A 288,358-nucleotide genomic window follows, 5' to 3' on the forward strand; every position below is an offset into this window, starting at 1 on the left:
CCAGCGGTCGGCAACCCCCCCAAGTCCCCCTTGGGAGGGAGGGGCGGGGGGGAGCAGACCACAACCAGCTTTTGTGTGAAAAAGGCCGCTTTATTGGAACAGGTGCACAATAACAATTAAAACTCCTCGGCCAATGCCTTTCAAAACTAAACCTCACTAAAAAAAACATTTACCTATACTCCGTCACCCTTCCCCCGCCCCTAAACATTTTTCGAACCCGCCCCACCCATACATTACAACATTACAAAAACATTAAAAATCTTGCCTTTACAGTCCCTATCGATGACCCAACTTTAAAATAAACAACCGAAAACTCTGCCAACCCTGGCAAGCTTCCACTAATTCCCGCACAGCACCTGCTCCAAGCAACAATACAAAAAATGCACCCCTTGAACACCAGAACGAACAAAGCCACCTACAACAGAAAGAAAATTGCCAAATAAAGACACAAGGGGGAAAAAAATCTAACATTTTAACTAAAGCTCCCAGCCACCAGGTCACCAAACCTAAAATTTTGGAATTGTGGCTGGGAGCAGTAGCCTAAGGCATTTATACCTTGGGCTACATTTGGGCTACAAAAAACCAGCCCAAAACAAAATGCCGGCTTGCAGCCTGCTAAAACCCCTACCCCCGCCCCTCCCAAACTGCCCGGGGGGGCTTCCCTGCGGTCGGCAACCCCCCAAGTCCCCCTTGGGAGGGAGGGGCGGGGGGGAGCAGACCACAACCAGCTTTTGTGTGAAAAAGGCCGCTTTATTGGAACAGGTGCACAATAACAATTAAAACTCCTCGGCCAATGCCTTTCAAAACTAAACCTCACTAAAAAAAACATTTACCTATACTCCGTCACCCTTCCCCCGCCCCTAAACATTTTTAGAACCCGCCACCCAGCCGTACATTACAACATTACAAAAATACAAACACTAGAATTCCATGCATAACATATAAATCCATAAATCCAAACCATCTGTTACACAAAATTCCCCTGCCTGCCCCTTCACCACTTCCTGCTCACCCAACCTCTGTAACCACCCCAACAATCAACCTGCCTACACAGTCCCTGTCAATGACCCAACTTTAAAATAAACAACCAAAAACTCTGCCAACCCTGGCAAACTTCCACTAATTACCGCCACCCAGAAAGCCGGGGGGGGAGAAACTACCCCCCCTTTCTGCCCCCAACACAAGTAACTCGGCTATGCCTCTCTTGAACGTACTTGTACATTCAAACACCTCGATAAAACTTCTCGAACTTCCAGCAAATAAAGGTCCATACCCATCCTATCTGCCAGTTCCTCACCCCACAAAGTCAAAGCCACTAGCACCGGAAAAAGCTCCAAAAAGGCAATGCTCCTCCCACCATCTTTCCACTGTTCAGGCCACCTCTACGCACTCCACCTACCATGCCAGTATATACGAAAACCATCACTGCCTGCCGCATCGGAGAAAATCTGCACATCCCACTGAAAGACGTCCTCCCTGGCCAATGGTATGCCGTTAAATGAGTGCAGAAATACCTTCAACATCCGTAAATCTTCCTTGACCCCAGCGGACAAGCGGACATGGTGGTGAGGTAAGTAGTGTCCCTCCAATGCTCGTCACAATCTTCTATAGAAAGTTCTCCCTGCACTGACCACCCTGCAGGCAAATTTGAGATGGCCCAACAAAACTTGGATGTCCCTAAACATCACTTTGTCTTTTGCTAACATTTCCTCCAACAGGTCAAACATTTTTACTTTCTTATCCGCAGGTAACCGGGCTTGCATCTCCACTGAGTCAATTTCAATTCCCAAAAATGATATAACCATACATGGGCCCATTGTTTTCTCAGGCGCCAAAGGCACCCCTAACTCACCCATGAGCTCATGGAATGTGTCCAGTGCTAGCTGGCACTCCGCGGAGCTCGGGGAACCGACATAAAGAAGTCGTCCAAATAGTGTTTTACCAACTCATGACAAGTGCGTTGTGTAAAATATCACTGTAGAAAAGTGCTGATGCACTCGAACAAAGCACAAGACATTGAACAACCCATCGGTAATGCTTTATCCACATACCATTTACCTTCAAACTGGATTCCCAAAAGACTCCAAACATCCGGGTGGAAAGGAAGCAACCGAAATGCAGATTTTATGTCGCATTTCGCCATTTCTGTAGTTGTGCCTGCGGTCAAAACGAGTTACATAGCAACGTCAACTGAGGAATAGAACACTGAGGCTGCCTCCTCATCAATAAAATCATTTACGGAAGATCCCTCAGGCCACGATAGGTGTTGTATCAGCCTGTACTGCCTCACCTCTTGTTTGGGGACCACCCCGATCGAGGAAACAATTAAGTCTTCCACTGGCCAATGATCGAAAGGACCTGCCATCCTTCCTTCACAGACCTCTTTATCCAATTTGTCCTGCACCACTGAGCTGTGCTCCTGTGCTGACTTCAAATGTCTTGTCCATCTCCTCCCCCATGGCCCCTTGTAACCCAGATGAAAACCCTCTTCAAAACCTTCCAATAGTACCTGTCTGCCTTCCAAGTCCCCATAATCCCTCAACCCCTTCGCCAAAGCTTCCAGGTTAATTGGCGTAGGAGCCCTTTGGCCCAGACCCCTGAGATCCTTTACCACCCCTACCACCTTGGAATTGGTGTGTGGTCCCAGATGTGCTAGTGATCCAGCGGCCTATAGGAAATATGTCATAAGCTACGCTACCCAACTTCACAATATTCACCATTAATCATAAATCAATTATAAGGCCCATAATCTAACATGACATATATTGCCCAACTGAATCATGTGACCTAATTAACCTATTCACAAATTATATACTTTTATCTACAACCGCGGTAAATGAATTCATCATATTTTACAAAACTCTACAAATTAATTAAGCCACTGTGGCGATAAGATCTTGCTAATGGTAACTTAAACTCATGAAATAACAAGACCAGCTTGAATTTCAAAGTAAGAATTTTATTAGCTATTTGTTTAATAAATGCATTAGAAATCTTTATTAGAGCATTTTTATTAATGTATTGGTAAATAGTAATGAATGATTTAAGTAAAATTCAGTAGCACAAATCAATTAGAAAATAACAGTTTTGCATTATTAAAATCCTAAGTCCCTAACTAAACTTACCATAATAAAGAATAAAGAATAAAAAGTATTTTTGAGTTTCTTACGTGCTCCAAAAGAGAATCGTCAGCACAACATGCCCATCCAAAGGTTAGCAAGAAGCCAGATTCCTCTTCCACGGGGAAGAGTTTTTATACCTTTCTACACTAAGCTAATCTAAGTAAAAGTATAATTTTTCTGCTGAACTCAGAGTCCCATTGGCTGTCAAGTGACACCATCGTGTCATTCCATTTTTTAGAACATCAGTTCCGTCTCTTTCTTAGAGTCCATTGTCTCTAGTTTTCGAACAACGAGGCTTCCTCCAGTTTGCAACATTAACCGAAAGAAAATCATTGCTTCCTCGGATATGAAATTGTCGCACACTCCTCTGCCGGCTCCTGGCCTTGGCCTGGCTTGACTGAGGAACAGTTAGCTCATCACAACAAATCATTTCAGCCAGCAGGAATTTTTCCATCATGGACTCTCTTTTGCTCCGAGCAGAATTTAGCAAACACGAATGCACTAGGCCCAAAACCGTTTTCCAAAAACTATTATATAAACAAACACAAGAAAATAATTAATGCGAGAAATACAGTTTGTTCTGTTGCCACCCACCATAGCTAATGATTAACCCATTAGTCTAAATTACCTAGCTGAAGCACACAAATAAAGCAGCATTTATATCTACCATTCTTCATTTAATCCAACAGGATTCTTTATGCACCTGTAAAGAGTAAAGTGACACCACATAGACAAGAAAGCAAAATAAGCACATGCCATTATTTAAAACAGCTGCTATTAGTCATGACATAACAATTGACAAGATGAATTTATTATTTTCCACATAAATGAAAATGCAACATAATGCACGTTTATGAGCACACATGTTAATAACTCTCGTGTCTTTTGTGAATGCAACTTTTTAAAACTAGGTTGAATTAATATTCACGCAGTACAAATTGTTAGCATAATTAATTAAATTATGGAAGTGTGACTTCACGAGCTAAAATGAAAACATTTCTGAATCTCGCTCCATCAACTCCCTCATCTGGTGATTTCCAAATCACCACACCACACCCAAAATTTTGCAAATTTATCTAAAAATGAATATGGTTCGATTTCACTGTGTTAGTATTTCTAAAGATTTGTTTCAGCAAAATCTTTGCAACTATCATATTGAGCTATGTGTAACTCCTCTAGCTCTATCTCCCTTTCCTGTTCCTTTCTGATTTTGTAAAGTCTTTTCTTTTCCTACATGTTCTTCTTTCTCTTGTGTAACATGCAACTAATCTTCGTCAAAACTATCACAAAAATTATAACAAACAAAGGTGTTAGAATCTTGCCAAGAACTGAACTACCAATTTCTTGAAACCATGTTTTGATAGCTTGAAATCTTTTTGAAAGACGTTCTGTAAAGCCATCCTCTTCTAAGGGAACTATTTCTGAATGCATCTCTGTAATGTTTTTAATGTACATTTCAATATTCTTGCTTTCGTCAGGGATGTATGTACAGCAGTGCTGAACATGTAAAATGCCACAGACTCCTCCCTCTTTTGCTAGGAGTATATCTAGGGCAAGGCAATTCTGCATTACCATTGACCTAACCGCAATGACCTCGGTATCCACTAATTGGAAACCACCTGCTGTGTCAGTGGACAATCTGTCAACAATTGTGGACAATTTTCTGATTCTTCCTGCATTCAGGGTTATACCTACTAAAGGTATCACTGCCTCGAAAATATCTCCCAAAATTTCTGAGAAACTTTCTCTTTTGAACCTATTTACATGATTACTAATTTCAAACGAACCTTCTGCATTTCTGTCAACATGAAATATTTTTGGAAAAACAAGACCAACATAACATGTCCCGTACCAATGGTCCGGGAGATTATAATAAGCTTTGTCTCCACAGATCAAATAAATCCCAGGAAAAATTGGTTCTCTGCCACCTTTGAATCCCCAACCTCGTATGATTTGGTATGTGTCCTCACAATTGCCAGCACCTACAAAGTAATTATCAAAAAGAGTATTATCTCTCCTAATGCAAAACTTGCCACTCATTGGTTTATCTACATGAATTGCAACATTGTCAAAAGATTTGCCATTAAGCTTCTCATCCTCTTTCTGCCAAAACTTGGATTTGGTCTGTTTGACCTTTTCATTCCTTTTATAAATTGCCCTTCTCTCTTCAACTAAGTTCAGGAAAGTCTTTTCCTCTGTTCTCAATTTGCAAGTTAGATTATTTCTGTAAGCATACTCATAGGTGAGTTCATTAGTAACTAAAAAGAAATCCCTCATCTGTTTAGCTTGTTTGTGTTTATTTAAAGCATTCTCAATTTTCAGGTTAGCAAAAATCTCATCATAACTTGAATAATAATACTCCAAGCGACCAGTCTGATAAAATAAGCTAGCTATCACACTGCAAGTTTTGCCATAAGTAAGAGGATGTTTAAGGCGGGTGAGCAACCCAATAAACCCTTGCGGGCTTGGGCAAGTAATATTTACAAAAAATGGGCCAGCAAGGGAATTTGTTTCAAAATTGTCAATTTCGGTCACCATGGGAAATAAATGAATCAGTTACCCACATTAATGTCAATAGGTGACTAGATTTGAATTGTTGTTGCACTAATGTTATTACCACACTGATAACAAAAAGAAATACACAAACCAGGGTTTTTGTCAAAGAGTTATTATTTTCTTTATAGTGAATAAAAAAGGGGTACTAGAGAAATGCATTTGGGACAAATGAAGAGCAGAATATATACTCCTACTATCCATCTCAAACAAAAGTCAAAACTGCTAAACAATGTTGCTATAGTGATTTCAAACCAACAGAGTAAATGAAAATCAATATAATAGATAAAAATCAAGCAGAATTTAGACTTTATAGTCGACGTTTCGGTCTTTTATGTTCGATTTCATAGGACCATCATCAGGACTTCTTTGTTGTGCATTTAGGGCGATGACCCTCGGGAAAGCTGTGAAAGACAATCCATCATTATAACCTGGTTATGTACAGCAAAGAATAAATCAACACAAGTTTACTCAAAACACCTATGGCTGCAGAATGTCATACGTGCATTCATTGCTGATAGTCTATTTACAGATTTTCGTGCTATTTACAGTTTTTAATGTGCAGAATAGAGTTTCAAGGTCGGTGTGGCGACCATATTTTGAGCACAGTTACGAAAGAATCATGAAAAGCTTACATGCAGAATACACCGCCTAACGGTCAGTGATGCTGATCAGGATCTGTCAATAAGAACAGTGGAATCCAGGCCTTCAATATTACGTATAGTCACTGGAAAAGAATTTAGCTACTTTAATTTTTTATAAAAGTCTATTACATTGTGAAAATCACAATTGGGGTAAATGAGACATTTTACCTTGGACGAATGGTATTTAAATTCCAATTGCAAGTTGTGAATTCAAATCCAAACGATGCTTTTAATTTTGACACGATCTATCAAAAGAAAAACATGCATACCATGTTTCACATACGATGAAATCACAACGGATTTATGTGAATAACGTCGTCATACATTTAAGCAGATGAAATCACGTCAAAAGTATTTGGTTAATACACAGGATTTATGTGCCATCTGGTATAGAAGCTGCCATGCGATTGACTGCGCGAAACAGCTTATTTGTGCCATCTGGTCTACAGGCTATCATGCGATTGATTGCATGAAATGACTCTAATTTAAAGTCGGGCTAAACAGTCTAGAAGCTGTGAACTGTCGCGGGGTTATTTGCATAAAATAATTCAACAGTAGTTATACAGGGCACAGATTTCAGAGAGAAACTATTAAAAAGACTATTTAAAACATGCACATGTATTGTAAGCCTTCAAGTGAAATTACTTGAAAACGCTGCAAAGACCAACATGGGAAGATTGGTAGATTAACAAGCTATTACAGAAATTTTTGTGAAGTGACTAAATTATTTACACGGGGGTGGGGGGGGGGCGCAAAAATTCACCAAATATGCTATTTTAAATACGGAGACTATTTGAAAGATGCACATGTGTTATAGGCAATCGAGTAAAGTTGCTTCAAAGCGCTGCAAGGAGGGACATTGGTGGATTAAGGTAATGGTGCACCTTTACAAACACACCAAAAAAATGTAGTGTAAGTAACCTCACCACGAGGTGTATGCACCGATCAGTTGCACAATCACTTACTTGGATGGTTTTTGGAAGCGACACGAGTTACGCCAGCAGCATCAAAGCGACAGCGGTCTGAGAGCAGCTGAGACCTACTCGGTTTGAGATGTCGTCTTTTAAACGAAAGAAGCGCGGGAACTGCCGGCGTTCACCATAGTTGAAACCGAAAAGGGACTGTATTATTTAAAGGAGACCTTTGTTGTGGATATTGGAAACGGCCATATTGTAGTGTTAAATAAAAATCATTGGCACATTTGGGAGAATGACATGACGTGGGAGCTGTCAGTATTCACCACAGTTGACATAAAGAGGGGACTAGTTGTATTTACCAGACCTCGGCTTAGAGTTTACACAGCAGCCATAATGGAATGCTTGTTTAATGCAGTAGCGCATTCCGTGTCAGCATTAACCTAATTAAATGGCTTATCTGTTGAAATAAATAAGATAGGCTGAAAATATTCGAATTTGTAATTATAATCAAATGAGATTTACTTCCAGAATGCCATTGGACCGAATCATTGTATATCTTATGACATGGGAAATTCTATCACCATTATGGTGCTTACACTCTATAGATGGTGTCTTTGTGCAGAGTATATAAACAACAAACAAACAAAGATGATGGTCTTATGAAATCGAACATAAAAGACCGAAACGTCGACTATAAAGTCTAAATTCTGCTTGATTTTTATCTATTATATTGATTTTCATTTACTCTGTTGGTTTGAAATCACTATAGCAACATTGTTTAGCAGTTTTGACTTTTGTTTGAGATGGATAGTAGGAGTATATAATCTGCTCTTCATTTGTCCCAAATGCATTTCTCTAGTACCCCTTTTTTATTCACTATAAAGAAAATAATAACTCTTTGACAAAAACCCTGGTTTGTGTATTTCTTTTTGTTATCAGTGTGGTAATAACATTAGTGCAACAACAATTCAAATCTAGTCACCTATTGACATTAATGTGGGTAACTGATTCATTTATTTCCCATGGTGACCGAAATTGACAATTTTGAAACAAATTCCCTTGCTGGCCCATTTTTTGTAAATAAGTAAGAGGAAGCATATTGTATGTCACTCCCTCAGAAACAGAAACAGGTAACTTTACACAGATGTAACAATCTTTGACACTCATAACCTTAACATATTCTCCCAAAAGCCTTGAAAATGTATTGCTAGAAAAATCACTAACAGACCTATCTTGATGAGCCTCTGGTCTGTGATCAATAACTTTGTTAGCTTTGTTTGTTGCACTATGTTTGTCTTGACTAACTGAAGCTTTGCTTGTCATATTGACTTTGTACATCTCCTTATCAATCCCAAAAGTAAAGATGACAGCTAACACTAACCAGAGCAGAATTAATATGAGCATACATATCAGAGTCATCTTACAGCAATTTTTAAGAATGGAACATTTTGAGGTACTACGCTTCAAAACAACAGCCATTTTTAGCTAGCCTTAAAAAAAAGAAACAAAATTTTAAAAATGTGTCTAATAAAAACCTGAATTTTTAAAACACCCCCCTTTTTCAAAAATGTTATTATTTTTTTTTTTTCAAATCCTCTAACAACTTTTCTTCGACCTTGCGTCACAAGTTATTTTCCAACTAAATACAAATTCTTCGACCTTGTGTCACCTAACACAATTTCTTCAGCCTTATGCCAAAAACAGAAACCTAAATTCTAACATATTAGTACTTCAATCGTTGTCACTATTGTCTTCAACTTCTTCCTGACTGCTGCTATTTATCTCAATTACAGGTGGAATTATAATATAAGCCCACTCAGGAGATTTATACTTTTGATTTGGTTTCAAAACTCTCTTTGTTTTTCTAGAGATAACCTCTATTCTTTTTCCTTTCTCAGCTTTCTTTTCAGGATCCTCTTGACTAGTTATCTCATTTACCTGCTCCTTTGATCTTTTTATTAACCTGACTCTCAACCCTCCGTTTTCAATTGGCCAGGTTTCACCTTTTCTCAGAATTTTCCTTTTTGGTTCAGTTACATTAGATTCTGTTTTCCAAGATCTTTTTCTCACACTTTCCCTTTGACAATCTTCATCACTTTCTCCAGAATCACTGTCAGAAATTTCAATTCTTGACTCAGGATCTTTTCTAATCGGCAGCTTTACTCCGTTAGGAACTGTACTTTTTATTCCATCACTGGTACTTGGCAATTCGTCTTCCTCTACTTCATCAATCACCTTCAACTTCCCAGTTCCGGATTTCTTGTTGCTGCATTCAGAGCTTATTCTCTGCTTTTCGATACTCTCCTGGTCTTGCTTCTGAACTTGATCAGATTCTTCTTTCTTTTCAACTTCTTTTTCTTTATCTTGATCAGATTCTTTTGCCTCTCCTACTTCTTCATCAGATTTTTCTGCTGATTCTTTTTCTAGCAGATCTTCATCATTTTCAGAATCTATTTAAATAATTTTCAAATCCTTTTCATTCACTGAAGGTTTTTCCAGATGTCGACGTCTCTGTCGATCTTCAGAATCTGGATTTACTTCAGCTTCTTCTTCAGAATCTGAATCAGCTGTTGTATCACTCTCTTCATCAGAGTTTTCAGGTGTAGGTATCGGAATAGTATGACTTGGATGAATCCACCTTATTATTCCCCTATACTTTACTGCATTTGTCGTCACAAGTATCACCTGCCTTGCTTTCTGCCACCTCGGGACCAGACAGTTTCTTCTTTTGTTCTGACCCAATCTCCAGATCTCAGATCATGTGTTAGCACTTTGTCTTTTGACTGTACTTCAGTTCCCACCTGATTAGACACAGAAGTCACGACGTCAGACAGCTTTTTACAATACTCCAAAATTGCACAGTCATTAATGCTCAACAGTTTTCCCACTGGTATGAATGCTTGTCTCATAACTCTACCCATGACAATATCATGAGGACTTAGACCTGTCTTTTTATCAGGTGTACTTCTCAGAGTCATTAAAACAAGTGGAAGAGTTTTAGGCGTGGCTTGCGCGCCGGCCAAGATGGCGGCGTAGTCCCGGAGCTCTGCATCGAGCCTCGGAGCCTCGGATTTCTCTGCGGCACGGAGGAGCTTTTCTGCATGCAGTGAGCCGTTTTCGAAACCGGAATGTGAGACCTGTTGGAAGCCGTCTCTATTTCCCAGCTCCGACCTCACTTTCCCTGCTTTTCACGGAGGATCGTTCTCTTCAGGATAGTGGCTGCCATTTTGTGCGCCGGCCGCGCTTCCTTATAGCGGCCGGCGGGAAGGTGCTTCTCAACCTTAAAAGTGCCGCTTCTGCCCTCATTCATCGTCCAATATGGCGTTTTCTCAAAGGTGAGCCTCCCTATTGACTTTTCAAGTGCCTCATGATGCTCAGCATTTCCTCGCTAGGACTGCCTTAATTTCAACTAGCCGCCATTTTCTGCATTTCCACTTCTCTTCAGAGGCTTTTCTGCTCTTTTCAATTACCACACAGCGAAGAGGCTATTTACAATTCTTCAACATAGCACTACTACGACAGCGATTAGTCATGGCTTGCAGATTATCATACTTCTAATGTTACCTGCATTTGTTACTACTGTCGTTTCTTTGCTGAATTATATACCTTAATTTGTGGAACTTTTCTTCTCCCTCCAAGACATAACTGACTATTATAGCATGTTATTTTTGACATTTTCGCAATTTCTGTTTGTTCCACTATTTACATACCACCCTTTTTATCTCATGCAAACTCTTGCATAACCTCTTCTTCTCTGAAGTGATTTCCTCAGCATTGTCCTCCCGGCTTTGTTAAACCCGCTTTGAGACTACCACATAACAGCGCCTTCGTTGTTCTCAGGATCTTTAGAGCTTGCTCCAGAACTTTTCTGTTATGTTACTAGCTTGACTGCAATTTTACGCTCCTCTTCTGCAGTGCCTAGACATCTATACCCTTTTACTGGACTTATTGACTTCTCTCAATTGTTTTCTTGAGTTCTCATGGGCAAACTTCGCAACTTGAAGCTTACATCTACTTCTAAAGTTCCGGTTGGTTCGGATTCTGACTCCCCTCTCCCAGACATGGAGGAAAGCCGTCCATCAAAAACAGAGACACCGCACGGAGCCATTCCAAAAACTTCCAACGTAGGTAAGACGCCATCCTCTTTGGTTTCTTCTAAGCGTCTCAAAAAAGATCCACCTTCACCTGGAAGTTCATCCTCCTCTTCCTCTATGGATCTCATACTAGAGGAACTACGCGCTCTCAAGCCTTTCATGGAAGCCACTACTAAAAACATGCAGGCAATACAGGAGAAATGGTCGTTTCTCGATGCACGTGTTCTCACTCTGGAACAGTCTGCAGACTCCTTGCAATCTTCATGTTCTCGTATTTAGTCCATGGAGGCGGAGATCCTACTACTAAAGAGACAGACAGGAGATTTGGAGAACAGGAATCGCAGAAACAACTTACGCCTCTACGGCCTTCCGGAACTTTCAGAAGGGTCCAATCCTACCGCTTTCTTCCAGTCCTTTCTTGCTAAGATTTTGGACGCGCCAGCTCTATCGTCTATCAATATTCAACGGGCCCATCGTCTTGGCCCAAGAGTGGCTACTAAACCAAGAGGTGTCATCATGCTTTTTCTTCAATATACCGACCTGCTTCAAGTTCTTTCTGCTGTCAAACTCAAGAAACAGATCATTTGGGAAGGTCATCGTCTCTACATCTCACAGGATGTCTCCAGGGCCACCGCAGAACGCAGGAAGCAGTTCTTGGACATGAGACCGCAGTTTAGAGATCTCAATGCTCGATATGGCCTTTTGCATCCTTGCCTTTTCAAAGTTACTTATAAGGAGAAGACTACCACCTACGAGGATCCTACAGCCTTACAGGCCTTTCTTCGCCGACATGGTCCTGATGTTATGGATATGTCCAATCCTGGATGACTGGCTTTTTAATTCCCGTTATCAATACATCTGAATGTGGTTCAGAATTTTCAATGTTCGCAGTGTTGACGTTATGAAGCACTCAATTGTTGTTTCTTCTATGTTTTATCATATATGTTTCATCTTTTCTTCATCTCATCTCTCTTTTTATTCCTTGTATGCTCATGTTTTTGCCCTCATGTCACTTTTCTTTCAACAGGTACTCCCCTTCATCACTTCACCTCGTTTTTACCCTCTTCTCCCCTCGTGCTACCTCTTTTGGATGTCATCATATTTGAGGTTTTGATGTTTGCTCTGGTTGTTCTCGTCGTCGTCTCCTGCCACCACCATCCCCCCTTTTTGTTCGGTTTTCTCATTTTCCTAAGTATGTCTTTCAGTCGTTCGTTTCGGACATGTACTGTCTCTTTTTTCTCTACGGATTCTGTCCTCCTTCCTACCTCTCATATCATGAAGTCTTCTCCACTTTGCTTTTCACCCTCTTCTCCCTCTTTCCTTCTACATCGCATCTTTTCTGGAACTATCATTGCTCTTATCCTTGACTTCTTTTTCTTTTCACTCATCTCTTCTACTTTTCTCATTTTCCTATTCCTTTTCCTTTGGTTCTCTCTCTCTGCACTCATCATTGCTCTCACCCTTGACTCCTTTTCTCTTCTCACATTTCTCTTCTACTTTTTTCATTTCCTCTTAATTGTATTTTTATGCATTGCTAAGCATGTTGCTGATAGCTGTTTTCTAATTTGTTTCATTCTGTGTAACGACATGGAATGTTAAGGGATTAAATAATCCCATCAAAAGACAGAGGGTTCTCTCACATTTAGCAAGACTTATAACTGATATTGCCCTCCTTCAGGAAACTCATCTTACTGAACCGGAGGCTTTGAAGCTTAAACGTTGCTGGGTGGGTCATGTTCTTTGTTCCCCTACCACTTCTAGAAAGAATGGAGTTGTACTCTTGTTACATAAAAAGTTAAATGTTTCCTCGATTATTCATGAATATGATGTTGACGGCGGTTGGCTCATTGTTAATTTACTCATTGATAACATTCCGCTCACCCTTTTTAATGTGTACGCCCCTACTGCAATTGATAAATCTTTCTGGCCTGCTATTTCTACCAAATTGTCTTCCCTTGCTGGAGACTATATACTCCTTGCTGGGGATTGCAATCAGATTGTGGATCCCTTCCTTGACCGAAACTCAAAAGTCAAATTTACCCCTTCCAGAATGCACACGCAATTTCTCAATTCTTTTAAAAACAATGCCCTTGTAGACATTTAGACACTATGAAACCCGAACTTCGTGAATATAGTTTCTTCTCCCCTCCTCATCAATCCCAATCTCGTATCGATCATATCTTTCTCAGTAAACCCTTATACCAACACGCTATCCGCTCAGAGATTGGCTCCATTCTACTATCAGACCATGCCCCTGTTTTTGTAGACCTAGACTTACTCCCATTTTCCCCACATTGTGGCAGATGGCGATTTAACAATGCTTTACTTACAGACCCCACTTTTACTGCTGAATTTACTGCTTTTGCCAAGGAATTTTTTCTTTTAAATCAAACACCAGATTCTCCCTTTGTTATGGTTTGGGACTCATTTAATGCAGCCTCTAGAAGTTTTATTATTAATTTTGTGTCACGGAGAAAAAAACTACATGCGGCCAAGTCAGAGAAAATTTTAGCTGACATCAAAGCTTTAGAACACGCCTACTTCACCTCTAAATCTGACTCTTCCCTTAAAGCTCTTATTGATGCAAAAATCTCTTTTAATAAATTCACAACAGATGCCGCTTCGAATATTCTCCTCAAATGTAATTCTAGATATTATGGTGGTAAAAATAAAATGGGGAAGCTCCTGGCCAATTACTTGAAGATTCATAAAGAACGCACAAAAATCCAATCCATGAAGACCTCTTCTGGTGAATCCACATTTAAGGATAAAGAAATTATTGCAGAATTTGCTAAATTCTATGATACGCTTTATACTCCAGAGCAGACTCCTACTCCAGATGATCTTCTTGCTTATTTTCAATCTCTCCCTTCTCCCCCAACCTCGCATGTTGATTTTCACACTCTGGAACGCGATATTTCTCTTTCTGAAATTTCCCATGCTGTTTCTAAACTCCATCATGGTAAATCTCCAGGCCCTGATGGCTTTACAATTGAATTTTACAGTCACTTTGCTTCTCTTCTTCTTCCCAAACTCCTACTTTTATTTCAATCTTTTTCCGACGCCGGCTCCTCTAGCGGTTCTTTCCAACAAGCCTTAATTTGCTTAATTCCAAAGGACGATAAAGACCATTCCCTATGCAAAAATTATAGACCAATATCTTTGGTTAATACTGATTATAAAATTTTAGCGAAAATATTAGCCTTACGTATGGATTCTCTTTTACCGGACATTATTGGACCAGAACAATCTGGTTTTGTCAAGGGACGTCTCTCCTCAGATAATTCCCGAGTTTTTCTTAACGTGCTTGGTAAATCTTCCTCACTCACTCTTCCTTTTGCAGCTATCTCCCTAGATGCGGAGAAAGCTTTCGATCGCATTGGGTGGGATTTCATGTTTCGGGCTTTACGTTGGATTGGTATTTCCCCTAAATTCATTTCTATTATCTCTTTGCTTTATTCTAATCCTCAAGCTTCTATTTTTGTTAATGGGATGTCTTCGGACTACTTCTCTCTACACAGAGGAGTTAGACAAGGCTGCCCACTATCTCCCTTACTTTTTATTTTAGCTTTAGAACCCTTCCTTACTAAAATTTGTTTAGATGATACTATTTCTGGTTTTCCTTTTGGTTCCCAACAAGTCAAGCTCTCGGTTTATGCCGATGATATTCTTTTCTACTGTTACGACCCTGCTACGTCCATTCCCTCTTTTCTTCAACAGGTTTCTTCTTTTTCTGTAGTCTCTGGATATCGTTTGAATGCCGATAAATGTGAGATTCTACCTTTAAATCCTATTTGTCAGAAACATCTTTTTTCTTGTACAGGTTTTTCATGGCAACCATCCAAAATTAAATACTTAGGGGTCTGGTTTGCTCCTTTATTATCTGATACTCTCAAGCTAAACTTTGACTCTGTATATAAGAAAATGGATACAGCTATCACTCGTTGGCATCCGCTCTTTTTGCCCTGGTGGGGTCGCCTTAATTCTATAAAAATGATGCTATCTCCCCTACTTCTTTACACTATTTCCATGCTCCCTCTACATATCTCCCTCTCTTTCTTTAAGAGAAATGACTCTCTACTACTGAAATTCCTGTGGAACGGTAAACGATCCCGAATAGCCCTTGCTTCCTTACGTAAGGACAAAGCTCAATCTGGAGTACGTTTTCCAGATTTCAAACAATATCACCGCGCTTTCTCCTTAAAACAAACGATTCGCTGGTTATCATCTAATTTACCACATCATCCCCCTGTTTGGTTAAGCATGGAATCTTCTTTAATTTCCCCTTTCACCTTTCAAGAATTCTTGTCTTTTACATCCTCCTTAACTCGTCTCCGCTCACCTATTCTTTCACACTCTCGTAATCTCCTTTCTCCTTACGTCTCTTCTTCTTACTCATCTCTTCTCTCTCTTCATGAACAACCGATTTGGAATAATGCTCTTCTTAAAATCCATAACCGTACCATATATTGGAAAACTTGGCATTCTCGAGGTCTCACCTGGATATCTCAATTAGTGTCTCAAGGTAAACCTCTCTCATTTCAACATCTTCAATCTCTTTTCTCTTTACCCGTTTCTGCCCGAACACAATATAATACCCTTTATCCAGTCTTACTTTCATATCTTCAAGCTCTCCCATCCTCTAACGAAATTCCATTAGATCGCAGATCCACTTCCCTTTTATTGGACACGTCTCCTTCTGCTTCCGCTTTATATAATTCTTTTCGTTTTACTAATGATAGATTAAAATGTCGCACTGAACTTGCTTGGGAGCTGGACTTTTCTCAGACATGGCTGGTACTTTTCTGGGAAAACATTTGGACTAAACTCCATAAGACCTCCAGGGCTGCTAACACTACCCAGACTTTATTTTTTATTTATCATATAATTTTGTTCACCCCACTCGCCTTATCCCATTTCTCAACGGACACTCCCTCTTCCTGTTGGTCCTGTCCATTCCCCTCTGCTGATCTCAAACATATGTTGTTCGATTGCCCTCCTATTTCCCAGTTCTGGCAGTTGGTCTGGAAGCAAATTCAAAAGATTTTTCAGTTCCAGATCCCCTTCTCGCCTATACTAGTTTTTCTAGGTTCCCTCTCGTCAGAACTTCCTCGCCCCTCCAGTCATTACCCTTTACTTGACCTCTTCATAGCTATAGCTTTTCATGTCATTACCTCAAACTGGAAACAAGCTGCGAATGTTACCTATCAATCCTGGTGGAATGCAATTTGTTTTAATCATCGTTTAGACACCAATTATGTATCTCCCATCTCCTTGGCTATTAAACGTGACCTACTTTGGCTCCCTTTGGTAACATATCTCTCTTCCTCTGCTCCTGTTCCTCCCTCTCCTGCTCCGGACACAGTTGAAGTCCACAAACCCCCATGATTTCCTTACTACTTGCTTATTCATACTTGTATTTGATTATTATTAATATTGTATTCATATGTATTGTATTTTTGCATAATGTATTTCTATCTATATGATATGTTCATGCTTTCTCATGCTTGTAATGCTTATTTTTTATGATGTTTTTACTTTAATGTTTATTTTTGCCATTTGCTTATTGTAACTCTTCTCTTTCCTCCCCTTTCCCTTCCTTTTCCCTTTATTCCTCAATAAATCAAACTTAAAAAAAAAAAAACCAAGTGGAAGAGCATCTGTCCACTTTATGCCTGTTTCTAGACACATTTTTCCAATTCTATTTTTAATTGCTCCATTAATTTGCTCTACAACCCCAGATGCCTCTGGTCTGTATGTACAATGCAACTTCTGCTCAATGTGTAAGGCTTCACAGATCAATTTCAACAGTCTGTTATCAAAATGTCCTCCTCTATCACTCTCTATGGTCACAGGGAATCCGTACCTTGGAATAATCTCACGTAAAAGCAACTTTGCTACAGTAATTGAATCACTGTGTCATGTGGGGAATGCTTCTACCCATCTTGAAAACAGACAAACAATCACCAAAACATATTGCAACATGTTGTGTTTGGGCATTTCAATAAAATCCATCTGTAACCTGGTGAAAGGACCACCCTCTCGACCTATTATTCCCGTTCCCACAACTGATTTCCTGTTTGGGTTCATTTGTTGACAGATCAAACACCTTTGACAGAGAGACTCTGCAATTGTTCTAAACTTGGTATTACACCAAATTTCCTTAAAAAGTCTAATCATTGAATGTCTCCCAATATGACCAGGGCCATGGTACATCCTGGCCATGTCAGCAATCATACAATTTGGTAAAACTATTCTGCCATCTTTGTAAGTCCAAACTCCATCCTCATCTCGCTGTCTACATTCTGCCTTCAACCATGAGTTTTTCTCATCATCATCAGCTTCATTTTGTAAATCTCTGATTTCCTGCCATGTCTCAACAATTGATGTTAGCATTAGTGAACTCAAAACAAATTCTTTGTTTTTCTCCCGATTAAGTGCAAAATTATTCCTTGCACAATACGTTGCCACTTCATCTGCGTAAGCATTCCCTTTGGTGATAAAATCCTCACCTTTTCTGTGAGCTGTACACTTTACCACAGCAATTTCTTTTGGCAACTGTATGCCATCAATCAATCTTTTGATGAACTCTGCATTTTTAATTGGTGAACCTGCTGATGTCATATAGCCTCTCTGAGACCAGAGCTGTCCATAATCATGCACAACTCCGTATCCATATTGACTATCAGTAATTATGGTGACTCTCGGATCCTTTGCCAATTCACAAGCACGAATTAAAGCAATTAATTCAGCCATCTGTGCTGAACGAATTCCTTCAAGACATGATGCTTCTTCAACATCTGCCACTGTGCAGATTGAATATGCTGCTTTCAAAATACCTCCCTCTGATCTTAGACAGGAGCCATCTACAAAGTAGACATAAACTGATGCAGGCAAAGGTACATCTTTAATGTCCTGTCTTGGCTTAGTACAGTATTCCATAACATCCAAGCATTCATGTTCCACAATATTTTCTTCGCTAATTTCAGTATCAGGTAATAGTGTAGAAGGATTTAAATTCACACACCTTGCAATTGACACATTGTCTGATCCCAAAATTATCTTTTCATATTTTGTGAGTCTATTGCTTGTCAGATGTTGCGTTTTGCTTCTTGTAAGAAGGATTTCAACTGAATGGGGAACATAGACTTTTACAGGAAATCCCATTATGATTCTTTCACTCTGCTCAAGGCTAACACTAGTTGCTGCAACTGCTTTTAAGCAGCCTGGTAAGGCTTTTGCAACTGGATCAAGGACTGCTGAGAAATAGGCAATAGGTTTTCTCATGTTTCCATGTCTCTGAATCAACACGGACAAAGCGCATCCTTCTCTTTCGCTGCAGTATAGCTCAAAATTTTTCTCATAATCTGGCATGCCCAGAGCTGGGGCTTCACATAGACTTCTTTTTAATTTTTCAAAAGCTTCCAACTCAATTTCATTAAGAACAATTGGATCTTTTATGTCTGATTTTGTTAGTCTCTGTAGTGGTTTCGCAATTACTGAAAATCCACTAATCCATTGACGACAATAACCAACCATTCCCAGAAACATTCTGACCTGTCTTTGTGTTTTCGGAGGTTGCATTCCCTGAATCATTTTTATTCTTTCAATCGTCACCTGTCTCATTCCCTTTGCAATTCGATGACCAAGGTATTTTACTTCTTGTTTACAAAACTGCAATTTTGCAGGGGACACTTTATGTCCTTCATCTGCCAGATGATTTAAGAGAATAATCGTATCTGTTACACAATTGTCTCTTGTTTTAGCTGCTATCAACAGATCGTCAATATGTTACACTAATATCGATCTGCCAGGTAAGCTTAAGTCTTCCAAAGATTTCTTCAACAACTCATTAAAAATAGAAGGACTCTCTGCATACCCTTGAGGAATTCTACACCATGCGAGGGTCCTATTCTGGAATCTGAAAACAAAGATTTCCTGACTCTCTGGATGTAATGGAACAGTAAAGAACGCATTGCAAAGATCAATAACAGTATACCATTCTGCATCATGTGGAATTTGGTAAAGAATGACTGCTGGATTTGGAACAACTGGACAACAGGGAACAACAATTTGATTAATTTTTCTCAAATCCTGAACTATTCTGTACGTTCCATTTGACTTTTTGATCCCCATAATCGGTGAGTTACAAGGACTGCTTTAAATTTCTTTTAAAACACCTTGTTTAATGAATTTTTCAATCAAAGGAATGACTCCCTCAATTGTTTCAGCTTTCATTTTATACTGGGGAATGTTTGGAAATTCTATTCCCTGCTTCACTGTAATTTTGACTGGATCGACATGTTTCATTAGACCCATTTCATTTCCAGTCAAGTCCCAAATTTCAGTTTTGACTGTCTCCTTTAATTCCTCTGGTAAATTTTCTTTTTCAAATGCAGGAAATAATTTTGTTTCTTCTGCTTCAACCAACAACATTGTCAATCGATACAACCCATCTTCTTCCATGGTTTGTAATTCAATTACATCAGGTGAACAATATATTCTGCAATTCATTTTGCACAATATATCTCTTCCCAACAAGTTCACTGGACTACTGTTGCAAACTACAAATCTGTGTTCGTCTTTAAAATTGCCAATTTCAACCTTGACAGGATCAGTCAGATCTGTTTTAATCTGCTGATTACTTACTCCGACTACTTGGATGGTATCCCCAGAGAGAGGCAGGTTTTCAATTTCCACTGATCTAACAGTAGAACGGGTAGCATCAGTGTCCACAAGAAAAGTGATTTCTACATCATTCACCTTTCTATTTACAAATGGACCAGACTGGTCAACCTCAAGAGTGGCTCCAATTACACACTCTTCTCCCTCTCTCGGGCACCGTCAAAAACAATCATCAGAATCACTTCCTTGATTTTCTGTCAACAAAAATTGTCCTGTTGCATTTTGCACATTTGATCTTTGAGCTCTTATTACCTGATCACTTCCTTCGAATCCCACACCTAGATTATATTTTTGACCTCCCCCACAATTAGGAAATGGAGGCTGTGGAATCTGATTCTGTTGCTGCGCTAACTGATACTGTAGCTGTCGCTGAAGACTCAGGTCATTTAACTGTCGCTGTAGCTGTAGCTGTTGCTGCAGACCAACATCGTTCTGCATCTGTGGGTTTAATGATGTATTTTTAAAATTTCTGTGTGGGTTTTTACACTCGCTTTTCCAATGCCCGATGTCGCCGCAATTAAAACAAGGCAATTTCTGTTTTAATTCTTCAATTTTTGCATTAAACTTTGACTTGTTAAAATTAATTTTAAATTTTCCTTGACCTTGATTATGATTCTGATTCTGAGCAAAATTTACATTTTTATTCTCAAGGCTTGCAATTTGTTGTTCGGCCACCTTCACTTGTGCCCACATTGCTTTTTCTTTTAACTTTTTCTGTTTCACTTCTAACTCATCACTACAGTATTTTGCTTTTCTCAAAATATCGTCAACTGAATTTGATTGCCATCCGACAATATTATTCTTGATCATTTCTCTAATTTCTGGTCTAAGACCATAAACAAATCTGTAGATAAAATGACTCATATCTTTTTAATCTAATTTTTCATAACCACTGTACTGTTTGAAAACCAGTAATAATCTTTCATAAAATGAATGAACTGACTCTTTTGGTTCCTGATTTGTCCTGTCTATTTTTACCCAATCAACTTCTTTTGGCGCAATTTTATTTTTCAACCAGTAAATCACTTTTTCATATAAATCCATGGCCACTGGGGCTGGAGCACCTGTTTCTTTAATTCGCTCCGGTTCCTCTTTTGGCCAACTCACAGCAATTTTACATTCTGTCCAAAGATCTGATGGGACAACAATGTCAAAAAATCCATCCAGATCAATCCACAGAACTTTTGAAACTTTGATAAATCTGTCTACCTGTCGATACCATTCCACAGGTTTTTCTCTCAACCGAGGAAAGTCATTTGTGAAAAGCAAAATATCTTGTCTTGACCATGGGACGTGAACATATCCTCCACCTGCAATTTCTCTCATAGGAAATTGTTTAGACATTTTATCAAATTTATCCAATCTTTCATCTTCCTTCTTTTTAGTCCACTTCACTCTCCATTTACTCAAGTCACCTAACTTTTTGATATAAACAATTAATTCTTTTATATGTGTTATTCTTCCCATTGTGTTAAAGTTCCCAATGTCCCTTTCTGTAAAATCTAATCTGTAGTGTTTTCCTAAATTTTTCTGTTTGCTCAAATCGATTTCCAGTTCAACTGCCAGTTCTTCTAACTGATCATATTTATTCTTTGTTTTCCATTGAATGCTCTTAAAGATGAACAGGAGTTCATCATCTCGATAAAACTTCAAACTGTCAGGACCAATTGTGCCAATTATTAATTCTTCCAAATCTGCTTTCAATTTCGCAACATCAAAGTTTGAATTTGAATCTCTTTTCTCAGGAGTTTCAGCATCTGATTCTGCACCCATCGGTGACTGGTTAAAAGAACCTTCATTAAAAGTCAAATCAGGTATTTTTGTTTTTTCACGATGAATTTCAGATAATTCTGTATAAAATTCCTCAGCTACTTTTTGAATTTCTGCATTTAATGGAATTATCAAACCTGGCTGTTTAATTTCTTTTTTATCAAAAATAGGTTGAACAGGACCAATCGTTACTGGAACTGTTACTGCTTCCATGCCTTTAGTTATCTGTTGAATTAATTTTTCTTTTGATCGTAAATATTCTGAAGTATTTACAACTTCCTTATCTCTGGCAGCTCTTGTTTAATTTCTAGGGGCTTCTCTTTCTATTGGTGTTTCTGAAAAATTCCTGCTTTCATTATAAACACTAAAATTTGTTCTGGTTTCTAATCTTTCTGGAGTTTCAAAAGATTCAGAATTATTTGGGTACAATTTGGGTGAATCATTTAATGGAGGTGCACTTGGTGTTGTTCCTGTAGAAACCATCGGAGTAGACCATGAACAAGGCTGTCAAAGTGGAGTTTGCTTTTTATTCGTGATAAAAATGTCATCTAAGACTGCATCTTCTGATTCATTTTCTACTGCAACATTATTTTTCTTTTCAATTCTCTTTTCACCTGGACACCCCAAAACCATTTCTCTAATTAAATAGAGACCATCGCACATATCTCCCTGTCTCCACATACGCATTCTATCTTCATGCGTTTCTCTTCTATAACTCGGTATTTTTGGAGGTCTTTTTATCCCACTTGCTTCTTTTTGAAGTTGAAACATCTCATCCTCCCATTCAACTAAAGCTTCAAATTGTGTTGGTCTAGGCTTAGGTATAAGAGCTGACATCTTTTCTCTTAAATTCTGTAAAATTTTTATGTTAAATGAACCATCGTCCGGCCAAACCAATACGCCATCATCTTTTGTATAATGCTTCCATACATCAAACCACAGAACAGTATGATAACCATATTCACCTTCCATATACGCTGCAGGTGTTTTGTATTTATGAAGTAATTTACCACCTCGCGTTTCAATTTTCTTGTCAGGTAAAATAAAAAATTTCAATTTCTGAAGCATTGTAAGCTTTTTCTCAACATGTTTGTAATAGTAACTCATTTTTAAATCAAATCCACTTAATTGGAAATGATCGTAAAAGTTTCCTGGTTGTTCCGTGACACTAACCAATCCGTGCGCGAAACACACCAACAAGCCAATCAGGTTCGAGCTACGTAACTACTTTGCTCGACCAATAAGAATGGAGCTTCCCATAAAAGCCAATCAGTGTCTAGTTTCACTAAGTCACCTGAGCCAATCAGAGTACAGCTTGTGACGTATGATATCCAATCACTGCGCGGACCGTGTGACGTACACAGTCGCTGCGGTTTTTCGTGTCTCACTCTCAGGGCTTACCCCTCCTTTACAAAAACTTTTCACAGCGCCATTTTAAGAACACTCTTTCAATAAAATTAATTAACAACGACAAAAAGGACAACTCATTTGTCTGTTTCTCTATATTAAGTGACAGAATTTTACAGACTTACAAGAATTCTTTTACGTGGAATAGACAACGCTATTCTCACAGAATATACATTCGCCGATAAAGTAAACTTCTACTTTACCCTTCAAACAGGTAAATAACGAACGCGTTTCCCTCTGAATGCACTTAAAGTAGCAATTCAAAGTTTGACTCGAACGAAATTACAAAATCAATTACGCACTTTCAAACGGAAAGTATCCCTAACCATACACACATGAAATCTTGGCAGGACTCTAACCAACCACAGATAACATGAATCGTTAGTAAAATAAGAGACGTTATTTTACCCTTCTCTCAAGCTTGAATATATTCTATTACTTTCTCGCAGTGAGTTTTAGAACGGGCTCATTGTCCCTATACTCAAAGTTTCAATTTCATAGACAATCCTCACTATACATACACTCTATCTATTACACCTATATCCCTAACACGTTTTGTACGACCACAACACTTGTGATATACGACGATATCACAATTCTGAAACATATCAAATGTACTGTGTGACTACACTCTCATCACACTACTCTGTACTGGTACAACTAGGATTTTTCACACTGCAGGAAAAAACCTTTCGATTACACATAACAAGAGAAGGAACTCAACATATGGTAAATATCGATCCTATGTAACTACTATGTATCATGTTGGTTACCATAGCTACCATCAAGTCTGCTACCAGGAAATTGATCCAGCGGCCTATAGGAAATATGTCATAAGCTACGCTACCCAACTTCACAATATTCACCATTAATCATAAATCAATTATAAGGCCCATAATCTAACATGACATATATTGACCAACTGAATCATGTGACCTAATTAACCTATTCACAAATTATATACTTTTATATACAACCGCGGTAAATGAATTCATCATATTTTACAAAACTCTACAAATTAATTAGGCCACTGTGGCGATAGGATCTTGCTAATGGTAACTTAAACTCATGAAATAACAAGACCAGCTTGAATTTCAAAGTAAGAATTTTATTAGCTATTTGTTTAATAAATGCATTAGAAATCTTTATTAGAGCATTTTTATTAATGTATTGGTAAATAGTAATGAATGATTTAAGTAAAATTCAGTAGCATAAATCAACAGTTTTTGCATTATTAAAATCCTAAGTCCCTAACTAAACTTACTATAATAAAGAATAAAGAATAAAAAGTCTTTTTGAGTTTCTTACGTGCTCCAAAAGAGAATCGTCAGCACAACATGCCCATCCAAAGGTTAGCAAGAAGCCAGATTCCTCTTCCACGGGGAAGAGTTTTTATACCTTTCTACACTAAGCTAATCTAAGTAAAAGTATAATTTTTCTGCTGAACTCAGAGTCCCATTGGCTGTCAAGTGACACCATCATGTCATTCCATTTTTTAGAACATCAGTTCCGTCACTTTCTTAGAGTCCATTGTCTCTAGTTTTCGAACAACGAGGCTGCCTCCAGTTTGCAACATTAACCGAAAGAAAATCATTGCTTCCTCGGATATCAAATTGTCGCACACTCCTCCGCCGGCTCCTGGCCTTGGCTTTGCTTGACTGAGGAACAGTTAGCTCATCACAACAAATCATTTCAGCCAGCAGGAATTTTTCCATCATGAACTCTCTTTTGCTCCGAGCAGAATTTAGCAAACATGAATGCACTAGGCCCAAAACCGTTTTCCAAAAACTATTAACACAAGAAAATATTTAATGCGAGAAATACAGTTTGTTCTGTTGCCACCCACCATAGCTAATGATTAACCCATTAGTCTAAATTACCTAGCTGAAGCACACAAATAAAGCAGCATTTATATCTACCATTCTTCATTTAATCCAACAGGATTCTTTATGCACCTGTAAAGAGTAAAGTGACACCACATAGACAAGAAAGCAAAATAAGCACATGTCATTATTTAAAACAGCTGCTATTAGTCATGACATAACAATAGACAAGATTAATTTATTATTTTCCACATAAATGAAAATGCAACATAATGCACGTTTATGATGATCCAGCGGCCTATAGAAAATATATCATAAACAACGCTACCCAACTTCATAACCTATAAACAAAATTCTACACTAACTTATGGACCCATTTATAAACATGACATATTTTGGGCCTACTGAATCAGGTGGTCAGATTAAACCTATATGTATATTATTTACAAACTATATACAATTTTATACATCTGCGGAAGGAATATTATCATTAGAATAAATCCTAACCATTTAAACGACCACCATTGGCGATAGAATCTAGCTAATAGTAACCTGCACTTCTGAATAACCAAGACCAGCTTGTTTGTCAAAAGTAAGATTTTATTTACTAAATTATGGTATTTCAAAATGTAAATTTATTATTGTAATTTTATTAGCATTAAAGTAAACATGTTTGAAAAGCTTCGTGAGAAAAATACATTTTAGTAAGAAATTCAAAGTTTAGATAAGAATTTAGCAGTTTAGCATTTCTAAAGCCTAAGTCCCTAGCTAAGCTAAATAAATGAGAAATAAAGTAAAGTTCTTTGAGGATTCTTACGTGCTCCACGCAAAGTCCAGCAGCACTTCCCCCTCATCGGAAAGTCAGAAAGCAGCAGCCAGCCCATCCCTAAGGGCATGACCTTTTATACCTTTCTATGCTAGCTAAACTAAGCGAAGGAAAGTTTTCAAAAATCCTCGAAGTCCCATTGGCTGAGAGTGACAAGTGACATGTCACCCACATTTTAAAAGTTCCATTAGGTCACGTTTCTTAAAGACCATTGTCCTTTTCCGAATGCAACCAGAAACTTCCTTGGTTTGCAACAATTGTAAATCAATATTCTCACAGTGTTCATTTTATTTCCGCGGATGCCAAGTTAGAGCTGACAAAATTGTCTTTTATCGCATATCCGACCTTGGCCACGTCCGACAGAATGATGACAGCACATCAGTTTTTTGCTTTGTGAATGCAGCTTTGACGAACACTTTTTTCAGAATGGGCTTCTCGTGACTTGTGCAGAAGTAAAATTCAGCTTTAGTAAACTCGAGCAAACTAGGCCCAAAAGCAGGCAACTTATGCTTTCTAGTATAAAACAAACACAAGAAAAGTATTAATGTAAGAAATAATGTTGATTCTGTATCCACCCTAAGTCTACTAATTAATTAACCCTCCCGATTAGTCTAATGTTACCTAGCAAATGCAAACAAATAAAGCAGCGTTTATATCTACCAGTCTTCATTAATCCATGAGACTTATGTGCACCTAGAATAGTAGAAATGACATCACATAGACAAGGAAAAGCAAAATAAGCACATGCTTCTTTTAAGTTTGCTGCAGTTAGTAATGACAAAAACGAAAACGACAAATTATTTTTATTATTTTGCACGAACAAAAGATGCAACATTTATGCACGTTTATGAGCACACATGTTAGTCCCCCCATGTGTAAAGTTTAATCTAGGTTGTATTAATACAATACATCACAAATCATTAATATTATTATTCATGTTATGAAAATGTGACTTTGCGAGTTTAAACAAAATTTTGTTTTCTATCTCGCTCCATCAACTCCCTCATCTGGTGATTAACAAATCACCACACCAACACCCAAAATTTTGGTAATTTAGATTTCCGAGAAATTGATTCAAATTCATTTGTATCAGTAATCCTAAAAATCTGTTTCTGCATAATCTTTGGAATTAGCATAACGCTCTCTATGTAACTCCTGTAATTCAATCTCCCTTTCTTCTTCTTTTCTAAGTTTATAGATTCTTTTCTTTTCTTTCAACTGCTTCTTTCTCTTATGCAACAAACAACCTATTTTTGTCAAAATAAAAATGAATACTATTATAATCAAAGGTGCTAAAATCTTACCAAGAATTGAACTACCAATATCATGAAACCAATTTTTAATAGCTTGGAATCTTTTTGAAAGTTTCCCTGTAAAATTATCTTCTTCTAAAGGAATTATCTCAGAATGCATTTGTGTAATGTTTTTAATGTACATCTCAATATTCTTACTTTCATCAGGTATATATGTGCAACAATGTTGTACATGTAAAATGCCACAGACTCCTCCCTCTTTTGCTAAGAGTATGTCTAAAGCAAGACGATCTTGAATCACCATAGATCTTATTGCAACTACTTCAACATTTACTAATTGAAATCCATCAGCTGTGTCTGTTGACAATCTGTCAACAATTGTGGACAATTTTCTAATTCTCCCTGCATTTAGGGTTATACCAACAAAAGGTATTACTGCTTGAAAAATATCTCCCAGAACTTCTGTAAAAGTTTCTCTTTTGACTCTATTTACATAATTATGAATTTTGAACAATCCTTCTGAATCTCTATCAACATGAAACACTTTAGGAAAAACAATTCCCACATAACAAGTTCCATACCAATGGTCAGGAAGGTTGTAGTAGGCTTTGTCACCACAAACAAAATAAATCCCAGGGAAGATTGGATCTTTTCCACCTTTGAATCCCCAACCTCCCAATATCTGATAAGTATCTTCACAGTTACTTGCACCTACAAAATAATTATCAAAAAGTGTATTATCTCTTCTAATGCAAAGCTTTCCACTAATTGGTTTATCTATGTGAATTGCAACATTTTCAAGCATTTTGCCATTTAATTTCTCATCCTCTTTTTGCCAGAATTTTGACTTAGTCTGCTTGACTAATTCATTTCTTTTGTAAATTGCTCTTCTCTCTTCAACCATATTCAAAAATTTCTTTCCCTCAGCACTTAATTTGCAGGTTAGATTATTCTTGTAAGCATACTCGTAAGTAAGTTCGTTAGTAACAAGGAAAAATTCTCTCATTTGTTTTGCTTTCTTGTGCTTATTTAAAGCACCATCAATCTTTATATTTGCAAAAATCTCGTCAAAATCTGAATAGTAATATTCTAAGCGTCCAATTTGATAAAATAAGCTAGTTAACACACTACATGTTACACCATATGTGAGAGGAAGCATATTGTATGTCACTCCCTCCGAAACAGAAGCAGGTAACTTGACACAGACATAGCAGTCTTTTGCATCCATTACCTTGACATATTCACTCAAAAGCTTTGTGAATGTATTACTTGAAAAATCACTAATAGATTTATCTTGATGAAAGTTAGGTTGATGATCAATAACTTTAGCAGATGCACTATGTTTAGTTTGACTAACCAAAGCTTTGCTTGTCATATTAACTTTGTGTAATTCTCTATTCATCTCTAATGGGATGATCACAGCTAAAACTAACCAGAGCAGAATTAAAATGAGCAGACACACCAGAGTCATCTTACAGCATCTCTTAAAAACAGAACACTTTGAAGTGTTCTCCTTAACATAAGGCATTTTTGGTTAGTTTTAGTTTTGTCACACAATTAAAAACAAAATTAATTTTAAAATTTCTAAGACTTAAACTATTTATACCCCCCTTTTAAAATAATTTTATTTTTAAAACCCTAAACAAGTTTTCTTCGACCTTATGTCATACATAAGATTTCTTCAACTAAACAGTTTTTCTTCGACCTTATGTCAGCTAACAAAATTTCTTCAGCCTTTTGCCAAATTAAAATTTCTGTACTTCAATCATTGTCACTAATTTCCTCTATTTCATTTTCTTCTTCACTACTACCATAAATGTCAATAACGGGTGGAATTACTAAATAAGTCCACTCAGGAGACTTGTATTTCTGGTTTGGTCTCACTATTCTTTTTCCTTTTCTCGACACCACTTCAATTTTCCTTCCAACTCCCATTTCCTTTCCAGGACTCTTTTGACTACTGATTTCTTCAACTTGCTCTTTAGGTTTCTTGATCAATCTGACTCTCAATCTTCCACCAGGCCAGTAGTCTGCTTTTCTCACGTATTTCTTCTTTGGTTCAGAAGCATTTGATTCTGACTTCCAAGCCCTTTTCTTTTTGTTTTCACTTGCACCATCCACGTCACTTTCTTCAGTTTCGTAGTCTGAAATTTCAATTGACTCAGGAACTTCTCTATTCGGCAGTTTTACTCCTTCAGGAACACTTCTCTGATTTCCAATACTGGTACTTGGTAATTCGTCTTCTTCTTCTTCTTCAATTACCTCCAACTTCCCAGAATTTGGATTTCTGTTCCTTACTTCAGAGCTTGTTTTCTGCTTTTCGATACTCTCCTGGTCTGAAACTTCTTTTTGTTTCGCTTCTCTGTCTTCAATAGAAATAACTGAATCTTCAGTTATCTTTCCTTTTAACAGATTCTCTTCACCTTCAGAATCTATTTCAATAATTTCCAAGTCTTTTCTTGTTGAATTTTCATTCACAGATACAGGTTCCAGATGTCGACCTTCTTGTCGATCTTCAGGATCTGGATTTATTTCACCTTCTGCTTCAGAATCAGAATCATCTGTAGTATCACTTTCAACATCAGAACTCTCAGGAGTTGGTACTGGAATAGTATGACTAGGATGAATCCAACGTTTCAATCCTTTGCATTTTACAGCATTAGTAGTGATCAAAATTATTTGCCTAGGTTTCTGCCATCTAGGAGCCAGACAATTTCTTCTCCGATGTACTTTCGTTCTGACCCAGTCACCAGGTCTCAGGTCATGTGTCAAAACTTTCTCATTTGATTGTGCTTCAGTTCCCACCTGATTAGACACAGAAGTCACTATATCAGATAACCTTTTACAGTAATCCAAAATAACACTGTCATTTATGCTCAACAGTTTACCTACAGGTACAAAAGCTTGCCTCATAACTCTTCCCATTAAAATTTCATGAGGACTCAAACCTGTCTTTTTATCTGGTGTACTTCTTAATGACATCAAAACAAGTGGAAGAGCATCTGTCCACTTTACACCTGTTTCAAGACACATTTTTCCAATTCTGTTTTTAATTGTTCCATTAATCTGTTCAACTACCCCAGATGCCTCTGGTCTGTATGCACAGTGTATTTTCTGCTCAATGCTCAAAGCTTCACAAATTAATTTCATTAGTTTGTTATCGAAATGGCTTCCTCCATCACTCTCAATAGTGACTGGAAAACCGTACCTTGGGATAATTTCTCTGAGCAGTAGTTTTGCTACTGTAATTCAATCACAATGTCTTGTAGGAAATGCTTCTACCCATCTTGAAAATAAACAAACGATTACAAGAACATATTTTAAGCAATTGTGTAAGGGCATTTCAATGAAATCCATCTGTAACCTGGTAAAAGGACCACCCTCTCGACCAATTATTCCTGTCCCCACCAATGACTTTCTGTTTGGATTCATTTGTTGGCAAGATAAACACCTTTGACAAAAAGATTCTGCAATTGTTCTGAATTTTGTATTGAACCAAGTTTCTCTGAAAAGTCTGATCATAGAATCTCTTCCAAGATGTGCTGGACCATGATATAATCTGGCCATATCTGCAATTAAACAATTTGGTAAGACTATTCTGCCATCTTTGTAAACCCACACTCCATCTTCTTCACGTGGTCTACAATCTGATCTTAACCACAGATCTTTTTCCTCATCATCTGCTTCATTTTGTAATTCTCTAATCTCATTCCATGTTTCTACAACTGTTGTTAGCATTAATGAATTTGAATCAGTTTCTTTACTCCTTTCCCGATTATACGAATAACCTTTTCTTGCGCAGTATTTTGCCGTTTCATCTGCAAATGCATTGCCTTTTGAAATATAATCAACTCCTTTAGTGTGCGCTGCACACTTGACAATTGTGATTTCTTTCGGCAATTGTATTGCTTCAATTAATCTCCTTATGAAAACTGCATTTTTAATCGGAGATCCTGCTGATGTCATATAGCCTCTCTGAGACCAGAGTTGTCCATAATCATGTACAACTCCATACCCATACTGACTATCAGTAATGATGGTAACTCTTATATCCTTTGATAGTTCACAAGCACGAATTAAAGCAATTAATTCAGCCACTTGTGCTGAACGAACTCCTTCAAGACATGATGCTTCTTCAACTTCTTTAACTGTACAGACTGAATATGAGGCTTTCAAGACACCTCCTTCTGATCTCAAACATGAGCCATCTACAAAGTAGACAAAATCTGATTCAGATAGAGGTCTATCTTTGATATCATGTCTTGGTTTCGTGCAGAATTCCATAACATCCAAACATTCATGTTCTGTTTCGATGTTATCAATGATTTCAGAATCAGGCAGTAATGTAGAAGGATTCAGAATCAAACATCTTGAAATCGAAACATTATCTGCTCCTAGTATGATTTTCTCATACTTTGTCAATCTGCTGCTTGTCAGATGCTGAGTTTTACCTCTTGTCAGCAAGATTTCAACTGAATGAGGCACAAAAACTTTTACAGGAAATCCCATGATAATTCCTTCACTCTGTTCAAGACTAATACTTGTAGCTGCAACTGCTTTTAAACAACCTGGTAATGCTTTTGCAATGGGATCTAGAACTGCAGAGAAGTATGCAATAGGTTTCTTTAAATTCCCATGTCTCTGAATTAATACAGACAATGCACATCCTTCTCTCTCGCTGCAATACAGTTCAAAATCTTTCTCATAATTCGGCATACCTAAAGCAGGAGCTTGGCATAAGCTCTTTTTCAAATTCTCAAAACATTCCATCTCAATTTCATTGAGAATAATTGGATCTTTTACATCAGACTTTGTCAGTCTCTGTAGTGGTTTTGCAATTACTGAAAATCCACTTATCCATTGTCGACAGTAACCAACCATTCCTAAGAACATTCTGACCTGTCTTTGTGTTCTTGGAGGTTGCATTGCTTGAATCATTTTAATTCTCTCAATTGTTACTTGTCTTTTTCCCTTTGCAATTCTGTGACCAAGGTATTTCACTTCTTGTTTGCAAAATTGTAATTTTGCTGGAGACACTTTATGTCCCTCTTCTGCAAGGCGATTTAACAGTGTTATTGTGTCTGTCACACAATTTTCTCTTGTCTTTGCAGCTATCAACAAATCGTCAATATACTGCACCAACGTAGACCTACCTGGTAAGTCCAAGTTTTCCAAAGATCTTTTTAACAACTCATTAAAGATTGAAGGACTTTCTGTATAGCCCTGTGGGATTCTTGACCATCCGAGGATCTTACCTTGGAATCTGAAAGCAAAGATTTCATAACTATCTGGATGTAAGGGAACAGTAAAGAATGCATTGCAAAGATCTATGACTGTGTACCATTCAGCATCATGTGGAATCTGGTACAGAATTACTGCTGGATTTGGAACCACAGGACAACATGGAACAACGATTTGATTAACCTTTCTCAAATCTTGTACGATTCTAAATGCTCCATTTGACTTTTTAACTCCCATAATTGGTGAATTACAAGGACTACTTTCCATTTCTTTTAATACACCTTGTTTGATTAATTTTTCAATTATAGGTGAAATACCTTCAATTGTTTCTGCTTTCATTTTATACTGTGGAATGTTAGGAAATTCTATTCTCTGTTTCAATGTAATTTTTACTGGATCTACGTTTTTCATCAGACCCATCTCGTTCCCAGTAAAATCCCATATATCAGGTTTCACTGTTTCCTTGAGTTCTTCAGGCAAATCTTTCTCTTCAAATGCAGGAAACAATTTTATTTCTTCTGCTTCCATCATCATCATTGTCATTCTATATAAACCATCTTCCTCCATTGTTTGTAACTCAACTCCATCAGGAGAACAATATATTCTGCAATTCATTTTACACAGAATATCTCTGCCTAGTAAATTTACTGGACTACTATTACAAACCACAAATCTGTGTTTGTCTCTATAATTTCCAATTTCAACTGGAACTGGATCAGTTAAATCAGTTTTAATTTGTTGATTGCTTACTCCAACAACTTGGATGGTATCCCCAGAGAGAGGTAGGTTTTCAATTTCTACTGATCTAACAGTAGAACGGGTAGCACCAGTGTCCACTAGAAAAGTGATGTCTACATCGTTAACTTTCCCGTTTACAAATGGACCGGACTGGTCAACCTCAAGAGTGGCTCCAACAACACACTCTTCCTCCTCTCTCGGGCACCGTCAGCAATAATCATCAGAATCACTGTCTTGGCTTTCTGTTAACAAAAATTGTTGTGAAGCATTTTGCATTTGTACCCTTTGTTGCTTTTGCTGTTTTTGCGGTCTTATTACCTGTTCATTTCCCTGAAATCCCACATTTGGATTATATTTTTGGACTCCCCCACAATTCGGAAATGGTGGTTGTGGCAATTGGTCCTGGCAATTATTCACCTGTTGTTGTTGCTGTCGCTGAATGTTTAACTCGTTTAACCCCTGTTGCATCTGTAGCTGTTGCTGCAGGTCAACACCATTCTGCATCTGTGGATTTAATAAGGGATTCTTTAAGTTTCTAGGAGGTTTAGGACACTCGTCTCTCCAATGTCCAATTTCGCCACAATTAAAACAAGGTAATCTTTGTTTCAATTCCTCAATCTTTGGGCTAAATATTCTTGGAAAAATATTACCTTTAAGCTTTCCTTGTATCTGGTTCGTATTTCCAGTTTGAACAAAATTTGTGTTCTTATTACCCATGCTGGCAATTTGTTGCTCAGCTACTTTTACCTGAGCCCACATGGCTTTCTCCTTGAGCTTCTTTTGTCTTACCTCTAATTCATCGCTACAATACTTAGCTTTTCTCAGAATATCATCCACAGAAAGTGATTGCCATCCTACAATGCTATTCCTGATCATGTCTGCAATTTCAGGTTTTAGTCCATAAACGAATCTATAGATAAAATGACTCATGTCCTTTTCATCTAATTTTTCATAGCCACTGTATTGTTTAAAAATCAACAGTAACCTCTCATAAAAGGAATGAACTGATTCTTTTGTTTCCTGATTTGTCCTTTCTATTTTAACCCAATCAACTTCTTTGGGTGGAATTTTGTTTTTCATCCAAACGATCACTTTTTCGTAAAAATCCATTACAAGAGGATTTGGGGCACCTGTTTCTTTGATTCGTTCAGGTTCTGTTTTTGGCCAACTTATTGATATTTTACATTCTGTCCAAAGATCTGATGGTACGACAATGTCGAAAAATCCATCTAAATCAATCCACAGAACTTTTGACACTTTGATAAATCTATCCACTTGTCTATACCACTCTACCGGTTTCTCCCTCAATTTTGGAAAATCATTTGTAAATAGCAGTATGTCCTGTCTTGACCAAGGGACATGAACATATCCTCCACCTGCAATCTCTCTCATTGGAAATTGTTTTGACAATTTTTCCAATCTTTCATCTTCCTTCTTTTTCGTCCATTTTACTCTCCATTTATTGAGTTCTCCCAGCTTTTTGATGTAAACAATCAAATCTTTTATATGCACTATTCTTCCCATTGAGTTCAAACTCTCAATGTCACTTTCTGAAAAGTCTAGTCTATAATGTTTTGCAAAATTCTTTTGTTTACTCACATCGATTTCAAGTTCCGCTGCTAGATCTTCTAATTGATCATATTTATTTTTAGTTTTCCACTGAATACTTTTACAAATGAACAGTAGTTCATCATCTCGATAATAATTTAAACTATCTGGACCAATTGTTCCAATTATTAATTCTTCGATATTTGCTTTTAATTTAGCCACATCAAGTTTTGGAGTAGTTACCCTAACTTCAGGACTCCCTACATCTGAAATATCACCCATAGGTGTTTTTGGAGATAAATCCTCATTAAAGGTTAAATCTGGCATTCTCGATCTCGAAGAGTTTATTTCGGATATGTCTGAGTAAAATTTTTCAGCAGCTTTTTGAATTTCTGCATTTAAAGGAATAGTTAACCCTGTTTTGTTTGATTCTCTTTGATCAAATACAGGCTGAACAGGACCAATCGTTACTGGAACTGTCACAGCTTCCATGCTTTTTGTCATTCGTTTAATTAATTCTTCTTTAGATTTATAATATTCAGCAGAATCAACAGCCTCAACGTTTCTTGTTTCCCTTGCATAGTCTTTTGGAGCTTCCCTTGCTCTTGGAGTCATTGCAAAATGTCTACCTTCATTTCGAACATTATCAAATTCTGGTCTTCTTGGAGTTTCAATAATTTCACAATTATTTGGATAAAGTTTAGGAGCTTCATTAATTGGAGGTGCACTCGGTGAAGTTTCAGTAGAAACCACCGGAGTAGACCATGATCTAGGAGGTCTCAAAGGTTGATTCTTTCTAGCTGTAGTGTATATTTCTTCCATAACTGCATCTTCAGATTCGCTTTCTATAGATTTCCCAGCAGGAGTACCCATGACCATTTCCTGAATTAAATACAATCCTTCACTCATGTTTCCCTGCCTCCACATTCGCAATCTGTCTTCATGAGTTTCTCTTCTCCAAGGTGGAGTTTTAGTAGGTCTTTTGATTCCACTAGCTTCTCTTTGTAACTGATACATCTCATCTTCCCACTCAACTAAAGCTTCAAATTGAGTTGGTCTCGGTTTTGGAATAAGAGCGTTCATTTTCTCTCGTAAATTTCTCAAGACTTTTACATTAAATGAACCATCATCAGGCCAAGTTAAAATACCGTCGTTCTTAGTATAACGTTTCCAGCTATCAAACCATAAAACAGTATGATATCCATATTCACCTTCCATGTACGCTGCAGGTGTTTTATACTTATGAAGTAATTTACCACCTCGCGTTTCGATTTTCTTGTCGGGTGAAAATAAATTTGTAAGTTTCTGAAATAATGTTGGCTTTTTCTCAACATGTTTAAAATGATAACTCATTTTTAAAAGTTAAATTCAATTCGTAAAATCGTTCGTAAAAAATTTCCGGGATGTTCCGCAAAGCAACCAATCCGTGCGCGAAACACACCAACAAGCCAATGACAGTTGAGCTACGTCAGTTTCCTGCTCAACGAATAAAAATGGAGTTTTTCTGAAGGACCAATCAGCTTACAGGTCGTCAGAGACTCAAGAGCCAATCAGAGTATAGCTTGTGACGTAGGTCACCCAATCCTAGCGCGGCTCTGTGACGTATACAGCAGCTGCGGTTTCTCGCTTTTCACTCCTAGCGCTTACCCCTCCTTCACAAGATCTTTTCACAGCGCCATTTTAAGGACACTTTTCAGTGTAAATTAATTCTTTAACAATGACAATAAGGACTCATCTGTTCGTTTCACTATTTAGGATAGTTTACATACATTCAAGTATCCACACTTCGGAATAGTCGGCGCTATTCACACTAAGGATAATTTTCAATCGTCGGTAGAGTAACTCTTACCTCACCCTTCTAACACGTAAAATTATGAACTCGTTTTCCTCTGAACGCACCGCGAAGTGACAGTTCTAAGAGTTCCACTTGAACATAAATTACAAATCAAATTCGCACTTTCACACGGAAAATTCCCTAATTTCAAACACACATGAAATCCGTACAGGACTTTCACCTGTTTATAGAATTCATGCACCGTTAGCAAAATAACGACGTTATCCGTACAGGACTCTAACCTGTTTATAGATATAAAACATGTACCCCTACAGGACTCTAACCTGTTTATAGATAATCATGCACCGACGCTACTCTGCCCTTCACTCAAGCTCGGATATAACTAATACTTTTATCACAGTGAGTTTTATGGAAGGCGCTTTGTCCCTATTCTCATGCTGCTATAATTTCTTAGAAAACCCTCACTTTACAAGATTCACACCTAGCCCTAACACTGTGCTGCTCGGCGACAACACTATGGTACACGGCGGTACCTCTTGTGATACTCGACGATATCACTGCAAACAGAACAGATGACTTGCGTGACTAATTTCTCGCCACACAATCTATACCGGTATAGCTTACAGATAGCACGAAAAACGAACTCGACATGTGTTAAAACATCAATCCTATTTCCATACCATAACACTTTAGTAACCCTTAGCAACCAACATATTACCTTGGTTACCCTTAGCAACCATCAATTTCTGCTACCAGAGAATTGATCCAGCGGCCTATAGAAAATATATCATAAACAACGCTACCCAACTTCATAACCTATAAACAAAATTCTACACTAACTTATGGACCCATTTATAAACATGACATATTTTGGGCCTACTGAATCAGGTGGTCAGATTAAACCTATATGTATATTATTTACAAACTATATACAATTTTATACATCTGCGGAAGGAATATTATCATTAGAATAAATCCTAACCATTTAAACGACCACCATTGGCGATAGAATCTAGCTAATAGTAACCTGCACTTCTGAATAACCAAGACCAGCTTGTTTGTCAAAAGTAAGATTTTATTTACTAAATTATGGTATTTCAAAATGTAAATTTATTATTGTAATTTTATTAGCATTAAAGTAAACATGTTTGAAAAGCTTCGTGAGAAAAATACATTTTAGTAAGAAATTCAAAGTTTAGATAAGAATTTAGCAGTTTAGCATTTCTAAAGCCTAAGTCCCTAGCTAAGCTAAATAAATGAGAAATAAAGTAAAGTTCTTTGAGGATTCTTACGTGCTCCACGCAAAGTCCAGCAGCACGTCACCCTCATCGGAAAGTCAGAAAGCAGCAGCCAGCCCATCCCTAAGGGCATGACTTTTTATACCTTTCTATGCTAGCTAAACTAAGCGAAGGAAAGTTTTCAAAAATCCTCGAAGTCCCATTGGCTGAGAGTGACAAGTGACATGTCACCCACATTTTAAAAGTTCCATTAGGTCACGTTTCTTAAAGACCATTGTCCTTTTCCGAATGCAACCAGAAACTTCCTTGGTTTGCAACAATTGTAAATCAATATTCTCACAGTGTTCATTTTATTTCCGCGGATGCCAAGTTAGAGCTGACAAAATTGTCTTTTATCGCATATCCGACCTTGGCCACGTCCGACAGAATGATGACAGCACATCAGTTTTTTGCTTTGTGAATGCAGCTTTGACGAACACTTTTTTCAGAATGGGCTTCTCGTGACTTGTGCAGAAGTAAAATTCAGCTTTAGTAAACTCGAGCAAACTAGGCCCAAAAGCAGGCAACTTATGCTTTCTAGTATAAAACAAACACAAGAAAAGTATTAATGTAAGAAATAATGTTGATTCTGTATCCACCCTAAGTCTACTAATTAATTAACCCTCCCGATTAGTCTAATGTTACCTAGCAAATGCAAACAAATAAAGCAGCGTTTATATCTACCAGTCTTCATTAATCCATGAGACTTATGTGCACCTAGAATAGTAGAAATGACATCACATAGACAAGGAAAAGCAAAATAAGCACATGCTTCTTTTAAGTTTGCTGCAGTTAGTAATGACAAAAACGAAAACGACAAATTATTTTTATTATTTTGCACGAACAAAAGATGCAACATTTATGCACGTTTATGAGCACACATGTTAGTCCCCCCATGTGTAAAGTTTAATCTAGGTTGTATTAATACAATACATCACAAATCATTAATATTATTATTCATGTTATGAAAATGTGACTTTGCGAGTTTAAACAAAATTTTGTTTTCTATCTCGCTCCATCAATGAGCACACATGTTAATAACCCTCGTGTCTTTTGTGAATGCAACTTTTTAAAACTAGGTTGAATTAATATTCACACAGTACAAATTGTGAACATAATTAATTAAATTATGGAAGTGTGACTTCACGAGCTAAAATGAAAACATTTCTGAATCTCGCTCCATCACTAGCACTTGCCTGTTGCCACTGCTGGCCTCCCTGCTGCTTAACTCCCCAACATTTGACCAAGGGGTGTTTCTTTCCACACTGGGAGCACTCGTGCCTGAACCTACAGTATTCCCTTGTGCACAAACCTTTATTGAAATCCCAGCACGTCCCTGACCCACTTTGAGTAGTTGTTGAGTTCCCCACCCCTCCCTGGGTGGGCTTCCACTGAAAGTGCCAGTAAACCATGGCAATACACTTGCTGTAAATATGGTCTTGCCCCCCGCCGGTGCACCCATGATGTGTTGCCACAGATCAGTGTCCAAATCCCCTCACTTTACCTCCGGATCCCAAGCCATATGGGCACGAAACTCTTCATCATACTGTGATCTGGGCATTCCGAATGACATCAATATATTTGAAAATGGCCATGCAGCGCTCAGGGAACTTATCACAATACACGCTGGCATATATCAAAAATGCCGCCGTCCAATTCTCAATTGTTAATGCCACCTTAGGACGCTTAGCCAACTCATTCTCCTCCTCCTTGGACCCCTCTTTGGACCGCACTTCCCTGTGAAGTAACTTCAGCAACTCCACATATTCCCCTTTCCAGATGCTCTCTTTAGTGGCTAACATCAAATGTGCACCCAGGGGCTTCGTCACACCCATGTAGGGCAGCTTTTTAAACTTTAACTCTTTACTCTGTAAAGGCTCTTTACCTGGTACTTCCGGTTCTGTATTCATTCCACTCTCTACTTTTGTGCCCGGTGCAACCACCTGACCAGTCCCCACACCTTGATCTTTAACATATTTACCCTTATGGAGCTCACCACCCGGCTCCTCCCGTAAGTCCTCGCCCCCTGTCCCCACTGACACCATTTTTGGTTTGGCCAGTGGGACAGCATTCTCACCAAGCTCTAACAAGCCTGCCCGACCAGGCGCCGATCTCCATGCCAGTTGCTCAACTGGGTCCACCGTCTGAGGAGCCCTCACAGAGGGGCCGTGCTCTCTTCTGGGTCCCACTGACACTGCCCTCCAAGGCTGCACCGCCTCTGGTGCCTGTAAAACACTAGGAGGCACATGAGAAGGCTCCCCCCTCCACATTGTCCCTCCACTCCCCTTCTTCTGGGCTGTCTTCGTCATAATCCAAAACAATCGCTTCCTCTATCTGTAGAGGATCCGTCACAAAACCAACACTCTGGTCCTTAACCGACCCACATTGCTTACAACAGCCCTAGCGGCCCCTGAAAATACTCCTGGTGGGGGAGCCGACTGTACTCTCCGGTACTCCCCCCTGTGTTGACCGTCCTGAGCGTTCCTGTCCAGTGGCCCTGCTGACCATCGTGTCCTGCTTGAAGTTGGGGCCAGCGAGGTTGCGCCAGACCGTTGTGTGCTGGCCACACCGGGATCCCCCGCCGGTACGGACTGAGTTGCGCAAGGCTCCACCCTCCCTTCTCCTCGGCACTGTTGGGCTGCAACGCGCCCTACCGAGTCCGCTGTCCAGCGACGCTCCCTACCCTGTAAAGAAAAAGTATGGACTGGTGTGCTGTGACCTCCGGAAACACTACCTACCTTCCTGTCTGCCCAAAAAAAGTACTCCCCCTACTATACCCGCGCCCTGGCCTGGGTACGTTGGTCTTGCCCTACTCACCTGTGGGATGGAGGGGGGGAGGGGTCCTGACCCTCCTCATCCGCACTCCACTCTAACAATGCCTGTACCACCGTGGCCGAAGGACCCAACACCTGGCTAACCCCCCATTCACCCCCGACACCCCCACAGGAGCCTACCCTCCCCCATTCCTGTCCCCTTGTCCTTCCCATGCCTCCTATGCCAAAGCCGCTCAGCAGGGCTAAAAAACTCACTATTACCCCTTGCCTCCAAACCCCGCACCCCTTCTGACAAGGACGTGAAAATATCTAAGCCTTCCCATGCCTTACCCCCACCAGCCAGGTCCAATACCTTGTCTGAAAACCCAGAAGCCCCCACACTGCTCCCCCTGACTACAGTGTTCTGCCCCTGAACAATCTAAGGAGAATGTAGCCCCCCCACCCTCCAACCTGTGCCCATTCCCCATCCCCAGCAGAGCTGCCACCCCTGGAAAAAACCTCACCTCTAGAAGAATTGGGAAGAGAAAAAAGGAGAGGGATGAAACTATCCCTCCCTCCCACAGCCTCTAACCCCAACCCAGTATCCCCGTCCCTGCTGCGCTCAAAAAATGAGGAAAATGCCACCAAAGGAGTCCTGCCCTGCATGGCCCCCTCCCCCCTCCCACAACACCCATATCCTCTGTCTGTTCAACCCTGCTAGAAGAGAGAGACATATGCCATAGCTGCTCCCCTTCACCTAACCGGCCAAAACTAAAATGCTCTGTCATCACAGGCGAGGGGGGATATACTATTGCTGCTCTGCCTCCCCCGTCCGTGTGCACTTGGGAGATGCGCTGGCTCACTGAATGAAAATCCCCTCCTGCCCACTCACAGGCACCACAGGAACTTCCCGAGCGGCTGACAACGAGTCCGAGCGTCTCCTGCTGCCGCGATCTCCCCCGCGCTTATCTCTCTGCGTGGGGGCAGACATCGCCCTCTGTCCCGCGACCAAAGTGGAAGAAGGCTCCCCTGCCGCAAACACGGCCACGCTCTCCTCTGCCGCACCCCTCCCGCCTTCATGCCCTCCCGCGCTCACCTTATTAATCATGCCCTCATCGCCGGACTGTACACGGAGCACCATGCCGCTTTTCTTGAACGCAGGTGGCCCCCTTCGATCACCAGGGTCATCCTGGGACATTTGGGCGAGGTGCACGCAGCCACCACTGCTGCCATGCCCGCCGAGGCATGCCGCGCAGGGCGCTGAGGCCCGGCCATATCCCCAATTACTAAATCCAGACGCCCAGCTTCGCTCAGCAGCCTGATGGCCTCGAGCACTCGGCCGCCATAATAATAAAGCTGCGACTTCGAGCTGAAAATGAATAAAACCGCGCTGACTAGCCTTGGAAAATTGTTTCTCTAACTAAAGCTCCCAACCACCAGGTCACCAAACCTAAAATGGTGGCTGGGAGCAGTAGTCCAAGGCATTTATACCTTGGGCTATATTTGGGCTACAAAAAACCAGCCCAAAACAAAATGCCCACTTGCAGCCTGCTAAAACCCCTCCCCCCCGCCCCTCCCTGCGGTCGGCGACCCCCCCCCCCCCCAGCTCTGCTTCCCTCAAGTCGGGCCTTTCGCTTATAGCCAACAAGAAATGGAAAACTACAGATTACTTTCTTAGCAAACAGAAACAGGAAAAACAACATTGCCCCTCAATTGTTAGTTGATACCAGCTGGGATTTTACAATCCAGTCCGACTTGCTTGCTCGTAATGCCTTTCCCTGCAGCAGCTCTTGGACAACACCTACCAATCTCCATGCACTCAGAAAATGTAAAGATCCTTTAATATACGAAATACCGGCCTGGCCCGTCTGCTTCCTCGAGGAGATCACACAAACTTTTGAAAAGCGTGTGACGTAACTTCCGGCGCCAATGGATGTGCTTAGGAACTTTACAAGAAGTAGTGTTAGAACGCATTCATTTGCAGAAAATACCGGTTTTCTTTGAGGTATTTATATGCAAATGAGTGCTCACAAGCAAGGACAATCGGGTCGAGCAGAAAGGAGCAATTAACTTCTGAAGAGTGTTTTTCAAAGGTCTATCTGTTGTTGCCAAATGTTCCAGTGGAAAGAGGGTGGTCACAGAAATGTTGAAAAAAGTGAGTGTCGGAGAGGAGACGGAACAAAAAATAGTGATTAGTCACAAAAGTGACAGTCAAAACATTGTGCTGGATGATTCAGCGGTCTGGTCACTGAGCCCAGGACATCCCTGCTGGAACAGTACACTGCTGTGGCCCAGGAACCAGCAGCCATTCGGTATTTGGATCTGTAGGAATAAGTGTTTGTCAGGAAATCACAGAAGCCTACATTAGCAGGCTAGGGAGTCGGTATTGGCTGAAAGTGCCTCTGCGACCATGGCACTGTCAGCCTTGGTAAAACAGTGAGTGAAGGTCTGGTTCTGCCACTTACGGGCAGCCTTGGTGTTGGTACCGGGTGTGGGCACTTCAACCTCCAGACTTTTTTTTTTTGCAGATTTATATAGAGCGAACTCGACCCGAAGGTATTGGAGCGCTTTACATTGGCACCAGTTATGTTACACATTGACACATTCCTGACTACAAACTCTGGTAGCGTATGGACAGCACCCATTTTTCACCAGCATTTGGCAGGCGTCACCCTCTTTTCACTTAATATTCACCCACATGAGAGCACTCCTTCAAACCCCTGAATTCAATAGCATTATTGAGTCAAGGGATAGAAAGATATTAAGCTGCATCCTTCAGACATTCATCCTCCATTTAGAGGACTAAGCAGCCACAGACTGCTTCACTTTCCATAAATAAATTGTAGCCTTCCAAACATTGCAACACAGTCCTTAACATAATAACCATTGGTAAAGCCTGTAGGTCTCACTTTTTGGCTCACTGACTTTGGCAGTACCTTTTGGTGAAACTGTGCAGCATTGTAAAAAAACATTTTTTACTCATGCTGTGCAGCATTACCGAAAGAAAAAGATCTGATGATATGGCCACCAATGACCACATACATGTCTAGACACCTATATGCATACCATGCCTACAAAATATTTTTGCTGTCATTTCGCATAATTATGCTGTAGCAAATTACACAAATTATCTCTCCGTCAAGGTTTACTTTTTATTTTTTAATTGTTTTTCTCTGGGACCAACAGTTGCATATTGCTTATGGGTTGCTACCTAATCTTCTGGAATACGTTCATCTTTGTTTAATGTTTGAAGTAATCAAAAACTCATTTTTACATTATCCTCAAGTCATCTGTATTGATCTTATTGTAAAGTAATCAGATGCTCATTTTCAAGTCATTCTCAAATCATCAGGAACAATCAGGTCCTGAGAGGTCATCAAATGCTCATTTTCACGTCATCCTCAAATTATCAGGTACAGGCCTCTAAACTCTGCTGATGACTTCAGGAGCTTGATGATGTCCGATGATGGGAAAATGACTTCTACAGTAGTTGGATGATCATCCGATCACTCTGGGATTGCTTATAAAGTAATATTGTTTGAGCTGGGCAGTTGCAGCTGTAGGTAAATGTTCAGACTGGGCAGGGAGGAAAGCAGGAACCCTGCTCCTGGACCAGGGGTGGCTGGACAGGGACTCCTGCTGCTGAAGCTGCATCTGTCCCCATAGCGGGTTCTGTACCGAATCAGGTCAGGGTCACCATGAACACCTTCTCTCACCTTTTGATAAGATCCTTCCGAGCTTTTACTGTCTATCCCATTCCCTATATATCGTGCAACTTTATGATTGCCAAATAAAACATGAGGATTTTTTTGTACAGTGGAGATCATGACCTTAAGTGTTTATGGCGTTCTCATATGTGATAATGCGCAAGGATGCTTGGTGAAATAAAGTATTGCCAAGGATCACACATTTTGGTCAAGCTGGAAAGATGGAATTTAAACCCAGATTGTTCAGGTGCACAATGCTTAATTCAGCCGTAAATGTAGTATCTGCCATCAAAGATAACAGTTGATGAACACCTACGCAGAAATATTATCTCAGCAGTTTAGCAGGAGAAATGGTGACAATGATAGGCTCTATAGGGCAAGAATACACTACATTCATATCCAACACAGAATTATTACATAATAATACATTGGGTCCTGCGATCCCTGAATAATAAGCTGTCTGAAATGACATAGCTGCTCAACTGTAATAGTTATTTCACCCTAGCTATGATGTCATAATGCCTACTGCCAGAGCCGGGAGCCACGCTGAAATACATGTCACAGAGTATCATTATAATTGCAGTTTGGACAAAGAAGCAGAAACAAACATTGGCCTTTCATTCTACAAAACCTTTTTCTCAAATGAACAGTAATGAGCAGAAAGGTTTCCTTTTTTATGAGAACATGTTTATTTGTTACACAATGTACGTCATTACAGGAGAAACACAGTATCTCTGCATTTATCTACATTTATTGTGCCTCATCATTGTTTTTATTCTGACTTCCAATACTGATTCTAATATCCTTTTTGCAACTAATTGCTAAATGATTTATGGTGTGTTAAATTTCCCCCTGCATATTTTGCATTTGTTCTTCATGTCTGCAACCATACTTTTTGTTTCATGTGAAGGAGCAAGACACCCAGGTTCTAAGCAGCTTGAGAAAGATGGTGTGACCATGTATTATAAGTTAAAAAATACCATGATGTACATTTTAGGATTTTTGCAACTCTCTTTGGTGTTCTGTGCACTTCTAAACAAACTTAAACGTTGGCATCATTCCTTTAAATGGTCAAGGAGCGAATTGGTGACTTGAAATATACTTCGAATTTATGGCAGGGGTACAATATTTCATGTGCTACTGTAAGTTTTCTTCAAACTACCTTCATAATTTCACTGAACATGCAATATATTGTGAAGGTTCAAGTTTCATGCAGAAAGTGAAAGCATGTTGATTTGTCCATATCTTTCCAGTCTCTCCCTTCCAATAAGTCTGATAACCTCAGATTTCTTTGACACTCTTGAATGATGAATAACGTAGGAACATCGAAAAATTACTCTTTTTGCAGGATCACCCCCATTTTTTGTAGCTTGATGCCGCTGTTTCTTTTTACTGTGTGTATGGGATGCATCTATCCAGGCCCCAATGCATGTGTTATTACTCCAAAAACATGGCAACATTTGTAATACTCTGAATTCGGATATTTAAATGACCTTTAAACCCTGGGTATATGGAACAAGTGTACCCAGGACCTGTAAGTTTAACGTAACTAGGGGACTGCAACACCCATTGTGACACCCACCACAGTGCAAACATGATTGTAGGTCTACTATTGTAGCCTGGATGTGGCATTTTTAAAACTGCAAAATTGACATGGCAAAATAAACACTTGTGAGAGGTGAAAACCTTCCTTTTGAACATTAATAAGTCACCCCTGTGTAATCCTTCAGCCAAAGGCCAGGGTGCATAATATTTAACAGCAGGGCATGCAGAAATGTAAACCTACAGATGTCCTTACAGTTAAAAAGCCTTAAAAGCTGTTTTCACTGTATCAAGTCTGGCTATTCCATCAAAAAGCACTGGATTATATTATTACAATATATAATGCTAATTTCGGTTAGGAGAAATGTAATTCAGAGAGTCCATTTAATATTTATTTAAAATACATATTTATTGGTAACATTGACTTTGTGACAACTGTTTAGGAAAGGACATTTTTAGAAAGCTACCTTTTGCTTGACTAAAGCCCCTGGGCAGCCATTTGCATGAGCTCCAGCAATCACCTCGCACCTAAATAGCTGCTTTGATGAGATGTGTAAACTGCCACCAGAGCACAGCAGATGGCTTTGGTGTGAGGAAGTCACACTTGACCGGAACAAAGTGAACGTTTCAAACTGACCACAATGGAGCCATGCTTGGATACCCCTCGTGGTATGCAGAGGTTGAGATTTTACCTGCTGACTTAGAAATCTTTGGGAGATTTTTCTTCCGGGGTCCCTTGATGCTTTTCAGTGAGAGTACACTAACTTCCTTTCCAGGGAGCTCCTTGTCAAACTCTGTAAATCAGCCCTCCCTAGCTTTTCATGGTAAAAACCACCAGGGCAGGTGGACTCGCAGTTGAAGGTTGCCTGTTTGGCTCTAGTGGTTGAGTCAGTACCCTTATAGAGCTTTTTTCCGCAGTTACTCAAAACTTCTAGAACTTCTCCCTGAACTCCCTCTTGGGGGACCAAAATGTCCAAAACACAATCCAAGGGTTTGGATTCTCCAAGATGGTCCTTGAAAGTTTGGTACTTCAGTCCCCACAATACATTTAGACAAAACCCCTACAAATCCACTGGATTCGCTTCATGTTATTTGTACTTATAAAGCGCACTGCTACCCTGAGGTGTCCTGGCGCTGAGTACTGGTGACATGGGAAGCTTCGAGCCGCTAAGTGAGAGAAGAACCATGTTTTTAAGCCATTGCAAAAAGAGATGAGGTCTGGAGCATTTCTGAGACGGAACGGAAGTTCATTCCATGCCTTGGAGGCGCAGTGGAAAAAGTTTCTGCCTCCCCAATAGGTTTTCTTAAAGATGGAGGTTTGGATTAGTTTAGAAGTGGAAGAGCACAGGGTTCTGCTTGGGACGTACCATGTAAGTCTGGTTTCTAGAAACTCCAGGCCAATCCCATTTACCACCTTGAAGACAACACATAGTGCTTTAAAGAGTGAACTAAGTGGGACTGGGAGCCAATGCAGTTTCTTAAGTTCTCCACTGACCGAAGCAAACCTGGGTGTTCCCGTCAGCAATCTCGCTGCCGCGTTCTGGACCAATTGCAACTTGTTCATATGTTGTTTCTGAACATTAATATAGACTGTTGCAATAGTCCAGGTAGGACATATTGAGAGCGGTGACGACCGTCCTTAGGTTGCTCGCAGAGAAGAAGAACTTGATTTTTTATGTATTCTGAGGACCATGAAACATGATGAAGTCACCTGGTTCACTTGGTCCCCCATGGTGAGTTTGTTATCCATCACGACTCCTAAATTCTTGTCTTTCCTGGAGGGTATACGGCAAGGTCCCAATCCTCCGGCCACCAGTCTGGTGTCCAAACCTGGGGATTATTGCCAAATTTTAGCACATCCGTTTTATCTGAGTTGAGTATTAAACAATTGGACAACATCCAGGTGGAAATAGAGCACATGCAGTCATGGAACCGGTCCCCCGCTTCCCTTTCCGCTCCCTCCATCAGCGATAGCACAATTTGTGTGTCATCAGTGTAGGAGGTGAGCTGGAAACCAAATGACCAGATGACACTGGCCAGGGGTGCCACATAGATATTAAAAAGCGTAGGGCTTAAAGCCGAGCCCTGGGGCATCCCACAGGGAAGCGAGAAGGGTTCAGAGAGGTTGCCATCTAGGTCTACCATCTGAGACCTGTCTGACAGAAAAGAATGTAACAATTTCCATGCTGAGCCCTTCACACCAATATCAGAGAGTCGGTTCAACAAAATATTATGGTGTACCATATCAAAGGCTGCGGATAGGTCAAGGAGGATTAAGATGGCATTTCCTCCTCTATGCACGGCTTCTCTGATTTCCTCAGTAAATTTTATTAGGGCTAGCTCTGTACTGTGTAAAGCTCTAAACCCATATTGTGATGGGTCCAAGGAGTTGTTAGCAGAGATGAAATTGCTAAGTTGGCTGTTTATTTCTTTTTCCAGTAGTTTAGCTGGTAATGGAAGCCTGGAAATTGGCCGATAAATATTCGGATCCTTAAGGTCCAAGGATTTCTTCTTAAGTAGGGGGAAGCACGGAAGCCTTTTTCCAATTTTTCGGTAAACTTCCGGACCGTAAAACTGCATTGAGCAGGGGGGGTCAATGCCATTCCCACAATTTCCGGAATTTGCTTAACAATTCCAGCAGGACACGGGTCACTAGGGGCACCCGATTTAATAGTGTATAGCAGTTTGAGCACATAAACTTCCTCCAATGGAGTGAAAGGATCCAATATTTCTGCTGTAGCGCCTAAGCTTCCTGATTCTATTAACTTAAAATCATTCTGATTACCATTGAGCCGACCAAAAAGTGAGGTAAAGATCATTTCTATTTTATTTTTAAAAAATCCCGCTGTTATATTGCAAAGTTCCACCCTGTTTCTTCGGAGTAATAGGTTTGGCTAATTTGGAAATAGTTTTAAACAGTTCTTTAGAATTGGATTCGGCCATGGTTATTTGTACCGAGAAGTACTCTTTTTTTAGCTTCCATAAGTGCTTGTTTATAACTAGCAATACAAATTTTATAGTTATCCTTCTCAGCTTCAGCGTAAAATTTCCGCCAATTCCTTTCTGCATATTTATAGAGCAATTTCTTGGCCCTAAGCTCCTCTGAATGCCAGGGGGCAGTTGGAGATGCCCGTTTCGGAGTCCATTTCTTAGGAGGAACAATCTGATCACAGGCATCCGAAAGCCACTTATTTCTGACACATTGAATTTTTCAGGACAGTTCCCAGCCTCTCCACATCCAGATTGCCCCAGGATCTAGTTTCGATCTCTTGAATCTGTTTCTGACTTGGGAAATAAGCCAGTGAAGACTTTAGTTCAAATTTGATTGCACAGTGATCAGACCGCGAGATCGGAAGAACCACAATTTCATCTATATCTTTGCTGTTAGAGTAAATGTCGTCTAAGGTATGACCCTTTTCATGTGTCGGCACCCTTACAATTTGTTCCAGGCCTCCAGCGCCCATGGTTTGGTTCAACCTAGATGTGTCAGCGTTGCTGGAGTTTTCAAGATAGAAGTTGAAATCCCCCAGCACTGAGAAGGATTCAAAACACAGTCCTTCTTCCAACAGTGTATCCAGGGACTCCAGAAAACCACCTCTAGAGCCCAGGGGACGATATTTAAGCAACCCTTTACAGGGTCTGTGAGAACCAGAGTAAAAGTCTACGGCTAGGGCCTCACGTGCCAAGTTGGAGGCTGGGGCAAACTTGGGAGACAGTGATTCATGATAAATAATAGCAAGACCTCCACCCTTCTTGTTTGGCTGATCCAGTGTATGGCAATAGAAACCCGGCAGTGTGGCATTCACCAGATCAGGGCCAGAACTCCTGTAGGTCCAGGTCTCGGTGATGAAAGCCAGTTTGATGTTTTAATCCTCCAGTAAGATCGCGCATTCCAAACTATGCTTCACTAAAGATCTGGCATTAAACATGATACATTTCAATGAATCCCTATTACCATGTACTACTGCGATTGAGTTTGACTTTTCCTGGGGGGTCCTGTGATTGTTCATAGACCGGTTAAGAATGTTTGGATAAGGCATCCGACAACAGATGCACCGAGAGCCCAATATGTTATTGCTGTAGCAATCCAGGGACAGCCTGGGACACTGCTGTAATCTGCCACCAGGATTAAGTTTATGTAACTCCCTACTGAAATAATGAATGTCCCCTGCAATGGAACATCCAGGGGGATGGGCCCTTCGCCCGGCCAGAGCGCGGACGGGCGCAGACGGGCTTGCCTTTGGCGGCGCGCCTGCTGCGTAGGCAGCATCGTGTGTGTGAAATAGTGTCCTTCTAAAGCACTAGACCGCTAACCGGTGATCCGTGAAACCACAAGTGAGTCTCCCCTAGCTGAGGCCAAATACGAGTCTCAAAGCAATGCGGCAGTTAAAATAAGTGTAAACCCCCCCAGCATCCAAATTCCCTTTAAAAAGAATACCACCAAATTTCTGCAGGTTGTGAGTGCTTCTGTCTCACCTGGCTAGCGCTGAACGCAGCTTCGCCCAGGGAAACCAGGACAGCGCGCATGTGAAGCGTGCGTGCATGCTAAATAGTGTCCTTCTAAAGCACTAGACCGCTAACCGGTGCTCTGTGAAACCGGAAGTGAGTCTTCCCTAGCTGAGGCCAAACACGAGTCTCAAAGCAATGCGGAAGTTAAAATAAGTGTAAACTCCCCAGCATCTAAATTCCCTTTAAAAAAAATGCCACCAAATTCATGCAGGTTGTGAGTGCTTCTGTCTCACCTGGCGAGCGTTGAACGCAGCTTCGCCCAGGGAAACCAGCATGCTGGGATGTCTTGGTGGTGATGGTCCAGGTGACCTGTGTTAACCTGTAGCTTTCATGGAGTCCACTCTATATTCCTCTTTATTCCTCTTGAAACAAGGTACATCCAAATGAATGTAGTTTGAGATAGAGCAGCACGCACAGTCAGTCAGAATGCAGGGCCTGATGATGCAAATTATGATTCCAGCTTGGCAAGACTTCTTATCTAAATTTTAAGCATGCTGTACAACCCCTCCTTCCCCACCCTGGAATTCCTATGAGGCAGAGCTCTCTCCAACAGATAACCTCTATTTGGGATGAGCAACCTATCACTTCATCAAAGCAGACTGGCTAATCCGGTTGACCAATCAGGGAAGACTACACAAAGGCGTAATTTTGGCTTACAGACAAGAAAGTTGAATAACTTCTTTCTTTATACTTTTGAATACATTAAACAATAGTGTATTTTTAGGTCTCGCGTATAGCGTTGCAGGGCAACACGCTGCCATCGCTCTGCGAGGCATGTTGTATACACTATATTGGGGAAGCTTCATTTAAGCTCCGCCCACTCTCCGCCCATCTTTTTTACTGGGTTACATCATAAATGCAGTGTTCTCATTGGTTTTCCCATTCTTAGTCCCTCCTCCACACAGCCATGTTGTCATTTGTAGCCTTCCGAGGCTATCACCTTTACTGAAATGCTATTATTTCCTTGTGTTCCCCCCCTCTCCTGCAGTCCATCACTTTTCACCCCCCTGCGCTGCTCCCCCGCCCCTCCCGGTCGTGCTTTTTTCAACTATCGCACTTGTGTTTAAAATGTAATAGGGCTCGTGTAAGTACGAGTCCTATTGCATTTATAAATGCTTTTTTGCCCTGGGATTGGCTGACTCAGATCGGCACTCTATTTGCCTGACCTGTCCAGCATACACGCGCAATGGAAACGTTACGCGGAAGCGGAAGCGGCTGTAACAGGGTTACTATCAGTAGTAGCAGCATGGTGGCTGCAATACTAACGTTCTGCAGTGCACTTCACGGAGGGCAGGCAGGAGCTTTAGCCTGTGCACACTGGGGTGAGGGAAGGTTACTGTCCGCTGTCGCCGCAAAAGGAGCATTTGTGGTGATGCGCGTGCACACCACGCACGTCACCACTCTTGCATTTTGCATGATGCCGTCGCTTCATGATGAGTTTGCGGTATGTTAGAGCTGCCTTTTGTCATTTGGAAGCCAAACCTTTCTGCCTTCACAGCCCTGGGAAAGGCAGAGAAGTGCATCAGATTTCGGCAAGCACCATAGCTGTGAAAGCACTCCAAGGGTGAGTCATGCTCGAGGGGATGGGGGAGGGGCGATGCACAAACATTCACCCTCGTCTGTCTGTATCTGGCACTGGGTTTGTAAAAGCCCTCATCCGGGCCAGCAGGTTGGTTTTATCTGGTTACAAATAAGGGGGACCCGAAGGCATAATTGGAAACATTTCATTACAGAGCTTTCACCAGGCCGCTGATATACCCAGAGTGCACCTACAGCTGGCGTGTGCCCACGTCCATTCAGTAAAAGACTACTTCTGAAAGGCAGAAACAATGTTTTTTCTGTAGTGGAATAAATAAAACTTCAATGTATAAAATTCATGATGACCTCGTTTATTAGCGTCTCTAGGGCGTCTGAAATAGGCTTCCCTTTAAAAAAAAATTGCAAATAATTATTTTTGCCGCATCAATAACAGAGATAGCCTTACTGGCTGACTGCGTGTTTCTCCAAACAATTCATAAAATGGCTGACTGTACTGTAGACTTATGCACACAGATCGTGTGTCTCTCGCTCGACTGATTACCAATAGTCCACTTTCTGTGATTGATTAGGTTCTGAAAGCATCATGTTTGGAATACATTGTTACATTTCTAAACAATAAGGAATACACACTGTGAGTAAATTATGTATATAGGAAGCACTCCTGAACTTTTAAGCAGTTGTAAATAGTGCCACAGGCTGCCCGAATGCTTCAGAGCTTTGTGTATTTACGCGCCCTGTGAAGGATGACTTGAAACCCTTTCCCTGAGGTAGTTAGCAGTCACTCGGTGCAGTACCTGGAATCAAGAGTACTCTTATTTACTTACCATTGGTGTCCCAGAGCACCTCATACTTTTCGCCTCAAGTTGCCTAACCAGGTTACTCTATATATACAATAATAGCAGATCGTCCCGACTTTGCCGGGTATGAAATAGAATGTGTGTAATGTGTGTATTTGGCAAGGGAAATTTATTTTAAAATCTCGCGGTAGACAACATTTTTTGTTTCATTAGAAACGGGATGGAGAAGGCCCAGCTGCAGCCCTGGTTGATGTTAGCAGTCGCGTGTAATTGGTGTAGTGATCTGCCGCCTGAGCCCGGCTACAGCCCTGGTTGATGTTAGCAGGCGCGTGTAATGTCGTTGAATGAGAGAGTTATCAGCCGTGGGTAAATCCGTTTAATGAGAGAGTTGAGTGACAGCGAGTAGGAGAGGCTGCAGTAATTGTCCCCGCAGACACACGCCTGTGTGTGTTCCCCCGCTTGAGGCCAAGATGCAGGCCTGTTTGATGTTAGCAGGCGCGTGTTCCCCCGTTTGAGGACCAGCGGCAGCCCTGGTTGATGTTATCATGCGCGTGTAATTAGTGTACTGATCTGCCGCCTGAGTCCAGCTAGAGCCCTGGTTTATGGTAGCAGGCGCGTGTAATTTCGTTGAATGAGAGAGTTCAGTAACAGCGCGCAGGAGAGGCTGCAGTAACGTTACTTACCACACCTCCAGCTGAACGCGTTTGTCACGCCCCCAGCACACAGCCACAGTGGACGATCTTCTGATTAATGTACGACCCACATGGCATGAAGGGTGGAACGTAGCACACGCCCCCAGCATTTCTCACGCCCCCAGCGTGCCCCTTGATGCGGCGCAATTGCGTTCACATGGCATGAAGGCTGGACACACGCCCGAGCGTTTCTCACGCCCCCAGCGTGCCCCTTGATGCTGCGCAGCAGCGTAATTGTCGCTTGTATGTACGACTCACATGTCATGAAGGGCGGACACACGCCCCCAGCGTTTGTCACGCCCCCAGCGTTTGTCACGCCCCCAGCACATGCCCACAGCCCACGATATGATGGCCGTACCACAGGCCCCCAGCCCACGCTCACAGCACAACGCAGACACGCCCACAAGGGACTACTTTGCTGGCACGGTTCTTTTACCTTTTAAATGTATATGGTGGCCGTCTGCACAGCCTATGTCCTTCTGCTGCAACTGCCATTTCCAATGCTGTATTGGGTGTTGTGATTGGTGCTGTGGTTACTGAGATTACCTGCCTCAAAGGTTTGGGCTCTCTCTTTATAATTTTAGTATGGATGTCAACCAGCCAAGGCTTGTTTCATTCAACAGTGCCTATGAAGCTAGTTTGATTTTCAAGCCAAGTGGTGTTGGCTGCATACCCAGGACTAGCAGTAGTATTACAAAGGATACGGCTCCACTTGATAGCTCTGCATGGGAGGTACAGAAGAATCTGGTGGCTGAAATGGTATACACGGACTGCAAGTTTTATTTTACTAACAGTAATATTGTGACTGTGGAGACTCTGCACACAGGCCTCTCCTACCTTTTTATATGCACAGTCTCCGGAATCATAAAATTACTATTGGTAAAATTATATTTACAGTTTGTTTATGCCAAAAAATAGTAAACATACACAAAGGTGTAAGTTTACCTTTGTGAATCAAGCCCTACGAGTGAAATTTTACTACAAGTAAAACCATTACCAGTAAAATTTCACTTGTAGTTTGTAAATACCAAAACAGGAGTAAACTTACTACAAAGTGTGAGCTTAGTTTTGTGAATCAGGCACACAAGGCCCAATTCACAGGGCCTGATCAACAAAGGTAAACATACACTTTTGTCTATTACTCCAGCAACTTTACAACTGTTTTGTTAAATAAAACTACAGAACTGGTTCTCAAGGGTAAACATAAACCTTTGTGTACGATTTTGATTGTTTGCTATTCACAAAGATACTTTATGACTGTGGAGCCTCCACACATAAAAAGAGAGGACTGTCGCATCTTTTTATGTGCGCAGACTCACGTCGCAAAGATACTGCTCGTAAAATACCTTTGTGAATAGCAAATAATTGTAAAGTGACATAGCATTCTTTTAGATTCAGTAAAAACGTGTGGCCGTGGTACAGGTGAATCAAGTGCGGACTCTGAGGGTCCCCCTTCTCGTGTCTAGGAGTTTGGGATTCTGTAGTAGGCCCCTGCTTTCAACTAGCTTGGTCAAATACATAGCATGCATGCTATTCAGGTAGGAGACTCCCGATTTTTGAAGTAAGAAATTAATTTATTTTAGCTGTTACCCATCTAAAATTGCCTCTGCTTTAATAGAAAACAATGAGAAAAATGCATCCCCCCGATTTTTTTCCCTTCTCTCCGACTTTCCCCTTGTAAAATGCTGGTGTTCATGTATTAGAAACATTACACGAAACTAAGCATAGTGAATCAACCAATGTGAGTTAATATCATTAATACCAACTTTGTTGTCCAAAACCATATGAACATAATGCTTACATGCCAACAGAATGATTCAGGTGGGGGAATTATTTTTTTAAAGCCGAAAATGGCTTAATTTCAGCTGTTTCTTGCCTAAAATTGCCTCTGCCTTAATACAAGTAAGTGGGAAAAATACATTCCTCATTATTTTTTTTGATGTGCAAAATCTCCTACTTTCCTATTTTAAAATGTTGGCATGTACACACATGATCCTTATTCAAATGAAGGGATATAATATAGTTGGCCCTTATGAGGACTGTACTAAGCCCACTGGTGATTAACATAATTTATTCTTTTTGTAACCAGAGGCCAACATTTTTGGCATGTTACGTAAGTTCAATATCAAAGATTACCTTGCGATCTGAACACGCACAATTTTTCACTGTGAACTGTGTTTCTGATGCGTTAAGATTTTTCGATTTCTAATATTTTTAGGTCTCGCCTGAGACAGCGCATGCGCTGTCTCTAAGAGACATTTAGTAAGTGGCTTTTAAAAGTGCCACCAGAGGCTTTTGCTGGCCTACAGCTTGCGTTCACGAGCTCGTGCACGTGCACAGCCGACATCTGTGTTTTATTGCTGTAATCAGGCTCCTCTACTTGCACTACCCCCCCCTTTTCCCCCCTCCCTGCTGGTCAGCTTCACTTGTGTCTTCTAGCTGTGAATCGTGCTCCTCCGCTTGCACTCCCCCTCCCTTCTCCCCCTCCTGTTCGTCAGTTTTATTTGTGTCTTCTATCATTGTGAATGCTTCTGCTTCCACCAGGCACACACACCATCAGTCGTTAGTGCACGCCTTCACCAGGCAAACACACCACCAGCCGTCAGTGCATGCTTCCACCAGGCTAACACACCACCAGCCGTCAGTACACGCTTCCACCAGGCACACACACCATCAGTCGTCAGTGCACGCTTCCAACAGGTACACACACCAGTCGTCAGTGCATGCTTTCACCAGGCACACACACCACCAGCCATCAGTGCATGCTTCCACCAGGCACACACACCACCAGCCATCAGTGCATGCTTCCACCAGGCGCACACACCACCAGCCATCAGTGCACACTTCCACCAGGCACACACACCACCAGCCATCAGTGCACGCTTCCACCAGGCACACACACCACCAACCGTCAGTGCATTCTTCCACCAGGCACACACACCACCAGGCGTCAGTGCATTCTTCCACCAGGCACACACACCACCAGCCGTCAGTGCACGCTTCCACCAGGCACACTCCACCAGCCATCAGTGCACGCTTCCACCAGGCACACACACCACCAGACTTCAATGCAAGCTTCCACCAGGCACACACACCACCAGCCGTCCGTGCACGCTTCCACCAGGAACACACACCACCATCCGTCAGTGCACGCTTCCACCGGGCACACACACCACCAGCCGTCAATCCATGCTTCCACCAGGCACACACACCACCAGACGTCAGTGCACACTTTCACCGGACACACACATCACCAGCTGTCAGTGGATGCTTTCACCAGACACACACACCACCAGCCGTCAGTGCACGCTTTCACCAGGCACACATACCACCAGCCATCGGTGCAGCAGGCAGGCTCTTCTTAAAGTAAATATGTGTTTGATGCCTGGGAGGGAGTGGGTCGAGTTTCCTTAAACCATGTCGAGTATGCAGGTGCAGTGCATGAACTCCTGTGTGAGTGAGTCATGCTGCCTGGGGCTCACTCACTCCACACTTGTAAATTGCGCCTGCACCAGGCTTTTTCTCATTTGCAAAGTTCGGTGCATGCGCACAGCTAGGCAGCCCCCACACCAACAAGAATGACTGCTTCCTACAACCAGACTGGAAACAACATTCAGAGCAATGAAAACAAGTTAATTTGATGCAAAGAACTTTAAAAAAAAACATGTCCAGCTATTGTAGATCTGGCAACATAAACAAAACAGCAACAACAAAACAAACAAGCATTGGCATAGCCAATAGGTCTCACTTTTTAGACCCTATACTTATTTAGTTATGCAGCAGAATATCCTTTGTGCAACAACACCAACTGTTGCATGGCTAAACACTTAGGTCCCAAATGTGAGACCTATTGGTTATGCCAATGCTTGTTGGATATATCAATACTATTCTCCTAAGTTATATAAAGATATTTTCTTTGATTTCTAATAATAGTTATGCATTCTTGAACTATTGCAATGCTATCCTATGTGGTTGGGGATCTATAATGTGGAAGATAACATTTGCAATTTCTCCAATAGCAGGCCCTCTAAAAACTCTTTTAAAAGGACTCTGCTTATAGCTGTATGAACCCTCCACCCCTGGGACACCTAGTGGAGACTTTAGGGGACCTGAATATGCAAAGTAGTATAGATCCTCTCTCCACAGTGCTCCTAATACAAAAGTCGATTTTGGGAGGCACTTTACTACAATGGGGGAAGTGAAATGTGCAATTTCTCTGTCCCCAGGGTGTATAAAAGTTCTTTTATAAGGGCATTCATTATAAGTACACAACGCCCCACACTTGGGACACCTAGGTGAGACCCGGAGGGTACCTAGCATGCCAAAATATAGTAGTTTATCACATTTCTAAGTGCCCTTACGAGTCGAGTTTGGGAACCATGTATATTTAAAAGCAGTGCTGCACAAAGTGTTGCTTTTAGAATGACCTCAGGCTCTCAGCAGTGCACACATGGAAGTAAAAAAAAAGCTGCTGACCTCCATCCTGCCATGCCCTGTTATGTATTATGGGCCTCATTTATGAAAAGTGACGCATCGCTGCATGAAAACAGCGATGCGTCACTTTTCATTGTGCCCTCCTTGTGACACCAATGATGCATCATATTTACAGTATGACACATCATTGCGCAAGGAGTTACAGATACGTCAGTATTTCTGACATATCTGTATGGCACAAAAGTGACGCATTGCTGGAGTGTGTCACAAAAGTGACGCAACTCCAGCAAATGCGTCCTTTCACATGGGGCAAGCCCCATGTGAAACGGCCTGCGTCAGTCTTACGCCTGCTGTGAGGCAGGCGTAAGATATTGACGCATTTGCATCCTAAAAGTAGCGCAGTGAAATCACTGCGTCACTTCTACGACCCTTTCTTGCGGCAATACGCCCTCCTTGCATACATTATACCTGGCGCAGGTATAATGTGGCGCAGGGGTTTACAAAGTGACGCACCTACCTAGATGCGTCTCTTTGTAAATATGGCGCAACAAGGCGCATTTTTTACGCCACTGGTGCGTCACAAAAAGTGACGCACCGGTGGCGTAAAAGTGACGCACAACCTCATAAATGAGGCCCCAGGGACCTAAAGGTGATTTTAATCCCCCTGCCCTATTATGTACTAGGGACTTATAGGGTAGGTTATGCCAATCATAGTTGTACCCCAACACATAATGTACCCTAAAGCATGTTAGTGTTTTCACGGTGTGTTCAACATAGCACTGGCCCTGGGGCTGCCCCGCAGAGCCCAGTGCACTCTTAATTTCAGAAAAACAGCATCTAGTGACCTCAAATGGGGCAAAATGTGGAGGGACATTACACACAGATCCTGATTTCCATCATAGGCATTTTGAAGAATGCAGTCATTTTTACGTACAGTTTAACTATTCCTCAAACGGTTAATCTACTTACTTCCTCTGATTACCCCACGGGACGAAAAGTAACCAATAAAGATTCCTACAATCCTTTTCAGGTTTGGTTGCGAGGGACTCAGCTGAAAGCACTGCAGCCGTGTGTGTGCTCAGAAAAAGCAAAACTCTTAGTAGCTCCTGCATGAATTAGAAATGCATGCACTACAGCCCTTCTCGCCTTACCTTCACCTTGAGTACGAATTCACAGGAGTAGCAGAAAAATTCATACAGAGCATGATTTTAATTACCCTCTGATGTGAATGTTTGCTGAGCCAGATAGCACAAAGTAGTTTGCAATTAGCAGAGCCTTTAGAGGTCATGCTTTCATTTAGCTGATTGCAATTCTAATATTGGCATCTGATGTGAACTGTAGTACTGGACCGTCTTTTCTTTTCACCTACAACGAATTTATCAAAAATTGCAAGCTTACACGTTTGATAAGAATTATCAGCGGCTGCTTTGCTTGCTAAGAAAAAAGGTTTCATTATATACTTAGTAAGCGAAATGGGCAAAGAAAAAAGTTATCATTCATAACCTCAAAAAAATGCTGACATTTTGAAAGAATTCCTAGTTTCTGTGTATTCTTGAAATAGATGTTAAACTTGAAGCTAGCGAACTGCTCCAAAACAACTGTAATAGGATTTGAAAATGTTGCTTTGTCCTTTTGACCTCAAGGTTAAAATGCCGTTTTCCGTGCAGCAGGAGTAGGATTAGGCTTGTCATCTCTGGGCGACATGATGAATGAGTGTCGATTAAAAGTAGTTAAAACAAGAAAAGAAGCTAATGCGTTTTATACAGTCACCGATTAGTAAGTGACATGCTATATTTCATTTTTTGGACATTAAGAGTTGTTGTGTACCTAAAAACAACAGCTTGTTGGAAAGTACATGCTCTATTACAAGCATCATAAAAACAAGAAGGACATGAATGTGTTTCTGCCAGTTAAAATCTAATCACCTGTAAAATCATTACTTGGCACTTTAACAAATTGACACCATCAAGTTAATGATCCTCGACATATTAAAATGTGCAATGCAGTTTAGTTTGCAGCATGTCCAAATCTCAGTAAGTGTTTAGTGTCTTGGATGGAATCACACGCGTGACAGGCCATACATTTGTTTTACCATGGAATTAATTCAAGAAGGATTTCGGGACTCTTCTTTTAAAAATGTTTGCAATTTTGACACTTTAAGCAATTAAAAATATGTTTTGTCAGTAATACAACATGACATAGATTCGTAAATATGGATTGCCTACCGTTAAATTTCATTACTCCTAGTCCTACTCGTTCTCATTAGTCTTTACTCATGAGGTGATTTCCACCCTGGGACAGAAAACACACATTCCTATGCTGAATTCTATCTCTGGCAACTGGCTGGGTGCCTTAAATAGCCTGCTATGCCCAGCATCCTTCTGACCACACCAAGAAAATAGAAAGGTCAGAAGCCAAGGGAGGTGTTTGACTCATAATGACTGTGACAAGAACGAGTAAGATTAGAATGAATGGAAATCACTGGTAAGTAACTACGGGCTATATGTATCAAGCCTTTTTCCAGTGTGCAAACGGGCCGATTATCAGAATTGGCTCGTTTGCGAATTCGAAAAAGCCTTTTGGGATGTATCGTCCCAAAAGGCCGTCGCAAAATAGAGAATTGCAAAATTTGCGATTCTCTCTTTTGCGAATGCAATTAAGGAATTGCAAATTGCGATTCCTTAAATGTGATTGTGGAAGCACCAGAAATTTGCTATTTGGCCTCAAGGAATTGCAAATTACCACCAACTTCAAGTTGGTGGTAATTTGTGATTTTCTTTGAAAAAAACACTTTTCTGATTTTTTAAAAGTGCCATATGTTGCACATACATGCCCTTGGGCCATGTATGTGCGCAAAATGTGCACACATGCATATTTCAGGGGTGCAACAGGTTGTCCTTTTGGCACCCTGGCAACCTTGAAATTGCATTCTCAATTTGCGATTCTCTATTTGGTAATCGAAAATTGAGAATGTCTTCCGATTCATACCTATGGGCCTCCTAGCCCATTGGATTGAATGGGAAGGAATTCCTTATTTGAAAATCTCAATTTGCGATTCGCAAACAAGGAATATGTAAGATTCAGAACATTTTTAGCAAATCCTTCATACATTGCATTTTGCAATTTTCTAATTGTGATTCGCTAAAAATCTCAATTTGAGAATCGCAAAACTCTTTTTTGATACATATGTCCCTATGTTCCTTATGTTGGTCTCAGTAATAACTCATGTGGAATAACAAAGCCTCTTCTAGTCTTGACTTAAATTATAGGCACTCTGCAATACCCAAAAGACTTTATTCACATGTGCAAGATTCAGAGTTCTGTAACAAAAATCTGCTTTATGACAGATTGGAACTGAGAAAACTCACACCAAAGTTCCGTTTAGCAGCTTCCAAACTTTGAAGTCTATAATTCTGGTCAACCCTATTAGAAGATGACCAAATCAGTGCACTGCAGATTTTGGTTAAAGGAATCCCTTAGAGCTCTGCTAAAGTGCAGCAAGCCTCCATTTTCTACCTTCATGAATATTGTCCAGGGGTGGATCATTTGGCAAAGGTTAGACCAAAGCAATCATATGCTCAATCTAAATTTGCACAGCCTTATCACCATCTATCAGATTTAAGAATTGCTCTTCATGTGAAGAAGGGAAGGGAAACACAAGTAAGACTTCTTGTTCTCTGTGGGAATTAGTGGCATTTTTGTGGAATAAAAGTATGATGAGATTTAAGCGCAATATCGTGCTCTTGAGTCAAGAAGTCAGGGGCTTGATATAACAAAGCAGCTAGTTCACCATTATTCATAGCAGATGTGATTGCCACCAAAAAAAGTCACTTTAATAGTCAAGATTTTTAATTCAGTTGAAGATAGCACCGCAAAGGGATGGAATTATAGAGCCCTTAAAAAAAGAGGCAATCCTCAGAAGGTAGAAGAAAAGGACCTAACCGAGGACCTCACCAGAGAAAACCTCTTAAAATGATAAGAGGTTATGCTTTGTTCTTCCTCTAAATTGCCTCAGGAGTTCTTAAAAGTAAAGGCGGCTCACTGAACTCTAACGGCTAAAATATAAAAAGTAAGCTTAAATCCTTCCAAAAAAAATTGAAGAACCAGCTGTACTACATTCTATTGATGAAGGAGGGTCATTAAGGCCAGTGTGTAATTTGTGCCAGCTTTTTCCAGTGTTCTGCATTTATTTTTAAATATGTCCACTTATTTATCAGTGTGCACCGTATGATGGTGCTCTCAGTCTATTTGTTTTAGCTCAGCATGAGGGTTTAGCAATTTAATTTAATATAAAATAATTAAACTCTCTCTTCCAGGCCATCCCTACAGCTTAGGGTGACCTGCAATAGTCATGACATACTTGTTTGATTGTGATGGTTAGTAGGTAATGCTGGCACTGCCATCTGGCAGCAGCAGCAACAGCTGTTGGGGTGCTGGCTGCACCAAGACAACTTGGCCCCTTGCTCTTAGATTTTTACAAATAAACCAATGATTTTGACATCACCCCTTGAATGGGACCATTGTCTGAAGTGAGACCTCAGGGTAGACTATGTACATGATTATTGAATGGCTGTAGTTATGTGAAGTATCCCTATATTATACCAATCTCTCCTCTGAAATTCAATTGTGGCAGGAACAGCCTGATCTGGAGTTAAAAGGTCAATTGATGAAGAGATGATGTAAATAGGGGGTCGTGAGTCAAAAAGGAAGAATTGCTAAGGATTTCAGAGTATGACATGAAATCCTGGGAGGCTAGTACAGAAGCACCACAATTACATCCCTCCCTTCTCTCTGAAACTGAGCAAATATTCTGGGATTCAAAGAGAAAGGGTGAAAGACAAAGAGAAACCATCTGGGTAATGCATTTGACAAGGCACCCACTACTCACAACCCTGAGGCCAAAAAGGGTGAGCAAAAGAACCCCACCCACTTGTGTATTGTATTAGGCGGCAAATAGACCTAGGAACAGTGTTCCAAACCTCCTGAAAATCTCATCTCCCAAAATATCACCCTAGTCTGTAGAAGATGCTAGTAGGAGGGAAAGACCTGCTCTGCTGATCCCCTGGAGCACTTTCCAGGTATAACTTACTAGTAATACCAATACTGCTTTCTGTTTGAAACTTAATCTTCTACAAAATGTGTGGACATACCATCAAACCATTTTAAGCTTATTAATCGCTTTTATTTAAATATTCTTTTTTGTTTTATATCACATTAGCAAATGTCTAATATGCTTTTTCTCTGTACATATTTCTCTGTACATAACACCACAAAATTACAATTACATTAAACAAACTCAATTTTCTCCCCACAGCACATTCAAATCAACCACTCTATAAAGAAAAATTAAACCTCCTCTATTCATACTCATACTTCTCATACCAAACACAATTGCACTAAATGATATATACTATTATATTCTATACACATTTCCTTCATCCTGTTGAACATTTTCGCTTATTTGCATCCATTATTTACATACAACATTAATTAGTTATTTCAAAGCCAGTTGTTATAAGCAATTGTTTGGTAGTTCCACGGTCCATTGTAAGTAAATAATGGATGTAAATATTATAATGTTGTGGTGTTATGTACAGAGAAATATGTACAGAGAAAAAGCATATTAGACATTTGCTAATGTGTTATAAAACAAAAAAGAATATTTAAATAAAAGTGATTAATAAGCTTAAAATGGTTTGATGGTATGTCCACACATTTTGTAGAGGATTAAGTTTCAAACAGAAAGCAGTATTGGCATTTCTTTTCGGTTGTTTATGTAATTGTGCTCAGGCTTACTGCTCAGAGCCACACCCTTTATTGTTATTTATCACTGGTAATACAGCTGATGTTCTTCTGCCCAGAGACTCGTCCAAAGAGCCACCATGCCCAGGGACCTGAAGCATGTCACTTCTTGGTGACTTAAAAAGGCATGACAACTCTGAATCTGAGTTTGGAAGTGCTTAAAATGCAGTAGTTCACTCCCTCCAATTTGAGGAATGTAAACTCATCGACAAGGATCAGCTTACATGAATGGAGACATTTCTTAATATGGCACCCAAAACCACTGTGCTGACATCTGTAGTCCGAATCCTTGGAGACCTTAGGTGCATTTGTAAATATATTGGTAACACAGTTAAATTCATTTCTGTGGGATGTGCTTAAAACTATGAGGTTTGGGGGGACCTTCATTAATTCCCTCAGGAGTTGTTATGAGGGAGCCTCAGCAGCAATACTGCTGAATGGCTTGTTGTCTCCTCGATTGAATGTGGGGAGAGGGACTAGACAGGGGTGCCCTATATCGCCCCTTTTGTTCAATATATACATTGAGCCCCTGGCACAGGCACTTCGATTGGATAACAGGGTCACTCCTTTTAGAATAAACGATTATTCTTCCCAATTGGCCCTTTATGCGGATGACTTAATGATTTACACCAGCAATCCGGCGGAGGTATTCCCCAGAGTAGAGGAGATCATGCGGGAATATGGACAGTATTCTGGTTACTTAATAAACAACACTAAAACTGAAATAATGTGCTGGGGAGTAGATAATTGGGACGGCCCGCAAAGTAACCAGTTCAGATATCTAGGAGTTCTAATTACCTCCGACCTTAAGGACATTGCAAAGGTCAACCTGACGAAGGTTATGAAGGATATTAGTTTGTTGTTTTTGAAGTGGCAGAATATCCCCTTGATGATATATGGCCGGGTTAACCTGGTTAAAATGGTTATTTTGCCCAAACTAACATATATATTTAATGCTATACCCGTAACCTTTCAAAATAAAGTTCTGGGGAATATTCAGGGGAAGATAGGTAGCTTCATCTGGGCAAACAAGAACGCTCGGTTCTCATGGAAAAAACTTAAAAGGAGTTTGTTGAAGGGAGGAATGGCGCTGCCGGATGTTCTCTGGTATTCTTTCTCCTTCCAATTAAAAAACATCCGTACTCTCTTAACCGCTCCAGACGATTCTCATTGGGGCTGGATATTAAAGGTGATGCAAGACCTAGAAGGGGGAGGTCCGGATTTTCTGTATAAATACGGGTCCCCAAGATTCTTCAAAAAAGTCCGTCTAAAGGTTTTAAGATCTGCCTTGACGTTGTGGTACAGACTAAAGCGATGTTGGGGTATAAAATATTATTCAGATCTGGCCCCCATCTGGGACTCCCCTGGCACACCATTATGCTTAAAAGACAGTCTTTCCCAAGCTGTCAGAAGCGCAGGTGTAGTTACCTGGTCAGAACTTGTCACGGCGGAGGGTGTTCTTCCATGGGAAGTTCTGCGGGCTAAGATTGGGGACTCTTTTTCCCGTTTTAAATACATCCAACTCCGCTCCGGGTATGATACAGAGAAAGATAATACAGGGGGTAATTGGGAAATCGAGGTAGCTCTCCAGTCTGTTGGTGTCAGGAAGAAAGAGGTAGCCCTCTGGTATAGTGAATTGTTGAATTCAGAAACGACCACAGTCACGCCTCTAAACCAGGTATGGAGCGCATCTGTCTTTGAGGCCCCTGCCGCTGAGCTCTATGAAAGATCTCTGAAATTTCTATATAGGTATGTTAAGTCGGCCTCACTGAAAAAGAACCACTATTTTGTATTAAATAGGTTGTATTTTACGCCAAAAAAATAGCTAAGTTTGTCTGCCCCCCCTTTGTGTCCAAGGTGTGATTCAGCAGAAGCCGATGATATACACATGTTCTATGATTGCCCTGTGATTGGCCCCTTTTGGACAAAAGTTGGAGAGACACTTGATAGTGTTTTAAAAACAAATATTGGTTTGAATGGGGTGAGGGTAATGTTTGGGTTGGACTTGGAAACTACTAATGAGCTCAGTGAGGAACAGATCGCATTAGCTTTCACTCTAATTATTATCGCTCGTAGAGAAATCTGCATATTATGGAAAGATCCAGCCTCCCCACTACATGATAAATGGCTACAGTCTGTTCTAAAAACTGCACGGCTAGAGTTGGGGGCTATATGTAATAGAAATACCATAGTTTGGCTCCCACTGTGGGAATGGGCACTCGAGCTGAGGCTGGTATCCGACTCTGTGTTTGTCCAATGATTACACCGGGCCACGGGATACAGGGGTAGCCAGGACTGCTTTGGGTGCAGCAAGGAATCCGACCCTGGGCGCACAAGAGAGAAAAAAAAGGGTTGTTGGTGTCTTTCTTTTGCAAGTACCAAAGGTGAGATGAGGACAAAAAAATAAAAAAATAAAAATTAAAAAAAACACAGTTAAATTCAGTCTCCATTGCAGAGACATATTTCAGACTGGGAGTGTGGGAGCAAAACCATTCCCGGAAAACTTGGACAACTCAGAATTTGAACAGCCTGACATATTTCTTTTTCTAGTTCTCCCACAGGTTGAACTGCATGTTAGGTCACCCCTTAAACATTGACAAGCAGAGTTAAATAGTTCAAATATTATTGGGGCTTAGTCAATAACTGAGTTCTAGATCAGCAGAAGGTTAAAGGGTTTTCTCACAAAATTCAAAAATAAGCAGTACATAAATATTGCCATCAAGACTAAGAGATGCAAAATTGTACTTGGTATGCAAGATCATCTCCAAATCCAAGGGTTCTAGTACACAATTCTCACAGAACATATTAATAAAAGTACAATATAATCATGACCCAATTGAAAAACATAATTTCTTTGGTAAATCAGAATTTAGAGAAAAATACAAGTCATTACCTTTATAAATAGGCACCATCCTATATTAAAAATGCTTTCAGAACTCTCTGTATTAACATTATCTGGAAATGTTCTAACTAACATTAAACATTTAAATGATGCAATTTTCAGGGAATTAATACACTAGTATTCTTATCAGAAGGCAGTGGAAGAGACCTTGATAGTGTTTGAATTCATGGGGAACAGTTGGACGTTCATAGAAACATTCACAACAGTGGAATAAACCAATATACATCTGTCTGACTATGCTTTGCAGGGCTTGTGAGGAGAAGTTGTAGGAGGGAAAAACAGGAGTGAATGAAAGTTTTGGCATCCATCTTGGCCAAGATGGCATTAAATAGAAAATGTGTCATAACTGTAACACATTAATAATCACACTTCTGCGTTCATGTTAATTTAACATATATTTACAAAATTGAAGGTAGAAAGTTATTAATTTTCATTATTAATGCACAAAATATAAACACCAGATAAACAATTTAACAGGGCCAAACATTAATAGTCCTGTGAAGGTGATGACGAGTGATACTGACGTTGCTTCAACTGGGAACAAAGAGGTAAATAGGCCTAATGAGCTGGGAACACTAATGAGGCCATATCACCTTGCAATTAAAGCCACAGGAACCTCCGTCAACCTCAGCAGAGGTTTCAGAAAAGAACAAAGCTTTTTTCCTCTGGATTCTAGAAGGACCTCCTTGTTTACATCTGCTTTGAGTGGAGCTCTATTGGAGTTCAGACTCTTTGTCGGGAGCAGACAGAGTTTTGGGAGGTTCAGTGGAAACCAATGCTGTGAGAAGAAGAGTTTTACAGCTTCCAATCCCCTTTGGAAATTCTCTGATGTGGGGCATACACAAGCTAGTTATCTAGGTACTGATAGAGACAACTGTGTCACAATTGCAGGCATAACCTTGTTAAAACATTGACGCATAGGATTCTGAATCTTTAATACTTCTGATGTTCCTGAGCCATTCATATATGGTAGTATGCATCTTTCACGTTGATTGTTACAGTAAGTGGTCTGCTCTGCAACCAAGAGTATTATTCTCTCCAACATCTCCATTTAACAAACTCATCGCAGGTATCAGACATATAATCAAGATGATCTTGATTACCATTTTCTTCTTTGGGATTGAAATGGTTGCATTGTTGTACAGACTGGACTGTAGATCCTGAAAGGGGGCTTTCATGTTTACTGGGTATCATAGAAAAAGAGTCTTTAGAAATCCTGATTTTGGAAGAAAAGAAGAAAACTACATTCAGTAGCACTAACAAACTATTCAGAGCATGGATTCTTCTCAGGAAATAATAGATGTTACATCCAGCCATGCTAAACAACATGGCCATACTGGATCTTTGTATTTGAAATAATGGCCTGCACTTTCTGCTTATAGGACTGAGACTGTTATTGTCTTCTAGAAGACTTGTGGAATGAAGACTTGTTGGGTATGAACAGAAAGGAAGATTGCTGCCCTCTAAAGGAGAATGAGTGTCTTGTTTTTTAAAGGGGTTGTGCAATGTATACTCCAATTCACAGCAAATCAATTAACACTTTCAAAAGGCGTATGCAAGGCAATTGATTTCTGAGAAGTATCAGTATGCCAGGCACACTGCAGAACATTGCTCTTGCCTACCACTCAATCCTCCCTAGAAATGACAAATGCCAGCTCACAAAGAAGGAGGTGTTAGAAAGAAGCCACCGTCCATGCTAACCCCTTCCAGTAAACTATAACATTATGTCCTGACTTCCACAGCTTTCAATGGATCCTTAAAGTCTGAAATTAATGATTGTGCAGTATAGGAGCCATATATTTCAAACCTTAAGCTAAATGAGAGCCACAATACATTTTTATAAGAGCTGAATCAGTTTTTTTAATCTATAATAGCTATACGAATTGCTTCCTCTGCCATTTACATGTAACCCTCACAGGTTCCGCCCAAGGAGGCAACAGTCACAACATGATTATCAATGGAAAGTGAACTAAAGATCAAAAGGCACGAAGGAGACAATTTACCCCATACCTGTTGCACTATAGGTGAATACTAGCAACATTAACAACAGCAAACTGAAAGGCTGTGTAAAGGGTTCTCAATAGTATATCGCAGATGTATGTGAAGTACCTGCTTTCTGGTGCAATGTTTTGACAGAAGAAACCATTTGAAATATCAAATGTTGTTTTATATTTTTTGCGCACGATGTTATTCATTAGTGCTGCACTGTGTGAGTTTTGTACTGCAAATGTTTTGCAACAAGAGTTTAGGTGTCTGTAGTCCAAAACTAGATGATATCAATCGTCTGGTTTGGAGACAGGAGACAAAGGGTTGTTCATTTGTGAGGTGCATGTTTCAATCACCCCCTGGTATTCAAGTTGATCTAAGATCTCCCTGACTTGTTTTTTAGCTTCATGCTCAACAGGATACTGCCTCTGTGCAGTAGGTTGATTTTTCAACTGAATTTTATGGTGAGGAGAATCCTCATCCTATCCTACATGATTTTGGTATAATGCAGGGGCTTGGGCCACTGCACATTTTCTGGCATATGTGTATTTTTTATGAATTGGAATGTGATTTGAGAAGGCAGGCATAAACATTTCTTCGCCATGTGGGCAATCCCTGACAAACTCCGGTGGCCAGTCTTTCTCTGCTAGCAGGATATCATAGCCTTTTGATAGGTTCTCCCAAAAGAGACCTCTTATTTTCCTAGTTTTGTCCCCTTCTATACGTAATGTTATTTCATATAATTTATGGGATACACTAACTCTGGTGTCTGCAGTTTCCACCTGAATGTATTCATTCGTGTCCACTGTCTCCAGAAGATTCATCAGGATCTTGCGAGCTAGGGTCACTTCTGCTGCGCTGTCTAGCATTGTCTGGGCCCATTCTCCATTCTTGAGTTGTGTCCTCAGAATCCTTGGCATGTTTTAGTTTAATACTGGGTACCTTCTTTTTGGAAAATTGTAATTTTTTACTTTGATGAGCAGCTTCCTTGTCTTTGGACTTGACGCGCTCTTCTTTATGTTCTGACCGTCCTCTTCTTTCCGATTTCTGTGAGGAAGTCTGAAAAGATCGAGAGGGACGTGTATCATTATCTTGATATCTGTCAGGTTTTCTTAAATTATCCCTTTTTCTAGGTTGTATCTTTTTTCAGAGGGCTCCCGTTGTGGAGACCTGCCCCCCCCCCCCGTTCTGGAGATCTATTTCTCCATTGGGGAGACCTTCCTCTGGACTGGACCTGTTTTTCTCTGGGAGTGGTTTGTTTATTACCCTCCCACTTCTTTTTTGGAGTAATGAGATTATTCCTAATAAAGGTTTTTTCAGGATTTTCAGTTAGTTGTGGTTTTAGTGGTTTCCCACCCAAACTATCTCTTTCTAATTCTTCGTAGGATTTTTCAATTATTCTGGCAAGTTCAAAAGGTTGTTCTGCTATATCTGTTTCTTTCAATTTTTGGCGGATCGCCACAGATGCTGCTTCTCCTTTTATGTTGGCTAATAGTATAGCCGAGACTTGCTTAAAGTCTTTCAGAAATTTCATACCTAGATTTAAAGCAGGCTTTGGACCTTATTCATTTTGAATCTGTCTTAGTACTTCTGGTATAACCGCAATAGACGGAACACCATGTGTTTTTGTGTATATTGAACCAAAGACTGTTCTCCAAGTGTCACAGTCCTCCACATGTGGTGCAATCCCCATTGGTAGACAGATTGTCAGAATTCTGTGTTTCTCATTAGGTGTAGTATCAGGAAATACTGCCTCTATCTGAGTAATTTTTTGAGCTAACCAGAACGGAATTTGTTCCCGTTTTGCGGGTAATATGCCAATGACTGATTGTATAGTCTGTGGTGTAATTTTATTTGTGTTCCCCTGGTGAGGGGTGTGCTGTGGAATTTTTATTGCTGGTTGGACTGTTAAAGTCCGCATGACATATTGGTCCAATTGTCTATGTATTTTAATTAATTGTTTTAGCTGAACTAAAAGTTCTCTGTCTGACATTTTTTCAATGTCAGGATGTGGTGTGTAGCTGGCTAGAACCGGCCATGTGGCGCCTGGTCTACCTAGTGGACCGAGCCTTGTAATGTCATTGTGATGTTTTAGGGCGCCATTAAACCAGAGCTGATGCTCTTGGTAAGTTAGTGGAATTTCAACGTCATCGAAAGGGACGTATTCCTCTGGAGATTCCTCTATTTTGAAGTAGTGGAAATCGCGGGTCACGGTATTTGCTGCCGGAAAATGTATCCATGAATAGAATACCTCTGTCTGCCGATATTCATGGGACTCTACCACAAATATGACTGTACCACCTCTTGATGATACACCATTATTTATAAGTTTGTAAGTTACACTCTTCTTTACATTGACTGGGATGATTATAGCATCCGGGTCATCTTGCCGGAGACTTGTGTCCTCCGCTAAAAATTGCGCTGCCAAAGCATCTCTTTCGTCGTCATTTCCCGTCATTTTACTCACTGAAAGTTTGCAGAGCAAATTTCAAGGAGACAAAGATTAGGTGCACAATATTTTGGAACACTGTATCCTTCAACGTTGACTAAACCAAAAACTAATACATAGGATTCTCATCCTACTAAGTTTTGGCAGATATTAACCTTTCACCCACTCCAGACGTCTATTGGAGTTTTTACGGGAAAAAAGGGATCTGTGTGAAAAGCACGACTGAGTTACTCTAGTATCTAGCGTTAAATTATCGCCTTACCAAACGTTGGGCGCCATGTAGTGTAGCTCCTATATTCCCAATAGGCTCTGCCCATTGGAATAACATAAACGATAGTTTAGACGTAAGACTTAGTTCGACTAGGTCTCTATTGAATATGTTAGACTTAATTATGAATGCCAGCTAGCTCAGAGGTCACTAGAAACTTTCTCGAGTAAACAAGAAGGTGTTAACTTTCCTGAATAGACAAGAAGGGATTAGTTTCTGACAACCGCATAAACATGACAACTTTGCTCCCTCCAGAATAAGGAGTATACCTCCAGAGTCGCGGAAACAATAGATAGCTATTTCACTCAGTCAATCGTGCATGCTTAGTTTCACCAGAAGCGCAGAGAAATAGAGAGACCGGCGTTTTCAATAAAAGAGGTTATTTATTGAAAAGTCTTCTATCTCATGCAAGAGAAGTGAGTTGCCACAATTGCAATACTTGTCATGAAGTAAAGTGCGTACAGTAAAAGGAGTATTATGACATAATACTATAAAAGCATGGTATAGTTTCTAAGCCATACGGTGTTTAAAATGGATAAAATATATACATAGATAAAATCATGACTAAACGTACTCAACTGGTGCTTCTAAGATACGCCTACCCCGGTGTACCTAACCTAAGCCTAGTACGTGGGAAGGAGTAAGTGAGCTGCAGTTTTAGTTGAGATAGTTTCTGCCAAGAATCTGAATCAAGAATTCTCTAAGGGTCCAATCAGCTCCGTACCTTAGTTATAGAATGAAGGAGGTCTTGTATCTCTCTCTCAAGACTCGATCTCCCAGCAACCCGCAAGGGTGACAGGGAAACACTGGAGCTGGATTTCTCGGCAGGAGAAAAGACAGCGTCTCTCTCAGTGCGTCAATGGGAGGGTCTGCTTCCTTCGGCACTCGCTACAGCAGGGCGTCGGGCAAGTAGATAGCCGATTTGCTCCAAACCACTGTGTGTTTTGCTAGGGCAGAAGCTGGTATATTTATACCTGGAAGGTGCCGAGTTTTTGACGTAAGGTTGGACATAAGAAGTTCTAGGACAAATCAATAAAGAAGCAGGGGGAATTCCCGGGATACTGGAGGCTTGGTTTGTTTAAGAACACGTTGTGCTTTCTAGTAGTCTATGGGAGTAGCCTTGCCGTATTTGGACTGCATTGGCTATGACTTAATATGGGTATGATTCTTATGCCTTTATAAGGATATGATTTGATATAACCACATAAGGGCATAAATCGGTAATATTTAAATAGGGTCCTTGATTCGTTTACAACTCCCACTCCACATATAGGGGTCGATTCCGATCCGGTAAAATCCCCGTCCGTACGAATCGTATCCGGAGCCGTTTCCGTATGACTCGTACGGACGCCGTACGACCGGACGATTCCGATCCCGATCGGCCGACCTGGACGCGATTCGTACGGTACACGTCGATTCGTACGGAAAAGCGCACGATCACCTACACTCTGTACGGCACGTACCCCCCATGATCGCAGGGGTACGGCGCGTACCCCTGCGATCATGCGGGGTACGTGCCGTACACCCAGCGTACATGGGGTACGTGCCGTACACCCACCGTACATGGGGTACGATGCGTACCCCATGTACGCTGGGTGTACGGCACGTACCCCGCATGATCGCAGGGGTACGCGCCGTACCCCTGCGATCATGTGGGGTATGTGCCGTACCCGGGGGGGGCGTTCCGTACCTGTTTCGGCGCAAACTGTGCGTTTATGACTGTTTTCAGCTCCCGTAGGAAAAGGGTCGTACGGTGCGTACCCGATACGAATCGTACTTGCTGGGTCGTAAAAACTAGCCGCGATGTCGCGTACAGCGGGTTCCGAGTGAGATTCGTACGGAGATTTGAGTCGTACGGAGTCCTGTACGACTCGTACGGAGTTCGGCACCTAGCACGGATCGTACTTCATCGTACGTACGGGACGTCTACGGATACGATTCGTACGGGAAAAAAACGCCCCGTACGACGATTCGGAGCGCATTTTACCGGATCGGAATCGACACCATAATGTCCATCATTACTAAATACTAAGGAATTTTAAACATAACTATGCATGTGTTTTCCATCCGACCCCAAAATACATAAAATGCATTTGAAATGGTATATACACGAAAAATGAGTATTATACTGTACGTTTTCAAGCAGTGGTATCATTCAGATAATGCATATATCGTACATTGAAATGGCGACTGAATGAATCACTAAATTTACATTTATAAAATGGCTCTTAATACAGAAGAGAAGGTCGAGACCATTTCATCACATATTTATACGGTACTGTACATGTGCTAGAGGCTAAATCAAAATATTGTCTCTAGAGTTTTCAAAAATAGAAATCTTGTTCTCTAAGAATAGTTCTACTTTAAGCAGAGTATCATGTGCCAAAAAAAAAGGTAAATATTTTGGGAAACGGGAAAGGAATTTCGCTTTCAGAGAAAAATAGTTCCAGTAGTTTTTTTTAGAAGGTCTGTTTATCAAAACTGAAGGCCGAATTCAGAGTTCACGGAACGCTGTGTGCTCGTGTTTTCAAAAGTTATTCTCGATGTTAGGAGAGAACATTAACTCAGATAGGCTGGCAAAGAATTTGTCTACAACAGTAGGTGAAAGTTGGACCATGTCCGAAAAAGTAGAAATAGTGCATATGTGAGAAGCATTGCCGTCATTGATGTCTAGGTCAGCAATGGTCACAGAAGGTTGTACCTGGGTGCCGCTTTCATCTCGTACCTCACCGCCACCTAATCATAATGGTGAGGTCTCAACAAATGCCGTCATCAGAATAGGTAGCCGCTGGGGACAACACGTTGCATGAGCCGTTACCGAACCAAGCAAAGCATCGACATCCATAGGTACTGCTGATGGGAGTATGCGACAGACGTCTTACACGCATTCTTCTCCGCAGAGCAGGTATCGTAGAACAGGTAGGATGCAATCTTGCCAGATTGGTCTGAATGAAAGAAACCAGGTGGTATTCAGATCCCTTAGCCGAGCCAAGCCGAGGACTTTAGTTATCCGATCTCGGTATCGCATTGCTAGGAGCGTTTCTTCCATTGTAGCCTGAGTTTTGTTTGTGGTTTGACTTGCCATATCGGAGCAGAAGGAAAAAAATAAGATTCCTGCTATGAGTCCGAAGATTAGAGGCAGGCCGACGAACACAGAGTGCACAAAATTCGGGAAGATGCTCAGGACTGCTTCAAAGGGTGCTAACAGTCCAGAAAAAAATGTCTTAAATACATGTGCGATGCCACTGGTATCAGACATGTTTAAGATTTGACTACGAAATGCACGGGGCAATTTGTCGATAATAATGCATGTATCTCTGCTGCTGTCCTTGCAACTTGCAGATCATACATTTCTCTAGACGAGGTTAAAGGCACAGTTGTTTGTAAAAGAATGGATTTCATTCTGCTTAAAGTATCAATTCTAATAGAAGAGATATTCAGAGAAGGCCATATCGTTGCCTCCTTGTCTGGTTTGCTGTTTGGATACAATACTTGCATACAGCAAGTGACCATGGAAGTTACACTGACGAGATAGGCCCTTCCTGGCACCATGCCACAACAGCTGCGGTCACTTATTATAACGTAACTGCAGATGGAAAGTTGTCTGAAAAAAGGCTCTATTTGTGTAGTAGGGGTGCCGTGCAGGTGGCATGAAAGGTTATTTGATGAACCTTGACACAGAAGTGTGCCGCTCAGTGAATTTTTACAGTTGTTACCACTAAGAAACACCTCCTTTTTCCCCCCACTGTAACATTTATGTGTATAAGGTAGGTTCCAGGTTGACTTGATGTAACCTTTACCCAACCTTTCATACAGGCCCGCTGGTATGTGCTTTTGGCAATATTGAAACTGAAAAGTTGTTATCGGAATTGTAATTGTGCCATGTATTATCCATTCAATTACGGGTCTTTCGGAGACTGTCAATGGCAATCTTTCTAGTTTTTCAGTGCTCAACACCGTATAGTCTTCTCCTTTTTGTGCCAAGGAGATTTGTTTATCAGTAAGGTTAAAGATAGAAAATAATGACGTTGTGTTGATTAGACACCATGGCACGTAGCCTGAACGGAGATTTTGTAACGTCCGGCCTAACTGTACAATAGAACGTAATTGGGACTGGCCATGTTGTAACATTAGCATATCCTGTTCTATTATATAAATAGCAAATGATACAATGCTGTCCAGTGAATAAATTCTGGAGGACAGAGTCGTTAACCCATTGTCCACTACAGACAGTGATTTTTCCAAATTAATACAATCAATTTCTCGTATTTTTTCAGCAGTTTCAATTTGCGTTACTTTCCAAGCTTCGTTGTAAGCAGCGTATATACCGGCATATATGAAACGTTTTTGACGCTGTTTGGGAGGTTCCAATAAGAAATCTCGTAAGTCAGCACCTTCTTTAAGTAAATTCAAGTGTTGCTTAATTTCAGGTAGTGTGGATTTCTGTAGCCATTCGAGGCATAGTTTTCCTACACTGTATGTTGTAATTATCCCTGGATGTTGTCTCTGGGAATATCTTGGGTCTGGCCTGTTCTGTTTGAACCCCTGTTTGTTGTTCAGGAATCTATTTTGACAGTTATTAGTGTCTGTGGGCCAGATCAACCATTTTTTCCAATCAGGATTAGTTCGATTTTGGTGTAAAATAAGGGATACGTCTATTTCTGCATCTGTAGAGCTATTACTATCAGGCATGGGCTTTGGTATAGACGTTTTGTTTAAGCCCTTTATCTTGGCTAAGCCAAGACAGGGTGTTTGTTGAATGGTGTCATTCAGGAACATTATTTGTTCTGGGATCATGCAGGCTCTGAATAATGATTCTAAACTTTGTACCTGCCAGTCTTTTGTACCCCAGACAGTTTTTGTCTCAATATTGTTTTTCCAATATTCAAAACCAAAATGTACACATTTTTTCATAACATTTTTTAGAATATATCAATTTAGTATTTATCAACATGTTTTTCATTACTGTCTTATTCATCATTTTAAAATAAAACGTTTCTGGATCAGTTGTGTTAAACCCTGAGAAGTTTGGGAATTTCTCATAAAATGTCTCCGAGCTGCCTTTTGGCAGTGTTGGACAATGTTCCCATTGAATATAAGCAAAAAACATTTTTAGGATTAGCAGATTTATGCAAATAGTGATGCCCATAATGATTAAAGCAATACATTTCTTCATAGTTTGATGAACCTTCTAAATAATCATGTTCTGCAAATTTTGCTGACATTTCTAAATCTGACATCATATTATTAATATTTTCAAAGTCCCAATCATCAGAGAAAGTACTAGTTGATACAAAGTCACTTAATGAAACCTTGAACTGATGTGGATATTTCAAGAGTTCAACCGGGCCATAGATGTCATAATCAGTAGTGTCCCATGCCACACCACCAGGTATAGGAATGGCTGTGATGTTTACTGACGATAGTTCTCTTTTTTCAATGTGAGAAGATCTGTGAGGCTTTAGAACCAAGTTGATGTTCTGACTTGCTTGTGTCCAAAATGAGCCAGAGTAGGAGGAAAAGTACACCTAACACAATTCACAATTCAATCCATGGTGAAATCAGATATGTCGCTCCAAGTTGATGAAAGAGTTCAGTTACTTTTTCTTTGAAAGTTTTATTTGCTGGCTTTTCTTCATGTTCACTTGGATCTTCAGAAAAGTCATCGAAATTGATGAAGTAGCCAGATGCAGTTCTGTCAATTGTAATTGCTTCCGGATTTTCATTAATCTTTGGATTTGTATAGTCAGAGGCTACATCATTGTAGATTGATGTTTCTTGACGAACTGTTGCAATTTGGGTTTCAAGAGGCACAAGTTCCATGGCTTTGTTGCATAGTCCTTTATTATTCACTGCAGGTTTATCAAATGTGATTAGTCTCTCAGTTTAAACCTCTTAAATTGTAGCAAGGTTTGGTCTTCTGCTACATCTTGGGAGTCCACTGGGCCTACTACTTATTACTGGCCACATGATTGGGGTTTTACCTGGTCGATAGAGACAACTCTGTTCTCCTTTTTAGCAGCAAGGGGCGGTAGTACTACTGATCTTGTTCCGCTGATAGCTAAGACAGCTACTGCTTTTCTGTAAGAAGGCCCAAATTTCTTCTTCACCGCGATCTTTTCTCTGACCAGATCCCCAATCTTTGGAATCCAGACAGGTCTTGCTGGGACATGTGGTTTTTATTCAGTGGCCGTTGGCTTTAGCTTTGTGTTACTTAGACTTCTTCTTGTTTCATTTAAGTCCTGTAAATTAGCCAAACGATCTTTGATATCAAAGGTTTTTTGTTCCACCACTGAAGTCTGACTATCGAGATCTTCGATAATTATTCTAGTACCAAACAAAAGTTCATAGGGTGTGATTCCACACAGAGAATGTCTTGGCAGATTATTAAGACTACGTTGGACACTTATTAGATGTTTGACCCACCCGTCACCCGAACCTAATACCCTTGCTGTTATAGATTGCTTTATGTCACGGTTTTTTCTTTCCACTACCGCATTTCCCTCTGGATGGAATGGACTAGAGTACCGCAATGCAATGCCCAAGCTGGCCATGGCCTCCTTGTAAGCTCGAGAGTTAAATGCAGGACCCTGGTCAGAATGTAGCATGCCAATTGCATATGTGCCGATAAAGACTCGCAAATCTTTTATAACAGTTCTGGCGTCAGCCGAGCGCTGGGGCCAAATCCAAATGAATCTTGTCTTAATATTTATGGGATCGCATTTTTCCGTGTGGATGTCTGCGTGTAGATAGCCTAATGCTATCTAATAGAGGTGTCTGGGCTGGTATCTGGTCCGGTTCACAACTGCGATCTCTATTGCAGTCCTGACAATCCTTTGCAAAGTTATAAATTTGCACTCTCATCCCCGGCCACCAGTATTGTGATTGCAATTCTATTAGAGATTTCAAGGTCTCTTGGTGCCTCAGACCCATTCAAATGTGTGCTTCTTGAATCAAGTAAGCCCTCCGGTTTGTGTTTGGAATTACTCTGTCCCTCACTCCAGGGATTCGAGCAAAAGGAACGGATTTTGCATCAATTATGTATGTATTGTTGAGTGGATAGTTGAGAGGTAATGCCGCATAGTCGCCTTTTAATGAGGCTCTTACTATCAGCATGGTTTCTCCATCTATTTGTTTTTTAGAATGCTTTTTTGTAGCTACGGAAGCCGGTTGAACAGCTGCCGTTGTGGCTTTGTTAGCCAATGAATTCCCTGCAACGTGAACGCCATCACGTCGAAGACTCTGTGTATGTATCACGTGAGTCTTTCATAGTTCTTTCTGTAAAAGACCTACTTGTTCCCATAGTTTTTTATGCTTTATTGTGACACCTGTCTCATCTTTGTAACAGTTTTCAATCCAGGTCTGCATGAAATTATTATAAGAATGGACTCAATAATACGAATCGCACACTATAAGTGTTGGGAATTCGTGATCGGCATTTTCAAGCGCCATCTTTAAAGCTTTTAGTTCAGCTCGCTGAGCTGTACAGTTTCTGAGTGATTCAGTTTAAGTGACCATTGGTCTAAACTTACCTACGCGCCAGCGACCTTTAACAATCGCGCATGCTGCATTGGAAACTTGTTTGTCCACAACATAGTGTTGTGCAGATACGTCTGTGTAGATTACACAGGTGTACTGTTCGAGAGGCAGAATTTCGATCAACGGAGGACATTCATGTTCGTATTCTAGATGTTCTAGCTTTTTCATTTTGGGATCAAATGCGTGTATCACATCTGTTGCAGCAAGAGAATTTTCCCATTGTATACATTTTGGATCTAAAGCTTTAGCATTCGGAATGCTTGGTCTTGTTACTGCCTCAAGGGCTGATACTGCTGTTAAAACAGATATGCTCTTCCCTTGGGCTAGGGCTCTTTCTTTTGCTACAGCAGTTTGGACCGCAGTCAGAATTTTTTCAGTGAATTGAATTTCAGCTTGGGTGTACAATTGGGATTTATAAGCTATTGGTACCGTTCCTCCCTCATTAGAGGTCAGGTACGTAAATCCGCATCTTCCTGGGATGACTCGGAGTACAAGGTCGCGTTCGTTTGCGCGTGTTTGCAGTTTTGTTTTAGGTAACATGTCTGTTTGTATTGATCGTAAGATTTTTGTGTGTTTCGGAGTCCAATTATTTGGTTTGAAATCAGGTTTTATTAATTCGTAGAGAGGTTTAACCCTCTCTGCGTAGTTTAGAATGTAAGTTCTTCCGAAATTCAGGAAACTTAGAATTGATTGTAAGTTTTTCAGCGTTTTTGGAGCTTGGAGTACTGCACACTTCTCTAAGAAGTTGTCTGCTAGGCTTTTGCATTCACTTGATAACTCATATCCTAAAAATAGGACAGTGAGGTGGGCAATTCATGACTTTTTAAAGTTGAATTTGTACCCTTCGGATGCGAACCCAAGTATAATGGTGTTCACTCTTTTCAAGTGTGTCTCCAGGTCATCGTCTGTAAGATAATGTCTCATCATCATACATTTGTAGTATTTCAGTTACCCTGGCTGAAAATAATCCTGGACTGTTCTCGAATCCCTGGGGGAGACGACAGATTTGCCTTTGGCCCCCCATACTGGAGAAAGCGGTCAAGTACCCGCTTTCTGGTGCATTGTTTTGACAGTAGAAACCATTTGAAATATCTAATGTTGTTTTATATTTTTTGCGCACTTAGTTATTCATTAGTGCTGCACTGTGTGAGTTTTGTACTGCAAATGTTTTGCAACAAGAGTTTAGGTGTCTGTAGTCCAAAACTAGATGATATGAATCGTCTGGTTTGAAGACAGGAAACAAAGGGTTGTTCATTTGTGAGGTGCATGTTTCAATCACCCCCTGGTATTCAAGTTGATCTAAGATAACCCTGACTTGTTTTTTAGCTTCATGCTCAACAGTATACTGCCTCTGTGCAGTAGGTTGATTTTTTAACTGAATTTTATGGGGAGGAGAATCCTCATCCCATCCTACATGATTTTTGTATAATGCAGGGGCTTGGGCCACTGCCCATTTTCTGGCATATGTGTATTTTTTATGAATTGGAATGTGATTTGAGAAGGCAGGCATAATCATTTCTTCGCCATGTGGGCACTCCCTGACAAACTCCGGTGGCCAGTCTTTCTCTGCTAGCAGGATATCATAGCCTTTTGATAGGTTCTCCCAAAAGAGACCTCTTATTTTCCTAGTTGTGTCCCCTTCTATATGTAATGTTATTTCATATAATTTATGGGGTACACTAACTCTGGTGTCTGCAGTTTCCACCTAAATGTATTCATTCGTGTTCACTGTCTCCAGAAGATTCATCAGGATCTTGCGAGCTATGGTCACTTCTGCGGCGCTGTCTAGCCATGTCTGGGCCCATTCTCCATTCTTGAGTTGTGTCCTCGGAATCCTTGGCATGTTTTATTTTAATACTGGGTACCTTCTTTTTGGGAAATTGTAATTTTTTACTTTGATGAGCAGCTTCCTTGTCTTTGGACTTGACGCGCTCTTCTTTATGTTCTGACCGTCCTCTTCTTTCCGATTTCTGTGAGGAAGTCTGAAAAGATCGACAGGGACGTGTATGATTATCTTGATATGTTCCAGGTTTTCTTAAATTATCCCTATTTCTAAGGTTGTATGTTTTTTCAGAGGGCTCCCGTTCTGGAGACCTGCCCCCTCACCCCCCGTTCTGGAGATCTATTTCTCCATTGGGGAGACCTTCCTCTGGACTGGACCTGTTTTTCTCTGGCAGTGGTTTGTTTATTACCCTCCCACTTCTGTTTTGGAGTAATGAGGTTTTTTCAGGATTTTCAGTTAGTTGTGGTTTTACTGGTTTCCCACCCAGCCTATCTCTACCTAATTCTTCATAGGATTTTTCAATTATTCTGGCAAGTTCAAAAGGTTGTTCTGCTTTATCTGTTTCTTTCAATTTTTGCCGGATCGCCACAGATGCTGCTTCTCCTTTTATGTTGGCTAATAGTATAGCCTAAGGGTCCAATCAGCCCCGTACCTTGGTTATAGAATGAAGGAGGCCTTGTATCTCTCTCTCAGGACTCGATCTCCCAGCAACCCGCAAGGGTCACAGGGAAACACTGGAGCTAAATTTCTCGGCAGGAGAAAAGACAGCGTCTCTCTCAGTGCGTCAATGGGAGGGTCGGCTCCCTTCGGCACTCGCTACAGCAGGGCGTCGGGCAAGTAGATAGCCGATCTGCTCCAAACCACTGTGTGTTTTGCTAGGGCAGATGCTGGTATATTTATACCTGGAAGGTGCCGAGTTTGACGTAAGGTTGGACATAAGACGTCACTAAGAACTCGCAGTTCGTTCACGACTCCAGGAGTTCTAGGACAAATCAATACAGAAGCAGGGGGAATTCCCGGGCTGCTGGGGGCTTGGTTTGTTTAAGAACACGTTGTGCTTTCTAGGAGTCTATGTGAGTAGCCTTGCCGTATTTGGACTGCATTGGCTATGACTTAATATGGGTATGATTCTTATGCCTTTATAAGGATATGGTTTGATATAACCGCATAAGGGCATAAATCGGGAATATTTAAATAGGTTCCTAGATTCGTTTACAACAAAGACACAGGCACAGGGAGCGGGGTTGAGTCCACCACCCTTTAAAGTTTATTGTTCCCCGGGCCAACAGAGAGTATGGGGCGGGGAGCCCACACATGTCCCTCCCAGGGAAATAATTAAATTAGAGAGATTGTAATGGAGTTTAACATGCTACATTTCCTTCCTAGCGTCAAATCTTTAAATGTGTTTAACTGGGGCTCCACAGGGCTGATTTTAATGATATTGGGCTCGTTCAACTTCTGGTGGAGAGCTCTAGCTACCAGAAGCATTGTCAGAATGCATTCTTTCCAGGGATCTGGTTTCACTGGCTCCTTGTGCCAGTTTTCTCCTTCTCCTGGTGTCTTTCGATCTCATACTGCAAGGGCACAGAGGTCTAGGTCTTAGCGCAGTTGGCCTCCGGGAATGTAAGGGGGCTAGCATTACTGGCCCTTGGAGAGACCCACTAGTCCTGGGGTCAGTTGCAGAAAGAGTCTTCAGTCCATTAGGATATCAGCCACGTGTCCTTCCAGCTGCCTACGGTTTTGCAACTGACACAGTTCAACTCCAAAGTTTTGCTCTTCTTTATGTTCCACCGTGCCACTTTTATCTCACTCGAGCTTGTGGGTGGGCAATTCCCCCTTTGTCTAACCTTATCACTTCAAACAACTTAATGTGGGAAGGGTCTGATGGGAATGTTTATAGACCAACTAGCATCCTTGCCCCCTATCCAGCTATCTAAAACACAACAGGGATGCTAAGGGTCTAAAGAAAGAAAAGAGGAAGGAGCTACAGTGAACTAATCATTTCATAAGTAGTTTGTGTCAGGAGAGCGAAAAAAGTGTGGAATAATACCCATCAGCCCACCCAATGGCGGAATCTCATCATCTGGGTTTTGTTAGAGACTGGTATCTGCTAAGTATCTCCTTGGTTGAATATGGAGAAATACTACCGGCAGATCCACCAGTGAAGGAAAGCCTACAAAAGATATGAGTGGGTTGAGAGATGGAGTATTGTTGCAGTGCTGAAAGAAAAATGTGTGAAGTGTGAGAGGATACGTGTGTTAAGATTGCCTAGTGTGATGCCAAGAGAGAAACTTTATTGAAAGAGGGTCATCATACTGGCAAGATTAAAAGCAGCGTGAATATAGTTTGTTAAAACAATATCACTATCAGTTGTGAAAAATAAAGTGGTCAACATGTTTCAGCCATCTCAGGCTTTCATCAGGACCTGTTGGTATGACACTACTGCAACGATATAAAGTGAAAAAGAATAATAAATGACCTACCAGTAATAAATTATATGGCGGTCTTTATCATCAAAGAACTCTCCCATAGATTTATGAGGAGATAGCCTCACCTCGCCTGGCACCTCCTGCCACCTTCTGAGCCGAGGGGAAGGTCATCTTCCCCTCGGCTCAGAAGGTGGCAGGAGGTACCGACGGACAGAGCGGGGCCTCTTTTTGACCTGAGCGAGTGCCAGGCGAGGTGAGGCTATCTCCTCATAAATCTATGGGAGAGTTCTTTGATGATCAAGACCACCATATAATTTATTACTGGTAGGTCAGTATTATTCTTTTTCACTTTATATCGTTGCAGTAGTGTCATACCAACAGGTCCTGACGAAAGCCTGAGATGGCTGAAACATGTTGAGCACTTTATTTTTCACAACTGATAGTGATATTTGTTTTAACACACTATCTTCACGCTGCTTTTAATCTTGCCAGTATGATGACCCTCTTTCAATAAAGTGTCTCTCTTGGCATCACACTAAGCAATCTTAACACACGTATCCTCTCACCACTTCACACATTTTTCTTTAAGCACTGCAACAATACTCCATCTCTGAACCCACTCATATCTTTTGTAGGCTTTCCTTCACTGGTGGATCTGCCGGTAGTATTTCTCCATATTCAACCAAGGAGATACTTAGCAGATACCAGTCTCTAACAAAACCCAGATGATGAGATTCCGCCATTGGGTGGGCTGATGGGTATTATTCCACACTTTTTTCGCTCTCCTGACACAAACTACTTATGAATTGATTAGTTCACTGTAACTCCTTCCTCTTTTCTTTCTTTAGACCCTTAGCATCCCTGTTGTGTTTTTAGATAACCTTATCACTTTCCTGTTTTTGGATCAGGCCAAGCTAATGACACAAAAGACAGGTGTCAGGTCTCATTGTCTGTGCTGGGGAAAGGTCCATTCAAGTTAAATCAAGGCAGGGCCAAACTCCTCTGCAACAGCCTTTCAGGAAGACTCACTCCCTTTAAACCCTTGCCCCATTTTGCACTGTCGGGATTCAATACTCATTTCCCAGTGGGAGAGAGGTAACCAGCCCAGGCACTTGTAAACTCCCAGAAACTTTATGCAGGAACATATCAATTTTCTAAAATTGCCATTTCTAAAACAACAGTTTAAAATACAACCTCGCCATCAAAGAGGACCTGAAATTGCAATTCAAAAGAGTGGAACTATTCTTTTCTAGCTGCTACCAATCCGAATTTAGGATTTAATAAATGTACCAATGCAGCTAATGTTTCACTGTAAGGATATGTTTAATTAATTTCTACATGCCCTACTTTTAAATAAGCCCTATATATGGGTGCTTATTAATATTTAAAAAGAATGTTTAGGCCTGTCAAAGGTGGAAAAAGGGATTTTGGACAGGTCAGACTAGCAGTTTAAAACTGCCACGGGTAGGTTACCTGTGTGAAGCTACCTGGCAGTAGTCTCATATGTGCACCCTACACGTGTGCACACATGCTTATACACACATGTTCACCTGTAACCTGCCCCTTACCCTAGCTGTGTCACAGCAGCCTTATTTTAAAAGGATTTCACTGGCAATAAAACACACTGAGCCCAATGTACCATGAAATTAGTGGAAGTGGACAGAGGTAGTGAGAGGCACCCACAGTAAAGGGTCAAAACAGGATGATCAGCAATCTCTGGTGTACCAAATGGGCTTAGCCCATTTGCTACAACTGCATTCCATCCTCACGTCGTCTTCTTATAGCACTTAGTTATGCTTTTTTGAATGTGCAACACACCAGAATTATTTAACACGTCATAAACAAAGTGTACAGGATTGTATTGATGTTTTTAGCATCCTTTTATCTAATAATATTCTACTATTCTAAATATGGTGGAACAAGAACATGATCAACAAGCAAAACTAAAGCAAGAACTCTGCATTAAAACCGCCTGTTTGCCACATTAGATTACATCATATTCATGTAATCCAAAAGTAGATAATGGGTATAATCATAACCCCCAACAGTAAAAAGTAAACCATATTCAAAATGAGCATTTTGTTGGACTTCACAATTTCTACCAATTGACTACTTTTCTCTTGGGATTGCACCAATCATTTGACTCCAGGTCAGGGTACAGTTTGAAAGAGACTCTCCAACTGTAGTGTCATTCTGCCCCAGGCTTGAAGTTCACATTGCATGGTCAAACCAATCAAAGGGCAGCTACATTTGGGACATCCATTTGTACTGGAAAAGGATACTGATTTTATTGCTTTGGCATCCAAACACATCTGAATTGAGCCTAATTTTTCCATGATTTTGATGGGATTTGCTTAAAGTCAGCCAAAGGGATATCTATTTGACATCCACAATAAACATTGCTTTGTCCCTGTTTTTACTATGAATTTTTTCATCACATACTCCCTAGGACACAAAACTAAAAGCTTGTGCTTTATTTGGAAAATCACAGAGGAATGGAACTGAATATTGTGGTAGATGGGAAACAACGTTTACCACGCAACCGACACAACGCGGTACTTTACAATGTGGTTGTTACAAGACCACGTTGTTGCCACGCGTTTCATTACAATGCACGTCATTTCAACGACTCTAAGGGGAATATAGCCCATTTCAATGCATGTTTTTATAACGCGGTAGTTTACAATGCGGTCGTTACAACGGCCGTGTTGTTACCACATGTACCACATGTACCATTACATGACAAGTCGTTTCAATGACTTTCTCTAGCGGGCGTGCAATACCAGGGAATGTGTTGGATTTGTAATCCAACACCTTCCCTGCTGTTGTGCAAACTGGAGTAAGAATAGTAATGAATACTGTTCCTAAGTCCAGCGCGCCCCCTAGAGCAAGTCGTTGAAACGACTTGCTCCAGATTAGATTCAATATTCAGCCAAACATGTTTTTCTAGGCACATAAAAAATTGAAAAGAGTAGACAACAATGTGTACAGTTACATAAATGTGGTTCATAAACTTGTTGCAGAGTACCAGTAGGAAAATTATAATGATCAACCAGTTCTTGATCAGTTAATCAGCCATTTCTTTGACAAATACATTTACCAAACCTACTCTCTTTGATATACCTTACTAGAGAATATGTATCATCCATAGGTCCCTAGCTGGAACAGGCCCACCATTCTTCACAATACCATCCAGCCCTATTGGCCCTACAGAAGCCTTTGTTCGAAGAATAAGAATCTTGTCACGGTCCCTAGGGTCAGGAAGACCAGAAGCGGGGGTCGGCAATTCTCCTTTAACGTGGCCAGGTTCTGGAACTCCCTTCCTCCGTCCCGACGTGCAGAAACCAACCACCTAGCCTTTCGCAAACTGGTAAGAAATGAACTGTTCTCCTAACTGATTAAGCTCCTCACTACTGTGGCTACTAGTTCCGGGATGCCTCCGGGTAGCCATGCGCTCTATAAATGTTATTTCAATTCAAATCAATTCAATTGTTCAGGATAATGTTCTAGTTTATTATTCTAACCAAGGTATGCATGACTGTACCTTGGACAGAGTGTTGACCATTCTCCAATAACATGTGTTGTTTTGAAGCATGAGTGAGAGTTTTTGAAAGAAAAAGTGGAGTATTTGTGGTATGTAATTTGAAGCCATAGGATTCTGCGGAGGCCTGATTTAGTCAAAGCTATTCTTTATCTAGGACCAATTGCTGACAATGTCAGTGTCAAATTCTTTCTTCTTCTAAGCAAGAGTTACACCTGTTGTAGCCCAGATTATGCCTCAATTGTTATACCTTTACCCAACCTTTTAAAAATTTGCAGTTTGCATAGGATGGCGGTTGTCAACACGCTGCTCATAGGATAAAGAAACAGCTTGAGGGTATAACAGCACTGAGAAAACATAATCCTGCACTGATGTTCTGGATCAGATTCGATGCTAATAATTATGTTTTCGGGGCTGCAAAAGGAAGAAAGGACTATTGGGTTTGCTTCAAGTGTTCTCAGAAATACAGCGCTCTTATTCAGCAATCAAGAAGGAACTTTTGATGTGCAGGTGGGTCATCAAGAAATTTTGCAGTTATGTTTGGTGGATGTGGTTTCAACTAGGGGTGGTATAAACTCACTGAGTTTCTCTCCATGGATTTCTGTGGAGTTACAGAAAAAGAGGATGAGATTCTTTGGAATTCCGCCAATGGGTGGAAAATATGCAGACTGATCTGCTTGTGCTACAATTTAGCACTTGTACTGCGAGTTGCACTGAAAATCAGTGTGAATGGCACCATGCATTTTTAATGAGCATGTGACCATTTGAGTTGATTTTGCTGTCACTTGAGTAGAAAATGTATTCGAACAGCAGGAAAGGTACTCGAACCGCGGCCCTCTCACTGTGTTCAGTCTTGAACACTGACATCTGCCCCCGTTAGAAAATTGCGGTACGGGAAGCCAAATCTCCCTCGCGCTCACCAGCTCACATATTCTGGAGCCTCTGGGGAGAAAAAGTCTGCCACACTGTGATTGGTGTAATTTGCCCAGGATTCTGCAATAAAGAGTAACGTGGAATGGAATAAATTATGCCAATTCTGCAGACGGAACTGAAAATTCCATCCACCCCCACTATCCACTATACTGCTGCAATATCAATTTGACATTGTGCGTATACCAGGGGGCAAGAACACAGGAGCAGACTACTTATCCAAATTTTTAACAAAAAGTGGGGAGTTGCTAGATGATGCTGACAATGATTTGAAAATCATCTTTTGGCTGCTGTTGATGATGAAAGACTATGCTTTCTCTGAAGAAGAATCAAGGAGTACTATCTCTGACAATCAAACTTTGGAGAGGGTTACCCAATTGTGATGAATGGATAGCCTAAAGATTAGAATTTGGAGTAACTAAGGTTCCTGATGAACTGAAGGTGAAGGATTGGTAGTTTATGAGAATGGGAAGTTTGTTTCACATAAGTTGATATGAGTTTTATTAGTGCACATGTAGGGCATTTGGGATGTACTCTAACCTAACGAAGAGTTTGATCTGCATTGTAGTGGCTGCAGATTGACAGGAAAAAATAGCAAATAGTGAAGGAGCGTGTAAGAGAAGGTTTCCTAGAGACCCTCATCTCTGACAATGGGGTTCAGCTTGTGGGCACTGAAGTTGAGAATTTCTTTGAAGCCAGTGGAGTAAAACACCTCTGAAAATCTTGTTATCATCCTCCGCTCCACAGTCTTATTAAATGAATAAACATGATCGTGTAGATATGCATGCAATGTATTTTACTTCATAACTATGTTGTGCTCCATGCTGGAAGAGTGATGTTTGGTTTTTCAGAACCACTCCACATTTGTCTACTAAAGTGGCTCTATTTGAATAATTGAGAGGCAGGATGTTGATCATAAGAGTTTTGTCCACATTGATCAAACAAGGGGTTTTGGTTCTGGATCTTGACTCTCGGGTCAGGAATGATGCTGAAAATGCTCAGGATAAATAAACGTTGTACTACTATGAAAAAGAGTCAAGGACAGAGTCTTTATTGTGAGTGACATGGTATATGTTGGACCTGGCTCTTTCTGCAGGGCCACCCCCAAAGATTTTGTCTTTCACCTCTCCTTTTTGCTGAATTATTGTTTTTGGGGGATGCCTGCCATTGCTGAGCCTGTGTATGCAGTTTTAAGCTGCCATGTTGACCTAGCAAGTTAACACTGTTGTCAGGCATAGACCTTCCTTTCTGAGACATATGCCACCCCTCCGTTAAGACCAGGACAGCTACAAGGGCAGGGTGCATTGTATTTTAAAAGTTGGGCAGGTACTTTTAATTTGTACATGTCCACGTAGTGAAAAATGCTTACATTTGTTTTTCAGTACTGCAAAGCCTATCTCTCTCTAACATTATTACATCATATAAGTGTAATTTCCATTTGGAAAGAGATGGGATCTCAAAGTTTGGGGTCTCTGGAACCACAATTTAAAAACCTAACCCATGATGAAGTTAGATTTTAAATTGTGATTCTGAAAAACCCACGTTTAGAAAGTTGGAATTGTTTTTTCTGTCTCGGAATACACATCTAGACACAACATACATATAAAAGCATTTTATACTTACCAGTGCAGCAGACAAACTGAGTACCCCTGCAGCCGACAAACCAAGTAAGTTGACGCTGAAAGGGACACCCTGGAGCTGAGCAGAGGGGCGTGGTCCTGCAGGGACCAGCGAGATGTGCAGAGGATGCTCTGACCCCAGCATCTTCACGTCTTCGCGACCCCCCATCTCACTACTGCACAGAGGGGTGCCTCAGGCCGCAGCACCCCATGGTGCTCCCCACTAGCCTCCCTTCCACCTGAGACTATGGTCGCGAGTGCATGAGCAAGTGCAGGAGCTGCAATAAGCTCGTGCTGAGAGAGAGCCCGAGGTAAACCACAGAGGCAGCCCAGCTGGGGTACGGGTGCGGTTTGTGGCTCACGTGGTGTTTTCCAAACGCAGAGGAGCTCAGAGACAAGGAGGAGACAAAGAGAGGAGCAAGGAGAGAGGAGAGTCTGGTGCAAGCAAAAGGCGACCGTTTGCAGCTAGAGGACTAGACCCTCTTTGCCTCAGTCTACTACATCCGGTAAGAACCGCTTCCCCCTGCATTCCTGCACCCCCTTGCCAACCTGAACAGCTTCCCCATGCACCTCACCACATGTTATTGTTCAGACCTTCCTGGCCCATGGTATGGTGCACTCGAAGCACGGGCATTGCCCTCTGCACACTGACCATTGCCCATTGGAGCGATAGTCAGTGAACCCATGGGCATTTTAACTACACCTAGCTTCTCTTGGACTTTTCAGAGGGGCCAACGCTAGCTGCTATCAGTCAACACGCCGGGCATAAAGACATTATACAGACTGGCATTTAGGGCAAGGCATACAGAAGGACTGCAAATGCTGACCCACACTAGGGGGTACGCCTTACCTCATCCGTATTCCACAAACTTCATCCGACTTTTGCTAATTCTGGTTTTACCCAGTTTTAGACTCTTTAGTCTCACAATAAACTGGCTTCCATTTTGGCTTCCCTTCTAAATCCTATTACAAGCGGGATTAAAGAGTACAGCTGTGGGCCTATTCGCAGTCTCCTCAGCTCAAGCATTGATATTAGCTATTTAAAGGTGCCATTCAAAATAAAACACATTCATAAAAAACATAAAGAAGAGAGAGGAGGTTGCAAGGCTCACACAGGGCACCCTTAGCAGATGCTGACAATTGCACCCAGCCCCAATTTTGGGCACCAGCTCGCACAGAGGCTTGGGGATAACTCGCTACCCGATATAATAGCCGCTGTTCCGCCTGGCAATGATATACACTGGCATAACCGCGCTGGAAATGTCCGTGGAGGTGGTGTCGCAATTTTGTTTAAAAAGCACTTCATAGCAACCAAAATTTTGGCACATACCTTAGACCGGGCTGACACGCTTGCCGTAAAATTTATGTTTAATAACCTGTGTTTAACCATCTTTACTGTTTATCGCCCACCTAACTCTACTTCGGCTTTTAATGATGCTTTTATGGCTACTATGTCAGATTTGTGCTCCCGGTACAAAAATATAATTGTCACAGGGGATTTTAACCTTCATTGGGACAAGGAAAAGAAAAACTCTGCAGCGGAATCAGTAGAGACTACTATGTCCTCTTTGGGCTTTAGACAATTGGTAAATTCCCTTACGCACATAAAGGGTCATATCCTTGACCTGATATGGACCTTAGATCCCAAGATCAGTGTTACGAAAATACTCCCTTGTATATGGTCAGATCATCATCTGATCTACTGCGAGGTCCCTATTGATAAAAAACTCTTGCAATCAGGGTCTAACGTTAAAATGGGCCGCAAATGGAAAGATGTGGACTTAGAATCCCTGACCATCAAACTTGCGGATCTTTTGCAACCCATAATCCCTGATGCTAATATAGATCAGGAGTGTAATGCTCTAATGGATTGCTTAATTGGAGCAATAAATCAGATTGCCCCTGAGAAACTCATAAAAATCAACAGTGGGGGGAAAGGCGCACCTTGGTTCACCCCTGCTTTAAGGGAACATAGGAAAGCGCTACGAAATGTTGAAAGAATTTGGAGGAGGAAAAAAGACGATACATCCTATGAGGACTATAGGAAACTGCTTCACGTCTATAAAAAATACATACAGGAAGCTAAGGCCTCTTTCTACGAGAAGCGGATTAATGAAGCAGACAATGTCCAAAAGGAAATGTTTAAGATACTCACTGAACTGACGAAGAGAGCTCAAGTTATAGACACTACCATCAGTTGTGATGTTTCTCTGACATACTTCTTGGATAAGGTTGACCTTATTTTAAAAGAGATAACAAATGCCACCCCAGGCCCTATAGGTCCACAGACATTCCAAACTCCAGTGGGAACCTATATGTCTAAATTCCCTCAACTAGATGCACTGGGCCTGGAAGTCTTGATGAGGAAAGTAAAGTCAGGATCTCCAGCAGATCCATGTCCCCCAAGTGTATTTCGCCTAGCTCGCCTTAGTCTAGAGGATCACATCCTAGCGATGTTGAACAAATCACTAGATATAGGCCGACTACCAGCCAGCTTTAAGGAAGCTAGGGTGAAACCACTATTAAAGAAAGCCGGGGCTGACCCCAAAGTGCTGAAAAATTATAGACCTATCTCCCAGCTGCCATACCTGTCCAAGGTCTTGGAACAACATGTGTTGACATCGCTGACCTCGTTTCTGGACACTAACCATCTTCTCCATGAGATGCAGGCAGGGTTTCGCGCACATCACAGCACCGAGTTAGTCATGCTCTCGGTGCTGGATGATTTAAGAATGATGGCTGACAGTAAAAAACCTAGCGCACTGATACTCTTAGACCTGTCAGCAGCGTTTGATACTGTCAGCCATCCCCTACTCTTGGACAGGCTGGCTGGCTTTGGGTTCAGAGACTCAGCATATGACTGGCTGGAATCCTTCCTGCTGGGGAGAACCCAGAGAATTCAGCTGGGAGATATGGTTTCAGGAGTGGGAGAACTTACCTGCGGGGTCCCTCAAGGCTCTGCATTGTCCCCCCTCCTATTCAACCTGTATCTACAACCCTTAATAAAAACTTTGACTGAGATGGGTTGCCGCGTATTTAATTACGCGGATGATACTCAGCTACTTTTAAGCATGGAGGACACAGAACGAGCCCAGCTACAAGCACAGGAGGTACTTCGATATACAGTCAAATGGATGTCAAGTAACCTCCTCAAGATCAACCCCGAGAAAACCGAGGTGTTGATCGTCTCATCCACTTGTTCGCCTTGGAGCGACCTGTATTGGCCACAGGAACTGGGCTCCACCCCTAAACCAGCCGACTCGGTAAAAAGCCTTGGCATCAAGATAGATAGTGCCCTATCAATGAAATGCCAAGTCTCTACCGTGGTAGGAGTCTGCAATGGCCTTTTGAGACAGTTGCGTAAACTAGTCCCACTTTTGTCCCAATCTATGCTCCGTACCGTAGTCTCGGCTACCATACTCTCGAGACTCGATTACGGGAATGTTCTTTACTTGGGTCTACCAAAGACACTAACTAACAGACTGCAGGTGGTTCAAAATGATGCAGCACGACTCATCTTTAAATTGCCGCGGAACTCCCATGCCTCTCCGCTGCTACAGAACCTGCACTGGCTGCCAGTGATACAAAGGTCCATCTTTAAAAGTCTCTGCATAGCCCATAAATCCATCTATGGTCAAGCCCCTGCATATGTTAAGGAAAGGTTGGAGATCTATCGACCTGAAAGAAGACTGAGATCGGCGGAAGCACAACTGCTAGTATGTCCTCGGTTCAAACTAGCCACAAAAGGAGGCAGAGCATTTTCAGTTTTGCTGCCAAAAATCTGGAATGAATTACCTGAAGCCCTGCGTAGGGATGGTAACAGGCTTCACTTCAGGAAAACCCTAAAAACCATTCTGTTTAAGGCAGCGTTGAATTTAGTTTAGTCTGCTCCTCCCTCCAGAATGTTGATTAGGCTGTTATGTTTTTTATGGTCTAAGCGCCTTGAGACCTGTCGGTGAGTTGGCGCTATACAAGCACATATTAACAATAACAATAACAAGAAGGAGCACAGCAACAAGTTCAAACAGAGTTCAAACTCCATTATTATCAGGGTGGAAACTGTTTGACAACTATTCCACCTGTCCCATGTGAAAGCTTAGTCAAATAGTAAACAGACCCGTCTCCACAAGTACAATCTCTCAAGCGTTAACGCAACAAAACTGCCTATAATGCTAATGCATTCTGAGCCACTACACTCAGCAGATTAAATGTCAAGCGAAGTCTGTGTGGCCTCAGCCTTGTAAACAACACAAGTGTATTAAGCAAAAGCAGCAACTGGACTTGCAGGCTACAAGGAGGTAATATGGCCAAGTCCCCTGGGGGCTCAAAGGCAATTTCCATACTTGGCGTACGCTCCAATCAAAACAGCAGGAAATCCACAATTTCTAAGAGCTCACCAACTGTTTACTTTTTTAGTAAAAGACCTCAGTGCAATGCACAACATCCACATATCTTGGAGGCTACAGGCACTGCAACAACCAAGCAGAAAGAACTAAATATACCAAGCAGAAAGAACTAATATTTTGACATCTAAACTGAAGGATAAAAATGCAGCAATTTCTGAAATAGAAATTTCTTTGGCAGACCATCTCCTCCTAATGTAATTCCACAGAAGATTATATTTCAGCTGCTAGGCCTGAATCAACTCAGACTAAAGTTCGGCAGCCCCAAGATCCACAAGCTCCCCCTAAGATGTTTGAAGTTGCCATGCCTTGTCACCTTACAAATTCATAATGAAATGGCACAGGAAACAAACATTCATAAACCAGAGGAGGGTCTATGTGGGGCCATAGCCATTCCAACAGAGCCATTAGGCTCAGAACAGAACATAAGATCTTTCCAAAAATGTAGGCGTGCTGTACCAGCCATGGAGGTCCACAAGCAGATTACAACCACCGCTTTTGAGCTTCAACAATGTGAAATTCAGCTACCCTTGCACCATGATTATAGTTTAACTTGGGATAAGAGGAGCTATAACAGAACAGTCCCATTAATGCCTCAGTCACCTAAGGAGCAACATGAGCTACTGGCTACAATTAACACGTCTTCAGTCGCCACAATAAATGCACTTACTTGGCAGTTAGAGAAACTCAAATTACAACTAGATTTGATTTAAGAACTAGCCACCACGTCCATAGCCAAGATGGAGGCTTAATTCACTAGTATGGAGCAAAAAAAAAAAAAAAGACAAACAAAATTGGAACAAGTAAAACACCAAGCGACTGCCACCGCATAGCAGATGTTATGTTATGTTATGTTATGTTATATATTTCTTGTAGCGCGCACTGCTAGTCAAGACTGTCCTGGCGCGAAGAGGGATTCAGTGTCAGAAAATAACAAAGGGATAACATAACAAGAGAGGATATGTGCATTTACATGAATTGCTTGAATAAGTGAGTCTTAAGGTGCTTTTTAAAATAAATGAGGTTAGTCGTGTGTTTAAAATGGTCAGGGAGGCTATTCCATAGCTGAGCAGCTATGACCGTCATGGATTTTCCTCCCAGACGAACTCTCTTAAATCTCGGAGTGACCAGATGTCTGAGAGAGGCCGATCTCAATTGTCGCAGGGGTTGATAGAAAGCAAACCTGGCACTGAGGTATGGTGGGCAAGGACCGTGTAAGGCCTTAAAGGCCAGTGTTAGGACCTTGAAGCGCACTCTGAGAGCAACTGGAAGCCAATGAAGATCCGCCAGTTGTCTTCGTACACTATGGCATTTAGGGATGTTGAATAGGAGCCTCACTGTCGCGTTCTGGACCACCTGCAATTTGCGAAGCAGGAAATCAGGAGCGCCCGCGTAAAGTGCATTAGCGTAATCCAGGCGCGACAGTATGAGTGCTCTAGCCACTGTTTCCTTCGCTTCCTGGGGAAGAAGAGGGAAGAACTTCCGGAGGGTGATCAATGTCCCATAACAGGTTCCCGCCAGTCTCGAGATCTGGTCTCGAAAGCACAGGTCAGCGCCGAACCATATCCCAAGGTTCTTAGCAACTCCACAGTTTCCAGGTGGGCAAGGCAGTCCAATGGGCCAGATGGATTCCCTAAATCCCACCGGGAATTGGCCATACAGGAGGATCTCCGACTTGTCCTCGTTACACTTGAGCTCCGCCTTGGCTAGCCAAGCAAATACTGAGGACAAGCAGGATTGGACTCTCAACGTGTCAAGGTTGCTCTTGTCCCACGTGAAGAGGAGCTGGGTGTCATCGGCATAGGCCATTATTTTGGCACCCAGACTCTCTGCAAGATATACCAGGGGTGTCAGATATACATTGAAGAGCAGGGGGCTTAGAGTCGACCCTTGGGGGACCCCAGTGTCCACCCCGCTAATCGATGACTGGTAGGGAGGGAGCCAGAAATTGTTGAGAGCGGTCCGTGAGGAAGGATTTAACCCACGTGAGAGCGGCACCAGTGATGCCAATATCCTCTAGTCTAGAGATTAGCTGGGCATGAGGGACCGTGTCGAACGCGGCAGAGAGGTCCAATAAAATTAGGGCCGCTCTGCCGCCCCGTCCAAACAATCCCTAATAGCCTCGGTGACCTCCACCAGCGTGGTCTCAGTGCTGAAGGTGGAGCGAAAACCTGACTGGGCTGAGTGTAATGCCCCCGTAGATTCCACAAACCGCTCGAGCTGACGGAATGCCACTTTCTCACATACTTTGGCTATTGCTGGAAGCAGGGAGATGGGTCTGTAGTTAGATGCATCCAGGGGGTCTGCAGAGGTTTTTTTTATAAGTGGAAGAAGTTTGGCTTGCTTCCACTGAGATGGTACGTTACTCGTAGTGAGGGATTTGTTAACCAGATCAGTAACAATCGGTGCAATGACTTCCGCCACTCCGCTCAACACTCTGGCCGGACAGGGGTCCGCCGGAGAGCCTGATTTGAGCGCCTTTAGAATGGCCAGTACATCCTTCACCTCTACCTCTGCGAAAGAGCACATTACTTCTTTCGTTTTTGTGATGATGGTAGGAGTGGGGGGGAGGTGGGAGGTAATCTGTTCGTAAGTAGCTTGGGCAGGTGGGAGTTGGGCAGGGCCAATAGTCTTAAGGCTGGCCTGAATTTTCTTTATTTTGTCGAGAAAATGAGTGGATAATTTTTCACACCATTCCTCCGAGGGGGGGGCTGCTTGGATTTCTGCCACCGGTGATGTGAAGCTCTTAACTATGGCAAATATTTCTTTGCTATTATTTTTTGCTTTAAGGATCTTATCTGCATAGTAGTTTCCCTTGGCTATTTTAATAGCAGCATGATAGTCTTTTTGCCCAGCTCGTAGTTTTGATTTAGCCAAGGGGCAGTACTCCCTTCTCCACAATCTTTCCAACAGTTTACAGTTTATTTTTTGATTTTTAAGCTGTTCAGTATACCATGGAGATGCCGGAGTGGCTCGTGGGCGGATCTTTGCTTTGGTATGCGATATCTGACTTGCGGAGGAACGGATCCATGCCGAGAAATTCTCGACCGCTTCTTCGAGGTTTTCCGAATTCTCTGGCAAACTATGAGATAGAGCGGTTGCCAGGGCAGGAATACTGATCCTAGGGGGGAAGGGGGTCTGTTGTTTATCTGCTGTGACGTGAGTCCTGTCCATAGCCCAGGAAAAGTTTACCATGAAATGGTCCGACCATGTAACTGGAAGGGGAGTTTTGATGGTGACATCAAAATTGGAATATACCAAGTCGAGGCAGTGGCCTCCACTGTGAGTGATATTCGGCTCTTGCATTTTTAACTGTGCTAAGGCACCTAGTTCCACAAGGTCACTGACCCCAGGGGCTGTAGGGACATCCATATGTATGTTCAGGTCCCCCAGGAGCAGGAACCTAGGGAATCTCAGCGCTCTCTGGACCACTAATTCCTCCAATGATGGAATAAAGGAGCCCAGGGTGCCCGGTGGGCGGTAAACAAGGAGCCCGCCCAGGGTGAAATTGGGCGTGAGGGCAATTGAAAATTCCAATACTTCCCCATCCTTGATGGCCCCGGTGCTTTCCTTGGTTAGAGACCATTTGTCTCTATATATGACTGCCAGACCTCCACCCCTACCAGAGCTGCGATCTGCCCTCGAGATTTTAAAGCCCCTGGGGACGGCTAACTCAATAGTAGGGGCACAGTGAATGTGCAGCCAGGTCTCGGTCACAAACAAGAGGTCGAGCGAGTTGTCAAGTATCATCTCGCGGACCTCTTCCGTGTGTTTGACTAGGGACCGGGCATTAATGAGAGCCGCTCGAATTAAGGGATCTCCCTCTTTTTCCCCCAGATTAAATGGGGAGGGGAGGTCCGGTTTAAAATGAAACTGGCATCCCGGGCAGGACTTATTGTCAGGGTGTTGGCACTCCCATACCTTGCCTGTATCACAGGTGATGTTGTTAAGGGATATGAGGGCCTCCCTACTATAGGAAAATTGACACGACGCACAGCAAATATGGTACAACTGTGTTGCGTAGTTCTGGGTGCAATCACAGTATCGTCGCGTATCCCACGGCGTAAACTGTAAACAAATTGGTAGTGGGATCAGTGGGTCACTGTCCCATCCTGTGTTGCACACCCTAATTCCTCTTCCAGAAAAAAGAGGTTCCAAATTTGGTTTCAACGTTTCAATTATGCTTTTATTCAGCAAAGTTTCTTAATTTGCGTTTTCACACAAACTGGTTCATGTCATATTTTTAGACATTTATACGGTTTCTCTTTACGTGTTTAAACATGTCGGCACTGTCCTTTTAAAGCCATCCAATGCATTTCGAGGCTTACCGCCTCTTCGTCAGGGAAAAGGATACTGAAATAAAATGAAATGTACAATGCAATAAATGTTCGGTAATTAACGTGAACCATGGCTGGTGTTGGGAATTGTTCAGTGTGGGGAAGGAAGGGCTGTGTTTGGAGTCGTGCGTTTTTACGGTGGCACCTTAAAAAAATTGTCCCACAACCTGTGTAATGTGGTTTTATAAGTATCGACTTTGGGCTTACGTGCGGCTCTGTCGTTAAGGCTTGCGTGTTCTGAAAATTGCAAAATACCTGTTAGAGTATTCTTGAAATTACTCGAGCGGGAAAGCTATCAAAAAGCGGAGCACTACCGCGAGCCTTGCGAGATGGCTTTAAAAGGACAGTGCCGACATGTTTAAACACGTAAAGAGAAACCGTATAAATGTCTAAAAATATGACATGAACCAGTTTGTGTGAAAACGCAAATTAAGAAACTTTGCTGAATAAAAGCATAATTGAAACGTTGAAACCAAATTTGGAACCTCTTTTTTCTGGAAGAGGAATTAGGGTGTGCAACACAGGATGGGACAGTGACCCACTGATCCCACTACCAATTTGGCCTCCCTACTATACCTTATATAAGGAGTAACTATGCACCCTATCAGAGGTCTGATCATCAATGATCTCAGACTGGAAACAGGCATTTCACAATCATACGCAACAGGGCTTAAAGAAATCTGTTCCATCATTGGCCCCAGTAAACCCTTTACAGAGAACACAGCCTTCGTTGCCACTACAATAGGAGGGCCATATGGAATATATCTGTGTAATGCCAATAAGGCCTCTGACGCCAATGTGAACCAAGAGAAAGTTCATTGGTCAAAGGCTCTTCCCAAAAAACACAAAAGAACAGCTAAAATAAGCCAAATGCAGCGGCTAAAGAACAAAAGCATAACGAACAGTCATTAAAACAAGGCCCCAAAATTAGTGAGGCCTTAACAATCCTGAAGGCAGAGTGCTTGGTTTCGTGTGAGAGGATGCCCATGCATGAGCAGGACCCCTCTACAGCTTTTCTATTCTATTCTCTGAGGCTGTTCTGTGATACAGCCATACCATATACTCTTAAGTGCATTATAACCTTGCGGTAAATGCTAACTTTGGAATAGCTGCATCAAAACATTGCGTCAAATAAGTATGGGCAGAATTTGTGCGAAAGCGAGTTTGCGTTCTGCATAATCCGCGAATTTGTGAGAATTCGCGGATTATTTTTTTTTGCCTTTTCGCGATGCGGTCGTACATGGGCGCGGCCATCTTGTTTGCATTGAGTATTTCCGTTCCCGGGCGCTAGTTGCATTCTCACGTTGTGAGCGGGGCGCGATTACGTGGTCGCACACGTTTTTGCGTGCTCGCGGCAGAAATATCGCACATACTTACCCACGCGGTCCTCAATGGGCGCGGCCATCTTGTTTTTCATATATTGCTATGGTTCTGGGCATGCTTTTTCAATCCTCCACTAATCTTTGCATTCCTTTGTTTCTTTGAACTTTTGTTTAATCTTTTTAACTCATTATCTATCCCTCTCTTTTTCTACATCTATATTTTGTGTTTTTTTCTACTTTTGGTTACTTTAAAACTACTTTTTTTAACTCTTTTCTTTTCTTTTTCCCTATTCTTTCCTATTTTTTTTCAGCTGTCCAGGACCATGGCAAAGGGAGCCGGGAAGAGCAAGGGGAAAGGTCCCGCACCCCGTACCCGGCTCCCATGCGGGCACTTAAGGGGGGAGGCAGTAACAGCCCGGGAGATTTTCAGCGTGGTAGAGGTGGCCGCACTCGTTTTCTATGTCCAGCGCCACCTCCCCAAGACCGTCGCGGCAGGCAGCAGGCCCGGTTCCGGGTACGGGCTCCGGGAGCGTCGCAAGCTATGGGGGATGGTGTGCCGGGCCATGTATCGGGAGTCTGGGGTCCGGCACACCTACAACCAGGCGATGCACCGGTGGTCCGACATCCTGGACTGGGAGCAAGATCTGCTCGACCTGCTTGGAGTCGAGATCCCGGGCCTTGGTGAGTAGTAGTAACTAGTATATAATCACTACTTTGTTTTCTCCTGCTCTGTGTTATGATATTGCAATTTGTTTTTTCCGAAGAGCAAGAATGCTGCCGATTACATTGCAGGTATATTATGTTTCAAAATCTTCTGTAATTGCAGGTGCTCACCTGCTCAGTGGCGGTGCTACTATGCTTACTCATTTTAAATTTTTTGCTCATTTGGCCTGAGTGAATATGTATGTGTGTACTTTACAGAACTGCGTAATGCTAGACACTAGAGACTCAAGTCCAGTCCTTCCTTTGTACTCCTGCCACTAAGAAGAGATAGTGGTGGTGATCATGACGGACTGTGTCTGTCACTTCGCGTGCTGCGGGGTGCTGGCAGCCAGTCCTAGTAGAGGCTTTTTGTAGTTGGTTTAGAGAGTTACATCACTTTCCAAGTAGAGGGTCCGCGAATCCAGCAATACTAATAGACCACATCAGATAGGACAATAAATTTAGTGCAATTGTTGTCTATTTCACCGAAATAATTTTTTATTGTTTTTTTTAAATGTTTGATTTGGTTGACAACAATCATCCATGTTTGTGTCTTTCTTTCATGTTCTACATCAGCTTCCCCCAGGGGCAAGAGGACACAGGAGGAGGTAGCGGAGCCGGCGGAGCAGGAACAAAACCAGGAAGGCCAAGATAGGTCCACGAGGGCTCCTCTGCTGGCCCCAGTAAGTTTTCCTGTTAATATTAATAATTATACTTCCCTATCTTTTACAGCACCTATTTTTTCCAAACGTTCCTCATTCTATTTTTTCCTAAATCATCTTTGATCTTCTTGTAGACTGTTTCTAACTTCTTATCCTGCCTCTACTATGACTCCCTGTGGTACTACTAGATTATTATTAGTCTGTCTGTGTAGCTAAATAAGCTTGCACAGTTGGCAAAAGGTGTTTAACAAAACTCCTATTCTATTCAGCAATAGCTCTATGCACTGAGTGCAGTCCTCTGGGTTGAAGTCTTCTAAATGTTTATACTTTGACAATTCCCAACAATAAAATGTCAATGGCCACCAAGAATAAGATACTAGTTTACTTTTTGATTGGATAGGAGGACAATCCATACTACTACTGTTGCAGGGACGATTCTGCACAAACAGAACTATGGACAAGAAATAGGGCATTGGTTATAAATTATAATAGGCACAGTTAGACTTTCCACATACCTCAGTCATAACAGAAGTTGAACCCCTAAATTCCTTACTGACTAGCTAGTGTGTCAGAGTCATGATTTAGCTCCAGAATGCAGCGATGATCCCCAATGATTATACAACCCAGAACATAAAACTACGGGGTCAGAGTCCCAACCTCTCAGAGCCACGGACTCATGCTTGCAAATCGCAAACCTTTTCACTCTCTCACTCATGACCAAAAACCAGAGTCTATGTAAGTTTTAAAGCTTTATTAAAAGTAAAAACATTTATTAAAATCAACTTCAGTTCATATAAGATAAATGGTGAAGAATTCAAAACTGAAAAGTGGCTGATTTCACACATTAATTGTGGGAGAGCCCTCACCTGGTTGGAACTTAAAGTCTTGGTGGGGATGAATCATTGACAACTCCGTCCAACATGATATGATGATGATCTTGCTCTTGTTCTTAGAATAGAAGCTTGTCTGTTATGAGAAAAATGGTGCGTGTTAAAAAGCAAGCATTCATCAGTTGTGCCAAAAAGTGTAGCATCACATGTTATGGCTAAGCATAAATAAAAAACACCCTTCCCTGAAGAAAGGGAAATTTGTAGTTCCGACTAGAGTCACAAATTACTAAATTTGTTTATGTAGTACTAGTAAAAATGTTTCATTCCCAGACAAAATAGGGAGTGGTGTACATGGCGTCTAAAAATATGAAATGTAGCACCAGTGCCGGGGTCAGTGCGGATGTGGGCACTCCAGGGTCGGATGCGGTGCAACAGCCATCAGGAACTGCTGTTGGGGATGCCACGGGAGTGGCGGGCAGTGGTAAGCTATTATATTCTGTTACTTATTGAGATTGCAGACTGCAGAGTGGGTTCTCTGCAGGGGGGTATATGTTGTACAGTACAAGTACACTGTACAGTTGAGAAGACTTACAAATCTAGCACTAAGTTTTTGTCAACCAGGTACAAGACATTCACCCTTGACTTCTCATTAGCAATAGCATTAGCGGCGGGAGTTGATGAGTAACCAATGGCCTCCTCTAAATTTGACTTCAACTCAGCTGTGAAAGTTTTATCGAGAAGCCAAGTCAGATCAGAGATTAACTTGATGGATGGGATGAACGAAAAGGGAAAGAAGGGACTGTAAGGAAGGACGAGCGAGTTAAAAGTAATGACTGGCAAAGAATGATACGTGTTTTTGAATGCTGCCCAAGGTGGCTGGGAATATGATGCATGGCCAGTTAAAGGATGAAGCAAGGATGGGTGGAAGGAGAAAGGAAAGAGGACTGCCTGGGTGGGTGAAACAGAAACTGTATGTGCGTGCAATATATCCTTTGGTTCAAATTCAAATGCAAGTCAAGCATGGATGTATGGCTGGCGGTTTCCAAAATAAAATTAAAACGTCATATTCCGTGACAAAAAGTAAGGTTTGTCCAGTTGAGACATTTAGAAGAATGATTGACATTTACTTTGAATGGAAGGATGCCTGGATCAAGGTAGTCGGGTGCAAGTTGACTGCGCTGGCATTATGCCGGCTTCCACAAGTTTACGTACCAATTTCGCTAAACAAGAGAGAATAAGAAGAAGACTGGTGTACTGTCTGAGTCTAATGTAGTGAGTCCACATAGTGCTAGTAGAATTCCTGAAACTCCCACTAATGTTAGAGCAGAGGCCTACGAAGTGGGAGGATAGTTAGATAGATACAGGCCACAAATGTTATGTACTGTGCTTGCAAGTTGCTAGTGCTACTGTGACACAACTTTCTGCTGAATTATTTTGTGTTAATCTTAAAGAGCATTGGTTACAGTATGTTTTTCTTTCTTCATATAGATGCTCCTTCCAAACTAACACGGAAGGAGTTGGCTAGACGGGCACGGCAACGGAAGCTGGAGGCGATTGTCGCTGAATATTGGCGGCTGGTGGACCAGGAGGAGGAGGACACGCAGTCTCAGTTGACATCTACAACATCCATGACAGCTGCATCCTCCTCCGCTCACCCTGGGTCATCCAGTCATTGCAAGCCTTCAGCGGTACGGAGCCGTGGTACCGCAGCCACCCGCCACCGCCAAGCAGCAAAAAAATCAGCTGCCCCCCACAGCAGGTGCAAGGCTCGTCTGCACCGCTTGACCCTCAGGGTGTCCAACCTTGAGCAGGAGGGGGAGAGGCTAAAAACCCTGCTCAAGGAACTCCGCAGGGAGCATCAGGACCACTTGGCCAAAGGACACCGCCGGCAGCAGTAGAGGAGGAGAGACTGTCCCTTGCCCCTTTTCTAAAGACTTTTGGGGGGGTGGGAATTGGACGTTGGGGTTTTGGAACTTTTCTTCAGGACATTTCATGGACATTGGTTGGGGTTAGGGAGGGGGGTGGGTCGGGTCTTGTGGGATAGTTTATTTTTGTTAGGGTGTAAATAATTATTTATTTTCAACTTAAACATAGCATACGCGTTTTTATTGTTTTGTGGGGGAGGCAGGGGCGGGGGTTAACTCAACTGTACATTTGTTTTCCTGAAACTTAACTGGCTGGTTGATTCAAATTGTCTAATCGCCCAAATTTTTAGAAAAGTGCCACTGACAGAGTTAGTGAATTCAATTGTCCTACTACTTTACTAGTACTACCGTCAGTCTCTCCTCTCCTCCTACTCCATTATTCTTCCTCTCCCAAAATGATTATCTTACCTGTGATTCGTGTTTGAGAATAGGGCTAGGCACAGGGCTGGGTGCATGGCAAATGGCGATTAAGGTTGAATCCTGGACAGATGAAATGTCATTGTTGTGGTGGTGGTAGTAGTTGTACACATTGGCAGTAGCAGCATATATAAAAGAAGGAAATGAAACATTGAGTGGCCTGAGTGTAGCATTAGAACAGTACGATAGAGATAGTACAGTACACAGTAAGAACATATCCTCGGATTCCTTCACCATCCTTGAAATTTATTTTCTGTTGCTTTGACCATATTCCCCCCAGCAAGTGTGTGGAATTATTGTTGTAATTTAGTCACACCTCAATGAAAACCACACAGCCCGGGGGAAGAGGGTTAGGGTTTGAAAATTGGATGGGAATGTTTTTTTTTGGGAAGGTTTTGTGGAGAGAGGAAAAAAAACAGCATGGACAAACAACAAATGAAGAAAAACAAATCTTTGGATACGAAGATATCCATAAATCTTTTAAGGGACATAAAGGAAGTGCATGCATGAAGTTGTTTGCTAAATGGATGGTTCAGTTACTGAAAAGTAGTACTAACTACAACTTACTAAGTAGTACTAAACTATTAGACAGAACAGGGCTGCTGTAATTACGCAATTTCACTCAGAGAGAATGACTTAGTAGTACCTTACATTAGTTTTAAAAATAGCAAAGAAAGTTATGAAATAGCTGTAGGGATGAATTTGAAGCAGAGAGTCGCACTCATAGAAGTTCACAACAATAAGTTATTTAAAAGATAAGGAGAAGTGAAGAGGATACTGTAACTGTATGTTGTTGTCCTGTTCAATTTGGGAAGTTGCATGCATCCATCCATTCCTCTTCTTCGCGGTACTCCTCCATTCCATCTGATGCTCCGTCGATCAATCTTGATGACCAGACACTGTCCACTGCCTGCCTGGTGAATGCAGAATTGCGGATTGATGTTGTTCCCATGGCACAAGGTAAAAGCCGGCCTGCAATTGTTGATGGAAAAACATGAAGGGATAATAAAACAGCACTGAGAAAAAATATAAGGTACGGTGTGTGTACGGTAGGTGACAGTATTACATACAGGCATCATTTCTAAAGTGCGTACTCTGAGTCTCCTTTTCAAGTATAGTAATTGCACACTGCAGGCCAGGGCCATGCAGACGGTCAAGGTAGGCATCACTGAGTGATCCACCTTGATGATGTAGCATACCTCTTTGACACAGACAGACAAAGCATATCTAATTTTATGCAGCAAGCCACATAGCCACAATTGTACATGAACTGCTGTCTGGTCTCTGGCATACACTACACTGGCTCGACCACTCCCATACCACGACTAGACAGACATGTAGGTCTGCTGTGGTTGTTGTTGACTTGTTTACCTGTTGTTTGCCACTGACGAAACAGCCTTTTTTTTTCCGTAAACCAACAATGATGATGATCCATCCATCCCAGTGAGTGACTGTGTAAAGAATAAAGATATTATGTAACTTTAATCATCAAGACTCATCATCATCATGGTATGTTATTGGCAAACTCAATGTTGTCCAAGGACATTTTCAAATACTGAAAAAATTCAACGTAGTGGCTGGCCCCTGCAGTAGAAGTACAATTTGTATTAAACAAGGTAACAGAGTACACTTGAGTTACATTTAGTGTGTAAAAGATTAAATAATAATAACAGAACACAGATAGGATTCACTTCATGCACAACAAACAAACAACAATTGCTTTCATCAGAGCCAGACAGCCAGTGTTGTCCACCACTGCATGCCATCTCATCATTCATTACCTGTTCCACTTGTCATCATCTTATTTAAGTGAAGGGCCACAGGGCAGCCTCTTGTGTCAATTTCAGAAGGTGCAGTCAGCATAGTGAGCCATTCCAGTCCCACTTCTTTTGAGGGGTCTTGTGTATGGACTGAAGCGACAGTTTCTAGATTCTGCGTAATCCGGCCATCTGCCTTGAGGGAAATGGATAGGGGGAGTCTGGAGGAGGAGGATAGAGGAGCATGACTGAGTTGTGAACTTCAGGAATGCAGACAGCTGCACCTTCAATATGGAAAATAAGACGAAGACAGTGCTGCTGATGGATTTGTTGTGATTAAAGTTTTGTTGTGCTAAAAGTTGCAAATCAAAGAAAGACACACAGAAATAAAAGTCAAATAGCACGAAAACAAAAAGTCAGTTTTTCAAGCCTCGTTGTCAGGGAAGTAGAGCTCGTCCTCAAACTCTGTGAATTGAACATGGAGTAGGTCAGCTAACAGACACAAAATTAGACCTTCCCAGCAGTGCTCCCTAAACCCACTACCAAAAATCTAGAACACCCCCAAATAGCCCCCCAAAAATACGCAATACTGCTATCTTGCAGGCCGCCAATGTAAGCCAATGGCAAAAATGCACCTCACAAACAGGTCCTAATTCCCCTTTCCCCTCAACCTATGACCAAAAAGCTATTTTGACACAAAATTAGACCTTCCCAGCAGTGCTCCCAGACACCTAAACCCACTCCCAAAAATCGAGACACCCCAAAATAGCCCCCCAAAAACACGCAATACTGCTACCTTGCAGGCCGCCAATGTAAGCCAAGGGCAAAAATGCACCTCAGAATCAGGGCCTAATTCCCCTTTCCCCTCAACCTACGACCAAACTGCTATTTTGACACAAAATTAGACCTTCCCAGCAGTGCTCCCAGACCCCTAAACCCACTCCCAAAAATCTAGAACACCCCCAAAAAGCTTCCCAAAAACATGCAATACAGCTACCTTGCAGGCCGCCAATGTAAGCCAATGGCAGAAATGCACCTCAGAAACAGGGCCTAATTCCCCTTTCCCCTCAACCTACGACCAAACTGCTATTTTGACACAAGATTAGACATTCCCAGCAGTGCTCCCATACCCCTAAACCCACACCCAAAAATCTAGAACACCCCCAAATAGCTTCCCAAAAACATGCAATACAGCTACCTTGCAGGCCGCCAATGTAAGCCAATGACAAATATGCACCTCAGAAACAGGGCTTAATTCCCCTTTCCCCTCAACCTACGACCAAACTGCTATTCTGACACAAAATTAGACCGTTTCCAGCAGTGCTCCCAGACCCCTAAATCCCCTCCCAATAATCTAGAACACCTCCAAATAGCTTCCCAAAAACACGCAAGACAACTACCTTGCAGGCCGCCAATGTAAGCCGACGGCAAAAATGCACCTCAGAAACAGGGCCTAATTCCCCTTTCCCCTCAACCTACGACCAAACTGCTATTTTGACACAAAATTAGACCTTCCCATCAGTGCTTCCAGATCCCTAAACCCACTCCCAAACATCTACAACACCCTACATTACCCTCCCAAACCCGTGCATTATCACGATCTCGCACAGGCCTTAAAATCGTGCCAAAACGCACTCTGAAACTAGGCCCAAAACACCCCTTTTCCACCATGGATTTTCTTCAAACCACTTGCAATCAAAGCTAGACATTCCCAACTCTCATCCCAGCTAAGCAAATCCACCAAGAACCACCTAATACACACTACAATCGCACCCTGAAAATACGCAATAATCGAAAATTAACATGCGTGCCTATGGCAGCGGTTTCCCTTCCTCGACTTTGCCTAAACACACCCTTCCCATCAATCGATTCCTCCCAAATTTCCTGCACAACCACCAATTCCCCCTCCCTACCACTCACAGAAGCCTCGTTCCCCAATTCTGGACCAAGAAACGCCAAACCCTCTAATACCTTGCCAAGATCATTATGAATGAGCCTGCATCAGGCCCTGAGCCCTAGACTCCGGGAACCCTACCAAATTTAACCCAAAAAACCTAGTAAACTGCACTGAACCCCAAAAACAGCCCTAAACCCTAAAAATAATTAGCACGCAGCAGGCCAGGGCCATGCAGACGGTCAAGGCAGGCACCACTGAGTGAAGCAACCTGACGTAACATACCTAGGCTCTTTGACACAGACAGACAAAGCATATATAATTGTATGCAGCAAGCCACATAGCCCCAATTTTACATGAACTGCTGTCTGGACTCTGTCTGGCATAACAACACAACACTACACTGGCTCGACCACTACATACCACGACTAGACAGATATGTAGTTCTGCTGTAGTAGTTGTTGTTGACTGGTTTACCTGTTTGCCACTCACAAATTGGCCATAGTTCTTCCCTAAACCGACGATGATGATCCATCCATCCCAGTGAGTGACTGTAAAGAAAAAAGATATTTGATCATCAACACTCATCATCAATCATCATGGTATATTGGCAAACAGTGAGTCCAAGGACATGTTGCATATTGGAAAATGCAACGTAGTGGCCCCTGCAGTTGAAGTACAATTTGAATTAAACAAGGTAAAAAAAGCAGAGTAGACTTGAGTTACATTTAGTGTGTAAAAGATTAAATAATAACAGAAGAGATATGATTCATTTCATGCACAACAAACAAACAGCAATTGCTTTCATCCGAGCCAGAGAGCCATTGCTGTCCACTGCATGCCATCGTCTCATTATTCATTACCTGTTCCAGTTTTTGTCCGCATCTTGTTCTGAAAGTCAGCAATCAGCATGGATTCAGTAATTCCAGTCCAACTTGAGGGGACTCGTCTACGAAGATAAAGTTTCTTGATTCAGCGTAATCCAGCCATCTGCCTTGAGGGAAATGGATAGGGGGAGTTTGGAGGAGGAGGATAGAGGAGCATGACTGAGTTGTGAACTTGTGAACCTTAGGAATGGAGACTGTGGCACCTTCAAATCAATAAGGAAATAAGATGAAGACAGTGCTGCTGATAGACTTGTTGTGATTAGGTGATTAGAGTGTTGTTGTGGTAAAAGTTGCAAAACAAAGAAAGACACACAGGAATAAAATTGAATAAGGACGAAAAAAAAGGAAGTCATTTTCAGGCCTCGGTGTCAGGGAAGTAGAGCTCGTCCTCAAACTCTGTGAATTGAGACAGGAGTAGGTCAGCTAACAGAGAAGAACTTCCGTCACCTAAGTCGGTGTCCTCTTCTTCCTACGTGGATTCATTTATTTTGTAATCTGGTGGTATGAAGTGCTGATTCATCTTGATCATTGTTAACCTCTCCACATTTTTGGGCGAGAGGCGGGACCTTTTTGAAGTGACAATGGCACCAACAGCACTTAAAACTCGTTCCGAAGACACGCTAGAGAGTGGGCAAGACAAATAATTTATAGCCAGCCTGCTGAGCAGTGGCCAGTGAGGCCTTTTCCCATACCAATACACCAATGGGTCACGATCAATGTAGACCTCTGTTGGGTCATCCAGATAGGCCTGCACCATCCCTGGGTGGTGCTCCACTTTGCGTACCATGTGTTTCCTTTGCATCAACACTGGAGCGCGCAAACCATTGCAGAGTTATCCAATCCGCTTACGACAATATTATGGCTGGGCCTGGTGCAGGTGATGATGACGAGGATACTGTTGCTGCTGTCGGTAACGGCTGTGAGGGAAAGTGACTGCCATCGGCCACAGAAGTGGACCTTGACGCCAGATGGCCTGCTGCTTCAGTAGTACTTGTGGTGTTTCCTTCAATATCCTGCCGCTCTTTTTCGAACCGAGTGGCTGACACAACTAGCCAATGTTTGTACTTTGAAACATCTTCATCAAAAGGAATGAATACTTTGCTGGTCAGTGCCTTTTTGTACCAAGGATCCAGAATAGTGGCACAAATGTAATGTTGTTCTGAATGTAATTTTTTAAGCCTTTCATTGACAAGTAGGTGGCTTAATAAGCTCTCCGCCAACCGATATGCATCTTGTTTGTGAACATCAGCTTGGAATGTTGAAGACACTGCCTTCAGTTGTTGCTCTAGCATGAACCAGAATGGGATAGCTTTGCCCAAACTACAATCCTCCCTGCTGACTTCACGGATGAAGACCTCAAAAGGACGAAGCATGTCTGTTTGAACTAGGTCCCATTCCTCCGGCTCTAGCCTCATGTCTTTCATAGGAGCAGACCGTATGTTAATGCTATTGAGATACTCATTGATTACCTTGTACTGCTCAAACAGACGTTCAAGCATGTAGAAGGTTGAGTTTCAACGTGTTGCCACCTCCTGGATGAGTCCTTTGACTGGCTCTCCAAGACTACGTTGAATGATCCTCATCTCTTTCCGGGCCTTAAAAGAATGGCTGAAATGTGTGCAGATTCTTCGGCAGGTGGTCAGTAACTTGCTGACTGTGTTTTCTCTTTTCAAGAAATCTTGCACAACAATGTTAATGCAATGCGCCAAACACGGAACTCTGAAGTAGCCACCATCATGCATGGCCTTAACTATATTACTGCCATTATCCGTGGAAACATAACCAAGCATGCGACTTCTTGGCACCAGCCATTTAGAGACCTTACTCTTAAACTCATCCAAAATGTTTAATGCAGTATGAGATTTCTTCATGGCAAACATGGCTACGGTTGCATGTTTCCGACTCGCTTGAAAAATTGTGGCAGGGTCAACACCTGTAGACATCTTTTCTCTAACCCCTGCAAAAGACACCCAGTGTGCAGGGATGCACATGTAATCCACGGCTTGGCAACTGGTCCACATGTCTGTTGTCAGGTGGATAGTGTGAACAGCACTCTTCTGCAAAGCTGACCCAATCACTTCCAGCAAACCTTAATGTAGTACTGGAACCGCAACTCTGGCAAAATAGGACCGGCTAGGGACCTTTCATTTAGGGCAGACTGTTCCCTCAAATTCTAGAAACCCCACCCCTTCCACGAAAGAAAAAGGGAGAAGGTCCAGCGCTAGCATTTTAATCAGCTTTGCGTTATACAGAGGTGCCATTGGGTGGTTTGTTCAAATGGCTCCTCTGACCAAAACATTCTTTTAATGGTGGTCTGGACTGTTTTCATATGTGATGATGATGATCCAGACTTCTTCAACCCAGTTTGGCTCATTGATGTACTTTTTCGCATTGGCGTCTCTCCCAGACTCTTAGTGTGCTTCATACATGTTGCTGGGGTAGAGGGTGTGGGCGCTACCACTTCAGTGCTGGTACCAGGGGTACTGGGTGTACCCCTGGCAGCAGCACTGCAGTGCCTCCTCCGACCCTGCTCCAGGGACCAGATCGCTCCTCTGATGCCCACAGCACCCTGTGAGCGCTCTCCCACCCGCTGCTGCCGCTCCCAGGGTTCAAGACCCCTGTGCCTTGCTCCACGCCTCTGTGGTCTGTTTTCTACTGTTGGTTATTGTTATTGGTTATTGTGCTGTTCCAATTTTACCGCTGACTTTCCTGTTGTTGTCTCCCTCCGGCCCCCCCTCCCCCTTTTGCCTTCTGTGTCCTCCGTTCCCACCGCCTCACCCGTGGCCACGCCCCCTTGCCGCCTCACTCCCAGCTGCTCCTCCCTCCATCCTCTCCTTATGTCGGCCGTCGCCCGGATGCGCAGTGGACGTGCGCAGCGGGCGTGCCGATTGCGCGCCAAAGGCAAGCCCGTCTGCGCCCGTCCGCGCCTGGACCGTGCCCAGCGCCAGAACCCCTGGTCCCCGAGGCCGCCGCAACACCTGACTGCACTACGACTCCAGCACCCTCCACGCACTCAACGTCGGACCAGATCACTCCTGCCACCGGGCCACCCTGATAAACACCCAAGGGTCCTTCTCCTGCCGGAACTGCAGCTTAACCAGCATCCGGCCCGCCAAACTATCAACCAGAGAACCAACCACCTCCGATGCATCCTCCTCAACACCGGCTCCGCTCGCAAGCACGCCATCGAACTCTGGGACCTTCTAGACTCAACCACCCCGGACGTCGCCTTCCTGACGGAGACCTGGCTGAACGCCACCTCGGCACCAGACATTGCCATAGCCATCCGTGACGGCTACAAGATCTCCCGCAGAGACCGCACCAACGGAGTGGGAGGGGGAATCGCCATCATCCACAAGGACACCCTCAGAGTCTCGACCAACACCGACGACACCTTCACCACTGCTGGGCACATGCACTTCCAGATCCACACCGACTCCAACACCACCCTCAGAGGAACACTCGTCTACAGACCACCCGGACCATGACCACAGTTCAGCGACACTATCGCCGACCTCGTCAGCACCCACGCCCTTGGCTCCACAGACTACATCCTCCCGGGGACCTGGACTTCCACCTCGAGAACAACAACGACACCAACACCACCACCCTGATCGACAACCTTGCCAAGTTGGGACTCGTGACGACACCCACCCACGCCGCCGGACACACACTGGACCCCATCTTCTCCGCAAGTCCCCACGTCGCCTTTAGCCACGCCACCAAAACCCACTGGACCGACCACAGATGTGTCCACTTCACCTTCAGGAAACCCACCACACACCACCGCACCCAACAGTTGCCACGCTGCCGCTGGGGCAAGGTCACCAAGGACCAGCTGACCACCACCCTCGCCCTTAGTCCACCCGATGACCCCACCGACCCTGACGCCGCCACCATCAACCTCAACAAATGGATCAACCACTGCGCCGACACCCTCGCCCCACTCAAAACCTCCACAACCCATCACACCAACAAGAAAGCTGCATGGTTCACTGAAGACCTCAGGACCGCCAAACACACCTGTCGGAAGCTGGAGAAGAGATGGTTTCGCGACCGAACTCCAGACAACCACACAGCCCCCACAAAAACACCACCCGAAGACACCACCAACTCATCAGGACCGCAAAGAGGACCGTCTTCAAGAACCGCCTAGACAAGAGCGCACACAACTCCAAAGAGCTCTTCAGCATCGTTAAAGAACTCTCCAACCCCAGCTCCAACACCAACGACATCCCACCTTCGCAGACCTGTGCGATTCTCTGGCTACCTTCTTTCACCGCAAGATCACCGACATCCACAACAGTTTCAACTCCGACACCCCCACATCCACCGCCGACACCACCCCCGCGACCTCCATCCGCACCAGTCGCCTGACCGCCTGGTCCAACGTCAGCGATGAAGACACCATCAAGACCATGAACTCCATCCACTCTGGATCCCCATCGGGCCAATGCCCCCATCACATCTTCAACAAAGCCTGCACAGTCATCGCACCCCATCTCTGGAAAACCATCAACACCTCCTTCAAGACAGCTACCTTCCCGGAGAGCTGGAAACATGCCGAGATCAACGCCCTACTGAAGAAACCCAAGGCAGACCCCAAGGACCTCAAGAACTTAAGGCCCATCTCCCTGCTCCGCTTCCCGGCAAAAGTCACAGAGAAGATCGTCAACAGACAGCTGACCCGCTACCTTGAAGACAACAACATCCTGGACCCATCCCAGTCCGGCTTCCGCAGCAACCACAGCACCGAGACCGCCCTCATCGCCGCCACCGACAACATCAGGAAACAGCCACCCTCATCCTTCTGGACCTATCAGCAGCCTTCGATACGGTCTGTCACCGCATCCTAACAGCACGCCTCCACGACACCGGAATTCAAGAGAAGGCCCTGGCATGGACCACATCCTTCCTCTCCGGCAGAACCCAGAGCGTCCGCCTCCCACCCTTCCACTCCAAGACCACCAAGATCATCTACGGCGTCCCATAGGGATTCTCCCTCAGCCCAACGCTGTTCAATATCTACATGGCACCGCTCGCCCTCATCGCACGACGGCATAACCTCAACATCATATCTTGAGCCGACGACACCCAGCTGATCATATTCCTCACCGAAGACCCCTACACCACCAAAGACAATCTCCACAGAGGAATGAAGGCCGTCGCCAAAAGGATGAAGGAGAGCAAACTGAAACTGAACTCAGACAAGACAGAGGTCCTCATCCTCGGCTCCACCCCCTCAGCCTGGGACGACTCCTGGAGGCCCACTTCGCTAGGAACACCCCCAGAACCCACCAAACATGCATGCAACCTGGGGATCATCCTCGACTCCGCCCTCTCCATGACCAAGCAAGTCAACGCCATCTCCGCGTCCTGTTTTAACACCCTCCAAATGCTCCGCAGAATCTACAAATGGATCCCCTCCGACACGAGAAAGACCGTCACCCACGCCCTCGTCACCAGCAGACTGGACTATGGGAACTCCCTCTATGCAGGAACAACAACCAAGCTCCTGAGACGGCTCCAACGTATCCAGAAAACCTCGGCCCGACTGATCCTCGACGTCCCACGGCGCAGCAACATCACCCCCCACCTGAGAGATCTGCACCGTCTCCCTGTCGACAAGAGGATCACCTTCAAGCTCCTCATCCACGCACACAAGGCCCTCAAAAACACCGGACCAGCATACCTCAACGACTGACTCAGCTTCTACACCCCCACCCGCAGCCTCCGCTCGGCCAGCCTCACCCTCGCCACAGTTCCTCCCATCTGGAAAACCACCGCCGGCGGCAGATCCTTCTCCTACCTCGCGGCCAAGACCTGGAACACTCTCCCTACCGACCTACGACAGACCTAGAACCTGCCGACCTTTAGAAGACTTCTCAAGACATGGTCCTTCGATCAGTAGCAGCCCCCCCAGCGCCTTGAGACCCTCACGGGTATGTAGCGCGCTTTACAAATGTTGTTTGTTGTTGTTGTTGTTGTCTGTCGCTTCTTCACTTCCCCCCTGCATGATCAGCCCCTCGTCATCATCAGATGCAATATGAATGGATACATTTGGATTTGTTGTACGTGTGGTTTCCCGGATCTTCTTCATGTGCGCCTCCCAAATGATAGTGTGGTGTTTTTGGAGATGACTTCTCTGGCCTCCGGTATCATAGTTGGTACCAAGCTTACCCCGACTAACTACAGCTTTACAAATCAAACAAACGACCATGTTTTCTGCCTTTTTGCTAACACTAAAAAAGTCCCAAACTGGGGACTGGTGCTACTTTCAATGCCAGATTAAGTGGAGGATGGGTGTGGCTGAATTTGACTCTGTTGTGCACTTACAGCACCACTACTTGAGGTAATGGAGGTCGAGCTGGATGGAGGTCTCTGCCAGCCCATCTGACGAGAAAATATGGAAGGTGTAGGTCGTATTGGTGTTGTAGTTAACTCCATTGGTGGTGGTACCAGTGCCACGCCGCCCACTTCATGCTCAGCAGCAATTCGGGATAGGGTAAAAATGTCTGTCTGCTGCATGCCCGCTGGGCCTGGAGTGACGACTGTGATGACTGGGTCGTCGTCAGACTGTTCATCAGCAGCAGAATACAGCACTTCTTGTTCGTCGGCATCACCCATAAGTGGAAGCCTTGTGGGAACCTTCCTTTTAGGCTTAGCTACTTTTGTCGGCTCATGGCGTGCCTCACTCTCAGACTGCATTGGTGGGTTCCAATCAACATCAAGATCATCAGAAGGAAGGGGGCTTGAAGAGGAACTTGTAGTAGCCATCCTTGACCTTTTTCTTGCTGGGGATCTGGAAGACAATGGATCATCATCAGGAGGAGTGGCTTCCTCGGATGATACCTCCGCTTGAATCTTGATTTCCTGATGTGCCCCTACTTCTGGAGGAATAAGCATTGTGGGCAGTTGTGCAGCTTCATGCGCCTCTAGTTGTGCCTCTCCTTGCGCCTCTCCTTGCGCCTCTCCTTGCGCCTCCACTTGTGCCTCTCCTTGCGCCTCCACTTGCGCCTCCACTTGCGCCTCCACTTGCGCCTCCACTTGCGCCTCCACTTGCGCCTCTGTTTGCGCCTCCACTTGTGCCTCCACTTGCGCCTCTCCTTGCGCATGTACTTGCGCTTGTACTAGTTGCACCTGTAGTTGTCGTTGCGGCTGTGGTTGTTGAACACTCGTCAGATGAGTTACACCCTGCGTTGATTGGATGCTACTTTCTTGCGATGAGCCAACATCACTGGTCAATGGTGATTGAACAATTACAATGGCTGCCTCTGCAGCACTCATGGCCTTGGACCTAACTTGGCGTGGTGGCACTGAGCCCAATGAAGCGTAGGTGCTGCTCCCAGGTTGGTCCCCGGTGGACCCCGCTGCTACAGGCGTAGTTTTTTTCCCCAAAAAAAGTCTCCTTCGTAAGTTGCGCCACTTGCTTCTTCTGCTCCTTCTTACTGGCAGTGACACTGGCAACTTTCTTGGTGGAGGAGCTATGGCCACCTTTCTTTGGGCCCATCTTCTTCAGATGTCAGAACAGCAGGCCGCATTTGCACGAGTTGCAGAGTTGTCTGTGGCCACACGTGACATCACGTGACGTTGTGCTGCACACACCGCAGCAGGACTTCTTCCTGGCACTGATGATGAACGATGACTGATTTGTGGTTCTCTTGTGCACCTAAAAGCAAAGGAAGCCAGAGGAACATCAGTTAAATAAATGTTGCATATGTCGTGCTTCAATTAATATTTGCAACTAGGCATTTATTTTTACAACACACCCAAAAAGGGAAAGACCCAAAATAAAAATTGCAATCCTAATCAAAAATGGACGTTTACATTATTAGAAGAGACACCCCACAGAAAGACTTGGCCCATGCACCACTGAGTACCCCTGGGCATAATGGATTAAAGCAAGGTAAACTGGGTACAGGCCTGAGCACACTGCCTGGCTTCAAAATGGCCCCTTCACTCCCACCACATGGCCAGGCCCTGCCTGTACTAGGCCTCAAAATGGCCCCCACCCACATGGCCAGGCCCCAACAACCCACCAAAAAGTCGAAAAACACACAGAAAACACCCCAATCCAATGCCATCCATGCCCTCAATGATGTTTAAATTCAAGACACCCCACAGAAAGACTTGGTCCATGCACCACTCAGTATACCTGGGCCTACTGGCTAGTGTGGCTTTACAGGCACCCCGAAATGAAAAATAAAATTCCACATATAACAGTGAGCTAAAATTCCATGACATAAATGAGATTTAAGTTCAACCAAACTCACAGAAACAGTTGCATCATGCACCCATGACTAACGCTGGGCCTACTGGATACTGTGGCTACCCACAATATATTTTTTTTAAAGTTGTGAAAAAGTTTTAAAATTATAGTTGCAACAACTGCAATGCCCCAAACAAACAACACCAACGTACTTGTAAAATCTCAAATCCAAAGGTGATCCAAACTCCAAAGTCCAAAAAGTCCTCAAATACAAATATCCAGCAGCAGCCACAAAAAGTAATCCTTCAGCTCCAGATCCAAATGAAAAGTGACCAGGACATGGACAAAGCACTGGGAGAAGCCTGCTGGACAGAAAAAGGAAGTTGGAGACTCAGGGGCACTTCCTTCCTCCCACCGCACCCCCAAAATAGACTCCTTGCACAAAACAGTGCAGCCAAATGTCAATTTGAGGAGTTATTCTGATCAAATTCATCATTTTCAGAAGGTTTATGCTGCCTGCGGTGGATTTCTTGTGCAGAATTGCAATTTTTCCAAGTTGGGGAAAGCGAGCTGTTCAAATCTCCCACCAGAAGTCAGCTGCGCGCCGCATCTACGTGTTCGCAATTGTTTACTCCCGCGATGCGTGATCGCGGGCCCTTATGACGTACACGCGTTGTCAAACTCTCGCTGTGCAAGATGGCGGGCCACGATGACGTACTAGCGGTCGAAAAACTCTTGCGCGATCACGCAGCAAGATCCAAAATGGCGCAGCACACACAAACCGGGAGAAAAACAACTCAGAGAACTCAGAATCACGGTAAGTCAACGCAGTGCGAGCGATATTGTATTTTTCAAGCGCGTCCAAGCAAAAAAATCCGCCAGCTTGCGAATTGCAGATTTTTGGGCAATTTTAAGCTATTCGCAGACCGCGAAATTGGCAAAAATCTGCAAATTCCGCAAGCGGGACGGATTTTACGCCCATACATTTTGGAATCCTACCCCCCGCCAGTCCTGGCGGCGGGGGTAGAATTCCATCCTTCTAGAGGGGGAAGACATGCACACCCTTACCTGACCGGTAATAGTTTAAAAGAGCCCCAGCATCACCAAATGGATGCTGCAGCCACAGACACGGGTCTGACCTCCTGCTGCTGGTGGAAACTCCGACATGGGAGGCCTGGACAATAGGTATCCTGTCACAGGGAGCTGTGACCACCTCCCCAGACAGGCTTTAGTGTATTGGGGCAGGGTGGGTGCATCCAGTGAATGCTCTTCAGACAGTGCTGGGGACACACTTGGTGTCCCTGTGCATAGCCCAGTTCAAACTGGTTGCAGGGGCACTCAGGCCCTGCTCTGGCGCGAAACTGGACAAAGGGGAAGGGGTGTAACCACCCTCAACCCGGGGCCTCCCATAGGTGGCACCCTAGAGTAAGTCCAACCCCTAAACTTAGTATAAGTATAGGAACCCAGTCCTTAGGACTTTAGATTACCCTGGACGAAACTCTGCAACATATATCCTGGACCTTTGATATTCTATTTCGACTAGAAGACGGAAGCATCTCCCTTGGGGTCAAGGAGTGACCCCCCCTGTTCCAACAGGCACCAAAGAAGCATCTTGCTGGTCTGCATTTATGAGGCTCCCGCCGGATCCCGTAGGATTTGTAACACAGGATCCAGACTTCCAGACATCTCTGAGGCCGACCAAAGATCCCAGCAAAGCTAAGACCCGCAGCCATCACGAGAGAAGTGGAACCAGAACTCCTGATTTGCAAGTGCATCTACTTCCCGAGCTTTCCCAAAGTTGTGCATTGGGCTACTTGTTGTCTCAGCCCTGAGCACCATCTGTACCGAAGATTGTGGGCCTACACTCCACGATTGTTCTGTGGGATTGCTTGTAGCATTTCTGCTTGAGGCCCCTTCGCTATCCCTGGTCCGTCAACTGGTGGGTCCCCACAAAGGTAACTCTTTGTTTCTTGGGCTTCCCTGGTAGCTCCAGACGTGCCCTGACTCCCCTCCGAAGGGTGAGCCCCTCAGGCTTTGCTGGTCTGCTCCAAAGCTGATCTTTCTATTCTTCGTGGGTTGCTGTTGCCAAGGCTTGTTGTGTCCATTCCGGATACCGACACTGCAGCACTCGACATCCAATGTGGGACAGCTCGAATCCAGCTCCTGGTTGTCGTCAATGCCTCCTGCTTCTCGTGGCTGAAGAATCAAGCTTTACCTCCTGCACCTAAAATCACCCAACATCGGTCGGCATCCGCTCATCGCCTTCCTGGTCACTGCTAAGTGACCCAGACTCTGTCCCCTCTGCTTTCAGGTTCTTCAGATCTTCGATCCTCCCATGTATCCTTACTGACACTTTCCACTTAGTAGCCTGGAGCACTTCTTCGCAGCTCGCCATATGAAACAACGACGAAACCTGACACGAAAAGACACCTATGCACCCGGCTTCCCTGGGTGAGGTAATACAAGTAAACCAGTGCTCCTGTGGGTCTTGACTCTTGAACTGTTTAGTTTCCAAGGGGTTCGCTCCTAGTCCACTCCTAAGTGTCTCTAATATTTAAAATTCAAATCGCAACTTTCTACGTAGAAGTCAATGGTGATTCGCTGCTGTGTTTAGACACTGCACCCATCCCCCGTGGGTCTCCTGCGTCACTACCTTGGGTAGTTCCTGGTTGCCCCAGCGGTTCTACAGGCCTATGGCCTTGTCTCTATGTCCCTCGTGGTTCTTATACCACTTTCTTAGTATATGCTTTGTGACGCCCCTAGGGCTAAACGTATACTGTGCTAATTTACTGTGTGTTATATAAGTTTTCTGTATGTACTTTTGCCTCTAGCCTCATAAAGAGACTAGAGGGATGTGTTTAGATTAAATTCATATAATTTATATATATATACCTGGTGTGGTTCTCCTTTCATTTGGTCATTACATGAGATTATAGACTGGTAAAACAAGCTGTTTTACATTCTTTCAAGACTTAGCCTGAAGGCTGCTCTCCACTGCTACCACTAGGATAGCTTTCGATAAGGTTGTCTTGAACCTACCATCAATAAGGGGTCATTTTGGCTGGTGCAAGTTGCCCACTAGAATAGTGGACAGCGTATGCCAGGCCAACTTCTTACATGGGGGACTTCAACCTCCACTTTGATGACCCTCTACAGATGCCAGCAAAGGAACTCGCGGAGGATCTAGCAGCCTTTCAACTCACACAAAAAGTCAGCGAGCCCACCCACATAAGAGGGCATCTACTAGATCCCATCTTCTCAAATGTGGAGCACTTAAATGGAGAGAAACCTACCCCTGTCCCATGGTCAGATCACCTTCTTATCCCTTTCACCTGGGCACCACCTCATATGGTCCCATATACAAAATCCATATTCTCTAAAAAAATGTCTCTAGACCAAATTGTCAATGGAACATTGGACCACATATTTAGAGGAAACCGGAACGGTGTCCTCTTCAGATGCGATCATGACCAATGAAAACCTCAATAACTGTCTTTAAAACTCACTAGATGCACTCATCCCTGTAAAAAGGTTGCAAGCGAAGAAAGGAAGTAACTGAAAACCTTGGTACTCCGCCAAACTTCGGGGCCTAAGACAAATTAGCAAAAAGCTAGAGATAGAAAGTGGAGAAGAAATTTCTCAATTGACAGAAAGTGGAAATATAGAGAAAGCATTAACATATACAAAGCCAAAATTAAAATTGCCCGGGCAGCCTACTACGAAAATTAATCCTATTATTAATTAACCCCCGTGAGATCTTTGCTATCACCAAAACTCTCTCTAGAGTTCCTCTTCCACCAGTCATCCCTAACTCCTCAGGTGAAAGGTGCAATAACCTAGCGGAGTTCTTTCCAATAAAATTGAAAAGTTAAAGACTGTACTTTGTCCCTCCAAACCTGCAGTACTCAGCCCTCCCTGAACATCATTCCGGTGATGGAAATGCCTGTGTTAGAAAATGTCCTTAATCAGGTAAAAAGTGGATCACCCAAAGATCCTGCCCCCCTAAAGATTCTGAGGCAGGTGGCAAGTGTTGTGTCCACTCTCATCTTAGAAGTGATTAACACCTCACTCTCTTCTGTAGTGGTCTCCCCGTGGAAGGAAACCATGGTAAAGGCTCTTTTAAAAAAACAGCCTTGACCCTTCTAACCTAGGAAATTACTGTCCCATATCTTTACTTCCAGGGGTCAGCAAAATTGCCCAAAAATACTTCAACTAAATATTTTCCTCATTCATAGAAACTCATAAACTCCTCCATTGGTCCCAGACAGGTGTCTGCCCCCTCCAGGGAACAGAAACTGCCTTGATCTCAGTAGTGGAAGAGTCAAGAAAGATAGTGGCCTCCGGAGGCATAGCTGTGGTCCTGCTCCTTGACCCCAGTGCAGCGTTTGACACAGTAAAATGTTGCATTCTGGTCCATAGACTCAGAAAACTGGGTGTCAATTTGGATTTTGCTTCTGAATTGGCAATTTTATGGAGCCCACAATGAAACTGATCAGAATTTTTAAGCTTTCATTATAATTTATTTGATCTACACTTACGTTTCTGTACATCAATTGCAAATGATTTTAATTAATTAACGCAATAAAGCATTTTTTACTACTTTTTTTTAACTACATCTCTAGGGTGGGCAACAGCTTGGCTTTGTGCTTTCACTCAAGACAGTCACACAAACAATGGAGCTTAGGTGTGGCTGATGAGCCTTCTACATCCTGAAGGGTCATCCTGACCAGGATGGGAGGGAGGAGCTGATACTTATACCTGAAAGTGCTGTGTCCTGTCCCCACTCAAAGGGCTATGTACACCCCTCGAGTGCATCTGGAGCCAGGATAGGAAGCTCAGGGTCTCTGTGCACTTCAAAGGCCTCTCTTTGAAGTCCCCCTACTTCAAAGTCACAATTGGGTATACGTACTGAACCTCTGACACCATCCAAACAGAATACTTCTGGAGCTGAGAACATTCTACCAGGAAGAAGAACTGCTGTCCTGCTGGAGAGACAGTCACTTTGCTGAACTGCTATGTTGTGTTGGCCTGCTGCTTGCTGCCCTCTTACATAGGAGTGACAATGACTGGACCTGTAGCTCTACATCCCACAACATAAGGACTTGTTGGCTTTCCTCAGTTTTCTAAAGTCTGTCAGGGGTTTGAATGACTTCTCTCATCAACCTGCAATCAGCACATGAACTTTGGGCCCGATTTAGAAGTTGGCGGTCCTGGGACCACTGCTGCTTTTTGGTGATCCGACCAAATGAATACACGGCAGTCGGACCTCCAAATTATGATGCATGGCAGTGGGAGCAGAGGAGTATGGAGTTGGTGCCAGCATCAGCACCGCCATGGGGATTGTGATCTTTCTTCCTTCTGACCTTTTCAAGGCAGGAAACCCGCTATGAAAAGCCTAATGAGAAGGAAGGTAAGGGGCCTCAAAAAGGCCGACAGGGTAAGTCAGCCCAGTGGGCATGGTGCCTGGGGGCAAAAGTTGTACCACCCTAAGCTTCCACTATCATTCGCACACTGCGCAATGCACAACATGGTACATGGCAACAGTGCACACATGACAGTGGAGGCGCTACAGTGTGGCGGCATTGCCTTCTGGCTCTGTACATGAGCCGAAGTATGCCGCTATCTCAAGGCAGCCGCAGGCAAAGTGCCAGCCCGGCATTGAAGTCATAGTCTGGCGGTCCAGATGCTGCCTGTTTGTCTGAGTTGTTGGTGTGCCTGCTAACTCCTAAATCAGACCCTCTGTCTGCTGTGAATTCTGCTCAAGTGGTGCCAATCCAGACCTGACAAAAAACAAAAATAGAATGCCAATACTGATATAAACAATTTAGACCAACAATGTGCTGACCTGAACCTGAAAAGACAATTCAAGGACGGGAATTGCTAGTTAATAGCTTTTTATTTGCAATATTTTTTAGAAAGATCAATTTTTATTTTTTCAAATGATATAAGAAAGGCTTATTTACAAAGAAAGGACAAATACAATTAGGAAAAACGAAACATTTGTCTTCAATCATTCACTATTCCACCCATATCACAAGCATTCAACACACTTTCATACCATTCAGGAGAAAGACTATAGAAGCATACAAAATATTTTTAAAAAAAATATATATACATTTGCAAATTTGCTTCACAAAAGAACAGAATGCCACAACCTGCGGGCAAAATACTACATCAATAAACAGAACGTTTTTTTTGACAAAAGTACATTCGTCTCAAATGATTATGTGAATAAACTTTTCAAGGTTCTTAGTAATGTACAGACGGGTTGGAAAAATAAATTAAGTAACCAAGCCGTTCTTCGCAGGTAAAGTGTGGCCAGGAGCCTACGCGTTTCGAATCCCAATTGGGATTAAGTCGGTTGTGGTGGTGTTTATTAGTTGGACTCGAGCAGCGTGGTAAGTGCATTCAAGGTGCAGCTCTCCAAAGGCGGATTTGCCGCTGCTGGCAGTCGGGCGGGAGCGCGTTCCAGTCGGCACTAACTTAAAGGACATGCGCATGTCCTTTAAGTTAGTGCCGACTGGAACGCGAGCTGATTTACGTCGTCCGACCCGAGAGCAAATCTAGTAACTGCTGAAGAGCCGCCCAAAGGTCTCCATTGAGCCAGCTGGCCGGAAACCCATATATATCATGGATTCAACAAGGTGGCTTAAGTTCGGCCCTTAAATTCAATTCATTCTGCCGTGAGAGAAACGGAATACAAGCGCGAGCGATCCGGCTCCCGCCCGACTGCCAGCAGCGGCAAATCCGCCTTTGGAGAGCTGCACCTTGAATGCACTTACCACGCTGCTCGAGTCCAACTAATAAACACCACCACAACCGACTTAAGAAACGAACTTTCTGCTTCCCTCCATCCTGGAGCACTTCACCAACTGATACTGCTTGAGGCCCTGAAGAGAATCCTATGAAAACAATTGGGATTCGAAACGCGTAGGCTCCTGGCCACACTTTACCTGCGAAGAACGGCTTGGTTACTTAATTTATTTTTCCAACCCGTCTGTACATTACTAAGAACCTTGAAAAGTTTATTCACATAATCATTTGAGACGAATGTACTTTTGTCAAAAAAAACGTTCTGTTTATTGATGTAGTATTTTGCCCGCAGGTTGTGGCATTCTGTTCTTTTGTGAAGCAAATTTGCAAATGTATATATATTTTTTTAAAAAATATTTTGTATGCTTCTATAGTCTTTCTCCTGAATGGTATGAAAGTGTGTTGAATGCTTGTGATATGGGTGGAATAGTGAATGATTGAAGACAAATGTTTCGTTTTTCCTAATTGTACTTGTCCTTTCTTTGTAAATAAGCCTTTCTTATATCATTTGAAAAAATAAAAATTGATCTTTCTAAAAAATATTGCAAATAAAAAGCTATTAACTAGCAATTCCCGTCCTTGAATTGTCTTTTCAGGTTCAGGTCAGCACATTGTTGGTCTAAATTGTTTATATCAGTATTGGCATTCTATTTTTGTTTTTTGATAATTTGGCTCAGCCTTGCTGATTAGAGCCCACCCGTAGTTGTTTTCCAATCCAGACCTGAGCCATTCGTCAGTGAGCTGAAAGTGCTGCACCTGGGAAAATCCATGCATCGATGTGCTTGCGCCGATCAGAAGCGGGGGCATACCCTTCAATGCCGGTTATTGCGTTGCTGCACTGACTGTGCGATGCATTATCTCTAATTTCCGACGCGTCGCTGAATTTGTGTGGCTTGGCACCAATGAACCCATCATTTCATGCTGCTTGCATCGCCTTCAGCCCAATGTTTTGCTGATGACCCATCGCCCCAGTGCTCTTCGCATATTGACTCAACAAATCCTTGATGGTGCACAGCTTAGAACAGAAGCATTGCCTACATCTACGAAATCAAAGAAGATCCACCACCTCTCTTGCTCCCCATGTCACCCTCAACATTAAAGCATCCAAGGTAATAATCAGTGGCCCACGGCTGGCCTCTGTATCCAACCAGCACTCCATCGTGGTCAGCCCAAACCTTTAGATTTGACTCGGTCAACCACGACCAAATAGCTTTGGTTGGCACTATTTGTTTACATAATTACTACAAACCAGTTTATCCTTGAAATATTCATATCTTGAATTCTAATTATTGAATTTTTGTCATTTTGGTCTATTTTACTCATAAAAATATGCTAATTTTCTAAACTCGTGTGGTGTTTTTCATCGTGCTACTGTTTGAAGAGATGCATAAATACTTCTTAAATTAAGTCTGACTGCTCTGTGCCAAGCTATCAGGTGGGTGAGCACAGGTTAAGTTAAAGTGTGTTTCTGACATACCCTGATTAGGATTGTGGTTCCTGCTTGGACAGGGTACATTTCTCTACCAACCAGAAAACCAATTTCTGACAGTGCACATTAAGAAATGTCATATGATCATTTTTGTTGGCTTTAGGACTCTGAACACTTTACCATTGCTAACCTGTACTAAAGTGTTTGGGCTCTTGCCTTAAAACATGGCACAATTGGCCTACACCTAACAGTCACATTTTATTATCTTGCTAGTCTGTATTGAATGGTACTACATGTACTGAGGGTCTGCAATTAAATGCTACTAGTGAGTCAGCAGCACTTATTGTACGACTCACTAAAGTAGGCTCTAAAAACATCTCAAGCTTGCCACTGCAGTCTGTAGTGCAGTATTCAACTGCTATCAGGTGGGTGAGCACAGGTTAAGTTAAAGTATGTTTCTGACATACCCTGATTAGGATTGTGGTTCCTGCTTGGACAGGGTACATACCGCTACCAACCAGAAAACCAATTTCTGACAGTGCACATTAAGAAATGTCATATGATCATTTTTGCTGGCTTTGGGACTCTAAACACTTTACCATTGCTAACTTGTACTAAAGTGTTTGGGTTCTTGCCTTAAAACAAGGCACAATTGGCATACACCTAACAGTCACATTTTATTATCTTGCAAGTCTGTATTAAAGGGTACTACATGTACTGAGGGTCTGCAATTAAATGCTACTAGTGGGTCAGCAGCACTTATTGTACCACTCACTAAAGTAGGCTCTAAAAACATCTCAAGCTTGCCACTGAAGTCTGTAGTGCAGTATGCAACTGCTATGCCGACATGACAAAATAAACACTTGGCTAGTCCTAAACCTTCCTTTTTAATGTATATAAGTCCCCCTAAGGTAGGCCCTAAAGACAGGGTGCTTTGAATTTAAAAAAATAGGACGTTTTTTATGTGAGATCATAAACCCACTATCTATTTTAACGGTATGTCTAGTGGGCAAGTGTATCTCTTATATGCTGCTTCTTTTGGTTAAAGATTGCTCAGCACTGTTCTGTGTGTATTTGAAAGGTGTCAGCTTCCTGATAATAGTACAATAGTATTAGTGGCTTACATGCATGCCACAGAGAACTATATGTAATCAACAATGTTAAAGCAAATGTGAGCAAACATTTTCAATTCTATAAGCAAATAGTGTTAAATTCCCTTCCTTTTTTTATTACAGCTGCTGGTATATTAAACATAATTACATTAACACATTGAAGATGTTAACAGACTACAATATGTCTAATACCTATTTGAAAAACTACAAGCCCCATACCTCCAACCAATCACAACAGATCAAAATAGCGCTGAAATCAAAAGAATTGGTCCTTCTTGTTGTGAGAAACCAATGCTATGTAGACCAGTAATGTCAAAGATCATTCTTCTTGATCTGACCTGGGCAGAATACAATACTGAATACTCATCAAATACTGGGTGGGAGGAACATCAAAATAATAATAATACATACATATATACATATTTTACACTGTACTTTACATAATCAATAACCAGAATAACCAGGTAGGATATTCCTCACCTCTGTGTTAGTAATTACATTGAAAATTCTTGTTTACATTTACTATAAGCTTTTCGCTTCTATAACAGGACTAGATCATTCAAGCTTAAAGCTATTTAACAATCATGGAAAAATGTAATACCTACTAGTTTCTCCTAAAATTCCTTAAACATAGAACATAAGGACCAAACTGCCGTGTGATTATTTTCTTTGAAGTGTGCTCTTAGATTGCCAGATTTTGAGGAAACTGCACCATTAACTAAACAAGCACTGTGAGAAATCAGGACCTGTTTGCAGTGTCCCCCTACTTTTTGCCACCATTTTGACTACTAGATACTGGTTTTCTGACTCCGATTGTGGCCTGGGCTCCGCTAACCCGACCCAGGGCCTCTGTTCTGATTAATAGTACATGATAATTAGGTATAATTACTATTGGTACTGACAGCCGACCTGTAAGTCCCTAGTGTATGGTAGGGCATGTAGGCTTAAAGGCCCAGAAGGCTTACTGTACTTATGTGTGCACTGCTGTGGTGCCTGCTGTCATTTTAAAAGACAGTCTTGCTTTGCATGCTGCTTTTAAAGTAGAATAATATGCAAATCCAAATTTGGAATTAGTTACTTCCGAAGTATTGATTTGCCTTATTCTTACATATGAGTCACCACTGTTTCCCCTAGGTGCCACAGACGTAGGATGCCTTTTAACTATGAGCAGGGACATTATAAACATTATAAAAGATGCTTTAGAGGCCCTTGTGAGGGACAAATTAACCATTTTGTGTTTCCCCATTGTTCTGAATTGTCTCCATAGGCAAACATGGGAATACTTTAATAAAGTATAACTATTGATTGAAGGTAGCTACAAATAAAATTCAAAGATTCAAAATGATAATTATGATAAATCCAACTACTTTTAATCTTTAAAAAACATTTCTCTTGTTCCTGGTGTCTTTGCGTATATCTTTTTGTATATTCACTGAAAAAAACATAGGTTTCAGGCCTTATATAGTTAGGAATTAGCAATTAAAAAACCTTTGAAATTCACTCAAAAAACTACAAGTTTTAGGGGTGTTATAGTTAGCTGGACATTTCACTCATACAAAACCATTGAAATTGCTCCTATAAAGGTAGTTGTACTAACTATATTTCGCGCACCCGCAATCCACTGCTGATGATGTCACATATTACATCATTCATGACATGGTCAGTGACATCACTGATGAGATCTCAAATGACATCACTGATGACATCATCCAGTGAATGTGGTTTGCTTAGTTATTTAAATATGCATTATATATATAGCAATTTGCATTGAGGAATGAGTGGATATATAAAAATAAATATTTGGATGTAGGATTTAGTAGCAGTGTAATTGACTGTTTACTTTAACAATGTATAGTGTCTCACTAAATATAGTGGATAGTGACTAAACTGTGTGAATATCTGTATCACTTTGTCAGTTGTTGTGTAAACTGGTTCTCCAGTTGCTTACTAGCTATGTGAAAGTGTATTTTAGTTATTAATTAGTTAACTGAGTATTTGTATGGGAGAGTGAATGTGTGTGTGGTTCGGTGGGGGGTGTGTGACTGCCCAAAGATGTGTGAATAGTTGATTCAGTAGATATATGAAGTTAAAACTACATATTCTAACAGTTGGCAGTGTATGTGACAATATAAGTATACATAAGACTCAATGATTGTGTGAGTGACTGTATACTTGTAATAATGATTGTATAATACACTAAGTATGACTTACTATGAAGTGGTGTTTATATAAGTGTGTAGCTAAGTAAGTATTTAAGTATGATCCATTGTTTGCATAAGTGAGTAGGATAACTTCATATGTGAATAGGTTGTGTGCTGGTGTGTAATGTCGATATAGGTGTATACGTTTTTTTGATAGTGTTCTATTGTTCATTGACAACATGTATGAGTGAATCTACAGGTAAGTGATTAGATGTGTGTATACATCTAGGAATCACTGAGTGGGCTTTTAGATACTTGTATTGCTGTATCAATGGATTCAAATATGATACTCTGTATTTTACAAAGAGTGATGAAAGATTTTACTAGAGAAGGAAAAGTTGTATATGATTGTCACGTGGATGATGTCATCAGTGATGTCATTTGAGATGTCATCAGTGATGTCACTGACCATGTCATGAATGATGTAATATGTGACATCATCAGCAGTGGATTGCAGGTGCGCGAAATATAGTTAGTACAACTAACTATATAGGAGCAATTTCAATGGTTTTGTATGAGTGAAATGTCCAGCTAACTATAACACCCCTAAAACTTATAGTTTTTTGAGTGAATTTCAAAGGTTTTTTAAATGCTAATTCCTAACTATGCAAGGCCTGAAACCTATGGTTTTTTCAGTGAATTTCACAGGTTTTTTAAAGGCTAATTCCTAACTATATAAGGTCTGAAACCTATGGTTTTTTCAGGGAATTTCAAAGGTTTTTTAAATGCTAATTCCTAACTACATAATGCCTGAAACCTATGTTTTTTTCAGTGAATTTGCAAGGTTTTTTAAAAGCTAATTCTATTAGCGGATAACGTTTAAATATATTAATATCCTAGTGGGACCACCTGAGCAGCCCTAGGGGGTCAGGGTGTTTCTACCCTGCCACCTTTTTTGTGTTCTACATGTTTGTTTTTCTGCTTTCTTGTGCCTCGGTCTACCGAGCACAAGATGGATGCCAACACTTCCTGGTTAGAAGTGTTGACAGCCAATGAGCATGCAGCTTTCTCGGGAAGGCATACTGATTGGCTGCCACTGTCTGTCAACACTAGCACAAGATGGATGCCAACACTTTCAGGTTAGAAGTGTTGACAGCCAATGAGCATGCAGCTTTCTCGGGAAGGCATACTGATTGGCTGCCACTGTCTGTCAACACTAGCACAAGATGGATGCCAACACTTTCAGGTTAGAAGTGTTGACAGCCAATGAGCATGCAGCTTTCTCGGGAAGGCATGCTGATTTTGCAGGAACCCCCTGAGCAGGCCTAGGGGGTCAGGGTGCTTCTACCCTGCCCCCTTTTTGAGTTCTACACATTTGTTTTTCTGCTTTCCTGTGCCTCAGTCTACCGAGGCACAAGATGGCTGCCCACAATTTCTGTTTTGGAGTGTTGACAGACAGTGGCAGCCAATCAGCATGCAGCTCATGCACGGAGAGGTACGCGCACGTACGCGTACGGTACGCATACGGGTGCGCGTACGGTGCGCGCGTATAGATATATACATTTTTTTAAAGTTAATTTTCGTAAACATCACTGGAGCAACTTTCACCAAATATAGAAAAGGCACTTCTGCGTACCAGTCCCTACAATTTTGCAAAGTTTGGTGTAATTCCATTCAGCGGTTCGGGCTGTAGCCATGTCTGAACGTCCTATGGAAAATAACATGGGGAAAACACGTGTTGGGACCCCCCTTTTTTCTCGGCCCTCTCATAACGAATCCCTCCAAAACTTCCAGGGAAGGAGCGGAGCGGAGCTGGCCTAAATTTTGGAAAATTACATGCAAATTCCTCAACTGGCGCCAAAGTTATTCCCAATAGAATGTTGCGGATTTCCTATGGAAACTAGGTCCTAACTATATATACCTACTGGCGACCGCCAGTAGGTAATAATACATTTTTATAAATTGGTGATGGATTTTTAATGCGTGTTGTGTCTTAGGTATTTATTGTATTGGTGTTTTTATATGCCTGTACTCACCTGTGTCCTAAGTTAAGCCTGCCTGCTCTGTGCCATCTACCGAGGGTTGAGCATGGGAATATAGCACATTTTGTTGGGCTTGTGGCCTTATTACTGGTGATAGGTCCCTACTTATCACTACTAATAAACCACTTTTCAACAGGCACAGAAACTGGAAGTGCCAGTGAGTAATTGAGCCAGAAACCATCTGATCAATCTGGCTACATTTGTATGGTGAACAGGGCCATAAGGACAAACAAAAGAAAACGGTAGTGGGCCAGCAAGGGAAAAAATGAAATCAGATGTAGCACTTTCATTAACACATAAAGAAATTACAACACAAATGTTGTGATTCCCAAGTAAAGATGAAAAGGAGACCTTGCTAGGTCCAAATTATGTTATTTTGGACATCAAAAATGGAAATCCTTCTGGTGTAAAGTACCTATCTATACGATCTAGTGCTTGAACACCTGACACCCTTTACAAGATGCAAGACAAAGAAACACACCTAATTTCACTGAGATTTATTTCCTGTGTAAAATCACGTTGCCAGGCCAGGACTGAAGACATTTAAGAACCACAGAAACATCCCATATAATTAGGTATCTAAGCCGTGGAGGGGAATAAAATCTAACCCCCTGTTATAACTTGGACACCAAATGATGCTCTCCGATCTGTAATCAGAATGTAAGCAGCTGAAATAGCTGAGAAGTAAAGGTTTACTATCTAGAAGAAGTACCCTCATCCACTAACAAACCTACAAAACTAACCACAAAGGTTACATCTGCTACCATAGGGCCCAAATTCCTTTCCACACTTCAGAGTGTAAATCAGGTTCAATGTTATTGGTATGTCATGTGAGTCAAGACTCACAAGATCACTGAGACTTTCTGAGACAGATTACCTCTGAAGGGTGTTTGATAGGACATGTGGCTGGCCGATCAGCTCCTGCCTCATCCTGCCCTGGTGAAAAGATGCATTTGGAAGTGATGTAAGTTACAAACTTTTACCATTTACTTTGTAAAGGTTCCCAAACAGTAGGCCTCTCATGTGTTGCTAATTCACAAAGCTTGGGATCTCCAAATCTGTGATGTTCCAAAGATTATGCACAATTAGCATTACCTTGGAGATAAACAGGTCTTTGCATCCATCACACCGAAATGCGTGGATCAACAGAGGTGCTTTGATCCTTGGCTGTGGACGCCAAATTCAGTATCTTGGAAAGTGGACCCTACATATCAAGAAGTTAGTCTTGGCATGCTTTTAAGATCTGTCAATTATCTTCTTATGACTTTTAATACATTTGCCCAAGAAAGTGCACATGTCATAAGTGATGTTTCTATATTTGTTGTTTTATTACGTTTTAAAAATGAAAAAGTTTACTAAGACTCATATTCCAGCCCAGGGATTGCCTTCGGAGAAGTAGTCAAATCAGAATTAAGAGGAATCGCAGCACTGAACTATTGCACAGGTTCAAGCGCCATATTGAAGTTCTTTTTGAAAGTGTGGTCTAGTCTTTGCTAGTGCAGTGATGTGGTACTCCTTTTTATTGTGTGTCTTACTTATTTGCTGTATTGGTGTTTTTAAATGTTTTATACTCCAGTCTCCTAAATTAGGCCTGACTGCTTGCTGCCAGCTACCACGGGTTGAGCATGGGGCTAATTTACTGAGACCTTTACTGGAACCTTTACCATGTTGGTGACCTTATTACTAGTGGTAGGCGCATATTTACCCCCATCAATAACCCACTTTCCAACATCCTATGTGTGAAGTGGGGTGATCAACATAGGTACCTGTTGTTGTTGCACAGTGAAGTAGAGCAGCGAATTGTCTCCAATCATTGCCACATCCATAAGTGTTACTGTTGAGACTACCATGTTCCTGGCCGTCTGTGTCTCTTCATGTACCTTGTATGTACTGTAATAGAAAATTGCACATTTACACTCTTAACTCACATTGTCATTCACCTTCATTGGCCAACTTTCAGGTGTAGTGTGACAGTTGGCTGTGCCAAGACATGGGTGCATACTGTTGTGCTCTACCTTCAAACTGATACCTAGTTATTGATTATTCAATCTAGAGAACATGTCAACACAAGATTTGGGTTTTCTCTCAGTTTCAATGAGCACTGTTTCCCTTGGGATGCTTTGATTCTGCTCAGAGATAGTTGGCTGCATTGGTAGTTGTATAGGATTTGGTCTTGACTATGGGTATGTCTGTGAAGTAGGGCATTTAAACAATGAGTTTAAGTTAGCTGAGTTACTGTGGATGCTTTCTGAAGTGAGTGAGGATAGTAACCTCAGCAGCTAGGGGGCTGAGATCTTGCCTCTTCTGACCCCACAGCACACTCTGCCCACTCATCCATCTAAGGTTTTCTGGATCACTGGCTGATCATTTCTGACAAAAGTGCTTCAGCCAACTTGACATGAGCACTTTTGTCATAAATAAATGTCAGACTCTATTTGAAATCGTTTTTGTTTGCCAACCCACATTATTTGATCATTTTCTGCTCTTAGGGATGTCATGAAGAAGGTTAATCACTATACACAAAGGGATATCTGCTTCTAATGATGGATCCATCTTGGAGCATCATTAATCTTTCCCCATGGACACCTATCTTTCTCCCACCCATAGGTCTTTGTGGCAGCTAAGGCACAAGTGGCTGAGTTTAAGTCTACTGCTCTGTAAACATTACATGGATAAACAATATGACTAGGGCCTTGAGCATTCACACTATTTCTTTTTATAAAAACACAGTGCAGGATTTATATCCATCTGTCTACAACTAAACATTGATGAGGTGCTAAATAAGGTGTCGAATTTTGATTAAAATAATCACAAGCACTTGCTAGTATGAATAATAATGAACATAATGAATTATGGCAGGTGATAACCATTTTAGCAATTTTAATGTGTTTTCAAGTGCATATTGTTCAATTTAGTTAGCAATTAAAAATATAGGAAGTCTTGATGAAACTAATCACTAAAAAGAATGAGTTTATGAAAAAATAAATTAAAATACATTTTAACAATTTTTTAAGCCTGAAGGTGTCTTGGCGCTGAACGATGGGACAAAGTACAGTTCTGGATACCTAATTCAGTAAAAAGAGGCAGGTCTTTAAAGGTCCAACCGTAAGGTTGAGACAGAGACTGTTACAGTAGTTAAGTCTACAAGTATACAAGAGAAATGACCACTGTTTTTAAGAGTTCAAATGGTAAGTATTTTTCAATTTTTTTTTTACCAGTCTCAAGGAATAGAAAGAGACAGAGGTATGCTTCTTAACTTGTTCCCTCAGCTTCAGCTCATTGTCAAGCATTATTCCCAGATTTTTAACTTTCGGCACTGGAGTGGGGAGTAACCCTAGTTCAGGTAGCCACCAGGCTGGTGTCCCAATTGGATAGCCTCAGTTTTTGATTAATTCAACTTTAAACATTTGTTATCCATCCATTTGTTCAATTCCCTCATACAATCTCTAAAGGTATCACTGGATTTGATTGCATCTTTAGCCAGTGATACGACAATTTGCGTGACATCTGTGTAGGATACCAGGGTTAGGGAGAACAATTTTATGAGCTTGGTTAGTGGCATGATATATAAGTTAAACATAGTATGTCTCAAAGACGATCCCTGAGGGACTCCGATGGCAAGGAATAAGGCTTAGAGAAAAACTCTCACACTGGCACCACTTGCAGTCTTTTGGCCAGGAAAGATTTTAGGAGACTAAGGGTCCGATTACGATTGCGTTGAATCCGCATCCTCCGGGCCGGCGGAAGCCACCGCTGCCCGGAGGATGCGGATTTACCGCTGCGTTTAGAGAAATGACCCCCCGCCAGATTAGGATGGCGGGGGGGGTCATCTGCAGACAGCAAGACCGCCCGCCGCTTTTCCGCCACAAGATTGCGGCGGAAAAGCTCTATTATGGTCTCTAATATGGTGGCGGTGTCTATCAGACACCACGAGCCATATTAGGATTTGCTTAGGGATATGCCTTTCTGCGGCGGCAATGCCGCCACAAAAAGGCATACGGTCTTTTCATTGGGGGCCCGTTGCGGGCCCCCAGGTGAAGGAGGGGGTGGGGGTGCACATGGGGGGTACCTATGGTACCCCCCTGCATTTGCATGCACGAAGCGGCAGGCACCACGCGGTGCCTTAGCTTTGTGCATGCAAATGCACTGCATGCATTTTTAACATTGCGGCAGGTGCTGCTTCAAGCAGCACCTGCCGCAATGTTAAACATACAGGATGTGACCGCCAGGATGGCGGACACATCCTAATTTGCACGGAAGGACCGCCGCTGCCCCTGCGGACGGTCCCTCCACCTCTGGGGTGGCGGACGGACGCAGGTCCGTCAGCCATCCAAATAGGGCCCTAAGTGTGGGGCCTCCAATCCTCAGGCTCAGAATACTGTCAACCAGTATAGCATTGTTGACCATGTCTAAGGTCGCGGAGAGGTCCAAAAAGACCAGAGCATCATTCCCTCCTCTCTCCAGGGTTGATCTGATTTCCACCATTGCCACCACCAGTGCGGATTAGGCACTGTGATAATATCTAAAAACCGAACTAAGGAGTCGATTATGATGGCGGACGGAAACGGGTTCCGTCCGCCAAGGACGCGGCCAACATACTCCCGACCGCTCCGCGGATAAACCGCCGTTGCGATTAGGATAATAATGTCATGAAACTCCGTCCGCGGCGAACGGAGTACATCAAACCCCGTCCGTGGCGGACGGAGTACACCTGAGACCGCCGCAAGCGGACGGAACCAAAGAAACACCGTCCGCCGCAGACGAACGTGACCGCGGGAACAGGCACAGCCACCGCAATACCTGCGGAGGCTCCGTGCCCGCGATTAGGATAACGCCGCCAGTCCCACGGAACTCACCTCCATCCACGACTGCTGCGGAAACAATGCAACGATAAACCCAGCATCCCAGCGGAAGGACAACACGAACACCATCCCTACCGTCAAACCAATTTTCAAATGGCTGACAGAAGTAAATACAAAACACACTACACAGGACACCCACCCACCTGAAACACCCACACCAATCACAAGCCACAATGACACCCCCAAGCATCTAATAATCCACTGAAGTCAACACACCCACCTAGCACCTGACTGGCAACAACCATTGGGACACTACCACGACACCGAGTATAAAAAGATTTCCACCCACTACCACAATCCTTTGCACCACAGCATAGCTGCAAGCAAGAGGCTCAATACGACTAACAGCAGACACAAAAGTCCACACATACAACCTGCACACAAACACACCCAGCACACAAACACCCACCACACCATTCCTACACACCACACACCTGCACATCCCAACCCACTCCACCCACACCTTGCACATCACACACCATGGCACCAAAGAAAAATCCTAAATTCACTGACACAGAGTTGAAGGTCCTGGTGGATGACATCATCCGTGTCGAACCCCACCTATTCGGCACACTAGTCCAGCAGACCACCGTGGCAACCAAAAACCACATGTGGGACAGGATAGTCAGTCGGGTGAATGTGTCAGGGACTGTGCCACGAACCAAGCACGACATCCAGAGGCGGTGGCACGACCTCAAAACAAGGGTCAAAGGCATCCGTGCAAAAAATCACCAGCGGGCACACCACACTGGCGGCGGCCCACCCCCAGAGCCCATACCCTATGCAGAATGGGAGGAAAAGGTGCTGGGCATACTGCACCCAGAGAGCCTTGAAGGAATCGACGAGGGAGAAGAGGCTGGTAAGTACAAACCAAGCACCACTATCACACCGACATGGTCTGCCTCACACAACTGAGAGGACACATCCCCCAGGCCCAAAACCATGCATGTGGGCCACATACTCACCAAAATGTAAACGACTCCCAACAGGCCCCCATGTCCACAGGGAGGGTGGTGGTGCGTGTTGGGAGGTGGGTGGTGTGTGTTGGGAGGTTGGTGGGGTGTGTTGAGAGGGTGGTGGTGTGTGTTGGGAGGTGGGTGGGGTGTGTTGGGAGGTGGGTGGTATGTGTTGGGAGGTGGGTGGGGTGTGTTGGGAGGGTGGTGGGGTGTGTGAGAGACCAGCACTACGACTCCCAACAGGCCCCCATGTCCACAGGGAGGGTGGTGGTGTGTGTTGGGAGGTGGGTGGGGTGTGTTGGGAGGTGGGTGGGGTGTGTACAGAGGTCAGTGATATGTAATGTTGGAAAGATTAAACCATGTCATGTCCACTGCATTGATCATTAAAATCTTGGCCCTCAGGTGATCGCAACCAGACTGGCGAAACCAGCAACCGCCTGCAACAGTCACCCCACTCACAGCACGGACTCTCTGGGGATGATCCCACTGTCAGCTCCGGTGCGGAGGACAAAGCGGGCCCAAGCCGACTCCCAGGGCCATCAGGCTCACAGGACATCCCTGCCTCCACAACCTTGGCCTGTGTCACCCCACCAACACCTGCCATAGTGACCTGTGCAGCCACCACCACCACCTCCACCACCATCAGTACCACCACTCCTGCCTGTGCCACCCTGCCTGACCCATCGCACGATGCAGGGCCATCTACATCACAGCCAAGCAGAGAGAGTGGACGGGAAAGGACAGACCAGAGGGCACATCTCACCAACAGGAGTGCTTCTCACCGGCGTGGTGTGGAAGTACACCCACTCCATCCTGCTGCAGAAACACTGGAAGCCCTAGCCAGAGTCCAGGCCTCCTATGAGCGGGGGCAGGCACAGGCTGATCGTGCCCACCAGGACTCAGTGGAGAACACCAATCAGTTGCGGTCAATTGACAGGCGCATAGGGCAAATAGTGGACATCATGGGCCAGGTAACAGCACTGTGGAGGGACTGGTTATCCCGTACCACCCCCCTCCCTCAGCCAAGTGGCCAGCCGCCACGGTCGCCAACACCACCGCCACCACCACCTGAGCCCATGGACACGGATGGGGCCCCTGACCAACCTGCCCCCCCCAGCTGTCTCCGCTCCGGCTACAAGACGGAGGGGCCGTCCGAGGTTAGAAGTAGGTGAGAGCAGCGGGGATGCACCATCCACCCGCTCAAAGAGGAGCTGCCAATGACATTAACCTTGCCTGACCCTGCCATTCACCCGCCAACTATCCTGTCCCACAACGCCAAGTATTGGCACCGGTCTGCTGGACTAGCTGGACATCACCCAATGTGGTGTCACCACGGTCTTTTCATCTACCATGACCTTCAACTCACACTCCCCCACCCAACACTTACTTGTAAATATCCACCAGCATCAATTCACAACCCATCACAACACACTGTACTGCAACATACCACAAACCACACTCACCACCAAATCTGTGGATGAGAGGGCACACATCATGGAGCCTTGCATGTCCACAATAAATACAACACACACATGCAAACATAACATACCAGAACAGCCAGCTTTCAAACACCACATCCACACACCACCAGCAAACATACATCACGCATTGTCAACCTGCACAAGAGGTAGTCACTCACATTCAAGGAAAATAGCGATCAATGAGCTGACGCCTCTGGTCCACACCTTCTTCCTCACCACTATCCTCATCAGTCGACATGGGTGAGATGGGAGGCCGAGGGACTTGTTGGTCTTCAGGGTCCTAGATCAGTTCAATGTCATTGCGCAAGGCCAGGTTGTGGAGCATGCAGCAGGCAATCCTGCATACTTTGCCTGGTGAGTAAGACTGGGCTCCTTCGGTTTTATCCAGGCAGCGAAACCTAGACTTTAGCAGTCCAAGGGTACGTTCCACCACTCTACGTGTCCTTCCATGGGCATCATTGTATCGCATTTCACCAGCTGCAGTTGGATTACGTATGGGACTCAGCAGCCACGGCCGGTTTGGGTACGCAGAATCGCCTAAGTGGGGGGATGACAGACACAGATATCACTACCAGGATTGGTGGGTACCCCATGCCACACAGAATACACAACTGACCCCACAGCATACTCATGTTCTGGATGCAGATTTGCCATCAGTTGGGGGACAATGCTGCTCCGCATGATGTGGGAGTCATGTGCGGACCCTGGAAATCTGGCACACACATGGGATATGATGTTGTCGGCCAGGCACACCACCTGCACGTTGAGCGAATAAAAGTGTTTCCGATTGCAATATACAGGCTCACGTGCCCGGGGTGGAATGAGACCGATATGGGTGCCATCAATGGAAGCCACTACGTGTGGTATCTGGCCCAGTGCATAGAAGTCTGCTTTGACTGCTGCCAACTCTGCCGCCCGTGGAAAATGGATGTAATCATCCTTGTAAATCATCATGGCTTTGAGAACATCCCGCAGTACCATGCTGAACATGGACTGTGACATCCCCCCGGCATGTCCAACTGTGTACTGGAAGGTGCCAGTTGCCAAGAAGTGAAGTGCCGCCATCACCTTTGCTGTGGGTGTAATGCAACCAGGATATGTTCTTCGTGGCTGCAGATGAGGAGACAATTGGTCTACAAGCTCCAGCAATCTACGTCGATCAAGCCGGAATTTCCTGATCACCTCCTCGTCAACCATGTCCTCCAGCACAGTGTATGGGCGATGCACATTTGGAGCCCTCCTGTGTGGAAGTAGATGTAGTAGATGTCAATTTACCAACAACGCATAGCTGTGCAACTCTATCACATGTAGGCCAACACAATCAAAATGAGAAATGTCGTTGACAATTATCATATGTGTGACATGTCTGAAATTACCTACAATACAGAGTAGCATGCAAACAATGTGCAGCCACTAACAACATGATGTGTGCCAACATGTACAATGTAACATACTCACATGGTCACACAAGAGGCAACACACTTATGCATACACTGAATCCATGTGTACCCCCACCATTGTTACTTGCACGCACAAACCACACACTCACAACAGATCCTAAATGTGGCCAGACAGCCTTGATGTAGTGTGTAGATGTGTATGAGTTGAAACGTGTTTACCAAAAAAACAAGAGGTCGACACGTAGACATGCACATGTGTAGCAAATTGGGTGCACATCAATGGCCATAGTGTGAACACACATGATATAGTGCATGACATATGCTGTTTAGCCATCACGGTCACACCCCCATAACGCATGTGCGGACTACCACGACGGTGCTGCATTTGAAAATATACAATCAGGGCTGGGCCAGGCCAGTCAACACCCGGCGGTGGGTGACCGGGCTGGGACAGCGGTGGGTGACCGGGCTGGCACGGCGGTGGGTGAACGGGCTGGCACGGCGGTGAGTGACCGGGCTGGGACAGCGGTGGGTGACCGGGCTGGGACGGCAGTGGGTGACCCGGCAGGCATGTCGGTGGGTGACCGGGCTGGCACGGCGGTGGGTGACCAGGCTGGCACGGCGGTGGGTGACCGGGCTGGGACGGCGGTGGGTGACCGGGCTGGCATGGCGGTGGGTGACCGGGCTGGGACGGCGGTGGGTCACCGGGCTGGGAAGGTGGTGGGTGACCGGGCTGGGACGGAGGTGGGTGACCGGGCTGGCACGGCGGTGGGTGACCGGGCTGGCACGGGGTGGGTGACCGGGCTGGGACGGTCGGTCTATGGTGGATGATGCAATGTGACTGTAAGGGGGGTCATGAACTGCCATTTTGATTTCCATAATCACAAGAATGTGTTGGCCTGCACCTCCCCCACGGAAGGCGTGCACCGCCACGGTGGCGCCACTGATTGAACATTGTTGCAAAAGATGCAACCGTCGCGGAAGTGCGCACTTGCGGTTGCCGATGTGTGTCCGTGACGGCACGTGCATAGGCAGCCAATGGGAAGAGGTACCGCAGGGCGCGTATGCGCCATCGACAATGGCGGAAACAGTGCACCGCCACACCAGGGCATGTCATTGGCCCTTTTCGAATGAGGCATCCAGGGGGAACCAATAGCTGGTGACGTGTGCCACTGACATGGGCTCAGGGCCCTTTATATGTGTGACTTTCACAAGCACACATTCACTGCTTTGATCAAGTGCTGCCTGTGACCATCACCTCGACCTGCTGCTGCTGAGCTGACCAACGGCTGCTGCCTGTGACCATCACCTCGACTTGCTGCTGCTGAGCTGACCAACGGCTGCTGCCTGTGACCATCACCTCGACCTGCTGCTGCTGAGCTGACCAACAGCTGCTGCCTGTGACCATCACCTCGACCTGCTGCTGCTGAGCTGAACAACGGCTGCTGCTGCTGTGCCACAGTCTAGGACCTTGCCATGCAGAGAGTGCGAGTGACCCTGTCTCGTCCCTTCACTGCAGCGGAGCTGGATGTCCTTGTGGACGGTGTGCTCAGCCACTACCAACGGCTCTACGGTGCACTCGGACAGGTGGTAAGTTCAGTGGTGTACATGTTGTTGGCCATGAGGTGTTCAGTGGCTCCTGTCTTCTGCAAGCCTGGCGGTGTGCTGTGGGACCTTCACATGTGTAGTGCTGAGCATGGCTGCATGTAGAAACGTGTTACTACCATGTTTGTGCATGTCATACTGTCCACTTACGTTACCCTCTTGTCTCCCATCATAGTAGGTAAAGCTGCACCTTTGCAAGGCCGTGTGGAGGACCATAGCACGTGATGTAGGGGCAGTGGGGGTGTGCAATAGACGACACACACACTGCCACAAGCGCTGGGACGACATATCCAGGCTTAGCAAGAATGTGGCGGAGATGACACTGGGGATGATTCCAAGATCTACACGTCTGGCCCGCCGCACCATGACCCCTCTTATGCACCGTATCATTGCTGTGACGCATCCTGACCTGTCCGCCCGGCTGAGTGGGGATCCACAGCAAACTAGCGGTAAGCAGAATGTATGTGTATGTTACTTGGGCCTGCAACGCATGTATTGGTGCTCAGACACAGTAGTGACTTCAGTGGTGCGTATGTTTAGCTGAAATACCATGCTGGTGCCATTAGCGGAGTGAGCGTTGGCATCCATGTCCGCCAGGCGGACGGCCCACTTGCTTAGTAGTTGAGGGTTTCAGGACATGCCGTTGAGGTCTGTGGTGCCATGGCATGACATGTGTGCAGATCTACAGGCACTTGCCTTGTTCGTATGATATACATGTTTGACAGCCAACACCGGTTCTTTGATGTGAGGATGACTGGTAGGGGTGGGACGTGTGCAGGATGTGTGCGACATGTACTATGTATGTAATGGAATTCTAGATCTGTTTTCCTTCAGTACGTGAGTGTGGCACTTACTCACACCTTGTTTCTCTCTATTTCAGCTTTGGCAGAGGGCACTGACCCACAGACGACGGAGATGAGTGGTGGCAATGCTTTCAGATCAGAGGTCACACACACGCAGACTGACACTGAAGAGGGCATCCCCGGAGAGGGGGACAGGACCGTCCCTGAGGACTCACATGTGGAAACACCATCGCCCTCATCCTCAGAAAGTGTTGGTGAGTCCGCACTGTTGGCACAGACAGGGAGTGGGCAATCGACACCTTCAGTCGGGACACAGCACACAGGGCCCACACTGCCACCCACTGCAACATGTACCGCTCGTGTTCGCCAGAGGAGGGTGAGCAGAGTTGCCTTCGGTGCAGGAACCGCCGCCCCTGCCCCGGTGACACAAAGTGCACTTTGTGCAGAGGCTGTAGATCTGCTGCGACAGCTGTGTGTAGGGCAGACCAACATGATCAATGCATTCCAAGACCACGATAGGAAGTTGGGGCAGGTGGTGGCATTCATGCAGGGTATGCATGGCGATGTTGCTGGTCTACACAAAACAGTTCAGTCATTGGCAAACACTGTGTCTTCTGCCATTGTACAGTCGCAAAGACAGGGTGCTACTTCTGTGCCCCCATCCACACCACTTGATGTCTCAGGGGGGAGTGACTTCTCAGAGCAGGACTCTTTTGCAGGTTATTGCACTAGGAGCAGCCACAGGCAGCAGGGCAGGGCACGGAGAGCACCGACCCCATCCCCTAGGACTGGTAAATCTGGCACCAAAGACGATGTGAGCTACACTGGATTTGACACACAGGATCCTCAAGGGGTGTGGGTGGAAATGGCTTCACATGCTACACAGGCATCCCCCACAAAAGGTAGTCCCAAGGGAAGGGCAACTCCCGAGTCCAGGGACACTACCAAGGACAACACGAAGGAAGGTTCAACTCCTAAGAGCAGGGACACTCCCAGGGACAAGAACACTACAAAGGCAAGGCCACCTCAAAAGAGCAGGGACACTCCCAAGGACAAGCACACTACAAAGGTAGGGGTAACTCCCAAGAGAAGAGACACTCCCAGGGACAAGGACACTACAAAGGAAGGGGCAACTCCCAAGAACAGGGACACTCCCAAGGACAAGGACACTACAAAGGAAGGGGCAACTCCCAAGAGCAGGGACACTCCCAAGGACAAGGACACTACAAAGGAAGGGACAACTCCCAAGAGAAGAGACACTCCCAGGGACAAGGACACTACAAAGGAAGGGGCAACTCCCAAGAGCACGGACACTCCCAAGGACAAGGACACTACAAAGGAAGGGGCAACTCCCAAGAGCAGGGACACTCCCAGGGACAAGGTTGCTTCTAGAGACAGGTACACTACAAGGGAAAAGTCTGCACCCAGGGACAGGGCACCGCCCAGGGATCAGGGAACTTCCAGGGACAGGATACCTCCTACGGCCAAGGCACATCCAAGGGACAGGGCTTCTCCCATAGACACTAGCTCCATCAAGGACAGGCATACATCACCCCTGGCTGCACTGAGGCTGATGTTGCTGAAGGAACGTAGTAAAGATGTGTCCGCGGTGGAGTCCCCCATACCTCCACTCCCATCCAGGCCCGTCAGAAGCAGAGGAAGGAGTACCCTGTTGTTGCATCCACGATTACAAATGATTTAGAGGGCAGAAGGCAGGCCCACAGCAAACGACAAGCAGGGTCCAGCACGTCCCCAGAGAGCAGACCCCCACCAGCAGATGAACCACCTTCGCTGGGTGATGTTTCAGATGAGGCCACACCACTTACCAGTCAAGTCATGTCCAGGGTGCACTCACATATCCCTAAGAAACGTAGACACCCACCATTGACACCTGAACACCCCGATGTCCCTCAAGTACAGCTATCCCCAGCTCTCAGGGCCACCCTGCCTCCTGGCCCATACAGCCCTGTGGCTCATCATTTCACTGGTCCCAGTGGCGCAGCTGCAGTTGACTCTCAAGTGTCAGATGGTGGCACTGTGTCTGTTGTTTGCTGTCATGCTTCATGTAGTAGCACTCTGTTGTGCCCTCTCCTATTTCTGGTGCTGGCAGTGTGTCTGGGTCTGTGGCTCATGTGTCAGTCACTCGAGCTGTGGCTGTGTCTCACACTCCTGTTTCTGGTGCTGGCAGTGTGTCCGAGGCAGGTAGTTCAAGCAGTCCACCTGATTCTGTGATGTGAGGTGCTGTTCACTTCACTCCCTTGTGATTTGACTTGGTGTGTACATTGTCCATTGTAACCAGCCTTGCACTGTTGTTGTCGTTGGGACGGGTAGCTTGACCCACGTACTGGTGTTGCTAGTGATGTACCTGCTCTGTTTTCCACAATGCCCTGTTGCTGTTCTAATACTGCATTCTGCCCTCTCATGTGCTGCCTATCATGTACCTGCTCTGTTGTCCACAATGCCCTGTTGCTGTTCTGATACTGCATTCTGCCCTCTCATGTGCTGCCTATCATGTACCTGCTCTGTTGTCCACAATGCCCTGTTGCTGTTCTGAATCTGCATTCTGCCCTCTCATGTGCTGCCTATCATGTACCTGCTCTGTTGTTCACAATGCCCTGTTGCTGTTCTGATACTGCATTCTGCCCTCTCATGTGCTGCCTCTGATGGACCTGGTCTGTTGTCCACAATGCCCTGTTGCTGTTCTGATACTGCATTCTGCCCTCTCATGTGCTGCCTATCATGTACCTGCTCTGTTGTCCACTATGCCCTGTTGCTGTTCTGATCCTGCATTCTGCCCTCTCATGTGCTGCCTATCATGTACCTGCTCTGTTGTCAACAATGCCCTGTTGCTGTTCTGATACTGCATTCTGCCCTCTCATGTGCTGCCTATCATGTACCTGCTCTGTTGTCCACAATGCCCTGTTGCTGTTCTGATACTGCATTCTGCCCTCTCATGTGCTGCCTCTGATGGACCTGTTCAGTGCAATGGACTGTTGATGCACTTAGCCCCTCTCATGTGCTGCCTCTGATGGACCTGTTCAGTGCAATGGACTGTTGATGCACTTAGCCCCTCTCATGTGCTGCCTCTGATGGACCTGTTCAGTGCAATGGACTGTTGATGCACTTAGCCCCTCTCATGTGCTGCCTCTGATGGACCTGTTCAGTGCAATGGACTGTTGATGCACTTAGCCCCTCTCATGTGCTGCCTCTGATGGACCTGTTCAGTGCAATGGACTGTTGATGCACTTAGCCCCTCTCATGTGCTGCCTCTGATGGGCCTGTTCAGTGCAATGGACTGTTAATGCACTTAGCCCCTCTCATGTGCTGCCTCTGATGGACCTGTTCAGTGCAATGGACTGTTAATGCACTTAGCCCCTCTCATGTGCTGCCTCTGATGGACCTGTTCAGTGCAATGGACTGTTGATGCACTTAGCCCCTTGTGGAAGACCAGTGGTCCCTACCTCGTCGGAAGGGCGGTGTAGTCGGGGGGGCCACACCCCCACACCGGGAGGAACAGCGTCCCTTGGTCACCGGACATCCTCTCTTCGCCCACAGGATCCGCTAACCCACGAAGACCCGGAAACAGACCAACAGGACACCGGAAGCGGAACCCTTGCCGGCGACCCGGAACCCGACCCATCAGGAACCGGAAGCTCGTCCACTGCAGTCCGCCGGGAACATAGAAAAGACGGCAGGAACGGGGAAACATCATTCAGCCCAGCGGACTCGTGGCAGGAGACAGCGAACGGCGCGGAACCCCCGACGGAGAGCAGAAGGAAGGAGGAGAGCGGAGAGGAGGCAGAGATTGGAGAAGAGAACGAGGAAGAAGACCTGTGGACGGAGGATTGGTGGCGACCTCCGGAGGTGGCTGGAGAGCGGCCGTAACTCGGATGAGAGTTACGGCGGGGCACGTGAGTACACTCTATCCTTCTCCGTGTCCCTTAGTGTAAATAGTGTAATTGACTGTAAAATCTTGTATATAGAGCCTCACGAGCACCCCGCACTCGCCTTAGTCCTTAAGAGAAGTATCACGAGCACTGTACGTAAAAACCTCGCACTTATCCCGGACACCTCCCATCACACTACCCTCCTGCTTGCTGATTGGTCTTATCCCTACCTACCCTTCCCACCTTCCCCACATTCATAACCTGGCCCTTCACTTCCCGGTGACGGTGGAAGTACTCAGTAGTCCTTACTGGACGGGACTAACCCCTGTACTCTCTCTCTTACATATCTCCGAGGAGACCCATCAACCGGCCGTACCCTGACGACAACAGCCCCGCAGAGGACCACAACCCGGATATCCACTCAACATCCACACCCTCCCGGCTGGGAGCTTCTCGGCGGCATTTCTTCCTTGCAAACTCTTTTGATCCAGACTTTGTGTGCACTGTCAACAAATAAATCCTTGACCATAGCTCACTACATTCGGCCTCCCCGCCTGTTATTCCGGTCCGTCCAGCCCACAGTTTCACACCCCTCTCATGTGCTGCCTCTGATGGACCTGCTCTGTTATGGACACTGCCCTGTTGCTGTTCTGATACTGCATTGCGCCCTCTCATGTGCTGCCTCTGATGAAGCTGTGCCTTGCCATGGACTGTTGATGCACTTTGCCCCTCTCATGTGCTGCCTCTGATGTACCTGCTCTGTTGTCCACAATGCCCTGTTGCTGTTCTGATACTGCATTCTGCCCTCTCATGTGCTGCCTATCATGTACCTGCTCTGTTGTACCCAGTGCCCATGCTCTTGCATACTCAAAGATTGTACCCTGATTATGTTTAATAAAGCAAGTCATTCATGTGTACTGGTTTGTCATTGTCATTCATGTATGTGTACTTCGATTGTGGATATGTTTGTGCGATCTGATGTGGTTTCTCGTACATGACACTCCCCCTCCCAACGTCACAGCCCTGCCAGGTACTCCCCTTCCGACAGTAAATGGTGTGTAGCGTACCTGCGTCGTCGTCAATGATGGTCCATGACTTGCTGGTGGAGGATCGCGAAGAGTATCGGAAAAGCGTGTAGCGCTGGGTCCATGTGGGCGAGCTGCTTGTGATGGGTATCTTAGCAATGTGTGGTTTGTTCGCTGTGGGGAATCCGCCGTGTTCAGGCAGGTTGTTTTTCCGCAGCGGTTTTATGTGTGTTTTCCGCCATCTTGATTTGGGACACGGTCGTAGACGTCATTCCGTATGGCGGTGTCTCTGGATTGGTTACGTCCGCCGCGGGGTCGGGTGTAATTCCGCGGTGGTGCGTTCTCTTCCGCCGCTTACGGAGTTTTGACAGTGTTTCCCATCCTAATATGGCGGTCGGACAGTCCGCGGCAGGCGGACACGGAAAAGGCATTTTCCGCCTACTACAGGACGAAGGTCGCACTTCCCTCCGCCATCCTAATGAGACCCTAAGTGTCATCAAGAAGATGGTTATTTTTGATGAACGCCACTAGCTGCTCATTCAACACTTTCTCCACCAGCTTCTCTAGATATAGGAGCCTAGTAAGGAATTTATAGTTATTCAGATCTGTGGTGCTAGAATTAGCCTTTTTAAGAGTGGAAAGACTGAGGCTGATTTCCAGTTACATGGGAAGACTCCCTCTTTGAACTTTACTGCAAAGATATCCGCTAGATGAAGTGCTAATGGCTCAGTTGCCAAATGCACTACCATTGGAGGGCACGGATCTTGACGGGAGCCAGGTTTGATAGTTGGAATTAGGTTACTAAGTTGCTCTGCCGGTGGAGCCTCTAAGTTATTGAGCCAGATGCTCTCTAAATCTAAATTGAAAAGCTGTGTTAAGGATTGAGTGATCTAGTTGCTAATGGTAAACTGGTTAAGAATATTTGTGACCTTCTCTTGAAAGAAGCATGCTGTTGATTCACAAAATTCTTGACTATTGGTTGCAGCATTATTTGTTTCTGGAACTGCCAATTTTTATGACTTGAAAGAGAGTTTTGTTAGCATCTCACACCGATTTATTTTGCTCTACAGCGAGCAGATCTTGCTGTTTCAGCAAGCTTATTATGTTTAGCTAGATCTTTAATTAGCCTTCTCTTCAAGCTCATAGTTTTATAAAACTTTCTTTGTAGCCTATGCCAGTCTTGGGTAGAGGTCTCAAGAGTATCACTGTACCATGGTTGTGATGTCTTTTTAATTATGGGCTTTTGTTTAATAGGGGCCATAGTGTCGAAGGTGCCACTGATCCACTTAGTAACGTCCCTACACTCTGTTCTACTTTGTCAGCTGGTTCCGGAGATGAGGACACGAGTACCGTTATATTCTCGAACTTGGATTTTGTGCTAGGCTCTTTTAGAAGATATTAAATTCGCAGGTACTTTCTAACCTTGGAAATTATGTAATTCATACAAATTAGCAAGTGAATTATATGATTAAGTTTTACAGCTTTCCAATATGTTAATGCAAAAGTGCACTTCCATTTTCTTTTCTTTTTTGGTTTTATTTTAGTATCATCTCTATAATGACTCAAACATGAGTATTGGTTAAAAAGCTTGTACTTTGACGCCTTTGGCGTGTCATTTTCTTTTTTTTTATAAGTCTTTATTAGGGCATCAGGCATAGATATACAATATACCATAGTATGAAAGGAAAAAATAAATGAACAACTATATCTGAAACCCCTTTTTAACATTATTTGCCCCGCCCACCCCCTACCCCGGTGGATCCCCTCGGAGAAAAGAGGGAAAATTGGAAACAAAAAACAAAAACATACATACTTCCAATCAGACTGACATTGGCATTTTGTCCTGGTTTAGCCATTTAGTTAAAGATCCCCAGATCTTTTTTCCTTCCCTCCTAGCCCTATTTCCTCTTCTACTAAACACAGAAATCTCCCAGTGGTACACAAATAAAAATTTGCTAAACCAGACGTGTATCGATGTTGGAATCAGGTCGATCCAGACCGTGGCTAAACAAAGCCGCAATGCGGCCATTGCTACAAAAACCATTTTACGGTCCGCTTCCTCCATATTTTGGTTGGAGATCCCTAACATGATAACCCGAGGGGTCAATAAAACAAATTGTCCCAATATATGTTCTAAACGCTGTTCAATTTTCAATCAGTTGCAACAAACTAGAACAGGTGGCAAACTTATGTGTACTGTCCGCAGCAAGCAAACCACAACGTGGGCAATTTATCCCAGAGGTCCCCCCCATCTATAGATACAAGCAGGGGTTATGTATAGACTACAGCAGGTCTTGAAACATTGTACCTGCCGAGATACACATCGTTTGACTATACTGAAGAGAATCTTCACACTCTCCCTGCCTAGCTTGCAAAATCGTTTGTCACCTGTCAAAATGCTTAGCTAAATCGCCACCCCTCTTCTCATTTACCAATTTGTATAAAACAGATATAGTCAATTGACCCCCATTATTCAAATCAAAAAATGGGATATGCACCCAAGTAATGGATCCTTTACAAAGAAAATCCCTGAAATGCAAATATTTAACAAAATGTTTATTGTTGATCCCAAAAGTTTCTTTAATAGCTTCAAAGGACTTTATTTTAGTTTCCGATATAAGATCCCCGATACACTGAACCCCTTTGTCCAACCAAACTTTAAAAACTGCATCCCAAAATATTTCTCGAAGTATGGTGAAATGAAAATGCGTTTTATATAGCACAAAATAGTTGCCCGGAGGCGTCCAAGCCCTGAGATTGCGAGGTGTTCTAAGCAGCAGGGCGAGTGACATAAAAAAGGGGAGAAAACTTATTTATTGAATAAAAGAGTTTTAAGATGCTTATCTGGATTGGACCTTAATTGAGGGGGTAGGCTGTTCCACAGCCTAGCAACATTGAGGGTAAAAGAATGGCCTCCCGATCTAGCCGGTTAACTTTAGGCACAGTAGCAAGAAACGCGCTGGCAGAACGCAGCTGTCTGCTAGGGAGGTAAGGGGTAATTAAGGGGCGATTGATCAGTGGGCCAGTTGCCCAGAATGACTGATGGGCGATACAAAGGGATTTGAAAGTAATCCTGTCCCTAACAGGGAGCCAATGCAATTTTTTTAATCCAGGTTTAGCAGAAGACCTACGGGGAATTTGAAGTAGGGTCCGGACTGCACAGTTTTGAATCACCTGCAATTTCCGCAATGTGAAATCAGGGGCTCCAAGATAAAGTGCGTTTCCGAAGTCCAGCCTAGAGTGGATCAATCCCTGTACAACAATTTGGGTAGCTTGGAATGGTAACAAGGGGAGGATCTTCCTCATAATTCTGATAAGGCCAAAACAGGTGGCAGACAGCTTAACAGCCTGGTGGTCTAGCGTTAGGGACCTGTCCAGCCAGATGCCCAAGCTCTTAATGGCATCCTTTGGGACTGGGGGGGGACCCAGGCAGGCCGGCCAGATGGAGCCCAGCGAAGATGGGGTCGAGCGTCCCAGCATCATAACCTCTGTCTTGTCCCCATTGAGTTTGAGACAAGACAGGGTCATCCAGCTGTTCACTTCGCTCAGGCAACCAGCCAGATCTACCGTGGCTGCAGGGCCCTCAGCCCACGTCAGGGAAACCACCAGCTGGGTATCGTCCGCGTAGGTAACAATCTTAATACCATATGGGCAGACGATACCCGCCAGCGGCTTCATATAGACGTTAAACAACGTCGGGCTGAGCGAGGAGCCCTGCGGGACTCCACAGCCCAGCGGTCTGCTAGTGGAGATGGTATTTCCCTCAAAGACCTGGAAGGTTCTATCGGTCAGGAATGACCTGAGCCATTTCAACGCTCACCCTTGAATCCTGATATCATGGAGACGCTGCAATAGGATTTCATGATTCACAGTGTCAAAAGCGGCACTCAGATCGAGGAGGATGGCTGCCACCGATCCTCCCCGATCCAAGCCTCTTGTTTCCTCCAGGACTGACAACAGAGCTGATTCCGTCCCATGTTTGGGACGGAAACCGGTTTGTGATGGATCAAGCAGTTGATTATTTTCTAGAAAATTAGTTAAAAGGTTGTTGATATATTTTTCCAGTATCTTGCGGACCCAGGGGAGCAGGGAAATGGGACGATAGTTGTTAAAGTTGTTCATGTCCATATTGGGTTTCTTCACAAGAGCCCTCACTCTCGCCTCTTTCCATGCTGATGGAACCGTATTGTGGAAATTGAGGCATTAAGTACCTCCAATATGACAGGAAGGATAATATGGCTCACTGCCTTTAAGGAACTCGGGGGAGCGGGGTCACTAGGAGAACCTGATTTAACCTGCGCCATTAAAGTGGCCAGAAAGTCCGAGTATAGCAGAGGGAACTCAACCAGCACAGGTGACAAATTGTCTGTTATATCCTGCTTGGGATGCTCCAGGATGTCAGCAGAAGCATTTGGGAGACTTGTTGAAAAGGATGAGTAGATAAGATCCACTTTGTTATAAAAGAAGTCGGCTAGCCCATTACATCGGGCTTGTAGGTCATCACTATTTACCGGGGGCTGGGGGATTTTAGTGAGGCTTTTTACAATCCGATAGATCTCCTTAGAATTGGAGCTGGCTTCGGAGATTTTTTGTGTGTAGTAGTGAGTTTGTACTTTCTTTATTTCAGTCTTGTAGTCCCTAATGGATTTCCTATACAAGATTTTGTCTGAGTCAGTGTATCCCAGATGCCATTTCCTCTCTAGCCTTTTGCATTTGCGTTTAATATCCCTAAACTCCTCAGAATACCAAGGGGCCGAGGTCCTAGATCTCTTTGCCCGAGTTGTGTGATATTCAGTGCTCTTGTTATCCAGTTGTTAAATTCCTCATTAGCTAACCGGGGATCTGTATTAATAGATGGTGTAGTGGCTTGTAGTTCGTCAGCCCATTTGTCTAATGAGAGTTTGGACCAATTTCGAGCGTCCCGTGATCCTGGCATCAAGGCAGAGGGTTTGTGCGTGTGCCAAATTAACGGGACTAACCAGTGGTCCGTCCACGGGAGCACAATAGGGTGATCTGCCTCCAAATCGGGCAGTTACTGAATATGGGGTCCAGCAAATGACCTTTCATATGTGTGGAGGATCGGACAAGCTGAGATAACTGTAATGTAAGGTGTTCCTTGCAAAGAGGGAATATAAATGTACCCACCCGATTCCAAACGTTTTTCGAACCGCAGTCCAAACCCTGAAGGCAATTACCAAAACCTTGAATTTGACCCTTTTAAAATAAGCAAAATCTATGTGGCGCAAAAGAAGACCCCTAGCCTCTACCCCATAAATTAAATGATAAATCGATATATCCGAGCTACCCAAAATCCCCTCATCAATAATTCCCCTATCTGTTTCAAAGTGATCGACCAAAAATAAATTTGAAAATTCGGCACAGACCACCCTCCCCTATCTCTAGGCAGAGTCATTAGTCTGAGAACCCTTCTTGGGCTTTTACCAGCCCATAAAAACCATGAGACAAGCTGATCTAACTTTTGAAACCATGATTTATTTATCAGCAGGGGAATTGCTCTAAAGTAATATAACATTTTGAGGAGAAATATCATTTTGACTACATTGTATCTGCCAATCAATGTCAGGTATAAATTATTCATTCTACAGGCATCCAAATCAATTTTTTGTACAAGTGGTTTAAGATTAATCTTGACAATTTCTTCCTATTTAGAGCTAATTTCTATGCCTAGATATCTAGCACTTGGTTCTACCCGCCGACCTACTAACCTGACACTATCGTTACAAATTATTTGAGTTTTGCCCTCATTTAGATGATACCCAGAAATCTTGCCATACTGTGAGGTTAAAATATTAATTTCATCTAAAGCCAACTGTGGAGAACATGTCAAAATGGCTAAATCATCGGCATAACCAACAATTTTGACATCTCCTCCCTTAGCTTGTACAGGTTGAATTACTTGGTCATCCCGGATCTTCCTAATTAGGGGATCAATGTAGATGGCAAATAACAAGGGGGAGCACGGACAACCTTGCCTTGTTCCTGGCAATATATTAATTACATACACCAGACTGTGCCCCCATCGCAGATACATTGGCGATTGGATCTTTGCACATGCTCTGAATGGCTCTAATACATCTTTCCCCAATGCCACAATACTTTAGAGCAGCCCATGAAAAAGGCCAGTAACCTTGGTGTAATCAAACAGGGTAACTGTCCCACTTATATGATCAATGGTTTCCCGCCCGGGCACGAAACCATGTTGTTGGGGGGATGCAATTTTTTTAATAACTAATCACAATCTATTAGCATAGATCTTGGAGTAAATTTTTATATTGCTATTAGTCAAGGTAATAGGCTGATATGAGCCTGGATCTGTTGCGATCCTTCCCTTTTTTTTAAAACGTAACTATCTTTGCCATCCGCCACAAATCTGGAGGTGTATCACCGCTCTGAACTGCACTAAACATCTCAAACATTATAGGCACAAGCTGGGATTGGAAAATCTTATAAAATTCCCCTGGCAGAAAATCTGGACGTACCGCTTTCCCTGATGGAAGAGATGCAATGGCATTGGAAAGTTCCCCCAGAATAATCGGAGCATCTTGATCCTCAAGTGACAATAAATCTAATTCAATTCTGTTTAGATACCTTTGAATTTCAGCCGGAATCTCACCATTATCCCTTACATCCTCTGAATAAAGTTTGTGAAAGGCCACAAGAATTCCCCCTTCGTCAGAGACCATACCAACATCCGGATCTACAATACTAGCGATCCTCGAAGATGCAACTTTTTCCCTGGTCCGTACCACTAACATATGACCCACCCTTTCATTGCTCTCGTATACTTTAGATCGCCAAGCTAGGTATTTGCCCTCGGATTTCGCTGGAGAAATATCCGTTATGGCTGATTTCGCTATTGAGATCCTAGTTTGTGGCATTTCGGCCTCACCCCCTACCGCTAATACCTTGACCAGGTTGGTTTCAGCATCCCCCACACTTTATACTGAGTTCTGAGTCTTCCACCCATACTGCGTGGTCTCACCCCTGATCCCCGCTTTGAGGGTATCCCAAACTTGTTGTATGTCTGTGCTACCCATATTCTCCGTTAAAAATCAAGTTATCCACATCACCATATGCTCTATATATAAATTATCCCTTAGTATACCCCTGTTGAAAGTCCAGCTAGTCTGTTGCTTCTTGAATTTGATATTAACTTCTAATACAAGCGGATTGTGGTCAGACATTACTCCAAGGAATTTAGTTATTTTAGCACCCTGTATCAAACATTGAGAAATAAAAAAATAATCTAATCTAGAGTGGATTCTATGTGACGCATAAAAATAAGTAAACCCAGCGTCATTGCTCATAGCTTGTGTCCACAAATCAACCAAGCCAAGCAGGTCCTTCAATTGGACAGGCGACTTAAAGACTTTCGATTTCCACCCTTGATACCCTAGTTCAGGGTGATTAGCAACCACACAGTCTAGGTTAATATTAAAATTGCCACATAATATAATCGAGGATGGCCAACCCACCAATTCTAAACTTAACCAATTATAAAGTTCGGGATCTACCAAAACTGGCCCATAGATGGAACAAAGCATAAACATATTATTATCAATAAAGCATTGTATGACAGCCCACCTGCCGTATTTATCGGCCAAAGAATGAACTATAATAGCCAACCCCCATCATACAAATATGGCAACACCTTTCGTCTTGACTTCCTGCTTTGTCCAAGAAATTAATTGAAACCCATCAAATTCCCAAAATTTTTTATGACTAGCTTCGATATGTGTTTCTTGGAGGCCGATAATGTCTGCCTTCAAGATTCTAACGTCTTCTCTGACCCTGTGCATTTTACCTGGGTCATTCAGCCCGCAAATGTTAATAGAGGCTACCATAATACACCCCATTTTTTGTGACAAGTGATTCTACAAATACTGATCCATAATCTAGAAAAAAAAACTATCAGGGCTGTTCCCATACAGAAAAATGTACAACCATTATAGCATACAACCCCTTTCCCTGGAACGGATCCACCACCCTTTTCCCCCTATCCCCCCACACCCTTCACTAAGGCAAAAAAGATCCTCAGACCCTTGCAATGCCTCCCGCGTTCCTGAGTGGACCCCCTATCACTCTCCAACCCCGAAAAGAAACCTAGGAGAAAAAAGCCCAGCCCCATTAAAATTAACAAACTGCTCCAAAGAGGAAAAATCACAATTTTTTCAAATCCTGAACCTAGTTATATCAATACAATATCCCTCTCTTCCAGAAAGCCAGATGAAGAAAACAGACAAAAATGCAAACCACAAATAAAAACCTTGGCTAAAGTCTCTCAGACAGCAATCAGTTCTTTTAAGTAGCTTTCAGCCTGGATTTCCCAAGTAAATACACAGACCCTCCTTTGATATATGACTTTCAGCCATGCAGGGTTCATCAAGTATACTTCACATCCGCTTTTCTGGAAGGGAGCAATGAGCTGCCGTAGCCGCCATCTTCTCTCAACTGTTGTATGGCAGAAATCTGGCCTTACGAAAAAACATTTGCCACTCAGCTGAGTTCTTTGCATCTGGCCTTGTCTTCTCGAATACCGCCTGCCGTAACAAAAAGTTCCAAAACTTTTTAGAATTGCATGAGGCTTAGAATCAGGGCCAGGATTGTTTTTTTCCATTAGGGGGAATCTGTGTACCCGCTGGATCTCAGTTTCCCAATTCCATTGCGATAGTTCAGTAAAAGCTGTTTTAAACAGTTTCAACATGAATCCCCGTACATCATCCCCTTCGGCTTTTTCTTCAATGCCAAGTAAACGTAGATTATTCCTTCTCTGTCTATTTTCGGAATCTTCTAGCTTCCACATAATATCAACAAGTCTAGCATCATTTGCTGTTGTCTTTGACTCTGTTTTTGATAGACCGGCCTCCAAACCTACTACCCGTCCCTCAAGAGCAGTGGCCGAATGAGGATTGACTAACACACGAGTCTCCAAACTTTCTGCCATACTAGAGGACTTCTTAGACACAGTCTCTCTTATAGCCGCTACATTGTTTTTTTTTTTTTTTGAAAACCTTTATTGTGCAGATATAGCTGACAAATACGGGCCTACAACCCATCGGGCCGGCCACCACACTGTATTAGCACATAGGCCAGGAAAGAAACTCCAGCAGGTCTCCGATAGAACAGATGCAACAAAGCAAAGCAAATAGCCACAAGGAAACCACAGTGAGAAGGAAAAGTGAAGGTTAATTTTATAATATAATAGGGCGAGGAGCAGGAACATTGCAGTTATTAAAGTCCAAAAGTCCGTGGCGGGTCGTCAACAGGCAGTGGAACAAAACACAGCGAGTTTCAAAAAAGGAACAGCTACATCATAGCAAGGGCAAAACATGAGTCCCACATCAGCAAACAATACCATCCACTGCCCAACGCCCACCCGTTACCACAAGAATACTCATCAATACATAGAAAGGAAGTCAGGATTGCAATACGAAGCCATCCGCTACATCGACCCAGGGAAAGAGAGAAGGAAGGGGAAAAAGGGGAAATAAGCATCAGAAAAAAGGGTTGAAAAAACAGGGAAAAGAGGATGCGGCCCCACAGTATATGCCCCATGGCAAATAAAGCACACGAAAAAGGGGGCAGCCCACGGAGCCAAAGGAAACAGGAGTAATGGATGCGCAATGAACATCGGTAGCAGGGAGGCCGTGTGCCCACGCTAGCAAAAACACCCCAGGAGGCCTACATGCAGACGCAGCGCCCAGAAAAAGAATACACAAGAGCCATAGAACCAAGAACAAAAAAAAAACAAAAAGACAGACCCCCCCCCCCACCCACCCCACCCTGCACCCCTGCGGAAGGCTACGGCCTACCCCCCCAGCAGCGTGCCTGTCGCCCTAACCGGAAACCCGAAATATAGAAGAGTCAAAAAGTTAGGAAGAAACCATATAGGCAAAAAGAGAGGAAGGGGATAGGAAGGAAAAAACTATCGGGAGAGGAGACACATAATCAAAACTATCAGCCCCCAACTCCCCCGTCCGAGCACATTCAAAGCCCACGAGAAGATAAAGTCATTGCAAAACAATAAACAGGTACCAGGAATATGAAGAGGAAGCAATCATACATGTAGAGCCGCAAGGCGGTCATCCGGTCACGCCACAAAGTAATAATCCGGTGGTGCAAGGTCATCTCAACCCTGTCCTCGTCTGTCCAGTGCCGTAGGCACAGAGTACACAAAGAACCAGAACATGAGGGGGCAGAGGTGAAAAACAGGGATTCCAAACGTCGAGCTACTACACAAGTTATAACGGCTTCGGACCGGATGAGTAAAAAAGGACAGCAACAGCAGCAGGCAACTCAAGCACAGCTCCGCAGACCAAGGGGAAAAAATTGCCCCGGTGAAACAGTTACAGGATCTCCGCTCGGCAGGCCGAGGCAAAAAATCACCGGGGGACCCGGCGAGACCAATCCGGGCAAATCTCGGCTGGAGGCTCTCCAATGCATCCACCACAGGGAAGAACTCTTGACAATACCAGGCAGCAGGCATCTGAACGTCCAAACAAGCGGTGGCCTTAGTATTTTCAATTTCCAGGAAAGGCACCGCAGCACCCTGAAGCGGCGAAGCCATACACGCAGGGGATGGCCCAACGAGCCGGGAACAAAGGCTACCGTCCAGCCCATCGACAGGCACAGTCATGGAAGCACGCCAAGAACACAAGGCGGCGAAAACATCGCCAACTGTAGGCTCACCTTTACGGTATTCAGCAAACGTGCCGTGCGGCGAGCCAATGTCGCCGTCCCCAAATGGGCGTAGATGCAGGGTGTGGGCCGCCATCTTTGCAGCCCGGCGCGGCCGCGGCAATCTCCGACCCCAATCCGGCCACCAACAGAGCTCGATGGGAACCAGCCGGCGGCAAGCAATGGAACCCTCAGGGCAAAAAGGCAGGCCACCAGAATATTGAGGCAGCCGGCGCTACCGACCCACGGGCGCCGCCCGCCGAGACCGGGCGGAGGGTTTCAAGATGGCCGGACAGGAGAACAAAGGGGAGACGAGTCGCCCATTCGGTCAACCCCCGTCCGTGGAAGGCAGCACTCCACCACCAGGTCCCCAGACAGCCAGACCGGGCCCGGTCAGTCGCCACCGGTCCAACAGCACAATGGCCGCTCCGGCCGACCCCGCTCCTCCACCAAGGGGTCGGCCCCGGCGCTCCGCCCCGCCTGTGCGCCGCAGACGAGTACCAGGCCTGCCCGCCCCGGAGGCCACAAAGCGAACAAGGGCGCAGCTCAGGATCCGCGGCACTTAAGAACATCCGGAGCAGACGGTGAGTGCCAGCAAAACGTCATAAGTCCATATTCCAGCAAATAAGACTTCTCGGGGCAGGATAAGGTGCAGGATAGACAGTTCAGGCAGGAAGGTTTGACGGAGCCGAGCTACAACGCGGCCATCACGGTCGCGAGCTTGGCTCCTCCCCTGCCGCTACATTGTTACCAGCATTGTTGCCGGTTTATTTATCGGGGCTAAGAGGGCATTGTTAACAGTAGCAGAAAGTTTCTCCAACATTGGCTTTTGCTGTTCGCCACTTGTCGGCTTACCGGAAAACATTCTAGGGACCGCTGGCGTCCTCCTTCTCCCAGCACCGTCAGGGTGGTGCTACACAACCCCCGGTAAACCGTTCTTACTTCCTGCCTTCTCGCTGCTCTCATGGAGGGGGGTGCGTGTTGCTTCGAAGTCTCTGGTTGCGTGCATTTTCTTTGAAACTGCAGCAACCGTGGCGGCATTTTGCTCTTTCCACTCTTGTTCTCTCCCAGAAGCATTCTCCCCGCAGACCACACCCGCCAAGCCCGCCAAGTCCACTGGTATGCCCGGCTTCTTGGAGCGGATAAAGCGAGCTTTGCTACTCGCTGCCACAGCTTGTGATATTCGAGCAGCAGCAGCATGACGGTAGGGACTGCCGGAGTCGGCTCAGAGGAGAGTTCACGTGAGGCACCATTTTGACGAATTGCAGAGCCACACACCAAAGCAGTAAATTTAGGGAAAAGGGTAGGTAGCCACAGCACTAAGGAGGGACTGTCTTACTGGTATTTGTTGAGTGCTGCAAATGTGTAGGAGGCCATCGCAGCAACTTAGTAGTTACCATGAGTGTCCTGCGCTGAGTCAAAGCTATGGAACAGTGCAACCATGTTAACGCTGCCGATGAGGAGAGAGCCGCTCATTGTTGGGATACTTCTGGAAAAGATCAGGGCTCATCAGGGACTTCTCTGTGATCCTGCAGTCTTCTGCTGCATGTGTATGATCTTGTGTTACATATCAGAGATCCCAGACAGGGTGTACGCACCAGAGGTGATGCGGAGCTCAGGGATTAGCAGCCATCTTCGCTGCACACCAAGCCATGTCCCCCCTTATTAAACTATATATTTTTACAACAAGTATCTAACAAGTTTTTGATATGTTTAATTTTCCACTAGAGGTTCTATTTTCATTTTCCATGTTTGCAAACATGCTATCTCTTTCATATGAAAGCGCTATGCAACAAGCATTTAAGTGGTTTGTGGGAAAGGTGATGGTTTGACCATGTTTTATATGGAATAAACGTCCTCATGCAGCACATGCAAAGCATAAGGCAACTCACTTCTGATATTCATAAGTGTATAAAGGAACTTGTCCTTTGGCCTCATTCCTCTATATCAGAAATCTTCAAACAGTAGGGCGGGCCACTCTAGAGGGCCTCAAGTGATCGCTGGAGGGGCACCAGACTCTGGTCATGAGAAGCATTATACTGATAACAGTGCTTTGATTGAAGTGGAAAAAATTAACGTCAGAAAGCTGCTCTGTAATGGCCAATCACTAATGTCTTTTGTAATTTATTGTTCAGCTGGGAGTCCGTGCCAAAAGGGAAGGTACTCCAAATATTCATCAAAATCCCCACCCCTATTTTTAATATAAATACTGTGGATACTTTTGCATGTTTGTATGGTCTACGTGACCAGAAATCTATGTTTGGCAATCAAGTATTTAATTTCATTTTTAAAATGGTAACAGAACTTAACTGCAAGGTTTAAATAAGTCTTGCCAGTTTAAAAGAATAATTGCACAACATTCAGAGGTGGGCCCAATGATTTCTTTCCCCACTAGGGAGGGCAAAGCTAAAAAAGGTTTGAAGACCACTGTGCTGCATGTTTATTGAACTCCTCTGTGACTTGCAATATCTTTATATCGTACAACAGTGGGTACTTTATCAAATATATTAGTTCTGCTATCCATGACTCCTGCATGTGTGCTTGATGTAACCAGCCGGATATCGATTTAAGGGGATGATTCAATTAAGGTGAACAGAGGCCAGAATCAAGAAACTTAAATATAACAAAAATGTTACCTCTGTTACCATAGATCAAACACTCTTTTTAAACACAGATGTCCCTTTTATTGACTCTATGATTGAACTCACTTTTTGTTAACTTCATCATAAACTTTCTAAATGTTAGGGTGACCCAATATCCGATACATAATGATCTCCACAGTGTTTCACATCACAGTTAAATACAGCATATATACAAAAGCATACCTCTTCGCTAAGTTCAGAGAACGCATTGTTAGCAAATTTCTATACGTTGAAAAATATATGCATAAACAAACATAATATATACATAAATAGAAAACAGTCAAAAGCATGATTATTTGTCCTATATTCCTTAGAGTCCCACTTTTTGTGCCTGATCCAAACTATTTATTTCAAGGCACCTCATCTCTTTAAGGTCCTATTAGGGGTCAGAAATAAATATTTGTTTTTTTTATAACGTATATATCAAAGGGTGAGCCTAAATATTCAGGCACTACCCGCTGAGTCAAACATTCTTCCTTATTTGTTTTTTTCAATTCTGATCCACTAAAAATGATGCCAACGCGTTTCGACCTTGTGGGTTCAGGACCATCACTTTGTCAAAGGTCTTCGTCAGGGCGGGGTAGGTGTGGGGTAGGACGGTGTTCACTCTGTACAAAAAACAATGGCTAATTTTAATGTCTAAATAGAAAATTGCTGTAGTGTGCAAATGTTTTGATTTCATTCTTCACTTACGTACCAGCTTGTCTGGCACAACACTCTTGCTGGATATTCTTTGTCTGTGTCTGTTAGAGTAAAAAAAGGATAAATAAGTTATCTCATTCCCAGCTCGGTATGGAGTTGTCGCATACCTTTTTAATTATGAACATACCTGGATCGCTCGTAGATATCGCTGTGGAATGTATGGGTATGGGTTTCTCTTTCTTGTGCTTGTTTTCTTTTTTGGTATATTGAAGATGGATTAGACAGCATACATCTGATGGAAAGAAAGTGGGATAACGCCACATTAATCCTTCTGACTTTGCCGCCACATTAATCCTTCTGACTTTGCATTATGAAGTAGTATCTTATTACTTCTCTTGTATACAGCTGCGTTTTATAAACAGGGATTGTTTTACGAAATGACCCGTGGATTCCAACTTGCAAAGCGTTTCGGTGGTTACATGAAACGTCACCGCCCTCCCGTCATAATAATGAATATACAGGTTTAGACTCAAGCTGTGTTGATTTGGTCAAGACCCCTTTTACTCGTTCGTTTTACTTTATGTGGCGCGCGTCGGTTATTTACGCCTGCCCGATACAAGGTCATAAAGCTTAGTCAAGCTAATTCGCATGGGTCTCCTGTGTTCGCTCGACAGCACGCTCCCGTCTCTCACTCTCTTTGGGTTTGAATGCCTGACATGGCGTCTGACGTCTTATTCTTGCGCAATGTTTCCATAGAGACATGTCCCTTCATCTACTCGTCATGTGTGCGCATGCGGATTGAGTCAGTTTATTTTGTAGTTTCCCATAAACGTCGCGGCCGTGGCGGCATTTCCTCTTTCGTGTTGTTTTTATAAATTCACATTGTTCTTATAGAATACATAATCTGAGTTTAAAAAGAGTGTTTGATCTATGGTAACAGAGGTAACATTGTTGATCTAACCAGCCTGCATCCACAAATGCACTCACATATTATTCAATTTGTGCACCTAGCAGTGCATTTAACCATCCATCAATGGACTCAAGTATTTAACTAGCCTTCTGTCTATGAACCCACTAACCCGATATTTGCCACTCATCAATATAATTCCAGTAAGATGCGAGTCTGAAGTACAAACTTGCGCATTGTGCTGTTAAGAGATAAATTTTAGGATTACGAGTTCAACATGAATATGTACAGGCATAGAAAACAAATAAAGAAAATAGTCAATGAAAAACATATGTAGAAAGCCACACAACTAAGTGGAAGAGATCAGAGTCAAGGCTATAAGTGTCCCAAAGGCATATAGAATTATAGAGAGAGAGAGCAGGTGTCAGAGTGAGTATCAAGCAAATGAATGTGACTAATGAAAGCACCTGACAAAACGGTGTAACAGGCTTCATTGATTGGGTATGGTAGCAATGAAATATAAGGTAAGAAAGAGAGGAAGTGTCATCAATGCAGTTCAGCATTCTTAACACAATGAATGGTTGGAATATTAAATGCAGGTATTTGGTCATCTAGGAATGGATACTTCAGGAGCATGAAAACATTTGTGGAGGTGGGGATCGCAGAGGCAAGCATATGAGAGACTATGTAAGGAAATAAAATGAAGGAAAAGAAAGCAGAGGACAAGAGTACAAAACATGTCATAATGATTTATATGGAAAATCTGTAATAGATGAATAAATAAATATTAGTCTTTATTAAGGAGGAAGGGCATTATCATATTTGGTAATAGGAAAAGAAAACAATGAAGGGAAAAAAATCTGCAATGCTCACATGTCTGAATTTTCATATTTATCCTCCAGTATCCACAAAAATACACGCAGGGGTGAGAATTTAGGGGCCTATTTACAAGCCCCTATCACAATGGGAACATCATTTTTTACGACGTTCCTGTGGCGATAAGGGCTTTGTCTTATTTACAAGGCAGCGTTAAGCCACTTAGAGTGGCTTAACGCTGCCTTGTTAATAAGGCCCCCTTTCTCGCTATGCTTAGTCTGAAAGTAGAGGGCAATGGGTGTTGCTGTGGGTGTTCCACCGCAACACTCATTAACTCTGAAGCTGTCCCCTATTTATAAGGGAGGCATAAATAGTAGGCAGCGCCAGAATTCAGGCCAGGGAAAACCTGGTCTTATCCTGGTGCAAGGAGGAGAACTGTCTCGGTTTTTGCTGTGTTTATGTTTGCTGCATTGTGCAGCACATATGAAAACAGAAAAATGCCAATGATTGTTTATATACAGGAAGGTCACCCTTCCTGCACATACACAATCATTTATTTAAAATGCTGTTTTGCAACTTTTATGTGTTTTCCATTAAGCAGCACACATTGAAGTTACAAAACAGCATTTAAATATTGCTTATGTGCCGGAAGGGGCACCTTTCTGCACGCAGACACCCTTGAACTATGCTGCAAGGGTGTCTGCATTGGCGCTATGCTGCTAAGTGTAGCACCAGCGCAGGGAGAAACACAGGCCTGCACCATATTGTTGTAAATATGGTGCAGTCCTGCGTTTCTGAAGTGGCAGAGTGAGGCTTTAAGCCAGGAAGGATAACGCCCTCCGCCACTTCCCTTGTAATTATGCCCCTTAGTTGTTAAGCGTGAAGCCCCTCCTCTCCATGTCCTGTGGCAACCTTCATTCAATGACTAAGGGGCATATTACCAACAACTAGCGATAATTATCGCGGTGTTGGCTTAGCGGGAATAATTATATCGCCGCCCTTCACCTGTTTTTATCCCTGAGATACCTTGCTATTAGCAAGGTTTATCTCAGGAGCGATAAAAAACAGGCGAAATGCTTGAATATCGCTGTCAATACAGCGATATTCAGGCATTACCGTGACAATGCTCTTAGCCATGTTATCCACCTCTCATTGGATAACATGGCTAAGAACTGGTCAGGGCAGGCGTTAGCTTTGGAGATATTCGCGCTTAGCGTGAATATTTCCAAAACTACGCCTGTGTTGATCATAGGCGATAGCGATTGCAGCAACTGTTTTCAGTCGCTGACATTTTGGCATGCCCACTTTGCATGTCATTAGTGATAATTATCGCTGACATGCAAAGTGGGCCCCAAGATGCCAGCTATCGCCTACAAGCTGTCGCAACCTGGTGTTAGCGACAGCTTGGTAATAGGGCGATAAAATTATCGCCGCTTCATCGGGAAAAGTCCCGCTAAAGCAGCGATAATGGCCCTTGGTAATATGCCCCTAAGTGTTTTGATGTCTGTTTTAGCTTACCATTTACAAGCTGTGCTTTATGAACTATTTTTCATGACTTGTTTAGCGTTTCCAAGCAGTACTACTGTAAAATACGCATTTACTCTTCTGATTCAACTCAACATATTTCTATGAGGAATATTAAGAAGGTAAGTTTTGTATCTAATCAAATGCTACAATGATATATCACAAACTCATCTTGTAATTTTAAAAAATGCAGCGTCTTGATCAATGATTAATCACAGAAAAAAACATTAGTATTGGTGGGTCTTAGTGTAATTTGATTTGTAACCTTTCTTTCGCTTTCTTCTTCTGTAATGAAATGCTTTCAATAAATTGTGTTATTTTATTGGAGCATTTTTTAAAGGACGATGGAGCTCTGCACACAAACAGCATTTCATATAACAATGAATCCATAAATATCAAGTGAGCAGACCAGCAATTAATACTCATCTATTGTAAAGAAAGATTAGATTAATGGGACACAACTTCGTAGGCTCTTCATGGGGGATGTTAGAATTCGAACAGTTCTGAGAGTAGGTGTTGTTATTGATTCACGGCGTGAAAATATAATTAGTCAAGGAAGATGAAAATGAAAAATGAAAATTACTTCACACTGTTTGTATAAATTGACAGCTCAACCAAGTCATTGTGAGCGAAAAAAGTTGTTTAGTTTAAGCTTTTCCAATCGAAACAGTAAACATGCCATGCTTCAAATCTCTATTAAGTTTGCAAGATATTCAATGATTTGTTCTAAAAACATTCCTTCTTTGCGGGAACGCATGAAAATATAAATACATTACCTACTGGCGGTCCCCAGTAGGTAGTATTAGTTAGGACTGAGTTTCCATAGGGGGAGCATCTTTTGTTTTGCTTATAACTTTGGTGTTGTTTTTTGAATCTTCTTGACATTCTCTGAACTAATTCTCTGTACATATCAGCTCCTATGTTGAAAGGTAGAGGGTGATTCATCAAGGGAGGGCCGAGATAAAAAAGGGGTCCCAAAACGTGTTCCATTTGAAACTTTAGAGAAGGCTACAGGTTAAACGGGTGAACGGAATTACCCCAAATTTTGCAGGGAGAAGGGGTTTGGTCTAGAAAGCACACATTTGTTTATTTGGTGTAAATCTGTTCAATAGTTTTTGAGAAATATCAACATTTATAGATATTGATATTTGGGAATTCTGCCATCTGATTGGCTGAGGCGTTACGAGCACAAGCTTGCTGCTAATTGGCTGCGAGCGGTTGCAACTAAGAAGTGTTGGCCACCATTTTGTGATTCTATTGAAGCGAGTAAGGCAAATAAAGTGCAAAAAAGTTGAAAAGAAGGGTTGGAGCACTGTGACCTCTTTGGGGGAGTGCGAAGCGAAGTAGTCACTCTTACTAGTCTGAAAGTGCGGTGTTGCTCACAGTGACATGGTGCTGATATGATATGGTGCTACACTCGTGTATGAAACCTAGAGCCTAAACCATGAGGTAATTGCTGTAAAGTTATGTGATCTGGTGTTTGTAGCATACGTGTGCAAGTAGTGTTAGTAGGCGTTTATACCATACAGGGAGTGGGAAGCGAACTACTGACCGCTACTGTGTGTTAATAGCATACCGGAAGCGGGAAGCGAAGTACTCACGCCCACCATTGTGAAGACCTGGGGATGAAACCGAGGTATATGCTGCTGACATATACCGTGCGTTTATACTATACCAGAAGTGGGAAGCGAAGAACTCACACCTACCGGTGTGAAGTGTCGGGGATCAAACCGAGCTGATTGGTGTAAATTGATGGGTTCTGGGTGCTGTAGGATACTAGCCGCTTTAGTATAAGTGTGTTAGTGTTAATATGCGTTTATAGTATATAGGGAGTGGGAAGCGAACTACTCACCCCTACTGGTCTGAAGACTCAGGGATTAAACCATGAGCCTAAATTGTGAGCTCATTGCTGTAAAGAGATGTGCTCTGGGCGATGTAGCATACCTGTGGAAGTAGTGTTAGTTTGCATTTATACAATACAGGGAGTGGGAAGCGAACTACTGACCGCTACAGTGTGTTTAAAGTATACAGGAAGCGGGAAGCGAAGTACTCATGCCTACCAGTGTGAACATTTGGGAATGAACAAGAGGTAATTGCTGTGAAGGGATGGGCTCTGGGTGCTGTAGTATATGTGTGCAAGTAGTGTTAGCAGGTGTTTATACCATACAGGGAGTGGGAAGCGGACTACTGACCCCTACTGTGTGTTTATAGCATACCGGAAGCGGGAAGAGAAGTACTCACGCCCACCGTTGTGAAGACTTGGGGATGAAACCAAGGTAATTGCTGTAAAGGGATGGGCTCTGGGCGCTGTACTATACCTGTGCAAGTAGTGTTAGTAGGCGTTTATACCTTACAGGGAGTGGGAAGCCAATTTCTGACCTCTACCATGCGTTTATACTATACCGAAAGTGGGAAGCGAAGAACTCACGCCTACCGGTGTGAAGAGTCGGGGATCAAACCGAGCGGATTGGTGTAAATTGATGGGTTCTGGGCACTGTAGGGTACTAGCCACTTTAGTATAAGTGTATAGGTAGTGTTAGTATGCGTTTATAGTAAATAGGGACTATCTAACATCTAACATCTAGGGACTATCTAACATATAACATGAGCTTCGATTGGAATTCCATAGAGCATATTATCAAACCCTTTATCGCCACTTTAGCGGCACTTTCCTGCCGATAAAGTTGCGATAATTTTGTCGCCAAGGTTTGAAATATGGCCGTCTCTCCTTTCACAAATAAAGGTAACACTACAGTTTTTTGAGTGCAGTGTACTTGGTACATTTCACTTGTTATAGTGCCGCGTTCAATTGGTGTCTATATGGAAGTGCCTACTGCGTTACTGATGCCCGTTATGCCGACTTATTTCTAATGGTTTGCAATGAAGGCTTTGTAGATCTAGGCCTTAGTGCTTACCGTTGTATAAACAGTGCGGCCAAACGCTTCGGCCAGTTGAATTCACAATTTGAGTTGGGCTGTTCTTCTATACGTCCAAGCAGACAGCAGTGTCTATTTGTTTAAGAGAGAAAGAGAAATGATGTCACAGAGAGTGAGAGAGATAAATAGAGAGAAAACAACATTAAAACTGTGTCGCAGAGTCTGGAGTTGAGATTTAGTCTTGAAAAGTCAGACGTAGATTTACAAGCTCCTTGCGTCACTTTACCCATGTTAAAAGTGACTCAAAAGTGGCGTAATAAGGTTGTGGATCTGTTTGTCAGACTGTTGTAACCTATCTGTTCAAAAGAGAGTGACAGAGTGCACACCGGTTTTATCACTAGTTTGTCACTTTTGTATTTATTCGCGTGCTTGGCCCAGAATCGTGGTCTGCCCTAAACCACGTGCATGTGAAAACATTAGGAACAATGGGGCAAACTCTCACCCCATTACCGGACGCACAGCGATCATAGAAGCATTCCAATAATGCGACGTTTTAAACCAAGTTCGTTCCAACGTTAATTCAAAGTTTATTCAAGTTGTTCACGATATCCAGGATTTATCAAAAGTCAGGTGCGAGGCATTTTGCTAGCATCACTAAAACCTCAAAAGCTACAGACATGCCGAGGCCTTAATCGGTAGCTAGGAGTGTATGCCAGTAATCTTCATGAATTCTTCACGATAACCCAATGCATTTCGGGCCTTGTCTTGGCCCTTCGTCAGGGGTATTTCTACAATTAAAAAACAATGTTTCAATACAAAAAAGATGTATCTGAGTACATGTTTAAACGTATTGCAGAGCGATTATATTATAACCTTTTCAACGTTTTCCCGCTAACCGTGACTATAAACCGCCACTAAATTCTTAATTGATGTCTAGGTCTCCCTCCCTTATTCATCTCATCTATAGTTGCATTTATACATCCCTGTGTAATGATCTTAAAACGTAGTCCGGGAATCAATTTCTGAAAATGTGTTCTTCCAATAGTCTCGCAAGTGACTTCATCGTGTTCATCCATTGGTATCCTTGTCAAAGTGGGTGCTACTCGTCGAAACGTTTTAAGACTGTTAAATAATACATTTTGATGTTTTTTGAAGCCATGCTCTTGTACATATACACGTTCGGAATAATGATTATATTATGTAAATAATCAGCTCTTCAGTGTAAAACACGCTATATACGATACCTTTCAATCAACGTTGTTTAGATCAACAGGGTGGGCGGGGAAATCTAGATTGATGTTTAGAAACGATCCAGGCACTTTAGGATAGCGATCGCAATGTTTGGTGGGAGATGTAGTGAAATATCAAGAGGAAGATCATACGTTTTTATTATACCACAGGACCACCTCTGTTTCTACTCAGTTAGTGTTAACAGTGAATTTAAACACACGCAATAATGTGGATGGACACTTTATAAGGAGAGAGTCAAGATATCGTAAATGAAGAACAGTGGGAAACACAGGGTTAATAAAAGTCACCTTGGGGCGGAGTTTGAACGAAGGTGTTTAAATAGTGAATGGCGGGTGAAACACGGTTAGTGAACCACCTGGGAGGGAACGAGAAGGATGTTTGTAAAGGTAAGGAACTTGATGGAAGAGATTCTGCTTGTAAATCAATTCTAATAACAGCATCTCAATTTACGCATGTATAGAATAGTTATAATTAGCGTGGAAATTAACTGGAGGCAGTACATTGCAATTGGTATGTTTAAGATCATTACACAGGGATGTATAAATGCAACTATAGATGAGATGAATAAGGGAGGGAGACCTAGACATCAATTAAGAATTTAGTGGCGGTTTATAGTCACGGTTAGCGGGAAAACGTTGAAAAGGTTATAATATAATCGCTCTGCAATACGTTTAAACATGTACTTAGATACATCTTTTTTGTATTGAAACATTGTTTTTTAATTGTAGAAATACCCCTGACGAAGGGCCAAGACAAGGCCCGAAATGCATTGGGTTATCGTGAAGAATTCATGAAGATTACTGGCATACACTCCTAGCTACCGATTAAGGCCTCGGCATGTCTGTAGCTTTTGAGGTTTTAGTGATGCTAGCAAAATGCCTCGCACCTGACTTTTGATAAATCCTGGATATCGTGAACAACTTGAATAAACTTTGAATTAACGTTGGAACGAACTTGGTTTAAAACGTCGCATTATTGGAATGCTTCTATGATCGCTGTGCGTCCGGTAATGGGGTGAGAGTTTGCCCCATTGTTCCTAATGTTTTCACATGCACGTGGTTTAGGGCAGACCACGATTCTGGGCCAAGCACGCGAATAAATACAAAAGTGACAAACTAGTGATAAAACCTGTGTGCACTCTGTCACTCTCTTTTGGATTACCTATCGTCTGCCTTTCGACGAGTAGCACCCACTTTGACAAGGATACCAATGGATGAACACGATGAAGTCACTTGCGAGACTATTGGAAGAACACATTTTCAGAAATTGATTCCCGGACTACGTTTTAAGACTGTTAAATAATACATTTTGATGTTTTTTGAAGCCATGCTCTTGTACATATACACGTTCGGAATAATGATTATATTATACTGTAAATAATCGGCTCTTCAGTGTAAAACACGCTATATACGATACCTTTCAATCAACGTTGTTTAGATCAACAGGGTGGGTGGGGAAATCTAGATTGATGTTTAGAAACGATCCAGGCACTTTAGGATAGCGATCGCAATGTTTGGTGGGAGATGTAGTGCAATATCATGAGGAAGATCATACGTTTTTATTATACCACAGGACCACCTCTGTTTCTACTCAGTTAGTGTTAACAGTGAATTTAAACACACGCAATAATGTGGATGGACACTTTATAAGGAGAGAGTAAAGATATCGTAAATGAAGAACAGTGGGAAACACAGGGTTAATAAAAGTCACCTTGGGGCGGAGTTTGAACGAAGGTGTTTAAATAGTGAATGGGGGGTGAAACACGGTTAGTGAACCACCTGGGAGGGAACGAGAAGGATGTTTGTAAAGGTAAGGAACTTGATGGAAGAGATTCTGCTTGTAAATCAATTCTAATAACAGCATCTCAATTTACGCATGTATAGAATAGTTATAATTAGCGTGGAAATTAACTGGAGGCAGTACATTGCAATTGGTATGTTTAAGATCATTACACAGCGATGTATAAATGCAACTATACATGAGATGAATAAGGGAGGGAGACCTAGACATCAATTAAGAATTTAGTGGCGGTTTATAGTCACGGTTACCGGGAAAACGTTGAAAAGGTTATAATATAATCACTCTGCAATACGTTTAAACATGTACTTAGATACATCTTTTTTGTATTGAAACATTGTTTTTTAATTGTAGAAATACCCCTGACGAAGGGCCAAGACAAGGCCCGAAATGCATTGGGTTATCGTGAAGAATTCATGAAGATTACTGGCATACACTCCTAGCTACCGATTAAGGCCTCGGCATGTCTGTAGCTTTTGAGGTTTTAGTGATGCTAGCAAAATGCCTCGCACCTGACTTTTGATAAATCCTGGATATCGTGAACAACTTGAATAAACTTTGAATTAACGTTGGAACGAACTTGGTTTAAAACGTCGCATTATTGGAATGCTTCTATGATCGCTGTGCGTCCGGTAATGGGGTGAGAGTTTGCCCCATTGTTCCTAATGTAACCTATCTGTTGTCACTGCTTGGAGGTAATTATAGATTTTACAGAGAAGCTGCTGTACACTACGCACACTGGGCCATAATATCAAGCCTGGGCGACAAAATTATTGCCACTTTATCAGCAGGAAAGTGCCGCTAAAGTGATGATATTGGATTTGTTAATATGCTCTATGGAATTTCAATCGAAGCTCATGTTAGATGTCCTTCTCATCTAACATGAACTTCGATTGGAATTCCATAGAGCATATTATCAAACCCATTATCGCCACTTTAGCGGTACTTTCCTGCTGATAAAGTGGCGATAATTTTGTCGCCAACGATTGATAATATGGCCTTCTCTTCTTTCACAAATAAAGGTAACACTAAAGTTTTACGAGTGCAGTGCACCTGTAACATTTCACTTGTTATAGTGCTGCGTTCAAGTGGTGTCTATATGGAAGTGCCTACTGCGTTACTGAAGCAAAAGTGGCATAACGGCATTGTAAATATGCCGATTTATTTTTAATGCGTTGCTATGAAGGCATTGTATATGTAGGCTGTTGTGCTTACCTTGTATAAACAGTGCGGCCACCGGAGTTCACCACTCAACTTGAACTCTGCTTCTATACGTCAAAGTATATTCAATACGTTGCAGACAATTCCATTGCTGTTGCTCGATAGGCCATGGTTGCTTCTGAAGGATGTTTGGTGAAGAAAACAAAAAGACATTTTGATTAGTGATCGTAAACTGAGTTGCGTGAATATATTCCGGACATTTCAGGGATTATAAAAACGTTACTGCTATTGGGAAAGAAAGTTAAGTATGTAAATTAATACATTAAATAGGAGTGAGTTGGTCTAAAATATTAAGTCGCATTTTTGTATGTAGTCAGCTACAACCCTTTGAATCCTTCTGAACCGTACTCAAGTGTCACTGCTCATCTTTTGTGGAAACGAGTTTCTTCATGATGTAGTCACGATCTTCAACAAAGAAGTCTCATACGTGTTGCCGAGTCTTGATACCTCTACGACTCACGACATACTCGTGCTCCCATCATCATCATCATCATCGCAGGTTTCCTCACCCGCTCAGTGCTTCGGGGACCACTAACTCAGTGACCAAAGAGGCCACTCATGTGGTAGTGGGCCCTTTGTTCGGTGCTTTGGGAACAACTCTAAAATGGCGTACAAGACGAGCGCTCCGTCTTTTTTATAGATAGGGTCACGTGTATAGTGACGGATGCGCTGAATGGGTGTGGTGTGGGTGTATACCAGCCATGAGGGAGTGTGTCGATCTGACAACTAGACCTGCAACTAAGAAATCACTACAATGGAAGTTTGGGCCATGTACTTTTGTTGTGTTTTCCTGGTAGCGTAAGAGTGGCCTTCTTTTTTCTATGTGATGTTAGAGTCACCATGTACGTGACCTATTTTGTGACACATTTTATTGTGCATATATAGATATATATATTCATTGAAAAAAACATAGGTTTCACACACGTTATAGTTAGGAATTAGCAATTAAAAAACCTTGCAAATTCATTGAAAAAAACATAGGTTTCTCTTTTTTTTTTTTTTTTTTTCATATTTCGCCCTTGGTGACCAACTAGTAGCATGTGGAGATGACCTTACTGTCTCAGATAAACTGGATGGATCTCCGAGATGGGCCGCCCTAATTGCCCCACAGTAAGTAGTGCCATAATCCAACTAAGCCACCTTGGAACAACCGTCCGGGACACATGCTGCGTTCATATACCCATTCTTATACCGATTTCAAGTTTATTGGGTATAGTCAAGTGTGAGAGAAGGTGCCAAGCAGTGTAATCATTGGACCTTGGAAAAAAAAAAAAAAACAAGATCAAATTAAAACCCATTACCATTTTAATAGTCTCCAGAAGTTTCTCTTGCTTAGGTTTCCTGATCTTAAGTGGTCCAACTTTGATGTTTATAGCACAGATGTGCGCCAATCCAGCAAGGTAGGGGGTAAGGGATCTTTCCATTTCTTACATATTTCCCTCCTAGCCAACAAAATACCAAAAAATAGTAGATCTTTTGCTGGCCCATGAAACTCTGTAGAAATACCAAAAATAACAAGAGCAGAACATAATATTACTTGGGATCCCAAGGAAGTGGATAATGATAGGCAAACTGAGTTCCAGAACGGTGATAAGAGTGGGCAGTCCAAGAACATGTGTAAATCCGAAGCTTCTGCCAAGCCACATTTGGGGCATAAAACAGGCGAGTTGTCCGAAAACTTCAACAAGCGTTGGGGTGAATAGTACGCCCTATGTAATGTGAACAAATGGTTTCGGCGCAGCCAAGATGGTTTCACAATGTTCCACATGATCTTAAAAGATTCAAACCACAAGTTCTCCACGCTAATATTCGTAATATGTGTGGACCACAGCAGATCCGGTAGCTGGAACTCACCCTCTGCTTCATCCAGTAAGAGATTGTACCAGAGTGAAACCTCTTTCTTGCATAGAGGTTTGTCTGTTAGGAGAGACACTAATGTACTGTCCCCTCCCAGCTGAAATCTGCCTTTAACAGAAATCTGTGAGTGTGCCCAGCTTTGCATTTGAAGATATTTGAACCTGGAGAACCGAGTCCCTATTTTTAAACTCAATATATCCCACGGAAGTAGGCTACATCAACAAAGAGATACCCCCAAGCTACCAATCCTGCCTCTCGTAGTGGTACTGCAAGGCTATCCAAGAGCCAGCTCGGGGAACCAGGTGAGTTCCATAATGGAGCCTTACAGGAATAGTAGTCAATTCTAATCGTATGCCTAAGTTTAGCCCATGTTCTACATGAATCTCTAAGCACCTTCAGTTTTATTTTCTTAAAAAACTTGGGATCCCCAAACTTAAACAAAAATCCATGATCGGCAACCTTTTCCCCTCTGAGTAATGCAGCAAACATGTGCCCACTGCCCAAGTTTATCAGGGATTTTAACAACATCCTAACGTGGGACATCTGAAAGGCCCACCCATAAAGCTGTAAATCGGGCGCCGCCAAACCTCCCTTCTCTCTATGCCGCCCGATCTTCTTCCAAGCAGTTCTCGGGTTGCGATTGTTCCAAATAAAAGAACGAATATCGCTTTGGAGCTTAGCTATCATTGTAGGATCAAAAAAAGGGGAATGGTGTTGAATTAGAATGTAACCTTTGGTAGGATCGTCATTTTAACTAAATTAGATCTACCCAGTAGAGATAATGGAAGTGAAGACCATGATTTCATTAGCCTACGACATTCTTTGGCAATAAGCGAGAAATTTGCTGTAACTATCTCGTCTATATCTTTGTATATATTTAGACCCAAATACCGAAGGACTGGACTTATCTGTGCCCCTGCCACGGGCTCAGGGTCATTCCAGACCATTATATCCGTCTTGGCAGCATTAGCTTCGTAGCCTGATACGGCTCCAAACTCCTTAGCCAACGCGATTACAGCCGGAAATGCCGACCGTAACTCGGATGTAAAAATCAGAACATCATCCGCATATAAGGCTACCTTCCTCTCCCATCCCTCAAACACAAAAGACTTGACATTACTATTGTCTCGGATCTTTTGAGCAAAAGGCTCTATATACAGATCAAATAAGAGGGGGGAGAGGGGGCAGCCTTGGCGGGTACCCTGAGTGATGTTAAATGGGTCTGATAGTTCTTTGTTGATGAGTATAGAGGCTGACAGGTTCTTATACAAGAGTTTGACTACGCGCCTAAATGTTTTGCCGAAGTAAAATTTTCCCAAGACCTCCGATAGGTAAGCCCAATTAACTCTATCGAAGGCCTTGGTGGCATCCAAGGTCATCACTGCAAGAGGAAGTGATGCCACCGTCGCCATATCAATGACACCTATAAGATCATAGGTCAACTCATACAGCTGACGCCCCCTTAAAAAGCCCTTTTGGTCTGTATGCAAGATGTTTGTTGCTACTGCCCCCAACCTATTTGCGAGTACAGATGTAAAGATTTTATAATCTGTATTTAAAATAGAAATTGGTCTCTAAGACCCACAGCTTGTTGCTGATTTTCCTGATTTTAGAATCAATGTGATTGAAGCACTATCCCACGATATAGGAGGGGGCATCCCTTCAAGGAGGATCTTGTTAAACAGCTCAGTCAGGAAGGGAAGAATAGTTGAAATCAGAGCTTTATAAATTTCAGACGGCAGACCATCCGGGCCTAATGCCCTACCTTTTTTACTACTAGCTACAGCTAACCTGACCTCCTCCTGTGAAATAGGATCTTCTAATTTGTTACTTTGTTCTAATGTCAGAGCAGGAAGAGAGACGCCCGCCAACCAATCTTCAACCTGCTTTGGCTCAAGGTTATTATCTTCACAGTATATTTCACTGAAGAAGTCACGGAGCGCTCTCCTAATGTCAACATCGGTAGAGAATGTTATTCCACCAGTCATAATTGAGTTAACATTATTAAGAACTAGCTCGGTCTTTGTTTTCCATGCCAGCAATTTACTGGCACCTTCGCCATACTCAAAATGTGCCAGTTTACTGGCTTCCCATCTCTCTAAGACCCTAGCATTTAATACTGAGCTTAGCTCTCCTTTCAAGATGGTCACTTTATTCTGCCACTTATGTACTGTGGATGAGCAGGCATCCGGGTGCCTAGCAATGTCTATTTGAAGATTAGCCAACTCCAATTCTAAGGAGGCCACTGCTTCTCTGTATATTTTATTCTTATATGAAGCTTTGTTGTTTATCTGACCCCTTAAGAATGCCTTAAATGCATCCCATATGACACCTGGAGAGGCAGACCCTATATTTTCATCCAGGAAAAATTGGACCTCTACCTTGAGAGCATCAATGATATTAGTAGAAGACAATAGTGATCGATCAAATGACCAATTACTTGATCGATTCTTAGGAAACCCTTCCAGATCTAAAAGAATCGCCGCATGGTCTGAAAGATGAAATGGTAGATGAGATACCGATTTAACCAGGTGGACTAAGGATTGACTAATCAGAATAAAATCAATTCGAGACTGATGATGAAATCTATAGTTTCGAAATGTGATTCCTCTTTGTAGTCCGTGCATTGTTCTCCAGGTGTCATTATATCCTAACTGCTTCATGTTATCGTGCCGGTATGACTTAGTTTTGGACAGAACTTTAGCTCTATTAGAAGGTGATTTATCCACTAAGGGATCCAGGACTATGTTGAAATCACCTGCTAAGATAACTGGTTCAGGAAACAAATACAAATGTGAGAAGAGAACCTTCAATGCCGATGGATCGTCCTGATTAGGGCCATAGTATCCCACTATGGTGATGGGAGACCCATATATTATAACTGAGACTATTGCCCATCGACCTCCAGGGTCTACGAGTTTAGAAACCAGTCTCTCTTTAATGGATTTTCTAAATAGGATTGCCACTCCTCTAGTGTGTGTTGCTTGTGACGTTGTTATACAAACATCAATCCAACTATTCCTCTTAACCAATGTATGCATTTCCGGCTCGGTCAAATGTATCTCCTGGAGTACTATGATCTGCACGCTTGAATCTCGGAGATATTGCATAATATTATTTTTCCTCTGGCTAGTTCGCAAACCATTAGTATTCCAGGAGAGAATAGCCAATTTACTCATTAAAATAGTGTTTCCATTTCTTTACTTTTTTCACACCCCGAAGTTAAGGGAATCGGTACGCAATATGCCCCTATAAAGAAAAGATTGAACGGAGACATATCTTAACAATAACCACTTCACGTATAAGACTAAACTGCCGCGAAAATGAGGACTCTTTTTTAATTTTTTCCCCTCCAACCCCCCCCCCCAGTGCCCCTGTCTAACCCTCCTCCCCCCCTGGGAAACCCTTGTTCTATCTATCTGGAAAACCAGAAGATAGCACTCTGTTATGGACTCCCATCCTATTTATAGCCGGAGGATAAAGAGTGAAAAGAAAAAGAAAAAGAGAAACGTCAGGAAATATGAGTGGAAAGATGTAAATCTGGCCTGGTAAGCCTGTGACTTTCCGGCCGAACACTTTCCAGGGTTGAGGGTTGGAGGGGGAAACATGGTGGCAGCCGCTTGAGCCGCTGCGGCGCTCTGTTCGCGGGCTCCCGCTTGGAGTGAATTAAAGCGTAACCAGGTCGGATTGTTATGCGGTTTTCAATTATGTGAGCCCGATAGATAAAACTTTGCGCTCCAGATGCCTGACAACTAAATTCACCGTATCTAAAATCGGCGTTTATTTCTTCCTTGCCTGCTCTCCCACTCGTTGTCACTTCATGGGTCTGGAGAGGGCGTGTCTATCCACGAACGCCGCCGTGGTGGAGAGGATCCCTGCAGCTGAATTTGTCTGCCGGCAAGAGATTGTGACCGCATGCCAGGGGTATTCACAGTTATCAGCTGGTTTCTCGGTGTGGTGCCTGGCCACCCTGGAGCTCCGACGAGGGTGCCGTACCCGAAGCCTTCTCTCTGGACACCGAGGGGCTGCTGCTGTGCATCTGTATTCAGAAGTGGAGGCGACTGGGACCACCACTAGGAAGACGTCGAAGGTGGGGGAGTCGACAACAGAGCAAGAGCAGAGAGAAGGTGGAGGCTACGATAACGGCGGTAATGGGTTAGAAATAGCTTATAATTTGAGAGGTAACAAATATAAGGCTCGCAAGGGGGAAGCGAGTAAGGATAAGAACAACAAAACTTTGCCTCGAGTCACTAGGCTGTCTCCGGATGCCGGTTCAAGTTTACCCACGGCAATATGTTTAGACAAGGCTGAGTCTGTAAATAAAGTGGTGGAGTTTGTGGGGGCTGGTAACTCTATTCCTGATTACCTTAATGTAAGCAGCAAAAAGAAGCCCTCTTCATATTTGATGGGCCAGGTTAAAACAAAGCGTGCTTATACCTGCAAATCAGCTAAAGGTTCTAAAGGTAAAAACTCCGGCTCGGTGTCAAAAATAACACCGTCACTGAGGTCAATTTTTTAAGGTGATTCCTCAAGTAGTATTACTACCAGACAGACTTGAAAAGCCATTAGCAAAGGATACAGGTTTTGAGGGAGCAATGAGCTCTGAAGATTTGCTTGATAAATCCGTTACCTCGCTAGAAATGGCGACAGGGGGCGCAGAAAGCCCTGTAAACCTGGGTGCGGGTGTAGAAGTTGGAAATGACCAAACTGGGGATACAGAGACGGGATTAGTGATTCAATTGTTGGTACATCAGGTCACCTCTCACCTCTTGCTTTGGTTTTGGCGCCCCCATTGGTTCCATCATTGGCTCCACCTTTTATGTTGGCCCTCTAGCCGTAACAGCTGGTTTAGGCTTGCAGGAATCTATGCAAGGAGCTACACCAACTTCCTCAGCTACTTCAGCTCCCCTGTCTAGTGCTATCTCATCTAGTAGCACAAATACAGACTTGGTTGCCACCTTGCAGGCTTCATTTCAGGGAATGTTTGCCTCTTTATCGGCTGATATCAAAAGGGGATTCGAAACCGCTGCAGCCAATCAAGCGGATATTAGGTGTTTTTGTGAAATTCTAGACAAAAAACTAAGTGACCTAACAATGAGAACAGCGGCACTTGAGGATAGGGTAACAGGTTTGTCCTTACACCTAGATGAAGCTAAATCAAATATCACCACACTTAGGAAAGAAGATCAAATCGTAGCAGAAAGGATGGAGACGCCTGAGAACAACGCCCGAAGGAATAATCTTCGTATAATGAATATTCCTGAGGATAAGGACGGCTCAGACATCAAGCAGTATGTTATCTCGCTGTTGAAAGAGGCGTTGAGATTAGATCAGTCAGAGGAAGAATTAGCCTTAGACATCCAACGCATTCACAGAGAGCCTTTTAGGAAGAATCCTCAAAGAACCAAGCCCAGAAAAGTTTTGGTCAACTTTCTCACATATTCCCTTAAGGAAACTATTTTAAATCTGGCTTTAAAGCAGAAATCTGTCAGTGCGAAGGGATTCAACTTTCAAGTACGATCAGACTTGTCCAGGGTTACTCTGGACAAACAATGGGAATTTGGAAAAAAGCTTGAGGCCTTCAGAAGTTATGGTGCAGTGGCTCAATTAGTTTTTCCAGCTGCATTGAGAGTCATGTATAATAACACCATGCACAATATTAGATCAGTGCAGGCAGCGGATGAGCTACTTCTGTCTATAGGCAAAGAAAAAGGAGCGGGTAACTAGATGAAGTCTTCTGGGATAGTTAAGCTAATTTGTTTGGCATTCAAAAAAAAGGGGTGAGAAGAAGGGAAAGAGAAAGCACAAAAAAATATATATATATAAAAAGGGATTCTATTGGTATGAAGAGGGGAAGAAAATTATAATTGAAGGAAAAGAAGAAATTGGAAAAAAAATGTTTGGGGTTAAAGTAGTGAAATGTACAACACAAGTAATGCACCCCACATACCCTTTAATACACCAGGGTTTAGGTAGAGGGTATAGGTCATGCAGGCCAGATTTACCTCTTTCCACTCATATTTCCTGACGTTTCTCTTTTTCTTTTTCTTTTCACTCTTTATCCTCCGGCTGAAAAAACCATAGGTTTCACACACGTTATAGTTAGCTGAACATTTCTCTCATACAAAACCTTAGAAATTCCCCCGTTATAGTTAGTTCAGCTAACTATAACTCACGTGCCCGCAATGCACTGCTGATGACGTCACATATTACATCACTCATGACATGGTCAGTGACATCACTCATGACATCACTAATGACATCTCAAATGACATCACTGATGACATCATCCAGTGAATGTGTGTCTTTCTGAAAAATAAATATTTTTTATATATGTATATCTAAAGGTCGTTGGAAGAATAAACGGGTAAATAAGTGTAAATGGATGTTTTTTTGTAAAATTGATTGTATAACTGACTTATTAAGTGAATAGATGTATTAGCGAGTAATGTTTTAATATTTAAATATCTGTATCAGTGTCTCACTTTGTGTATAAGTGGCTGCATGGATTGGTGAGTAGCTACATGAGTGTGTATATGGGTTATTAGTTGTTTTTTTGAGTATCAATATGAGTGTCTGTATAGTTCGGTGGGGGATATTACTTAGTGTATAGATGCATAAATGAGTGACTCACTGTTTGTATGTGTTTTGAAGACAGCATGTGTGCAGAACTGTATGGGTGGATGAGTGTGTATATGGGTGTGTTAGTGAGTGGATGACTGTCTCAATAGTGTCTTTATGAGTAACTACATATGTTTTGAACTAGTATATGTGCGTATTGATGTATATAAGTGAGTATATGTGAGAGTGAAAGTTTGGAAGAGTTCCTATATAAATAAGTAGGTGTTTCTATAAGTGATTGTTTAAGAGAGTAAGTATGTGTATGTTTCTGTAGCAGTAGTGTATAGCTGTATATGAAAGTAAATGGATGTTTGATAGTTTATTTGCATGTGTGAGTATGTGGGTGAGTAACTCTATGGATGAGTGTCGGTGTGTAACAGGATGTATAGGTGTATGAGTACATATGTTGAGTGAGTACATGTATGAGTGACTATATACAACTGTTGGTGAATGAGTCAATGTGTATGTAGATGGATGAATTACTGTATAGGTTGTTGTAAGTGGTTTTGGTATCACCATTTTATTGAAAAATGTTGTTTCTATTTTTGAATGTGTGTATCAAAAGTTAAATTACACTGAGAGGAGGTCTGTCACTCTTTCGCAAGGATGATGTCATCAGTGATGTCATCAGTGATATTCATTTGAGATGTCATCAGTGATGTCATGAGTGATGTCACTGACCATGTCATGAGTGATGCAATATGGTACGTCATCAGCAGTGCATTGCGGGCGCGCAAGTTATAGTCAGCTGAACTAACTATAACGGGGGAATTTCAAAGGTTTTGTATGAGAGAAATGTTCAGCTAACTATAACATGTGTGAAACCTATGGTTTTTTCAATATATTTGCAAGGTTTTTTAAATGCTAATTCCTAACTATAATGTGTGTGAAACCTATGTTTTTTTCAGTGAATTTCAAAGGTTTTGTAAATAATAATTGATGATTGTATTAATTATTATCTCTTTCTTTTTATACTAATTTCTTATATTTTTAATATAAATATTTATATTTATTTTATTTTTTAGATGAGATGTCATATTCATATTATAAAATAATAACAAAACTAAATTGCAAAATATTTTTGGGATTAATAATTGCTTGACTTCAGTTGCAAGCATAACACAGCTCCAGCAATACTCTTGGGGCCCTATGCTCACAATGCTGTATCAATCCTTACACCTGCTTCCAGCATGTGCAAGGTTTTGACGCAGCATAAGCTCAAAAGTGACTGAATGAAATTTTATACATTTCACTCAGTCACTTTTAGGAGGCGTTGCTGCACCCCCTCCTGCACAGGAAAGCCTCCTTCTGGCGCAGGGCTTTACAATGTAATGCACCCTCCAGATGCGTCACATTGTTAATAGCACACACCATGGCACATCTTTTGCACCACCACTGTGTCACAAAAGTGATGCAACGGCTGTGTAAAAGAGGGACAATGGGTAAATCCGCCCCTAACACATACAAATTCACCCAGGCAGTTTCACCAACAGCACAAATTGAAGCATAGACTTGTAACATATTTATGTACATATGTTACATTCAAGTGCTTCGGACATACTACAGTATACTATAGGTAAACACCTTATAGATTTATACTGTAGCACTTCCTTATAGTTCTGCACTTTCACATTCTCCATACACTAGTAATATATTCATTCATTCCTATATGAACTACACATTCATTCTGACAAACTTTTACACACTAACATAGAAATATAGTTCTTGCTTTGACCAGTAAAGGTAGTTCTAAAAAGAACTAGTTTTATTTTGTCTTTTTAGTTTTGTATTTTTTTTGTGTTTTCTCAACAAATTCCAAGCGGAACAAAAGAATGAAAAAATAAAAAACAACTAATGTCAAGGACACCAATGATCCTGCATCCTGCATTTTATCAGGTCCATAGACTGTTCCCCATAACACAAACGTTTATCACAATAAATGCATAGAATTTTTACTTTAGCAAAGTCAGAATCAATTTGTGGGTGTGGACTGCTTGCTGAAAATGCTGCTGAAGCCGTATATGTGCTTGGTGTAGCAGCAGGTGGGTTCTCGTGCAACCTGCGCCTTGCAGCTCGAGCAAAGTTGTTGGGGTGCAAGTTCTTCACGTGTCGCACAATATTTGCTGTGCCAAAGGAGTAATTTTTAAATGGATCACCCCTTGAAAGAGTTGTTTGGCAAATTTTACAGGATACTTTTGGAGCATTAACCTTTTTTTCCCCTACTGGAAAAGTAAAAACACTTTCAAATTAGAGCTTCTTTCTTCTTCTTTGGAGGTTCTTCAGGAATGAAATCTCCCTCTGAAGAACTGCTGGAAGTTAAGTCCATTGCTCTTATTATCGTGATCTTCCTTCTATTTGAGAAGATTCTCGGAAGAAATGCTTCTTCTTAGAAAATCAAAGTCGAATGATTATAATGGGATGGCACTTTCAACAGTCGCAATAGGAAAAGTTATGAAACAATCAAATCTCTACTTTTAAAGTCACATGACTTTCCGTACGCTTACGCTGAGCTTACGGTGCTCTTACGATGCGAGTACGCATGATGTTCTAACGGAATTTGTGTAATTGTTTTTAAAAGTAATATATAATTGTTAAAAGTCTAAAAAAAAGTCATAGCTATCCCAAATAATCTGTGCCCTTAGTATGTACATTAAATACATAAATAAATGTTTTAAACCAAGTAGAAACATTGGCGCCTTCCGCGTACAGAACGCCGTACATGATGTCACACGCGTAACGTCAAAGCATATTCGTACAGTATGCGCGGGTACATGCTGAGTATGATTAGCAGTACAAAGTGTGGTGCGATCACCATCTCAGTGACAAATCAGAGCTCCGGGCGAGCTAAGGAGAATGATTAGAAGTGGTCACTCATTGGAGATCCGATTCTGGGCCTGCCTCTGCGCACATTATAACACAGCCCCCATCTCTCTCTCTGTTGTTAATTGTTAGTGCACACACTCACACTTGCACATGTGCACGCCCGCCCACACTCCCCACATGCCACCACCTAGCGTGCTTGCTATCAATAAACCTGGAGACCAATGCATTAGCCAATGGGATGTCCCCCAAGAACATCATTCTTATACACCGGGAAAACTCTACCAATGATGATCCTGGGCTTGGTTTGGTCAGCCCCCGCGGTTCCCATATAATGCAAGCATTGACATGAGCACGCTCTCTTTTGCCTGCCTGTGCTTCGGTGACAGATAGAGTGTCATCATCGATTTTCCTTCTGTGTCACGGAGCACTCGGCAGGCCTCTTTTTTTATAAATTGAGCGTGATTGAATTTCTGTCTCGTATTTTTGAAGAGTGTCACATGCTTTGGAATCTGTTCTTTTGTATGTACATGATGGAATCCTTTTCTGCATCACGTGACCCTCCTACCCCTCAATGGTTTTAAATTGCGCTTACATAATTGGAATGTTTCTTTATATGTCACAAGGTCCTATAGACCTCTAATTTTAAGAATTGTGCATGCATAAATTTCTGTGTCGTATTTCTGTACTTCGCCACATGCTTAGGCCTCTATTATTATTAATTGTGCGTGCATGATAGTATGATTTTCTGCGTCACGAGCCCCTCCCATGCCTCTATTTATATTCATCTTCCGTTCATGATTGTAATATTTACTTCGGTGTCACGGAACACTCCCAAGCTTCTTTTTGTATAAATTGACCGTGCATGAATTTGTGTCGTATTTTTGAAGTGTGTCGCGTGCTTTTGGCTCTGTTATAAATTAAACGTGCATGATGGTCTTTTTTTCTGCAAGACGTGGCCCTCCCACCCCTCAATGATTTTAAATTGTGCATACATAATGGAATTTTTTCTTTCTAGGTCACGAAGTCCTCCAGGTCTCTTTCTTTATAAATTGAGCATGCATGAATTTCTTTTTCGTATTTCTCTACTACGCCACGTGCTTAGGCCTCTATTATTAATTATGCGTGCATGATGGTATTTTTTTTTCTGTGTCACGAGGCCGTCCCAGGCCTGTATTCTTATTGATCTTCCTTTGATAATCCTAATATTTCCTTCTGTGTCACGGAGCACTCACAGGCCTCTTTTTTTATAAATTGAGCATGCATGAATTTCTCGGTCGTATTTTTGAAGAGTGTCACGTGCTTTGGAATCTGTTCTTTGTATGTACATGATGGTATTCTTTTCTACATCACGTGACCCTCCTACCCCTCAATGGTTTTAAATTGTGCTTACATAAATTAAATGTTTCTTTATACGTCACGAGGTCCTATAGACCTCTAATTTAAAAAATTGTGCGTGCATACATTTCTGTGTCGTATTTCTGAACTATGCCACGTGCTTAGGCCTCAATTATTATTAATTGTGCTTGCATGATAGTATGTTTTTCTGCGTCACGAGCCCCTCCCATGCCTCTATTCATATTCATCTTCTGTTCATGATCGTAATATTTCCTTCGGTGTCACAGAACACTCCGAAGCCTCTTTTTTTATAACTTGAGCGTGCATGAATTTGTGTCATATTTTTGAAGAGTCTCACATACTTTGGAATCTGTTCTATTTATTTACACATTCATGATGGTATTCTTTTCTCCATCACAAGGCCCTCCTACCCCTCAATGGTTTTAAATTGTATGTACATAGTATAAATGTTTCTTTCTGCATCAAGAGGTCCTCCAGACCTCTATTTCTATAAATTCTCCATGCATAAATTTCGGTTTCGTATTTTTGAACTGTCACGTACTTTAGTCGGTATCCTTGCTGCTAGCGCTGAGTGGTTTTGGGAATTAGAATTTTAACTGTAAAGGTTACTGCTACTCTAGCGGGGACCACAATAACTGTTTTTATCTGTGCTCTGATTTTAAGTAAAGCTACGGTCATTTTTGCCCTGATAAGATTGTATGCGGTGATTACTACCTCCTGCCACTTACTGTAACGTGTTTCCATCCTGCTGGGTCCCCGGTCCGCCTCGGCTTGTGCCGGTTGTGCAGAGGGACAGGAAGCAGTGCAACACCAGGCAGCATTATCGGAGCTGCCCCGCCCTCTTCCCTACTTAATTCCCTCCCCAGCGCAGACACGCGCAGCAAGAACGGCATCCTTGCTGTTTGTTAGATCTGCTCGCTAGCACTGAGTGGTTTTGGGAATTAGAATTTTAACGGTAAAGGTTACTGCAACTCTAGCGGGGACCACACTAACTGTTTTTATCTGTGCTCTGATTTTAAGTAAAGCTACGGTTATTTTTGCCCTGATAAGATTGTATGCGGTGATTACTACCACCTGCCACTTACTGTAACGTGTTTCGATCCTGCTGGGTCCCCGGTCCGCCACGGCTTGTGTCGGTTGTGCGGAGGGACAGGAAGCAGTGCAACACCAGGCAGTGTCATTGGAGCTGCCCCGCCCTCTTCCCTACTCAATTCCCTCCCCAGCGCAGACACGCGCAGCGGCGCGCCGAAGGCAAGCCCATCTGTGCCTGTCCGTGCCTGGATGCCGCCCGCCGCCCTGACCTCTGGTCAAATCTACAGAAACATTCGGGGTAGGGGAACTACCGCCTTGCAATCATGATACGCTACAACCGGCAGGAATTAATCTCTTTAAATCCTCACAATTCGCTAGAAACACAGGTGCACCGACCCACACTAATACCTCCCATTAAAGAACGCCTTATCTCCGCTGCCACTTCGGCGTCCAAAATTGGTCAGAAAAATGTACTATTAGTGAAACCCCCGGAAATAACCAGTACCAGCGCCACTATGTATACCAAATCTTTTTCAGCTCTTTATTTAAACACCAGATCAATCTTGAGCAATGGAGCCTTCTGGAGAATGACAAACCTGACATCTGTTTCTTCACTGAAACATGGCTCCATAGCCAGGCATCACCAGACATCACTATCGCATTTCCCCAGGAATATCATCTTATCAGGCAGGACAGAGAAGGAAAGCGAGGAGGTGGCATTGCAGTGGCTGCCAAGGCCCCCGTTGATATCACCTTGCTAGAGTCCTCATCGAACCCAATGCTTGAAATCTTGGTAATTAATATGAAGCTCAATAAGACTTCCTTTGGAAGGGCAGCCCTGGTATACAGACCCCCTGGAGAAAAATCTAAATTTGCCAACTATCTTCTAGAAACGATAGCTTCGCATGTGTTAGCTACAGATAATTTCATCTTGCTAGGAGATTTTAACTAACTCACGACCTTGACTCCTGCCACTTGATTACCACCTTGGAAACTCTGGGCCTAACGCAAAGGGTTCTAGGTCCCACTCACCAGGCAGGACACACAGTAGACCTAATTTTCACCAACTTGCCTAATCTAATTTGCGAACCACCCATGCCCATGATTTGGACTGATCATTTTCTTGTAAAATTCAGCTTCCCTAAATCTATAGGGTCAAGGCCTACAATCCACAAAAAGACAGTATTACTACGACCCTGGAGGCCATTTTGACTTACTTTAAACCTCCTAATGACACATCAAATAATATTGAACTAATGGTAACCCAGCTGGAAGTATCCATTAAGAACACACTTGACAAAATCATTCCAGAAACTAATGTTAACGTAAAAACCATCGCTTCCCCTTGGTTTACTGAGGATTTAAAAAGAGAGAAAATGGTCAGCAGATCAGCGGAACGGTTGTGGAGAAAAGCCAGGATGCTAGAAAACCGTAAGAACTACAAACTGACACATTATAATTATTTAAAAAATATAAAAGCAGCAAAAACGCTCCATCTCACTCATGGAATAAATAAAGCGGCTCACTCCAGTAAAGAGATGCACAAAATACTGAAAGAATTTACTACCCCTCAGGTGGAACAATCAGTATTTACCCCACCCTGGAGTGGGTCAATTCGCTGTCGTCTTATTTTGACAATACAATTAAGCTGATCTATTCCACATTTCCAGCTACCTGCCCAGATGCATCCCAACATAGTGAGGCACCCCCTCTCAATTTGACCATTCTGGAAACCATAGGAACACACCTTCTCACTGAATTTGAGCCCACTACGACAGTTGAAGTGATAGAAGCTCTCAGGAAAATTAAATCGGGTTCTCCCACTGATCTGCTGTCCCCACGGAAGTGCAAAGAGATACTCCCGCTACTGGCCAGCTCTCTCACTATTACCTCCTCTGAGCAAGCATCCATACACAGTAGCTGGAAGCAGGCTCAGGTCAAACCGATTCTCAAAAAGCCCACTAGTGACCCCACCATTCCGTCCAACTACAGACCTATCTCTCTACTGCCCTACTTTGGGAAGGTACTGGAACATTTAGTTAATAAATGCTCTTCCACCTACATTGAAACCCATGCGCTTCTGGACCCCTCTCAGTCGGGTTTCCGCGCTGCCCATGGTACCGAAACAGCAGTAATTGAGATAGTGGACAATATTCGACTCACCCTAAATAAAGGCGAATCCGCAGTTCTGATCCTATTGGACCTATCGGCGGCCTTCGACACCATCTCACACAGCATTCTCAAACATCGGCTGTGGGAGATTCGTGTCGGAGGCAAGGCCCTAGCCTGGTTTGAGAACTATCTTGCGGACCGCCATACCTTATTCAAGGTTAATACCCTTGTACCCTTGTATCCAGTAATACTCCTCTCACTGTGGGGTTTCCACAGAGGTCTATACTCAGTCCCATGCTATTTAACCTATATCTCACCCCACTGGCGAACATTATAAAACCACATGGCTTTACAACAGTGTCTTACGCCGACGATATTTAGGTGCTCATCACCTGCAGCTCTGATTTCCTTGAAACCAGTACTAGATTCAAACAGTGCATGATCAATATCAGCGAATGGATGTGTGAAAACAAACTCCAACTTAATTACAGCAAAACAGAAATCATACTGTTTGGCAAGGATTGGTGGCCCCAAGAACTAGGACCTTGCCCCGAACCTAAAGAGGCGGTAATGCGACCTGGGAATCATGATTGACTGTGCTCTCTCTATGAAAGCACACGTCAATCAAATATCAGGTATATGCTACAGAATTTTGCATAAACTGCGTAAAATTTTTAAATGGCTACCTCTTGAGACCAGAAAGCCTCTGGTTTAAGGTTTAATTAGAAGCCGTATAGACTACGGAAATGCTATGTTCGTCACCATCAACGAGTGTTTGCTTACAAAATTACAGACTCTTCAGAACGCCACCGCGAGACTGGTGCTGGGACTGCCCCCTAGGTCTGCCACTATACCCAGCCTAAAAAAACTGCACTGGCTGCCTATCCGCCAGAGAAGCCAATTTAAAATCTTAAGTCTGACTCATAAACTCCTTCATAGCACTAGGCCCACCTACCTAGCGAAAAAACTGGTCTGGTATCGCCCGTCCAGAGCTCTAAGATCCAGTTCAAAATCTCTTCTAGTCCAGCCACGGGTTCGGACATCGCGAAATGGACGTCGGTCCTTTTCCTACACAGCCCCTCTACTCATGTGCCTCATCATCTTTTTTCCCTTTCCAACCACCAGGCATTTTGTAAAAACCTAAAAACCTGGCTCTTTCCTAATTAACATCTCCACCTCAGTCCCGTTACTTAGTCAAGGATGCTGTTTTTCTCTGCTAAGCACCCTGAGACCTTTTTGGTGAATTGTGCGCTATACAAAAGCATTTGACTTATGACTTATGACTTCTTATAAATTGTGCGTTCATAATAGTATTTTTTGTAATCCGTCACGTGGCCCTCCCAACTCTGTTTTGCTTTATTTTTGTGGAATATATGCTTTCTGGTTCATCGTATTTGCTCCCTCCTAATCATCCCATTAGTTTTAATATTTATTACTGCGTCACATGACACTCCCAAGCCTTTATTGGAAGAGGTGTGGCGCGGCGGCTAGGGCGACTGACTCCGGCTTCTGGGGATCACGGTTCGATCCCCGGCACCGGCGGCAGATTAGCTCAGCACCATGTGACTCTGGGCAATAGCTTGCTTAATCTTCCCGACGGCCCCCAGCGCCTAGAGACCCTTACGGGTGATTGTGCGCTTTACAAATGTGGATTAATATTATTATTATGTATTCTTTTAAATGATGCATACATGGTTGTAATAGTTATTGCTGCATCATATGGCCCTCCCAGACCTCTATTTGAATTAATGTTTAAGAGTAGAATCGAGTAACGTTTAGAAGACTATGACAAATGTAAAATGCTTTAAAAAGTTTTTCAAGGGAAGATTGTTTATTTTGAAAATATATTCATTAATATTCAGCTTTTCGAATACTTATACGTCTAAACTAATTTAATTGGGTTGTAATGTAAAGCTATTAATGATTGCATTATAACTCTACAGGTACCTTGTGAGTAAATGGACATTCTTCTTAGTCCAACAAATACTGGCTGTCATTGGATGCTTCTGGTAAGTACAAGTTTTTCAACATTTATTAAACCGTTTTCAAAGTTATTCTTGGAAAATATAACTGGTTGTAATAGTTTAAACTATCTAAATTTTTTGATCAAATAATTTAAAGGCTAATCTTTTAAAATCATTTTGTAATGTATCTAAAGTAGACATCTGTACCGTAAAATGTAAACTCTCCATACTAAAAATCATATTTCTATAATATTTTCTATACATTTCCAAACCTTTAACAAAGACAATCATTCATGATTCATGGAGTAACAAAATTCAGACCTATCAAGAGTTTTTATTAAATTGAAGGTAACTTTTCCCTACAAAAAATGTTCCTTATCTCTTTATTATTTCTTATATTGGACAAATATAAAATTGCTAATATAATTTCTCTTTATTAAATATAAAATGCAAACTATTTAACATAACCATTCCTACAACAATTGAAGCCTCACGACTATGACCAATGGCTGTTAGTCATCTTAATAGTTTACTTCTTTAAAATACTCGTAAATAGCAAAGAGGGTTTTCAAGGATAACATTTATGAATGTCTACCAAACGAATCTATTGTACCCGTCGGAAGCATATTGCTATTTGCATATCATTTTGTATCACCACTACTATGGTACTAACACGGTTGCTCTGAAACCTATGATTGGTTTTCAACCCCAATACTAATACGAACAATTATTGTTGTTTTGAATAGTTGTCACAGTCCCATTGCTATAATTTCAAAACACTTGCAACATGTACAATAATTTGCAAATTAATTTTTCAATGGTTAGCATTGCTATTATGATGCGCTTATATACATCTTTTTTACATTTACAATCTGTTGAAAAGTTTTGTGGTGTCTGCAAACCAAAAAGTTTCAGCAATTTATACAGAAAACTTTATGGTAAGGATCTTTTCTGAGTTGCCTCAACTATGTTGGAAAGCTGGCTATGCACCGTCAGGGATGTGGAATTCCTATAGCCCGAAGCACAGGACATATTGTTTGGGGTCAAGGGCAACACGTTTTCATGTGTATTGTGTCCTTGGAACAAGTAGGCCCAACTCCCAGCAGCACAAACCCTTTGGCTGCCAGTTAGCAGTACCACATAATGGGTATGGGAAGGGCACTGTCTGCAGCTAAGGTAATATGCTTGCCCATATGTTAATGCTGTTCAAACCTGAATTCATGGTTCATTAATTGAATGCCTTTATTATTCGGCTGCACATTCTAAGTAAATGTTGTAAGCTCTCACTGCACTACTGTCAATGGCTGCAGTATACAAAAGCGTGCAGCTCTGAAACACGCCTGACCCACGTATGCTTATCAGGAACTCTTGCATCTCTCAATGATCAACATGATATGTTTATTGGGGTCAGGGCCATCAAGATTTCACATTTAATTTGTCCTTGGACCAAGTAGTCCCAACCCCTGCAGCACAAATCCTTCAGCTGCGAATTTTCAATAAAACGTTATGGAGCAGGTCTGCTGCCGAGGTAATATTTGTGTCCATATGTTAATGACCTTCCAACTTCTACAACATTGATGCAAAGTCATTATTATTAGTTAGAGTGAGTGTTCCAAATAAATGTTGTAAGCTCAGACTGCACTACTGACAGTTTTTCTAGTAAAAAAAAGTGTACACACATTTGCAAAGTTTACCACTATGACTCTATGTATACTGCTCCCAGAATGCTCTGCGATTTGATGCCAATAATTGCAGAATCTTTAAAGCAAGATTGATGATTCTTTGCTTTCAAACTAAAATGTTCATAAAAAAGAGAAAGCAGGAATAAAAACATTTTGCTAAACTACTATGAAATTTCAGTTACCCTTTTTCTGAAGAATCATTTAATAACGTGTTGATCCATACTAGTATTTCTCAAAAATATTCATAATGGAAAATCTCTGTAACTAGTTTCAAATAGATTATGGGAAACAAAATTAAACAAGCATTGGCAAAGCCAGTAGGTCTGAAATTGATGGTCAGCTTTTTAGTTTTGTCATTGTGTGACTTGTTTTAGCATCGTGTTTGTAAAACGTTATTGGTGTGAAAAATGCTGGGCCCTCACCATTATAACAAAGTTTGGCAAAAGCAAAAAATATTTTTGGTTTTTAAAAGCACAAACTTCCACAGTAGTTACTGGCACTGAACGAAACTGCTTTGTATGGCGATATGCTGCTTGTGAAACCGCATAATGCTCTCACTCACAGTGAAGCCAGCCGATACAAAGACAGAGAGAGAGAGACAGGAGAGTGGATGAGAGTGGATGAGAGGGGAGAGAGAGAGAGATGTAATAAACGCAAAGGTCATGGTTAATGCCAGACCAAATTACGGGCCCAATTATTTAACAAAGTCTCAAAAGTGCACCCATGGTATATGTCCTTGCATTAAGTCCAGCTATACAGCTTTTGTGAATTCCCAAAAATGTACAGAAGTAGGACAAGAAATAGTACCCCAAGAAAATATTTGTGAACTACATTTTAACCTTCAGCAAATTTGCATGTGTAGATTTGCTCATGCGAAAATCTGACTGTTTTCAAATTCACTTTTCCTCCAACCCCTTTTCCCCAACTCGGGAAGAAGGTTTATGTCTGCCATTGTCAGAAAGAAATTTCCAACATTCTTCACTATGAGAAAAGATAAGAGAAAAGTTGTTAAAAACCCTTAAAACATGCAAGTTAGTGGGTTTGCACAGACTCAAAAGGCCATTCTGACCCTGGAACTATGTTTACCATGTAAATACATATAAAGTTTTTATTTCATAAAGCTATTCACCTTTAAACCATGCAATATTAATTACAACTTACTTTTCACTTTCTTCTCAACAGGCCCAATGTTTCCAATGCAGCAGAAGCAAATGTAAATCATACTTACCTTTTACTGCCTATATATGTAAAAAATGTGTTCATTTTGTTGAGTCTAAACACACCTTTTGGATTAGGACTATGGAATAGTGGTGTAAAAATATCATTCATTCTATTGTCAGATATCTACCTTGGTGATAGTGGAATTACCACTATTTTTCAGACTACCATTGAACAATAATGTGTAGTGGAGCGGTGTTGTTTCTTGACCTTCAAAGAGGAAGATTTAAATTTATATTTCAACAGGTAAACAAAATAATTGCTCAATTTCAAAAAGAAAATTAAGTAGGAATGTTAGAGGAACTCTGATCCAACTCTAAAAGGATTGTGAAAATCGTAACAGGTGAAAAAAGAGTGTCTCAACATTACTTGTTAAGATAATTTGGACACAAGACAAGACTGCAGAAGTGTGCAAATATCTAATTAGATATCTTGCATGTGATCATGTTACTTAAAAACATACTTATGCACTTTATATGCTGGACAGTATTGTTTCTAAACACCCTTTCACTGCTTTCTTCCATACCTTCAAAAAAGATTTCATGCATTTACATGCATAGTCTTTCAGGTCTGTATATCGCTAATGTAAAACAATGGTACTTGTTTTTCTTTTGTCACTGACATATATAAACTCACCGGTCACTCCTATGTCAAGCTTTAACAATCCTGAAATCTATGTTTTCTGTGAGAGGATACCCATGCATAACCATGCTAAGTTTTCTTTAGCTGCATGCACACATGTAGTGTAACCTGTCAAACACTTTAAAATGCTACCCTCCCGTAGTTCTAAAGGCGGATGTGGAATTCAACCGTTCTTCACAAAATAGAATTCGACGTCACTAAGTACAAAGTGTTTCTGTATTATGAAAGCTCTAATGTGTCCCTTAAATGTTCCAGCAAAGTCCAGACACATACTAACTGAAATATACCAACCATTAGTAACCTGTTAAATTTACCAAACAACTCTTTCAAGGTGTGACCAATCCGAAAAATCCTCCTTTGGCATAGCAAATATAGTGCAACACGTAAACAACTTGCACCCCAACAACTTTGCTTCACTGCAACACAGAGATTGCAGAACAACCCGCTTGCTGCTGCATCAAGCACATCAACTGCTGCAACACCATCTTCAACAAACAGTCCATACTCACATATTGATATTCAATTTTGTAAACCTAAATTTCTATGCATTTATTGCGAATAACTTTTGTGTTACCCGAAACAGTCTATCAACCTCATCAAAAACAAGAAACAGAAGCGTCACTATCCTTAACATTAGTTATTAGACATTTATCATACTTTTTTGTTGTAAGAGCTACCCCGTCCAGAGGCAGTGGAAAAATTGCACACTTGCTGCCTTTCTTGGCTGGGGTTATCAATTATCCTTCTTGTAATACAAATTCAAAGTACAGGCCCTTTATTGAGCCTTCTTGGTAACTACTACCCGTGAATGGCAGTGGGTAATTTGCACACTTTCAGCCTTTTTTATTTTTTACATTATTCATCTTCCACTCAATCAACACATCATCTACATGTACACACACACCTACTTTCTACCTTTTTTGGCTATGGTTAAGAACTATTCTTCTATTTCATATCCATGTTCAAAATGAAGGCCCTTTATCGAACCTTTTTGTTGTAGCTACTAACCCAGCCGATGGCAGTGCGAAATTTGCACACTTCCTGCCTTTCTTGGCTGGGATTATCAAATACTCTTGAATTTCATATTCTGATTCAAACTCAAGTCCCTTTATCAAGCCTTTTTCATGTAGATACTGCACTGCCAGAAGGCAGTGGGAAATTTGCACACTTGCTGCCTTTCTTAGCTGCGCTTATCAATTATTTTACTTGAAATTCAAATTCAAAGTGCAGGCCCTTTATTGAGCTAACTACTACTCGTGAATGGCAGTGGATACTTTACACACTTGCAGCCTTTCTTATTTTTTCACATTATTCATCTTCCACTCAATCAACACATCATCTACACATACACACACACCTACTTGCTGTCTTTCTTGGCTATGGTTATCAACTGTTCTTCTATTTCAATATACATTGCAGACATCAGGGTTCACAACTTCAATTCAGCTGTGGATCTAAATTTCTCTTTATTATCCGTGCTGAGAACTGCCTTCAATATATTCTGCGGTCAGTAGAGTTCAACACTTGATACCAGAAGCAACAGTATTACAGAAAACATTCAATCCAGCCTTGTTTTATATAAGGTAGAGACTAATGGATTCTATATTTTCTGAATTTGTAAAAGAATGTGACGAATAGTAATCATCTATAACTATGCTCACAAGAGCCTTCAATCTACACTGCAGACAGCAAAGTTCACAACTTCAATTCAGGTTTGGATCTACACTAAGAACACCATTGGATCCAACTGTGCTTTATTTAAGGCAGACACAATTGTACTGTGTCCTCACATTCTGTTAACTGTGACAAAATAGCATTCATCAATGTTTCTGTCAAATAGTACCTTCCATCTACATTGCAAACAGCACGGTTCACAACTTCAATTCAGCTTTCCATCTACACTAAGCACACCATTCAATCTAGCCTTACTTTATTTAAGGCAGAGACAATTATACTGTGTCTTCAGATTCTGTTAACTGTGACAAAATAGCATTCATCAATCTTTGTGTCAACAACTGCCTTCAATCTACACTGTGCAACGAACATACAAACTCAGCGCAAAACATACTACTTACTCACTGCACCATAAACCATCATCAAGAACACTCAACAGTTTCATATCACAGTGAAACATACTGTCCCTTTTAAATGGAATTGATGCAGAATTCAATCGACTAAAGACATTACTTCAATTACTGTACCTCCCTCCCAATCAGGTATCAACACAGAGTACGTTCAAGCTCAGCGCCAAAGGTATTACTAACTCAGTGCACCAGAAATCATCACCACATAACCGTATTTAATGACATGACTTATTTAGAAAAAAAAATATCCTACTTTTTGGAGATATACTTCAACTTAACTTCTGTGAATGGACAACTAATATTTATTAGAAAACTTAATTTTAAAGACTTTGCTACCAATGCATCCTGCTTTGATCATGGATAATTGCAGACTCCACAAAACTTACTTGCTTCAGGTGCCACTAACTCATTCCACCACTTATCAGCGCTGCACTCACATACACTAAATTACCAATATTGAGCAGCTGTCACACAGACATGAAGCCTTGGTAACCTCTACCTCCTACCATCACCACATGTCCGTATTCATCCAGAATTTAACTTATTCTTCATTCAATCTACACCACAGACTGCAGGGTTCACAACTTCAATTCAGCTTTGAATCTAAAGTTGTCGTCACTATGTGTGCCAAGAACTTCCTCCAATGTATTCTGCGGACACTAGAGTTCAAAACTTCATACCAGGAGCGCCACTACTACAGAAAACATTTAATATAACCTTGTTTATTGAAGGTAGAGACTAACAGATTCTATGTCTTCGATTTTGTAAAAGAATGTGACAAATAGCATTCATCTATAACTGTGTTCACTAGAGCCTTCAATCTACACTACGGACAGCAGGGTTCACAACTTCATGTCAGCTTTCCATCTACACTAAGGACACCATTGAATCTAACCTTGCTTTATTTATAAAAGAGACAATTGTACTGTGTCCTCAGATTCAGTTAACTGTAACAAAATACCATTCATCGACCTTTCTGTCAACAACTGCCTTTAATCTACACTGCGAACACCAGGGTTCACAACTTAAATTCAGCTTTGAATTGAAATTTATCTTCAGTATCACTGCTGAGAACTTTTTTATGTAGATACTACCCCGACAGAAGCCTTTTTGTTGTAACAACTACCCCAGCCAAAAGCACGGGAAAAATTAGCTTGCTGCCTTTCTTAGCTGAAATTATAAATTGTTCTTTCATTTCATATTCTAATTCAAAGTCAAGGCCATTTATCGAGCCTTTTTGTTGTACCTACGACCTTGGCCGAAGGCAGTACGAAATTTGCACACTTGCTGCCTTTCTTGGCTGGAGTTATCAATTATTCTTCTTGTAATACAAATTCAAAGTACAGACCCTTTATTCAGCCTTCTTTGTAACTACTTCCCGTGAATAGCAGTGGTTAATTTCCACACTTCCATCCTTTCTTGCCACGCACAGTCTGTGTAATGAGCTGCATATCTAAAGATCAACTTCCCTAATAAAGCAGTGGTTACTTTGCACGTCTGCAGCCTTTCTTACTTTTTACCTTATTCATCTTCCAACCACTCAACACATCATCTACACATAAACACACCTACTTCCTGCCCTTCTTGCCTGGGTTATCAATTATTCTTCAATTTCATATTCTGATCCAAAGACAAGGCCCTTTATCGAGCCTTTTTGTTGTAGCTACTATCCCGGCCGATGGCAGTTGGAAATTTGCACACTTGCTGCCGTTCTTGACTAGAGTTATCAATCATTCTAAAAGTAGCTACAAACTAAGGAACAATATTTTCATTTGCAAACAAATTGCAAAGTAATCGTATCTTTAAAACCTCTTTGCCATGTTCAGTCTTGTTTCCAATTCTTAAATTCTTATATCTTATAGAATACGTGTTGGTACACAAACTTATTCACTATTCCTCAATTTCATATTCTGATTCAAACTCAAGGCCCTTTATCGAGCCTTTTTGATGTAGCTACTACCCCGGCCGAACACAGTTAAAAATGTGCACACTTGCTGCCGTACTTGGCTAGGGTTATCAATTATTCTTGAATTTCATGAACTTGTTTTATATCTGTTATAGGTTTAGTACAATAACAAAATTTGTCTTGCAAGTCCAAAAGAACCCTGAATGGCAGTCTACACTACGGACAACACAGGTCACAATTTGAACTATTATGTCCCTGAAACATACATATTTTGACAATGCATTCCATACATGTTCTATCTTTAATTTCAATCGTGATTACAGATGATACAGTCCACCATCCGGACAACCGGATTCACAACTTCAATTCAGCTTTCCTTCTACATTAAGGACACCATTAGATCTACCCTTGCTTTATTTAAGTCAGAGACAATTGTACTCTGTCCTCAGATTCTGTTAACTGTACAAAATAGCATTCATCAATATTTGTATTGATTAGTACCTTCGATCTACATTACAGACAGTGGGGTTCACAACTACAATTCAGCTTTCAATGTAAATTTCTCTTCACTATGTGTCCTGAGAAATGCTTTCAATCAATTCTCCGCTCAGTACAGTTCACAAAGTCAAGTCAAGTCAAAGTCAAAAGTTTTTATTTTGTTTCGGTACTCTTTTGAGGACCACAAAATTATTTAAAAGAAAATACATTTGATTTTACGTACAGTTTAATACATTTTCAATGTAATTTTCAAAAATTTAAAAATCTTATAACAAACATATTCATTTGGTGGCTTAACGCATACGGATATAAAATCCCTTGCATTGACAATCCTGCAAGACCGATATATGGGCTCTAAGCATAATAACCAAGCAATGACAACATTTTTATTTGGACATATAGAGAGCAGATGCTCTAGATTCTGTTTGCCCCCCTGACACAGGTTACATTGCGAGGTACTGTTTTGTTTCCAGGAGGAGGTAAAGGATAATAAGGGGAGTATACCCAAACGTAGCATCATAATCGTGCGCCTTGCACCATGGGTAAGAGTGTATTCCAGATATGGCAGTTTTTGCTTATATTCTTGGGAGTCAGCATAAGTCTTGTACATAGATAATTTAGTACAGTGGGAGTGATCAAGCTCGTAACTTAATTTGGGAGAAAAGTTTTTTAAAAATAGTTTGAGTTGTGCGGGTGTCCAGGATGATAACATTTCTGCACTAATTTTGGCTAGACGAAAAGCCTCTCCCAAGTTTTTAAGGAATGTAGAGTTAATGGTATCCTTACTAAAAGTCTCGATTTTTAACAAATGTCGTAGGGTACCCTCTTTGGAATGGAGAAGGTTATAGGCCCACCTAATGAGGCTTGCTATCGATGTCGCATATGCGCTTGTGATCGTACATTCCAATCTTAGTGCCTGTACTGGTGTCGAATTGGAAACTTTCAGTAACTTTTTTTATATTTTGCCTTCATTTAAGTCCATATAACTCCATTGTTTTAGGGGAATATGTTCAGAGGCGTAAGATAGAACCGGGGGGATTTTGGCTCTATAAATTTTTATTAGTGCTGAAAAATGCCTGCTTCCAGTAGTCGTGTACAGGCGAGATATGGCCCCGGCATGTAGATCACTTTTCCTTTTTAAATGGTTAATTTGTTTGCTGTTGCTCATATTATGCGAAAAGATTCTACCAAGATAGGTATATTCCTTTGTCTGTTCCAAAGTCTCACCTCCCAGTTTCCATTGGTACTTCACATCTTTTTTCTTGTTTGAAAATGCAACTACTTTAGTTTTACTTATATTTGGAGTTAAGAAATGTTCTTTCGAGTAGTTGTATAAGATATCTAAAAGACTTTGAAGTCCAAAAGGTGTCAGGTCTAACATGACTATATCGTCCGCATACAGCAAAGCATGTATGCGCTGTGCGGCCATTTTCGGTGGAGTGCATAGCCCTTGTTGTAAATGCGATGGTAGGTCACTCAGATAGAGAGAAAATAGAATTGGGGCCAGAAGACACCCTTGCTTTAGGCCATTGGATGTTTGTATTATCTTTGACAGGCCCCTGTCACCCCTCATTTGAACTCGGCACCAGGTATTACTATGTAGGTTCACAATTAGTTGTAATAGTGGTTCAGGGATACCCATTTTTCTCAATTTTATCCATAGTGTCGGCCTATCCACCCTGTCAAAGGCAGTATATCCATAGTGTCGGCCTATCCACCCTGTCAAAGGCAGTACCACCCTGTCAAAGGCAGTTCACAAATACATACCAAGAGCGCTAGCACTACGGAAAACATTCAATACAATCTTGATTTACTTAAAACACAGACAATTGGTGTAGAAAATGTATAGGATGAACATTTAGTTATTCTTGTCAATGGTGTTCCTACTAAGAGTAAGAAAATCTGGCAAGAATTAGTGAAGTGAAAAAGGCAACATTATATCTGCAAAAAAAAAAATATTATTACAAAAATGTGTCGGAAACCAAGAAATAACTGTAGAAGAAGATAGTGACTTGCCATCTGGACAAATTGAAAAACTGGATGTTTCCAGAACTGAAGAAATCTGCGAACATTACAGTGTTCATCCACTTGATTCTAAAGAAGTGATTGGGAATACTATAGAGTTATTCCAAATGAAAGAAGCAAAGGGGAGTCCCATTAGTGTATGGGAAAAAAGCTTGGAAGATCGTTGTTTCCCTCAGTTCCTTCCCACAGGAAAGGAGCACAATATGATGACCGACCGGTGCAGATTCCTGCATCTGAATACCAGACACATCATCTAAACCTACACACACCTACTTGCTGTCTTTCATGGCTGTGGTTATTAACTATTGTTCTATTTCATATCTGTATTCAAAGTGCAAGCCCTTTATCAAGCCTTTTTGTTGTAACAACTACCCCGGCCAACAGTACGCAGAAATTTACAGACTTGCTGCCTTTCTTAGCTGGGGTTATCAATTGTTCTTTTATTTCATATCCTGATTCAAAGTCAAGGCCCTTTATAGAGCCTTTCTATTATAGCTACTACCGCAGCCAAGCACAACACAACATAGCAGCACTATAAAAAACATCTAAATCTACAGCACTACATGCCAAAAAGAAATACTTACTGTGCGAGTAACATTTTCCACCTTTAACATATAAATACCTAATAGAAAAGAAACATGTTCTCAGTCAAGTGAAATTAGTTTTTGTGATATATGTATTCTTATAACGCGTGTAGGAAACAGGACCATTCCTGTCCTCCTATACGCAGATGACGCTGTGTTACTACCTCAAACACCTTTAGGTCCCCAGAGGCTCTTAGAAACATTTAGGACCTTTACGAATTCCCTGAATTTGTTGGTAAATATCTCATAATCCCATGCCTTGACCATGGGACAACGTAAGAATACAACTAAAACTTTTTACTATAATGGGGCAGAGCTCACTAGAGTAAAAGTTTTGACATAATTGGGCATCCTGTTTGAAAACAGATGCTCTTGGGCCCCTCAGCTTAAAGCCAAAAAATATGCTGTGCTGAGATCGTCATCAGCATTACTAAGCTTTGCACTGCGATTGGGACCAAGCCCTGTGAGACTATTCTCGCCATCTATTGGTCGAAATCCCTGTCTATTGTCACTTATGGCACAGCTATTTGGGAATACAAATAAGCGCTAGAGGTCCAGATGGCAGAAAACACATTTTTTTGCTCCCTTCTGTCCATCCCCCAATCCACTGCAACATTTGGTATCCACCAGGAAGTAGGGATGGGATTTGTGACTGACCTGGCGAGTTTGGCTCCTTTCGTTTGCTGGATAAAAACTTGGCTTAACCCTAAACTCACATTGAACCACCAGATCTTAAGGGATTACTTTGCCCTAGACAAACTTTAGCGAAATTGATTGGCTGTCATATGTCAAGACTATGTTTTTTTAAACTCGGGCTCCCAGATATTTAGCAAGTTCCAGAGGAATTAAGAAAACTAACCTAAAATTGATTAAATCACAGTATTTGAGTTTACTGGAGCTGGAACGGGAGGTTGAGGAAATAAAAAAACAACTGCTTAGGGCTCACTACTTATTAATCATATCACCATCACTAGAACACTATCTAAGAATTGTGACAAAGCCCCTCCATCATTGGCTTTTGACCAGGGTTTGCTTCAACCTGATTAATTTCTTGTTGGAAAATTTTTCAGGCTGGTGTAAACCGGAAGACTCAGCCCCGTGTAACTGTGATAGTTTCTCAAATCAAAACTCTATTCACTTTATAATGTTCTGTGATTTTTATACTGAAATTAGGAAGAAGAGTTTAATTCTGCTTTTAAGGGACATGGGCTTTCTTCAGGTTAGACCAGCACTAATGTACCTGCAATTGTTAGACAATACCTGGATCATTTTTAACATTGCTAGTTTTCTTGTTGCTGCTGTTCGCCTTAGGAAACAAAGATTCCCATTGATGATTGCACTGTGTATTCCTCCTGAATTTTTAAATACCATGAATTTCTTTTAATTGATATATCTTTCTAGTTGTAAATCATTTATATATATCTGTTTACTAATGATCCATCCACAGTTTTATATCGCCTATACTTATTGAATTGTCTTGTGTTTTGTATTTGTACTTTTATGATTTTTCTTAATCGAATAAAGTGGTTTGAAGACTGAAGAATATAACATCTCATAACTGAACAGAGCTTCTAAAATAATTTCATCATGTATTTCATATTCCTGATTATCATTTTCAAAAGTCATATGATCATACTCAATGTCATCTTATGCTTCCACAAATTCCGCATCTAAAGTTTAGTCTAGAAAATCACAGCTGATATATACAGCATTTATATCTTCCTCTTCATTCTCCCTACTTATAAAAATTATGTTTAGCTGTTCTATGACACTGTTACTAATGTTGAAACCGTCTTTCAAATTGTTTTGTTAATTTTCCATACTGAATTTCTTATGTCGTAGGTCCTTGTACAAAAACATAAACACTTAATTTTATCTTCACTGAAATATCAGCATATGTGATGATTCATATTAAATATCTTAAATATTTCTCTTACAATTAAAGCAACAATATTTTCTACATGAGTGTATATTATTTCCAAAATATTCTGAAATGAAACACAATAAATACAGTGTCACTCTGCATTGTCTCAAGTGCTTTATTTATACTACCTACTGTTTTTCAAACTTAAAACAATGACAACAGCACTTCCTTAGTTTGACTCACCCCATTACCTTTTCAGTTAGGGTTGAGGGAGGCAAAGGAAAGGAGTAAACTACATGTCTACAGATGTACTCCTATATTTAGAACACTGGATGAAGCATTGAATAAATAAAGTTAGATAAAAAAGAACATACACAAAAAAAGGCTGCATTAAAGATACACAAAGGAAAGCAACACAAATAGGACACCGAATCTTGAACACAAACTGGTAAGTCACCAAATGAACAAAAAGTCTAAGAACACTGCAATGGACGCTATGCTGTGGAACTCATTGTGAAGAATGGTACAAACATACTGCAAATAAAGCGCAATTCAAATAAAGAAAAAGTAAAAAAGATACATGGATGACAAAGTCACTGGAGTAATACTCTTTTCCCCAACACAAAAAAAGATTTTACAGAAGTTATATGTACGAATGTTTAAGGAGCTGAAAAGGGACTCAATCCCCCGGAACTCAAAAAATAACATGGGGAGAACGCCAATGCCCCCACGGTCCCAGCCGGCTCCCCGCATCCTTCGAGAGCCGGCATTGCTTTCTCAGAGAGAGCTGCTTACATGCTGCTCTCTGTAACGAAAAGCAATCTGCATTCCTACTTGAAAGAGACAGCAGATTATCTTGCTCTCTCTTTCAAATAGTAAACCGGTTTGCTGTGCTAAAGTGAGAGCCGTGGTGCTCCCGCCCTACCATAGCAAACAGCAGTGTCCCGAGGATAGGCACCCCGAGACACTGCAAAAGCCGACCCTGGGAAATGATGGCCCACACCGCCTTCAAGGGTTCCAGTAAGGGGGCCACGCGACCCCCTCCCAACATTAAAAAGTTCAGAGAAGTGGAAGTCCCCGGAGCTGGGAAATCCATGCCATCACGGACCCCCCTATTTTAAATGTTACTGCCCCAGGAAGGTGGTGGTCTCCGAAGAATGTAGGAGAGCCGTGAGCCCCCCGCTTACTTCAAAATAAACAATGTCTACCAACACGTCCTAGTTTGGAGTGCTGACAGACAGTTGACAACCAATCAGTTTGCACCTCGTGCTCATAATTTTATGGATTTACGTACGCGTACGCTGCGATTATTTTTTCTTTTAAAAATATACATAGCTTAAACATCCATGTGCGACCCCCTGAAGCCTATAGGGTCAGAATGTTTCTACCCTGCCCCCTTTCCTTATTTATCAACTTTGTTTTACTGTTTTCTTGTGACTCGGTTCTAGTGACGAACAAGATGTCCTCCAACACTTCCTGGTTTCAAGTGTTGACAGACAGTTCACAGCCAATCAGCATGCAGCTCGCGCTCGTAATTGAACGGATCTCCGTCCGCGTGTAGATCTCTGCCTCTAGATATCACTATGATTTTACTTATAATTTTCTCAGAAACTACTGAACGGATTTACACCATTTAATGAAAAGCACAATCTGTGAACCGAACTCTACCTCTCTGCCAAATTTGGTGTAATTCCGTTCCGCCGTTCGGGCTGTAGCCCTGGCTAAAGGTCCCTACGGAAAATAGTATGGGGAAAACACGTTTTGGGACCCCATTTTTTCTTGGCCCCCACTTGACTAGGTTTAGAATCATGAGGTTGCAGTCTTCCACGTCTATAGGCACATTGGATATTTAATGCAGGCTTTGGGGGAATGTCCAAAAGTTCTGACAAGAATTTCTTCAGAAAAGAAGCAAATCTGGACCTTCGAGATTTTCTGGCAGACCATAAAGGTGTAAATTATTGCATCTATTTTGATTTTCAAGGTCCTCTGTGTGGAGCTTAAAGCGTAGAATTTCCTGTTCCAAAAACGGAATTTTAGAAGAAACATCGCATAAGTTACTGATACGTTGCTCCATATCTAAGACCTTTGCTTCAATACTAATCCATCTATCCTCTATTTGTTGAAGCTTCTCGTTAGTTGTGTTCATAAAAAACTTAAGACCTCTTACTTCATCTAAGATTATATCAAGTACAGGATTTTGAGATGACAGAATGGGTGAAGGAGGATCAGTTTTGGCTCTCTTGGGCTTGGTACCTGTTGAAGAGGCTCTTGCCGAGGTTGAGGTTTCATTTGCCATCTTGAAGTGATGATGCGAGTAAGAGGTAATTTTTAATAACGTTTTCAAACTGCCCATAAGCCCAATAAAAACATTTCAGAAATGAATAGGGCTCCTGTGAAAAATAGATCAAGATGATAACGTCACCCACCTTTCAGCACTCAGAGATTCGCTATGTGAGGAATATACCAAAAGCGATACGGCAAGTAGTGAATCACAAGCCACTAGTACAAGAGGCTAAGGGGTGTGACCTTCAATTCACCCATAAGCCCAGTAAAAACACTTCCGAAATTAGTAGGGCTCCTGTAAAAAATAGTTAAAGAGGATAACGTCACCCACCTTTCAGCACTCAGAGATTCGCTATGTGAGGAATATACCAAAAGTGATAAGGCAAGTATTAAATCACAAGCCACTAGTACAAGAGGCTAAGGGGTGTGACCAAATTAAAAAAAAAGAAATGAAAAAAAAATTGGAACAAAAGTGCATAAGCTGCATAAAAGTGGTAAAAAATTGAGGAAAACTCCATTCATTCATAGGCTGTAGAAAAAATTAAGCGTGAAGGAAGATTTGAGGCAACATGTAATGATGACATAGAAGAGAAATATCATTTGTAACTGCAGGCGCTGACTGAGGCATTGTTGGGCCAATCTAGTCAGTAAATTGCAGAGTGAGGCAGTTATTTTGAGGGAGAAGCAAGACTACACATTGCCGCGCGTTAAAAGTGAAAATGCCGTTTACCTTGATTTTTATACTGAAATTAGGAAGAAGAGTTTAATTCTGCTTTTAAGGGACATGGGCTTTCTTCAGGTTAGACCAGCACTAATGTACCTGCAATTGTTAGACAATACCTGGATCATTTTTAACATTGCTAGTTTTCTTGTTGCTGCTGTTCGCCTTAGGAAACAAAGATTCCCATTGATGATTGCACTGTGTATTCCTCCTGAATTTTTAAATACCATGAATTTCTTTTAATTGATATATCTTTCTAGTTGTAAATCATTTATATATATCTGTTTACTAATGATCCATCCACAGTTTTATATCGCCTATACTTATTGAATTGTCTTGTGTTTTGTATTTGTACTTTTATGATTTTTCTTAATCGAATAAAGTGGTTTGAAGACTGAAGAATATAACATCTCATAACTGAACAGAGCTTCTAAAATAATTCCATCATGTATTTCATATTCCTGATTATCATTTTCAAAAGTCATATGATCATACTCAATGTCATCTTATGCTTCCACAAATTCCGCATCTAAAGTTTAGTCTAGAAAATCACAGCTGATATATACAGCATTTATATCTTCCTCTTCATTCTCCCTACTTATAAAAATTATGTTTAGCTGTTCTATGACACTGTTACTAATGTTGAAACCGTCTTTCAAATTGTTTTGTTAATTTTCCATACTGAATTTCTTATGTCGTAGGTCCTTGTACAAACACATAAACACTTAATTTTATCTTCACTGAAATATCAGCATATGTGATGATTCATATTAAATATCTTAAATATTACTCTTACAATTAAAGCAACAATATTTTCTACATGAGTGTATATTATTTCCAAAATATTCTAAAATGAAACACAATAAATACAGTGTCACTCTGCATTGTCTCAAGTGCTTTATTTATACTACCTACTGTTTTTCAAACTTAAAACAATGACAACAGCACTTCCTTAGTTTGACTCACCCCATTACCTTTTCAGTTAGGGTTGAGGGAGGCAAAGGAAAGGAGTAAACTACATGTCTACAGATGTACTCCTATATTTAGAACACTGGATGAAGCATTGAATAAATAAAGTTAGATAAAAAAGAACATACACAAAAAAAGGCTGCATTAAAGATACACAAAGGAAAGCAACACAAATAGGACACCGAATCTTGAACACAAACTGGTAAGTCACCAAATGAACAAAAAGTCTAAGAACACTGCAATGGACGCTATGCTGTGGAACTCATTGTGAAGAATGGTACAAACATACTGCAAATAAAGCGCAATTCAAATAAAGAAAAAGTAAAAAAGATACATGGATGACAAAGTCACTGGAGTAATACTCTTTTTCCCAACACAAAAAAAGATTTTACAGAAGTTATATGTACGAATGTTTAAGGAGCTGAAAAGGGACTCAATCCCCCGGAACTCAAAAAATAACATGGGGAGAACGCCAATGCCCCCACGGTCCCAGCCGGCTCCCCGCATCCTTCGAGAGCCGGCATTGCTTTCTCAGAGAGAGCTGCTTACATGCTGCTCTCTGTAACGAAAAGCAATCTGCATTCCTACTTGAAAGAGACAGCAGATTATCTTGCTCTCTCTTTCAAATAGTAAACCGGTTTGCTGTGCTAAAGTGAGAGCCGTGGTGCTCCCACCCTACCATAGCAAACAGCAGTGTCCCGAGGATAGGCACCCCGAGACACTGCAAAAGCCGACCCTGGGAAATGATGGCCCACACCGCCTTCAAGGGTTCCAGTAAGGGGGCCACGCGACCCCCTCCCAACATTAAAAAGTTCAGAGAAGTGGAAGTCCCCGGAGCTGGGAAATCCATGCCATCACGGACCCCCCTATTTTAAATGTTACTGCCCCAGGAAGGTGGTGGTCTCCGAAGAATGTAGGAGAGCCGTGAGCCCCCCGCTTACTTCAAAATAAACAATGTCTACCAACACGTCCTAGTTTGGAGTGCTGACAGACAGTTGACAACCAATCAGTTTGCACCTCGTGCTCATAATTTTATGGATTTACGTACGCGTACGCTGCGATTATTTTTTCTTTTAAAAATATACATAGCTTAAACATCCATGTGCGACCCCCTGAAGCCTATAGGGTCAGAATGTTTCTACCCTGCCCCCTTTCCTTATTTATCAACTTTGTTTTACTGTTTTCTTGTGACTCGGTTCTAGTGACGAACAAGATGTCCTCCAACACTTCCTGGTTTCAAGTGTTGACAGACAGTTCACAGCCAATCAGCATGCAGCTCGCGCTCGTAATTGAACGGATCTCCGTCCGCGTGTAGATCTCTGCCTCTAGATATCACTATGATTTTACTTATAATTTTCTCAGAAACTACTGAACGGATTTACACCATTTAATGAAAAGCACAATCTGTGAACCGAACTCTACCTCTCTGCCAAATTTGGTGTAATTCCGTTCCGCCGTTCGGGCTGTAGCCCTGGCTAAAGGTCCCTACGGAAAATAGTATGGGGAAAACACGTTTTGGGACCCCATTTTTTCTTGGCCCCCACTTGACTAGGTTTAGAATCATGAGGTTGCAGTCTTCCACGTCTATAGGCACATTGGATATTTAATGCAGGCTTTGGTGGAATGTCCAAAAGTTCTGACAAGAATTTCTTCAGAAAAGAAGCAAATCTGGACCTTCGAGATTTTCTGGCAGACCATAAAGGTGTAAATTATTGCATCTATTTTGATTTTCAAGGTCCTCTGTGTGGAGCTTTAAGCGTAGAATTTCCTGTTCCAAAAACGGAATTTTAGAAGAAACATCGCATAAGTTACTGATACGTTGCTCCATATCTAAGACCTTTGCTTCAATACTAATCCATCTATCCTCTATTTGTTGAAGCTTCTCGTTAGTTGTGTTCATAAAAAACTTAAGACCTCTTACTTCATCTAAGATTATATCAAGTACAGGATTTTGAGATGACAGAATGGGTGAAGGAGGATCAGTTTTGGCTCTCTTGGGCTTGGTACCTGTTGAAGAGGCTCTTGCCGAGGTTGAGGTTTCATTTGCCATCTTGAAGTGATGATGCGAGTAAGAGGTAATTTTTAATAACGTTTTCAAACTGCCCATAAGCCCAATAAAAACATTTCAGAAATGAATAGGGCTCCTGTGAAAAATAGATCAAGATGATAACGTCACCCACCTTTCAGCACTCAGAGATTCGCTATGTGAGGAATATACCAAAAGCGATACGGCAAGTAGTGAATCACAAGCCACTAGTACAAGAGGCTAAGGGGTGTGACCTTCAATTCACCCATAAGCCCAGTAAAAACACTTCCGAAATTAGTAGGGCTCCTGTAAAAAATAGTTAAAGAGGATAACGTCACCCACCTTTCAGCACTCAGAGATTCGCTATGTGAGGAATATACCAAAAGTGATAAGGCAAGTATTAAATCACAAGCCACTAGTACAAGAGGCTAAGGGGTGTGACCAAATTAAAAAAAAAGAAATGAAAAAAAAATTGGAACAAAAGTGCATAAGCTGCATAAAAGTGGTAAAAAATTGAGGAAAACTCCATTCATTCATAGGCTGTAGAAAAAATTAAGCGTGAAGGAAGATTTGAGGCAACATGTAATGATGACATAGAAGAGAAATATCATTTGTAACTGCAGGCGCTGACTGAGGCATTGTTGGGCCAATCTAGTCAGTAAATTGCAGAGTGAGGCAGTTATTTTGAGGGAGAAGCAAGACTACACATTGCCGCGCGTTAAAAGTGAAAATGCCGTTTACCTTGATTTTTATACTGAAATTAGGAAGAAGAGTTTAATTCTGCTTTTAAGGGACATGGGCTTTCTTCAGGTTAGACCAGCACTAATGTACCTGCAATTGTTAGACAATACCTGGATCATTTTTAACATTGCTAGTTTTCTTGTTGCTGCTGTTCGCCTTAGGAAACAAAGATTCCCATTGATGATTGCACTGTGTATTCCTCCTGAATTTTTAAATACCATGAATTTCTTTTAATTGATATATCTTTCTAGTTGTAAATCATTTATATATATCTGTTTACTAATGATCCATCCACAGTTTTATATCGCCTATACTTATTGAATTGTCTTGTGTTTTGTATTTGTACTTTTATGATTTTTCTTAATCGAATAAAGTGGTTTGAAGACTGAAGAATATAACATCTCATAACTGAACAGAGCTTCTAAAATAATTTCATCATGTATTTCATATTCCTGATTATCATTTTCAAAAGTCATATGATCATACTCAATGTCATCTTATGCTTCCACAAATTCCGCATCTAAAGTTTAGTCTAGAAAATCACAGCTGATATATACAGCATTTATATCTTCCTCTTCATTCTCCCTACTTATAAAAATTATGTTTAGCTGTTCTATGACACTGTTACTAATGTTGAAACCGTCTTTCAAATTGTTTTGTTAATTTTCCATACTGAATTTCTTATGTCGTAGGTCCTTGTACAAAAACATAAACACTTAATTTTATCTTCACTGAAATATCAGCATATGTGATGATTCATATTAAATATCTTAAATATTTCTCTTACAATTAAAGCAACAATATTTTCTACATGAGTGTATATTATTTCCAAAATATTCTGAAATGAAACACAATAAATACAGTGTCACTCTGCATTGTCTCAAGTGCTTTATTTATACTACCTACTGTTTTTCAAACTTAAAACAATGACAACAGCACTTCCTTAGTTTGACTCACCCCATTACCTTTTCAGTTAGGGTTGAGGGAGGCAAAGGAAAGGAGTAAACTACATGTCTACAGATGTACTCCTATATTTAGAACACTGGATGAAGCATTGAATAAATAAAGTTAGATAAAAAAGAACATACACAAAAAAAGGCTGCATTAAAGATACACAAAGGAAAGCAACACAAATAGGACACCGAATCTTGAACACAAACTGGTAAGTCACCAAATGAACAAAAAGTCTAAGAACACTGCAATGGACGCTATGCTGTAGAACTCATTGTGAAGAATGGTACAAACATACTGCAAATAAAGCGCAATTCAAATAAAGAAAAAGTAAAAAAGATACATGGATGACAAAGTCACTGGAGTAATACTCTTTTCCCCAACACAAAAAAAGATTTTACAGAAGTTATATGTACGAATGTTTAAGGAGCTGAAAAGGGACTCAATCCCCCGGAACTCAAAAAATAACATGGGGAGAACGCCAATGCCCCCACGGTCCCAGCCAGCTCCCCGCATCCTTCGAGAGCCGGCATTGCTTTCTCAGAGAGAGCTGCTTACATGCTGCTCTCTGTAACGAAAAGCAATCTGCATTCCTACTTGAAAGAGACAGCAGATTATCTTGCTCTCTCTTTCAAATAGTAAACCGGTTTGCTGTGCTAAAGTGAGAGCCGTGGTGCTCCCGCCCTACCATAGCAAACAGCAGTGTCCCGAGGATAGGCACCCCGAGACACTGCAAAAGCCGACCCTGGGAAATGATGGCCCACACCGCCTTCAAGGGTTCCAGTAAGGGGGCCACGCGACCCCCTCCCAACATTAAAAAGTTCAGAGAAGTGGAAGTCCCCGGAGCTGGGAAATCCATGCCATCACGGACCCCCCTATTTTAAATGTTACTGCCCCAGGAAGGTGGTGGTCTCCGAAGAATGTAGGAGAGCCGTGAGCCCCCCGCTTACTTCAAAATAAACAATGTCTACCAACACGTCCTAGTTTGGAGTGCTGACAGACAGTTGACAACCAATCAGTTTGCACCTCGTGCTCATAATTTTATGGATTTACGTACGCGTACGCTGCGATTATTTTTTCTTTTAAAAATATACATAGCTTAAACATCCATGTGCGACCCCCTGAAGCCTATAGGGTCAGAATGTTTCTACCCTGCCCCCTTTCCTTATTTATCAACTTTGTTTTACTGTTTTCTTGTGACTCAGTTCTAGTGACGAACAAGATGTCCTCCAACACTTCCTGGTTTCAAGTGTTGACAGACAGTTCACAGCCAATCAGCATGCAGCTCGCGCTCGTAATTGAACGGATCTCCGTCCGCGTGTAGATCTCTGCCTCTAGATATCACTATGATTTTACTTATAATTTTCTCAGAAACTACTGAACGGATTTACACCATTTAATGAAAAGCACAATCTGTGAACCGAACTCTACCTCTCTGCCAAATTTGGTGTAATTCCGTTCCGCTGTTCGGGCTGTAGCCCTGGCTAAAGGTCCCTACGGAAAATAGTATGGGGAAAACACGTTTTGGGACCCCATTTTTTCTTGGCCCCCACTTGACTAGGTTTAGAATCATGAGGTTGCAGTCTTCCACGTCTATAGGCACATTGGATATTTAATGCAGGCTTTGGTGGAATGTCCAAAAGTTCTGACAAGAATTTCTTCAGAAAAGAAGCAAATCTGGACCTTCGAGATTTTCTGGCAGACCATAAAGGTGTAAATTATTGCATCTATTTTGATTTTCAAGGTCCTCTGTGTGGAGCTTTAGCGTAGAATTTCCTGTTCCAAAAACGGAATTTTAGAAGAAACATCGCATAAGTTACTGATACGTTGCTCCATATCTAAGACCTTTGCTTCAATACTAATCCATCTATCCTCTATTTGTTGAAGCTTCTCGTTAGTTGTGTTCATAAAAAACTTAAGACCTCTTACTTCATCTAAGATTATATCAAGTACAGGATTTTGAGATGACAGAATGGGTGAAGGAGGATCAGTTTTGGCTCTCTTGGGCTTGGTACCTGTTGAAGAGGCTCTTGCCGAGGTTTCATTTGCCATCTTGAAGTGATGATGCGAGTAAGAGGTAATTTTTAATAACGTTTTCAAACTGCCCATAAGCCCAATAAAAACATTTCAGAAATGAATAGGGCTCCTGTGAAAAATAGATCAAGATGATAACGTCACCCACCTTTCAGCACTCAGAGATTCGCTATGTGAGGAATATACCAAAAGCGATACGGCAAGTAGTGAATCACAAGCCACTAGTACAAGAGGCTAAGGGGTGTGACCTTCAATTCACCCATAAGCCCAGTAAAAACACTTCCGAAATTAGTAGGGCTCCTGTAAAAAATAGTTAAAGAGGATAACGTCACCCACCTTTCAGCACTCAGAGATTCGCTATGTGAGGAATATACCAAAAGTGATAAGGCAAGTATTAAATCACAAGCCACTAGTACAAGAGGCTAAGGGGTGTGACCAAATTAAAAAAAAAGAAATGAAAAAAAAATTGGAACAAAAGTGCATAAGCTGCATAAAAGTGGTAAAAAATTGAGGAAAACTCCATTCATTCATAGGCTGTAGAAAAAATTAAGCGTGAAGGAAGATTTGAGGCAACATGTAATGATGACATAGAAGAGAAATATCATTTGTAACTGCAGGCGCTGACTGAGGCATTGTTGGGCCAATCTAGTCAGTAAATTGCAGAGTGAGGCAGTTATTTTGAGGGAGAAGCAAGACTACACATTGCCGCGCGTTAAAAGTGAAAATGCCGTTTACCTTGATTTTTATACTGAAATTAGGAAGAAGAGTTTAATTCTGCTTTTAAGGGACATGGGCTTTCTTCAGGTTAGACCAGCACTAATGTACCTGCAATTGTTAGACAATACCTGGATCATTTTTAACATTGCTAGTTTTCTTGTTGCTGCTGTTCGCCTTAGGAAACAAAGATTCCCATTGATGATTGCACTGTGTATTCCTCCTGAATTTTTAAATACCATGAATTTCTTTTAATTGATATATCTTTCTAGTTGTAAATCATTTATATATATCTGTTTACTAATGATCCATCCACAGTTTTATATCGCCTATACTTATTGAATTGTCTTGTGTTTTGTATTTGTACTTTTATGATTTTTCTTAATCGAATAAAGTGGTTTGAAGACTGAAGAATATAACATCTCATAACTGAACAGAGCTTCTAAAATAATTTCATCATGTATTTCATATTCCTGATTATCATTTTCAAAAGTCATATGATCATACTCAATGTCATCTTATGCTTCCACAAATTCCGCATCTAAAGTTTAGTCTAGAAAATCACAGCTGATATATACAGCATTTATATCTTCCTCTTCATTCTCCCTACTTATAAAAATTATGTTTAGCTGTTCTATGACACTGTTACTAATGTTGAAACCGTCTTTCAAATTGTTTTGTTAATTTTCCATACTGAATTTCTTATGTCGTAGGTCCTTGTACAAAAACATAAACACTTAATTTTATCTTCACTGAAATATCAGCATATGTGATGATTCATATTAAATATCTTAAATATTTCTCTTACAATTAAAGCAACAGTATTTTCTACATGAGTGTATATTATTTCCAAAATATTCTGAAATGAAACACAATAAATACAGTGTCACTCTGCATTGTCTCAAGTGCTTTATTTATACTACCTACTGTTTTTCAAACTTAAAACAATGACAACAGCACTTCCTTAGTTTGACTCACCCCATTACCTTTTCAGTTAGGGTTGAGGGAGGCAAAGGAAAGGAGTAAACTACATGTCTACAGATGTACTCCTATATTTAGAACACTGGATGAAGCATTGAATAAATAAAGTTAGATAAAAAAGAACATACACAAAAAAAGGCTGCATTAAAGATACACAAAGGAAAGCAACACAAATAGGACACCGAATCTTGAACACAAACTGGTAAGTCACCAAATGAACAAAAAGTCTAAGAACACTGCAATGGACGCTATGCTGTGGAACTCATTGTGAAGAATGGTACAAACATACTGCAAATAAAGCGCAATTCAAATAAAGAAAAAGTAAAAAAGATACATGGATGACAAAGTCACTGGAGTAATACTCTTTTCCCCAACACAAAAAAAGATTTTACAGAAGTTATATGTACGAATGTTTAAGGAGCTGAAAAGGGACTCAATCCCCCGGAACTCAAAAAATAACATGGGGAGAACGCCAATGCCCCCACGGTCCCAGCCAGCTCCCCGCATCCTTCGAGAGCCGGCATTGCTTTCTCAGAGAGAGCTGCTTACATGCTGCTCTCTGTAACGAAAAGCAATCTGCATTCCTACTTGAAAGAGACAGCAGATTATCTTGCTCTCTCTTTCAAATAGTAAACCGGTTTGCTGTGCTAAAGTGAGAGCCGTGGTGCTCCCGCCCTACCATAGCAAACAGCAGTGTCCCGAGGATAGGCACCCCGAGACACTGCAAAAGCCGACCCTGGGAAATGATGGCCCACACCGCCTTCAAGGGTTCCAGTAAGGGGGCCACGCGACCCCCTCCCATCATTAAAAAGTTCAGAGAAGTGGAAGTCCCCGGAGCTGGGAAATCCATGCCATCACGGACCCCCCTATTTTAAATGTTACTGCCCCAGGAAGGTGGTGGTCTCCGAAGAATGTAGGAGAGCCGTGAGCCCCCCGCTTACTTCAAAATAAACAATGTCTACCAACACGTCCTAGTTTGGAGTGCTGACAGACAGTTGACAACCAATTAGTTTGCACCTCGTGCTCATAATTTTATGGATTTACGTACGCGTATGCTGCGATTATTTTTTCTTTTAAAAATATACATAGCTTAAACATCCATGTGCGACCCCCTGAAGCCTATAGGGTCAGAATGTTTCTACCCTGCCCCCTTTCCTTATTTATCAACTTTGTTTTACTGTTTTCTTGTGACTCGGTTCTAGTGACGAACAAGATGTCCTCCAACACTTCCTGGTTTCAAGTGTTGACAGACAGTTCACAGCCAATCAGCATGCAGCTCGCGCTCGTAATTGAACGGATCTCCGTCCGCGTGTAGATCTCTGCCTCTAGATATCACTATGATTTTACTTATAATTTTCTCAGAAACTACTGAACGGATTTACACCATTTAATGAAAAGCACAATCTGTGAACCAAACTCTACCTCTCTGACAAATTTGGTGTAATTCCGTTCCGCCGTTCGGGCTGTAGCCCTGGCTAAAGGTCCCTACGGAAAATTGTATGGGGAAAACATGTTTTGGGACCCCATTTTTTCTTGGCCCCCACTTGACTAGGTTTAGAATCATGAGGTTGCAGTCTTCCACGTCTATAGGCACATTGGATATGTAATGCAGGCTTTGGTGGAATGTCCAAAAGTTCTGACAAGAATTTATTCAGAAAAGAAGCAAATCTGGACCTTCGAGATTTTCTGGCAGACCATAAAGGTGTAAATTATTGCATCTATTTTGATTTTCAAGGTCCTCTGTGTGGAGCTTTAAGCGTAGAATTTCCTGTTCCAAAAACGGAATTTTAGAAGAAACATCGCATAAGTTACTGATACGTTGCTCCATATCTAAGACCTTTGCTTCAATACTAATCCATCTATCCTCTATTTGTTGAAGCTTCTCGTTAGTTGTGTTCATAAAAAACTTAAGACCTCTAACTTCATCTAAGATTATATCAAGTACAGGATTTTGAGATGACAGAATGGGTGAAGGAGGATCAGTTTTGGCTCTCTTGGGCTTGGTACCTGTTGAAGAGGCTCTTGCCGAGGTTGAGGTTTCATTTGCCATCTTGAAGTGATGATGCGAGTAAGAGGTAATTTTTAATAACGTTTTCAAACTGCCCATAAGCCCAATAAAAACATTTCAGAAATGAATAGGGCTCCTGTGAAAAATAGATCAAGATGATAACGTCACCCACCTTTCAGCACTCAGAGATTCGCTATGTGAGGAATATACCAAAAGCGATACGGCAAGTAGTGAATCACAAGCCACTAGTACAAGAGGCTAAGGGGTGTGACCTTCAATTCACCCATAAGCCCAGTAAAAACACTTCCGAAATTAGTAGGGCTCCTGCAAAAAATAGTTAAAGAGGATAACGTCACCCACCTTTCAGCACTCAGAGATTCGCTATGTGAGGAATATACCAAAAGTGATAAGGCAAGTATTAAATCACAAGCCACTAGTACAAGAGGCTAAGGGGTGTGACCAAATTAAAAAAAAAGAAATGAAAAAAAAATTGGAACAAAAGTGCATAAGCTGCATAAAAGTGGTAAAAAATTGAGGAAAACTCCATTCATTCATAGGCTGTAGAAAAAATTAAGCGTGAAGGAAGATTTGAGGCAACATGTAATGATGACATAGAAGAGAAATATCATTTGTAACTGCAGGCGCTGACTGAGGCATTGTTGGGCCAATCTAGTCAGTAAATTGCAGAGTGAGGCAGTTATTTTGAGGGAGAAGCAAGACTACACATTGCCGCGCGTTAAAAGTGAAAATGCCGTTTACCTTAGGACTGAGCAAGCCGAGCGGCCGACGTAAAATGGCGGCCGCTGCTCACATATTATGAGGAAGAGTCTCCGATGGTGGTACTGGGTCTCCGGCAGCTGTTCGAGGCGATAAAGGGGCTGAAACGACTCCGCACCTTCACACGAATGCGCCCAACATTTCAGACCCGTTACGGTTGAACTGTAGGCTGTAGATCGCAGAGGCGCTGCGCTGTCACACGGAGCTCACGGGAAAGGCGCCATTTTCCTGTGGCGCGAGACCACGTCTCCCCCTTAACCAAGTAGTTTTTAACCAGGTTTTTTCAGAACATTACTGACCAACATTCGCTTAAAAAATGATTGTTTTTGAAATGTGATCTGTGGACGCCTTGACACTACTTTCCCTACCATTGGATCGTTCCTTACTAAATGCCAATGTTTGTTGCAGATCTTACGCAGTTTGTCATGTTGTATGTTATATGTCGGGGAAAAACCAAAGGGGATGATGGACGGAACTTTGACATTACAAACACTCACCCCCAGTCAAATGATCTGGGTTTAATCCATCACGGTTCTTTATCTCACTTCGTCACCCCAGTTCAGACATGGCCATGTGCAAATCAGTCTGACCCTGTGCCTCATGGGAACAGTCCAGCCTGAACTGCCAAGCCATGTCTTCCCTGGACCGCAATCAAGCTTCCCAGGACCGGTTTCTGGCATTACAGCCGTCTTCAGCCGGGCTTGCTTGAATCCAGTGGCAAAGTGAGCAAGGGACTCACGTCTGAGCATACCCTGCCAACTTAGGGCGCACAAAGAAAAACCAAAGGGGATGATGGGCGAAGCGTTGACAATACAAACACTCACCCCCAGTCAACTGATCTGGGTTTAATCCATCACCGTTCTTTAGCTCACTCCGCCACCCCAGTTCATTCATGGCCATCTGCAAATCAGTCTGACCCTGTGCCTCATGGGAACAGTCCAGCCTGAACTGCCAAGCCATGTCTTCCCTGGACCGGAATCAAGCTTCCCAGGACCGGTTTCTGGCATTACAGCCGTCTTCAGCCGGGCTTGCTTGAATCCAGTGGCAAAGTGAGCAAGGGACTCACGTCTGAGCATACCCTGCCAACTTAGGGGGCACAAAGAAAAACCAAAGGGGATGATGGACGAAGCATTGACAATACAAACACTCACCCCCAGTTAACTGATCTGGGTTTAATCCATCACCGTTCTTTAGCTCACTCCGCCATCCCAGTTCAGACATGGCCATCTACAAATCAGTCTGACCCTGTGCCTCATGGAAACAGTCCAGCCCGAACTGCCAAGCCATGTATTCCCTGGACCGGAAAGAAGCATCCTGGGACCAGTTTCGGATTCATAATCCTCATCAGCCAAGCTATCCTGAATCCAGTGGTAGAGTGAGCAAGGGACCCACGTCTGGGCATACCCTGCCAACAAGTAGGAGCATCGCTGTCCTCAACATTAGTCATTAAACATTTATCGAGCCTTTTTGTTGTAACAACTACCCCGGCCGAAGGCGGTAAGAAATGTGCACACTTGCTGTCTTTCTTGGCTGGGGTTATTCTTCAAGTAATTCAAATTCAAAGTGTAGGCCCTTTATTGATCCTTCTTGGTAACTACTACCCGTGAATGGCAGTGGGTTAATTGCACACTTACGTCCTATCTTACGTCCTTTCTAACGCCTAGCAATGAACACTGCAAGGAAATTGCCAGCTCCTTCGCAGATAAAGCCACAAAAATGTATCAATATTTCATCCAAGTCTCAAATCCACCTACGCTCCTAACTTGCACCTCTATGCTCACTTGTGACCAAATGGAAATACATTTTACTATGGATAACCATGATTTCACCCAACTGGGACAAATCACACCCTTACTAAAAAAAACAGGGGCAGACCCTAACGATCTCAACAAGCTCAGATTTATCTCCAGTCTCCCTTTCTCAGCCAAAACTATGGAGAAGTGCGTTCTCCAACAACTAAACAAACATTAAGGGGATTTTAGTCTTCTTGATACCGTCCAATCAGTATTCAGGAAAGGCTGTAGCACTGAAATTGCCATGCTTAATATTTCAGATGATATCCACAGAGACTTAGATGAAGGTGAAGCATTTCTTCTCATCCTTCTTGACCTAATAGCTCCTTTTGACACTGTAAATCACTCAGCTTTACTTGAGACACTTAAGATGCACTCTGATATTAATGACATAGTACTAAAATGGTTCGCATCTTACCTTCAACACCAATCGCTACAAATTGAAATCGACTCTTTTCTCTCCAAACCTACACAGATCACTCTTGGTGTACCCCAAGGCTCCCTTCTCTCCCCTTCCCTCTTCATTCTCTTCAAGGAACCCCTTACAATCATTCTCAAGCAAGCAGGAGTCAAATATAACCTATTTGCATATGACACACAACTCTACTACAAAATCAAATCACCCAGTGACATCCTACACCTCAACGCCACACTACCAAGATACAAACTTGGTTTAATTCGAATCAGGTAAAGTTGAATCCAAACAAAATCAAATTAATACTGTTTCTCCACTAAAAGTAAACACCTGCCAATCTAAGACTGGCTCAAGAACCTGGATGCCCAAAATTGCTCCCTCATCCTGTTCCACTCAGTAAAGTCCTTACGCATAACACTGGACAAGAATTTGTTAATAAAGGATCACATCAAAAACTCTGCCAAAGGAGCGCTTTACTCACTAGAACACCTCAAGAAAATGAAACCTTTCATTCCCCCTGATGATTTCAAAACAATAGTACAATCCCTAGTCCTCTCTAAACTGGACTACGGGAACGCAATCTTCGCAGGGATGCTAAAACTCACCGTGCCCCCCTAAGGTCAGTACTAAATATGCCAGCCCGGCTCATAACAAGTGTTAAATGGTTTGAACACATCACACCAGCCCACAAGTCCCTCAACTGACTTCCCATTGAAAGACGATGTATTTACAAGCCTGCCTGCATCACACACAAAGCCATTCATACAGGTTCCCCCACCCCAACTACCTAAACAGCAAACGTATGAAAGCAGGAAGATCCAGAAGTCTGAGAAGCTCCAACTCACTTCTTCTCAATCCTCCGAAACTGAAAAAGAAAACCACCCAGAATCGCTCTTTTTCCTTAAATGTACCCAGGATTTGGAATGCACTCCCTAGAGACCCAAGATGCAACCCCTCCTTCTCCTGCTTTAAAAGGGACCTGCAACTCCTTCTCCTCAACAAATACTTTACCGCTTAAGTCAGCTGAACTAGGTGTCAATAGTCCACTCTCCTCATAACTCGACTCTCAGTGATAGTTGGTTGTTTGATCGTTTCTGCTATCTAACATATCATTCACCCCTTAATTTATGCTGTCTTTAAAGTATCATTGTTATTTTATGCAGCACTATGATATTTTCTTTTGTTTATGTAAAGCGCTCTGATATACCTGTGTTTAGCTAGCGCTATATAATAAATCTGATTAGGTGATGTTGAGGCCATCCATCTATTGGTTCTCTGTCACCTTGTTCCAGCTGTGGTCGGAGGGGCTGAGAGGCTTGATGATGGTGCCTGTTTTTTTTTTATGGTGAAGTGAACGACACTTTGGGGCCGATTATGATAGCGGTTTTTCCGCATCCTCCGGGCCGACGGAAGCCACCCCCGGCCCGGAGGATGTAGAAAAACCGCTGCAGAGCCTCAAAAGACCCACCACCATATTAGGATGGCGGTGGGTCTGGGATTCCGTCCACAGCCTTCCCGCCTTGGTCGCCTTCCGATCGCGGCGGAAAGGCTCTAACATGGCTGGCGGTGTCTATCAGACACCGCCAGCCATATTAGGATGGTGTGAATGACATGCTTTTCCGCGGCGGATTTTCCGCCATGGAAAAGCATACGGAGTTTCACTTTGGGTGCCCGTTGCGGGCCCCTTGGGTGAAGGGCGGGTGGGGGTGCATAGGTACCCCCCTGCATTTGCGTGCACAAAGCGGCAGGCACCGCGCGGTGCCTGCCGCTTTGTGCATGCAAATGCGTGGCATTCATTTTTAACATTGCGGCGGGTGCAGCTTGAAGCTGCCCCCGCTGCAATGTTAAAGATAGAGGATGTGACCGCCACCTTGGCGGTCACATCCTAATCAGCTCGGAGGGAACGCCGCAGCCCATGCGGACGTTCCCTCCTCCTCAGGGGTCGCGGACGGACTCAAGTCCGTCCGCGATCCTAATCGACCTCTTTGTTCGGTCCGGTGAGTTCGGTGACATGACTCTATTTGAATGTGTTGCCGGCAAAAAAGATGGTCAATTGTGTTTCCTGCATTGAGAGTGCGATTGGTGATCAGTTGGGTGAGGCCAAAGTTGCTCATGCATTCAAGGAGGCTGGTGGTGTACGTGTTGTTGGGGACATCGACGTCAAAGTTGAGGTGACCAAGGAGGATGTAGTGGTTGGAGTGAATAGTGAGGGGAACTATGAAATACAGGATGGCATTGCAGAATCCGGGGTGAGGTCCTGGGGGTCTATAGGTGAGGTTGCCTCTGATGGTTGTTGTGCCGTTGGTCTTTATTTGAAGGTTGAGGTGTTTCTTAATAGGTGTTCTGTTGTCTTCTGTGGAGGTGTAGTGGATGGTTTATTTGTGGATGATAGAAAGTCCTTCACCGTGTTTGTTGGGGCAGTCCCAGTGTATCATCTTGTACCCGGTGGGTGTCATGGTGACGATGTCAGGAGTGGAGATGGGGTTGTGCCAGGTCTTTGCGATGTAGATGAAATTGGTGGTGAGTGAGGTGATGGTGTTCCAGATTTCTGTGGCATGCTTGCAGATAGATTTTGCTTTGAGCATGAGGCAGTAGAGAGATACCGGGGTGGAACTAGTCAAAGAGGTGGGTGTGGTGGAGATTTCCATGTAGGCGATAGGTCCAGGAGAAGAGACAGTCCGACAAGCAAAATGACCTGCCATTGATTGAGGAGAGGCAAGGCATCAGTTGTTGTTTTGGCATCTAGAGTCCATGGGTTGGAGCTCAGTGGTGGTGTATCTGTGTGTGGCGGGAGGGTCAGGGATCCTGCTGCTGGGTGCAGTCCAAGTGCAAAAGGCTTGCCTTTGGTGTGTCAGTGGTGCACCTGCTGTGTGGCCATGCTGCGGCCTCCATTAAGGAGTCCTTGGGAGTGGAGAGGAGCGCTGGTTCAAAGAAACAGCAAATGGGTGAGAAAGGAGCACGGCGGCCGGCTTCTAAAGTCAAAAAAATGGCACAGTACAACAAAGCGGGAATAAGCCAACAGGGAGTGCAATTTTGCAATTTTACAGGCACAGATCTTGAAAACTTCTAAAAAATGCAATTAAACTAAACAGAATGGAAGTAAAACAATAATGTGACAAAAATAAAATGACAGAGCTGAAAACATTCAGAGCGGATGAAAGGCAATTCAAGCAGGCAACCAGAGGTGCTGACAGGCAAAAAAGCCAGACGGGGAAGGTAGAGGTCAACAAGAGACAGTGAGCTGCAGATTAGGGGGAGACCTGTTGAGCGAGAGAGGGAGCAAGGGGAAGGGTTCAGGGATCTTTTTAATGGGGTAATGTTAGGGCATCCATTAAGTAGGTCCTCAGAGGGGGAGGAGCGCTGGGTGGTGAGAAATGGTGAACGGGAGGGAAAAGGAGCAAGGTGGGTCGACTCCTAAAGCAAAAAATGGCACAGTAGATCAAAGAGGGACTAAACGAAAGGTGAGTACACTATACAAGATTTACAGGCAAAGAACTTGACAACATTAAACAACTGATTTTAAACTAAAGAGAATAGACTTAAAACAGTAATGTGACAACAATAAAACAACAGAGCAGACAAAATGCAGACCTGGCAAAAGACAATTCAAGCAGGCAAACAACAGGGCAGAAAAGCAAATCTACTTGGCAGAGGTTGGCAAGGACTAGCAAGTGGCTGAGTCAGAGAGACCCTCTGATAGAGAGATGAAGCAAAGGGAAAAAAACACATCTCACCCTGCCAAATGGTGCCAATACAGTACTGTGATCTTGGAAGTGGTTATAAAGTACTGCTGCAGCAGAAATCAATGAAACAATGCAGCTGCACTGCACGGAATAAGCCCCTTTCAATGGATGCAGACACATCACCATGAGGTTCGAGTACATCCCATCACCAACAGCGCAGCGCATTGCCACCATTCCCAAAGCGTTTTTGACTTTGCGCTGATCGGAGCCGAAGCATCACTTTCATCCTGCAGTTCAATGACTCGTATGCCGGCTATTACAATGACACATCTCCTCTTTGCTTCTCGCATCTCAGCTACATCAATGACGCAACTCAGGTACTTTGCATTGGGCCAGGGCTGGTTCCTGTGTCTGACCAGCACACCATCGAGGTTTTGGATTTGACCTGGTCTAGCATGACTAGATAGCCTGTGTTGTAAATTTATGGTTTTAAGCACTATATTTCAATTTAGCTTTTCAAAATGTATTACTCTGTTTCTACTTATTGGAGTTTTGTCCTTTCAGTCTTGTTTTGTTCATTAAATTAAGCTCTATATTTGTAATCAGGTGTGGTATCTTTTTGTGTTTTGTTTTCACTTTTTTCTGTGTGAAGGTTTGCACAAATACATTTGCTCCATGCCACTCTACCAGGGGATGAGCATTGGTTAATTTATGGTGTATTTGTGACTTATCATGAATAGGATTGTGGTTCCTGCTTCGGCTGGGTGCACACGTTTGCCAAGCAGAAACCCAATTTCTAACACGTAGTACTGGTGAGCTGCACTTGGGTGGGGCTCCAATGACTCCTCGATACAATGACGACCTATTCGCAAACCAAAGGCCTGCAGATCAATTACGTCAAAACAAAAACAATGTGTTACAAAGTCAAGAAAACACAAACGCAGGCTTGGTTCATGGGTAAAGAGCAGTTGAAAAATGCAGTTGAATACAAATACTTTAGAGTTTTTATCGATAATAAAGGGAACAATCTTGCGCAGAAGGAGGCAATCAAAAAGAAAGACTAGGTTTTACCTGCAGCTTTTAAAAACTTGAAGAAAAAGGTAGCTGGACCTGTTATCACCCCACTCCTGGAAGTTGTAACAGCAAAATTCCTTCCAACAATCTCATATGGAAGTGAGGCTTTGAGATGGCAGGATGCATTCATGCTGGATAATACAGCCTCCCAAGCTTATTGAATTATATTCTCCTTGCCAAGTTACAGCTCCCCGGCTCCGATAAGGCTAGAATTCGGATTGGTCAAGCAGTCACTAGCCAGGCGCTGCTCATTCATAATATGCTAGAATAAAACCGGTGAAGCTGAATTGAATACATTGAATCACATGTTGTGGGACGAACTACAGCATCGTCATACATCACGGGGCAGAGAGTATCTGCAAGAGTCCTGAGCACGTACAGGTCTTGTCCGGCTTTGGGAAATGTCAATTGACCTACACACCTTTAAGTGTTTGATAAAAAAGTCTCTTAAAATTCAATAAGCTACAGAAGATAAATCTACACTAGCACAAATGGCACATGGGTGGATGACATTAAACAAATACAAGTGTATCTTACCACAAGATTACTTTGTCACCAGTTATCCAGTTTTGATTAAGCATCAGTTTTTAAGATACCAGCTGGGGTTACTACCAGCCAAAGAACACAGAGCACCTTGGCAACGCAGTAATCTACCTGTCATTTGTCGCCTCTGTGGGGGTAAACAACCTTTACAACGAAACTTTTACAACGACCTACCATTACAACGCAACTTTTACAACGCAAACTATTACAACGCATTGCTCTGGGGGGCGCTCTAGGATAGGGAATATGTTAATTTACTATCCAATAACCTTCCCTACTATCCACGGGGACTGGAGTTGGAATAGTAAATTAAACTATTCACTATCCAGCGCCTAAAAGCATTATGCGTTGTAATGGTATGCGTTGTAAAAACCACGTTGTAAAGGTAGGCGTTGTAAAAGTATGCGTTGTAACGTCATACATCCCTCTGTTGGAGTTGCAAGGAGGACATGTTGTATTTGGGCTGCTCCTGTAATGGCAGAAAGGACACAACTGTTAACAAAGGCTTTTAACCAAAGAGGAATACGAACAAGAAGACAGGCTATCTTAGCCTTTTTTTGCCCAGGTGACACGCAGTTAAATTGCTGTTTTGTAAAATTTCTGCTAAAAGTGAAGCAAAGTCTAAAGAACAAGAAAATCGTTCAGTACGTTTGATATAAGAAGCAATTCAATGGTCATATCATCCTTTAGGAATAATATAGAGTTCCCCATAATACTATTAGGGGTTGTACCATTGACTTTTATCGAACTCCCCCTAAGGACGATTAATGAACCGGAATACTTCCCTTGAGTGTTCTTTTAGCCTCAAAACTGCGACCTCCGCTTGCCTCCTTCCATTAGAAATATTTTAAATTAACACTAAAGATTTTACCATTTGAATGTAACTGTGTCTCACCATGACTTTTAGGTTTTATCATGTACATGTATAAGTAATTATCAAATGGTTATATTTACTTTTGGGCCGTCAGGGGCAGATTGATCATTCATTGGCAGATATATGAATTGAAATGTTCTTGTGCAATAGCATCTTTAATTTTAAAGTAGCAACTATCTGATTTCCTTTTATCCGTCATGTTTGATAAATTGAATTGAAATATTTTATCAATAAATTTTAACTCACCATGTAAATATGTATCTTGTACATTTATTGCAATGGTTTTAATTAACAATGCAATTGTCTAAATAAACTAAACAAAAATTATTTCTAACACATGCTTATCCTGTTTTCATCATTTTACTCCGCACAGTAGATTTATTAATTCTTAAATCATCTTTAACGCAAATCATTGGTTGGTGGTTGAACTACAGGCCTTGATAGTATCGGAAAAAATGCTTCTTAAGCCTTTTTGGAAATCAAGGTATTGTGGCCCAGGATTCACCCACATAACTAAAGTTTAAACATTAAAAAAATCGCGCGTTCATTTTCGGGAAACAGTTTTTTATCTTTTTTTCATAAAGGAATGAGTCATACGTTTAGTTGTTGACAGAAACTTTGAAAGACCTTCCATTTGTTTAGAAAAATGTTTACTTAGAAGCTCAAACAAATTTTATCAGAGGATGACCTAACTTGCACTGAACATTTTCAATTAAGGAAAACATGAATATTGTTCGCAGGTTGTCATTCAGAAAACGCCTTTTTAAATTAAACAGATGGTGATAACAAATAAATTAATGAACACATACTTGTTTCCCTCCTCTGCTAATTTGCATTTTTAAATTATTCAGGTATTGCATCAATTAAGCTTTAATTGCTTTAAGACAAATGAATATCTCAGGAAGAATGACAAAGTGTGATAGGAGTCCTTTCAGACATATCACAAGTCCTAATGACTGTAATTGTATCTGGGGACAGCTCCAGTATCGGAAATCAGAAAGCAGCACAGACAGAGAGCTAACATGGTCTGCACACATGAATATTACCGCTGACTCCCTACGGAGGGAGTCATTTACGGACAAAGATAACTTACTAAAGTTCACGAAAGCGCAGGGACAAGCGTAACGAAAATTAGTCAAATTTGAACATGTTGTTGCTTCAATGTCAAAGGTTCGTATGCACTGGTCTTACTTAGGCAAAATACACATGAAAGTCACAGAGCTCTGTGTATACAGAGGAAACATTTAAAGATTTTCCACAATGGGGTGGGAGTACAGCGTAGGATGACGGGAAGCTTAGGAACCTATTACGAGTGGCCCAGTTAAATGTGATGTTTGTGCTGGGATCAAAATAGTGACTGGTGCATTTTTTATTACACCTGGGAAATACTGGATGCGATAATCCCTTTTTGAATTTTATCAGGCCAAAAATTCCCTATAAATGCCGGGCATGCACAATTTGTTGCAGTAAGCATCAACATCCACCAGTTATGCCCTATTTCAGGTGAGAAGCTTGTAATAGTTATTAATCATAACACATTGGTATTGGATTCCATCTGATGAGATAATTATCGAATCCCATACCTGGCCACCCATAGTAAGAGCCATAGGGGCATATTTATGGAATAGTATTGTGGTGTAGCGCAGCAAGTCACCTGGTTGAGCTGTAGCACTGGAAAGGACAAACATGCACCATATTTAAGAAGTGCAGCGCATTACTGACTTTCCCCCCTGCGCTGGCATCCTTTTGGCAGCTTTGCGCCAACGCAGGCACCCTTGCACCATGGTGCAAGGAAACCTGTGTTGGAACATCTTCCTGCACAAAACAATCTTGAAAAACATTTTTCTCTTTATATCTGTGCTGCACAATGCAGAACAGATAGAAAGAGACGGTAGGTAACAAGGAGAAATAAAGATATTTCTCCCTGTTATGCCTCACCTGGGGAGTCATATCTTTTGGGGCATTCCTAAGTTTAAAAGGTGTGGTAAATCTGGTAATTCATCAAAAATTGTGGGAGTTGTGTGGGAATACCCACTCAATGCCCATGGAATGTCTACCCAGGGCATAGTAGCAAAACATAGTGATTTGTGCTGCACTGCTTTACTCCAGAGTTTTGGAGACAATGAAAGCCACGAAAAGTAGCTTTGCATGGCCTAAAAAATCTGACTTCAGGCTTGCATAGCTCTTGCACCACATTATGTGGTGCAAGAGCGATTCAAACCAGGTCATAAATATGTCCTATGGTGTTTCTCACAGATGAAGTTGAAGTGTACCTGAAGGGCATTTCTTACAGATAGAGGCAAATTGTTCTTTAAAGAGATGTACTTTCAGCTCGAACTGGAGAAGTAAGGAAACAAGCACATCATTTGTGGGGATATTAAGTCTGTTTTCGAAAGCACTTGCAATTCACAAAATAAACAAACAGTGATTGCAAAAGATAACAAGGATGTAAAAAAGCAATCAAATCATAAAAAGATACAAATAGATACAGCTTTGATTTTAAAGTGGGGAACAGTCAAAAGAATTTTAAAAGCAGAATAGATGAGGAGCAGGAAGAAGAAGAAAACTTAAAGAAAAAAGAAGCATGTTATTGCAGTACAAGAAAGACATATGTTGGAGATATCAACCCAACAGAGAGATCACTTTTGATGTCATACTTTCCATTGCTCAAGAGAGGCACCAACTGTCTGGCCCTGTCAACTCATGTACAGGTTATACAGGTGTTGTTGTCACTGCGCTTGCTTTAATTTTGCAATAACAAGTCAACAGTTCCCAAGCCAAGTGCTAGGCCAGATGGACAATCTCAAGTTGCTGTGCAAGGGAATTTCATGATTTACGGTACAATTATGCCATTGTACTTTGAAAGACACACACACACACACTACCCCAAAATATGTGTTGAGTTACAACTTAGCAGAAGGAGCTGATGGGGTTTATTTATACGTCCTAGATTTACTCTGGAACCCCTAGGCGATGGCTCGTTGGTTCCTGCTTAAAAATGTAAGGGGGAGAAATATAATTTGTCAATCATATATCACAATTCCAATGAACCATGACTCCGAAGAATCACCGACTCCCAGTTCTAAGTTTAGTTAGCTTAGTACAAAGCCAAGAACAATTGGAGATACAAAGACCTCAAAATGAGGGTGTAGAATACTTTGGAACTAATACAATGCCAAATCTATGGGTAAAGTTGAGTCTTGGCAACAAACAAAGAATGACTAGTTCTAGAATCAGGACGCAGAATATGGACCGACATTAAGAGTATTCTTCATTGGAGGTTCGTAAGTAAAAAGCATTAGTCTGTCCCTACACTGCTTCTACTGTGACATCCCTACTTAGCATTTTCCCACGCAAGTTCAGGAAAACGGTGTCAGCGTGGGAAGACTTCCAAAGAAGTGCACTTATGTTGATTGGGTCAAGTAGCTTAAAGCTACAGAGCTGGTTCTAAGATACTCCTTCGCCTCTGCAGTTCTAGTCAAGATACCCTCTGACTATGACTTTAAACCCAACACTGAAATCATAAGGCACACCTATAATCACATCACATAATCGTTCCAACCAGATGGACACCTCCTCTTAGGTAACTTTCCACATGGTTGCAATGCTCCCAGCACCGGCTCGATGACCTTGATTGCCAGGCCTTCTCCAGTGAGAAAGAACTCCATCCTGCATTAGAACCGCTTGTTCAAATGTATCATCTCCTCCCTAAGCCTAACTCCTAAAACAAATGCGCTATTCTAACTAACAAAGATGAATTTCTCCACCTGCAACAGAAACGGGAGAAAGAGCAGATTCTGCATACACATGAATATTGCGAAAAACTCTTCTAGAGAGCCAGGGAATAAACACACATGAGGCCTACAAAATTTGGCTAACATAAAAATCAATATAAAACTTAATTTACCACACGTATACATGAACATTATTAGTGTGCACGTTTAAATCAATGCGTTATATAACAGTAAATCAGCTTATCGTTAGTCGCTCATAAAGTCGAACATTAAGATTTCATCATGTAGAACACGGTTACAATATTCATTTCTCCACGTTGTACTAAAATCGCTAGCACTTCACTTAATATGTTATTACATTACACAGTCTAATAACCAAATATTAACATGACAAAGGATTATATGTGCAGGTGCGAACTACTTGTGATTATAATAAACCCCTACAAATTAAAGAGCACAACCTCGTTCTATCAGAGCTCTGAGATCTATTTGTCCTTCCACGCACCATTTAAAGCTCTCCATAACAGCCAACGTGGAACAATGCAGCAGATCAACTGGTTGAGGAGACATATGGAATCCTTAATTCAAGATCCAGTTGTCAATTTTAGACTGAAGGGAAATAGTTTCTAATCCAGAAGCATAACCCAATATTTTAGCTAGCCTGGATGTCTCCCTTATTATGAGTTGTCTCCCGGCTTCTGGGAGTCCTGCATTTTTTTAGAAGTGGCAAGGAACATACCATAATGTCATATCATTGGTACCAAGCAGATGACTTCTGAATAAAATAGAGAAGAATAGACAGGGACTGGTGAGTTGCTGCAAACCTTAGTGGGGCATATGTCACTATTATATGAGATATCCCACATCACATCACTTGCTAACCTGATCTATATTGAATGTGCAGGAAATGGACATTGTGAAGCACTGACATCGGCATATACTGAGAGCTTTAGATATTCCTAACTACAATTAATGAGAATCCCAGCATGAATTGCATTCTGTGGAAGTATACATCTTGTCTGCTGCAACATTACTGTCAATGCCCATTGCGCATTACTTGTGTTAGCCATTGCTTTCACAGGTCATGAATACATTTGGCAGATATGTTTATTTTGACTAAAGGGTGTGCCTGGTGGGCTCGCCTGTCCCCTGTTGCCTGTCGCCTGTGAGTGTATCAGTATTGTCGCTGATAGGGTTCAGCGCAATGTTATCTTTCAGCCACTTCTATCCACGCACCTGCAAATCATTCCAGCATTTCCCAGTGCACTGATGGGACTTGAAGTGACAGCTTGTCCAGCTCTACATTATGGCCCTTCTTAAGGATAGAGCGCTCCTCCATTCACAAATGTCTTCTTTCTTTTTCTTTGGCTCTCTGCACCAGCTGTATTATCCGGGGTTGCCATACTAAAACTTTCTCTGTTGTTGGACCATTCAGAGTTCTTGGCACCTGTACTTCTCACTAGTGTTGCAAATTCACTGAGCAAGTATGTGGTACAATGAGAGTTTGTACGTGGACTTTTTCAATATTTGGACTTTTATCTGATTACCCACCTGAAAGTTATTGGCGGCACAATTTATTTTTGAAAGTCAAATAGGTAGGTGTCAAATGGGCATAGTGGTTAAAAATATGATATTTATGAGGGAACACCCTTCTCTATATTTATGCTACGTTTTTTCTTGCATTTGACCCATTATTTCACAGCCTTGCAGGGTAAGTTGGCATTTGTGTTGGTTTTTTCTTCATTTAAATATTGACTTACAAATATTTTACAGAAAAACACATGATTTGATCGAAATGTTATTAATGGGGATTTTCTCAGCTGTCTTTAAATTAAGACATTGAAATGGCTTTATAATGGAATACACATGTATTACCACTTCCTACAGCAATATGGTTAAATAGCTGAAATGTTTGGTGACATTATCTGAAGTACATGTAGGAGCCAGTGGCAAGCCAGAGCGAGCTTCCTCAATGCAGAATCTAAAGAATTCCAACAGCAACTCCAGAATCAGAAGGAAAAAAGCACAGCACCAGTTTCTACAAGTGATCCAGAGTGGAGTTAGGAAGAATCTACAAGGAAAGGAAAGGAAACTGCACGTCAGGTAGAGAGGCCCTCAATAGCACTACAAACCTCAAAAAAAGCACTGGAGCAAAAGAAGCAGAAACAATGGTACACCAGTACCCGACTTATGACAAGGATATTGTGGTAGAATAAAAACACATTAAGGAAGGTTGGAAGGAATATTGTACTCACTTCGTTGTCTTTTATAAAATGTTAGGTTTTCTCTGTACCAAATCAGCGAAAACCCCCATTTTAGGGCGAGACAAAGAAGCAGTATGACCCTATATTATAGAAGTTCAAAGCCCTTGAAAGGCCGAATCAGCCATTTGATGGACTGGGTTATGATAGAATGTTCTAGCTGTGTGGGGCCAAATTCGTGCTCTACTGAGAATAGCCCCAACCTTTAAGTCAGAAGAAAAGACTGTGAATGCTGCAGTGCCCTGAGAAGACTGAGCTCCAAAAGTAGAAACATCAATATCTGCAGGCGTCATGGCAGATTGCACTAAGTGGGGCAGAGCTGCACGAGAGTCTGGCATGTGAGGTTCGCTGTGGGAAATGAGGAGTTGGTCAAAGAAATGGAGGCTGATGGGATAGTCCTAAGCAGATATTCTTTTGAATACATGGCACACCATGGACGTTGATCCATACTCTGCCCTCCAAAGGGTATATGTCCCTCTTATTAATGAGCTACCAGAAGTAGAAATGCATCCAGTGAGTGCAAGAATCTGGGTTGCCCCTCTGCAGGCCTCTTTATGCACTAGTCTTACGGTTATAAGACCTAAGAAGAAAATAAGTAGTAGGATGGGTTCAGCTTCGAGTGCAGGGACCAGATGGCCAGATACCTGCACTGACTGGAAAGGACCCTGTACCCTAATTCTGGCAGTGGAGAGGAAATGTTTCTCCTGAAGTTGCTGCCTGCACTGTCAGAGAAAAAAGTGGCCTGAGGTCTGAACCAAACAGACCCCTGCATGGCACTGAGAAAGTGTGCCACCCATAATGCCTGCTCCATGTCCTCAATTGTGTCCTAAATAGAAGTTTAGAATTGCCAGATATGTGTTCCGTGGTCCCAGGGTTGACATTCCTGTCCCAGTGTGTTGGCCCAGATATGCCAGGAGTGCAAGGAAAAAGAAATGTATGCACTTTTAGGCTGCAGCCCCAACTCCTGAAAACACTAGGTCTGAGAAGCCTCACAGTGGTCCATAACTTATGGGGCATGAGTATCAGCAGTTACCTGCATTTCCCATGCAAGACAATTTTAGGGACCCTTGTATGGGCCAGGTGGCGACAGGCAAGATTGGGGTATCCTTGTGCCTCACTCTAACCTTTACGGCTTGGCACTGGAACAGGTAGTTGCCCAGGGTATTAGTGCATTGAAAGGACTTGGTCTATGTCCAGCTAGGGCCCAGGAATACCAAGATGACTCTGCATCTGCCCAAAGTCTTGCAGTGAAACCCAACAATCACATTGGATTTGATCATTTACCTGTAAGTGGATGGCACTGACATACTTCATTTGTCTCTGCTTGATGTGTGCCTTGTGGACAGAACTGAACCACCTAGGTTAGGAACAGATGTCTGACATAGAAGGGAGAAATGGTCCCAAACCTGATTATCTGTGTTGGTAGTGTGCACATATTGGAATGCCTGAGTCATGAGTAGGGTAGGCTTAATCATATTACAAGTGGGATCTGTAGATGAAGAGCAGGATTCCCCCATGGACAGGGCTAGTGGTTAAGACAGGTCTTGACAGAGGAATACTAGTAGTTTTAAAAGGACATAAAACAGACCAGTGCTGTTGCGGGGATTGTGAATTATCTTGTTCTTTCACCTGCGCGGGGAAGCCTGTCAGAAGAAAACCTTTTACTTCATAATGTCTGTGAAGAAAATTCATATTTTCTGCATTGCAAAACCACAATTTTCAGCTTTTTCTCAGCCCTATTTTTCCTGGAATTCAGAATCTGTACCCCGCAATACTGTTATTTAGTGCCACAGTAGGTTTGCTATTGCCCTAAAATAGTATTTGTTAGAAATGGAATTTCTGGTTGGCTAGGGTATATACCTAAGCCAGGCAGAACCCACCACTCTAGTTAGGGTAATCCCTGCTCACCCCCTTTGTAGCTTGGCACGAGCAGTCAGACTTATCTCAGAGGCAGTGTGTAAAGCATTTGCACATAACCAGCAGTAACGCAGTGAAAAAAACACAAAATGACACCACACCAGTTTTAGAAAAATATCCAATATTTATCTGTGTAAAAAAAGATGAAAATAATAAAAATCCAACATGCAGTGATCAAAATACGAATAAAGCAAAAATAGACTTTATATACTGTTCCTTGAAACCAATAGCTCTGTTTGGGGTTATCACAGAGTTGTGAACAAATAAATGCAACAGTTCCAGCCAGCCACGACATCGCTGACCAGCTATGGTGTCAGGGAGACCTGTTAAACAGTCTCTTTGGAGTCTGACCTTGCGGTGAGCCTTGGAGGAGTGGCGACGGCAAGTGTCTGTTCAGATAGAGGGTGCAGGAGTCGTTGGCCCCATAAAGTCACATGCATTGCAGGTCAAACAGGTCAAACTCCATGGATTTGGCATCAGGAGTGCCGTCATCCAACAGGGCTGCGGTGTAAAAGCAGAGCGGTGGAACGTGTGGTGCCCTCAGGTCGTGGTGCAGGTAGCAGCTCAGTGATGGTTTTCAGCAGAGTAGGTGAGACTAGGGCTGTGGTGCAAAGTGTGGCGGTGCTCGTTGAGGTGCTGAAAGGTCATGGTGCAAGAAGTGGCATCTTCGATGCTGAAGCACTGTCATCGAAAGACCCAATGCTGCGGTGCGAGACAGGGCATGCAGCATGCAGGGCCCACAGGTCGCTGTGTAGGCAACAGTGTTGGTTGATAAACTGAAGTCAATGGTGCTGGCGTTGGTGGGCCTAGGTTGCAGCATGGGACAGTGCATCAAGTGACTTACGAGCGGTCCCCCCAAACCATGGTGCAAGCTGTGGCTTCAATGTCAGCTTGGAACGGCGTTGTTAGTGAGACCAGAGCTGTGGTGTGAAGAAGGATGGTGCTCCTTGATCTCCACAAATAGTGTCCATAGGTCACAGTGCTAGTAGTGGCTTGCTGGTGTAATCGTACAAAGTCATCAGTGAGACCAGGGCTGCTGTGTGAAGTGTGGCAGTGCCCTCCGAGGTGCCTTCACATCATGAAGCCAGCAGCGGCGTCATTGACAGGATCAGGTTATCTTTTCTCCTCTGTGGCAGCTGAAACATCTAGTTCAAGTATCTGTATCAGACCCTTCATGCCACGATGTGATTAGACCTTCCTTGACAATAGAATGTCTATTCTATGTTCATTTTTCTGTGCCTCATTGGTATTTGATACCAAAGGGGATGGCGGACGGAGCGCTTGAGCAAATCAAAAACTCACCCCCAGTCAACTGAGCTGGGTTTAATCCATCGTCATTCTTTAGCTCACTCTACCACCCCAGTTCAGACATGGCCATATGCAAATCAGTCTGACCCTGTGCCTCACGAGAAAAGTCCAGCCCGAACTGCCAACCCATGTCTTCCCTGGACCGGAACCAAGCATCCTGGGACCGGTTTCTGGCTATTCAGCCATCATCAGCCAGATCCAGTGGCAAAGTGAGCAAGGGAACCACATCTGGGCATACCCTGCCAACTTAGGGCGAACAAAGCGGTATTTGGCCAGTATGTTTATTCATGGGGCAGTGGTAGCCTCTATTTTTATGTATTATCATGTATAAATTATGTATAGTAACCTTGGTGGCAGTGGTAGATGGGAGACACCACCTCAAGAATATTACTGTGCATTATTGTCCATTTGCATGAATGACAGTAGGAAAGTTGCAGCAAAACCTTAACCTGCGCTGTTTACAACTAAACTGTATGATGTTACTGCATGATCAAGGTTTAATCACCAACTGTATGATGTTACCACATGATTAAGGTTTAATCACCACATCCTAATCACAAGACTCCATGATTCGCGACATCTGCAACAAGACACTGAACTGGATCCACTCTTTCTTGACTGGCTGAACACAGTGAGTCAGACTACCCCCATTCCTCTCAGAACTTGCTGAGATCAGATGCCAAGTGCCCCAGCTCTCCTCTCTGAGCCCCACCCTCTTTAACATCTACATGGCTTCCTTTGCATCCATCGTCAGAAGCAACAGCCTCAACTTTGTCTCATATGCCGGCAACACCCAGCTGATCATCTCTCTCACCAATGAACCCACAACCACCAGAATCAACTTTGACAATAGAATTAAGGCAGTCACTACCAGGATGCGAGACAGCTGCCTCAAGCTCAACTCGGAAAAAACTGAAGTACTCCTCCTGGGACCCACCCCTTCATCCTGGGATGATTTCTAGTGGCCCGCCACGCTAGGAAACGCCTTTCACCCCCACGGACCGCGCACACAACCTTGGCATCATAATTGACTAAGCATGGGCGGATTTTGCGAATTGGCAATCCGCGAACTTGCGTATTTACGGATTCGCAATCCGCAAAATCCGCGAACTCTCGCGAATTTGCGGATTTTTTTTTGTGTTCGCAAGGGTTTCTGCCAGTTCGTGAGGGTTGTGTAGCAGTTCGCAATTGCCAACTTACTTGTCGGCTCGCAACGGCCGCGACTATGTTGTTTCTACGTCTGGTTCATCATCACAGGTTCACAGCACCCTCTGTTTCACCACTGCCACACTCTGGTACACCCATGCCACCCTCTGGTACATCACTGCCACCCTCTGGTTGGTTTATCACTGTAGATTATGGGGGTGAAAAAAAGCAAGCACACCTGCCCTGCTTCAACTGACATGAATTAATTTGGGGTTGATTAATGTGTCACTGAATTTAAACTTCCAGTCTGGCTGGCACCTGCTTCCTTATCTGTAATTTGCTTTCTGTTGCAGTGCAATTTTTTTCACAGGACCTTTGTGGCCTACTTGTAGCTATTCTCTGAGCCTGCTGTGAGGGTCAGAGCAGGGTCATAGAATAGTTGCAAGTAGGCAACTGAACTCTGAAGGGGCCCCTCAGGAAGCACTACAGGGAATGGTTACTAATGATAAGATTGAACTTTTGCACCTGCTGAGTGCTTTCAGTTTTGTCTGTAATTGCTTTCTGTTGCAGTGTAATTTTTTTAACAAGACCTTTGTTGTATACTTGTAGCTATTCTCTGAGCCTGCTGTGAGGGTCAGAGCAGGGTCATAGAATAGTTGCAAGTAGGCAAATGAACTCTGAAGGGGCCCCTCAGGAAGCACTACAGGGAAAGGTTACTAATGATAAGATTGAACTTTTGCACCTGCTGAGTGCTTTCAGTTTTGCAAAAATCCAAATATCCAGCAGCATCCACAAAAAGTAACCCTTCCAGGTCAAGATCCAAATCAAAGTGACCAGCAGATGAAGAAAGCACCGGGAGGAGCCTGCTGGACCGGGACAGGAAGTTGGAGAAGGTGGGGCACTTCCTTCCTCCCACCCCCCCCAAAATGGACTCCTTGCAAAGAAAAAGTGCAGGCAAATGTCAACCTGAGGAGTTATTCTGATAAAAATCATAATTTTCAAGGTTTATGCTGCCTGCTGGTGGATTTCTTGTGCGAAATTGCAAATTTTGCAATCTCGCAATTGCGAGATTGTCGCTGGCCGCCGCATCTACGTGTTTGCAAGTGTTTACTCCCGCAAAATTGTATAGTATTCTAGTTGGCAAGTGCGACCAAGCAAAAAATCCGCTTCGCACGGATTTTACGAATTTTCGGCACGTTCGCGAGAGTTCGCAGTTTGCGAATTTGCCGAAAAACCGCAAAATCCGCGAGCGGAACGGATTTTAAGCCGATGCTTATAATTGACTTTCGCTCTCAATGAACTGCAAAGTCAATGCAGTATCCTCACTCTGTCTCCGCACTCTCCGCCTGCTTTGAATGACTTTCAGATGGCTCCCCAAAGATTCCAGAAAGACAGTCACCCACGCACTCATCACCGGTAGACTGGACTATGGCAACTCACTCTATGCCGGTGGCACCCAGAAGCAGCTCAGGAAACTACGGAACGTCCTGTGGGGGATGGTCCTCGCCATCCCCCACAACAGCCACATGACACAACACATCAGACAACTCCATTGGCTCCAAGTCAACAAGATAATCACCTTCAAGCATCTCACACATACCTACCAAGCTCTCCATGACAGAGGACCAGCATATCTCAACCACCACCTAAATGTACACATATCCTCCAGACAACTCCGCTCTGCCTAAGTAACCCTGGCCCTCATCCCATGGATCCATTCCATGGATCAAGTTCAAAACAGACGAGAACAGGAGGAAGATCCTTCTCCAAATTCACCGCCAAGACCTGACACAACCTGCCCATCCATGTAATGTAATGTAATGTAAAGGCACATTTTTATAGCGCGGCTATCACTCCAAGGAGCATCTTGGCGCTGAGTACCATAGCCAGATGGACCAGGCCGGCTGACTGCTGAAGTTCAGAAGACCTGCACACTTACACTAAAGTTTTGTAAGCGGTATCCGTAAGGTTATAGATGCAGATTTTCAGGGCTTTCCTAAACTGGCTCTCTACGGGGATTTGCCGGAGCTGTGGTGGAAGCTTGTTTCACGCCCTAGATCCCAACACAACAAGGGACTTTCCCCCCTTAGTGACCATCTTGAAACTTGGGATCACCAATAAATTCAGATTTGAAGACCTAAGGTTCCATGATGGCAAATAGCGTCTAAACCCTTTTGAGAGGTATTTAGGCCCTTGCAAATGGAAGGCCCTAAATGTGATAATCAATATTTTAAACAGGATGTGCTTGTGTATTGGCAGCCAATGTAGGGCTTTGAGTGCAGCCGAGGCGGACGACTTCCTTGGCCAGCCAAGTACCAGGCGGGCAGCTGCATGCTGGACCATCTGCAGCCTGTGGAGCACAGATTTATTCGCTCCCGCATACAGGCTATTGCAGTAATCAAGCCTTGATGTTATTAGCGCAACCGCCACTGTTTGCCTTGCTGCCAATGGGAGAAGGTCAAAAACATTTCTAAGACCTCTAATGATGTTAAAACACGTGCCGGCCACGGTCACCGTCTGTTGTTTAAATGACAGGGAGTCGTCAAACTTAATGCCCAGATTGCGGGCAGTAGAAATGGTGTTGGGGGGATCTTCTGCATCTTCCGGCCACCACTGTTTGGGTGAGAACAGGTTTTGATACCCAAACAGCAGAATTTCGGTTTTGCCCGAATTGCACTTAAGATGATTGTTCCTCATCCAATCAAATGTGACGGCAAGGCAGTTTTTAGGATTCTCTTCGGCTCCAGGCAGTTCCCTGTGCAGCACTAGTATGAGCTGAGTATCATCAGCATATGATACTGTGCTGATCTGAAAAGATGAGATAAGTTCGATCAGGAGGACCATATACAGGTTGAAAAGTACAGGGCTCAGACTAGAGCCCTGCGTCACCCCTTTCTTCAAAACTTTCTCTTCGGAGCAGAACTCTCCTAGTACGGTGACTTGTCCACTTCAGGCAATCCGCGTCATTGACACTGTTCAGGAAGGACCTCAAGACCTGGCTATTCCACTGAGACCCTTACAGTTGAATAGCTGTGCCTTACAACCACCTGATTGATTGATTGAACATTGTTTGAACAAGGTATTGTGCAAACCATTTGACATGCATTATCTGTCCGATGTGCAAACTACCTGATTATGATAATTGCCCAAACGTGTAAGATTGCGCACAGCTGTGGCTAAGCACATGCATGTGTTCTTTCATGTTCATTGCAGCTATTTAAACTGTGTTTCAGAAACATCCTGTGCTTAGCCTCATTAAAGATTGTGTCTGCACGTACCGGACTCCTGTCGGTTGTCGTCTAGGATCCTCAGTGACTTCTGAATGACTTGAGTCTTCACCAAATGATCTTCTCATCGCATCCACTGCATCTTCTGCAGAAGGTCCTGTAGAACCTAGAAGAGAAGCTCACGTAAATCTTAACATGCAAGTATGCTTCTTGCATCGCGCTCATTGTGCTGAAGCTGCATGCAGCTCAACAAAAAAAGACAAGGTAAAGGCTAGCTTAATTACCGTGTGCAAGGGTTTGTGTTAAATTATGCACTTGGATTGTACTAGCATTTCTTGGCTAGTAGAGTGAACATTTGATTCAGATTGCATTTACTATCAGGGAATACAGATTTCATGTAAAAGTGGCACCACTTCAAAAACCATGTATTGAGACATTTGCAGCTTAGACCCAATGAACAGTAAAACTAACTTTACAGGTCTAGTGACATTAAGTACAGCTTATTTTGGGCACTGTTTCTATTTGGAATCCTGCAAGATTGCATGCCAAACTGTGAGTTGTGCTCTTAAGCCTCTATTCCTGTATGCTTCAGACAAAGGCAGTTCTGGAGAATTGTGTTTATATTCTGGCTAACATGAGTATGTCAAAACTTAATACCCATGTTATGCCAAGTAGTTTGCCATGAAACACTTCTGATGAACAGATTTCCATTGCAGGATATAAAGCATCCTTCCATAAGAAAGGCCCCCAGAGCTTGATGAAGTTGAATCCAGACCAAGAACCAATGCCTTCCAGAACACAGCAGCATCTGGAGCAGAGAATCTGAATCTTTGAAGAACTGGTATTTCTCTTTCTCTCTTATCTCAACAAAACTAGTGTTCCCTTTGGGTGACGTCAACATGAACTCCTTCCCATAAGCAGTACCGGAGCCCTTCTCTAACCCAAAACAGCTAACCACTATCATTCAGACCCTGCAAGCAGGGATGCATAAGTTCAAAACAGAAAACCAGGAACTCAAGGGGGCATTAGCATGTCACAAAACCTTCACAGAATGGAGGGATTTTACACAAGCACACCCTGTTCTCAGTCCCCCTAAGTTTGAAGCGCAATATATGCAACCCAACACATTACTAAACACCAATCCCTCAGACTCCAACTTCCGTGCCAATAGTAAATACAGAACGTTTTACTGGCAATATTTCATGTGATTCTGACTTAATGAGTCAGTGTCTATTGCATTTCTTATGTCACCCAAAAGTTTTGCGTAAGATGCAGCAAAAGTTGCCTTCCTGATTGTGTACCTAGGTGGAGTTGTAGCTAACTGGTCTATTCCTCCCATTGAGACAAATTAGTCTATTTTGTATAAGTTTTCCATCTTTAAGGCAGCCTTGCCATGATTGTTTGCTAAACATGTTTTCATACGGTCAAGTGACAATGAGCTGTTAAATTTGCAGCAGGGGTCTAGACCTCTTACCTTACATCCCTAAAATGAATAGTCTAATAACAGAAACCCATTGGCTAGAGGAGAAACACAAATCTCTCTTCTAAAGAGGTCTGAGAGATGACATGGAACATGGGTTATCACATACAGTAGAATTACTGGATGTCTGCAAAAAGTTAATGGATTTGGTTGCTAAATTGAATCATAGATTAGGTGAATAGAAACCTGAGTGACCCCGAGGTCAAACCAGAGTGAAAGTACTAAAACCTGATACAAAAAAATCCACTGAAAAAAACTACCTGAGGCAGAACCCATGCACATAGGGGGTATTAGGGTCACCTATGATTAGAGGAAATAGAAAGGTGACTCAAAGCTGACTTATTTCCTTACTGTGGAAAAGTAGGGCATTTTGCACATGATTGTTCAGTAAGGGAAAAAATGAAAAAGTGTCATTAGCGTAGACCTCCCTGAAAAGCTGGAAAATGAATTCTCTCAGACAGAAAGGAGGTTGCTTCTCCAAGAGAGTCCCTCTTTCAGATCTCCCAATACTTCACCAACTTTATGAATTGTGTTCCTAGACATCTGAATATTAGAGTAACTATTGTCTTGTCATCACAAAACCGACAGGTCTGGTCAGTACCTATTAACTTAGGAGCCAATGGGACCTGTGCATGCAGTGGACAGCTCTGCATTGTCCTCAGGTTTGATTCAGTTCCACACAGGCCCATTGACTATTTTGTGACAGTGGGCACATGGAGGAGACACCCTTTGACTAATTAATACCCCAACATTTGGGGTTATCCTTGGTATAGCAAAACACACAAGGTGATGGACGGAATGTTGCACATTGGCAAAACATTCACCACCAGTCACAGATCTGGGTTTAATCCATCGTTATTTTGCTCACCACTCCACCCCAGTTCAGACATGGCCATATGCAAACCATGGTTCAAGTACCATAACCCCAAAATAGATTGGACTTCAAGAACCAATACCCTAGACTTTCTGATTGTATGACCTCTTTCTATCAGGAGGCCTAATGTATTGTCATGCCACGTCTTTGTGTTGTAGCACACCTCCCTCACTCTGACCAACTACCTAGGAATACCAAGATTTCCAGGATGTTTTCAACCCAGTTAAGGTGACACAGTTGCCTCCTCATATGGTGTATCACTGCTGCATAGATCTTTTTCCCAGGGCAGTCGTTCCTTTAAGCAGAAAATATGCATTAACTGAACCTGAGATACAGCATTATGCAAATACCTAAACAAACTACTCAAATTGGGTTTCATTTGACATTTCACCCTGTATGTCTTCTCACCCCTTTTCTTCATCCTAAAAAATAATGGGGAATTATTGGCTTCCATAAATTATAGAGCAGTCAATAAAGCCACCATAAATAATCGGTATCAATTACCCTTTATACCAGTCCTCTTAGATCAGGTCTGTGTTTCCACAATTTACACAAACTAGGTTAACTTGGTGCTTATCACCTGCGACATGTAAAAGAAGGGGACAAATGTAAGACGGCTTTTAGTTTTAGAATGGAAATTGGTCTCTTTGAATATACAGTAATGCCCTTCGGTCTCTCAATGCCCCTGCAGCCTTTCAATACTTCATTATTGAAGTACTTCATGATTTTTTTTGATATCTGTGCATTGTCTATACAGACTACATTTTGATTTACTCAAAATATGAACAGGAACACATTCAGCATGTTCAGGCTATACTACAATGACTAGGTGAGCAACAACTGTGCACTAAACTAGAGAAGTGTACCTTCCATGCAATGTCTGTAGAGTTTCTTGTGCGCCAACCGTCACCCACAGGGATTACCATGGGTCCTAAAGATTAACGCTATCCTCACATGACCAACTCTAACCTCGGTGCCTATTTTTATAGATAGTTTATAACACGCATTTCCGAAATAGTAGTCCCCATACCACCTTACTAAAGAAAGGACATTCATTTGTTTTGTCAAAGGCAGCAGATCAGGCATTCGACACCTTAAAACAATGCTTCACAACAGCATCCGACTTTCACCATCCAGACCTAGATCAAACATTTTATGTCAAGGCAGACACCTCACAATTCACCCTGAGGGGCGTGTTGTCTCAGAAGAGCCCAAAGACAGGCATCTTTATCCCCTAGCTTAATATTCATGAAAACTGCTCCTGGCCGAACAAAATTATACCATAGTTGAAAGGGAGTTGTTAGCAATTAAATCATTCTTTGCAGAATGGTGACACTATTTATTAGGCACCATAGACACTATCACAATATGCACAGATCTCAAGAATCTACAACTTTTTAGTTCTGTAAAGGCCCTCACGCCACGATAAATGCACTGGTTTCACTTCTTCAGTGATTTTGACTTTCTAATTACATATAGACCTGGAGCCAAGCAGTTGCAATCAAATATCATATCTCGATTGGGACACCAGGAGAAACAAAGTCCAAATCAAAATACAAGCTGACAAACAAATAAATGCTTAACCTAAGTTCTCTACTCGTAATATCCTGTTGCTGTCTGTCTCCAGTTACCTCTTGACTACACCGAACACCCAGTATTTCATGTCTCCCTGCTTAAAACCCATGATCCCAAAACCAGAAGAGAAGCCCCACCTCCTACTATGCTAGTTGGTGACCATAAAGAATATGAGGTACAATGTATCTTAGATGCAAAATGAATCATAGGAAATATTTACTATTTGACAGACTTGAAAGAGTATGATCCATCTGAGCATTCATAGGAGCCAGCATCTTTTGTTTATGCCTCCCATCTTATACGCTGTTTCACGCTTTCAATTCAACCAAACCCCATCCTATATGATGACCTTGCGGGTGGGGCAACTGATATGAGTACTACACCTTATCAAATCTTTCGTGGTAGGAAGTGAATACACACTCCTTCACAGTAGAATGTCTATTCTCTGTTCTTTTTTCTGTCCTTCATTGGTAATTGGCCTTTATGTTTAACCCTGGTGGCCAACAAAATACTAAAAAAACACATCAACTCTGTTGAAATAAAGAAATAGCATTTTACTACGGGGAAAAATAAATACAAATGTCCACAACATTTTAAAGTGTGTCATAATTTCCATAGAGATTAATAACAATCAACCATCAATTCTAATTAATGTTTAATTTAAAGTCCTCCAGAAATGTAAAAGGAGCCATCATGTGCATGCAGTCATGGTTGCTGAGTTTTGGGTTTTTAAGGATTATATTTTCTTTGCAATCTCTGTCTTGGAGAAAATATCTTTCTAAAGAGTTAAACAAGCAGGCTGCAGTGAGTATGAAAATGTTAACATTGATGCCTCCAATCAGAATGTTTAATGAACTTGGAGTAATATTAAAAAAAACTTCAAACTCTCAGAAGAAACCATTTAGATGCAATGGCCCAAAGCAGATGAAGCTGATATCAGACAAGCATGTGCCAAATCATTATCTAGTTTGCATTTGAACCACAATTTAAACTCTGCATTAGATAATATCATAATTGGGCCACCAAAACTTTTTCCTCTAGGTGTCTTTCCTTCTCAGAATGGTCCTTCTTTTTACACTTTCTACTGACTGGGAGGGCCAGGGTGGTTTGAATATGAAGGCTCGCAGTTCTGAAATTGTTTATTGAGAGCCACTTAGTCACCTTTTACTGCTTGATGGGTTTTTTTTAGGCTCGATTCACTATCAAACCGAGGTGTCCTTCTCTTTTGGCTAGTAGCCACATCCCAATTGTTGAGAGTTAAAAATAAATACACATTATAGTTATTGAGAGAATGCAGTTCTTTTCCAGAATGAAAACAGTAATAGAGACTAAGTAACAAAATCGTCACAGTCCTAAAAATACAGAAATATTAGAATGTGCTAAATTTGTAAACGAGTACTACATTCTGATAAATAGTGTAGATAATCCGCCTTTTCTATGTGGTCACTTCAGATGTTTGCTTTTTTCTAAACCGATGCTTTCTGGCCCTAGAACTCTGTGCACTTAACCCTGTTAAACATAAGTAAAGTGCACTGCTTCCCCTTTAAAAATTATTGTGTTGGATTATCCCCAATTAACCTATTTAACTTGCCTATAAGCACTTAGTATATGCTATGGAAAATGTACACAGTCTCTGGAAGTAAAATTCCACCTGCGGCCTGCAGCACATATTGTTCCTGACACTCTGAAAGTCTTTAATTGCCTCCCCATGAGCTCTTGGGGGGCTTACAAGTGTACTCCTGTGATTGTTTGAAAACTAGACACAAGTCTGAACATTTCTGAAATCTTTTTTCCAAAGCTCTAAAGGTTCGGAGGGACCTAAGTATCTGATGGGACAGTTCACAATGTCTGATTGAATTACAGCTCCATAGCGCTGAAGGCTCCCAGCACCTCCTTAAAATGAGTCCCATTCTACATTGGAACTTTAAACATTTTCAGCAAGAGATCTTCAAAGTTCCAAAGCTCCAGCGGGACCAACCTTCCTCAGATATCCAGCCTTCGGCTACAAATTCAGTGCCTTCTGTGTTGGGACTTAGAAGATATTTTAACACTTTCCTTCAAAAAGTGACAAATACCCTTTCTGAAGCTGGTCTTAAAAGCTTTTTCAAACATTTGGAGTTCCAGACTTACACGGTTGCCACCACTGGTCCAAAGAGAAGGACTACATCGCCCACACTGCCTGCCTGTGGCACCTGCTATCAGCGTCATACCTAGAGCCTGGAGGTGCTTGAAAATTGGAGGCGGGCTCCTGAAGCTCGGGTCCCGCTTTTCCTGTTGCCACCAGTGGTCCAAGGAGAAGGACTACATCGCCCACACTACCTGCCTGTGGCGCCTGCTATCAGCGTCATACCTAGCGCCTGGAGGCACTTGAAAATCAGGCGCGGGCACCCGTAGTGCGGGACACGTGCGGGCATGTCCAGGCCGCGCCCTGGCAAAGCGCGGGCTGTGGCCTGTGCCCGTAAAAGACCGAATAAGGCCGGGCTGGGCTACACCCTTTGATCTTCTCTCAGCATGTCTCTATTCCAGCAGTAAGACTATACATATATGCCAAAGCCGGTGATGGAGCAAGGTGATGAACAAGATTTTGTTCAAACTTGCAAAGTTAATCTTCCATAAATATAATTGAATTAATATGCTTGTGGTGAATTTACTAATCAACATAGTTTAAGAATTCTTGCATCAGTACACGCGGGATAACTAATGTGCTTTTATGCTGCAAACGCAAAAGAGAAAAATAATAAACTAACCTTGTCTATTGTCTTTGTCTGTATTAAATGCGGCTATTTAACTAATGGCATGTGCTTATTTTGTGTGCTTATGTCATGTCTTTATGTGACAAAATGCATAAAAGAGTTTCTGCAGTTCCTGAAGGAAAGGTTAATATAATGCTGCTTATTCGTGCTTCAGCTAGGTAACATAATTACCAGGATTAATTAGTAAAGGGCGTGGGTAACAGAATGGGTTTCAATTCTTTAATTAACTGATGTCTTGTGTTTGTTTAATAATAATTTCCGAAGTGAGGCCTAGATGTGATTCAAAAAGTATGGCTGACAGAGTTGCAGATGAAAACTTGTCCAGAGTAATGCCTTTGCACATGCGCAGCTGTGAAGACTTTTACTGCACTATCATCATATAATTTGGAGAAGCAGTTCTTCAGCTGAGTTGAACGTGCACTCGGAGAAAGGCTCAAGGACAGGAACTTGTTGTGTCTGCCAAGGCTAGGAACCAAATGTTTAAATCTCATAAAAAAAGTATAATTTCTGAGGAAGCAGGAAGACGCGTTAATGAGAGACAATAGGACTTATGTAAAAGCCTGGACCTGGTCAAGTAACGGACGTGATCTAACATTTTATCGTGGACTGACACACGACAGCCAATGGAGAGCTCGGAATTGCTCTAAATTATATAAAATGTAGTAAGTTTAGCTAGAAAGAAAGGTATAAAACCTGACACTTGGAGCGGAGAAAAAACTCTCTTCTTTACGATTCCTGATTGACGTGAGATGCTGTCGGACTCTTGGCGCACGTAAGGACAGCAGATTTTAAATGATTTTTCCTTTCTAGGTGGAGTGAGAATCAGACAGGGAAATAGATTTTGGGATTGGAAACCGTTATTTTGCTAATAATTCATGTTTCTGAGCTTGCTTTGAAAATGTCAGTTTATTGATTCATTTCCTCACTAAAATGCTGCTTTTTGATTGCTCATTAAATAAAGATCTTTAAACGTAAAATGCTTTTTCCTTATGATAATAAAGTTAATAAAAAAGTAGATTTGAAATCACAAGCTGGTCTTGTTTATTCATGATATAGTTACCATCAGTTGATTCAATCGCCTTAGTGGCTTGATTCAAAATTGATATATGTTAAAACCGTGGTTAAAAGAAATAAACTGCAGTTATATATAATTTTGTAGATAATATGTGAATAGATTTTATTAATCAGGCCACCAGATTCAGTCGCTCAAAAATTGTCTCATTGGTGTTATGGGCCTTTAAAAGTGATTCACAATTAATGGTGAGGATCAGTAGTTTTATTGAGACAGTTTTTCAATAGGAGCGCTGGATCAATTCATTGGTAGCAGAGTTCGGTTACTATGGCAACTGACATGTTACATGGTAAATACATAGGATCAATGTCTAACTTATGTTAAGTTTGATAGGTATGTTAAGTTTGTTTAGTTGTTGTATGTAGTCGAAAGGTTTTTTCCAGCAGTGTGAAAATTCCTAGTTGTGCCGGCAAGAGAAGTGTGACAGGTGAAGTTACACAGTGCATTTGTTCTGTTTCAAAATAGTGGTATCGCCGTATATCACTAGTGTTGTGGACGTAAAGCACAAGTTTTTGGATTTTAGGTGTGTAAGGTAGAATGTATAGTGAGGATTGTCTATGAAATCGTAGCTTTCGAGTATAGGGACTTGGAGCCTGTTTTAAAACTTACTGCAAAAAGAGTAGTAGATTTATCTAAGCTTGAGTGAAGGGTAAGGAAGCGTCGTCTATCTTACTGGCGAGTGAGGATTTCTCTTGGTGGGTTAGAGTCCTACTAAAGATTTTATGTATACATGGTTAGGGATTTTTCCGTATGGATGTGCGTAAATGAATTTGTAATATTCGATCGAGTTAAACTCTGAATTGTCTATGTGCATTTACAGAAAAACGAGTTCGTTATTACCTGCTAGAAGGGTAGAGTAGCCTTACTTTATCGACGCATCTAAATATTCTGTGAAAATAGCGTCGTCTATTTCACGCAAAAGAATACTTGAATGATTGCGAAAGCTATCACTTTACTTAGCGAAACAGACAAATGGTTTGTTTATTTGTGGAGTTATTAACTGAATTCAATTGAAGGATTTGTAAATATGGCGCTTTGAAAATATTTTGTAAAGGAGGTGTCAGTTTAAGGAGCGGAGCGAGAGACAGAGAAGCTGCAGCAGCAGCATACGTCACAAGAGTCTTGCTGTGATTGGTTAACATACGTCAGTGTTCGCGCACAGATTGGTTCATGTGACTAAGGCAAGTTTACAGCTGATTGGCTTATCCTGAAAAGCAGCAATTCTATTGGTTGAGCAAAATACTGACGTAGCCTAACCTGATTGGCTTGTTGGTGAGTTTCGCGCACGGATTGGCTGGTGTTGCGGAATAACAAGGAAGTTGTTACGATCTTTTACGAAGTAAGAGAAATTGTTTAAAAACATGGATTATTATTTCATGAAAGAGAAAAAGAAGCTTTCATGGTTTCAGAAATTGAAAAATAAACTTAAACCTGATAAGAAAATTGCAACGCGAGGTGGAAAATTAATTCATAAGTACAAAACACCTGCAGCGTATATGTTGGGTGAATATAGTTATCATACTTGTCTTTGGATTGAGAATTGGATGGAATATACTAAAAATGATGGTGTATTAGCATGGCCAGAAGATGGATCTTTTAATATGGCAGTTTTGAAAAACTTAAGAGAAAACATGATGAAACTTGTACCAAAGCCTAGACCTACTCAATTTGAAGCTCTAGTTGAATGGGAGGATGTACTGTTTGAGTTACAATGAGAAAGCAGAGGAATATCCAGAGGAACAGGACTAGATCTTATTAGAGAAACACATCAGGATAGAATGCGTCGATGGAGACGTGGAGACATGTGTGATGGTTTGTACCCAGTGAGACTAATTAGTGAGGTAACTGGACAAAAGTGTACTCAAAAGAAAAATAATATCATTGAAGAAAATGAGTCAGAAGATGCAGTATTAGAAGAAATTTATACTAGAAAACCGCCACCTTATCAACCAGTTTGTTCATGGACTTCTCCTAGTGCCCCTCCAAGAGAAATTATTGATGAGTCGTCTCCTAAAACAAATTTGAATAATGAAAAAACACCTGAAAGAGTAGAAACAAGATGTAGTTCAAATATATCAGGAGAAAATAGAAATTACGCAGAAACTCCAGTCCATAGAAATGAAACCCCAGTCCAGAGAAATGTAACCTCAAATGGAAAAAGAACAGAAATGTATGAGGAATTACCGAGTACCTCAGAAAATATTTGTTCTACGAATGAATTAATACAGCAGTTAACTAAAAACATGGAAGCAGTAGCAGTACCTGTAACAATTGGACCTGTTCTTCCAGTATTTGATCAAAAAGAAATTAGACATTCAGCTTTAACTGTTCCATTAAATTCAGAAATACAGAAAGTGACTGAAAAATGTTATTCAGATTTGTCTGAAATACATCGAGAGAAAATGATGATGCCTGACTTAACTTTTAATCAAAGTTTGACAAGTAAAACTCCATCTGGTGCAGAATCAGACTCTGGAACTCCGGAAAAGAGTTTGAATAAAATAGATTTAACACAAACCCCTGAATGTAAATTACTTGATGTTGCAAAATTGAAAGCAGATATTGAGGAATTAATAATTGGAACAATTGGAACTGACAGTTTGAAGCTATATCAGGATGATGAATTATTGTTTATTTGCAAAAGCATAACAAGGAAAACTAAAAATAAATATGATCAATTAGAGGAAATGGCTGCTGAATTAGAAGTAGATTTGAGTAAGCAAAAGAATTTGCAGAAACATTACAGGGTGGATTTCTATGAAAAAGATATTGAAAATATGAATATTTCAGGAAGAATCATTCATATAAAAGACTTAATTGTGATTTTTAGAAAATGGGGCGAATTAGCTAAGAGATGAAGACAGAACAAGCTTAGCTTTTCCTGTCAGAGAAAAGAAAGAGGAGGTGGAAGTAGTAAATGAATTACCAATGAGAGAAATACCGGGAGGAGGGTATGTGCATGTCCCATGGACAATGCAGGACATTTTAATGTTCACAAATGATTTTCCTCGATTAAGAGAAAAACCTGTAGAATGGTATCGACAGATAGACAGATTTGTGAAGATTTCAAAAGTTTTGTGGATCTTTGGGCAGAATGTAAAATTTCTATAAATTGGCCTACAAAAGAGTTTCTTTGAAATAAGATAACAGGTGCTCCTTCACCAGAGGTAATAAGGAAATATGATCAAGTAATTGTGTTTTTGAAAAACAAGATTCCCCCAAAAGAAATAGATTGGGTTAAAATAGATAGAAGTACCCAAGAGCCAAAAGAATCAGTACATTCATTCTATGAGAGACTACTACTGGTATTCCAACAATACAGTGGTTATGAGAATTTAAGTGAAAAGGATATGAGCCATTTTATATACTGATTTGTATATGGCTTGAGTCCTGAAATTGGTGAGATGATAAGAACTGGAATAGTTGGTTGGCAATCAAACTCAGTAGGTGAAATCCTGAGAAAAACAAAATACTGCAGTGATGAAATAGATGCTAAACAAAAGAAGCTAAAAGAAAAAGCTATGTGGGCACATGTAAAAGTGTCTGAACACCAAGTGGCAAATCTGGGAAATAAAAATGTTGATCAGAATCAAGGAAAATTTAAAGGTAATTATAAGAAGCCAAAATTGATGGGAAATATAGAAGAGCTAAAACAGAAACTCCCATGTTTTAATTGTGGCGAAATTGGACACTGGAAGCGTAAGTGTAAGAATCCGCCCAGAAATTATTTTAAAAAAATACATCATTAAATCCACATATGCAGAATGAGATAAATCAGCAGCAACATCTACAGCGACATGTAGTGAATCAGCAAAGTCAGATACCACAACCGCCACTTCCAAACTGTGTAAATGTGCAGAGATACAGTGCAGAATCAGTATTCAGCGGAGGTGAACAGGTAAACAGACCGCCAAGAGCGAACGTGTCAAATGTGTCACAACAATATTGGTTGAAAGAAGATGGTGGGAGTGAATCTGATGATTACTTCTGACGGTGCCTGAGAGAGGAGGAAGAGTGTGTGCTTAGAGCCACTCTTGAGTTAGATCAGTCTGGTCCATTTGTAAATGGTAAAGTGAATGATGTAGACTTTCCTAGTGGATACAGGTGCTACCCGTTCTACTGTTAGATCAGTGGACATAGAAAACCTCCCTCTCTCTGGTGAAAAAATCCAAGTAGTAGGTGTAGCTAATCAGCAAATTAAAACAGATCTAACTGAACCAGTTGGAGTTGAAATAGGTAAATTTAAAGACATGCTTAAATTTATAGTTTGTAATATCAGTCCTGTAAATCATTTAGGTAGGGATATCCTTTGTAAGATGAATTGTAAAATATATTGCTCACCGGATGGTATTGAGCTACAAACTCCAGAAGAAGATGGGCTTTACAAATTAACAATGTCAATGGATGAGGCAGAAGAAAACAAATTATTTCCTGTGTTTGATAAGAATAATTTACCTAAAGAATTAAAAGACACAGTGAATGTTAAAATTTGGGATTTCACTGGAGATGAAATGGGTTGATGAAAAACGTAGACCCAGTAAAAATATCAGTAAAACAAGGAGCAGATTATCCAAATATTCCACAGTATAAAACGAAAGCAGAAGTGATTGAAGGAGTTATTCCTGTAATAGACAGATTCATAAAACAAGGTGTTCTAAAAGAAATTGAGAGTAGCCCATGTAATTCACCGATTATGGGAATTAAAAAGCCAAACGGTACTTTTAGGATTGCTCAAGACTTGAGAAAGGTTAACAAAATTGTTGTTCCATGTTGCCCAGTTGTACTAAACCCAGCAGTCATTTTATATCAGATTCCGCATGATGCAGAATGGTACACGGTTATAGATTTATTTAATGCATTCTTTACTGTTCCATTGCATCCAGAAAGCCAACAAATATTTGCGTTCAGGGTCAAAGAGCGTATTTTAGCATGGTGTCGAATCCCTCAAGGGTACACCGAAAGTCCATCTATTTTTAATCAGTTGCTAAAGAAATCCTTGGAGAACCTAGATTTACCTGGAAAATCTACAATATATTGATGATCTCCTTGTGGCTGCAAAAACAAGAGATAATTGTGTAACAGATACCATTACTCTTTTAAATCATCTGGCAGATGAGGAACATAAAGTATCTCCTGCAAAATTACAGTTTTGCAAACAAGAAGTAAAATATCTTGGTCACAGAATTGCAAAGGGAGTCAGACAAGTGACAACAGAAAGAATAAAAATGATTCAAGGAATGCAACCTCCAAAAACACAGAGACACGTTAGAATGTTTCTGGGAATGGTTGGTTATTATCACCAATGGATTAGTGGATTTTCAGTAATTGCAAGGCCACTGCGGAGACTGACAAAAGCAGACTTAAAAGACCCGATTAGCCTAACAGATACTGAGTTAGAAGCTTTTGAACAGTTAAAAAGAAGTTTGTGTGAAGCTCCAGCATTGGGAATGCCGGACTATGAAAAAGAGTTTGAGCTGTATTGCAGTGAAAGAGAAGGATGTGCATTATCAGTTCTGATTCAGAGACATGGAAGACTGAGAAAGCCAATAGCATATTTCTCAGCTGTTCTTGACCCTGTTGCAAAAGCATTACCAGGTTGCTTAAAAGCAGTAGCTGCAACTAGTTTAAGTTTAGAACAAAGTGAAGTAATAATAATGGGATTTCCTGTAAAAGTATATGTACCAAACTCAGTTGATATTCTCCTCACAAGAAGCAGAACACAACCTTTGACAAACAGTAGGCTAACAAAATATGAAAAGTTTATTCTTGGCTCAGACAATGTTTCAATTGCGAGATGTGTGAATTTAAATCCTTCCACACTGTTACCTGATGGTACTGAAACAGAAATCAGAGATGGGGCTGTTGATCATGAATGCTTGGATGTATTAGAATATTGCACTAAACTCAGACAGGACATAAAAGATGTCCCATTAGCTGAATCAGATTATGTTCTATTTGTTGATGGTTCATGCTTGAGAACAGATGAAGGTGTTCTGAATGTAGCATATTCGGTTTGTACAGTTGCAGATATAATTGAAGCATCTTGTCTCAAAGGAATTTGTTTAGCTCAAGTAGCAGAATTGATTGCTTTGATTCGTGCATGTGAATTGGGAAAAGAGCTAAAAGTTACCATAGTGACTGATAGTCAGTATGGATATGGCCAGCTCTGGTCTCAAAGAGGTTATTTAACTTCTGCGGGATCACCAATCAGAGATGCACAGTTGATCAAGAGACTAATCGATGGAATTCAGTTGCTAGAGAAAATTGCAGTTGTAAAGTGCACAGCACATAAAAAAGGTGAAGATTACATAACAAAAGGAAAATTCTGTGCTAAAGAAAATATGGCAATTAATCAGGAAAAGGAAAATGAACATGTTTTGAACTCACTTATGCTAACATCTGTAGTTGAGACTTGGCAAGGAGTAAAACAGTTGCAAGATGAAGCAGATGATGAAGAGAAAAACACATGGTTAAAAGCAGGATGTAGACAGAGAGAAGAAGATGAGGTTTGGGTTTACAAAGATGACAGACCAGTAATGCCAGACAGTATGATTTCTGACATGGCACGCATGTACCATGGTCCAGGACATACTGGCAGAGATTCAATGATCAGATTATTTAGGCAAACATGGTACAATCCAAAATTCAGAATAATTGCAGAATCCCTTTGTCAGAGGTGTCTTATCTGCCAACAGATCAACCCAAACAGAAAAACTGTTGTAAGCATGGGAACCATAGGATGGGAGAGTGGTCCATTTACCAGATTACAGCTTGACTTCATTGACATGCCACCTCACAACAAACTCAGATAGGTCTTGGTGATAGTCTGTTTGTTTTCAAGATGGGTGGAAGCATTACCAACACGCCGCAATGATTCAATTACTGTGGCAAAATTGCTTTTGAGAGAAATCATACCAAGGTATGGATTTCCTGTGACGGTCGAGACAGATCGTGGCACACATTTTGAAAACAGATTGCTACAATGGGTTTGTGAAGCTCTGGACATAAAGCGAAAACTGCATTGTGCTTACAGACCAGACGCATCAGGTGTTGTTGAACAAGTGAATGGTACAATAAAAAACAGAATAGCAAAAATGTGTTTAGCTACAGGAATGAAGTGGAATGATGCACTTCCACTTGTTTTGATGTCCTTGAGAAGCATTCCAGATAGAAAAACAGGTTTGAGCCCTTTTGAAATGCTTATGGGTAGGGTCATGAGGCAATCATTTGTTCCAGTGTATAAACTGTTGAGCATTAATGATAGCATCATAATGGATTACTGTAAAAATCTGTCTGATGTGGTGACTTCTGTGTTCCATCAGGTGGGAACTGAAGTAATTTCAAAAGAAAAGGAACAAGCACATGATGTATTGCCTGGAGACTGGGTGAGGACAAACGTTCACTGAAGAAGAAACTGCCTAGTACCAAGGTGGCAGAAGGCAAGACAGGTGATACTAGTCACAACAAATGCAGTAAAGTGTAAGGGTTTGAAGAGATGGATTCATGCTAGCCATACCATACGAGTGCCAGCACCTAAGAATCCTGACGAAGGTGAAACAACTGCTGATTCAGATTCAGAAGAAGAACCTGAAAGAAATCGAAATCCAGATCCTGATCCTGAAGATCGACAAGAAAGTCAACATTTCGAAGATTCTAATGCGAATGAGGCATTGAATGAAGAAATTGTGATACAAGATTCTGAAGAAAATGAAAATGATGAAGATCTGCTAGAACAAGAAGCAGAAAGAGAAACTGAACAAGTAGTGATTCAAGATCAAAATCGGGAGAGTATTGAAAAGCAGATTGGAAGCTCTGGAAGCAGGAACGAAACTTCTGAAACTGGGAAATTGGAAGTAATCGAAGAAGAAGAAGAATTTCCAAGTACCAGCTATAAGGATGATGTTCCTAACAGAGTGAAACTGCCGAGTAAAGAAGTTCCTGAATCTAAAAAAGAATCTCATACAGTAAAACTGATTATAAATGAATCAGCTGATAACACAGAAAGTGAAACAGATGAAAGTGGAGATGAATCAAAAGTGAAAAGATCAAGGAAAAGAGCTTGGAGAGTGGAGTATAATTTAGCAGAACCGAAAAGAAAATTATCAAGAAAAGGAGATAATTGGCCAAAAGAAAACGTAGGGCTAAAATATAAATTAGTGAATAAAGCAAAAAATCAGGTCAACGAGATCACAAGTCAAAAGGAAGAAGAGTCAAATAAGAAAGAGCAAGCAAGAAAGAAAATAGAAGTGATTAGCAGAAAAACAAAAGAGTAATAAAGACAAATCAGAAGTATAAGTCACCTGAGTGGACAAACATAATTATCCCTCCAGTAGTAGAGGTAAACAGTAGTCAAAGTAATTTTGATGATGCAAGTGATAATGATTGATTTCATTCATTAGGTGACACAAGGTTGAAGAAATTGTGTTAGGTGACACAAGGTCGAAGAAATTGTGTTAGCTGGAAAACACATTAATGTATGACATAAGGTCGAAGAAAAGCTGTTCGAAAATAAAGTTATTTGTTAAAAAAAAAGAAAAAAGAGGGGAGTATATTCAGTAATTTTTTCTTTTTCTTCTTCTTTTTTTTTTTTTAATTTTGGTTTTTCTTGTTTGTAAGTACAGATGCCTTATACTAATAATAATTTGAGATGCTCAATTCTCAGAAGATGCTGCAAATTGTCTTCAATATGTGTAATCTTGATAATTTTAGTCTGGTTAATTTTAGCTGTCATTTTTCCTTTTGGAATAGATAAAGAAATGTATAAAACTAATATGACTAGTAAAGTCGTGGTTGATCATGAAAAAATTGATAAGACTAATAGAATCATTGTACACAAACCAGAAATTCATCAAAATAGATCTGTAGGAGATTTTTCTAGTAATACTTTTTCAAGACTTTTATCTGAATATGTTAAGGTGATGGATGCAAAACATTGCTACATCTGTGTGAAATGACCTACTTCTGTGTCGGAAGGTGTAACTTATAATATGCTTCCTCTTACTTATGGCATTACTTGCAGTGTGATAGCTAGCTTGTTTTATCAAACTGGTTGTTTGTAATATTACTATTCTAATTTTGATGAAATGTTTGCAAATTTAAAAGTTGTAGATAGCTTGAATAAAGTGAAACATGCTAAAAAGATGAGGGAATTTTTCCTAGTAACTAATGAACTCACTTATGAGTATACTTTTAGAAATAATTTTACATGTAAATTGAGAGCAGAAGAAAAGTCGTTCTTAAATTTGATGGAAGAGAGAAGGGCAATTTACAAACGAAATGAGATGTTGAAACATACTAAGTCAAAATTTTGGCAAATGGAAGACGAAAAACTCAATGGTAGAATTGAAAATGTTGCAATGAATATAGATACACCTGTTAGTGGAAAATTCTGTATTAGAAGAGATAATACTTTGTTTGATAATTATTTTGTTGGTGCAAGTCAATGTGAAGACACTTATCGTATAATAGGGGGTTGGGGATTCAAAGGGGGCAAATATCCAATTTTTCCTGGAATTTATTTTGTGTGTGGGAACAAAGCTTATTACAATCTCCCTGACCACTGGTATGGAACATGCTATATAGGTTTATTTATTCCCAAAATGTTCCATGTTGATAGAAATGCAAAAGGTTCATTTGAAATTAGCAATCAATTGAGTAGATTTAGAAGGGAAAGCTTTTCAGAAATATTGGGAGACATATTTGGTGCAGTAATACCTATGGTAGGAATAACCCTGAATGCAATTAAGATTAGACAAATGTCTACAATTGTTGATAGATTGTCAACTGATACTGAAATGGTTTTCAATTAGTGAATACAGAGCTTATTGCCCTGAGGTCTATGGTAATTCAAAATTATCTTGCTTTAGACATTTTGCTAGCAAAAGAGGGTGGAGTCTGAGGAATTTTGCATGTCCAACATTGCTGTACATATATGCCAGATAAGAGTCAGAATATAGAAATGTACATTAGAAACATAACTGAATTACATGAAGAAGTAGAACCTTTAGAAGATGATAGTTTTTCAGAACGTTTAAGTAAAAGTTTGCAGCTATTAAACACTGGTTTCAAGAAATTGGTAGTTCAATTATAGGTAAAATAGTTTCCCTTTAATAGTCATAGCTATAGTAATACTTTTGTTAAAAATTAGTTGCATGATACACAAGAGAAGAAAACATGTAATGGAAAAGAAAAGAATTTGCAAACTCAGAAAGGAGAAAGAAAAAGAAATAGAATTAGAAGAGTTTCGAAGAACTCAATATGAAAGTTGCAGAACAATAAATTAATCTAAACTCTAGAATACTAATATTAAGAAAGTCCAAAACATGTTCAAGGGTTTAAAATTTATACATTTTGGGTATTGTTTGGTGATTTTTAAATCACCAGATGAGGGAGTTGATGGAGCAAGGTGATGAACAAGATTTTGTTCAAACTTGCAAAGTTAATCTTCCATAAATATAATTGAATTAATATGCTTGTGGTGAATTTACTAATCAACATAGTTTAAGAATTCTTGCATCAGTACATGCGGGATAACTAATGTGCTTTTATGTTGCGAACGCAAAAGAGAAAAATAATAAACTAACCTTGTCTATTTTCTTTGTCAGTATTAAATGCGGTTATTTAACTAATAACATGTGCTTATTTTGTGTGCTTATGTCATGTCTTTCTGTGACAAAATGCATAAAAGAGTTCCTGCAGTTCCTGAAGGAAAGGTTAATATAATGCTGCTTATTCGTGCTTCAGCTAGGTAACATAATTGACAGGATTAATTAGTAAAGGGCGTGGGTAACAGAATGGGTTTCAATTCTTTAATTAACTGATGTCTTGTGTTTGTTTAATAATAGTTTCCGAAGTGAGGCCTAGAAGTGATTCAAAAAGTATGGCTGACAGAGTTGCAGATGAAAACTTGTCCAGAGTAATGCCTTGCACATGCGCCGCTGTAAAGACTTTTACTGCACTATCATCATATAATTTGGAGAAGCAGTTCTTCAGCTGAGTTGAACGTGCACTCAGAGAAAGGCTCAAGGACAGGAATTTGTTGTGTCTGCCAAGGCTAGGAAGCAAATGTTTAAATCTCGTGAAAAAAGTATCATTTCTGAGGAAGCAGGAAGACGCGGTAATGGGAGACAATAGGGCTTATGTAAAAGCCTGGGCCTGGTCAAGTAACGGACGTGATCTAACATTTTACCATGGACAGCCAATGGAGAGCTCGGAATTGCTCTAAATTATATAAAATGTAGTAAGTTTAGCTAGAAAGAAAGGTATACAACCTGACACTTGGAGCGGAGAAAAAACTCTCTTCTTTCCGATTCCTGATTGACGTGAGATGCTGTCGGACTTTTGGCGCACGTAAGGACAGCAGACTTTAAATGATTTTTCCTTTCTAGGTGGAGTGAGAATCAGACAGGGAAATAGATTTTGGGAATGGAAACCGTTATTTTGCTAATAATTCATGTTTCTGAGCTTGCTTTGAAAATGTCAGTTTATTGATTCATTTCCTCACTAAAATGCTGCTTTTTGATTGCTCATTAAATAAAGATCTTTAAACGTAAAATCCTTTTTCTTTATGATAATAAAGTTAATAAAAAATAGATTTGAAATGACAAGCTGGTCTTGTTTATTCATGATCTAGTTACCATCAGTTGATTTAATCGCCTTAGTGGCTTGATTAAAAATGTATATATGTTAAAACCATGGTTAAAATAGATAAACTGCAGTTATATATAATTTTGCAGATAATATGTGAATAGATTTTATTAATCAGGCCACCAGATTCAGTCGCTCAAAAATTGTCTCATTGGTGTTATGGGCCTTTAAAAGTGATTCATAAATAATGGTGAGTGTTGTGGGGATCAGTAGTGTTATTGAGACAGTTTTTCAATAGGAGCGTTGGATCACTGGACATGAACTAATGTGTATGTTATCAACTTTGAATAGCTCTATTGGATAATTGTTATCCTGATTTTACTGAAAGCATCTTTTTTTAGCAAACTATTTGTGGAGGACTTTTATGTTGTATTCATGTATAAACACCTGTATTGAGGATACTAAAGTAAACAGGTAGATTGTTGTGTTAATCCTGTGTTGTTATTTATCATATTGTTATACGGGCCGCACTGTTGAACACAAGTGTATGTGCACTGCAATCTGTGTAAGCTGCCGATAGTTCTCATTGCTTCCCAAGTTAACCCTATTGTAAGCTATCGACGACTTAATAGAAGAGGTAGAAAATATGTTGTGTAGTGGCAAAGAGTCTAGTATTAAGGGCAAAAGTAAAATTTAATCTTACTATAGCAGAAGAGAAAAAGTGGTCCCAGCAAAGCCCAATAAATATTGTTCACCAAGCACATAATAAATCATTGTTGCAATCATCAACTACATAAACCTTTAAAGTTGGGATTGGGTACTGGTACGACACTTCCCCCTACATCAGATAACATTGATAACACAGATAGGAACCAAGGAAACCCAATATATTGGGAGATTATAAACGTAGAGTGCTCAAATAGATATTTTTCCCCAGAAGACAACTTGGAGGAAATCCAAGTAGAGCGAACGATTGGAAAAGACGGAATTAGTTCAATTAACTTGAGTTCAATTGGGGAACACATGGAGATACAGCTACATGATACCCATAAACTTGTGCTAGATCTCTATACAAAACTAAATGCAGTCCAAGAAGAGGTTTCGACAATTAAAAGAATGGTAGAGGCATTAACTACCCTCTTACATAGATATCCGGGAGTTGTAATCAATGCACTAGGGGACAGAAAACAAACAGAGAAGAAATCTCATCATTCCAATGTGGAGAACCATTTAACTAAATTACCATCTAGAGCCACCTGAAATTATTCCCCAAATCAAACCTCAAATCGGGTAAAAAGTCAATCCCAAAGCCTTTCCCCACATCCACTTTGGGGGGACATGCGACTAATATGCATGACCACTCACATTCCAACACTAGATGCAATGCACAAATGTAAACCTAGAAACTCCACATCCAAATGGACCATCACAGGGTGCCATGGTTTTAAAAGAGGGTATATGGGTCCCGAGTGGAAACATGGACAATACCAGGCATCTCACCTTCCGATTAGGGAGAAACTTAATTTGTATAACGTGTTTCTTACCAGTGTTCCAAGATTAAAACCGTGTAGCAGAGAAGATAGGGATTCACTTGTAAACAAAGCTATACATTGGATTAGGAATGAACAACAGTGCCTCTCCATAAAAAGATCAGATATAAAAAACTCTGAACGGATACAGCAAGATGAGGGGGATTTAGATGACATAAGTTTAACATTCTACTCCAAAACTATTGCTGAGAATTTAATAACCATGAACTTAAGAACTCATTCTCTATTTAATTCTAAAATCCGCATCAGGCAAAACAAAACCTATATAGATAGTTGTAGCACTGCTACATATACCTCTGGGGGGCAAAGTAACCTTGAAGCCATATATTGACTGAACCAAGAGTGGAATCTGTTACCCCAGGGAGGGGGATATTGTATTCAACGGTTGAGGCTCGAGGCGTAATTGATTTCGATGACCAACTTAATGTGGATACCCCACATGAAGAATATACAGCTAGATTCATCAAAGTCCCGTTTTGCGAGTCTGTAATAGCGATTCATAAGGAATCGCTATTAAGGACTTGCAAAACGGGATTCATGTAGGAATTGCAAAAAATATTGCGATTCCTACATCTTCCTTATTTGCTATTAGCAAATTGCTAATCGCAAATAAGGAATAACTCCCTATTCATTCCTATGGGCCTTTAGGCCCATAGGGATGAATAGGGAGTTATTCCTTATTTGCGATTAGCAATTTGCTAATCGCAAATATGGATGCGATTTCATGGGTGCCAGGGGTGTCCAAACGACACCCTGTAGCACCCCTGAAAAGCAAATGTAGCCAGATGTTGCGCACACACATGTCCAAAGGACATGTGTGTGTGTAACATACCACTCAGAAAAATGCACTAAAGTGCAATTTTCTGAGTTTTCGCTATTTACCACGAAGTCTGACTCAAATAGAGATTCCTTAAATGCAATTCCTCGCAAATATGCGATTTCGCAATTAGCGATTTTTGCATTTGGGATGATGAATCCCAAATGCAAAAATTGCTCTCGCAAAGGGCCAGATTCTCAGAATCTGGCCCTTTGCGAGCCGTTTTCGGCTTGATGAATCTAGCTGTTAGTCCTGATGAAAGACAAGTAATTAATATTGTGGAGCCAGAAGGGCCTAAATGTGTTAGTAACGATGGTTCCCCCGCTAAAAAATCTACATACATAACATCAGATTGCGATTGTCCCGTTATTAAGTCAACACGTCTAATTTTAGATTGCCTGAAGATGGTGTCTTGGAACATAGCTGGTCTTGCAAAAAAACTGCAAGAACCAGATTGGCAGGACGATATTGATACATTTGATCTCTGCTTTTTCCAAGAGACTTGGGCAAGGGAACCACTATTTAAAGTAGGCTATAGAACATTTAGTATAGAGGCTCCACAATCAACCAGAGGAAGACCATCAGGAGGCCTCTTAATTTGAATAAAAAACAATATAAATGCCTCTATGGAAATTTTACCTACTGCTACCGATATTTTGGGCTTAAGCTTTAAATTTCCAAATAAATCCTGGTTACACTTATTTAACATATATATAAGACCAAGAGAACGTTAAAAAGAATCACTAATAATCCAGCATTTAGAAGAAGCCCTCGACTACATTCAATCTAATTGGCCTATTGTAATTGGAGGTGATTTTAACTGTTGCTATTGTCGGGACTAAATACAATCCTTGAGGAAGAAGACCTAGCATTGGGTATCCCATCCCTAAGGATAGAAAAGACTCTGGGATGTTCTGTCTCTGCATTACAACTATTTAATTTTACTGTAGAGAAAAGATTAAGGTCATGCAATGCTAGAACCCCCTCTGATTTCGAATGCTCTAATACCTTTCGAGAGGCCTTTCCTCTTCTCGGATAGATTATATTATGGTAAGTGCTGCTCATTGAGTTTATGTGCAGGACTTTAAAGTTGATGACAGAAGAGAAAGTGACCATTTCCCCTTGTGTTTAGATCTCACAGGGAAATATTTTCTGTTACATCCACTGATACAACATGGAATGGGCACAGACGTCATACAGCCTATAGTGAGCAATAATAGGAGGGCAGTAAAAGGTAATCCATACTGGGAAAGGTAGAACCCCTCACTTGTATCTATAACATCTTTATTGACCTTGTATCGCTCTTCTTAAAAGAGTGCCCTGAAATCACACCCGCAACACAGATTCACCAAAAGCTGATAGAAAGCATAAAACCTCATTTAACTAAATTGGTGACTGGGAAGACTAAACATACGAATAAGATAGGGCTGTCTAACCCATTGTTTTATAAAGAATGTGCGGTGGCCTAGAAATGTCTAATAAGGGCCCTGCAAACCAAGGATATAATTGTGATAAGGCAACTAAAGAATATGTATAATAAAGTTTTGAAAGTAGCCCGCAGAAATTGGGAAGATGCAAGTTGGGAAGAATTGATAACAGCTTCAAAGGCAGGTGATCATTTTTTGTTTTGGTGGATTATTGCAAATGGTAGCAAAGTAAATAACCCGGCCAAAGACTAATTTGGACCTCGGCACTTGGCATAGACATTTTGCTCATTTATATGCTTCTTCGGCCTCAATAATCAGAGATTCCCCAAGTAGTATTGAGGATCTCTTGTCGTGAAATGAGACTGCACCTTTACAATTCAGAGTAGAAGAGACCACACTGGCCATAGCTGCTATTAGGCCATCACAAGCTCCTGGCCCTGATAAGATACCGGGTGATATCTTCAAACACGCGCCTGAGGTATGGGCTCCATATATTAATCTTAGAGGCAAAGCAATCGCTAGAGGCCAGCCCATTCCAGAATCCTGTAAGGGCGCGGAGATCGTCCCGATATACAAGAAAGGCTGTAGGGACAATCCCGCTAACTATAGACCTATCAGTTTGATAGATATATTGCAAAAGGTTTATGCCAAACAGATTCTAGATAGGTTAAATGACTGGATGATTGCAAATTATGTACTTTCCCCATGTCAAGCGGGTTTCAGAAGGAGGCCAAGTACCATAGACCAAGTGTTCAGGCTGGTACCTATAGCCTGGAAATATACAAGGCTAAGATCTCGTCACTTATATGTGGCCTTTATTGATTTAAAGGCCGCATAAGATTGAATCCCGAGAGACCTATTATGGTTACATTTATTACAGCAAGGGGTACCAAAAATATCTTAATCCAGTTGGTCAGGCTCCACGAGAATAACTTTGCAAAAGTCCGTTGGGGCAAAGGGGGGGAACTCACAGACGAGATACCAGTCAAGAGAGGCGTGCGCCAGGGCTGCGTCCTGGCACCAACTCTGTTCCTCTTATATGTTAATGACATGGTTGAGTTCCTGCAAAAATCCAAACATGATTCACCGAAAATTGGAGGGAATCATATCTGTGCACTAACGTTTGCTGATGACACAATTTTGTTGTTGCAAACACCAAAGGGCTTGCAAACCCTTCTAAATACACTTGATCAATATTGCAAATGAAAAGGCTTGGAAATAAATCCAGTAAAAACTAAATATATGAACATAAGGCCCCATAATTGTTTTAAGAATGATATAAAGCTGGATGGAGAGATTTTGGAGCATGTCTCTAATTTTGTTTATCTTGGGGTAACCATTGACTCTAAACTTTCATGGAACCCACAGATAATGAAATCGAGATCAATTTTAACGCAATATTCAGCACCAGTCAAAATAAAACTTTTTGCAACCATGACAAAGGCTATAACACCAGCCCTATAGGTTTACAAGTCCAGGGCCCAAACCGCTGCCTTATATGGCTCAGAGTTGTGGGGGGGGGCACTCTCAATTCTAACTGTGGGGGAAAACAGGGTATTAAGAAGGCTAGTTGCTCTTCCCAAAAAATACACCTGTGATTCCTCTAAAGCTTGACCTGGGCATAAAACGAATCGAACAAAGGGCAGTTTGGATGACTTTGTCATATTGGATAAGAATATGGACCACCGAGGAATTGCAAACTTATAGACAAGCACTGAGTGAATTTTTGGCTCTTGACACAGATGTCACCTTCTCGTGGTTGGCCCATATCCGTAAATGGCTTTTGGACCTGGTTTGAGCTGGTTTTGGGAACAGCCAAGTTTGCTGACTCCTGACTCAAAGCGGGATATCAAAACCATTTACTGGAACTTTATTAGGCACAGTGTCACTTCAAACTGTAGATCTGGTACACTCACAATTCAATTTCTGATGTTTAAAATAACCCTATGTTTCGAATCATTTTTAGATGAGATTGAACCTCTACTTGCTAAGGTATTGTATCTGAAATTTAGGTATGGTACTCTTCAAATAAAGTCTTTTACATCCAAGTGGGGATCAACACAGGAAGGGAGAAATGATTGTAAGTGCACCCAGTGTCATTCAGGAAATGAAGAGGACATTGTACATCTCTTATTTTTCTTCCCTGTACATGAAAATCCTAGAAAGAAATGGATAAAACCTCTGGGCAGGAAATTGAGTATTAGGAAATATACTGAAATGTTGCATATTTTAAAAACTGACAACTCCAAGCTCATTGTTTTTGGCACTAGTAGATTTCTATTGGCTGTTAATTTTATCAGGATGAAGAAAGGGCTTGAATTCTAATTCCATGAATTTTAAAAAATATCTTTTACTTTTATGGAAGCCATATGAAATTTGAATGTTGATGTTGTATATAGCCAATGATAGCATAAACTTATAGTGTAGATTAAAATGTTTTAACTATGTTACGTAAAGTCGCCTTGACGACACAGTACTTTGCACTTTGCACATTACGTAATTAATCATATTGTTGCTAACTGCAAAAAACAGCCTTTATGTACTGTAGTGAAATGCACATGCTAAAGTACCCCTGATGATAAAGTACTCTGCACTCTGCACTTTATGGAATAATCATATTGCTGCTAAGTGTAAAAACCAGACCATATGTACTGTACTGCAACCAACATGAGGATCAATGTACTGTATATTCCTTTTTAATAATGTTTTTATACTTATTGATGCTTTGATGATTCTGTGAATCGAATAACCATGCTTTGAACTTTGAATATGCTAAATTTGTAAACGAGTACTACATTCTGATAGAGTAGATAATCCGCCTTTCCTATGTGGTCACTTCAGATGTTTGCTTTTTTCTAAACCTATTTCTTCTGGCCCTAGAACTCTGTGCAATTAACCCTGTTAAACAGAAGTAAAGTGCACTGCTCCCCCTTTTAAAATGATTATGTTGGATTATCCCCAATTAACCTATTTAACTTGCCTATAGGCACTTAGTATATGCTATGGAAAATGTACACAGTCTCTGGAAGTAAAATTCCACCTGTGGCCTGCAGCACATATTGTTCCTGACACTCTGAAAGTCCCTAATGGCCTTCCCATGAGCTCCTGTAATTGCTTGAACACCAGAAGAAAGTCTGAACATTTCTGAAATCTTTTTTCCAAAGCTCTAAAGGTTCAGAGGGACCTAAGTATCTGATGGGACACTTCACAATGTCTGATTGAATTACAGCTCCATAGCACTGAAGGATCCCAGCACCTCCTTAAAATGAGTCCCATTCTACATTGGAACTTTAAACATTTTCAGCAAGAGATCTTCAAAGTTCCACAGCTCCAGCGGCTCCAACCTGCTTCAGGTATCCAGCCATCGGATCCACAGCAATGGCTACAATTTCAGTGCCTTCTGTGTTAGTACTTAGAAGATATTTTAACACTTTCCTTCAAAAAGTGGCAAATATCCTTTCTGAAGCTGGTCTTAAAAGCTTTTTCAAACATTTTGATTTTCAGACTTTCACCAAGACCAATTCCCTTGTTGTACTTGACCAGATCTCCATTGCAGTTGGCCTCAAATCTCACCAAAGTCCCAGCCACCCGCTTCCATAGACTACCCTTGGTGCTTTGTGCGTTTTTACTCTATTTCTACATAATAATTTAAAAAATCATATGACTGGTTCCCTTATTGGAATTTTCTTGTTTTCATGTAATTGTGTATTTGAAATGTTATTCTTTTGTTCTAATTTAGTTTAGAAATTTGGGATTATTCACACTTAACCTTCAGTTAAGACACTATGACATACAGAAAGCAACAGAACACCAAAATGAAAACAAAGCATAGCTCAACACAGCAAAAGAGTGAAAACAGTATCAACACAATCTCAGAAAAGCACATCTTATTTCAATAAACCCAGCAGCATTAAAATGAATCACTGCCAGAACATGACTCACAAAAAATATCCACAAACATTCTTGTCATACATTAACATTTTCAGAAACCTGTGTTCATAATATGGTGGTAAAAGGTGTTTAGCACAAAGCACTATCTTAACGTTCCAGAAAAGGAATGACATTTCACTTGCTAAAACTATTTTGTGAGTGAGCCCTTTTCTCGTAATTACTCTATATTCATACTGAAGTTCTTAAACCTATATAAACACATTTTATTCTAGAATTTTATTAATTCCCTGTTTTCTATCTCTTATTCTTGCCAAACAGTTCTAGCCCTAAGCAATTTTGAAAAATACGTGATTTATGAGGAAGAAATATAATATACTGAAGACCTGCCTGTGCTGAATTTGATAAAAGTAAGTCTTGAGGCTTAATAATTAGTATCAAAGTAATGGAACACAAAGTAATAAACAGTGCTTTCAAATTTCGGAAAGTTTTAAAGAGGAATTATACCACAGAACATGACCTTTTAAAAAAAATGTCGACTTACTGTGTTGTACATAAAATCAAGCAGATGTGGAAAAAAAGATGAAAAGAATCGTCTATTCACAAAGGTTATGGCAGTCCCACTTCAACAAAATATCTATAGTTTTTCAAACAAAAAATTGGACAGAATGGGTGTAGGCACTTCATTGAGTAGGTCAATTGGTTGTATCCTGAAACAATACAATCCTATTGTTGTAACGAGCGTGACCAACTGGCGTAGGAGCTAATTCAGGATATTGAGAGTAAAAATTAATGAGTAAAATTCAGGACAGAAGGTTAGAATTCAGGACAAAAATTTGGGACAAAAGGTACGTTTTACAGACACAGCAGAGGAGGTCGCAAAATAATATATAAGTAAATAGGTAAACTAAAGGGCTCATTAGTATGGCGGGCAGAGGCACAACCGCGGTGCTGGAAAATATATTTTTCCGCACTCCAGCAGCGGTCTTCGCGGCCGCCATATTACAATTAAGAAACAATGATCCTGGACCAATTATTCAAGGAAGAGTACAGAAATGATATCCAATAAACAGTTTGATGTGCAGATAACACGCCTGGGTAACATATTAGATCCCGGATCTAAGTTCTTTGTTTATATTCTGTAGGGTCACTTCACTGGTCCTCTTGTCCTGAGGAAGATCCGCATGGTTGGAGTATTAAAGTCCCTCGGTTGCCGAAAAGCCGGATCGAAAAAACAACGCTAACCCCTACCGCACCTGGACCAACTTCCCCTTCCCCATTACCCCTGTTAACAGCCTTAAGGAAACTCTCCTTACAACTTTAGAAAATATAATTCAAATGAACAATTTCCTTTTGGCCAGGTTGCATCCAACTGTTTATTGGATATCAGTTCTGTACAGTCTTGTAAATATATGCCCTTTACTTTTCTACAGAATTTGAGCTCTCCAGACTCCTATATATACACTCAAATAAGTTGATAATTCTTTTAATCTAACTCTTCCTTGAATAACTGGTCCAGGACCATTGTTTCTTTCTAATAACCGATACTCTGGTCCAGGGACCATTTGGGAATATCCCATTGTTTATAATGGCCATATTACAATGGACAAACATAGCATGGTTCCCATTTGCCGCAGTGCGACGTGAACCGCCATAAATATGCGCCTACCACCGCGGCGGTGGGAGCCAATAGAGACCCACCGCCGTGCTGAACGACGTCCTGTCCGCCGTACAAATCAGGATGCCCCAAACAACCTGTGACACAGCAGTGGAGAAACCACTCAACCTGAGACGGCGGAAGAAAGACAGCGCAGTGCTAAACCAGACTCCCAGTCCCCTTCACCCAGTCCCGACTGCAATGGATCGAGCTCTACAAGCCTTTCCAGTGCTGTACCTCCTTCACTACCAGCAAGTAATGCACCGTTGCGGACAACTCCCGAGGTACGCGAATACACAACTGCGCACACAACCACAACACACAACTCCTGGGCTGACATACGGGCCCTGTCCACATCAGACATTCTGGTAGGGACAGGAACACATCCCAAAGTGTACCCACACATGTCCTACCTTTAGGAAAATCACCCCTTCGCATCCAGGTCACCCATCAATCGTGAAATCACTGCAATGTCCCGGTCATGTCACTGCAGCGTGCATATGTGGGAAAACCTGCACACAATGTAGTAGGCAGGGCCAGTGCCAGGCATGGGGGGAAGTCCACAAAGATGTACAGGGCTCCACCTCTACCCTTCACACACTACACTCCCCACACACATTTGGGGACAGGGTGTGTGCTCCTCCTGTGCCCCCTTCACAATTCATCTTCCAGGTGTAGCCAGACCCTACACCTCACACACCGAACAACCAGATAGCTTCTCTTAGAAGGTGGGGGTGAAGAGGAAACCCCTGCACAGAAGCTCAGGGACAGGGCATCCCTCCTCCTCACACCTACCTTCCACTCGTGTCAAGCAAACTGAGTCTAATCACAAAATGAAGACTCACACTGCATATAAACATGCACTGAACTGTCCACACTGCCTGTCAAGTCACTCAGACACCCCACACTGACACACACCCACATACACATACCAGATGTCAGCAGTAATGGAGGACAATACATGGGCTAGCCACAAGTGAAGTGGACAGTGCAGAAAAGCCATGGAGCAAGTCACAAAGCATGTGTACATCACATGCAAGTGAAGGAACATATCACACCACCATTTGACCATCAAATCAGACATGGGTGGCACAATGAATGAAATTAAACCAAAGTGACCTCTGTGCAACAACTCAGGGAAACATCAAGGCAAGCCATGCATAGGCACAGGAATGATAGGAAGTGTCTGAAGTCAAACAGTGATCAGCCACACATCTGTGTCAACTTACTTGACATATATATATCATCAGCACAACACACATGGCTCATTGTCACACTCCCTAACTGTCAAACCCAAGTTAGACCTTCACACATACCCATCCTCACCATCAGTGTTAAACACACAACATGGTGCAAATGATGTCCTGTGAGTTCACTGACAACCAATCACACTCCCTGTAGTGCATCCACAAACACACACACACTCGGGGAATGCCTGAACCAGTGCTGACACAGTAACAATAGCCAAACACAAACTCACAGACAACTTACACAGAAGTCCAACAAGCCCATATACGGCCATCCACACATTGGAAAGGCAATGTGACCCCAGACAGAACAGGAGTACACAATATTGTCACCCTGGACCAATGCACAGACACCTTACCCCAACACAAACAAGAATTGCATAATCTCAAAACAATCATGAACACAAACTTGGATCAATGGGACAATAAGCTAACACAGACAGAGACACCACACCACCCAACAAGTCAACATGGTGTCATAGTGTTCCACAAGCATGCACATGCACAATACAGACAAGTGCCAGATCAAATATAGGAGGACATAGCACTATTCTGCACTCTAAACAAGCCCAGTAACAATAATACACCTTGCTTCATGTGACAGACGCAGAAGTAATGTCCACTACACTTGCAAGACACATCAGAATGTATCACAATGCACAAACTACTCACACAAAATGTCATACAAATAGAACATCACACATACAGAACATCAGTCAGCAGAAAGAGCCAACACAGGCCAAACACTGCACACATCCACAACAAAAACAGACCAGATGCACATGCGAATCCTTCACATAGCAAACTCAGCTGGACATCAGTGGGATGCACACCAGGCAACTGACAGCACTGCATGCACAACAAGCAGTGTGTGCACTCTAACCGAATCAGTAGCACGCACATCTCAGTGCCACACCATGTCCTCAAACAACATAAATCAGCATAGCACACAGGCTATATCACACTCAGGAAGTGTACCAGCACCGCAGCAAACAGACGTATAGCTTACCCAACATCCACAGATGCACAACTCAGGGACACACTGGTGCAAACAACATTACCAGAGGACAGTGTAGCACAACCATTTACACTGCATATGAACACCAATGACTGTAAACCAGTAGAGGCAATTCACACATAACTAATTGGGAAACTGTCCTGAGTGGCACATTGGTCCTGTGCACACATCAGCACACATCAGCACCACAAAGCATAATGTAACAAATGAAGTGATGAGGAGGCTCACACACTGTCAACCCAAGGGGCAGGTGAAATGAGACTAAAGTGGTGTGTATGTCAGTAGTGGACAGGTCAGGAGTGTACTGTACACACAAACATAAAGGAGTCACTCACTATGGGTAGACATCAGAAGCACAGATAGGGGATGGCATGACTCCACATACCACATATCATACTGGAGCCAACAATGGGTCAAGTGACAGGAATGCATGAGAAAACTCACAGATAATAGCAGTGTGGCTGAGCAGGTCTGCACAGTGAGCACAAACAGTAACAAGACACATACTCACAACTGGCAGCAACAACAAGTAGTTGACCCCCAGGAGTGCAAGGACATGCCAACACACTGCACAGTGTACAACATATAGCTCCTAAATGTTCCCACAATCTGAAGCACAAGGCTGACAATTCAAATAAAGAGTCACTCAGCCTCTGGGTCATACATGTGTGCAGTTGGCATTGCAGGGGCCCACACACACATCAACACTATTGACAAAGTCACCCCTTCACACTTCATGACCACACAAGTGCACACATTCAAATGTACCCATGTGACTAGGAAGACAGGCCATAACAAGATGACCATACATCAACTCTGCTGTTCATAGATCAATAAAGATCACACAGATATGATGGACCCTGGCCACCCCACCAGTAATCCTGTGGATAGAATTCACATCTGTTCTGGTACAGCATCATCACATGACATTTGTACAATTTAGCAAACATGACCATATGATAAGTATGCTGGACCTGGTAGAGAGAGAGAGAGTACCAGCTGAGGTAGAGGCATCAATGGCTTTGGGAGCCGGAGGGCTGCTTAGACCGGGTGGTGTGGTGGCACATGGAGACGGAGACATGCTGCTGAGAGACGCAGTGTGTGAGGGAGAATGTGGAGGCATGCCTTTCCACTTCTTGGGGATTCAATAGGGAATAATTGTCTTGGGCTGAGTGGGAACAGGGCGTGCACAACAGGCACACTTTCCACCAAAGGTGCATCAGGTGCAGGTGGTGGCACTCCCTCTAGGGATCTGCTGGTTCTGGCGGTACGCTTGGCCTAGCCTTGCCTTTTCCCCTCTATCCCCTGTGGACCATGTGAGCCCCCCACAGTGCTCTCCTGTCCCAGCTTCACTGGGGTGTGGGTGAGAGTTGAGGATGTGGGTGAATCTGCCTCAGAGGACTTTATCTGCAGACTCTTAGCAGGCACCAGCCTCACAGCAGGCACAGCAACTCATTGCCTGTCTTTGGGAGCCGCTTTTGGGAAGGGAATGTCCTTGGATAGGGCTGATTTTGAGGCATGTGAGCCTGAGGCCTGCTTCTTGTCTAGACACCCCTGAGTGTCACCTGAAGGGCTTTTGCCTTTGTGCTCCTGTGTGGCTTTTGTTTGGGGGATGGTGTCTGCACTCTGGCCAGCTTGGGATGCTGCTGTTGTGTACTATGCGTGGTGTACCTGGAGCCTGTGGGCTATCGTGTGTGGTCGCTCTCGTCAGATGTAGCCACTGGCCGGAGGGTTGCTGAAGGGACTGGAGCTGGACTTTGAGCCTGTGACAGCTGAATGGCTGCCGTCACTGTGGAGGACAAAGACAGGACAGTCCTGTGTAGGCCACCCATGTCAGAATGAATGCCCTCCATGAAGGCAACTACCTGTGCTAACTTCTTATCATGGTCTTGGAAGGCATTCAGGAGAGTTGTCTGACCCACACACAGCTGGCACAAAAGGTCCACAGACTCAACACTGTGGGCAGCAGGGCAGACAGTGGCAGGGGTAGCGATGCATAGGGGGAAGAACACTCTTCCCTTTTTGCTGTTGCGAGCACTTGCAGCACTAGTGGAAGTAGCTGGGCGGGTGGGCACTGGACGATGTGTGGTGGAAGAGGAGGCAGAGTTCCCACTCCCTGTGCCCGCCAACATCGAGGAGGCACCGCTGGTGTCAGATGACGTCGAGGTTGGTGTTTCTGGGCGTGATTCCTTAAGGACACTCTTGTCCCCTTCCGAGGCACTGGTGACCTCAGTATCAGTGAGCTCATCTGTAGCAGTTGTGCAAGATGCCTCACCACTGGTGTCCATCCCCTGTCCTCATGTGCCCTCGGTATAAGCTGCAAGAGACAGAGACATAGGATCAGTTTAGTGCCATACACACAAACATCATATGCAAGCAAAGCACAAAACAAGATGATGATACCTCCACGTTGCACACCACCCTGTGCAGTCTACATGTGCAACCTTAATTCAAAACTCAAAAAACGGATGGTAACATGCACACTTGGCATTAATGACCCATGTGAAGTTCACACAGCCAAATAGCTTGCCCGTGTCTCTATGTAACCGACAAACAGATTCCTGTAAGCATAACCACATGCCTGTAGGTAAAAAAGATATACATCTCAACATGTTGTCACAATCACATATGAAGTAACTTTAAGGGGACAACACAGATACAGACTCTCAAATGTCCTTTTGCAATGGCCATAATCTCCTTCTATCTACCATGTCGTGCTGTGATGCACAACTACAGTTTCACATTGGTGTCAGATTTGTAGTTCTCACAATTTCAAGGTCAGGCTCTGCACACATCGACAAAAGCACACTAAGATGAGGCACCCTGCCTTTCACTGCCAGGGGTCGTCCATCCAGCTCTGGCTGTGTCACTGCCAAAATACGGGAAATTAGTGGTGTCATGCTCCTCCGCACCAACCTGCCATTCAAAGGGAGCAGCCCCAGTGTCATATCTGCAACGTTTTTGATCAGCCGGCAGATGTCATCCCACCTCTTGTGACAGTGTGTGTGCCATCAGTTGGAGACACCCAGAGCCCGCACCTTGTGTGTAATGGCCCTCCATACTGCCTTACACTGGTGGACTTTGAGCTGCAGGCATGGGAGACAAGAAGAGGAAATTTCAGTGACACTGGGTTATGTTACGTACCACTGTGTCTCAGTACAGAAGCATGCACATACTCAGCACAGCTATTCAGATATGTTTAGCAGAGACAATACAGCATGACACATAGTACATTAGCATGAGATAATCATACCTAAATGCATGCAGGTATGACGATGGACACAGTACCTGGCCATCTCATACCCATGCAGAATCCCAGCACAGAAAGCAATGTGAAGAAGGCCCACATCTGGGATGCAGCTTGTGAGGAAGCAAGACATATATTACATTGTATATGATGTGTCGGGGCAGACTCACTGTGTCCAACACTGCACACCCCTCAATGTCATTGCCCTGTGAATCGCTCACTGTGTCATGGGGGTCACATTTAGGGACATGATCTTACAATCTCACACCCTTCTCACAAGGTCTGTCTTGAGCAACCCACAGGCCCAAGATAACTCATTGATGAATAAGGTAGCGGATAACACATATTTCTCACTCAATTCAGTGATGGGTCCCTGTCAAATTGAGCTTTAACTGTGCAGGCCAGGGGGGCTCACACTGCGATCTAACGTGGGCCATCAGAACTATCACATGCTTGCACAATATGAGAGGGCAAACAGTGCCTACACATGTAAGTCAGTACACATAATGAAGTGAAAGGAAGGGGCATGTTTTAGAAGTACAACAATCTGCTGTGTCATAGGTGATTTTCTACCAAGGGAGTCACCCTCAGGCATTTTAGTCTTGTGCATAATGCTTACATATTCATGCTGGAAATATAAAGTCAAATCCCCATCCAGCAGTAGCCTCTGAATGAAAAGTCTTTGTAATGTCACAAATGAGCCTGTTGAAACCTCCTGGACTCAAATATCCATTAGCACAGGCAATTTCTGTCCTGACTCCCACTTTCCAAACTTGCAGTGTCACTGTATGGCTGCAAAAGCACTGCATGTCCTTCCCATCCTGATATGCAGCCTGGGAAATGTGTAAAATAGGCTACAACGCCCATTTCACTGAAGTCAGCAAGCTAGGCAGTGTATCACACAAACTCAAACTCTCAGGGACATACTGCAGCAGATCAATTTCATGTGTGCACTCCCTGGCCACCTTTACTTTCACTCTGAAACACTTACCATGACAGCAGGAGCACCATATAGCCTCCCATACTCTGAGAGCACCTCGTCCACAAGGACCCCCAGCTCCTCTGTGGTGAAGGAATGGGCCCTGATGCTCTCAGTCCTCACCATCCTTGGGTCCATGAGCAAGGAACAGCAGCAGTTGGTGTTGAAGAGTGTCAGTCAGCAGTGTCTGGAAGCAGTGGAAATGTGTGGCTCCCTCCCACACATATACAGCCCCCTGTGGTAGTTTCAGTGGTACTAAGCTTCTGCAATTGGTGTTCCAGGTCATCTCTTTTCAAATTTGACCAATGACCATCCCAAGGTAGGAGAGCATGCCTACCGCGATTTTCAAAATTGCATTTGTCTACCGTGATTGCTGTTCCCATTGGCTGTAAGGGCATGGGCATTGGCGGTGACACACCGCAGGGGCCAGACGATCGCTACCGCGATTTGGCTGCTTGACATTGGTGCCTATGACTATGATTGTGGCGGCGGAGAATGACAACCACCATATTACAATGTGCATATCACCACTGTGTTTGCAGTGCCCATTGGCGACATGGGCATTGGCGGCGACACACCGCAGGGGCCCGGCGTTCGCTACCGCAATTTGACCACTTGGACATTGGTGCCTATGACCGTGATTGTGGTGGTAGAGCTCGCCAACCACCATTTTACAATGTATATATTACTACCACAATTGCGGTTCCCATTGGCTGCAAGGGCATGGGCATCGCCACCACTATTTGGCCGCTTGACATTGGTGCATATGCCATGATTGTCGTGGCTGTGCACGCTTATGGCACCGATGGGCACATCATGCTGTGGCAATGGCAAGTCCTCAACATTGTACAGTAGACACATGAATCATGCCACCAGATAGTGCAAACCAACACTAGTGTAACATTTAACCCACTGATGACTACACATTACATGTCAGTGCACAGGATTACATGCATTGGCATGTACTCCCTCACATATCACTAATGATATTGTTGTGCATTTACACAGATCTGTGGTGTGATGTACTCTCAAATATGTACACATTTCAATGTGTGAGATTGCTAAGCCACACACAGTAATAAAGGTCTGACTACATGATATGCCAATTTCACTGTTTACATTGCTGAGCTCCTGTACATACTAGATCATTATGCACACACTGTGCTCATTGTGTTGTTAATGTGTGCCCTGTCCAACTAACACCAGAAGATGTGGAAGGTACAGCAGCTACCTAGAAGCTAGCAGTGTGGCTGTCTCACACATGTGTGGTGTTAATTACTCTCAGGGCTGGTGACACAAGATGTTGAAATGTACCTTTTGGCATTCACATAGTCTGAATCAGTTTTGGGGTACTCACTATGTGAATACGGGACAAGTATACGACTAGTTTAGACCAAGATGTCCCTACATGTAAGTTGTGCTGTAAGCTAAAGTTTGATGAAAGTCAATGTAGGCGCTGTGTCAGTCAAAACGTAAGATGTTGGACACATCTCATAAGGGGATTGAATTGCCATGTGTCCCCTTTCATCTCACCTAGGAGGCTACCAAATTTGCATTGTTCATTCAGAGCACTGGCAGACATTGAGGATGAGGAAATCATATGTAAATTTTGTCTTGATCGACCTACCCTTCAAGACCTATGTGCTCTGTTGGAGCCCCATCTGAGACCTCGCAGAACCTATACGACTGCTTTGACACCAACGTGTAAGATGATGGGGGGGGCCTGCATTTATTTGCTACTGGTTCATTCCAGTACACAGTGTCCAGCGCAAGTGGGATGAGGCAACCAATGTACAGCATGGTGCTACATGATGTCCTGTCCGCTATGATGACCTACAGGGACAGATACATCCATTTCCCCAGGAGGCATGAATTGGTGGCTGTGAAGGGTGATTTGTATGACCTTACCACATCCCTAATGTTGTTGGTGCCATTGACTGTACACATGTTGGCCTGGTTCCAACAGAGGCACGTGAGCACATCTACAGGAAAAGGAAGCATTTCCATTCCATCAATGTGCAAGTGGAATGCCAGGCGGATATGATAATCTCACATGTCTGTGCCAAATTTCCAGGATCAGCCCATGACTCCTACATCCTGTGTTACAGCATCGTACCACAGCTGATGGCAAATCTGCATCAAGAGCATGCAAGAGTTGTGGGTGAGTACTCAGAGACACTGTTATGTAACAAGTTTGTTCTTTGTGTCTCACACCTAGGTGACTCTGCATATCCCAACCGGCCTTGGTTGCTGAGCCCACTGAGGAATCCCCTGACCCGGGTGAAGTCCACTGTAATGATGCCCATGGGAGGACACATCATGTGGTGGAGCGTACTTTTGGTCTACTTAAGTCATGGTTTCGCTGCATGGACATGACCGGAGGTGCACTGATGTACTCTCCCCAAAAGGTGTGTCAGATCGGAGTTGCATGCTACATGCTGCACAACCTGGCCTTGTGCAAAGAGTTCACCCCGCTCCTGAACGATGATGAGCAGCCGAGGCCCCCGCCTGCAAACTCACACATGTCCAGTGACGAGGATATTGGAAAGGAGAAAGGTGTTGACTTGCATCAACAGCTCATCAACCGCTACTTGCCTTGAAGGTGAGTGAAAAAGTACAATGGTGCCATTGTCTGTTGATTTTGTTGTATGTGAAAAGGCCTAGGGGAGCTTTGTGACTGCTGCCTGTTGTTGCCTCATGTTCACTGCTGTTTCTGGGACAAGGTATTTATGCACAGCTACAGGATGTCTATGTTGGTACTGTTGCTCATTGTAATGTGTGCAGAATTGAGTACCTTGATGACAAGTGTTCTGTAATGGCTGTGATGCCATCACCTGACAGGTGAATATTATTCTCTTGTGTTTTCCAAGGGCCCTTTAACCTTTCAATACCTCCAAACAATCTGTGCTCCTAGTACCTTGTAATCAGAGTCAACATTGTACATCCTATGATAAACTTGGAGCTGACACGAACACATAGGTGTGTAAGGAGTGTTTATTTACAATGGGTATATGTGACAGGGAAGTAATTATATACAAAAAGGGAATCAATGAGTTGTCAGTGATGGTAGATGAGGCAAAAGAGTATTTATTTATTTATTTATTTATGCGTTTTTATATAGTGCGGACTTTACCCGAAGGTGTCAGAGCGCTTCGCAACAGGAACAGAACTGATACATGAGAACATTACAAGATAGCAAAATACAAAAGCAAACGTTACATTAAATGAAGCAAAAATGACAATCGTGAGCCAACAAAATACAAGAGGTAGCAAACGGTGCATTGCAAAAGTGACAACCGTGAGCCAACAAAATACAAGAGGTAGCAAACGGTGCATTGCAGGAGGAAAAAGTGACGTGTGCAGGTTACAAAAGCGTGCAAAATAAACATAGAGGTATAATACTGCAATATATGGAGGACACTCAAGCACAAGAACAAACGTTACGTAGGCACTGGTGGCACTTGTGTAGGTATCGAAAAAAAACAAATGTAAGAGGTAGAAACAGTGTGTTACAAGAGAAAGTGACGGGTGCATGTTACACACAAGTCCCAAACACAGGTAGAAGGATAATACTGCAATAAATGGCAGATTCTCAAACCACAAGAACACATTGGTAAGACACTTCCATAGTCATGTAAAGTAGATTTTTCAATAATTGAAGGGCTTCCTTCAGATAATAGAGAGGGCATGGATTACATTTGGAAGTGTCTTTGAAGGAGGAGAACTTTGAGGTCAGTTTTGAAGGCCTGGGAGAAGGTGGTGGTCCGGAGCTGAGGCGGAAGTGAGTTCCAGATTCTCACTGCGCTGCCTGAAAAGGATTGGGCCATCGATCTTTCCTTCTTGAAAGTGGGAGGTTCAAGCAGTAGATTTTCCGCATTTCGTGATGGTCTAGAGCCTCCAGAGAGTTTCAGTTTATTCGCCAGGTAGCGCGGAGAGGAGGAGTGCAAGGCTTTGTGGGTGATGCAGGCAGTCTTGTAGATAGCTCTAGCCTCGATGGGAAGCCAGCGGAGGGAGGATAACATGGGAGTGATGTGGTCGCTTCTTTTGGCCCCATAAATGAAACGAGCTGCTGAATGTAGAACAAACTTAAGGGGGGATAGGTGGGATTTGGGGAGGCCAGTCAGAAGAGAATTGCAGCAGGCAAGTCTGGAGAGGGCCAGCGATTGGACCAGGGTTTTAAGGTCATGCTTCGGGAAGAAGCGACGAATCCCCCAAAGAAGGTGCCGTTGGTATCGGGCAGACTTTGCAATTGAATTAATGTGGGAGAGTAAATTGAGTTTTGTGTCGAGTATGACACCAAGGGATTTTGCGCTGTCGACAATGATGGGTTTATTGTTCAGCAGATTCATCTGGTCCATCCATGATTGAACCGGGGGAGGAGAAAGTGAGGAGGAGAGGAGGAGGAATTCAGTTTTGGAGGGGTTCAGAATCAGTTGATGTGTTGACATCCAGTTATGAATGGAGTCGAGGGTAGAGCTTAGGACAGAGAGATCGTGAGTGGAGGCAACCTTGAGGTAGATTTGATTGTCGTCAGCGTAGAGATGATAGTTGACCCCAGATTTACTTAGGAGATTTCCCAGAGGTTCCAAATAGAGATTGAACAATGTGGGTGCAAGAATAGAGCCTTGGGGAATACCTTGACCCACCGTCAAAGGAGATGAAAGGCTGTCCACTATTTTGATCATTTGGGATCTATCAAAAAGGAAAGAAGCAAACCATTTAAGCACAGTGCCCTCCATGCCCATTCTCTGTTGAAGAGTGTTGAGGAGGGTGTTGTGATTGACAGTGTCAAAGGCTGCCGAAAGGTCAAGGAGAATTAGAAGACAAGACACCCCCGAGTCTAGTATTCGCAGCGCGTCATCGATCACTTGCAGCAGGGCAGTTTCAGTGCTGCAGTTTTGGATGAAGCCGGACTGAAAATTGTCAAGAATATCATTGTCCTTGATATGACGAGAGAGTTGTTTCGCAACACATCCTTCTGTGATCTTGGCAAGAAAGGGTAGGTTAGTGATGGGGCGGAAGTTGTTGAGGTCATTTGCATCCCCAGTGGGTTTTTTAAGCAGACGGGTGACCTGCCCAGTTTTGAAGGGAACAGGAAGGGAGCCTTGGCAGAGGGAGAGGTTGACCAGAGTGGTCCAATGGGGAAGAGAAATGGTATAGAAGTCAATGGCAATGGCACTAGGGATAGGGTCGAGCGAGTGGTTGGAGGGCTTTGTTTCGAGGATGCACTTGAGGAGGACATCTTCAGAGATGGGGTCGAAGTTCTGCCAGATGGCTAGTGATTTGCGCTCCTTTGGAGGGGTAGGATGAGCGACCTGAACCACAAGTGATTTCACTTTTTCGTCAAGGAATACAGCGAAATCAGCAGCTTTCTTTGTAGAATCCTCCAATTTGGAGGTTGGGGGAGAGTAGTTAGTATTCTTGATGAGATCAAATAGTTTTTTGGGTCTATTTTTGGCTGAGTCAAGGAGGGTTCTGAAGTGTGATGCTTTCCCAAGAAAGATGTGTTTATCGTACTTGGATCTTGCTGAATGAAGCGTAGCCAAATTATCGGTGGAGGGTACTTGCCTCCATTGTTTCTCCAGGAGTCTTAGGTGCTTCCTTTCTTCACATAGGGATTTGCTGAACCAGGGTGCTGAGGGAATGGGCCTTTTCTTTTTGCTTTGGAGAGGAGGGACGCTATTGATTTTTACTGCAAGGACTGAGAGGCATTGTGAGGTGAGATCGTCAACATCTAGTTTCGGGTCTAGCCTTGGAAGGGACAGCAAAGCTGATTCACAGAGGGAAACAGTGTCAATATGTTTAGCGTCACGGAACCAGGAGGTAGCCCTCTTAGGTTGGCCAAGAGTAATAGAGTGTGCTAGGTGAAGAGAGAATGGAATGAAGAGGTGGTCAGACATTGATGTGATGACACAGTCCAACAGACGCCTGCCAACAATGTAGCAGTGTGGATAAGGACAGTCAACAAAGTCACTGGCAAGAGGGGTGCCATCATGGCTGGCTCCTTGACTGGCATTTGGCTGGTGCTTTGCCAGGTGTTCCTCCCTTGGTTTTCCTTGGACGCCCCTTGAGCATTTGGCAGGGGGGCTTCTGATGTGGGCTCAGCGGTGTCTGAGGACTCACCCCTCTCTGTGGTCGCAGGGAAGGTGGAAGGACTGTCATCCTGCGGGCCACTGGAGGTAGGTTGAGCTGTTGTTGGGGTGGCATCCCCATCTCTCAGGACACCCACAAGCTGGCCAAAGAGGTCCACGATTTGGCCCATACGTGTGTCTATGGACCTCAGCAGCAGGCGGAGCTCACATGATTCTTCAAGAGACTGGCCTTGTTCATATGCCCCAAGGACTCTGGAGATATTGGCCAGGGCTTCCGTCCCAGTGTCCGGTTGATTTTGGTGCCCAGTTGCGCTCCCACCTGCCCTGCTGTCCGGGCCTGTGGTGTCACCAGTCACACACCTGTGTACTCTCCCTGCCCTCCTCAGATTGTGGGGTGTTGTGGGAATCCGCTGAGGCAGGGACAGTTTTGCAGGCAGCACTGGTGGTGGAGTCTGCACAAGTCATTAACGCAGGGGTCAATGCAGTTGTGTTTGCTGAGGTAGTGGTGGTGGGGACAGTGGGGGCCTGGGACCTGTTGCTCCCTGGCAGGCCTAATGGACCCGGTTCTCGGTCTGCATCCAAGGAATCTAGGGAGTCTGCATCAGAGAGTCCATGTTCCGGGGGAAGGGGGGAGACTGGCTCTGCAGGTTGGTGTTCTCATCTGCAGCTGTCAGTTCTTGGTCACCTGTGGAACAGATGGGAAGTGGTCATTGAAGTGTACCCCAAAAGCTTGGTGTTAGATGTTGGATATTACATGTTATACACCACACTGTTTACATTGAGATCACTTTGTATAGCTGCATGGTACTGAGCATCATGACATGATGTGGAGGTACATACATTACTTGTCCATGGTGTAGCATGTCAATAGAGAGTGTGTTCCACGTACAGATTGTGCGATTGCAAGGACAATTTGTCATATAACCAGTAGCAGCACAACAACTTTATGTGAAGCATCTTTGTTGTTAACTCTGCATGGAAGACATTACATCTGAACATGAACTAGCTAGTGGAATCTCAGGCATACCTTTGTCATATTGTGTGCTTTGCTTTCTTTTTACTACTGACCATGCTTGTTTTGTTTTCATATGCGCCTTGACGTTCTGCCCCCATGGCACTTACAGATAGCATTCTGTGCTGTGCATGATTGTGCCCTGAATTTCTTAAACATGTGATTTGATGAGTCACACTTTGGTTTCTGTGACAGTTACATATGCTTAGCTGTCTGCACACTACAAGTTGCTATTGGATCTATGCTAAGTTTGGTGGTTTGTGAGAGCTGCTGTGGTCATATGGCTCCATACTTTAGGAGTGAAATGGCGGGGTGCATGACCTGGCTACTTACCTGTTCGGTGGCCCATTTGTGGGGAATTTCTGACACATCTTTCTGGGTGTGTGGTGGAGTGCTCTATCTTGCTCAGCTCTGGGACAAGGGTGCCTGGTGGGAGTTGGAGTGCTAGCCTCCCACCCACAAACCCCCCCTCCCCGTTAAGATGGCTACCTACCTGTAAGTTTGGTTGGTGAGATACAATGGCTGCAACATGCTTCTGGGAGGGGGGAGTGCTCCATCTTGCTCAGCTGTGGGACAAGGGGGGCCTGGTGGGGGGTTGTAGTGCTGGCTGCCTATCCACAGACACCCCTCCCTGTTAAGATGGCTGGCTCCCTTTGGAGCAGAGAAATGGAATGTTTACACATGGCTCCTGTGTGGGAGGAGTGTTTCATCCTGCTGGGCTGTGGGACAGGGGGCCTGGTGCAAGTTGTAGTGCTTGCTGCCTGTACACATGCAACCCACGGTATGCTGCTAGCTACCTTTGGGGTGAATCAGAGTGAGTGAATGTTGGTTCTGTAAAGCATGTATTGGGGAGTGTGCGGTGCACATGAATACATTTGGGCCTAGGAGGTGCAGATTTGTAATTGTGCAAGACAGTACAATGCAGTGTAATGGTAGACATTTGGTTGTACTTACCAGCCTCCACTTCCTGTGAGACTCTCTGGATGCAAAATGGCAAGTACCTTCTCCTCCCATGCAGTGAATGTTCTTGGTGGAATGAGAGGGCCACCGCCAGTCATCTGAGCCAGCTGATGGGTCTTGTTGTTCGTCTCTTTCACCTGTCTCTTGAGGTCATGCCACCACTTCATGATCTCCTTCTTGGAGCGTGGGCTGGTCCCTACTGAAATAACTTTGTTGACTATCCTTTCCCAAATGTGTGTTCTGGTGTCTGCAGGACCAGGTTACCAAACAATTGTGGTTCTACTCTGATTACCTCATATACAATGAATGACAACTCATTGTCAGAGAGTTTGGGCATTTTTTTCTTTGCCATGGTGTGTGATGTGCAAATGTGTTTAAGGTGCAGGTGTGAGAGTGGTGGTGATGTAAGTGGTGTGCGGGTGTATGTTGTTGTGCTGGTTAGATGTGAGGTACTTTGCCTCTCCTTTGTGCTGTAGGGTTAGTTCCTTCAGGAGTGGAGTTTTGCAGAGGATTCTGGTCAGGGAAGAGGCTGGTTTTATACTCAGCTGTGTGGGTGTGTCAAAATGGAGTATTGATGTCACGTGTGTTGTGTGGGTTGTCCTGGAATTTGTATTTTTTTAGTTGCCATGGGGATGTGTCATTGGGGAGTGTTAGGTGTTTTTTGGGGCTGAACTAGTTTGATCTGTACACTTGGTGGCCTTGTTGTGTGTTTGTTTTGCAACCGCCATAATTGTTCCAGAGCGTCCGCGGTGGTGGGTATGCAAACGCCCTTCCACTGGCTCCCCCATTCATCACTGTTTGCGATCGCAATGGTTGGAAACAGAGGATCGTTCCGCTATCACCTCAATGGTATCCTAATTGTACGTGCGGTCAATCCGCTGGTCTAGCGGCGGTTTGGAGTTTTCTGCAGCGAATCCCACTGCCGATGATGGATTTTCACCTGCTCCGTCTGCTACCGGCAGTCTTTTGTGGCATTGTTCCGCTGTGGTCATTTTGTTCTGGCGGTTACTCCTAATCGTACCGCCGGTTTTCCTGCTGTAAGCGCGGACGGTTCATTTCTGCTATCACGGCGGTCGGAATGGTTTTCCGACCACCATCCTAAAGACCCCTAAATTTATATTAGGTTGAGACGACCTTGCACTGCATCTGTTATGCGCGCAGGTGAAACTTAAACACCTGTGTTTGCATACTAAAAAAAAGAAAAAGATCAAAGCTGAAGGCTTCTCACATCTTGCATGCCCCCTCTCCTCCACACCAGATCCACAGCACAAATGCACCAGATCCACAGCACAAATGCAGAAATTGCACTATTGGAGCAAAAGAAATAAACAATAACGGACACATTTGTATTTTTGTATTTGAAGCATTATCACTGCTTGTGTGACAGTTTAAGAGGCTAACAGTGGATGCACCTGGGTAACATGTGCCAAAATGAACCCTCCACCTCCTCAGAGCTTGGTCCCTGGTGAGGTGACAGGAGCCCATAAACAAAAGTAGTTCCCCATGCCCTGGGCCCTGGCCGGAGGAGGCCCAGCTAATGTTGTCCCTGCACAGAGAGGCCCATTATCATTCTGTATGTAATAATTAGTTCGACATACAGAATGATAATGGGCCAATAGCAGTCTGGCCAGGTTGAGGAGGGGCTGCTGCAGGCCACTGATCAAATCAGGAGCGAGAGCTGGCACCTGCAGTGAGAGTCACAGACTTCTAGGGTTGCTTGCCAACAAAAGGAGTCAGTGAAAGAATTCTTCTCGGACAACAGAAAAGAGGCCCAAATTACGGGCAGACTGGGAAATTTATGGACGTTCTGTAACACCCTTGTTGTATCATAGTAGAAACATACAGTTTATTCAGTTTGAATCTGTTTTAATCGGTAGCTCTCTTTAATTTGCTTAGATATTCACAGATCACATATCTGCTCTTGATGTTCTATACAAATGTTTTAATCTTTCCTTTTTTACTTTTATAATAAAGTGCAAAAGGCACCATGCACGAATAAAATGGCAAAATAAAATTCATGTAAACAAGAAAAACATCATTACCATCCAGAAACCCTAACAGAAGTAATCTAATAATTAAAAAGGCACAATTAAGCCCATAACTAAATCATAGCAAATATGGAGAAAAATACACATGTAAGTCCCATCCGAAATTCAATAGGTGTTGGAGTTAAATGTAAAATGAGTGGCAAGCCATTCCAACAGTATTGAGCACTATAAAGGAAGGCTAATTTTCACCTGATGAGATTTAGATCGGCATTCACCAGTTCAGCTTAACTACAGTGCTATGCAGACAGTCAATTTATTATCATTTTCTTTTTCATCGTTGCCTCTGCTGGGTAGTCGAGTCACAGGACTGGGGCAGGCCATCCTTTAGAGCTTGAAGAGGAGTTGTGGGCACTACTAAATTTGCATGATGGCTTGACAGGCCATTTTAGGCTGGCCACATCGTCATGAGCAATTTGCATTTTTCGTCCCGGCTATGGTGTAGAGCCATTTGGAGAAAAGGCACTGTCTGGGTGGCAAAACAGCCCACTCAGACCAATCCCAGAGCTTCTCTCATGCTGCGAATACTATACTATGGGATTGATAGTTTAGAGCAAACATAAGGAAATGATGGACGGAATGCTGAAATGTTTCAGACACTCACACCCAGTCACAGATCTGGGTTGAATCCATCATCATTCTTTATCTAACTTAGCTATCCCGGTTCAAACCCAGCCATTTGCAAATCAGTCTTGACCCTGTTCCTCATGGGAACAGTCCAGCCCGAATTACCAAGCCAGGTCTTCTCTAGACCAGAAATAAGTATCCTGAGACAGGTTTTGGGGTAATACCCCTAATCAGCCTGGCTTGCTTGTGAGTAAGCAAGTGAGTAAGGGAACCCCCCAAGTTGGCATACCCTGCCAACTTGGGGGGAACAAGGAGTAGAAACTAACACTGCAGCCCAGGGAAAGGAACACATTATACTAGTCTTAAACTATGCTCCTGGAGCATTGCCAGCTTGGAAAGCAAAATTGCGAGTGACAGCAACTTCCCCTTCCATAACAAATTCAACATAATCGCACATCAGAAAACATGGGCAGTCTCACCAAACAGCATTCAAGGCTATTCTGTTAACCACAAAGTGGCAGAAAATACTAAATACTTGGTTGCTGTTTGATCTGGCATCATTAGCGTGGGTTTCCCCTGTATTTTTGCTTTTGCTTCCTGTGTTTTTAGTGTGTGATTTGGAATTTGTTTTTGCTGGTATAGGTGTTTTGGGAACTTGGCCACTGCAGTTCAGTAAAAAACACGAGAGGTACTAAGAGTCTAGAAATGAGAAGTCTACTGGAACCTAATTGTGTCCCGTATTCATGTTCAGACCACACCGTTAATCTAAACAAATGACAGTGTCATGTCAGAGAAGTGAGACAGAGAAGATACAGAGTCTGAAAGACTAGAAAAAGTACCCATCAGCCCACTCAAAAGTGGAATCTCGTCATCTGGGTTTTTCATTGTTGGAAAGAGGTGTCCTGTAGGCTCCTCCTCAGGGAGAGTCTGAGGTTGCCTAATGATGGACCCTGGGATCAAGCATCCAACCAACAGAAGACAGTATGTGAGCGGAAGGGGCGAAAAGTTGCAGTGCTCAAAAGAAGAACAGAAAAGGAAAATAATCCTCGACCAATCAACACACATGATAGATAGCAGTTCCTTGCATGCTATCAGCGCACTGCTTTTAATAATACCACTTTGATGGTCAGACCCAAAAAAGTTTTTTATGTCATCAAAGTAGGTATTTTTAAATCACGAGGATTATTTTCCTTTTCTGTTCTTCTTTTGAGCACTGCAACTTTTCGCCCCTTCCGCTCACATACTGTCTTCTGTTGGTTGGATGCTTGATCCCAGGGTCCATCATTAGGCAACCTCAGATTCTCCCTGAGGAGGAGCCTACAGGACACCTCTTTCCAACATTGAACAACCCAGATGACGAGATTCCACTTTTGAGTGGGCTGATGGGTACTTTTTCTAGTCTTTCAGACTCTGTATCTTCTCTGTCTCACTTCTCTGACATGACACTGTCATTTGTTTAGATTAACGGTGTGGTCTGAACATGAATACGGGACACAATTAGGTTCCAGTAGACTTCTCATTTCTAGACTCTTAGTACCTCTCGTGTTTTTTGCTGTCAAGTTGGGGGACAAGGTACTTTTTCAGTCTATAAACAAATTCCCCTAGGACCCTCCACCACTCCGTTTGTCTTTTTGTCACTGCAGTTCAGTGTCAAAGAGCATGTGCCCTCTGGTAAATTGTGTTTATGGATTGGTGATTCCATGACTGGCTTTATTTGTTTTACTGGTTAATCCCCAGTACAATGAACTGTGTGTGCCCAGGACCTATAAATCAAATGCTGACAATGGGCCTGCAGCACTGATTGTAGCACCCACAGAAGCAGCCTGTAAATCTAACTCATGCCTGCCATTGTAGAGCCTGTGTGCAGTCTAGTACTGCCATGTTGACTTGGCGAGTGCACCCACTTGCCAGGCCCCAACTTTCCCTTTTCGTACATGTTAGTGACCCCCTAAGGCAGGCCCAAGTTATCCCTGTGGGCAGGGTGCAGTGTATGGGAAAGGTAGGACATGCCCTGATGTGTGTGGCATGCCCTGATAGTGAAATACTGCCAATTTTGTTTTTCACTATTGTAAGGCTATCTGTCCCCATAGGATAGAAAAGGAAGTTTGCTCATAACATCTTAAGAGCATTATTGCCCATGGGAACAAGATAAAAAAATAAAGTTTGATATGCCTGAACTCAGAATGATAAGATGCATCTTTTAGTGAGGGTGATTTTTCCATTCTGGGTTTGAAAATACCACTTTTAGAAAGTAGGTGTTTTCTTGCCTAACCATTTAGTGTGCCTCTGCTAGGTTGTGTACTGACTGTCTGGTTTTGGAGTGACAGGGGCTAGAGATGTGCATTCTGTTCAGACACCCACTTGGGGGGTTGAGGTGTGTCCTACCTTTCCAAGGTGAGTCAGGGCTGGGCGGAATTAACCTGAGCTGCATTCAGAGTAGGGGAGGAGAATCCTTTCACACCTGAATGGGCCTGGGCTGCTAAGGACAATGCTGTCTCCACCTCCTGCCAGGAAGCAACATCAGAGAGGACAGAACTGGCTTTGGCTGGGCAAAGAGCTTCTCTGCCTCAGAGAATAAAGAGATTTACTGTATGACAAGAGGGGCACAGACCTCAGACTTTTAGATCACTTCTGGGAATCAAGAGGAACCTTTGCCAAAGAGAAGAGCTGGAAAAACTGATGAGGAGTACTGCCCCTGTGCTGTTTGCTGTCTGTGATTGGCCTGCAGTGACTACTTTCTGCCACGGAACAGGGAAAGGACTTTGCTGTTTGCTGTGCCCCTGCTTGAGAAAGATTAGCAAGGGCTTGAAAGTGAACTTGCCTCCTGTTCTGGAGTCTCAGGGACACACCGACTTCACCAACAGCTCCCCTGAGCTTTCTTGATGGGAGTTCTGACCTGCTAAGCGGTGTCTGCTGTTGTTTTGGACCTTTAGAGGCTGTTTTCCACTCGGAGCTGGAAAAGTAACAGAACTTCAAGAAGCGTGACCCATCCGCACCTTTTTCAGACCCATCACCAAAAAAACCTTTGCTGCGCCTGTCCGCGGCTTACCCCATGCCGCATTGAGTGCACCGATCTCCGAAGTTCGAGATCACCGCACCAATTCTGAAGCAAGCCGTGCGGTGCAGCTGCAAGAACCAACGCATCATCCTAGATCATTGCATCGAGGAGCCAGGTCAGTAGCATAGTTGGGGATGCAGTAAGAAACCGACACATCACCTCCCACACAGTAAGAAACGGACGCATCACCTCCTCTCCGGTACGGAACCAACACATCACCTCCCTTGTGCAGCAGTAACAAACTGACGCATCACCTCCCCTTGAGCAAGGAACTGACGCATCACCTTCCCTGAGTGAAAGGAACTGATGCATCACCTTCCCTGCGACCATTTTTTGTTTAGGTGTGCGACAAAGTCCGCCCGCCATCGTAATAGGCCCCTATGAATTCCGCCTCCAGCAGGGGATAACTGATGCCTATGGGGCTAATTTTTGGACACACTGAAGAAGAGCTCTCTTAGAAGGATTTCAGAGGTTCTACACATTATAGAAATATATTAATTCTTTAGCACACTTGACGACATTTTAATTGGACAAAACACCTCTGACTGCAGACAACCCATGGGTGTGTGAATCAGGATGGTTTTAACATCAATTTCATGAGGTAATGTGTCCCAAGAGGTAATATGCCCCAAGATAAAGTGTAAATCAGCATATAGGCCAATACAGTCAATAAAGAATGGACAGTCTCAATAAGTGAGTTCTAGAGTGGAATTAGAAATGTATATATAGTTTTACAAAAATTCAAGAGGTACAATGCAATATGATTGAAGAGTTGATGCAACAAGTGTCAGTTAAATGATAAATTCAATAAAAAAATGAAACTACTACAGTGAAAATAGCTGTTATGGCATTGCCACTGTAAGGACATGCTTAACATTAAACTTCTAATTGTTGTACTTTTAAATATCTTGCACCCTGTCTTATGGGAATTTAAGGCATCCTAAGGGCTGACCAATTAATATTTGAAAGCAGGTGTTTAGGACTGTCAAAAGGAGTTTTGCGGGTCCAATTTGCAGTTTAAACCTGCACAGCCAGGTTGCTAGTGGTGGGTCTGCAGTCATGTTTTGTACTATCACTTTAGTGATGGCATGCTATGTGCTGCAGTCCATTAGTGAAATCAAACCTACAGGTCCTCTGTACATTTTGTAGCATATACTAAGACTTTTTGATAAGTTTAAATGCGCCTATTAGGATTACAGCAAACGTCAACATCTATACATGTCTCAGCATTGCACTTGGTCCTGATTAGCAGAGTCCCAGAGCACACAGTCAAAAAAACAGTAGCATCAGTCCGAGCAAAATGGGGATGATCATGCAACAAGAGGCATTTTATCACATCATTCAATTGCCAGCAGTGAGATGATTATTAAACTTCAATATCAATACCAAATATGGCTTGACTTCAAAGCCGTAATGCATTGGTGCGATTCACAAAATTAAAACATTCCCTTCATTGGAGTACCGTGTGTAATCACTTTGTGTCAAAGGAGTGGTGAAATAAATATATATTTATGCCACTATCCACTTTGAAGATATATTTTGTGGGGTAAACCTCTCACACTTAGCCAATCAAGGCAGTTCTGCTGGCATACTCCCAGACTCAATAATTGTGAGGGCAGAGGGCAAGAAAAATACCAGACAGACGGGGAAACATCAAAAATAAAAACTAAGGACCTGGAAGGAGAAAAAAGGAGGGTCTAGAAATTGGTAAAAAGGACAAATGGGAAAAATTGTGATGAGAGGTTTTGGATACGGAATACAGCTAGATAAAAAATGAGGAGCAAACTACAGAGAGTTCCAGTTCCTATTGAAAATAGCTGCACGTGTCAGTCGTAAAGCCTTTTCATGTTCTTTTTTTAACAACAATGTATTTCTTATTCATCTTTTTTTTAGATGCTGGGAGGCTTATAACACATAAATACACATTTTTTATTTTTATTTTATTTTATAAAATTACATTTAATTAGACATTTCACACACACCGAGTGCTTATATGTTGGATTTTACTTATAATGATGCATTGTGGGATAGTTTGCAATCGAGATATAAAAATCAAGTTGCATGAATATCCAGTCAAGAATATTGATGGTGAAAAATGTTGAGGTAAGTTCTTTTGTAGTTAAAAATATCATTTTTTATGTAATGTAGATATATTGAATTTGAAAATATCGATGGGCAAAATATTTTTTTAAAAATATCGACTGTTTTTTGATTTTTTGTTTAATCTAGGTTTTTTTCATTAATTTAGTAGTAGGTATTTTATATTTTTAAATTTCATTTTCAATGTTAAAATGTTTTTTTATTGTATTTTTATTTATTTTTAGAAGCGGGATGTTGGGTTTATAGGGGATAAGGGCGGGAAGTAATTTAAAAATATATGTTTAAAGGTTTAAATATTTTTTACATTTATGTAAAATTTTAGGAGAGGGAACTTGGGTTCATAGGGGATAAGAGTGCGAAGTAATTTAGTAATCTTGGTTTAAAATACATTTTAATAAAAAAAGTATTGAAATATATAAGTATTTTTTTTTTAATTATTGTAGATGTTCCACCATGGGATTTGGAACTTTGGTTTCCTTCGGTGCCCTGACATATATGGCCTTCCCACTCAGTTGTCTTCAAAGTAGTCTAGGAAGGGTGTTAGGGCTCATTACGGTGGCAGACTGACTTCAGTCCATCTGCCATTGTTTCAGATTTGGGATTGACCGCCTATAAGGCAGCCACACTACAATCCAAATTATGATATGACCACCACTACGGCAGATGCATCACCTTTATTTTGCATTGTGGTAGGGATGCGGTCAGCAGCCCGCTAAA

This window comes from Lissotriton helveticus, chromosome 4_1 (genome assembly GCF_964261635.1).
Source record: "Lissotriton helveticus chromosome 4_1, aLisHel1.1, whole genome shotgun sequence".
In the NCBI taxonomy this organism is placed as follows: domain Eukaryota; kingdom Metazoa; phylum Chordata; class Amphibia; order Caudata; family Salamandridae; genus Lissotriton; species Lissotriton helveticus.